Genomic DNA, 288,358 nt, shown 5'->3' with positions numbered 1-288,358 from the left:
CTCAGCCTGTTTCTGAGTATAAAATAATGCAACAACCCACCTTGAAGATGATGATTGCCACAGTGAAATCAAAATCTGATTGAACATGGCCCAGATTTCTAGATACCTGCAGCTAAGAAATTGAGTTATCAGTATCTACATTTTGGGGGCTATTCATGAAGAGAAAGGAATCCAGAAGAACTGAGCATGCCTACTTACATGATAATTTGAAACCAGATACCATTAGACAAAGGAGTACATTCTGTTGTGGAGAAGATGAGTTTTTCAAGGCAGAAATTCCACTGCAGATTTCCTCTGTCCTGACAGGCTCTGCCTGGCTGTTCTTTGTCCTGATGCTGATGTTTTCTAGGTGCTGAAAACAGGGAGATGAGGCTATTTGCATATGAGGTCAAAAGATGTAGAGCTGAGACTTACTCATCCTGTTCATAGATTCATCTGTGCTTTTTCAGTTTTGTTCAGGTGCACCAAACACATATGGCAGAGAGAGCAAAAATTAAGGGGATGCAAGAATAGTCACAGACCTCTTCAGTTTAAGGGCACCAGGCAGAGGACTCTTGACTTTTCAGGAGTCACTTCAGTATAAACTTCTTTCACCTTGCTTTTGTGAATAGTACAGCACCTGCTTTACAGGTACTTCATGAACATATGGTCACCTTCACCAGTATCCCATGTAAAATACATGAGTATAAAAGCATGGGCCATGACTGGGCTGGCTCCAAAACCATGCCTTATTTGTGTGGACTTTGTTTCAAATCAGGAGTATTCTGAGGCCTGGGACTGATTTTGTTTTGTGTCTTGTTCAACACAGAGCACACTGAGACTGCTTAACACATAATAAAATAAATAATAACCCTAAATGAAGAGGAAGCCTTGAACTACGGAAAGAATAAAAGCCTTTTCAAAGGTGTCCTGACAATGTTTTACAGGTTTCAAGCAGCAGTTCGATGGCTCATGATCAAGGTCTGCTCTTTCAGACTCAGCATCTCTCACCCCAAGACTCTGAAGTGCACCTGAGCTGAAGAAAACAGTTTGTTTGTTTGTTTGCTGCTAGTACTTGTGGTCACCACAGCAGCATCCCCTCTCCAAGGACAAGAGCCCTTTGTCTTGCAGCACATTCTGCCGCAATAAGCACGGGGGTGAGACCGCACCTCACCTTTTATCCCAATTTCACACATTGGCTTCACAGCATTAATAAATTGGTTTCGTTTGCCACACATTTGGCAGGAGAATTTTCTAATAACATTTTTATCCCCTTTGAGAACATGAATCACTCACATGCTGAGTATAAAATTACTTCCCTCCCTCTCCTTATTAAAGGCACCGCACGTTAGCAGAGGTCAGGCATTCAGCCTTGCCAGTGGCAAAGTCAAAAACAAGGGCATGGCTGGGAGGCACGGTTGTAAAGCTCACTGCTTTTCTTTCTTACGGACGGGGGATAACCTATTTAGCACTCAGAATATATGGTTTTCTCCAGCTGTCAATCCTACCTGGTTGGGGTACAGATTGAGAAAACGTGTGAGATTTCCCGCGCCACTCACACAGCCATTCCAAACGAGAAATAAATAAAACCTGCGCAGCAGATGTCGGCTGCTGCCGCCGCCTCCATACACACAGCCACCCGCCCGCCCTCCACACCGCCGGGGCTGGGCCGGGCCGGGCCGGGCCCGGCCGGCGGGTTCCGGCCACCAGGCGGCGGCCCGGGTAAAAGGGGAGCCGCCCGGCTGCGGGCCCGGGCCGGCGTGGCCGCTGGAGCGGCGCCAGGAGCTTCCTCCCCACCTCGGGAAATGGGCCCTTCCCCGCAACGGGCACGTCGGGCGGTACTCGGGATTCGCCTGAAAGGTGGGGGGCGGTGACAGGCCGGAAACCGTGGTATTCACAAATTTATAAATCCATCTGGGTTTGATTTCTGGCTTAAAGGGGGGGGGGGGGGGGGGGGAAGACCACTTTTTCTGATTTTCAAAGCAATATGGTTTTTAAAGGGATATCTTTGAAAACACACTTTAGACAACAAGCACGTCATGCTACCAGAGCTCAACAAGTATGAGGACCGTTGCGTTCTGAGCACCATTTTGTTCCAAATCCACACCTCGGTCAAAACACACCCCTTGAAAATTCAGAAGATCTGTCCTCAGATTACCTTTTTCTCCCAGGTTCCTTGCAGACGCTCCCTGCGATGGATGAAGATGGAGGAAAGACAAGTCAGAGAGATGGTGAGAATAGCGTGGACAGGGAGCTGTGAACTAATCTGTGCTGCCAGGTGGGATCACCAGCAGAGGAGGCAACAGATCAAGCATGCATATAACCAGCCTGAATCCCGGGCACAGATTTCTGATGTATCGCAGAAACCTGAGGGGTGCACAAGGGAATCCCACTCACACCACAATGGTTTTCTTCTCAAGATCTTACAGGTTACATGCTGTGCTACTTAATGCAGTCAAGATTTAACTGCTGAGCAGCAGACCTTCAAGAACACAAGGAGCTTTGCTGGCAAAGGTGTAGCCCTGTAAGGAATTTACACATCTTCAGGTTTGGCAGCAGCTTTGCTGGCATTTTGGCATATCCTTGAGCGATCTAGATGTTGGTTCTTGGTGGTGGTTTTTTTTGTTTTTAATGAGACCTTTGTATTTAATTTCTGAATTGTTCATAAGAATTTTCACACAGGAGCATTACACAGGTATAGCTTGAAGCTGTTATTTCAGTGATGATGTCATGCATCCCCTGTATTATGCAAAAACAACACTGTGACACCAAATGTCAACGTATTTTTCACCATTTTGTCCTAATATGCTACTTGTTGCATGGAACTTGTCAACAGTTATTTTAATGACCTTGAATCAATTGGGTGGGTGAGATTTCATATCCAGCACAGTATGCAAACTGCTCTCTATCAACATATTCATATTTAAATACAGAAACGAAAGGCCAAATTTAATGAATACCACCAATAGGCAGTTGTTCGGTGAGGCCCAGGTTTAGTGGGCTCCTATGCTTCTCAAATTCAACCCTTTGAGGCAAGTTGTGCTTTTTCTAGCTTCTGAGTCATCAGCAAGAAGAGCCAAGTGACCAGCTCACAACAAAAATACAATCATCTGAGGCATCTACCCTCTTCTTCTGCCGGCTTGGAAATAGCAGCCAGCAGGAGAGCCTGTGCTGCAGCTGTCTGGGTTAGGTTTGATTGGTCAGATAAATCACATTGTATTGTTTCCATTCCTTTGGCTGAGGGAATGTGTAAGCACTTCAAAACTGAATGCTTATGCATGAGAACTTAAAACTAGTTTACTTAAATGCACACATATGTACTTCTGACATTGACTTTTTACAGATTTTCTTGTCAATAAAAGTAAATTGCTTGACTGTTCACAGAAAGTTAACATAAACATAGTGAAAGTGAATTAATATTTTAAAATTGTATTTTAGCATGTGACCGTGTTCAGTGACAACTTTGTCCAAAGAAATGATAAAGTCTTTACGGCTGTGACTCCACACCAACCACTGCGCTGAAGTAATTTCTCTGACCGAGAGCACCAAACTTTAAGGAATAGCAGAACAAACACCGAATGCCTATTTCAGAGCAGAGGACGTGCTGATTTATGGCAAGCTGTGGGTAATGGAATTGTCTCAGCTCATCAGAGGATGCAGACACTGTCCAGTTACTTCCCAACTGTGCAAACGCTTTTGTTTCGGGGCTGACAACTCTATACCTTTTCACCACTTCTCAGGTCCTTCTTCAGGTTGTTGGAGAAAGCCTTTCAGCATACAGCAAAAAATCATGCCTCACTATCTTTCTCAATTCTCACACATCCTCGGGAAGCAATCGCAGCTGTTCCACAGAAGGGGTCCCAGCACCTCCTGCCTACCCACCCCCTCAGCACCATGAAGACATTAAAGGAACAGGGAAAAAGAATCAAAAACGTGAGTGTTTAGGAGAGTGGTTGGAACAAAAGGAGTGAAAGATAGGGGAGTATAAGTGGTGTCGGAGTTTTCAGGACAATTATTGATAAGACATATATGGGAGTACTGATGAATTAACTTGGGGCAGAATACTTGATGTGTTTCTAGTTTCTCTGTCTTTGCTATGAGCCCCAGTTGCATGAAGTCTGCATGGTAACTCCTCCTCCAGCAGACTGAGCCCGAGGGCACCACCAGCTCCCTGACTGCCCAGTCCTTCCATATGGCCTGCTGCTAAGTGAGCAGCTCCAGCACAGTGTCACTCTTTGCACTGCTAGCATCAAACACTGCTCAATCCCCCATGCGTTAACCATGACAGGCAGCTTTTCTGGATGCATCAGTATTGCTACGACATTGGCTGCTAAAAGGACTGCTAGAGGTAGGCAGGGGCTACCTCTAGTTAGTGACATTTAAGATCAATTATTTTTGCCTGGAGACTCTCACAGACCTGACTGACGGATGGGGTCTAATTCATGTAGCTATTGTAAGGCTACCTCAGTCATGATCTATCCTTGATCAACATGGCTGCTTCAGTCTCTGCTTCCCTTCATGTGTGAAGCAGCTGCCCTTGTTTTCTGAGGATGTGGGGTGGAACTGACACAATTAAAGGTCATCCTCCATCTGGGAAGAGAAAGTTCTGGTCTACAGTGAAGCTTGGGGGCTGGTTTCCATTTTGTCAGAGTTATGTAATTTCTAAATAAAAAATAATTCTGCTGTTCACTACAAGATCTTGTTGCTTAATGCTCTCTAGAAATGGCTGCCAGATTCCTCTGTGAATGTAGCGTGTATACAGTGTTTTAAAACCTACATAGATTGGAAGTTCTTTAACTTGTAAATGCAAAGCATTATTTTATAGAAGGGAATCTGTTCTTCCAACTGAAAAACATTAGTGGCTGATTTTCAGAGGTGCTGAATTCCCATTGAAGCCAACAGCAGCTGTGTTTGGTTTTGTGCTGTCCCTCTGAAAATTAAGTCTACAGTACTAACAGTACATGTTAATAACAGCATGTTAGGTGCAGGTGAGAGACATGGAAATAAAGTAGGGACACACAGGAAACACACAGAAGGAAAACTAGACAAAAGGGAAAGCAGTCACGCCTTTAAAGAAAGCATCAAAAACAACCATTTGACACTTCAGATTTCATAATTCCCAATTCATAATCCAACTGAACTATGTTACAAGATCTGAACACAAAAGCTTTAGGTTTTCCACTTTAAATATGTATTCTCAAAAGCCAGTGACAAAAACTACATTTCTGCCCAGAATTAGGTGAATACACTCTTGCTTAGTTCAGACAATAAAATTTAATTAACTGGTTTTTCCCCTATCCTGGTATATGTCAAAATGCACTGATGTTCAACAAAATGACCAGATTGCAATATTACCTCTTCATTCTCTGTACTCGTATTTCAATCTTCAACCCAGATTCATCTCTTGAGCATTGATTTTTTTCCTTTACTCAGAAAAGTGTCTTTTAACTCCTACTAATTTCTTTCTGATTGTGCTGAACGAGCATAGCTTAAAGTAGGGGGGATCCATGTACATAAACAAAGGCTGTGTTTCCCTGTGGCCTCTGTACCAGAACTGGAAGAGTGGCAGAACTAATGAGTTGGAAATCCCCAGGACACAAAGGAGTTTCCATGGCACTGCTCACCTGGGCCATCCTGCTTGCTTGAAGAATCTGGCACAAGGGCACGGACGATGTGGTGGAGAAGGTACAGGCTATGGCTGGAGTGTATTACACCCTGGGAAAGTACTGACTCTCCACCTTTCCACTGAGGTGGGCCCTAGACCCTCCTATGGGGACGTTTTTTGGTTGTTCTCTTCAGCTTGAGCCTTTCTGTTAAGTTCCCAGAGATGTACCTGTTATGTGGTCAATAGCTGGATTTTCATCACCTGATGCATCCTATCACATGGCATCATGTCACTTACATGTATCTTTGGGAGTGAGGACTACCTGGTGGCTAGTGCCACCATGAGAACAAGCCACAAAGCCTATAACCTGCTCTCCGTACACATGCCTTGAGGGCCTTCAGAAGAGGATGGCAAGAAATGGACTGCATGCTGGACTAACCATGTGTCATGAAATATTTATCTTGCAAGCCATAGTTTGGTTCTTGAACGGTGTTAAAGGGAGGAAGCTAATAGTCTTCCAGAATCCATCAGCTGAAGTGCAAAGCTAGCAAAAAGAAATATGTTACTGCACTGAGCTCTGCTTGTCCAGAGTAGGACCTACAGATACAACAAGTATGTGCAAGCCAGAAAGAAACCAGCTATTGTCTGGTTCCATTTCAATGTCAACTAATCTGCTTAACTAATGTGTGTTAATATAAACTAATGTGCTCTGGCATCATTGAAAGACAAACTTGATCCCATCAGGGATACTTTTAATTAGCTTCCAGTGTATAATGATACTTTAGTTTCATTCTGTACATACACAGCATCCCGTATCTGTGGATATCCAGCATCAGTTAAGGTATCTAAACTTATAAACCTACAAAATTCTCAATATGTATTTATGTGGAGAATCAGTTAGGTGCATCGCATTGTATACCTGTCATAATACCTGATATTATTCTGTTTGACTGCAGAAAATCACAAGAAGTTTTGGGAAAGATATAAAACCAACAGGAGATCTGTCAAAGACCCCAGAGGTCTGCTATTGTAAAAAAAATGCTTTAATCTGCCTCTGATCTCATTACTGAAATTCATTTTTCCTAGGCCTAAGCCATGGATCAATGACAATAAGACCATAAACCTACACTACATGGGTAGGTTGTCTATGTGGTCAGCATCCTTCGTTGGTGAGGATTCACTGATTGAAGGCAAAATAACAAAGTCTGTTTCTCCTTCTGCAGCAATGGAGATAACTAAGCTAAGTGAGTTTACTGAGGTTTGCAAGGAAAAGTTAAGGTCTAGCTACAGGTAACAATGCACGTAAGCTTTTGTTATATCCATTGTCCCTGGCTGTCACTTTTTTTGGAGTGTGTCTGCACTTACAGGATGCTCCCAAGAGTTTCTATCAATCCAAAAAGTACCAACCAGCATGCCTATCTTGAAACAGAAAAGAACTAACGGAATCTAAAGTCTACAAAACTGCCACAAATGTAGGATTAAAATCCCCTGCTTCTTCCCATGAGAAAAACCTTTCATCTTACTTTCCTGCCCACCCCAGTGGGCACACAGACATGCTACCTTCTTAGAAATTTCACATACATAGATTACAGCACAGCATGTAAAAATTGATTTTCTTTCACAGACCCTTTAGAAGCAGTCCCAGATTTCCAGAAATCTGTGGATCACAAGTTGAAAACCACTGACATAAGGACACTACACCTCATGGGGAAAGATGGGAAAGGCAATGGATTAAAGATAGAGAAAAGAAAGTTACAGTGGGCCAATCATGTAACAGACTGGTAACCATCAAGCTTGCTTTTAAATCAAGGTTTGCTTTGTTTCTATATATGTGCTCTTATTCCAACAGGAATTAGCTTGGGCCATCCCAGTTGTGTAAGTCAGCAGTCAGGTAAGATTTGATGGTCCAGTTACTCCCTTTTCAGGTGTGGAAACTCATTAGAGTGATGATAACTGTGCCCAGTATTTGCATGTTTGTAACATATTTTGCCCCATTACACCTAAAGCTCATCAAGGCTAGACGATAAAATGCTTAGGGGCTGGTTTGGCCTTCATATACTTAGAACTGTAAGTTGATGTGCACCTATAAGCACCCTGAAGGTGCTCTATATGCACCGTCACGAAAAGAGCTCCACTTTTGCAGCCCTTTAACATGAGACATTCTCAGCAGCTAACAGACATAGCCAGGAAAGCATTTTGCTTGCAGTACCACCCCATCATTGGCATCCACAGTACACATATTGAACCACTCATTCTCTTTACTCCTATTTACTGGAAAGGCCACATTAGGAAAATAGGTTATGCTTAAAGGAGCTTTACTAGGAGAACAAAAGCATGTGGCTCCCCACAAACAGATTACCAAGACAGTAAACATCCAGCAGTGTACAGGGAAATCTCCACAGTCTTTAGACAGCTGTACAGCTGTCATTAATGAAAAGAAGAGGAAATCTTTTCAAAGTGAAAATATGCCTAGATCTGCCCCTGTACGTTAGAGGCGCAGATCTAAGCATCAGTTTTTAATGAGGTAGAGCCTGAAAAGAATTCCATATATGTTAGGTGATGTAAGAAGCATTCTGTCACAGAGCAGAAAGTGTTGCAACCATGCCTCACTGCATGAGTCGAATTACTAGAAAAACAGCCAGAATCCAAATGTGGAAGATATCTTATCATTTAAGACTCTTAAAACAAAACATGCACTGTTGCACGTAATCTTGTATTGGGAATCAAGAAGTGGACTAATTTATCTGATGCTTGGGTTCTCATTCATATGCATTTGTATTTGCAGAGATGGAATATTCATAAAGACTGAATCTGAAAGGGCACTCTCATATTGCAACTTCTTAGCATCCCTAATGTAAATTTCACTAAGCAAGAGATCAGCGTGATTCACTTATCCACACTGCAAGTATGATGTTTTTAAAGTAAGTAAAGAACCTATGATCTGATCTATCTGACACTGCTTTGCTACAAACATTCCATATATCCTGCACCCCAGCCTGCTGCATCCTTTGGAAATTGCCACCTTGGTTTACTGAACTCAAAGTGAGATAATTCATCTTAAAAAAACAATGGAAAGTGTGGGGACAAGAAAAACAATTTGTGGTGTTTAAACATGGACATTTTGCTTCTCCATTCTGACAAAGGATGAAGGATCCAGTATCTTACACTGCCAGTGAGGGCTCATTAAAAAGGGCTGCCCTGTGAGGCTAAAAGTATAGGTCACTGTTCTGCTTGCAACAGGTATAAGTCTCCAGCATGGTCTTAAATCCAAAGGGACCCTCTGAAGGGACTATACTAGGAATCAAAAGTATTGAAGCCATGACCCCTGGCTCGAACGGAGGCTGCTCAGAGTGTTGTAGCATCCCTGCAAATAGCTGACAGTAGATCTGCCTCACTGTCACCTACAGAAAGGACTCAAATCTCTGCTAAAGCATAATATTAAAGTAGGGCAATCAAAGACCTAGTTAGCAGTGACTGCATCAGGGAATGGAAGGTGGAAATGGGGCTGAGCACAGTGCATGGATACATTTCTCTTTCACACAGACTCTGTACACTGACCCCCAGTAGCCATCCAGAGTTCACCTTCAGTATCTGACCCAGACCTCCAGTCTTAAGCCAGGCCTCAGAGGGAAGGCTGAACACGAAGCTCTGTGTTGTTGCTACATTTCTGATAGATGTGCTGAGTATGTCGCTGAAAGCCTGACAGTCGTGTTCCCTAGGGGCACCCAGGCTTCCAGCATCAGCGAGGTGAAAGGCAGCTGCCATCCGCCCCAGCACCAGCTGGAGAAGCCACAGCAATGTGTAAAGAGTGTCAGCAGTGAAAGCCTCAGGGACGAAGAGGGAAAGAAACGACATCACTGTAATGGAACCCTTCCCTGCCTGTCTGTCTGTCTGTCTGTCAGCACGGACTTCTGAGTCAATAAATACCAGTCAGAACACACAATTCCTGCTGACCTGCAGTCCCCCCTTCATCTCTGGAGAAAATAAACATGGGCTGTGGGTGCTGAGCCGCTCTGCCTTCTTCAGAGCCTCCATTGTATTTGTGTTTGCAGCATTTCAGCCAGCAACACTGGGCAATGTTCACCCAGTACTCCCAGGAACTTGGAGGAACTCCCTGGTTATTATGAGATTACCCCTTCACTGCAAAATAAACGGTTCCTTACAGATACCCTCTCAGGGGTGTTCCCTCACAGATGTCCAGGAGTCAGGAGGGGTCAGGACAGGAGGGATTTGACATTGTGTATAAATCCTCTCAGTGCAAGCTGCAGCCCCAGAACAATGCCATTCACTGTCCAAAGCATCCATGGGAACAGCAGCTGCGTCTGGGAAGCCTAAAGGAGGCTCTCTGACTCACACCTCAGCTGCAGCAGCACCTTACACATCTGCAGGCAGCTCAAAATCAGATGTGGAAGGGAGCTCCTGATCATTTGTGTCTGAACAGAAACACCAGTTGCCATATCCCAGTTTTCCCTGTTCCTAGGAGAAAGTGTTTTGGTTTGGGATTCTCTTGCTATCTTATTCCACATCTTAACAGAGCCGTTTGTCCTTGCTATTGGTCAATGTTCACAGTATACTTGTCAGACTACTGATTTAATAACAAAAGGCCCAGCATCCCTCATGCTTGCTATTTGCTTGGCAGAGTCGGGGAATGAAAGGACAGAAATGTCTTTGTTTCTCAATTTGCTAGCAGCAATAGCAGACTGCCATTTCATATTTGATGTGGCCATTAAAGGGGGTGAGGCATACTTCACCCATGGGCTTCACAGGTACTTGGTGGCAATGGAGTGATTCAAATGGTTTCTGGATTGTGTTCCACTTTCTCCAAATTGGACCCTGGCAGTGATAGATCCCTCCATCCTTATTCTCCAGGACCATGATGCTGCTTGCTGCTAGCCTTATCCCATTCCCAACTGCCAGTTCCAGATTGTCTGTACCCTGTTCTTTGAGACAGTAAGGACACTAAGGCAGTGACTGTTTTACACAATGCCTGGAAAACACCTGATACACCAAGACACTCCATTGGCAATTTTTTCTCCTTCTTCCCCCCACCCCCTCCAAACACTCAGTTAAAAGAGAAAAAGATTTAAAGATATTTCAAGCTGGCAGGGAAGGTGCAGGGTTATTTGTTTGCTTCTTTGAATTTTAAAAAAAATATCATTACTGCTAATTTTTGACAACAGAGAACAGAGGGGATTTTCTTCAGAAAAAAAAAAAAAAGAGTATACAAATATTCTAGCAGGTTTCAGGTCACTTGTCTCCTGAGCTGTTTCGGGTCATTCTGAAAGCCAAAGCTGCTTTACAAGTTGCAGAACTGGCTCTCTGTGTTTTCACCTAGAGCACTTCTGTTTACAAGGCAGTCCTGCAAGCCTGAGAAACCATCCAAACATCACACCACAATCCTGAGGCTGAGCTAGTATGAAGGCAAGAGATGCTTCACCAAATGTTGGACAGAAGAGTGGCCCAACAGGACACAAGGGTGGAGAATTGATGTCACAGGTGACACACACAAGAGTGTGTGGCCTAAGGTGTTCAACAGAAACTTCTCAGAGGAAATGGAGAGCAACAATCATGAGTGGCATGAGCTGGTCCAGGGGGCAGAGTCTACTCTGCTGCACAGTCAGAGCCCCTGCTTCCCATGGGTCTGCAGCCCATGCAGAACTCACTTACTGTCAATCACTCTCTAGAAATCATAGCTTGTATTTTAAAAAGCTTCTGACAATTGCAGTTATGGAAATAACTGTGAGAACCTGAACCAGAGGTAAACCACTGCAGCAATGTAGAGCTACCTCAGAGCTAGAAACAACAGTTCTTGCATCACCTTCTCAAAGCATTTCAATCACAGCCTCATTAACTCATTTATTCTGCAGCAATGGAATCTGACACTTTCTCATAATGTGTAAATACAGTATTTTACCAATATCTGTAGTGAGGTACACAACATCAGTTTCTGGCCAGCTTGCAAGCCAAATACACACAAAGCCAGGCAATAGGCTCTTCACGGCAAGGAAGGCAGTCCTGGCACATGGCAGGAGCAAGGCTGAGGACCGTGATCTGATAAGCTGCTGAAGCCATCTTTAAGTTAACTCCTTCCCTGGTGCATACTGGAAAAAAGTCCTGGACTATGCTTCTTTAGAGAATACTACACTAAACAAGGCCCTGACAATGGAGTTAGATTGCCTGGAGACATTGTAAGGTCAAGAAAAGATAAAAGCTTTTTTAAAAGAATGGTTGAAAATATTCATTGCCATACTGTTGTGATGACTATTTTCAGCAGATACGGGCCACAGGTGCATATGTTTGTGTGAAGAAAGGAAGACAAGAATGAAATGATTTTTTTATACCGTTACTGTTTGGTCCCATCTCATTACAGCATACACAGAATCTGTGTATCTTTGCAAAGGATGCATTCTTTCGAATCCTATGGCTTGGAGCCAGAGCTAAGGTAAATAGTTAATTAATTTAAGCCATTAATGAGATACAGTATCTAACTCACTTCACAGTACTGGTCCTGGCCCTGGCCTATATGCCATACCAGGTCTATGTACTGTATAAATAATACTATATTAAGAAACAATGTTGCAAAGTCAAGTATTTGGATGTTAAGGATCATCGGCAATAAGCCTGACCTTATTTCAGCCCTACCTATGAGCTACCTTACCGTCTTTAATTACATAACTACATAACAATTTTCCACTGCTTCTCTGTTGCAGATCCTGTATACTTGAGGTCAGCTTTTCTACTCATTGTTCAATAGGTGGTTCATGTCTTATTTACTGTATATCATCCAAACTCTGCTCTGAAGCCTGAATCATTAATTTTCTAGGGTTTGGGGTTTTTTTTCTGTTAGATTTAAATTTTTAATTTCCTAAGTGTGGAAATTCCTGTTCTGTTTCCGGACAAGCACCTGAGGTCCATGCCTCTCGCCTGTCATGTTTCCAGTCCTACCTGTAAGCCTCATACTCTTTCTCAGAACATCAAGTTATTGAGCCCAGCAGCTCTTTGTCCCAATGCCTTCATTGCCAGTACTTCAGTCCCAGCTCCCTACATTCTGCGGTCTTGTCAGAAAGGTTCCTCCTCCTCTCCCATGCTCTGTCACACAAACACTGAAACCACAGCAGAGGCAGCAACACCGTTTGCCTCCTGTGCCCTCAGACAGCACGACCACAACAGGTACCCCATTGCTCCAGTGGGACAGAAGGTTGCTGCCCACCCCTGGGTTTGAGAACAGGCAGAAATCCTTCAGGGAACATGCATTTCTAATGTCTTTGGGCGAAACAAGACTTTATGAGGCTCATAACTTGAGTAAATGTGGGAAAATTTTCATGGAAATAGGCAAGTATACATTCCTGACATCAAAAGGATCTCCACCCCAACTTCTGATCAAAAGATAAGTCTTTCATCCAAATTAGGTAGGGATTATTAATTCTTACTGGTATCCCTTTCAGGGTATTTTTTACACATACATGAGAATAAGGTCTCCCTAATTTTTTTAATGAATACTCAACTAATTATTTTTCCTCCCTTTTCAAACGAAGGGGAAAAAATAGATGCAATGTACAGAAATTAATCCATGACATGGGAAATGTCACCCTAGTTACTTCAAATGTAGCAAAGTTCATACACAACTGAAAACAAGCCATTATAATGATGTGGCATATGTTTTCTAACTACTTAATCATAAATATTTTCTTATATGTTGGCTAAAACAATCAGTTTCCAGGACTATTTCTGTTAAATGGAAAACAAAACTGTTTTGCTCTCATATTGATTAAAAGGTGGCCTAAGATCTTGCAAATATTTAGTCAAAAACTTGTTAACAGTCCTTCCTATGTTGTATCGTTAATGTTTGGCTCAGTCTGAGCAAATTCTTCAGCTGAACTCCCACAGCCATCATAATGCAGGGTTTTACCTTCCTGTCACAATATACATGACACAGATAAAACCAGAGTAGTACAGCAGGGTGCCCAATACAAATTAACCAGGGGATCATTAAAGACTCCAAGCTATCAGCTCGGGGACTCACCTTCCTCTCCTTCTCCTGCCAGCAGCCCACCCACTTTCCCAAGCCCCACAGCTGCTCTCCTTCAACGCCTTGCTCCCACCACCATGGCACACCTTGGACTCTACTGGGGTGGGCAGCTGGCCAGGGCCCATGCTATACAGGTCACAGTGGAAAATAGGCTGGAGAACAATAGGAAACCATCATTTTTCATACAAAAGAAAGGAGTGACCAGAAGTGAACGAGCAAAATGCTTATGCTCGACTCCTGTGACACTATGGTCAGGGTTAGCTCCGGCTCAGTTTTTTATCAGTTTTAGCATCAGAGTTGAGGACTGATTAGAAAATTAAATTGCCTTCTCCCCAGAAAGGCCGGAGGAGAAGGTGATTTTTCTGGCCTGGGTGAGGTGCTTTGAAAGGGGATCCCAAGGCACATTGATAGGGAAGCTGGCAGTTCTGCTGCTTTGGTGGTACCTGTTTTGCAGACAAACAAATGACTTCAGTTTCCAATGCTGTAAATCTAGAACGCCTCATCACCACCAAATTAATAAAAACATCTCTAAAAAGTTAATAAAAACATGTAAAAAGTGCTAAGTAGACAGCAGTCTGGCGCTTGAAGTCTAAGATCGGATGGTAGAGAGGGATCAGGGGGTCTCTTTCTCACCTAGGTAATGATTATACGAGCCCCATAAGGACATAGTTAAATCAAGTATTAAGAAGACTGCACTTAAGAGGGGAAAATATGTCAATCACACTTTGCCTTTGACAAAAGGAAATTCCTTGAAACTGAGAATGGGGAGAGAGCGGGAGGGAGAGTGTCTCGTCATGTGGGTGGCCAGGAAACTGGAGGCCAGAAAAGTACGAAAGAGAGAAAGAGTAAGAGACAGGGGGGAAAAAAAACCCACCAGACTGAATTCTAATCCAAATGCTGTGAGGCGTTCACACCAGGCCTTGTGAGAATATTAACAAGGTTACAGGAGAGGGGCCTTTAGCCTCGGGAATTATTAGTGAATATGGAATTATATTTGCGCAAACACAACCAGATGCAAGCAGCTAAATGCTCTGCAGATGTGAAAGGAGACGGAGTGTGTTCCAAATGGGCAGCAGCTTCATGTGTTTTAACCCTCCATCGTGGTGCCTGGTTGCCTGTCTGAGAGGGCTGCTTTTCTGAAACAGCAATGGGATGGGAGAGACATGGTCTTCTTTTCTTTCAGAAATTCGAACATGGGTACTACACTTTAAGGATTATTCTTCCCCAGAGCCACTAGCATCTCCCAGCTGACTATCACGCTGAAGAATACATCCTGACTACATCCTTTCATCTCTCCATGCCTTAGATTAATTTCCTGCAAGTTTTCATGTTTTCTTCCATTTTGCCACGTCTTTTTCCAAAATCTTCCTCTGTCCTCCTTCCCTGTTTTTCCTCAATTGTTTGCTCACTCTTGTTGCATTGTGTAACTCCATTGTGGCCTGAGCAGTGAGCCTGTATGTACAACATCACAGGCTGTTTCCATTAGAATGAGAAATTGATTACAAGAGCCAGGTATTTCTTTGAAGTAATCCTGTTTTACTACAAACAAAGTCCTGCTTCTTGAAATACAGTAACATTGAACAACAATCCATTGCTTTGCTCATGATCCCAGATCTGTTTGCAGTCAGGGCTCTCCTCAAAGAGCTCGTTCCCTTGGCTTTCTTTCAAGGCCATTGTGTATTCACTTCATTTCTTGTACCATGATTTTTGGGTTTGCTCCCTGCCTGTTTCCTCCCACTTTCCACTGTTTCATTCACTCTTATCGATCCTCTGACCCCGCATTCAGTGTTTACTTTGGGCAGTAGCCTCCATTGTTTATTACTAAATGCAGGGTGTTCCCTGTTTTAGCCAGTGTGGAAGGCAGCGAGCACACCTATCACCTGGAGTGGGATTTGTGGATGATTCAAAACCAAAAAGCTGCCTCTCAGCTCCCAAACTCACATTATTAGGTACATAATACCAGTAACTCAGTGTCTTACTTGAGAATGCAGCTTCATGGTTTTAGATGAATCGCTACGTCCACAGTAATTACAGTTCCTACTCTGAAGAGGCGAGAGCATATCCTGAATCTTTGAAGATCAACTTTATCAATTTAAGTACAAAGCCACTGAAATGGCTCTAGGCATAATTATAAAGGTTCTTAATGTCACTCTGGCAGGGTTAAGACTTCTGCAAGACTTCTGCTCATGAGGAAATTTTCTGCTATGAAGAATAATGGCAGCAAATGACTGTTCTTACTATAGAATTGTAAATATAAAAGTGTGGAGATCTGGAGGCTTATGTACGTGAGATTTTAACAGATCACAGTTTTATTTGGGTGAGTATGATTATTGTTATTTTAGTGACCTGAATGGTTTGAATTCCTATTAAGTAAGATCTTGCCTGTTTATTTCCTTGAATCACAATACTTGTTTTTGAAAATAATCGCAACGTTCCTACAGTATGGCTCATACAAAATTATTGATGATGTATGCCATCAAATTTCATCATCTTTTAAAATATTTTCTATCACTGAATGCATATTTTAGAGACAGTTAAAGCTTCTAGACTTGGCAGAATTTTCAAAATCAGGCATGCTTTACTGATTATTCTTTACTCTCTATGAAAAACACAGTGTACTCTCCTTAACACTACCATATGTATGGTTTGCTTACAAATTTTCAGGTAATTTCAAATATGTATTTGAATATATTAATTTTCTTAGAGATTAAAAATCAGGCATTTCTTAAAAATGGACCACCCGTTATTACACCTCTCTCTGTCTCCTATCTGGGTAAAAAGAATACAGACTCCAGCAACCCAAGAGTATATGAGGCAGAAGGCTGCCCAGTGAAAAGGGAGGGTGGAAAAATATCACATCTCCATAGATGAACTGCTTATTATTCTGTGACAAAAATTCTTTCCTATTAAAACTGTCAGATAAGTATTTTGTTCTCTTAGTATTTAAGGGGGAGTCAAGGCATCAATGGGTGAAAGCAGCAAAAAGGACTTCAACCTCCCCTACAAAACTGGCCAAAATCTCTGCTAGCTTCCACATAAGTGCAACTCATTGTAACCTTGCACGAAGACTTTAGAGATTCACTTGCTTCTTGTAATTAAGCTGGTTTTGTTTGGGTATTGTTCCTGGTGCATGTAATCTTGTTTTCCCCTCTAGCAGGGCCCGGAGGCTGCTTGGTGGACTACTGCCTCCTGCCTCCCCTCAACATGGCTGCCACTCCCCAGTGCTCTGGACAGGCCAAGAGTGGTGGCAGGCCTCAGCTGGTGGCCACGTTGAGAAGGCTTTTCCCCATTGTTCCCAACAGGGTCTGTGTTTTATGATGCCTCACAGTATAGGCAGCCACCATCTCCCCCGAGGGCAACGGCAGTTTCTGTTTCATGGAGAACAATGGATGATGGTGGCCAGTCCAAAAGGGAACAATTCTGCATGAACAACAACAAAACAACTTTTAGTTACAAAAAATAACAGCAAGTATGGCCATTCATACGAAGCATCTGGGAGGAAAGCACCTATTGTGCCAGATCCTCTTTACAGACAAGCTGAGAGGGAGGTGGGAGGCAGCGTGCTCATTTTCTGCACTGAAGGGGAAGCCAGGACCGCGCTCCCTGGAGGAGTGATGGAGAGGAAAGCAGACGTGTAGATGGCTGGCTCCAGGCTTATAGGTAATGTGGGCAAAATTGCATTTTGGTCCCCAAAGCAGAAGCGACAGGGTCACTTCTACCATGAGATGGAAGAAAGGTGAGGAGCTGAGACAGAGGGCTCAGAGAAAACCTATGAAGAGCTGATCAGTCGCTGCCACCATCACCAAGAGGCCAGAAGAGCTGGAGACATAGACCAATGCTGCTTGGCAGTGCCACCTTCCTACCCAGCCAGAGCTGGTGCCCATGAAATCCCCTTGCTCCCTCAGCAGAGGCGGTCGGCCTGGCTCTCAGTCTGTGGCACAAGAAGAGCAAGTGGCAGAGCAGAGAGGTTTTGCACTCACCCCCAACCAACCTGATGCTCTAGGCAGCCAGTCACTCTGCCTGAATTAAGTGCCAGTATGTCATACAAGGGGAGGGGAACTGTGTGAGCCCAGGGAATTTCATATATTCACAGGATAAAGCCAGGCTAAGGGAATACAAGCAAGGGCGTCGTGTATGAAGAATAATTAATGGTGGGAGGTGACAAATCAGCAGGAGTTTGGAGTGCAGAAAGCAAAGGGTACTAGAGTCTATTTCAGCAACTTTTCATCGCTCTGGTGAAACAAAGCAGCTGCAAACCCAGCCAAGGTATCCCAAAAACCATAGGTGTTCTGTGTTCCCCAGATGGGAGCACAATAGTCAAAGTGTAGCCACAAATGTGTGTATAAATGGTAAAATCAAAAAATTAACATTGAAAATCCTTATCTGGGGGTGTTATTTAAGATTACATAAACACATGTGAGTGATTTTTTAGAGAAAATTCTACCAAATCTGCATTTTATGTACTTCATTCTTTCTGGTATCTAGAAATACACTTGGCTGTGTCATATCTACATTTTCATAAAGTGTTTATTTTGGTACTTTGTAACATTCTTATTTTTTAAATTAACATAAAATAATCAGTGAAGTGTATATTGAACTGTACATTAAATGATTACCAGTTCAAGAGGTGTTAAGTCCCAGATGTCATTTTAGCAATTCATATTTTTATTAACCACATAGAGGAAAATATGAAAGCACTGCTAGTAAAGTTTGCAGATGAGACACAGCTTGGCAGAATGATAAACAGTATTGAGAAAGAACCAGTTATACACAGCTGGGTTGTTTTGTAGGAAGGGGAACTCATTCAAGCAATGTGTCTGAACACACATAAATGGGGGAGGTCACACACCTGGAAACAAAAAACCTACGTCACTCTTAGAAGTTGGGGGACTGTGGAAATCACTGACACTGACATTGGTGGACATAGATGAGATAGAAAGAATGTAAGCTCTCAGTGCAGTGCAGCAGCTAGCACTATTCTCAGATATATAAATGTTATTTATTGTTCTATCAAGCCGTACATCATCTGCAAACATGCTTAGCAACACTCCTTTTTTTTTTTAGCAGACAGTTGAGTAGAAGCAGACAAATGATACTGAGAATAGCAATAGTATTGTGGCACATTTTGGTGCTTAGCCTGAACAGAAGAGCTTGAAAAACTGAAAAGATTAGGGAGCCACAATTGTAATTTAAAATTTATAAAGCTTATTTTATGACAGTTTTGACAAAAATCAGTCCATGCCATTTCTTTTTAAAAAAAAAAAAAAATCATTCTTTGATTATAAGGGAAGGTTTCTGACAGTAAAACATGTTTTAGCTTCAAAGGCAATGAGGTTATACAGCCTAAAGTTCGAAAGTGAAATTAGACTAATTTAGATTGGAAATAGGGCATGTTTTTTAGGAACTGGAACAATTTATAAAAATAGATCATAGGTTTTACATCAATGACTTTTCGAAAGTCTCTGGTGCCTAATGACCCCTAAGTTAAATGTGAATTAGGCATGCAGATCTCTCTGTACCCTACTCTCACGTCCTTAGGATTCGCATTCCAACATGTAGGATGAGGGATTAACTTTGTTACTCCTTGTAAAGTCTCTTCTGAGAACCTTGGACAGTCATGTAAGTCACAGGCAAATGTTCTCACTGTAATATACCCTCTAGAGAAAGTGAGAGAGATGTCGTGCTAACTGCCATTGTGAAAAGGCAGCTGTGAGGTTCTCTTACTAAAGTGAACAACCAGAGTTACAAAGCAGAGGTTCAGACTGTGTGAATTCCTACCTATTCCTAAATTTTCTGAATCTTTTTGCTTATGAGATTTTTCCTAACAGAAGATTTCTTAACTTTGCCAGGCTTGTTTAAAACTTTCAAGCTTTCTTCATTTTTTCTCTTAATTCTAGTAATAATATTTGTAGTCTTAATAGTCTTTACTATGTTCGCAGGTATGGAAATATCACCATCAGTCGGGTATACCTGAAGGAGGTTTGGCAGATGGGGGAAATGATTCAGAGAGAGAAGACCATTCTCACAAATAATGTTGCCCAAAGTCAAACTCTAGTCCATGGTCTGTTTTACTTGAAGACGTGCTTCCACTTCAGAAAGGAAGAATCACTGTTGCATACCACCAAAAGCCTCCTCAGTGCCCAAGATTATTCTGACTAAAGAACCAACACAGACAATGATTTTATCAAACTGTTTCCTAGATTTGTACCGGTTTTGCATACAACATAACAGATCTTTGGGTAAAATGGGGTGAGGGAGTACATGAATCTAGTGGGTGGTATTTGCAGTGAGGCATATTAGTTTATTGAAGTTTCAAAAGGAGGGCATTTATGTAGGAGATAGGAAGGTCTCAGGGCAGCATCTAAACCAATAAATTTTCTTCTTTCCATGGCTACATTCTTGTAAGAATACCAGAAAGTATGAGAAAGTACTGTATATCTGGCCCCCAGTGCTTCTTACATCTTTTCTCTCCTTTTCCAGTCTTGTGTTCTTTAAAAGCAGACAGATATGGATGATACGTCAGCACTGATTTTTTCCTTTATGAAGTCCATTGACACAGCCATTTTTTTTCTGCCTGTGGATTTCATTTAACTTATAGAGGGTAAGTACGTCCATTCGCCATTTCTACTGACAGACCCTAAGAACACTAGCTGGACAGCAATATTGGCATATAAAACTGAATTTCAGATATAAAAGACAGGAGTTATTAAAAGCATTGCTTATGTTACACCCAAAAATATGTTAAGCATTTTAAGATATATAGTAAAATAGCTGTCTGCTGGGAACAATGATCGAAGGTCTCCTCAGACACCCAGGCAGGATTAACCACCGGAAATAATAGCAGAATTGGGTTTTCTATTTACTGTAGTAAAGCAACCTTGTCTATAAACTCCTTATTGCAGGCAAACCAAAGGTGTGTGTCTGGGGAGGGCAAGCTTTTCCCCTTGATGTTCCAGGACATGGAAATACAATCCTTTTTCAGACACAGATGTTTGCAATAGAAAACTTTCACTCCACTCTCTTCTGTTTTTAATCTGCTCATGACAGGAAACACAGATTCAAAATGAATGTAAAGAACACAGTCACCATAACTGATGATAATACAAAAGAACATGTAGGAAAGATTTCTTTTTCCCAACATACTACAGGGAGAAAAGGTTTACAGATTTCAGAAGATTCTAGGTGTTTTTATTTCTCAGTGGCTACCAATACAGTGTTCTTCTGTGAACTTCACAGGATATAGCTCTCTGCAATGCTATGATACTATCAACAGTTTCAGCATACAAAAGATAATACAACACTTCTTCATGCTCTCTGCCAGATCTTCAGTGCTGTCAAATGACTACCCTGTCAAAGCTTCACTGAACAGACAGATGTATAGAAATGGTCAAAGATTCTTCCATAGCATGTGTAAAATGTAAAATGAAACAGGTAAGAGTGATTGATTCACCCTTTCCAGCCAGTCTTGCTGCTAACCTCTGGGCTCTCAAGAATTTCAGTGATGTGCTTTTAAACTAGGCCAAACTACACGTCTCAAGTGAAGTTCTTTATGTATGACAACGTGAAGGGGTTGAGTGGACTCTTTCCCATGCTTTTTGGTTGCCTGTTCCAACTTCTCCTCATACTTCAGATCCTGCCCTACCTGGTCTCCCCTCTCTGCCTTCTCTAGTTTGTCTAAATCCCCTTTCCTTGCTCCTTCATTCAGGTATTACCTTGCTAATGACATCCTTCACTTAAAAAACAATGGATGTCAAATATTTACATGGCGATTTCTGCAAATTCATTTATCATGCTGTGTGTCACGCGCTCTTTGATCTGTGTCCATTTTGTCTGTTTGGATTTTGAGCTATTTGGAGCTGGGGCTGTCACCTGGTGTGTGCTTGGGCAATGCATAGCACAACGGGATCCTATTTTAGACAGTACCTGAGGAATACTGTCGCAAACAATAAAAACAATTGTAATTATAATTACCCCTCCCCCAAGCTACATTAAAGAACACGATCAAACACTCAGAAATTAAGAAATCAACTCTTTGATGGGATTTTAATTCATTTCCCTTTCTTCTTCTGTATAAATATTATGATACCGCCTCTAGCTATATGATAAAATAGTATTTTTTCTGCAAGGGTCTTGCTTCATTGATTATTGTTCATTTTTTAAAATATTTTTTATTCAAAATGGTGTCCTAAAACTTCCTTACCATAGGATTTTCTGTGATAATCCCTCAATTGAGTAGAAAATTACTAATTTCCTTCTACATTTTTCTTTGTTACTTTTATCAGAGAATGTGAGTGATTCAAGAGTATTAGTGAAATTATTTTGACAATGCTGACTTGAATAGCTGTTATTCTTACTATGTTGTAAAGATGGGAGCTAAAGCACAAATAGATCAAGCATAAAAGAGAAATCTTACATGTTAGATTAATAGACATAGATTCTAATATTTTAGGCTGTTGCATGTTTTTAGCATATGGTATATTAGAAGCACAGTAGCAAAAACATTAGCTTCTGCTAGGAGTGCACAGAATTTCTGCAATTTTTCTGGTGAGGAACACAACATATTTTAGTACACATGATTTTTGAGAGTAGCAAGGAATAAAGCCAGGCTTTCAATATTTATTCAGCTTCTTTAACCATCCTTCCTTTTTACAATCTGCTGCCAACAACCAAACAACTTCTAATTTCTATTTTAAATAAGTTGAGGAAGCTGTGCATAAAAACTCTCTACACATCCCTAACTAGTTCCCAGGATCCCATTCACATTGTAGAGCAACCAAGGCTGGGTCCTGTGTAAAGCACCGCCTCTTCAAGGCTTCATGAAAATAAAAGTTTTGTGAGCCTTATCTCAGCTGCAGAGGTCTTTCTACCTAGAAAAGAGAATCACAGACTTTCTATTCTGCTCCTACCACTATCCTGTATTTTCACTAATCACTTACTTGAGCATATGCCTAAGTCTTCCCTTAAATCATTTTACGGCTATTGCCTGTGGTTTTTTCCTTGATTTTTCAGTGTCTCTTTTAAGGAGGGAAACCCAAAGTGGACTTAGTATTTACTGACTGGTACCCCAGCACTAAAAAATCACTTAGTTGACCATTTCAGCAACAGGACTGCACTAGCAGATAGAGTTGCTTGTCCAGCACAAACTCTAGATCTTTTGCAGAATCACCATGTCCCAGGAGACACACGCATCTGAAAGATATGGTCTGGTACTCTTGTTTCCAGGTCAACAGTCAGTTTGGCGGTATTAAAAAGAGAGAATTGCACTAGTGATATTTTGACTGAGTTCTCGTTCATGTTCACCCGTTGCTGGTATTTTCCCAATTTGGGCTCAGTGGCAGATTCTGCACGTCTAAACAATCTTGAATAGATTCACAATGTGCATTGGGATAATATGGGTAGGGGAAAAGTGTCTAGGAATCATACATGAAAAAGGTCAGAAGAGTTTTGGCAGCAGCAGAAGATTTCAGAGGACAACAAATATGAGCAGTGAATCCTTCTCCCCTAACTCAGCCATCTCTCAGGGTATAAGCAGTCTCATCTTCTCAGGGATTCTCAAGCCAACCTCTTCCTCTTCTCACCTGCCTTGCACATTCACACCACTCTCCCTCTTTGCCTGCACCAAGAATATCCCTTGTAGCTTCTTCTGCCCCTGCTAGTTTTGTCATAGTAGTGGGCTCTTCTTGCGTTAGAGCTATTGTAAATGGAGTATTGAATTTTTTCTTTTTGTTCAGCTTGAGTTTGGGTTCAACAATGACTTCAAAGTAATAACTCAAACTCAGTTCTGTTTAAAGAAAAAAAAAACCAACTTGGATTAAAGTTTTTACTTTGGTTTCAAATTGATTTTAAAACATGCTTTGTTTTAATACACTCCTATTATCAGAATGGTCTGAGTGATTGCCATGTTTTTAGTGTTATTTACAAGTCTGTCAATATTTGTGGCAAGGGCACATTTCAACATAAATTATTCAGTATCTATTTGCAGATTACCAGTAACAGTATTGAGTAGGGCAAAGCATGGGTCACCACAGAACTCTACTAGAAGTCTCCCAGTTCAAATTTAACAAGGAGGGCTGTCAGCTAATCAGCCCTTAGTCATTTAGTGTGTGCTTCTCTGGTATATTTAATTAGAATGCCCTGTGGTCAAAGGTATTACAAAAGTCTAAAAACCATCATCTTTTACTGTTCCATTATTAACTCAAATTCTAATAACCTTGAAAAGTAACACTAATACTTTTTAAGGAGTATTAACTGTATCTTCATTCTTTAGTCTTTTATTACTGAATCCCACATAGCTTTTTTCTTCATCATTTTGCCTCAGATCAATGTCTGGCTTACTGATTGATAATAACATTATAATATTTATATTCAATAGATGCTGAAAGCTTTCTCCTTGGTAATTACATACTGGAAAAGAGTTTGGTTTTAAATTCTTTACAGATGAAAAATTGTCTTAACATTTCCTTATCATATTATCTCAATTTTCTTTACAGCTTTTTGAAGCTAAGTTTATATTCCACTTGCCTCTTCAACTATGCGCTCTTTACCATGTTAGTTTAAGACAGCTTTACCTGCTCCAATTAGTCTCCAATGGAGAACAGTTCTAGTTGTGAGACAGAGGCTAAGGCTTCTGCGCACCATCAGGATTGTCACCTGAGGCTCCACTCAAAGCATGTCTCTAGTCTCACATTAGTGGAGCAGCCACAGACTCTCGTTTAACATTTTTTGGCCTTAGGACGGGAAATATCTAAAAAAATATTACCCAGACTTTTCCATTTTTCAGCTTCTTCCCTTATGTCTCCTACAACTCAACCAACTTCACATGATTTTCACCTAGTTATGTTCTCAAAAATAACTGATACATTTTTACTGAAACATAACACTGAATTAAAATGTCAGCCAAAGATGAACATTGCACACAGAAATTTTCAGCTCAAATTATAAACAAGAAAGTGATGATGCAAGTGTTGAAAAAATGATATGTACAATTTCTGGTTCAAGTTAAAGTTCTTATTGGCTATGCAAAGTAGATATTTTACAATCTGTATTATAGTAGAGTCTGTGGAACTAAATGAAGATTAGGCTCCCATGTACTAAGCAGTCTACGTACACAGTTTAAAAATCAAAAAAATTGTGATTAAACATTGCCTCAAAGTGAAAAAAAAACCCAAGCAGTTATGCGTCTTTAGGTATTAACATTACTTCAGGATTTTAGAGTTAGGAACATTCTACAGTAATATCCTCAGTGATAGGGTTTGGACTAATCTAGCTCAGTACTGAGTTGGCTACTGAAAATAATCACCTGTACTATGTGCAGTGCCACTGATAGCAGACCTACAAGCACACCTTCTTTCGTGGTTGCTGGTTTGTTTCTCCAAATCCTCCAACAGCAAATTCCCAGAGTCACTGCGCCAGATATTTCCAGCCCTGCAGATGAGCTGCAGTTCACATCACCTAAACATTGGTAACAAGCATTTTGTGGCTTCTCAGCCCAGGAATTGAACTGGGGAGAAATTAACGGGAGAAACCTGGCACCCTTCTCAAAAAAACTGGCACAAAGAGCTGACGTATGTCTTCAGAAGCATGTTAAACCTCGCTTACAACTTCGCTGTTACTCATTTGCTTTGATTCTGTTATCTGGTGCACTGGACGCCACATGGGCACGAAGATCCCATCTGGGAACACACCACGTCAGAGGTAAAAGATAAGAAGAGCTGCTTCAGTCTTGGCATTCGGGACAAAGCAGGGCAGGTTCGGGCAGAGAGAAGCTTTTTAAGGTTTTCTGTGGAAACTGACTTTAGTTAGTCTGATGCGTGGAGAAGTGAGCCCGGCAGATGTGGGTATCTTCAAGTAGGGGGCCAAGCTGCGGATCTCTCAGCAGAAAGGCTGCCACGGGCAGGGTCGGGCTGCCTAAGGAGAAAAGGGGCCAGGGAGACCTCGGAGATTATACAGGAGCTTGGGGAACGCAAGGGCGTTACAAGGGCAACCTCCGCATGAGGCAGGACCCGTGAAACAAGAGCGGCGATGCGACGGCGTTTGCCCAGCGGGGAACACAGCGCTAACGGCCCGTCGCCGCGGTTCCCCTCTGCGGTGCTCCCGCCCACCCGCCGGTCGGCCGCGTGACCGGCACTGGGCATGCGCATTCCCGCCGGCGGGGAGCCTGCTGCTGAGCGCAGGCGCTGATTCTTCCGGCGTTGTTTCCCTTCCCCCCCCTCCACCATCCCTTCCCGCCTTTGCCATGGCGACACCGAGTGGGCTGATCCGGGCCCTGCAACGCGGGACTTTTGGCCAGGTAACCGGCCTGGGACACTTCCCGCCTGGACATGGGGTCTCCTCCCGGTCTCTCCGGTTGGGCCGGCCCAACCGTCAACCCGCCCCCACCGTGCGGCGGGCTGGCTCCGCGCATGCGTAGTATGGCGACTGCGGCGGGGAGCGCGGGGCGGGGCCGGGGAGGGGGCCGTGAGGCTCTGGCGCCCCTCACGCTGCCCCTGTCACAGTCCCGTCATTCCCGCTCGCCTGCTGGTTGTCTCTGGCGCTTCTCGGGTGTAGGGGCATTTACTCCGCTTTCACAAGGGGTGTAGGGGCAGGAGAGGGAGGGAGGCCTGAGCCGGCAGGGGAGGTGTGGGGGTGCAGCGGCTGCTTCCGCCGCGCCTTGTCGGTGTCCGGGTGGTCGTTCAAGCGCTGAGGTGCCACTGGGCATCATTCAGGCTTGGTCTTTACTTCTTCTCTAGAGCATTATCTTCCTATTTTAAATGTACCTGCAGGCTAGAAAATTCTGTCTTTTCCATTAAGGAAATAAACCGTGGAAGTGTCTGAACACTACTTGGAGAATGTACGTCAGCCCCCCGCCTTGCTAATTCCACAGCGTCGGTGGGGTGTAGTAGTGGTTAAATTTGCTTAATGCATTTGGGGTTTTCATTGTAACCACAAAGAACATGAACTTGCCTTCCCCCCACCCCCATTCTTTTACAAAATTGAAATGAAGGAGTAATTGTTTGCATTGATCGTGTTTGGGAAGATATCCTAAGCAATCAGCCAAGTCAGGTAGGAATATATTCAGCAAGCATGTGATTATAGGCAACCTCCTTGGTAAAGTTTTCTGTCTATAAATGATTTGCCTTACCAATCTAAATTTGTATGTAGCTTGTTGTCTTGTTTTTAAAATGAGTTAAAGAATTACTTATTAAAACAATCTGATGACAATAATACTAATGCGTCATTTCAGTGAATGTTTGCTTCCCTTAGCTGGACAATTGGCTTTTTCAATAAAGTCATGCTCACATTCGTATATCATACAAATCTTGAATGGTATGCTGTTTCTGTAATGGAACATTTTATCCAGAATGGGTGTCAGGGTAGATGTGTCTCATGTTGCTTGTGAGGAGAAATAGGATAAGTAGAAGATCAAAGATGGCTTTCAGTTTCTTGGTGTTGTGTGTACTATCTATGACCTTGCAGCAACTGAATTCTATCTGTAACCTTCAACCACAGAGGAGTTATTCTGAGAATTTCAAGCTAAAACATACACTAACACACAAAAAGTCAGAGTATGTAGTGGTGGGTCTGGGTAAACTACAAGTTGTAGGAATGTTTGAGTTACTTCACAACTAGGATTTTTTAAGGTTAAACTTAAGAAATGAAGGCATATTTCAGTTCCTTATCAAGACAACTAATAGCATGCAAGTGACCTTGATTCTCCCCTTTCTACTGAGGAGGTAGGGTGAGAGGGAAAGAAGGACAACCTGCTATCCTGTATGAAACTTTCATAACCAGTATTTTACTTAGTAACTGTGTGCTTCATAGTAGATGTTACTATGAGGCAGAGGTAAGGCTTCTACTTACATCCTTTTGTTTCAGAATTCATTCATGTATGACTACTTTAAATTTTAGCCGTGTAGAAGACCTGAAGAGTCTTGACATGGCATACTCAATAAACTTGTTCGGTGTTTCCATTCCTTTAGGTGCTTTGGTTTTATTTCACATATCTGTACCTAAATCTTTCTAGGTTTTTAACACTTCAAATTTGAACAGTTATGCTCTCCCTGTAATATGTTTGCCAAAGCAAACAACAGGCAGGTCTTGCAAAGATGCCTCAAACTACTCTTTGTTTTTAGAACAAGAACTGCAGATTTCCTTGAAAAATATTGAAAGGGTTTGTATATGCTTATCTTTCCAGCCACTCACGGTGGCTCTTTGGGATCTGTTCAGTATTCTACCAGGTACCCTCCACTGCCTTCATTCCCCTAGCAAAGGATTCTGGTTTATCTTGCGTAATAGAGAAGTCTGCTCTGAGTGAACTTGGCTCCATTGTATATTAATATTCGCTCTGACACGAACTTCTTCACCACCTCTTGAGTTGCTTGTCAGGTCAATATTACTCATCAGGTGCTTTGTCACCTGGTTACTGTTACCTTATGTCCTTTAGATGTGATAGGTCTGAGAATGTACTTCCTTCCTATTATTATTTAAATTTTTGAATTTAACAAACAAGAGGCCCAAAGTTAGTGTTGGTTATGTAACCTCATACTGCCTGCCTCCAAGTAACAGTAGTAATTTAAGTTGTTTCTCTGATTTTAAGTTTGCGAGTCCAATATGCTGTGGGCTTTTGTCATTTTCTCACTTCAAGTACCCTTTTACGTCTACCTGGAAAGAATTGCGCTGGAATTAAAGCGGTACTTAAGTGCTTCTTCAAAAGAATTTATGCTGTTACTGTTGCCAGACTGGACTTCAGAGTAATTTAACTATTATGGCAGACAGCTTGCAACAGATCATGTATTTGCTGTGTGCTAAGGAGTGATATTCAAATTTCAAGCTGGAAATGTGTTTGTCTTCAAATTTGAGCAGTATATATATCTATTGGCACCCTTATAGATTTGGTGTTTTAGCATTTAATAATGCAGTCATAGTTATTAGAAGATGTCATTTCTGTGGTTTCAGCTTTGTTTCACTGTAGTGCACAGTTCATCGTTATGCTGGATTTATCATGGTGTGGAAAAGTTCCTCTATACTTCTTGTTGTACATACTTCTAGTACACAACTAGAATATGTAGGCATAATATATGTGGTTAAGAAGAAAGTAACGTTTTGTTGGACAGGTTGGTTATATTTTGGGTATTTTTACTTTTAAGAGCTTATTTTCAAATTCCTTGATTTACTGTTCTTCAGTGGTCTCTAAGACAGGGTTATAGAAAGTCATTTCATCAAGTCTGTTTCATTGATAAGACGCACTTAAAAATAGCAACTAACAGGTACTCAAGGGAATTACTGATAAAATTCTGAGAAATCCAGCTATGGCATAACCTGTCAGTAGGAAAATCTAATCTAAGGTAAGTCAGTGAGCTGTTGGTGTGTGACCTCATAAAATATGAATTAGGTTTAATGCTGTCAGCAAAGCTCTACAAGTTGTTGCTATCAATATAAGTGTTCAGTTAAATCTTACTAGATTGGGCCTCACACTGTGTCAGTCACTGAATTTCCTGGGTTATCTTCATCGAAATCTTCAAGTCATAATCTCTTTGTAGTCTCACTGTTGCAAAGCCAAACCATTTAAGATCAGAAGTGGCCAGTGGTTGAATCCCAGCCTGTGTAGGCTTTCTTTTCTCCCATTCAGACCTTCATTCCTAAGCATAGCAGCTGCTGATAAAAAAAACTCTAAGTAAGTGCATGAAGTAAAGATAGGGACTATTTGTGCTTAGGTGACTAGGAAAGAAAATCTTAGCAGTACTACCAATGCCAGTGACACTGTTGGGCATTTCTGTATTAGTGTGAATTCAAGCTCTTTGACAGGGTATCTCATTTTTCTCCTTTGTATCCCATAATGGACTTCTAATTTGTTCAGAGAGGAGCCTAGTTAGCATTACACGTACCCCCTTCAGACTCTCTGATCTACGTAGCTCCTGCTACATAGTATGAGACATGCCAGAAGGTAGTTTACTACCTTCACTGTTACCCCAGTGAAGCAGAAGAATGACGAGGTCTGGCTTTTGATTGTAGAGTCTCATACATCACTAGATGGCTTTCCAGGCTCCCAGCTAGAGGCCTAGTTTTAGTTGTTATTTGCCTTCAAGAAGTCAGGAGTCTTTGGTGCCATTTTTCTTTCCTAGCAGCAAAGTAGTTATCACTACTACAGTTATTGTGAGAATACTCTAATACCTATATTGCTTTTCTTCCTGAGAGTACATTTTAAAGAAAAAATGAACCTCTCATTTTGCTGCCTTTTCTCCTACCCTAGTCTTCCATCTTCGATAGGTAAGCCTTCCCTGGCCTTCACACGTGTTCTGTTACAATGGCTGTATTGTTGTTGCTAAGCTGTACGTTTTGATGTCCTACAACCTTCATCTCTTGTCATCTTTCACAGGAGTGATGTGGGTTCACTTTTAGCTTTATGTGATACAGAACTGTATCTTCTAGCCACAACGGCTCATATTTTGTAACACAAAGTACTTTCCTCTCTGATGCTAGAATTTGGTCATCATTTTCTGGCACTCAAAAGTTGGATTTGCTGTAATAGAAGTCAGGACAGTGACTCTAGCAGGCACTGTTTGGGTGATACAAAGAGAAGATTGGTTTGAGTTCCACAGTCCCAAGGATGATGCTTCTACCTCTCGGTGAGTGCTGCACAGGAAACATCTCTGATGAATGTTTAATCAAGACCACTGCAAGTACCAGACCTTCAAATCCAAGGAATCTTAGCCAACATATTGGTAGTCTTATCAGCCCATTTAGGAACGCTCCTGTTTCTTTACCCGAGTTAATACCTGAAAAAATGCCAAGGATAGATCCCTGTAGGTAGTTTCTCTAGCTTTCTTTACAGTTTGTGACCGAAGATGCATTTACTGCATCTTCCTCTACTGTGACAGCCTAATGGGTCTCAAGGCCAAAGTTAGACTAATCTGCCATGTTTTGCTCTTAATAAATCCATGTTTGCTGTTGTTTTCCTCTAGTTATCTTCTAGGGGATTGCAAAAGGGTTTTTTGTTCCCTGAGAATTGATGCTAAGCAGACTACCTCCTGGACTGCTCCGCTTTTCCTGTATTTTTGGAAGCAGGAATGACATTTGTCCTTTTTTGGTCTTGTGATACTTTGCTAGGCCTCTGTGAACCTCAGTGATTCTGGCCAGTATTTTCAGTATTTTAAGAAGAGATCTTCTGACTGCTTGGCTCTGATGAAATTTTATTCTTTTTTTGAGGAAGTATTGTTCTTTCTGTATTCAGGCCACCTGATCACTCCATTGTTACTGTGCTAGTCATGTTAATGACTGGTCATGTTTCATATTTTTTAATGAAGATGGCCATGAAAAAGGCAGTTAGATAAAAATTGAAGGGTTCTTTCAGAGGATACCATTAAAATGTTTTTTCCCAGATTGCAAATTTAATCTTGAAAATTTTCAGCTATGGTTACCATATGGGTTCCAGAGAAAGGAAGTAACTGAAATTACCAGGCCCTAATCCTTAAGGATTTCAAAGATTGTAGTTAAAACTACAGTGGGAGAGAGAGCTCAGTTTTTAGTATCATTCAGATGTGTTTTGGATGAAATGCAAACAATTGAAAAGCATCCATGTTCCCATCTTGAATTTGTTGCTGTCGCACAGGGGTCACTTTAACCGTTAATGAAATGAGTCCCCAGATGCATGTAACAAGCTGCACACATACACAGGTTACTGCAGCAGGTCAACTTCAGAACGTCTGTCCAGACAGTTGTGTACTGAGATTGATGGATGAGCAGACAGTTTTTTAAGTGCCTGCCTTGGATTTATGATTGTCACAGTCCCCAGTGTAGCATCTCTTTCTTCTAGAGAGCATGAAGGTTGGAGGTTACAAAGTGATTTTGACTGAGAAAAAAAAAGCTGGAAATGCAGATACCTGTTAGACAGCAAAGACACGTGCTGTTTCCTGGTGTCCAGTATGGGGTTGTTGAGTATGTTGTAATCTACAGGACCTTTAGGAAAGATCGAAGTGACTTGAGAAATGCTTTCCAAATACAGGTAGACTCTATGTGGATTCATGTGTAGAAATTGATACCTTTTTTTTATTATTATTATTATTTCCCATTTTCCTATTTTCCTGAATTTTAACTTCTTTTGACTGTTGTTGTTGGGCACAGATGCTAAAAGTTACTTAGTTACCCAACTCCTCCTGAAATCAACTGGATTTAGCAATGTGTTCCAGCCTTTGGATTAAACCTCTAGTGTCTCCTGTCCAGGATGGAATGGAAGTCTTCCCTAATCAGTAATTTGTTTTTATTTTAATCACTAAATAACTTATGTTTAATTCTCTGGGAAAACTGGCTTATCTTTCAGATAAAGCATTGGAAGGGTTCTCTATGCCAGAACGAAACCATTGGCTTGTGCACCATTTTCAGAGCTGAAGTTAGTATGCAGTAAGAATATACATTTCTTGGGTCTTCACTGGATTTGAAAGAACTCAGATGTCCACAGAGATTTATTAGACCTTCCTGTCGTAGAGAGACTTATCCTAATCTGCCTTGCTTAATGCCTTGTCTCTAGTGGATTTTGGCCACTGTTGTAGCTGCACAGGAGAGAGCCCCCATTGTAGACAGAAATGAAGGATCTTTGAGGCGTGAATGGGTCCTATTCATTTCCGTAATGGAGTTCTAACAATAAAGTCTGGCAAACATAGATTGTTTTAGCAGGAAACGGCCCTTTATGCTGGCGTCTTGGCAGGGCTTGGGTAGAGTCCCACCATTCTTTCCCCCTTCTGGCCCTTGCTTTCAGTGTCATGGCTGAGCCTGTTTTTTCTCTTGAGAGACTTCTGTTTTTATTAACTTGTTTTTGTACAGTGAGTTTAATGAAAGATGCTACCCTGGCAGCCCTGGATGTTGAAGTTTTGTGTAAATTTCTCCGGTGCATACGTTGGACAAACATGTTGTGAATTGTACAGTCTGTAGTGGATCACCACTGTCTGTAGACCGCAGACTAGGGGTCTTGTTTTAATGCTGTTTCATTGGCAGATAGAATTTCCATTTACTAATACAGCAAGTGCTATTCTAGACATTCAACAATTACTTTTTCCATGACACAAGTTGTGGTTTATGCTGGGATTGTGGGGTTAGATGAACAAACATTTTGTGGAGTTAACTCAAATTACAGTAGGATCAGAAGTTGAAGTGAAGAAAACCCCTAAACATTAAGTCAGTTAAGTCACCTTAGATCATATATTTTTGAGCTCTGCTGAGCTCAAAAGTAAGTAGTGGATTGAAATTATTTTCCTTTTGGTTATTTGAGCCCTTGACTGTAACAATACCATTCTTGGAGTCTCCAACTCAGACAAATCACATAGCAGATTTTATATTTTTCTGCTGTATCAGGCAAATCTATGCATCCACTGGAGAGGATTAAATACATTTTTGCCCCCAGAGGTGTCCACCTTGAAAGTGCACTGAAGTTCTCACTGCAAGGGAAAGGAAATAGACATATATTTGTATATATGTATACACACACACAAGTATACAAAGAAGTATATATACTTACTTTTTCATTTCCCTTATTCTTGTGCTGAAATGTGATGATTGCTACCAGAAATGAAATGTCTGCTTTTACTTTTAACTTTGAGTTCTTTGAATTATGCTGGGGCTTGCTTCTACTTCTTGGAACTGGCAGAAGTAATGGAAAGGTGTTTACCCGACTGCTTTAGTGATGTCTGGATGATACCTGAATGAAGAATTAGTGTTGTGTGGAGGGAGCACTAATAGGGCTTTCCTCAGTTTTCATGGTGTTGCACATAGGTCATGTTATGAACTACTACCAGGATGCTGATGTTATCTTCATAACCAGGCAGATAAAACCCTGCTATGCTTCATTTGTATTTAGATGGCACTTTCATAACTTTTAGGAATTTTTTTTCTTTTTTGGTTAGATTACCTTGTTTACAGATAAGGGGTTTGGAGCCTTACAGTACACATTAGAAGGTGAATTAAGTGCTTCTTGATGATATTTCAAAGTGGGGTAGGCCCATCTATAGTTCACCTACTTAGGTGCATGTCAATATTTACATTCCTGTGCAGAAAGATCCCAGGGTTGGATAGTGCTAGATTTCCATTTTTGAGGCTCAGAGCTCCTGTATAACTCTTCTAATTCCCAGAAATATTCAGAAGCTAAAGTGAGATGAAATTGTATACATACTCCCACTCTGACAGATGGAGTATATGTGGGGTGGAATCCCATCAGTGTCATTTCTGGTCACATACACTCAGCAACAATCAAATGCTATACCTTGGGCTTCATAGTGTCCTCCTCACAAATCTGGATGCTGAACTGTTAATCTCATTTGGAAGGCTGTTGGCCAGCATTCAAAAAAACTGAATTGCTAGCATCTTCACAACTTCCTAAGCTCACCATCATCTTTTTTCCTTTTGCCAGGTGCATAGTTCTGACTTTGGAATCTGACATGTTAGCTGTGCCTTGGAAAAGATACAGCAACATTTCCATGTTAATAAAAGACTCCAGGCTTCCTGATGATCTCACCAAAGATCCACATTGCAGATATTTCTGTCACTTGCTTTCCCACTTGTAGGTACTCTAATATTCCTGTCCTTTGGCAGCAAGATTGCTAAATGGCCTGTTTTGAGCTTATTCAACAGCAGGAACAGTTCTTTTCAGGTATTCTGCCTTAATGCTAGGTCTCATAAGCATTCACTTTTCTGCTAACCGGCATTGCTTTTTACGTTCACAGCAAAGAAATATGGGGAGGTACAAACTTTTGAAGACAGTACCACGGTATGCTATCCTTCCTAAATATAATCTTTTTATAGCCACATCAAAGTTTCTTTCAAAGGTGGTCTTTGACTTCTACTTGAATTGGGTTATCCATTTGCAAATATTTTTCTTGAAATCACATACTTGCCAAGATGTGGAAAGACTTTACTTAATAGGCATCCATAGGGTGCTTTCCGTTTGCATGGAAGAACAAAACAGTTTCAAACATTTCAAAGCCTCTTTGTTGCTTATGTAAAGGGAATGAGGGGTCCAGCCCTCTGAATTCCTGACTGAATCTCATTTTGCATCTCTGCTGGCAACAAATTAGGCCATGTAATTGCTGCCACCAAGAATGAGTACACATTCTGCTCTTCATACCCTTCCATTGTTTTTTGGGTTTTGGGGGTTTTTTTGGTTGGTTGGGTTGGGTTTGGGGGGCGGGGGGGAGGAAATAGCCACATTTGAGATCTTTGCAGAGTTAAAGCAGTGTCAGCACTTTGCATGTTCATCAAGCATTAAGCCAGGTCAAAACAGCCAAAGGTGCTGTCACTCCCATCAGAGGAACATTTTTACAGTTGGCCATGCAAAACTGATTGTAAGAGTCTAGTAGAATACTTGCCAGTACTCAAAGAAAAATGGAGTATTGCATGTCTGAGATACCTGCAGTACAAACAGTTGGCTTCTTTTCACTGATGTACTCTTAAAAGATACATGTGAATTGAGAGTTTGTAATTTGCCTGATTTCCTGTGGGCCAGTTTGAATAATTCAGGTTAACTTAGCAAGGGAGAGCTCATCTTTAAAACAAAGCAGTGAGTGTCACAACTGAGCTAAAGAACTTTTCATTTGACATTTCTGGGTTCACGGTTTATAATAAGCGGGCCGACGACTACAGTTTGCTGTGACTTGGGTGGCATGTGCTGTGGCTGTTCTAGTCTCACAGGTAATGTTCTATAAATTTCTACGTGCTTTAGGTCTCAAACATGATAACGCTTAATTGTACTGCTACAAATCCTGACCTGTATTGCTTTTGTTTTTCCATTCCTTAGATGTTAGTGACCAAGGAGCAGACTTTTTTAAGCAGCGTTTTATTGTGCTAGTGACTGAAGATGCTGGTGCATGTTAAATATCAATCCTGCAAGAACTTCCTCTCATGTAAGCAAAGAATTTGCTCTGTGTACAGAAAACTTCATCAGTTGTAAATTCAGTCTGCTTGTTCAATGGAAATACAGACACTACACTCCTCCTGTCTTCAACTCAACCTCAGATTAAATTCCTTAGGAAGAGAATATAGCTTTTACTGACCATTTATCTTTTGGGGTCAGTGCATGTATCTAAACCAGGGCATCCAGATGAGCTTCTGTGCTCCTGGACACAGGAACGTGCCTTGGCTACATCCTCTTGGAGGGCAAGACCTGAGCACAAATGAACCTCTCTGTCTTAGTCCCCCTCGTCCATTCCTCATCCACTGTTTGTCATTTCTGTGGAAACAGCCCAGTCTGGTGATTTCAGGACCAACCTGCACTGATAAAAACAGTTTGAATGTAGTACATGAGTATTGTCTTCTTCAGAAAAAGCTTTTTAAATTCTGTAGAAGTCCCTGATACAAACATGGTTATTATGTCTGAAATATTTAAATTGATAGAATTCTCTTCAGCATAGACAAGGAGGTCCAGCTGTAGCATTTTTCTTTGTGCATTTGTGCACCATTAGCAAATTTACTGAGATTTCCACTTCCTAAGGCCTCTCAACAGCCATCAGGTGGTTTTAAAACTTTCCTTTTCACCTGAGATGGATTTCAGGCAGTGACCACAAGGTGAAAGTTTTTGAACAGCTGTGTTAATTTTGGCCCCATGTGAAATGAAGCCAACTTTCCTTGCTACAGGAAATTGCCAAATAAAATAATGGAGAGGAAATGAACTACTCTTTGAGCTTCTAGGACAATATTCTGAAGAAACATAGTCATTCCAAACAAAAAATATTTTTTAAAAAACATCCCTCTAGCTGTAAGTCAATAGTCTTTGTTTATATCCCATAGGGCAATCTTGGTAGCAAGCAGACTTCTCACTTGAACAAAATATATAAATAATACAGTAAACTCTCTTTCAGCTAGAGGTCAGAGAAGGAGCAAGAGTGATCAGATGTTTTTAAGAGATTTGGATACTACTGTGATCAAAAACATGAAACTTCTTTCATTTCTCTGGGAGACGTTAGTTATGGGGGCGTTCTTGAGCTGTTTGTTTTGTTTTGCTTTAAGATTGTGATGTTTTCAGTACTTAAAATGTTTTCATCTGTTAACTTAAAAGCAGATCAACATTTCATTTATCAAATAACTTATATTTATAGTTTAGAAATACAATATGCTTTTCTTTACATTTTGACAGTAACACCTGTATCATGTAGCAAAATGAGTGGTAATTCTTCACTTGTTGCTATCAGTTTTATTCTACTGAATAAGTGTACACTTCTGAATGTAGGTATATACCAGTTTGCAAGTATTAAATGATAACCTGTATTTCACATCTCTTGACTACACAGGATGTTTTTTCGAAGCATGTCAGTGTTCAGCTGCTACCTGTGAAAAGGCCTCAATTCTTAAATTTTGTTAAATGCAGGTAGAAAGACTTGGATCTTGAAATGCCATGAGGTCTAGCCTATCTAATTTCCCTTTCATCTTCTTTGGTCACTGCACTTTGACCTTAATCATGCCTATATAAGATCATAGGCTGAGAGGACCAGAAGCGATCCAAACAGAGGTAATCTGGTGTTTCCTCTGCCCCAAAATAAAAATTAGCTGCCCCTACTTCTTTATCAACACATCTCATATTTTTTTTAATAAAGAACCTCTCTAAGCACTCTGGTTTTGTTTTCTTTTTCTTACTGTTGGAAAGTTTTCTTTACATCTGGTCTGAATCTTTCGTACTGCAGCTTAAGCTCGTTGTTTCTTACCCTATTAACCATGGTCCCAAAAGTCTTAAGTAGAAGACTACATATTTAAGGCACGTTTAAGACCTTGTCCCTCCACAGTCTTCCTTCCGCTGGACTAAACCTCAGTTCTTTCAGGCTTTCCTCCATAGCCTTACTTCTGAGGTCTCTCATTGGACTTGATTATACTTCTATGGCCTCTTTCTACCACTGTTTTGAAACTCAGGACCTAAAACATGTTCCAGTGCTCCAGCTTGAGGCCATCCTCATCTTTAGTAGGACGAGTAAATTGGTTTGTGTCTTCTGGATTTTAATCCTATTCATACATTCCTGGGCAACTTTTGCTGTATTTTATAGAAGTGATGGGTTTGCAGCAGCATGATATTGATTCATACTCACCTTCTAGAATGTTACAAACCCTAGATCCCATTTTTCAGTTGTTGCCTGGACAGCTATTCTCTTTCCTGTGTTTGTGCAGTTTAATAGTCCTTTCTGTATGTACTTCTGCCTGTTAAACAGCATCCTATTTTTTCACACTTTCTTCTTCATTTTGTCAGTATCATTTTGAGCCCTTATCATCCTTCCAGCTTTGTGTCATCTGCAGATTTAATGAATACTCTTTATTTCATCATCCAGATTACTAATGAAGATATTAAGATATTAAATAGTACTGGACCCAAGGGAAGACCCTATAAAACTGTATTTGGTATATCTTTCTGCAACCACTGTAAGCCATCAATAAGTGCTGTTTTGGTTTTTGGGGTTTTTTTTTCTGTCCAGTTCCACCTGTGGCATATATTGTGTTCTAGGTGCTGTTTCCCTAGCTTGTGGGAAACTGAGATAATATTGAAACTTAATGACAATTGTGATATAACATTTAGTACTTTTTCACCATTCTAGCATCTCTTGTGCTATAGAAGGTTATTAGAGTGATCTGACATCACTAGTTTTTGAGAAATACTGTTGTCTACTGTTTATTACTATAATTTCTTATAAGTTCTTTATTTGTTCCTGTATTTTTCCAAGAACTGAAGTTAAGCTGACTGCTACAGAGTAACTCCACTTTGGTGCATTCCTGGGAGGGAGCATGAGGTTCTCTGCTCACTCCCTGTGCCAGTGTGCTTTCTGCCAGCCCACGGGGGTGCAGCTGGATCGGGAGGAAGGCAGACCCAGTGGGTTCTTCGAAGAACTGTTTCCAGAAGGCAACTGTGCCCTCAGATTTTAATTGTTTGGTTGTTGCTGGTTCAGCCACATTGTTCAATGAATAGTAAACTAGTTTTTCTGTGGATTTGTGTCTCAGGGGTATTCTCCACAGCATAATAAGCCTGTGTCTCTGCTCCTTCTCCTTTTCCCTTGTGCTACCTTCTCCAAGCAATGCCTACAGTACTGTAACTATCAAATTTTCAGCTTTGAGCATTGTTTGCATCATCTAATGGATTTGAAGCAGCACATACTGAACTGGCCTGACCTTCACACCTTACCCGGCTGGCCAGAATGTTCCTGCTGATGGTTCGGCCCGCTCTGCTCCCGCTGCAGCCTCCTGTCAGTGAGGCACTAATTTGGTTTATCTCTTAGCACCTTACTTGTGTGGTAATTGTAGGAACATAGTGTTATTAAGTCCTTTACCCTTTCACTGAGTCTGGGTGAAATGGGCTGATAAGGCCTGCAGTTAATGCCTGTGGTTGGGTAGAAGCAGCTACTGAAGAAGATTTATGCCTTAGCTTAAAAAAAGGGAAGTAAATGGTTTGAGAATAGTTAATGCAGGGTTAAGGCTGTATAGGCTGCTGCCTGTCTTGGACCATTTGAAACCATTGACTGCAGTCAATGTCAGACTGTGTGTGTCTTTGAAAACCAGGAGGTGCAGAAGTAGCGCATGTTTCAGCATGTGTTGGACTTGCTCTGTAACTGCACCTCTTTGGGGTATGTCTCAGCTTTGAACAAATGTCATAGCATGCTGTCCTTCCATTTGATGTGGAAAACTGCAGGGAGCACAGCACAAAAGAAAAATAAGACTATCAGGCTGTGTACTTGCTAAGGAAGACATCATGACTTAGAATAAGCTATGGCAACTGCTGTTGGCTGCATGCAGACCCAGTGCTCGGTTCCTTCAACGACTGTGCACAAACCCTTTCCACTCTAAAATGGTATGAGCACCTCTTGTCCTAGGACCTCTGCAAGACTTGAGCAAGCTGTTCGGTTTTGTAGACTGTTCTGTAGACTTGGTCCCCTAGCCCAAGTTTGTGTAACCTGTTTCACTGGGCGTGGGAGGGAAGGGTCTGTGGCTGCCTCGGGTCCAGAGGCACCTTCTGTTGCGTGGCAGTGTGAACAGCGGCAACCTGCTGTAGATAATCTTTGTGTCTGTCAGTACAGCTGTCGCTAGCACGTTGAGTGGCACGTGGAGCTCATAAAGGCAAATGAGAGAATACATTTGTGGGACGCAGTGTACAACATTAAAAGATCCATTTGCTTAGTCATCTTTAACAAGGCAGCATGAGAGGGCAGCCTAACCCAAACACAGTTATACTGTATTCTTTTGCTAGCCCTAGAGGGCAGAGTTAAATTTATAGGGTGGGGTTAGTATGTGCCGTAAATGTTCCTCCTTTAAATGTGTTTCTCATTTTAAATATAAATAAGAAAATCTTACTTAAGTTTAAATATAAATGCATTTGACATTCAAGAAAGGGGTACCAGGCAGTGCTGTTTAAATTGTAATTTAGTTCAGTTTCTGAGCAAGAAGTTAATCCTTTCTCAGAAGCTATTTATCTGAAAACTTGCTCTGGTCTAAATATATCTCTTTCTAATTTAATATTAGCTCTTTAATCCCTAATTTTAAGCATTAAGCGTGATAAAATAGCAGTTGTGCCAGATGAATTTGATGTATTGAATTACCAGATCAAGATAAACATGTTTTAAAGGTTTCTACAGCAAGTTTGTGGAGAAGTAATTGCTTAAAAAGCAATAAATGAAGCAAAGTCTGTAGTACATAGGCTGCTTCTAAGTTTCCCTTTTCCTTCAATTTTTTTTTTCATCTCTAATAACATTAACACTTAAATTGTCCTAATTAGGCTTTAAAATTTATGCTTTAGCTAGTAAAATCTGACCTGTCTTGTTTCCCTTCATTTTGCTGTTTAATAGCTTTCTGAAGACAGGTTTTGCTAAGCCAAGATTAACAGACGAGCATATCATTTTAGCAACGAGAGCTTTGAAGTTGCAGAGTATTAATGAGGGAAGTAAAAAAAATCATAGACAGATGCAAAAGATTCAGTAGTAGGGGACTTTTGTCAGCCAAAGAATTTCTTTTGTTTCTGAGGTTGAGGCAAGTTTTGGGGTTTTTTTTGTTGCCTTTTTGATCCCTTTTGGGAGGATCATGATGTTTGAAATTTCAAATTTTCCAATTTCTATGTTTTACTCATGTCTGTGTTTGCTTATTGCTGCTCTTTCTTCCCTTTGACTTTCACATTTTCTTTTCCTCTGGTGAATTTGAACTTGCTTCAGTTTGGGACAACTATGGGTAAATGAACTGCCACGGATAAAACTGTAACAAGAAGAGCAAAGTCTGTGAATGATCCTTCGCTGTTTCCTGAGTCGTTGCAGTCTCATTAATCAGCGCTGGTGCTGTGGAGGCTGTGTGGTGTGTTATGTCGCCAGCACAGCAGCTTCTCCATCCCTTTCCCCCACCCCCTGCGTGCCTACACAGTGGGGAAAACTAGAGAGGGAAGCCATCAATCTTTCCTGTCGTAGATGTCAGCAGTGATTCTCCTGTCAGCTTCCTGCTCTCTCTGTTGTGCCCACCACCTGTGTTTAGAATTAGCTCTGATGCTGCAGATCGCACTCGGATCTTCACCTGTTCTGCCCCAACTAAATAGCTGTTAAAATAAAACAGGGCAGCTAAATGCTATAGCATGTGAATAGTAACCACCACTGTGGGTTGTGGGGTGATTTCTGTTGCAGCTGCTATTGTACTGCTGCTGCTATTGTAATACTGTCATAATTTTCTGTAACCGTGGGTTTTTTAGGTCTGAAATCTCTTGCTTGTGTTTCAGCCCAAAGGTGAACTTGTGAGCAAGTCTTTATGTAATGTAAAGAAGAAAATATTTATTAGATACATTATAGATAGAGGCATAAGCCTATCTCCCATCAGTTAGCTTGCTCAGATAGCTTTATGAACAAAGTCTAAAGAAATTAATTAGTCTGAGGCCTTATCATTACCTTCGGTTACTCAAAGAATACAATTAGCAAAAGGCTCTTCAGGAGTTTATTTTTATACCTCTATATCTGGGTAGTGGGGGTCTTGAAAATGTGTCCATCTCCCCCATCACTGGGTAGATTGAGAAGCTGTGATGTACTGCCTCTGGACTTCTAGGGAAGGATTAATGTCATCATCTTGTGGTCTGTTCTGTTAAATAATACGTCTAACACAGACTCTAACCAGCCCAACTTTTATGTATACTTTTATGTAATTGTATAAATGTTTTCCTGTGCAGTCCTGAGGACTGTCTGCCTGTTGGCAGCTTTCTCCTACCTCCTTGACTGAATGCTAGCTTTTTCTGTTTTTAAAGCCCACAAAGAGATGAAAGTGTTTCTAAGGCGCAACATTTCCTTATAATTGTAGCTTGTCTGCTGTCATTTCAAGTGTATGATGGCAATATTTATGTGGACTTAGAAAGAAGAGAGGCTCTGAGAACTTAAGTTCTGTGAATGCTTTCACTTGATTGTGTAACTCCTTTGTTAAGTGGAGGAACTGTATTATGACTGATTTTACCACATATTTGAGAAAGAGTTTTCTGTTGACCGTGCCAGGCAAATACATGTATTCAACAGGTAAATATGTATATTCAACCCTCACAGAATTCATAAAGCCAAACATGAACAGTATAGGCAGGATACTAAGAATTGGCTAGTGACATGGGATGTTTTGATCTGCGTGGATCTTTCCTGAGAATCTGTGGATTCTCAGCACTTTCAGAGGCTTGAATTGGTTTCTTCTTTTGAATTAACACAATCTGAGGCTTCCCAAATCGCTAGTTACCTCTCCAAATAGCTGTATTTTGTACCCATGGTTTGTGTTTCAGTACGATGAGAGAGAGTTTCATGCTTGAGTTTGCCTGGCATTTATCATGATCAGTTTAGAAACAACAAGAAGTATTCCTGGTGAAGTCTTAAAAAATCTTTAAAAAAAAAAAGTAAAATGAAAAAGTGTATCTTCCTATAATTTTAAAGGAGGCAGAGGTGGCTTCTTAAACTTATAAACAAAGGGAGACTTACCATTTTAAATGTTGCAGACGTGGTGCTGTAACTTTATGGCCAATGATACAATCAAATGCTTTCAGCAATGGGGTTGTCATTTGCTTTCAACTTGATTTTTAGTTTGGAAAAGCAATTCTAGATTATGGTTAGCTGTACAATTCCATGCTTGTTTTTAAAGGACTCTTCAACTATTACTTTCCAGACTTTCTAATGTTTCATTTTTAAGAAAGACATGTTTTCACAGATTTTTCTACAGTAACTATTAATATTTTATTTTCAGTTTTTAAGCTTGTAAATGTTTTGCCTGGGTAGATTCTTAGCTTTTTAAAAGAAGTCTTGTAGCTGTTGTGTCATTTAGATATCAATTTTAATATATATATCTCATAATAATATGTATTCAAATTGTACAGATATCTAAATTAGAGGATATTAACAAAGTAAATTTGAGTCAGCTGAAAGTCATGGAATGAAATAGAGAAACTTAATTGTGAAACTTTTTCTACAGCTGCAGATGGTTTAAGAAGCATATGGCATCCTGCTTTGGAGGTTGCAAAAAAGCTTTTATACACGATTGGAAATGCAATATGTACAGCTACCAGCATCCGAAGAACTGCATAGCTGCTTTTAGGGCTTAGTGCTGCTGGGCTGCAGAAGAGCTTGGAAGCTTCTCTTTGTGTTCTTTAACAGACAAGTGTCCTGTGTCTGCTTTCTGAGGTGAACATTTTAACCCCTAAAATTGATTGTCCTCCTTCTCCAGGTTTCCTATAAATAGTGAAAGGTATTGTTTTCCTATACAGAATGGCTGACCATGCATAGTATGTGAAAATAGTTTGGCCCACTAAGGGCCAAAAAACAAACTGAAACTCAGTCTAAGGTGCCTGTATTTTTTTTATTTCCCCCTTCTTTGAAGAATTTTTGCTTTGGTAGATTGTTGTGAATATACATTTTAGGCAGTTTGTATGTTTATTTTCAAGATTCAGTAGTCTTCAAGTCAGTTTGCCCATACCATTAATAACATGAGAAAGTTGTGTGTTATACATACCTTTCCCTATATAACTGAACAGCATCCAGTTGGCTTTACTTACATGCTTTCATAAAATTCTTTTGATTAGACAAGCATGCTGTTAACACCTTCTTTCCTTTAAAAATAAATCTGTTTGTGGTGGTCTTTAGGAGACATGCAGATAGGATTTCCTTCACTCTATAGCAACTTTGGTGTGTTCTCCAGTTCTGGCACATTTGTCTCATGAGCAGGGAATGAGTGTGGTTTTTACTGCTGAATTGAGGCCTTGATAATTGTAGCTCCCCTTACTACAGGTGTGGCATGGGAGAAAAGCTCTGCTTGAGTCCAAGAGAGCAGCATTGGATTTTGGAAGCTATCATCTTTTCCAGTATACTCTTTTACATTGAAAATGGATGTGGCCATATTGCAGCGTGTCAGGACCAGACTTTAGCCATCCTGCTGTGGGACAAGAATGTAATGCTTATGCCTGATTATTTGAGAGCAGTTGGATGTTGACAGTTTTTCAGTATAAGGAGCAGCAATTGTTCATCTCGTCATGAAAAAGGAGGTTAGGTGAGAGAACACCTGAATCTTAATGAGTTTGGGACCAAGTTTCATTTAGAAACGCTGCTGAGAAATGTAACGTGGTGTTTGGAATTGCCATGCAGAAGTCTTATTGAGAGAAAACAAATAATAGATGGTAAAACATCTGTCAGATACCACACTTTTAACAGGAGTGAAGATTAACACACAGCACTACTGGTGTAGGTGCACATACCACACAGAGTTAAACATACGAACAGCGGGCTCACACTGTGCTTACTACAGATGTCTGAATGAGTGAGTGCCTGTGGGCTGGAGCTGCATGTCTTGTGGCTTTCACTCTGCTCCATTGGGAAGTCTTCACTCCTTTTGTTTTTATCCTTTTCCAACTCCAGTACTTTCGAGCACACAGCTCCCATCCCCTGACCTAACAGCTCCATTGAAGTGCATTCCAGTCCCATGATTTCATGGTACCAGGCAGAACTCCCCTGCCATGCTGCTATGCTGCCCGCTGCTTCTCACAGAGTGAACAAACAGGGAACATAAACTCTCTCCAAAGGAGTGATGTTCTCTGTATATTTTTAGTGCTGGAAATCCAAGATTCATTTAAGGGTGTTTTGTGTGGGCTTTTTTTAATATAGACTTCTGCTAACACAATGGAATTGTTCATACCACCCTTATTTGCTGTAACATCTCATGCTTTATGTTGTTAAATGGGATCAAAGGAGTTAAAGATGAAAGATTGCTAGTCAACTGGTCCCTCAGCTGGGAGCCTGTGTGGGTTTCTTCTTTGTAATGTATTTGCTAGGTCCCAGGTCCAGCCTAGCTCAATTTTCATTATTGGATTTGCTTGTTTTTGCAAATTCCATACTTAAGTAATTGCTGAGCTTAGGCTCAGTATAATACGACTACTGTTTGTTTCTTATGTTTAACCTGATATTTATTGCCCATATTCTGAGCAATCCTTTTAGAAGTAGTTTTTCACTGTTTGGATGCACAAGTACCATTAAAGATGCCATGCTTGCTTTCACTGGTATACTCTTTACTGGATAGACAGGAAACTTTGTTATCTCTTTATATGAAACTCTGTCCATTTTACATTGTACTTGGGTGTTCTCTTTCCAACATGTAGTGTGTCACCAGATGCTCACTTAAGTAAAGTTACAATAAACTTGTCTTTAATTAGCTCATTGTTACGCTTCGCATATTTGGAGTTAGTACAGAATTTGAATGTATAGCGTATGTTGAAACAGTGATATCTTGTATTTTCTTGGTGAAAAATGTTCTCAAACTACCTCCTTAAACATCTCTATTGCATTTGTACCATCTATTTGAGAGTATAATTATCAAATTAGGGGACGTAGTCTTGCCAGTACATCAGATATGTTTGTAGTGACTTAATCTACAGTGATCTGGGAAGGGGAAAAGGCAGGTAATCCACATGTCATGGGAAGCATATGAAGCAGGGACTGCAGCTGCAAGGGAATGGAGTCTGTGTGACTTGGGGACCATCAAGATTTATAGGAAGAACTGTTCTCCACAGGCTCAGGGTGCCAGCTCCTTTTGGGTCAAAGTGTGGGTATGTGAGCTGATCTGTGCTGATTGCACAGAGATTCCCACTTTCTGGTGTAACAGACAGTAACCCCAGGGGGTAGAGCTGTTCCTGCACTGAAGTAGCACTACGTTCAGGGTCACAGGGAAAAGAAGCAATAAGATCAGGAGATGTTTCAGGTGATGCTGTCTTTGTCTATACTGCAGTTGAAAGATGTGCAAGTTTCTGCACCATGCTTTGACATGGTCATCCTAACATGCTTTCCATTTGATGCACATCCATAGTGGATTTCTAGAATATTATAAAGTTTCTTAGCTATTCTAACAGTGCAGGTAGGAAACATATCATATCAAAAGCCACTGAAGTCAAGGCAGTAGTAGCTTCCTTACCATATGGCATACTCTGTACCTCCTTGCTGTCTTGATAGACCGTGCAAGAGCTCTTCTGGGAAGCAGCAAGTAAGGAAGCACAAGTGGAGGAAGGAAAGAATACAGGAACACAGGAGGGGTGAAACTGTCTGATAAGAAATATGGGAGAGTAAGGCTGTAAGAAGGTATAGCCTGTATAGAAAAACGTGGTTAAACAAGGGTATAAATGGGCAGTGGAAAGCAGGAAGCACTGTGGGGAGAAATAATTGTGGGAAGGAGCATCAGGATTTGAACCCAGTGGGGGGAGACAGGGAGATGAGAAGAGGTAATGTGCTCTGACAAACAACCAGCTGTTCTGGGATCCCTGTAGGGGCAGAACACCGTCTTAGTGATCATCTGTTTATAGCCTTGTTTTCTTCTTGAGCTCTTATTCTCTTGGTGAAGAGCAGGGAACATGGGAAGCAAAGGACGAATGTTATGCCTGCTAAGTACCTGTTGCATTGCCTAGCAACTGCTCTGTGCCCTTAATAACAGGCACAGCTCTGAAACCTAGTGAATCCTGAGTTTCTACAAGACTTTATTTATGTATGTTGGGATTCTGTATGCTCACTTCTATAAGTGACCACCTGGCCCTTCTCGGTGTTAACAAAAAGTTGGCCGCAGTCCTTGGGCCAGGTAGTAGCTTAGTGGGAGATGGGGGGGCTTCTGCAAGTGGTGATGAATGCTTTGATGTAGTTTCCTAGGAAAACAAGGGATCAAATGGCAAACAAGGAATTGAGTAGCATAATTCCATATTTGTGTAATGGACAAAAGAGGCATGGGTAGTCAAGAACTGGAAGTTAGAATTGCTGTTGGAGGAAACGATATGCTTTTCATTGCAGTGACTACCTTGCAGCTCCTGTGCTGGAGGTTCTCCCAGAGCACGTAGAAACTGACTCAATAATATAACTAGAAGTCAAACAGATATTTGGGATGGGGTGAGGGGGCTTACCTGGACTTAGATATGTTGGTATTTATGTGAGCAGAAGAAATTAACATGGCTGCTAGCCCAAACCTGCTCTTATATGTCAGTGCAAACACTTAAACATCAGATAAGAGAGTTGTCTTGACCTGAAAAACAGGCTTACTTTGAAAGCAGAGAGAATTCTTCAGCAAACTTTGAAGGAAATTCTGAACTGTATATCATGTTTTAAAAATTATTTTAAAAAGTGCCCCATTCTGCTTGGAAACACTTTCTCATTAGTTTTTCTTGGAGTCTGAGACAAAATTAATTAAGTCAATTTGAAGTCCTTTGTTTTAATAGTTAAAAATAATGGTACTTGGCCTTGACTTTTGCTGCCATTTTGCATGGTTTCAAGTTGTATGACTTTTTTTTTCTTCCCCATATATTTGTAAGAAAGTCACAGAAATTAAGATGGACTACATCAGTAAATAAATCCTCTCTACTTTGTTATAGATGTTGCTTACAAAATTTAGCAGGAAAAAAATCATGCAGCCAGAGACATAATGAATTTTATGTTCCTGGCGCACAACAGAGTCTGAGGGTTTGTGTTGTGCAGCTTTGTGACTGGGACTCCCTGTTGAGGTTGGTGGGACCCTCATTTATAAGTTGAGCAGTCTTGCATGCTCTCACAGCTTGGCACATAACAAGCATTTAACATAAAACACTGGTGCTTTACTTTCTGAATGTGGTGGAATTCTTTGGAAAGGTTGGGGAGGTAATTGATCATACACTGACAGCTTGGGGCTCTGAGAAAATGGTCAGATGGAGGGCTGGGATGCAGGATAACAAACTTTCCAAGACGGTAACTGTCACTTAGCCAAGCTATACATGTTTTAAGCTTTTTAATCTTTGCTTGAGACCTCAACTTCTTAATCAGTTTTTGCTGCTTCTCTGTGAACTCTTTTCAGATGTTGACATTTTACTGGTACTGATGCATCCACAGTATTCCAGGTGTGATCTTGAGTTATAGTGGTATTTCTTTGCAAAGCCCTTTTAGAAACTCTACTGCTGCCAAGATACGTAGTTTCAGGACTTTGATCATCTCCTTCATTATTCTTTGACCTTTGGATCAAGGACTAGGTTTCTTTCGGGAACCGCTCAAAATATTCTTTGCAGCTAGAAAAATAAGGCTTCGATGTTTATGGGAGTTCAGATTGCCATCTACTTGGATATTGCATATGTTTACAACAAAAATGTTTGAATTTATCTGTGCTGTGATCCTCAGTTTCTGTGTCAGAGTGGATGATGCACTGAAGAGAAACATACAGTTTTGGTGCAAAAAAGGTTGAAAGAATCTACCGCTTGGTTTCTGAGATCTAGTTTTCACTGATCTTGTTTACAGCTATGTTTGTTTGCATATGCAGTCCGATGGCTTAAAATGATGCTAGTTGTCAGTCTCTGCTTTAAGGTAGAGTATTTTGACTGAGTTGCTACAATTATTTTTAGTCAGTCCTGAGGCAATTTATACATTAAGACACTGATAGGAGGAGAGAAGAGACAGGCATAAATGAGTCTTTATTAATTACTTTAAAATATAAAAGAATCTGTCAAAAATGCATGTACTAATTTTACCAATGCTGTTTAACAGAATATGGTCATGGATCGGATTTTCTCTGGTATTCAGCCAACTGGGGTGCCTCATCTGGGTAACTACCTTGGAGCCATTCAGAACTGGGTGAATCTGCAGGAAGAGTGCAGCTCAGTGCTGTATAGCATTATGGACATGCACTCTCTCACCATGCCCAAGGACCCAGCTGTTCTGCGCCAGAACATACTGGACACCACTGCTGCCATCCTTGCCTGTGGTATTGACCCAAAGAAGTGTTTCTTCTTCCGACAGTCACTGGTTAGTGCTCCTATTATGTTAGATTTGCTTCTCATTAAGTGGCTTTCCAGATATGTTAATGGATGAGCATAGCATTACTAAACTCCTTTATCATCTTTGTGTCAACAGTCCTTGAAAATGTTAGCAATGTTGGATTTCAGACTTATCCCTTGCTGCTGTTTTGAAGTGGCTGAAATAATGACTGAGAAGTTCATTTAGGGATAAGTACATTTTAAATTTCCCAAGCAGAGCTAGGAGCTTGTGCGAGTTATGAGTAATATACCAAAAAGAAGTGTTAGGAGATTATTCATTCAGCTCGATAAGTCTCACTGTAGTCACAAATTGTTAGCTCATAAATGTATAAACATAGTCTGTGCAACCATAAAGGCAAATAAAACATGTTTCTGTGGTTTTGTATCAGCACTTACCACTTGATCTGCCAGCTGCACAATATCTCCAACAGGTGATTGACATGGTAAGTTTTGTGTCCATTCCATTGTAATCACCAGGGAGTTCTGTCTTCTCTGAGATTATTTTTCCCCATCTTTTCATATTCACCTTTTTCCACCTGATCTGATAATTCATATGTGAAGTATTTGCTGCTTCTCCTGACTACCCCAAGAGGTACGGGGCTTACTTTCCCACTTGGCATATGTCAGCCTCGTCTATTGCATGCTGCATTTTCCTGGAACACAGCTTAGTTTCTTCCCTGATTAACTTGCTGTAACTGACTCTGAACAGGCAAATTTCTGTAATTTCCCACAGAGGCAGATGTGTCATAGCTTCTGCTTTCGTGAAGACATCTTTAAATGGATGTGCGACTTGCAACAGAACTGTGAAGGTGATGTGCACAGGGTCTGACTTTTATCAGTGAGAGATGAAATCATGCTATTATAGTCCTCCTTTGAACGTGGTTCTGTACAGGCAGAGTTTCCTGTGGTTGTCAAACTGCAAAGGACAATCATAGCTCCATATTCCTGGTGGATATTGAAATGATGAAGACAGATACACCTCCTGCTTCACTTTTCCTCTGTACTAAAAAACCAGTCCAAATAGATTAGCTCAGAATTCTAGTGGAGTTATGTTTAAATTAATTTATCCTTTGTTCAAATCTGCTTATCATTTTAAATAAGTTATCAGCTTGGGTTTTAATTTGGCTCTACTCTGACTTAATTCACATTGAGGCTGACATTAACGAATAATCTCAAGGTGAGTTACAAGCCAGTGATGCAGTAAAACCCAGTCTGGAGTTTTGGGGTTTTTTGTTTTCAAGCAACTGAACAATTCACTTAGTTACAACACAGGATCAGTGACTAGATACTATGAGAGGACTCTTCAGCCCAAAACAGAGATAATTTGGAGGTTATGGTTAGAGAGCAATAAAGTAAAGGTTTATAAAACTGCAAGTGAAATAGAGAAAATAAATAGAGAACAACTGTTTTATCCACTAAAGAACATGAACTAACAGGTATTGAAATAAGTTAACACCTGGTAGATTCAGCACAAGCAAAACAGTGCTGCATTTCATGAAGTCCACAATTAGGCTACAGGACTCCTTGGCACAGGATACAGCGCATGCTGAAATGTGTATGAATTCAGAAAAGGACTCAACAAATTAATCTGAAAAAATCTGTTGAGGACTGTTATATACCTGAGGTGTCACCTCTGCAGGAAGTGCTGCAGCCATGGTTGGAAGGGTATCTATGCTTTTCTGTACTTAGGCTCTTCTCTGTTGGTTGCTGTCAGAGGTGGATGTTTGATCTGTTTCAGTGTTGCAAATCTGATGTTCTTACGGGTCTAAAAGCTAAACTACTGCTGTTCCACGTCTTGCTAAAGCCAACACGCAGACTTCCCTTGAAGCCAGCAGATTATCAGTGAGAATCTTACATTGCAGTCAGCCACAGAAAGCATGTTGTATCTTTCAGAATATAATAATGCAGAGATTGAGTCTTTGAGTCCCCAGAGAGAAAGTATCAGACTCAAGAAATGAAGAACTGTAAGTGATTCTTACAGTGATGTTATGGTGTTTAGGCTGGCCTCTGTTAAACAGACTACCTTTTAGCTTAATTTTTCTGCATGTCCTTATCTGTCCAGGTCTAGTGGTTTTTCTTCTTATTCAATCTAAACCATTAAGTATTTGCTTTCTGTGGGCATTGTCCAATGTCTAGAACCATATTCTTACTAGTACTTATCACACGTGTACGAATACCATTTTCAGTAAGTGGCTGATTCCAGTGGGCTTTTGTAAGCTCACTGCAAGCAGAAGGAGGACTATTACAGTTTGTGAATCTAGACTGGTTCAGTAACTATTCAGGCTGAAGTGGTTTGTTGACTTCCCCAAAATAAGTCTATTCAAGCTGTATGTAGTGGTCAGATATACCCAGAAATGCACTATGGTCTATTACAATTGCATTGGCAGGACCAGATTTTCTCTGGAAGCAATTAAAAGGAGTATCTGCAAGTAGCTCTTGATGTGAGGAAAGGAGACAGGAACCTTGCTAATGTGGTTATTGTTTTAGTATGATAATGAAATAGTACGATACGGAATGTCATAATATCGAGATGATTATTCCTAAAAACAAAGGTGTAGGAAGGATTGCAGCTATTGCTAGTCAAGGAATTTTGTTGCTTGATTTTGGATTGCTAATTGCTCAGTTTTCAAAAAAGGAGCTGGCCTCTCCTTTTTAGCCACTGTAGCAGTCTCCAAGGGAGGTCTAAAAAGTCACAATTTTGTTTACAAACATTTGGCTGAGGTGTAAAGCAAAGTGACCAGAACTGATTGTATACTTAAATACGTTGTTACTTCCAAAGGTCATCAGGAAAGCAATGAAAATCCAGCTGCAAGTAGAGAACTGGTTGAGGTATTTGGTTATGGGCAAAGTAGCTTTCTCTTTTCAATACCAGATCAAACTGATAAATGAGAGAGTTCTCAGTAGATTAACATGCTACAATTATTGCTGTTTCAGTGCTATCTTGAAAATTACTAGATCTATAGATCACAGAAGTGCTACTGCAGTGACTTCTGATTAACACGTCTGTTCATTTTTTTTTAAACAAGCATTGTGCAATGAAATTATTATGAAATAAGAGCTTTTGGTTTTAATCACCAAAACCAGCTACAACTAATGACTGGTAGCACCCTGATTCTGTAGCAGCATATAGCAGAATGAAATTCTTGCACTGCAAAAGTTTGCTAGTAATAGTAATTTCCCATTAAGGGAATTGCTCATGCAGTCAGTACTGTATATGCTCCTGTGGTCCTCTTATTTCCGCTGGGTTTACTTGAGCAAGAATGGTCTAGAATTGCTGGAGGTAGTGGGGGATGTGGTTGGTTGTTTATTTGTTTGGCATACTCCTTCTGTTCTTTCTTTCTGCTGCTGCTTGTATTGCTTCTCTGCAATATGTTTGTCATGTGAAAAAAAAATATTGATTACTTTGTTTCTTGAAAGGCATGTGTATTTGGTAAGGGTTTCACTGTCAGTAGGCTTTTATTTACAGCAGGGTTTATGCAGATCATCTCTCTAATCCAGAACTATCTGAAATATCTGCCTCCAGAGTTTTCCCATGTTTTATCATTCTTTCCAATGCAAGCAAGAGACAAAAGGCTGAACAATATTAATCACAGATTGACTGCTGGGAAAAAGTGTGGTAAGAACAGCTACTTCTCATATTTACACTAGATTTACACATGTTTGTACTAGTCCCAGAACTGATTTCAGTGATGTCCTTGCCTTGCAAGTAAAATGAAATGAAAGCGAGATTAATTTTGCATAGACTGATTTTTGTTGTATTGCTCAGAGAGTATATGGCCTCTGTTCTTATGTATCAGGTATAAAGCTAAGTTACCTATAAAAGGAAGGTGCTAGTTTGATGAAAATTAGGTTTGTATGCTTCAGAATCTACTATTTGTAAATTATAGCATTTTTTATATGTATAAACAGAAAGTTAATGGCTGGCTGTATATTTGGTCTCCGTACACCAAATATCTCCCACACTTATATTACCATATACAAACTTGAACTCCAGCTTAGGGAAGTAGTGGCTACAAAGAGCACGTGATGATAACTTGAAAATACGTAGAAGCAAGGATGATGATGAATATTTAGGGTAGTGTTTGGAACTGCATTGTCTGTGAAGGATTATAAACAAGGACATTTAATTAGAGTATCTAGGCAAACACAGTTGTGGAATATGTTGGACACCAGAATGGCCTCCCAGTGAGAGAAGCTCTTTCATTACAGCTTGATTAATTACATTTTCTTAAGTAGGACAAGTCATAGAAGAGTGACAATTTCTGTACGAATAAAAATTAAAATAAATGCGTATTTCAAAAATATGCATTTTTATTTGGAGCACAGCTGCAAGATATATGAAACGGTCTTTGCTCTTAGAGAAAATAATGTCAAGATACGCTTTGAGTGGCTTCCTATGCCTATCAAGCATAAAAAAGAAGTAACAGAATAATGACTTATACAGCGTATCCTGAGAATACTAGAAGAAAGAGCAGATATATTCCTTAAATTGTACCGTAACTGATATAAGCTGTAACAGTCATCTTTTATAAAACTTAAAATGTTTTAGTGAAAACAAAAAAGACTCCAAGTTGGGGGAGCAGGGGGGTGGGGAATAAGGAAGACAGTAAGCAGTCTGCACACATGGTAAGCTTATATGGTATAAACCATTTTCTCTGATTCCTGGTGGGTACAATACACGTTTCAGTTCTTACCCATAACCATCTTGTATCTTATCTGCTTCACAGTCAAAACAATTTTAGAAACTGCTGTTGCTTGTATGTGGTCTCAGGCTATTCTTCCTGTCCACCTACCTATTGGAGTAGACACATGCTCAATGTCCCAAGCGAAACTAAAATTACATCAGAGATGATTCAGCAGGCAGTGGTTGATATGCTGCACTAACACTTCTCTGAGGAGTCCTGTGAGTTTCTGGACAGCGTAACATTCAGTTTCTGGGCAGAAAATTGCAGTTTTCAGCCTTCTGGATGGGGGTGATTTATTTTTTTAGCATAATCAGCTGCAGTATTCTTGCAGTGTGCAAGCAAATTGAAGCAGTAACTCTGGGAGGTGGGAATTTGCCAATTTGTCTTAGCCTTAACTCCAAAAGCCAAAACACAACAATTTAAATGGGCACACTAACTGTTTCACTGCTATTATTTTCCAGAAATATCCAGCTGCTTTGTTTTGTGGGCAGAGTTTGAATAGATTCATGCTATTTCTTGTCCAGTTTTCAGAGGGGCTTAAAAGCTTCCATTGCATCATAGCTTATAAATTCATTTAAGTACATTAATTTAGCGTGGTCCATTGAAAACTTCCTGTCATAAGAGAGGAAGTATGTGACTATTAAATTTAGAAAATTATTCTGCTTCTCTCATCCCTGTTTTCTCACCCATAGGACTGGGCTAGACATAACTAGAGCTCAATGGGAAGAAAAGTCATGGTTCAGTAGGATTTAGTTTTCTTCCTTTCTTTCTTCCTTAATTTACCTGGTTTATTTCATACTATTATTTAGCTGTTACGTGTTCCTCTCTCCACCAGTCTTCTGGATACACCAAGCTAATTAATCAAACAGTGTTGTGGGTTAAACTAGGAGAATGTTTCTGAAAATAAGTTCATTCCATAATGAACAAAGGGAGCGAAAATGGTGCCTGGGCCAAATTACTGTGCTCTGTCTGGGATTATAACCAGTATAATCTGATTCCAGTAGGGGTATTCTTGGTCAAGCTCTTTGGAGAGGAGAGGCAGATCTTAGTTCTGTAAGTTTTAGCCAAATAGAAACAAGAATAAGTTATTAAATAGTTCAAATGTAATAGTGAAAGCTGTAAATAATGATAGATTTACCAATGATAGCTAGATAACCACCCCCCAATTCAATATATTGCTTAACATGTTCTTTAAATCAGATATTGCTTTTGTAACCGTGAACATATTCCACCTACACTTGAATTATTTCTTTGAACAGGAACTTGAGATTCCATGTCAAATTTTCTGTCATAAAAGTATCTCACTGGGTGTTCAGTTGCTGTGTGCACTTGATTCAAGAGCAGTCCAATCTGTCTTGTTTATGGCTCCATTATTCTCTCTAACTGTATAATACAGAGATGCGTTACCAAGTATCTTGAACATACTGTTTGCAACCTTAGGCATAAAATCTTACCTCTTATTCAAGAAAAATAAATGTGATCAGCACTTTCTTCCAAAAGGCCACTTAAGTTTTTTTGAAAGCACTAACTGGTACTTCTAGGAGAGACAAAAATCCTAAACAAAATGTTTCATTTCTTTTGAAATGTAGTACACTTCCCCCTCTCTGTTCAGATTTCTTTTAGTACACAGCTATCCAAATTACCTCCCCAGACCTCTTTGTTTGCCCTTTACACTGTCAAAATAAAATCTTTGAAACTTATTGCCCATTTGAAATGTAGCCCTTAAGGAGGTTACACTGCTGAGGGGAAGCTGTTTCCAGCTAACAGATATGCAGCAAACTTGCAGTCCTTTACAGGGAAGGACTGTAGGGTGCAACTTGAGGAAATCCATCTTGAAAATTAAACACTGCATCTCTTTTTGCAGGACACCACTTAAGCTGCTGACACACAACTTTGTATAATAAAGCTCAGAAAGCTGAATTCCGGCATTGCTGATTTGCCTGCTTTCAGATCTGCTCACAGTATCCATGCTTTTCCCTCTGTTATTGTTCCTGAATCTTGTTGCTTGCTGTCCTCCCCAGCTGTATGTCTCAGCATGAGAAGTCATCTAGAATTACTTGGACTAAAAGTAGCTATTGGTTTTCCATGTATATATCATCAACTGTGGCTGTGGCCAGGGAATAGCAGCAATAACATGGTAGGGAATAGCTAGGATCAAGGACAAAGTAATAGATCTGCAGGGAGAAGCCCTGAGGTTGTACTTCAGCATAGAAAGCCCCAGAGATGATCCAAGTGTACAGTGTGATCTGAGTTTAATAATGTCAAATGGTCGCACAAGTGAACAATTAAGAAGGTATTTGTCTGTAAAGAGGGAGGAGCAGGGTGAAGGAACAGATGTTTGTGCCTTCTAGATAACTGCTCGTTACCATTTGGAAGTGGTCACCTGTTAAGTAAGTGTGCTTAAAATAAAGTAAAAGGAATCTGACTATGCAGACTCAGGCTTGTCGGGCCACAAGGAAGGAACGTAAGTAGTTTGTTCTGGAAATAACTCTTTGATTAGTGATTAGTAAGCCAGGTTGTGGGGGATGCTTAATGCAATGGAAACTGAAGGAGGAAATGTGTCAGTGGTAATAGCAGAGAGATGACCATCTTGACCCTTTGAGAAATGTTGATGGTTTTTACAGACTTTTAACAGATTAGGAAAAAAAACTGTGTTAAAGTGGGAGAGAGCACAGAGCAGGGAAAAAGAGAGAAACTTGATGTATATACTGAGGAAAGCAAAGGGTATGATTTGGGCTGTCTAAAAAGAGGTGTTCGCTATATGGATCTGGTTAAGCTTTTTTCGTGAAAACTGCTAAGTGGGAAATAGTTGGCTTTGTAATGAAAACAATAAATAGAGGACTTAGAAGACTGTTAGTCCTCCAAATATTTTCAGCCAAGCTGCAAGAAATGTTTCCTGAGAAAATACTGTTTATATTGAAAACAGGCTATTATATTCTTTCAGGACACAAAAGTAGCTGGAGTTGACATGAAGGATTTAATGGATTAGATAGCTGTTTTTCACAGTTACCAATGATTGTGACATCCTTGGAAGTTGGTTTGACAACAGTTCAGGAGCTGTCACTGGTTGTGAGTTTTGTTTGTTGGAGATGTAATTTTGTTTTTCTGCATTTTGTAGTATTTTTATACTGGAGTATATGGGGAGAGAGCGCTGCTGAGAAACTGGTGTCTTCACTGGAGAAGAGCTAAGCTTATTATCTATTCTCTTTCGGGAGGGTAGGGCGTTTGTGAAGTACATTATAGCTCCAGAGAGTACTTGAGTTGACAGATTTTAAAATACAAACCAAATTAAGTTCTTTTCTCATTCCAGTATACACAGAATAGCCTTAGCTGATTGGAACTCTATATACTTTTATTTCCTAAAGTCGTAATTAGATTTTGCGTGAACTCCTTTAAAAAAAAATAATAAAACAAGAAAAGAGCAAGCAGAAGACCTCTCTGACAGTCGTACTCTTTTTAATGAAAATTTTGTGAAAGTGATACATCTTTGAGAAAAGTCTTCCTTGTGATGGTGTGATAAATACTACCTAACAGAATAGGAAGCAACTGAAAATCATTCAACAGGCTGATAGAAAGATGAGATGTCTTTTTTCTGTTTCATTTCATTTTTTGAATTTACTGGAGGGATTGCCTCTCTTCATAATACTATGGGGAGAAAATGTGTTACTGGGATTGTCCTACTGACCCACTGATCAAGATGATGATAGTGATCAGGAGATGTTAAGTGAGATGAGATAAACTGCAAGTTTAGTACAGGGAGCAATGGTATTACACTTCAATCCACATATAGCCTTTATCAGGATAAGATATACAGATAAAATTTTTGGATGCAATAAATTACACTTCCTAGTTTTACAATCTGTTAGACATTATGCCATTCTACATTTGCTTTTGGGTGGTGCACAGGACCTAGTCCAGGATGTTTTAGCGGAGGGCTCTCAGTAGTAACAGCCTCATTGTAGCAGTGTTTAGCATTGTAGCTGGAGGAGCAGATCAAATAAAGTGTGTGAATGTTGCATTTCAAGAAAGGGAGCTAGGGGAAAATTAAGACCAATTGTCAGAAATGAATAAACAAAAAATAAGAAAGCTACAACTGTTCTGGAGGTGATGTTTTAAAAAAAACCCAAATGTATTTAAAAGAAAAAAGACAGAAAAAAAACAAACAAAACCACAACAGTTAAATGTGTGGTGCCACTTATGAAAAAAACAGTGGTCCAGCAAATCCCTTCCCATGGTTCCGTAAGCTAGGTTGCAATCGCAGGAAAAGATTAGATTTTCAGAAGGGAAAACTTGCCCAAATTAGGAAAACAAGAAAGCAGACAAAATTGACAAGCCACCTTTTTTTAAACAAAAAAATTATGGGGGCTAAAAAAGAATTTGAGGAGCACCCTGCAGAGGATTCTTAAGCTGATAGCTACGTAGTCTTGCATCAAAAACAGGAGATCATTTAGGGGATCAGTGGGCACAAAGTATAGGAGACACTAGGCATTGATAAGGCCCCAAGAGCAAGGCTCAGTTCTTTGTAGTAGACTTTGCTGCTGAAGGTACTGGGGAGGTTGCCACTATATGCATTTTGTAGCAGCAGATCAGAAGAGCTAAGTCAGTCTATTGTAAATTTACAGAAACTGTTAGTTAAAGATAGGCAGTTTAGACACCAGATGGCATTCAGCTGGGAGTCTGAAAAAAAACTCAGATGTGAAATGGCAGAACTGGTGGCCAGGGTGTGCAGTCTGCCACCATAAATGGTCACCGTGCCAGAGGAATATTAGATTGTTGTCATGTTGGCAGTACACAAGCAGAGCTCTAAATGGGACCCCAGAAACTACAAACTAACAGCTTTGACTTTCGTCTTACCGGGGATGGTAGAGTCTTCAACAAAGAATAGGATGTTGAGTGCATGAGTAAGCAGTCGCTATGGTTCCTCTAAAGGGAAATCCTGTTTCACTAAACTGCTGCACTCTTTGAGGGTGTTAGTAATCATGTGGATAAACAGCATCCCAGGAACTTAATGGATTTGAATTTTTTTAAAAGCCATTGGCAAGGTTCTATATCAATTCTTATTTTAAAAAAATAAATGTATTGGAGGAAATGTTCATATAAGTCTTGCAGCTGGCTAGAGTTGAAAGCAAAATAGGGTATACTGATCACTTTTTTGTTGTTGTTTTTTGAATGGCACAGTCAGTAGTCATGTCCCTCAGGGATTCATGCTGGGAGCAATTTGGTCAACATCATCATTCATGATGTGAAGAAGGTCATGAACAGAAGTTTGTGGGCAATGTTAAGTAGTTCTGGATAATCAAATGCTATGCCAAGGAAAGGAACTCCAAAAGGACTTGTAGAACAGCATGGGTAGGCAAATTAGTGGTAGAAGAGCTTTAAATGTAAAGCAAAGCATCTAGGTAAAAGTAATCTAAACCTTCTTTACATAGTATTGAGCTGAGTCACAATGCAGGGAAAAAGGTCTTGGAGTCATCATTGGCAGTTGTCTAAAATTGTTGGCTCGGCAATGAGTTGGTCACGAGCGGTGTTGGTCACGAGTGGTGTTCCCCAGGGCTCAGTGTTGGGGCTGGTCCTGTTCGATATCTTCATTGATGATCTGGATGAGGGGATTGAGTGCACCCTCAGTAAGTTTGCAGATGACACCAAGCTGGGTGGAAGTGTTGATCTGCTGGAGGGCAGGAAGGCCCTACAGAGGGACCTGGATAGGCTGGATCATTAGGCCAGAGCCAATGGTATGAGATTCAACAAGACTAAGTGCCAGGTCCTGCACTTGGGTCACAACAACCCCATGCAACGCTACAGGCTTGGGCAGGAGTGGCAGGAGAGCTGCCTGGAGGAAAAGGACCTTGGGGTGTTGGTTGACAGCTGCCTGAGCATGAGCTGGCAGTGTGCCCAGGTGGCCAAGAAGGCCAACAGCATCCTGGCTTGTATCAGGAATAGTGTGGCCGTGTCGTGGTTTAGCGGCAGCTCAGCCCCACACAGTCGCTCACTCACTCCTCCACCAGTAGATGGGGGAGAGAATCAGAAGGGTAACGCTCGTGGGTTGGGATAAGAACAGTTTAATAATTAAAATTAAAAGAAACAACAGTAGAAATGCAATGTAAAGGAGAACAACGAGAGGCGCAAAGCCCCGGGGGAAGGGGGAAGGGAGGGGAGAGGGGGAACGAACCACCGAAACAAACCGCACGCGCCGCAGCTGCTCACCACCCGCTGACCCGACGCCGCGCCGCCTCCGCACTGCCCTGCCCCCCCCTCAATATATTGGTCATGGTGTCACATGGTATGGAATGAACCTGCCATTGGCCAGTCGGGGTCAGCCGCCCCCACCATGGCCCTGCCCCTCCCAGCCCCCCCTGCCACGTGGCAGAGCCGGGAAGCTGGAAAGATAGCCAACCCCCACAGTGAGGAGAATTAACCCCTTCTCAGCCAAAACCAGCACATTCTCCACCCCTTATTGCATACCGTTTACACCATGCCCAGGTCCCATATGATGCAATACAACCGTACCAACCACCACCCCTCCCCTTCCCATCCTTTAACATAATACACAGGCATCATTCCCTTAGTTCATGGACCTTCCCTGTAAAATGTCCATTAAAATGTCCATTGAGTTCACCCAGTCCATGACTCTGGGCTCCATCTGTTGTATCAGTCTTTCCGGGTGGGAGAGATGGTGTGTGGCGTTGGGTTGCTGCATACCGAGTCAGTCATCGTTCCATCACTGCTGCACGGCTTGTTTCATAGTTGATCTTCCATGGGTTGGGAGGCTCGTACTCTGATATCATTGATACAACACAGAGGTGACACACAGTATTATATAGCAGTTCACATTGTGCCATTCAGTTCATTGACTGTTTTCGCCCAAAATCAAATCCCCCTGAGGCACACATCGGATTTCTCCATCCTCCCGCATCACCCACCAAGTGCACCCAGGTCCTCGAGCAAAAGCAATCCCACAAATGGGTTTGCCTTTGCCGGAGGCAGGAAGAACCCAGACTGTTTTGCCCAGCATACTTTTTGTGTGCACTACAGGGACTCTATCCCCTTCCACAGTATGTAGGATTTCTGACTGGGCAGGGCCAGCTCGGTTGGCAGATCCCCTCGTGTTGACGAACCATGTGGCTTTTGCTAAATGTGTATCCCAGTGCTTGAATGTTCCACCCCCCATTGCTCTCAGTGTAGTTTTTAACAGTCCATTGTACCGTTCAATTTTCCCAGAGGCTGCTGCGTGATAGGGGATGTGATACACCCACTCAATGCCATGCTCTTTGGCCCAGGTGTCTATGAGGCTATTTCGGAAATGAGTCCCATTGTCTGACTCAATCCTCTCTGGGGTGCCATGTCGCCACAGGGCTTGTTTCTCAAGACCCAGGATAGTGTTCCGGGCAGTGGCGTGGGGGACAGGATGTGTTTCCAGCCAGCCAGTCGTTGTTTCTACCATTGTAAGCACATGGTGCTTCCCTTGGTGGGTCTGTGGGAGTGTGATATAGTCAATTTGCCAGGCCTCCCCATATTTATATTTCAGCCATTGTCCCCCATACCACAGAGGCTTTACCCGCTTTGCTTGCTTGATTGCAGCGCATGTGTCACATTCGTGGATAACCTGTGCAATAATATCCATGGTCAAGTCCACCCCTCGATCACAAGCCCACCTGTATGTTGCATCTCTCCCTTGATGGCCTGAGGTGTCATGGGCCCACCGAGCTAGAAATAGTTCACCCTTATGCTGCCAGTCCAGATCCACCTCAGCCACTTCAATCTTGGCAGCCTGATCTACCTGCTGGTTGTTTCGATGTTCTTCAGTGGCCCGACTCTTGGGGACGTGAGCATCCACATGCCGTACCTTTACAACCAGTTTCTCTAACCGGGCAGCAATATCTTGCCACAACGTGGCAGCTCAGATGGGTTTGCCTCTGCGCTTGGCTTCCATTTTTGGAAGCAAATTTTGCATTTTGCAGCAATTTGCTTCCATTGCTGCAGCCAGCCCCACAAGGCATTTGCCACCATCCAGGAGTCAGTATAGAGACAGAGCACTGGCCACTTTTCCCGTTCAGCGATGTCTAAGGCCAGCTGGATGGCCTTTACCTCTGCAAACTGGCTCGATTCACCTTCTCCTTCAGCAGTTTCTGCTACTTGTCGTGTAGGACTCCATACAGCAGCCTTCCATCTCCGGTGCTTTCCCACAAGGTGACAGGACCCATCAGTGAACAGGGCATATTGCTTCTCATCTTCTGGCAGTTCGTTATACAGTGGGGCTTCTTCAGCACGTGTCACCTCCTCCTCTGGTGATAATCCAAAATCTTTGCCTTCTGGCCAGTCCATAATCACTTCCAAGATTCCTGGGCGACTGGGGTTTCCTACTCGAGCCCGCTGGGTGATCAGTGCAACCCATTTACTCCACGTAGCATCAGTTGCATGGTGTGTAGCGGGGATGTTTCCTTTGAACATCCAGCCCAGCACTGGCAGTCGGGGTGCCAGAAGCAACTGTGCTTCAGTACCAACCACTTCTGAAGCAGCTCAGACCCCTTCATATGCTGCCAATATCTCTTTTTCAGTTGGAGTATAGCAGGCTTCGGACCCTCTGTATCCCTGACTCCAAAACCCTAGGGGTTGACCCCGGGTCTCCCCATGTGCTTTCTGCCAGAGGCTCCAGGTAGGGCCATTCTCCCTGGCTGCAGTGTAGAGCACATTTTTTACATCTTGTCCTGCCCGGACTGGCCCAAGAGCTACTGCATGAACTATTTCTTGTTTAATCTGTTCAAAGGCTTGTCGTTGCTCAGGGCCCCATTTGAAATCATTCTTTTTCCGGGTCACTTGATAGAGAGGGCTTACGATCAGACTGTAATTTGGAATATGCATTCTCCAAAAACCCACAACGCCCAGGAAAGCTTGTGTTTCCTTTTTGCTAGTTGGTGGAGACATTGCTGCTATTTTGTTCATCACATCCATTGGAATCTGACGACGACCATCTTGCCATTTGATTCCTAAGAACTGGATTTCTCGTGCAGGTCCCTTCACCTTACTTTGTTTTATGGCAAAACCAGCTTTCAGAAGGATTTGGACTATTTTCTCTCCTTTCTCAAAAACTTCTTCCGCTGTGTTGCCCCACACAATGATGTCATCAATGTATTGAAGGTGTTCTGGAGCTTCTCCCTGTTCCAGTACAGTCTGAATCAGTCCATGGCAAATGGTAGGACTGTGTTTCCACCCCAGGGCAGTCGATTCCAGGTGTACTGGACGCCCCTCCATGTGAAAGCAAATTGTGGCCTGCACTCTGCTGCCAGAGGGATTGAGAAGAATGCATTAGCAATATCAATTGTGGCATACCACTTGGCCGCCTTGGACTCCAGTTCGTATTGAAGTTCTAGCATGTCTGGCACAGCAGCACTCAATGGTGGAGTGACTTCATTCAGGCCACGATAGTCTACTGTTAGTCTCCACTCTCCATTAGACTTCCGGACTGGCCATATGGGACTGTTAAAGGGTGAGTGGTTCTTACTGATGACTCCTTGGCTCCTCAGTTGGTGAATGAGTTTATGGATGGGGATCAGAGAGTCTCTGTTGGTGCGATATTGCTGCCGGTGCACTGTTGTGGTGGCGATTGGCACCTGTTGTTCTTCGACCTTCAGCAACCCCACCACAGAAGGGTCCTTTGAGAGACCGAGCAAGGTAGACAGCTGTTCAGTTTCCTCCGTCTCCAAGGCAGCTACACCAAAAGCCCACTTGTAACCTTTTCGGTCCTTGAAATACCCTCTCCTGAGTTAGTCTATGCCAAGGATGCACGGAGCCTCTGGGCCAGTCACAATGGGGTGCTTCTGCCACTCATTGCCAGTTAGGCTCACTTCGGCCTCCAATACAGTTAGCTCTTGGGATCCCCCTGTCACTCCAGCAATGCTGATGGGTTCTGCCCCTATATAGTTTGATGGCATTAAGGTGCACTGTGCGCTGGTGTCCACTAAAGCTTTATACTCCTGTGGGTCGGACGTGCCAGGCCATCGGATCCACACAGTCCAGTAAGCCCGGTTATCCCTTTCCTCCACCCGGCTGGAGGCAGGGCCCCTCTAGTCCTGATCATGGCAGTCACAACTCACTTCCTGTAAATGTGAATCAGGAGTCCCTCTATTACACTTAGAAATAAAATCTGCGCTTCTACTCCTCTGTCTGGGGACTTGCTCGCTGGAAACTGGAGCAGCAGCTTTCCTGGAAGAGCCTCCCTGAGTGACTGTTCTTCCTTGCAGTTCACGTACTCGTGCCTGTAGGGTCGAAGTAGGCTTGCCATCCCACCTCATCATGTCCTCTCCGTGGTCACGCAGGTAGAACCATAGGGTGGCCCGTGGTGTGTATCCCCTTCTTTGAGCCAAAGGACGCTTATTCCTAACAGCTGAGACACTGCTCTGTCGAGGTGGGGAGTAGGACAGATCTTCTTTGAGTTGCTGGACCTTTTGGGATAGTTTCTCCACAGCAGAGACAAGCGAGGAAGAGATATTTGTGTCGTAATCCCGGAGTCTATCTATCACCTCTGCCACCGTTGGTGTCTCATCATCTTTCCAGGACATCACTGCCAATGAGTTTGCATGCGAAGATGGTGCGCTCCGTACAAACTTCCGCCACATGGGTCGTGTGCACTCGGCTTCATCTGGATCTTTGGATGACCGTTGATCGTCCAGGTCACCATAAATCACTCAAACACAGCTAATTCCCTTAGATACTGGATGCCTTTCTCCATAGCTGTCCATTTTCCTGGGCGATATGTAACATCTTCTTTAAAGGGATACCTTTCCTTCACTCCAGACAGGAGTCGCCTCCAGAGGCTGAGGGCTTGTGTTTTTTTTCCAATTTCTTTGTCAACGCCCCCTTCCCCAGAAAGGGATCCCAGTTGTTTGGCTTCTTTTCCCTCTAGTTCCAGGTTACTGGCCCCATTATCCCAGCATCGGAGCAGCCAGGGGGCAATATGCTCACCTGAACGACGGCTATAATCTATTCGCATATCTCGCAACTCGCTTAAGGACAGGGATCGGGTGGTCTCTATTTCATTTATTACTTCTCCCTCCTCTCCCCGCGATGGCCCTGGTTCTTCATCATCCCGTTCTAAACGAGTTGATGTCCGCTTCCAATATTTCGTCTTGTGTATGGGGGCAACTGATACTGGTACGGGTTTATTTTCTGAGCTAGCTCCGGTACTTGTTGTGGGGGTTTGAGTGGCTGCAGCGCCTGTTGTCAGGGCTGGATTGTCTACAGTGCCAGTCACTTTGCATTTCAATCCAGAGACATTCTCTTCCCCCTGGGGGCACTGAATACTGTTGAGCAGGGCTCGGTATGCATGGGCCAGACCCCAGCATGCTGCAGTTATCTGTGTCTCTCTGGAGTTCCCAGCGTAACAACATACTTTCTCCAAATATTCTACTAGTTTTTTAGGATTCTGCACTTGTTCGGGGGTGAAACTCCGAAACACTGGGGGTGCCCACTGCCCAAGGTATTTGCCCATGCTATCCCACATGCCCTGCCACTCGTAACTATCAAGCCTCGGGGCAGATTTCTGGGTGATATTCTTAAGTTGCTTAGTCAAAACCAAAACAACATGCCCAAAAACTTAACAATAAGTGCACCTTAACCACCCAAGGATGTTCAAGATACAAAAACGTTGTTGTAACAAAGGCACAGACATCATAGAACAAAGTTGCAAAGGTACTATTCTGTATTTCCTCCATATAAAATCTCTCAGAGGAGGAGGTATAATTGCTAATTGCCTCAACAAGGTGGTATCCGAAGTACAGTAACGGTTTCAGCAAAAACCCCAAATACCAGATAAAGCTGAAAACGAGTGTTTGTATAACAAATCTTGTAGGCAAAACGTTACTAATCACAGCAGAACACAGCAGACTCAACAAACCAACACCGATTTTTAACACCAACTGCAAAAAGGACAACATGGTGCTGTGACCAGCAGCTGTTGTTATCTCCAACCCTTGAGCCCCATGTTGGGCGCCAAAAAGACTGTCGTGGTTTAGCGGCAGCTCAGCCCCACACAGTCGCTCACTCACTCCCCCACCGGTAGATGGGGGAGAGAATCAGAAGGGTAACGCTCGTGGGTTGGGATAAGAACAGTTTAATAATTAAAATTAAAAGAAACAACAGTAGAAATGCAATGTAAAGGAGAACAACGAGAGGCGCAAAGCCCTGGGGGAGGGGGGAAGGGAGGGGAGAGGGGGAACGAACCACCGAAACAAACTGCATGCGCTGCAGCTGCTCGCCGCCCGCCGACCCGACGCCACACCGCCTCCGCGCTGCCACTGCCCCCCCTCAATATACTGCTCATGGTGTCACATGGTACGGAATGAACCTGCCATTGGCCAGTCGGGGTCAGCCGCCCCCACCATGGCCCTGCCCCTCCCAGCCCCACCCTGCCACGTGGCAGAGCCGGGAAGCTGGAAAGATAGCCAACCCCCACAGTGAGGAGAATTAACCCCTTCTCAGCCAAAACCAGTACAGGCCAGCAGGACCAGGGAGGTGATAGTGCCCCTGTAATTGGCACTGGTGAGGCCGCACCTCGAGTACTGTGTTCAGTTTTGGGCCCCTCACTACAAAAAGGACATCGAGGTGCTGGAGCGTGTCCAGAGAAGGGCAACATAGTTGGTGAAGGGTCTAGAGCACAAGTCTTATGAGGAGCGGCTGAGGGAATTGGGGTTGTTTAGCCTGGAGAAGAGGAGGCTGAGGGGAGACCTTATCGCTCTCTACAACTACCTGAAAGGAGGTTGTAGCGAGGCAGGGGTCAGACTCTTCTCCCTAGTAACAAGTGATAGGACTAGAGGAAATGGCCTCAAGCTGCGCCAGGGGAAGTTTAAGTTGGATATTAGGAAAAACGTCTTTACTGAAAGGGTTGTCAAGCATTGGAACATGCCCAGGGAGGTGGTGGAGTCTCCATCCCTGGAGGTATTTAAAAGAAGGGTAGATGTGGTGCTTGAGGATATGGTTTAGTGGTGGGCTTGGCAGTGATAGGTTAGCGGTTGGACTCGATGATCTTAAGGGTCTTTTCCAACCTTAACGATTCTATGATTCTGTGATTCTATGAATTTTCAAAAAAGCCAGCAATATGTCATCATTTCCATATCACCAAGAAGGGTATGGAGAACAAGGAAGAGGTGGTGTTTTTGTCACAAAACTTTAGTGTGCCCATATTTTGAATGCTGGGTAAAGCTCTAGTGTCTGCATCTCAAGAGGAAGTATTGAATTAAAGATTATACAAAGAAGAGGAATTAATGCTACAGTGGAGAGAGTAGCTACCTTAAAAGGAAAAATTTAGGAGTCTGGGGTGCTTCAGCTCGAAGAGGAGAAGGCTGAGGCGTAGATGAAATCAAAGTTGACAAAACTGAATCTGGAATTGTTCCCCAAATTGCACAATACAAGAAACAGGTAGCATTCAAAACTAGTCAACAAAGAGTTTAGTGCATAAATGAAAGTAATTCTTCACACATCAGGTATGAACCTCTGGAGCTTGTTGCTGCGTGTGGTCATGAAGCGGGCAGTATCAGCAGGTTCAGAAAGGGATTAGACACATTCATGGGGAAGATGGATACTAACAGGACTGGGCCATGGATAATACCTTCTGATATTCCCTATTACAACAATTATGGATGCTGGAGAATTATAAGGGGAAGGTACTGTAGGAAGCAATAGGCTCACGTGCTTGCCCTAAATTCCATTTCTTGTTGCTACTTCTAGAAACAGAGTGCTAGGCTACAGCTACCTCTGTTGTGATCCAGTACAGTATTATTTCTTACATTCTTACATTTTGGTTGTTTAATGAAGATGTTTGCTCAGAATTTTAAATGGACTTGGGGCAAGAGGCTGACTGAGTTTGCCTGAGAGAGTGGCTTCTCCTAATCGTGATTCATTGGTATTGCTCTGTGCCAGAAAGGAAGAGTAGACTGGGCTTTTATTTTACTGGTGTCATATACATCTTCACTTCTTCCAGTTTCTTTGTATCCAAAGTTACCCAATCAAAGTGATGGAGTACTGTAGCTTAATAAGTAACCACATTTGAGCTGATGCACGGTAACAGACCAAATGCATCAATTACCTGCCCCTCTTGCCAAGTAAAACACAGTAGCTTAAACCATGATTTAGTCTGACAAATGATTTGTGGTTTAAGCCTAGTATGTCCTGATTCACAGACAAACATACAGTCAGTTATTACAGTTTGGGTGATGAATGTTAACTCATTAGGCTCCTCTACTGAAATTTTTTCCAACTGAAATCTCTCCCCTTCTGTGAACTTTTTTATATTTTCTCCCCCTTTTATCAGGCTTTTTCTTCACAGTATTCAGCACTCTAGCCTTACTTAGGAAAGGACTGTGTGTGTTTGAGGATTAGAAGTGACTTAAACTTGCTAGGACCCAGAACTGCAGATTCAACTCAACAAATGCTGTTTAGATCACTTTGTGTTTTGGTAACTGATGTAATGTCAAAGCCGCTAATGCAATGAAACACACGTGCAGTCTTGGCTGTGGAAGCAATGTCTGACAGAGCTGGATCAATGACTGCATAGCTTTTAAAGGGAGACCTTGTCAACACAAGTGCAACAGAGCACCATCTCCTCTCTATCCGTGACTAGAAGAAAGGAATGAGAAACCACTTTGAACCAGATGGTGATTCCTTCTAAATGAAGCAGGGATCTTGAGTGTAGTATTTTCTGTAAAGTTCAGTTTACTCTTTGTATCTTGCAGAAGGTGCATTTGGTACATCTTGCTGCGTTTTGTCTTGTGTACAGAAGATTGCAGGTCAAATAAGCATGAGGAAATTAAAAGGAAAAAAAACTGTGGGAAAGGCAGAAAGATGGGAAAGAGAATCAACCTGCAGTATTTCATATCTGTAACTGCTGAGCTGTTGTCCTGAGGTCAGATACCTCTATACAATATTGACAGTCAAAATAGTCTAATGTCTATTAGCTAGGGAATGGCTACATTTAAAATGTGACAACAAAGGAATTGCCATTAACAATGCTAGTAATTCTTACTTGTTAACAAACATTTTTTACTGCCTTACATCTGGGTTGTTGTATCATATTGCAAGCACAAAGCTTTGAACATTTTTGAGATGGTTAGCACACTCTGAAGCTTCCCAACCTGCAAATATTGCAAAGAGTGAATCAAACATGTAAGCAAAGGAGCAGAACATAGATCACCTTTTTCTTTTGATTAGAATTGTATATATAGCTAATTAGCAACAGACAAAATGACAGGAAAGAAATTAAAGAACAGCATATGCATCAGCAATGCTTGCCTCTTCTACTAATCCTAAAATGAATATTTGAAATGCAAAAGCTGAAGAGTGTATATAAAGAAGCTAAACATGGATTCATCCAACAGAGGTTGTTGCACAGCACATTTCATGTCTCTGCCTGTAGAAAGTCTTCCTCTTAGGAGGAGGGGGCCAATCGCTCTGTCTGATGTCTTTCTGAAACTATTAAAATTTCACTATCAACGCACTCTCTCCAGAATGTTAAATGAAGAGTTTGTTTTATGACCTTAAATGGGATCTTCTTTCCTCTCTCATCTTTTTAAACCACCCTTGTAGTGAAGGGCACATGGAGGCCTGATCCTTCTCTTTCACCTGCGGATCACTATTAGTTTTGATAGGATTGCATAACTGAGGGACAAATTAAGTCACAATTCAAGCTGTACTGTAGTTTGACTTCTACTGTTATCCCTGTTTTGCAGACAGGCCAGGGTCATTAAGGCCTGTTGGTGCATCCAAAGCCCTGACAAGCCTCACCTGGACCTTCCACCCATGCACCTTCTGCCCAGTGGCCCAGGAGCTCTACTTAAGCTCAGGCCCAGGCCCCTAGTCTTCACCTGAGCTATGTCACAGTGTACTTGTGCTCAATCCTGTCCTTGCTGCCCTGATTTTCTCACTGGTCTTCCTGGATTGTCTTCAGATGTGACTGATTACCTTGCTATGTCTGGTGATCACCAGACTGTCACTGTCACCACCCCTGCCCTGATGAAATACTGCAGAACATTGTCCTGGTCAGGGAGGTAACTGTTCCTGCCTGGTCTTGCTGTACTTGTTCTGTGGCTATTAGCTCAGACTTCTATGAAGGACCTGCAGTTATTACACTGCTGGATGTGCTACAGTGTGATGTAGCTCAGGCAAGGACTATGAGCAGTCTGGCCTGACCTGAAATGGGCCTCCTGGGGCCATGGGCAGAGAGTAGGGATGGAGGATTCAGGTGAGGCTGGTGAGGACAATTAAGGGAAATTAGTGCATTCAGGGCCCTGATGCAGAAGAAATGAAGCTTGGGAAACTTAGCGGCACTGAAATGGGAAAGGCAAAGAGGTTTTGTAACTATTAATGTATTATGTGGGGAAGCTGTGGCACAATGGACAGCAGTTCGTTAGTTTATGTGTGCATTGAACTCTGTTATTGCTAAAGCATTTTCTTTCTTGTTTATAATATGAGTGGATAGGATCAAGAGCCTTGTTATGCTGCTTGAGTTTAGTGCATTCAATCCACGCAGTGTCCAAAACTTTCCATTAGCTTGTCACTTGACCTTATTGAAAAATTATCAGACAAAAATAAATAGTTTTCTGATCTGCGATACTATTTATCTGAACTGATATTGAGGAAAATATGCTTATAAATGCAGAAGATTAAAATAGATTCTGCCTTTGTACTTCCAGGTTCCTGAGCATGCAGAACTTGCCTGGATTCTTGGGTGCTTGACTAACGTGCCACGTCTGCTACGCTTGCCCCAGTGGAAGGTATAGACATTTTCATAAATCGAAAGGAAATGTATGGGAATTCAGTAGAACTGCTGTGCTTGAAATACTTGTTATCTGTGAACTACCAACTGTACCTTGGCTGTCCTTGCTTTAGGCTTAAGTAATTCGCTAGTCCTATGGTGGAAGGAGGAAAACGTCTCTTTCCAGGTCTGTTGTTTTCAGTGAATGTTTTTCTGCTGGAAGTTACAGGATAGTATTTTTGCCAGAAACTTGTAAAAACCGTACTAAATAGGAGGGCTATTTAGTGTTGTTAAACTGATTTTGCTAGAATGCTTGGAGTTATTTCAATGCTTATTTAATAATGCAAAACAACTACAAGATATTGCAGTGGAAACCTTGAGCCTTGCTGATTAAGGAGCTCCATAAAAAGCTTTTATTTTTCCACTGTGAAGAGTGGCTGTTCTGTAGATTTTATGGAAGAGGAGTGTAGACACTGTAAGTATTAAAAATGTGCTGAGTGATAAAGCTAATGCAGGGTAAATGCCTGCTTTTACAGGTTTCAAGCGTTCATTTTCTTAATCTTGGTACTGCATCAACATTTCTGCATCAGCTGAATTCTTGCATTTAATTTCCTTGTATTGTATTATGGCGTTTAGTAAGCAGAAAAACCAAAAAGCAGGAGAGAGAAGTATCAAAAAAAGGAAAAAAAAATAAATCTTAAGAGCAGTTTGGCTTGTAGAGTTCAGAGCAGTCTTAAATACCTCCAGATGTTTTCTTTTTTCCTGTTTTTCTTCTTAATTAAATAAAAACAGTAAAACTTAAATACAGCAACCAGTGTTAATGCATGGTATAGATTAAAGCCAACCTTTTCAAACCTGAGGTTCTAAAGTTAAGCTCTTAAATCCAACTTTGACTGGATTGACTTTCCAGATCTGCAGATAGGTGTTACAGGTGCTAGGCTTTGCAAATTAGGTCCCCTGAACCCTAGGCACTTAAGAGATGTAGACAGAAGACAGGATTTGTATGAGAGGGTGAGAAAAACTTAGACAACTGAAAAGTCTTAATAATATAATCACGATCGCAAGGATTTTGTTACTTAACTGTTGTTAAAAGCAAAAAATAGATATGCCGTCACTAGAACAGAACAAGTATCTGTAGCCTGACTATCTTGGTTTAAATGATCCTTATCACAGAGCAGTAAAGGACTTTAGGGCAGTGGTTGGATTGTTGGGAGCAGCATGAACTAATAGAGAACCCTGGATTCTGCCTCTGTAGTTCTCAGTTCTCCTCACAGCAGTCACTGACTCTCCAGGTGACTGTGTATGATCACTATGTCTTGACCTCTTTTCTGTGAATTATAAAGTGTTTCCAAAATTTACTGCTGAAAATTCTATTTAAAAAGTAGGGGTTATCAATAATAAGTGTAATAACCCAGCTTGATTGTTTTGTATTTGTAACCATTTTCATTAGTAAGATCACAAACAGAAAGAAAACACAAGCCTGTTTTCTCCTTCCTACAATATCAGAATAATATAGGGAAATTCATAAATATACGACATAAAATGGGATGTGTGAATTCACAAGGAGTGGATTTTACATGGCACACTTTCCTCTAGAGTTACACAATAAGTTACTCAAATTGGTTGGAATTCTAATTAATTACAATCGCAGACTTTGATACTGTTACCCAAAAAGGTGATTTCTCTCTGTTTTTCTTTTGCAAACAGATGAAGCGTGCCTGCCAGAATAATGAAGGAACTGTTGGTTTGTTGACTTATCCTGTGCTTCAGGCAGCAGATATTTTGCTGTACAAGTAAGAGGCAGAATGTGAGCCTATGGGCAATGTCTGTTCAGCTGCATTAGAATGGATGTTCATCAGGTCAACATGCTAACTTATTAAGTGGGGGAGCTGGGTGTGGTTAGATCAGAAGATTGGAAATGGATGACAGCTTTTTTACCTCTCAAGTGGCTGGTTGAAATCTAGCCTCGTTTGAAAGCAACAGGCAGGGCTGTAAATAGAAAAAGCTGATCACTTCAGAACAGTTCTTAGGGAATCTTAACACATATAATGTTTAATTTTATGTATTACATGGTCACACACATAGATATACATATATTTTAAGTAGTTATGCTTTATTTCATGCAGTGTACTGTAGAGATACTTAAGCTGGCTGTATATACTGTACCCATATTAGTGTGGGATTCTGTGTAGGCCTGTTGATACTGATGAAAAAGTGAGTAATTTACTGCACCTTGTGGTACCTGGGCTAGTTCCATTTCCTCTGTGGTCTACGATGTGCTGCAGTGGAAATACACTCTAATGAGGGACTAGAGACTCTGCATGCCAAAGTTAGTAGCCTAGCTGATAGAACTTGTAGTGCATTGCCATGACTGGTTGTATTTCAAAATACGTTTTAAACTGTCTCAATAAGTATCAGAGATAACACACTATGTATTGATTATTTTTATGTTCTGAGAGCATGTGCTTTGTGGAATTGTTCTGAAGTGAAGCTGTGAATGTTTATTGGGACAGAGAAGTAATACAGAACTATGAGGGCAGGGACTTAGGAGGATAGAGTAACCAAGACTGGCAAGTTGTTAACACAGAAAAATCTATCTAGAGAAATTTAATCCTAAGTGATCAGTAGCAAGGGAAAACAGTAATGTTAGAAGATATTAGATGATATTTCTAATTCTCTTGAATTTTAACTAAAAATAATGGGAAGCAAAAGTCAGAATGAATTTGAACATTAAAATAATCTTCTAAGCAGTGAGTCCCGTTTGATTGTCAAGCAGTGTTTAAGGCTGAAAATTAGACAACTTTATCAGAAATCACCTTGGTTTGGTTGAGCTCAACCATGTATGTCTTTTCCATTTATAATAAGATCATGTGATTAATCATTCCTTAGTGAGCCTTGGAAGTGGTTTGTTGTCTACAATGTGTATTAACTGCAGGCTGTCCAGACAGAGCACAAAACAAGGAAGTGAAAGGGAAACAATATCTCTTTGAAGAAATTTGACATTGTATCTTTTAATAAGAAATGTTTTAATGTAAAAACATAATATTGGGAACAAGAAGCAGGGAGAAATGGGATCACAGAAAGGAAACGGCAGTCGTGAAGAAGAATTAAGAGCTGGAGGAGGGAGAGAAACAGTACTAATTCAGATAAACGAAGGATCAAAGAGACAGGAAAATGGACAGAAGGTAAATATATGACAGAAAGGAATAAAAATAGCACCAGGACAGAAATATAAAGAAACCAGCAAGGAAAAAGGCAAAGAATCATGCAGAAGCATTTATAAAGACAATATGTTTTCTGTTTAGTGGCAAGCTTTGTGAATATGGAACCATTTTGGCATATGGAAACATTTCTTTTGACCGGCTTTTAAAGTATATTGATTATGGTAACTGATTTTCTTTCTGTTAGTTCTAGGCCACTGTGGTATCCTATTGGCTACTGTAACTGTTTTTAGGTTGCCTTGCTAACTGGTGGGGAATAAAGGTGGACAGATTGATTCCTGGATGTCAGCCCAGTAATTCAGAATCGGAAGGAAGGAGTACCGTGTTGAACTGAAATTTTCTGGGAACTTAAAAGATGCATAGTGAACTTTCTTATGCTGGAACATATCCAGGATTCAGAGCTGAATACCCCGTAAGCCTTAGAAAAAAAAACTGCTGGTGGAGGGGAGAGTAATCAGAAGCTGGCAAGACTTCAAGTCTGCCTCATCTAAAAGAATCATACATTTTTAGCAAGTATGATTAACTGTGGGAAAGAATCACCAGGGGAAGTAATGGATTCTTTACCTCCTCATGTCCTCTTGTGCAGACTGTGTTTTCCTCCAGAACTGCAGTCAAGCTATTGAGTTCAATACAGAAGATCAAATGATCCTTTGATCCTAACAGTTCTAATCTATGAATGATAACACTTGTGGCAGTAGAGGCACAGGCTCACCCGCATGATATTTATATAATGATGACCTATGAGGAAGAACAAATCTCTTCTTTCCTTCCCTTGATAAATCCACAGTACTAACTTCTCCACAACAGTGATGGTTTCCTGAGACTTGACAAGGCAAGGTGCTTGTGCTTTATGCCTTGCAGATCTTTTCTTACTTTGTTCGTACACTATAACACGTGCTCTTTGATCTCTAAAGAGACAGCAGGAGATTCTACAAACACCTTTCTTAGTGCTGAGTTAAATGATTTGCTTTTATTGGTATCTTCACTGTGTATGTTTTCACAAAGGGCTATTTTTGCCCTTGGAGATGTGCTTCAGTTCAGCACAAAAAGCAGACTCATCCTGGGATACAGTCAGTTTGGGGTCTTGCTCCCACAGCAGCTATATCTAACTGGGACTGAGTGTTTGGCTCAACCTGGCCCTCAATCATGGCAGAAGCTGTGACAGTTTTCAGTAACATTTCAGCAGAACCGGAGAGCTTTGCTGAGTTTCCTGTATCTGTCTTCTATTAAAAGGTCGACACATGTTCCCGTTGGAGAAGATCAAGTCCTGCACCTGGAACTAGCCCAAGATATAGCACAACATTTCAACAAGAAATATGGAGAATTCTTTCCTGTGCCCAAAGCCATTTTAAGTGAGCTGGTCTTGGTTTGGTTGGTTGGTTGTTGTTTTTTTTCTTCCCCCTTAACTGCACTTCAAGGTTGAAGATGGATTTAAATATTGTGGAAATAGTTTCAGGGACCAAGAAAAGGGAACAAACTGATGCTAAGGGAGTGGAAAATTAAAAACTGACAAAAAGAGACTAGAGGCTGTGAAATTGAACTCCCAAGATAGACATAAGGCTTTACAAATCCCCGGTAGAGGAATGTATGCGACGTCTGGTATTCTAGTCCTAGGGGCCAGATGCACTCTGCTACAGCCAGTAAGCCTTCCTCTTCAAGTATTGAACCTTTTAGGAGTAGAGTCTCTGCTCCATGTTGCTAGTTCAGGAGACGTGTAAGGAACAAAAAGAGAGACCTCTAGCAAGCAGAATTCTTCAGTGTCCAAGTGGTAGATATTTACATTAAGCATGCTAAACAGCTTGTAGGTTTATTGCTACAATGCTCAAAAATCTTTTAAATATGTTTAATATATACTTGCATATTTCAGTAAGAGTCTCTTACAGACCTTAGACTTTCTATTTTTGATCTTCAGCTCAGGGAGACTTATAAGGGAAATCTTCTCAGCCATTTTTGAGCTATAAGGTCATAGGCCGGGGGGTGAGGAGGAATCAGATGGCGCAAATGGCATGTTTGTTAAGAAACGTGAAGAATTGGGCAAGGAAGAAGTATTGCATCTTTGTTGTAAGTAATGTAGAGGAATGCACAGCAGAGACCTTCGCCCTAAAAGGGCAAGGAGCTCTCACCTTAGAAAAGACAGGCAGTAATAAACCTTTCTCAGTTTTCAAGCCTCAGTGACAAAACGGTGTTAGATCCAGAGTGGAGCTTAGAGAATACTAGGTATTGCAAGCTCTGCAGTTTCTAATGAACAATTAAATTCTAAGCACTGTTATGAGGAGCTGAGTGTAGCCTATGATGCAGGAAAGACTGTTTCCTAGGAAGTAAAAAGCTCAATTTGAAGAGGAAAGAAAAAAAACCCAACATTTAAACGTTCCTCATGAAAAGCATACCTTCATAAGTGCACAAGTATATACAAACCAGTGAAATTTCCTAGATTCTTGGAGGAGTTAGGGACCTATTCAGACTCACTAGCTGTAAGCAGTTAGATTACCTGGACTCCTTCAAATGTGCAGAAAAGAGATGGACCAAGGTGATTCAGAACAAGCACTTTCTGGGGCAGTCTGAATTTTACCCTGGAAGAACACTTACCCTTTCACTGAGTAAATAGGCCATTTATGACGAGTATGTGGGTAATTTAGTTGGCTGTATTAGGTGCCTAAATACAATTTGGTGTGAGTATTTTTTAGATCAGTGGTACTTTGTACTCCATGAATGATATTTCTTGGTGAAAGACTGAAACTGTTTGGGTTTATGCTGTTAAAGAAGGTACTTTGCAATATTCCCCTAACGCTACTATTCTATTTCATTTGCACGCATATATCTGAGTATTTTGTACGATACCCACACCTCTCTTATCTGAACAGTGCTTTCCCTCTAACGGAGCTGGTTAGTGTTCAGTTAGGGAACTTTTAATAACTGTTTTTATTGATATTTGGGAGAATTACTAAGAGATTTTGGGTGGAAAATTTTCCTAAAGTAAGGAGATTAACTGTTCTGGGATACTTTTTTACCAGTGGATTTAACCTGTTTGTCCACTGTTCTAAAACCTTTCAGTAATGTACAGTCATGCTCTCTAGGTAACTTGTCCCCCAGTGCCAGGAATACAAGGGAGGAGAGAGTTTTTGGGGAAGATCAGCATATAGCTAGAGAAAACATTAGGAAGTCTCCTAGCAGAAGTTTCTGCTTAGTGAGGAGGGGACAAATGGACAAGATTTTAATTTAGTTCATGAGAGGAGAAAAGTGGTTTAGAAAGACAGGGAGGGCATAAGGACTAAATAGGAGCATACGTGATTGTGGTCACAACTCATTTTTAAGCAAGAATAAACAGAACTTTGTCATGCTGCTACAAAGTGTTCTTAGCAATTTTCATAAGCAACTGTTGTCTGTGTGCATTCATAATTATTCCTTTTTTATTTTTTAAGGTACAACAAAGAAAATAAAATCCCTAAGAGATCCAACAGTGAAGATGTCCAAGTCAGACCCACAGAAGTTAGCTACTGTTAACATAGCGGACAGCCCTGACGAAATAGTGCTGAAATTCCGCAAAGCTGTGACTGACTTTACCTCTGAGGTGACCTACGACCCAGCCAGTCGCCCTGGTGTCTCCAATCTGGTGTCTATTCACGCTGCAGTAACAGGGCTTAGCATCAAAGAAGTGCTGCACCAGTCAGCTGGTCTTGACACTGCTCACTACAAAATTGTAGTAGCAGAGTCAGTTATTCAAAAATTTGCACCTATCAGGAATGAAATCAAGAAACTCCAGGAAGACACATCCTATTTGATAAAGGTTTTAGAGGATGGAGCAGAGAAAGCCAAAGAACTGGCTGCCCCCATCTATCAAGAAGTAAGACGACTGGTGGGATTTCAGTAGAAACTGCCAAGTTGCAAGGACTTTTGTTTCCTGGACAGACATGTTGTTATTTGTATCTTCTTAACAATTTTGGTTTAAAACAAACACTTTTTTTCCTTGAAAATCCAAGTAGAACATTGAAGGTGTTTGTAATAAAAAATGTGCATGAAGCCAGGTTTTTCCAGTGGGACCATCATTGAGCTTGTCTGGATAGTCAAAGAGGGTGGGCACGAAGTAATCCCACAAAAGCAGAATATAAGGTTGCCCAGATGGGGTTTGGGGTTTTTCCATTGATTGCTGCAAGAAGCTGAGGTATAGGTGAGGTGATCAGAAAGATTCGTAAATTTCTCAAGACCATCCTTAGCTGTGCATGTGATCTTGTTACAGATGGACAACTCATCCCATTGGAGGTTACTCAGCTTTGAGATGTGCTTGAATGTGTTCCTGGATAACCAGAATAAAAGCACAGACTTACAAATCAAAATGCTCAGGGTGATGAAGAGAGAACTTACTATCTCCCCATTGCGTCTTCAAACTCAGCGTAATGTTGTATCTGCACCTAGTTTGTGTGAAGTGAGTCAGAGAGTCTTATGGATATGGATATCCATACTCTAAAACTCACTGTGACTAATGTGCCTCTATGATAGTCACTCCAAAGAATCCAGAGAGCTGACTTGAATTTCACTTCTGCCACCTGTGCCATCCTGCCAGTCAGGTCTAAGGTACTTCAGTGAGAAATGACATGGCCTTCAGCTACTCCTATTCTATCTGCTGTTTGGCTTAGCAGGGAGGTCCAGGATTTTCAGTTCAGCATCAAGTCTAGGATTCCTTTAGAAAAGGTGCAGAGGAAAAGATGTAATCCTGTGTGAAAGAACTCTTAGATTAAGAAATCAGAGAACTTCAAGTAAAATTTACAGAATTACTTGTTTAGAAATTTGTGCTGATGTCAGAGACAGAATGGGATTAAATAGGTCTTTATGAAATCTCAATACCGAGCCTCAAGAAAACTCAGTGATGGGAAGGATGGTGTCAGCCTCTGATGATCTTAGGCCTCACAAGACCCACAGACTGGGACCCATGGACTACGGTGTTTGTTGGGGAATGTATGGCAAAGGCGCAATGCTAAAAGGAGACCCTCTTCTGAAGCAGGGGTCGTAGAACATGTTAAAAGGGCTTTCAAGCCCTACAGGTCCTGTGCCACCATATTTGGGTGTATCATTGCACTTACTGGTGCTGTCTTTGAAATCGCTATACTGTAATGTAAATTGAGTTTGTCCTGTGCTGTGGCAGCTTGTGACTATTATAGGTCTATGGCATTTGTTATGAAGGACTGCAGTCTTACATGACTGAGTTAGTAAAACTGGGGGGGGTGTCTATCACAGAATCTTAGGCTGGAAGGGACCTCAGGGATCATCTAGTCCAACCTTTCTGGGAAGAGCACAGTCTAAACAAGATGGCCCAGCACCCTGTCAAGACAACTCTTAAAGGTGTCCAACGTGGCCAAGTCAACCGCTTCGCTGGGGAGATTATTCCAATGGTTGACTGTCCTCAATGTGAAAAATTTCCCTCTCATGTCCAATAGGAATCTCCCCAAGAGCAATTTGTGTCGATTCCCCCTTGTTCTCTCCATGTGACTCCATGTAAAAAGGGACTCTCCATCTTCTTTGTAACTACCCCTTAAGTACTGGTACATGGTGATGAGATCCCCTCTAAGCATCCTGTTCTCAAGGCTGAACAAACCCAGCTCTCCCAGACTATCCTCGTATGGCAGGCTTCCCAGTCCTCTGATCATCTTGGTGGCCCTTCTCTGGACCCCTTCCAGCCTGTCCACAGCCTTTTTGTATAGAGGGGACCAGAACTGTACCCAGTACTCCAGGTCTGGCCTGGCAAGCACTGAGTAGAGTGGGATAATGACTTCTTTATCTCTGCTGCTGATGCCCTTTTTGATGCAACCCAGCATCCTGTTGGCCTTCGTGGCCACAGCAGCACACTGTTTGCTCATGTTGAGCTTCCTGTCCACCAGGACCCCCAGGTCCCTTTCCACAGAGCTGCTCTCCAGCCAGGTGCATCCCAGTCTGTGCTGCACTCCCAGATTATGTTTTCCCAGGTGCATGACCTTACACTTGTCCTTGTTGAACTTCATAAGGTTCTTGTTGGCCCACTCTTCCAGCCTATCCAGATCTTCCTGCAGAGTGGCTCTCCCTTCTGGAGTGTCTACTTCCCCACTCAACTTGGTGTCATGAGCAGTGTCTATGTAATGCAGTTGTTTGTTTGTTTAAAAACCAAAAAAGCTATTTAGTTTTAAATTTAGCTAATTGTCATAGTGAGGTGATTCAGACGGAGTTACTTAATTTTGCAAAACAAGAACGGGTGGACTAAGTGTCTGCAGATCTGTACTGAGACCTGTATTCATTTGTTAGGGATCTGAAGAAGAGAACTGCCATGCAAGGACTTGATGATGACAGAGTTTCTAAAGTTAGTCAAGACTAGAGGAGCAGAGTAGATGGAGACAGAATGATGGGAAACCAAACTCAGGGTAGACAAGTCCAAGGTAATGTCCTCCGGAAATAATAAGTGTATTCAAAAATAGTCTTTGGTTTCAAATTAGCTGTAGCGGATTAGGAGAGGGCACAGTTACAACTGCGCATACCTAGGTAGTTTCACAAAACTTCTGTCCATGTTTAATGGCTGCGTTAGTCTGCATGGGAGCTAAGACAGAAAATTAAGGCACACAGTTACCACTGCTTACTGACTTGGCATAAAGTGTTTGCTGTGACACTTTTTAACATGGGTTGATTTCTGCAGGGGTCCCATAATAGGTTCCTTACGAGAAGCTAGCACAGTGCTCATGGAGATACTGAAAATCTTTAACACTAATGTATCTAGTTTCTACCTGTTCCTCCTTTTCACTAGCAAAGATAGGAGCACGTATTCAAAAGATGAATCATAGTTTCAAGGTGTCATTACACTTCTGATACTCATATCACCTAACATGTAGGGCTGGCATTCAACACACCTCATTTGCAGTAAAAAGGAAATAAGTGTATTCATGTCTTCAATACAATTTATTAAAAAAAAAAAAAGGGGGGGGGTGACATCAACAGGCAATTCTGGCTCGTTACCTAAGCTGTCCTGAGCGCTCTTTCCAAAACCGTTAGATTGTTTTTTCAGAAAATCACATAGGTGAAGCAGGAAAAAAAGCTTCAAAGGAGACCTTTCTTTGGGGTGGGGGTTAATACATTACATATTTAGCAGTGTTTCAATCAAATTTAGTATTTTCTCTCTTAATTCAAGAATATGGGCATTTCCCTTCCCTTTCCCCTATTAGTAAACAAATCTTACTTGCCTGACTTATTTCCTTCACATAAGGAAATATGCCTGCTTTTTCTCCTTCAGGAAAGCTAAACTTGTGTAAAATGAATATGTTCACCTACTGATTGTTGACTTAGCCTTTTATTTTAGTAGCTCCTGTGGAGGAATTCTCAAAATAAAAGCTGCATCTGCCCAGTGAAATATTCCCAATTCCACTAACAACCATGATCATTAGGGGCCCCTGAGGGGAGACAACTGTAATGTAGATGTTTGCAGGTACCTGCTGCCTATTTCAGTTTTCTTAGAGTGTGGCTTTTCTGGGAAGTTAACCATCTTGGCATTCAGGTTAAGAATCTAGCTGGACCTAGCCTGTCTGCCTCTTTGCATTCCTTCAGCTGTTTACTTGGCATCTGGGAAGAGTTTGGCAGGAGGAAGCTGAGCTTGAAGCAACATGTGCTCGCTACTATCAGTAAAAGTTGTTTGATACCAAGCTACTCTGATCTCTTTGGTCTTCTTCTGCCTCCCTGTTTCCTCTTTAGAATATTTTTGTAACACCCATGGTGTTCTGTGGCAGTGTTTACTTTAGCAAAATAGTGCAGATGAGTTAGAGCAGCTTTTTAGAGAACACTTGTTGGAGAAGGTTTGATGTTGGAGAAGGTATTTCAGAAAGATTTGTTTCACGCTAACTCTAGTCCAGTGTGCTGGGGATTTATTGTTTGTTTACATCTGGAGTGCAGTAGGTGCACTCCTGAAATGCATTTTCATGTTTGGTTTCATCCAGTTCATGTTCCGTGAGACTTCTCTGTGATGCCTGCTGAAGTGCAGTTAGTGGGGACAGTGGGGAGTTTCTGCAGAAGCGCACTCCTGATCCCAACTGCAATGCTAGCGTAGACATGCCTTGTGGTGCTGTGGAGGTCATTGTAAAGTGTCTTCCAGGACTGGGTGCAAAAGAGATCAAATTGCATCTTTCCCAGTTGAAGAAAGAAGAGTTGAAAAGTACCCCCTGCTGTGTTGCTCTTTGTTTCAGCTTCCTCTTCTTCAGCGAGCCTTCTCCTTGAATATATGCAGTAATTTGTGTCTTAGTCTCGAAATGTTCTCCTTTCCCATTCCTGTATGTTTAGTTGTATGGGAGGTACATATGTAGTGGTTGGGATCTGCAGGTATAGCGTATGTACCTAGCATCTCCAGGTAGCTGAAAAGATTCGCTTACCTTTAGAGATTAACATCAACTCCGCAATTAATAACTTGCTAAGATCTAACTAAAATATTTGTACACTTGAGACATTTGCCTTTGCAGTCAATGCTTCCTAGGGAGTCATCACTTACCAGAAGATGCTGATAGTTGGTTTCAGTTCTGTGCTCCTAATTTAGAGCACAGAATTTACTGGGAATTTTAGATCAGGGACAACGTTTTCTTCCACAGAGACTCCAGGTAATGATTGGCCTCATAAATTAACTCTGGTGCTGCTCCAGCATCTGCATACATCCCTGCCTCAAATAATTGGAGTGTATGTATATTGTACATTATAGTGGCATTTGTTTTTAACTCTTAAAGATGTGGCTGAAGTGTACGTAGTTTTAAGACACGATCTGAGTTGTCAGATTCTCCAGAAGGCATTTTGCTTAGTTATGATTCAGTGTGTGTTTATCTACAAACAATTCAAGGAAAACTCCTTAGCAGGGTTATGGTTGCCTCCACTCAAGGTCAGGGAGTTCATATCAGTGAGCCAAAAGTTTAAGGACAGTGAAATGGGATCCTTGGGGACTGACCTGCATGTAAATGTTCTGGGACTGTAGGTTATCAGAGCAAGTGTTTTCTTATCCTTGGTTAGGGCCATCATGATCTTGACAACAGTACAGCAGTAAATACTCCTGATGAAAGCCTTTAGTAGGCTTATGTAGGAACTCTGTATCTGATTTGTTGAGGACTATACTATAACACAAAACTCTAACTTTTCTGGTCTCTACAGTTTGCCAGATGATTGTGTCAGCAGAAATCTGTTTGGAAACCATTAGCCAAAGCCAAATCTAATCCTCCACTCCAAAGCCTTTGGATGTTTTCCCAAAATGGGGACTTCCCAGAGCAGCTTGGTTTTGCTAAGCTACAATACCAAATTTCGGTAGTTGCTATAGGATCAGGAAGAGCCAGAGGTCCATTCTGAATGATTTGTTCATATTTGTCATTACTGCTCTTACGCATGTTCTACTTATATGGCTCAAGGATCGTGACAAAACTCAGAGGGGGTCTGTGTGTGGTTCTGGCAATGGCAACAATATGGACCCAGGTGGGTTTGAGTCTTGAATCTAATAAGCATGCTTTTTCAGTGATCCAGCTTGGTTAGATTTATGTTCAGAACAAAAGATGGATCTTTCGCCTGTACTGATACCTCTGCATTTGAGTTCCTCGATGCTGCCTACCTGTTTGTGACTGACTGCTTCACAGAGAGAAATAGTCTAACATGCTAGCATACAGAGTCTAGTGGAAAAGGCTTTCTGTTCAGGAAAGATGTTACTTGTTCTTGCCAGGAAAGCAAAAACCCTCTTCCTGCTATACTGGACTATCCAATTTCCTTTAAATCATTCGATCTGTTCCTTCTTTCTGGGTAAACTTGGCAATAATAGCTGCAAGAAGAATGTCACTTTATTGTGTAGTCAAAAGTCTTGGAAGGACCCAGGTGTCTCCTCTCATCATTTCAGAAGTCCCTTACACCATGGGACTTTACTAGTTGCACAAGCCAGTTTCAGGGAAAATGCTTTAGCAAAACTGATCTTATGTGACATTTGTTGATCTAATCAAAGTTTTGTGGTTTAGTTTGGTCTTTTTAACTCACTAGGTTGTGAGAGAAGACTTTTGTTAAAATCTGAATTTCAAAACAAGCGTAGTCCTTTGGTGATCAGATGACAACTGAAATAATGGAAAATTCTTTTTATCGTCGCAAAAGATTCTGTGCTGATTCCCACTCTTTTCTGTTGGTTTTGTTGGTTGTGCTAATGGTCATATTGTGGAAGGTTTGACAGAAGAGTATTTATTTTGGTTTGTGCCAATGAAAAATCATTCTACCTGCAGCAGTCCCACATTATTGTGCAAGTGACGGATTCATTCATCATTTTGCTTTTAGGCAGCAGCTTTGGTTTCACAGTTATTTTATTTAAAAGCAAATGCCAGCCTCCTGCACTGAGGGATGAGCACGTGTGCCCAGTTACAATAAACAGTTTAACATCTGGGAAGATATTCTGCTACTATGGTAAATTGATGTCACAGAACACCATGACTGAAGATGAGATTATCCACTGCATGAGTGGTCTCATGCTGCCTGTGAACGTGAAACTAAGCACTGAGCTTAATGTCTGTTGTGCTGTCATGTTCGCAGCACTCCAACGTGGCTGTGAGAGAGGAACAGCAAATCTGTGCCACACCAGAAGGCTCAGTCAGTTCCAGATGTGCTATGTTTAGTGTATCTGCAAGGTGAAATGTCAGGACAAGAGTTCCAGCACCAAAATCCTTAAAAGTTACTAAATATTTGATAGTAACAGCATGCTTGTAAAAGCCTGAGTACAATGGCATGGTCATAGCCTCATTCATATGGCTGACATGAGAAGTCACGCAGCTGTATGGGATGGTGCAGTAAAGTTAGCAATCTGCTTCCTCGATACAATCAATGTAAAGACAGTATGAGTCTAATTCGAAAGGTTAATGGATTAACCTTTACAGGTGGGAAGCAACAGCTTATGGCAGAACAAGGTGGTACCAGCTGTCTCTTGCTGCCCTAAACCATTCTGAAACAAGATGCTCACAGTTCAGATGGGGACTTCTAGAAAGCACAGGCAAGATCCTGCATGCACAGTGCCACTTGTCCCGCATGCTGCTGTATCTATGACTCTCCAGTCAATCTCATTTCTGAGGCATGTCTTCATTGTTGGTGTGACTTTATTGTCATTCATCAACGTGAAATGATAGTCATGTGCTGATAAAATTAGTGAAACTTTGGTTAGAAACATGGAATATATGTTCTCTGTTATCTTTGGTGAAAACTTCTTTCCTGAACCCCCAGGATTTACAGAAACATATTGTTAAGCTAAATACAGAATAAACTGCAGCAATCACAATATTGTGGAGTTCGGGATCCTGCTGAGCATGCTGAAGGTCAGTACTAAGACAAGGGTTCTAGATTTTAGAAGAGCAAACTTCAGTTCACTCAGGGGTCAGTTGGGAGGGATTCCATGGGATGTTTCCGTGGAAGATGAAGGAGCTAGTGAGTGCTGGGAGTTCTTCAAGAACTCTCTCTTGGAAGCACAAAACCAGTGTATCCCCTATAAAGGAAAGGGAAGTAAGTGGAGCAAGAAGCCCCCTTAGCTCAACCATGACCTCCTGGTCTACTCAAATCCAAAAGGGAAGCATACCAGAGATGGAGAAGTGGAGGATTATCTGTTGAGAGCTACAAGGACAATGCCAGAGTCTGCAGAGATGCAGTTAGAAAAGCAAAGGCCCAGCTTGAATTGAAACTGGCTGTAGATATCAAAAATCACAAGGAAGTGTTCTTCCGGTATGTCAACCACAAGCAGAAACAGAAGGAAAACATAGGCCCACTGTTAAACAGAATAGGAGAGTCAATCACCAACAATGCTGAAAAGGCAGAGGTCCTGAACACTTTCTTCACCTCTGCCTTTACCAACACTGTTGGGTCCTAGGCTTTAGGAACGAAATTCCCAGTTGATCCAAACATAGACCCACCATCAGTGAAGGAAGAGTTAATACATTAATTATTACAGGAGCATGACCCCTACAAATTGATGGGCCTTGACACCATCCGCCCGAGGGTGTTGAGAGAGCTGGCTGACATCATTGCAAGGCCACTCTCCATAATCTTTAAGAAGTCATGGAGAATGGGGGATGTCCCAGAGGACTGGAGGAAGGCAACTGTTACCCCTATCTACAAGGAAGGGCTTGAGGGAGGATCTGGGTAACTATAGGCCCATCATCCTTACTTCAATCCCTGGGAAAGTTATGGAATGAATCCTCCTGAGGGCCATCACAAGTCAAATGAAGCACATGATTGTGAAGCCAATACGGCTTCACTAAGGGCAGATTGTGCTTGACAAATCTGGTGGCCTCCTGCGACAAAGTAACCTGCTTGGTTGACATGGGGCGGGTGGTGGACATTGTCTACCTGAACTTCTCCAAGGCCTTTGATACAGTTCCCCACAGTCTCCTCCTGGAGAAATTGATGTGTTATGGCCTGGACAAGTGGTCTGTGCAGTGGGTGGGGAACTGGCTGACAGGCCGCACCCAAAGGGTGGTGGTAAATAGCTCCTTTTCCAAGTGGCAACCTGTCACAAGTGGAGTCCCCCCGGGATTGATATTGGGCCCAATATTATTCAACATCTTTAGAAGTGATCTGGATAACAGAATCAAGTGTAGCCTGATGAAGTTTGCGGATGACACCAAATGGAGTGGGGAAGCAGACACTCCAGAAGGGAGAGCCACTCTGCAGGAAGATCTGGCTAGGCTGGAAGAGTGGGCCAACAAGGACCTTATGAAGTTCAACAAGGACAAGTGTAAGGTCATACACCTGGGAAAACATAATCTGGGAGTGCAGCACAGACTGGGATGCACCTGGCTGGAGAGCAGCTCTGTGGAAAGGGACCTGGGGGTCCTGGTGGACAGGAAGCTCAACATGAGCAAACAGAGTGCTGCTGTGGCCAAGAAGGCCAACAGGATGCTGGGTTGCATCAAAAAGGGCATCACAAGCAGTGAGGCATCAAGAAGTGCCTCTTGATTGCTCAACCCAAGAAAGATCTTTCTGAGTGGGTTGGGGCTTTTTCTGCCCACACTTACTCCTTCACAGCCTGTCTGGCAGATGTTCCTACAGCAAGAACAGGAAAAAGAGCCATTTTCTGTTCAGGCTCGTGGGCCAAATGTAACTTGTGAGTGGCACACGTTCTTTTTAGGCAACACTCATCAACTTTCTATTACTGACATAAGTGCTTGCAAACCCCCAAAACTGAAGTTGTGTGGATATTTGGGGGGGGGGGGGGTGTGTGTGTGTATTACAGTAGCTGTGGTTCTTCAAGACTTGTTATCCACATGTGCTCTGTGTCCTGCCTTCCATCTGTTCTGATCAGAAAGTTACTCCTGAGATTCTTGATCTTAAATAGAGGTTACAGTTTTTTCTTGCAACAGGAAGCAAGGTGTGCAGAGTGAATGCTGGGCTTCAATGGCTGTGTCTCTTAAAAGAATCCAGCCATACATTCCTTGGGCATATGTGGAATCCATGTGGACAAGGCATCTCAAAGGACCACGGTTTTACTATAGTTTTGATGCACAGAAAGCTCCTCCCCATTATATCAAGAACACTTCTCAAGAAGCACTGGAGTTACTGTCTAGTCGCAGGCTGAATGTACTGGACATGAATGACTAAAGCCATTTCTGTCTGAGAGCTTATGTGTTCGCTAGGCATGCACATTGGCACATCAGGCAGAAGTGCCTTGATGGACCTTGGAAGAACATTGGCTGGGAGAGGATTACTGCTGCTGTTGAGACAACTGATCCAAGCTGTGACACTCCTGGCTTATGTTCAGCAACATGAACCCCCGTAGAAGGAAGCTGTGAAGTGGGTGAATTCAGTATTTGGCCTGTGCGAAGGCTGCAGGTTGTGTAGCATTGGTGTGACCTGTTGGGAAAGTATCATTTTGGTGTTTAATAACCATTGCAGAAATAGCTCAGGATTTTGCTGGGATTCTGAAGATCCTGGATTCAGGTGTGTTGCTGTCTTCTATGTGGGAGCAGGTTGTTCGGGCTTCACTGAGGATGAAATGTGCTTTTGCTGGGTGAGGGGGAGGTGGAGTGTTTCTAATGGGCTTAATTCCTACAGAGAAACAGTGTTGTTAAAACAGACTTCAGAGTTACAATATTCCTGTATAACATCAAAATTCAGGTGGTTAGCATCACTGCTGTTTTAATCCATTTTGCTTACCAGCATCACATGCTGGCAGGCTGCCTTGGAATAGAAACTCCACTTTTTTCCTTCTTTAAGCTGGCGAAGTCCTGACTCAAAGGGCTTCACTCTATTTTCTGCTTGCCTTTGGGGAGATGGATTAGCTGAAGTGTGAATGTCGTCTTTGTGGTTTATGAGGATGTTTCAGTAGATGATGAGTGGGTTGTCAAGGGAGATCTCTGGGTGGCCTGAGAAGATTTAATGGATGCTGGAAAGTAGAGGGGGCAGGTTAGTTCTCGTTAGTTTAAAAAAAAAAAGTGTGATGTATCTTTAGCTGGGGATCAGCAGCTGAGAAATAAAATAAATGGAGAAGATTTCATATCAACTTCGTAGAAAGTTTTTCTACAGCTTCATAGAAAACAACAAAATGTGCATCAGCAAGGCTATTTTGTTCTGTTGTATTTAATCTGATTTGGGTCTTTGTTGTCTGCCTTGCAGTTTTTTGCTCCTTTAATATTATTTCTGCAGGAAGAGTTTTGCTCTTTGGTTAAGCAAAGAAAATCTAAGACTGTGTTTTACCTTCTGTTTCTTTGATGCCCTTGAGCAAGTTGCTTAACTGAGCTTTGCCTCAGTTTCCTTTGCTACAAAATGAGCTGTGGGAGACTTCATTACACAGGTATTGAGAGGCTAAACTAATATTTGTTAAGCGTTTTGAGCCTTCCAGTTGAAGATGCCCTGACTTGGTGCTGAGTTACAGTATTTCTTCCTGAGATGGTCTATTAGCAGTGCTTGTGGCATGAATAAACATAGTGAAATGTGCTGGAGGGCAGACAGTTCAATCCAGGGTAATAAATAATGGATCCAGTGAAAGTGTCAAAGTTGTCTGCTTTGCAGAAACCTGTAGGCTATTGCTTTCTAACTTGATACTTTTTATTCTGCTGCAAAATGCTTGAAAATGTCCCGAAAGAAACTTATGCTATGGTCTCTACTGCAGCTCCTCAATCTTTGTCTCTTCCTTGCATCCTCGAAGTGAGGGCCTTGGGCAAGGATCTGATACCAGTAAAAGGGTAATGCCACGTGGGAAAAAAATTACAAACTTTCCTGAATAGTAAACAGTTTGGGTTTCGTTTTATTTTTTGTGGGGTTTTTTGTTGTTTTTTTTTAAGGACCTGGTCCCTCTGCTCGTTTGGCACTCACCTGGTAGTGGGTGTCTCTCGGGTGGGATGCCCCTGCCTGCTGTTGTTGCAAGCCTCTCCTCGCTCCCCACCCCGAAAATAGCACCCACCGGAGAAAACAGGTTTGATGGGGAAAGCGCCACAGGAGTTAAACAGCGGTGGGGAGCGTTGCTCCAGCCTCGGTGGGTGGGAAGGAGCTTCCCCTCCGCGGGGGCAGCTGGGACCCGCGGGGTTCCCCCCGCGGCCAGAGGGCAGGCGGGGAAGGCAGTGCGCGGCGGCGGGCGCCAGGGGGCGGTCGGGAGGGCAGAGCGATGTATCCGACCCCCCAAAGGCCCCCCCTCCAAGCTCCCCAGCCCCGGGCCGTGGTTGCTTTAGGATGTGCCCCGCCGGGGCGAGAGGGCGAGCTCCACGAGCACAAGGAGATGCAGCTTAGTCTTCCAAATTGCAACCAGTCCTCACGGGGAGAGAGCCCGGCTCAGCCCCTTGTTGTTTGAGGGGTGATGAGCTCCGTGCCCCGACCCTGCGCGGCTCCGCACACGGGCTGGACTGTGTCCCCCCGGGCTCCCCCGTGGCCCGTGGGCGCCCGCCGAGTCCTCCTAAACATCAAAAACAAACGGGAGGTGTCTTGACGCTCCAGCTGCACATCGCCTTCCCGAGCCCCGTGTCCTCTCCCTCCCACTGGGACGATGCTTGCTTACTGCACGGAGCAGAGCCCCAGCACTGAAGGCCATCCCGAGATCTCGGCATCCCGAAGGGCACCTTCCTCGCCCTCCTGTAGATTTCAGAGCAGAAAACAGAACAGACCCTGCCCCACCTTCGGAGTAGTGAAGCCCCGAAGGGAAAACGAGGGTAACTCCGGACCCCCTCGGTCCATCCCTCTCCCGACGATTATTGCCCAGCACTTTCCCTCAAATGAGCCGGAGGCTGGGGAGGATTTCGGTGGCCGAGCGGTGTAAAAGTATACGGGAGGGGACTGTGCAGGTGCAGTCAGATCTGCTCATCGAGAATTATTTGTTAAGCCCTCCTCGCTTCCCTAAACACAAAAAATATGTGACGAGTCGAAGGTTGGCCTGAGTCGTCACCTCCGTAGCGTGGCGAAAGAGGGAGTAAGCGTCCTACATTGCCCGGGAAACCTTTCCCTACTTTGTTTTCAAGAGAGGGCATTAGGATGGACAGGGCAAGATACACCTGATCCTGCTAATTGCAGCGAGGACAGAATGAATGTATCGGCAGATAAAGCCGCCCGCCGCCTTTTGTTGCAGTATGAGGTCCGATGCACGACCTTTTTTTTCCTCTTGGCTTTATTCGTTCCCCGCTGCCTCTGCCGGGGCTAGCTAAATACGCCTTCGAAACACAAGCAGAGACGTGGGGTTTGGAAGCCGCGGCCGATCCTGGCCCTGTGTCCCAACTGCAGGCTCTTATAGCCTTGCATTGCGATGCTAAACCTCGCGTGGCCCTGCGTCTCCTCGCCTCCGTGGGGTCGGAGCGTTGCGAGTGTCCGAGCCCCGGCGTGGCGGGAGGGGTGATGGAGGAGAGGGGCTGGTCCGGTGCCCTTCGCCTCTGCTGTCCTCCTCAGGCCCCGAACTCGCGGGTGGGCAGAACTGGAGGCATCTGCGTCCCCATCCAGGGGCTCTCGGTGGGGGTTAAAGCAAGGCAATGGTTGCCTTCCTCCTATTTCGGCCAAAGCAAGCGTGTTTTGCTGACGCAGGGAATAAACCTGCGCGTTGTACCCCGTCACCTATCATTCCCCGCAGTCTGAGCTCTTTGGGTTAAGCGAGAGGTTAAACACCAGGTTCACGTGAAAATTGCCCGGAGGGAACGTGCGTGGGGCATGGAAGCGGGCAGGCGGGGGAGGCGGCAGCGGCAGGCTGCAGCGCTCTTGCTTTTCAAGCATCTCAGCGGGGAAAATTGCAGCAACTTCTCGACGACGAAAACCAATTTAGGGGAGCAAAGCAAACAGAAAACAATTAGTGAGTTGATACGTTTCGATAAATGAAGCCTTGAGCGCCTGGCACCGTTCCGGGCAGGGTGCAGCGTTAGTCGCCCGAGATAATGCCCCCGATGGTTTTGTTTTTCCCCTGGGCACAGCCCGGCGAGTCTCGCCGATCTCCCCGCGGTTTCCGCGGAGGCTCCGGGTGCTGGAGCCCGCGGTGCTGCGGTGCCGAGGGCGGGAAGCCCGTCACTCCTGCGGCTCGGAGCAGCCGGTGTGTCTCCCCCGCCCCTCCCGGTGCTCACCCCGGGCGGGAGGTCTCCGCTCCCGGCTGCTCCCAGAGTGCCAGGGGTCAGCCCCGCCGAGTAGCTTTTCTACCTCTTCTATTTCAGGCGGCTACATCAGCGGTTCGCGTTGTGTCTCGCAAACTCTTCCCAAGCGTTGTTGTGTCCGAAATACATTTTCTAGACAGGCATTTGCCTCTCAAATACGGATATAATCTTCCTGGGCTTTCTCGTTAATGACTTCCATTGAATCGATGCTGCAAAGCTCTTTATCTTATAGTGCAATACGGAATGTGGCGTTGTACACATATGGTTTAGCTTTTTTCCCCCTAATTCTTGCGAGCTGGGCAGTTTTGAGCCGGGAAACGCATACTTATACATATTTGACTCCTTCCACATTCTAAGGCGCTGCAGTGCTGTGGGATTGATTCGGAGATCTGTTGGGGCAGAGAGATTAAACTAAGTCTCGGGCAAACGCGCTTTAAAGCAGATTCTGAGGAAGCGAGTCTGTCCTTAAGACAGAGCTAAACATGTCCTGGAAAAACGTTATTGCTGTTGCGGAAAAATCGGCTAAGTGCGGGGAGATCAATTGTAATTGCAAACACATCAAGAGTGAGAGTTCAGACCCCGTGTGAAAAAAAAATATATATGTAAAGAAAAAAAGAGAGAAGGAAGGTAGGTGTAAAGCTGCTTATAACACAGAATGCGTGCAAAGCCGGGAGAGCTGTGGGGCGTGGGTGCAGGCAGGAGTCTGGCGTGCGGTGGGGTGTGCGGTGCGGGCGTACCCCGCAGGGTTGAAGGCGGGGGGCAGGCGTGAGACAGCCCGCCCGCCCCGCAGCCCCGATGGAGCCGAGGGCTCCCCGCCTGGAGAGGCGTTTTGGGAACCCCGCAGCCGGCACAAAATCACGCCGCCGTGTGCCCGCAAATCTCTACAGCCCCCCCTCCCTTCCCGGCTCCGGGCGAGCGGGGGGGCTGCGAGGGCTCCCCGCGCCGCTCCCGAAACTCATCCCAGCTCGGAGCCTGCACCCTGGGGCTGTGTTTGTGTGTGTGTGCGTGTGTGTGGGAGCGTCCTGCGTGTGTGTGGATGCGTTAGGCTGCCGTGGCCGTGCCTGGCTTCTCTTTGAAGGCATCTACAAGTGGTGTCTCTGGTCTCCACACCACCCGCGGGCAAGACAGAGGGGGTGAGTATGAGTGATGTGACCCCTCTTTGTGCTGTGTCTGAGCTGCTGGGCCATCTTGTCTGGAGTGTGATTTTTATCTTCAGCTGCTCAGGAGGAGTTTACTGCGCGTTCTCCTTCCTCTGAACTTGACAGGGAAGTGTCGGTGCGGTTTCACTTCGTGCAAGGCTGTGCCTGCAAAAGCGATATCTGCTTCCATCCAAATAAATAAATCCGAGTAAACTCTGCTTTCTGAATCGTGCCACCTCTTCCCAGGCTAAACTCAAGCTCCTTCCTAACTTGCAAAATCTGTCCGTGTCCCTGCCTGCCGATCTGTCCATCTGTCTGTCGTTCTATCTACCTTTGGGGTTGGGCATTCTGGGAGAGGCAAGCTAAGTCCAATCAGTGAGTATTCAAGTCTATGTCCAGTCCTTTACCAGTTTGTTTTGGGTGGGTTTCACCCCCGCCCCAAGAATTCGTTCTTATTTGGGTAATGAGACAAAGAAAGACCCGTCTCCTTCCTGAAGAGCTGAGGCCCCCAAACCAAAACCCAACCATAGCAGTTAAAATTCAGAGGGCTTCTTTGGAAGAAGTGTATATGTATTTATTTTTCTGTACATGAACATAGACCCGTAAAAAGCTCCCGAGACGTGCCAGCGTGTAAACGACGTGTCAACCCCTGTATCCTGTGGAAGATACAATATTAATCTTCCTTTAGGCGCGTTTGAAATAGGTTACTGGTTTATTGTCGGGCTTTCTTGTTTTTTCTCTCCAGAAGTAACCATGATCTGATTTCCGAACTGGTTACGTCCGTCGTCGTCCCCCCGTCCCCCCCGATATTTCCCCCTTTGCTATGATGTAGCCGCCGGCCGCCGTTGCAAACGGGAGGAGAACAATTTCGAAATGGGGGATCACGTTTAGGGGACGGGAAGAGTTAATGCCGCCAACCCAGCTCTGTTTCTGGACGGACTTTTTTTTTTTTGGGGGGGGTGGGGGGGCGGGAATGGCAATACGCTGAAGAAAAGGTGCTCTCCGAAAGGATGAGCCTCTCGGCGTTTAGCCGTGAAACTGTGGAGGAGGGAAGCTCTGCAGTCGCTGCCGAGATCCCGACCCCGAAACGTTTGCAAGCTCTTTACGATGACAATTTGTACCGAGTGCGGGAGGGTCGAGCTCTTGCCGCAGCTCTGCTCGGGTTTACGGCCGCCAACGGCAGGGGACTGGGCTTGTAAAGCCGAGCTCTTGAGAGCCTCCGCTTTGGCAGGGAAACACCCCGGGAGCTGGTGGGACACAGCGATCCATGTGGTGTCGCCGCCGAGGTGACTCCTCTCCAGCGAGGCTCCGGGGCTTGCGCGCGGTGGCCGTCCCTCGGGGCGAGGGGAGCGTTCGCTAAATTGTTTTCCAAGGCCGAGGTTAAAACGAAAAGGCGGCCTTTGGAGCGTCGCTTCCGAGACGCGCCGCGCAAACCTGGAAAGCAAGTCGCCGGGGATCGGTCTGAAAACCTAAAGAGGGGATGGGGAGCCTGGAAATCTTTGCAAAGAGGATTAATCGAATAAAACCGGCTAGACGGCGTCCGCCCGCGACGTGCGTTTAAAAGTCAAAACGGGGGGGGTGGGGGGGGGAAGCCCAGTGCGAAAACCAGGGAAGATGTAGCTACAGTAAAAGCGGCTCGCGTAAAACCCGCAGCGCACGACCCGCACGGCCTGTGTCGGGGCGGGGGTAGGAAGGTGTGACCCAGCCTCGCCGGAGCTGCCCCGGGCCGGCGGGGGAGGCGACGGGCGAGGCCGCCGCCACGAAGAGGAGCTGAGGGTGGCGCAGCTCCTCCGCCAGTGCAACAGTCGTCGGGAGGGGGAAGGATCGCCTCGGGGGCAGACCTGCCACTAAAGGCCCGCAGCACCGGCCCCGGGGGTGAACTGCTTTTGCGCTCCCGGTGACCCAGCTCGGCCTTTTTCGGTGCTGGAGGAGAGACCCGGAGCTGCTCTTGGTTTCCCGAGCAGAGAGCAAAGCGCTGCGATTTCTCCTCCGCAGCTCTCTGGGTGATTCCTTCTCCCTCTCTGCTTTTATACGCTTGTCCATCAACTTAAAAAACTTTCTTCAGAAAGGTGTCTGTTCCCGGGGCTCCAGATACATCTCGATCTGCTTTTTCCCTTTCGCAGGAAACCGCCCCGCCCAGAAGGGTTTCTTCTGCTCTGCCCCAAGGGGAAAGGCACGGTCCCGAAGCCGTTAAGGGGGCAAAAGGGACAAGGGCAGGGTGGCAGAGGGTCAGGGGTGTGAGGTCGAAGCCGCCGCCGCCGCTGGGGGCCCGCCCTTCTCGGCCTCAGCCTTTCGCTGCGGAGGAGCCGAGGGCTTCGGGGACACGGGGGAAAGGGGAATGTCACGGCCTTTCTACTTGGAGACGGACTAAAGAGGTGGTACTTAAGGGCTACCGAGCTCCCGGAGAAGTTACCCCGGCAGGGAGTGGGGCTCGAGGAGAGCGCGGTTTCCCCACCCGCTCTCTTCTCCCTTCCTGTGATCCATCGTCCCGAGGGTCTCGGGGCAGGCGTAGCCCTCCTGATAAACGGAACAAACATTCCTCCTGCCGCTCCCGGGACCTGCCTCTCTCCGTCTTCTGCATCCCCTGTCAGCCCGAGGGCGTCTGCGGGTGAAATCTGCCCCTCGCCGCCGCCCTCTGCTCCTTCCTTCCAAGTTATTGGGTTACACTCGGTTGCTGTGTTATACGGGGCATGTGCTGGGCTGTTAGAAGCCTCTATAAAAGAATAAAGACTTATTGGCAGCCCGAGCCTGAAACTCGTCTCCCTACACGTTATAACACAGTCCGCAGACGCCGTTTAGTAGCGACTGGACTGGGGCTAGTAGAAAGATGAGTCTCGTATTATTTCTATTTGATCGCATGAAGAAAGCCGTGTAAGGTGTTTCCTGTCTACTCGAGATTTTGTACGGCCCTTTAGGCAGGTTATTTCTTTGGAAAACAGCCACGGAGCTCATTGTCTTTATCTGATGCTTGAAAGATTGGGGAGGAGAGGAAGGAGAAAAATCATTGTTAAAAACCACTTTGAAGTTGTGCAACTGTTGCTGCTCCAATTTTTTTCTCCAGTCTCCAGATGCACCAGAAATCGTTACTTTGATCTCACAAAGCAGCAATTTATATTTTTTAATTTTTTTTTTTTTTTAAAGTTGGGTAACTGGGAGCGTAATGGCAAACATGCCGGGAATGAGGTCATCGGGCAGCGCGGGGAGGGCCCGGGGAGGCGGGGAGCGAACGCCGAGAGCGCGGGAACGAGGCGGCGGGGAGGGAAGGGGCTTTTTTCCAAAAGAGCCTGGCTGCGGGAACATCTGCTCAGGGCTAGTACTACATAGCCGCTGGTTCGCAAGGGAGAAAGCCTCTGCCAGTGCACATGGGGCTGGTGGCAGCGTGCGGGGGACCTTCCCTTCCCTGCGCCTGCCCGGGGCTGGCGGAGCAGCGCGATGCCACGGGGAGAGGCGCGCGGACGTCAGGTTGCGAGGAGCCCGGATGCTCTTAAAAGCCCGGCTGGGGGCACGGCGAGGTCCAGGACCTGGCGTGGCAGAGCAGACGGGAGATGCGGGGGAGCCCTCTGCTTTCCCCGGTACACGGCCAACCCTTTTTGAGCGCTCCCTCCAGAAGGTCGCCCCAGACAAAACCCACGAGCCTCGCGTGTCTTGCAACGCTCCCAGCGCGGGGATGCGTGGGGTGGCATTACCAAAGCCAGCCCGACCCGGTGCCTGCGCCTGCCGGGATGGGGACAGCTATGTCTCGTCTGCTCCCTCCTGCCCCAGAGGCGTCTGGACCGGCATCACGGTCCCCACGGTCATGGCCAAGGCCGCCGCCGGGCCCACGGTGATGGCAAAGGCATCCGGACGGGAGCAGCAGGCACCAGCTGCCTCCCCGGGAGAGGCTGGGGGGCTGCTCGGGTCGCCCCCGCCCCCCCCGACCGAGCCACAGCTACCTGCCCAAGGGCTTGGCTCCCGGGACAGACCCACCCGTGCCAGTGGGAGGCCGGGAATTTATTTTGCTAAGGAAAATCAAATGCGAGGGATGGCGGGGAGGGGGCAGACGGATCCGACTGACACGGGCCCGTCACTTTCCCACTGAAAAAAACAAACAGCGCCGTGTCCCCGGCGTGGGTTGTGTTGAACCCGGCGTTGAACGCGGGTGATTTTCTTGCTGAGCAATCGCTACCGCTGCCTGGCTTTTCCACCCCGACGGTACCGACTGGACTCAGGCCACTGTTCCTGCAGCGCCCGCAGAGCGTGAAGTGACTCTCTCGGGACCGTGTCCTGCCGCCGTGGGGATGTTCCCAGAGCTTTCCCGCCGGGTGCCCTCGCCGGAGGGGGCTCGGCCCTGGCTCTGCTTCTGCCGTGCCCGGGGGCGTCCCGCTCGGGGTGCGCGGAGGATGCGCGGGTGGAAACGGACCCACAGCAGCCGCCTGCCAGCAGGATTTTGGTGTAAGGCCGCCTGGACGCATGCGAACCACCGGCACCACGGAGACCTGGCTCCCACCCCACTGCTGCCAAGGGCCGAGGCGGCTGCAGCCGCAGGTCGCTGGCGAAAAGCTCCCGGGCAGCGCAGGGCAGACATCTCCCCGCAGGCTGGGTCCCCGCGTGGGCTGGCGTGTCACCGCCCGGCCGGCCCCGGGAGCGAAGGGCCCGGCGCAGGGAAACCCGCGGGCCGGACACGGCGGGGCAGGGGTGCGGGGAGAGCAGCATACGCCGGCGGGAAGGCGAGGAGCCCGCAGGAGACGGGAGGGGACCTGGCGGCTGGCGGCCGGGCACACGGCCGCCTCCCACCGCAGCCTCGGGGCGGGAGCTGCGGGCGGGGAAATCTGGGGCCTCCAGGGGAGAACGCAGACCGGTACCTCTAGAAGTGGTCCTCCCCTGGGATATGGGACCATACTGACCCGCGGGTGAGGTGGGGGGATGTGCCGCGACCATTCAAACCCCGTAGTTTTAAAAGGGGAGAAATAGCGGGGGGGAGAGGAACCGAGAGAAACGAGACGCTGACACTGAGGAGTCAAAGGGAGACATCAACAATTGGTGCCTATAGACCACATCAAAGGTCTGCAAAGCAACAATAAAATGCCTTGAAATACTTCTTAATGCAATGTTTGCATTGGGCAAGTCCACAAATGACGCCGAGTTTGCCATCACAGGGGAAAGAAAGCAGCAGATGAGGAGGTTTAGCCAACATTCCTCTGGAACCCGCCTTTAGAGGGAAAAGAGAGGAAGGGAGAGGGAGAGATTTTTATAATCCTGAAAGGCAAGAGGGGAAACCACATCAACGCAGAGCGAGCAAATGCGGCGGGGCAGGATTATCAAGGCACGGGGAGATCTTAACAAATGGCCCGGCCTGCAACGACGCAGATACAGTCGGGATTGGCACGGGGACATTTTGGGCTCTGAGGCTATTGCTCGGCCCTGCTGTTTTAGTAAAAGAGGCCACGCTTGACCCCTTGCGCGTACCCCCCTCCCAGTCCCGTCGTCCCCTGCCCGGGGTGGGGGATCTGGGGCCACCCACAGCCTGAGGCCCGTCCCGGTGCCTGGAGAGCTTTCCCGCGGCGGGACGTCCCGGTGCGGGACGCCTCTCGCACTGATGGAGAAGGAGGGAAACGGGACCAAATGTGTCTGCTGGCGAGGGGAAAGCCTCCGGGTTCCGGTCAGTCTCTGCCAAACAAGCAGTCACACTCAGACGAGCGCTTAATTGCTATTGTGTTTTTGTTTTCCAAAGGCAGAACCCCTATCCCCCGAGCGCGGCTGCAGTGTGGCACAGGCTGGCTTTGTCTGGTTGCTGTGCGGCCGCTTTCGTCATGCTGGTCCCGCCTGACTCGAGCCCGAAGTCAGGAGTACCTATTTAGCCGCCTGCCACCCACGCACGAAAAAAGCACTGGGTGCAGGCGGCTGAGCACTGTTCACTCGGGCAGCGGGCCCGAGCCCCGCATAGGGTCTCCCCCCACCCGGCTGCCCACCTCCGAGGAGAATGAAGCCCTTCTCCGCGCCCCGATCTGTGCTGAGCTGCCAGATCCCGCTCTAAATTTGCTTCGCAGTCCCCTTCTCCCGCGGGCGAGCTGCCGTCCCCTCCGCGTCTGGCTCTCCCACTTGCCCGCCCCGAGCTCCACCGCAGCCGGTCGGCTGTGCCAGGCGAGAGCCAGCTCCTGCTGCCAGCCCTGGTTTTCCCAAAGCCAGAGGCTTCTGTCGCGGCTCAGCCACCCGCGCTGGTTTCACGCGAGGGCTGCCTGCCCTCGCCCCCGCCGGCCGGGGGGCTCCGCTCTCCCCTGCTGCGAGGGTGGCCCTGCGGTTTGGTCCCTGCTGTCGGGAGCTGGCTGCTGCACACGCACACGCACACACACGCGCACCCCACCCGCAAAACATGGTTCTCCGAGAGCCTAAAAGGCGGCCCTGCGGGACAGGGCGGGACAGGGCGCGGGGGGGGGGCTCCCGCGGCGGGCTGGGCAGGCCGTCCAGCGCCCCGCAGCTCTGGCGTCCCGCTCCCGCCAGCCTCCCGCCGGCCCCGGTCTGGCTTCGCCGGGGCAGCTTTGCTACCGAGCCCGGTGCCCGGCCTTTCGGCCCCAGCCCAGAAAACCCTGGTGAGTGGGTTCTCCGCTCCCCGGGGGTGGGCTGCAGGCACGGCCTTCGGACTCCTCCTCCGGGGATGCCCCATGCCGCTCGCTTGACCCTGGGCGACTTCGTGCCTCCTGGGACGGGGGCGCGCCGGGGGCGAGCACGGGGACAGGGAGAGGCCTTGCGGCGGGAGCGGGGGGGAAAGCATCGCACACGCTGCCGGGGTCGCGGCTGCGTGGCCACGTCTCCTCCGGGGAACGGAAAGATAAATTCGCTCCTTAGTATCCATATTGTGATAGAAAGTGACCCCGACAGGAAAGCAGCCAGCACCGAGGCGGGGAGGGGGGGGGGGGGGCGGGATCTTTGCAGGTTTCCGCGCCTTTGCTGGGAATTACCGGGATGGGCTGTGGGGGGCCGAGAAGGCTGCGCCGAGGGAGGGATAAAGGTTCGGCTGGATCAGGGTGTGCCCCAGGGCGGCATCGCCCGTCGCCCTTCCAAGGCTCCTATCTTCTAGCCGGGACCCAGCCCCGCACGGGAAACCGGGGACAGCCCAAAATTTCGTCCTGAGAGTTCCCCGTAGCTTTTTGGTTTCTAGAAACTAATAAAAACAGTATTAGTAACGAATAAAAGCTCGCTTAATAATAATTCCGGGCGAGGAGCAAGAGTGGGCGAGGTTTGGGATGCAGAAAGGGACCCCTGACGGCTCATGGCTATTTTGTGGGGACCGGAGCCGGGTTTCTGGCGTGCCTGCTTTACACAGCTGTCGCGTTTCGCGTGGGGCGAAATAAACGGTGTTTGAAGTTCCCGGGGTTGTGCGCGTACGTGGAGGTCGGGGACCGTTCTCCTGCTTTCGCGGTGGTGCCGAGCGCTGCTAGCACGGCGGGACAGACGCCTGTTTTCGATAGCAGGATGAACACATCCCGCAGCCACTGCTTTTTTGAATGGTCCCATTAAAGTCTGCTGGGTTTTAGGATCGGCCCTAAACGGGATTGTTTACAGTATAACACATCATGTATGAGGTAGGGGAGCGCACAGACCTCTCTTGGTTCAAAGAGCTGTGCCTGGAAGAGAAAAAAAAAATTTCCCCTATATTTATTTTTTTGACTGAACAGACATTGAAATGTTGTGCGCAGCTCGGCTTTCTTCCCTGGAAAAGCGGACTTTGGATGCCGGCTTGGTAACAAGGGGCCGGTTGTCCGCCTCCAGCGCCCACACGAGAACCATTGTGTGCGAGACCCGCGGCGTTTTCTGGGGGACGCCGCTTTTTCGGTGTGTTCGAGGTGTGGGGACACGGGGGGGGACAAGGGGCCGCCAGGTGGGTCCGGCCTGGGCCGGGGGGAGGTGGAACCAGTCTTGGGCCGCTCCCGCTCCTCCTCCCAGCCCGGCAGCTCCAGCTGGGGCGGCTGCAAGATACCGCGGGCCCAGTCTGCGGGTGAAGCCCCAGATCTCCCCGCTCATCGCACTCAGTCCTGCGGGTTTGGGAGCCGAGGGTTGCATTGGGGCTGGGAAAAAAATCAAACCAAAAACCCCTTCAAAACTTCAAAATCCTCAACCTACCCCAAACTGTAATAGCGGCAATAATCTGCGAAGAAGTACCTCTTTAACGCGCTGCCGTGTAAATGCTCTTTGCTACCGGCGTGAAATTGATTTCTTTTTCTTTCCTGGCGTAAAAGTACAGCCGGGCGCCCGGCTGGGAACAGTCACCTTTTGGACTAAAATCTCCCAGCCGGTACGCGCGTGGGCTACCCCACGCCTGGCCCCGGCCCGGCTTTCCCGGTGTTGCTCGCATCCCCCCGCGGCGAGGCAAGGCATCCGCGTCCCGGTCCGGGCTCGGAGCAATAGCGGTGCTGAGCCCAGGCACGGCAGGGCCGAGCCGCTCGGTCCTTCGTCCTCCCGGAGGAGATGCGTGTCGCCTGGCGGGCAACGTCCCCTTATTTCTTGGGGGGGGGGGGGGGGGGGGGGGCTGGGGGGCGACGACCCAATCCAGACCTAAGAACCGCTTCCAGATCTCTCAGTTGCGGCCAACACCACCCCCGAGTCCAGCTGCCCATGGGGGCAGGAAAAAGGAGGCCCCCAAGGAAACCTCAGCGACCCACTGCAGACGGGGCCGGGGGAGCGCGCAGGGGAGCGGCGGAGCCCAGCCCCCCCTTCCCTTCCTTCCCCTCGGCATTGGCCCCCCCTGTGAGGGACCCCGGCTCGCTTTGCCATTTCTGCTCGGGGGGGCGTGTGGGGTGTGTTTGTTCAGGTATGGCTGTCAGGAAGGTAACGCGGCGGGTGGCGAGCTGTGGGCAGGCTGGCGGGCTGGTTAGACACCTCTTTTCCTCCGCGTCCCTCTCCTGGTCGGAGGAGCCGAGGGTCTCGCCAGCCTCTGCCCTCCGTGGAGCTGCCTCTCGCCACCCGAGAGCTGCAGCCACGCGGATCCACCTGTCAGCCAAGACCTCAGTGCAAGGCAGGGAGAAAATCTGGAGAGGAAAAATAAATACATTAAAAAAAGCGGGCGGCAGGAGCAGCCGGGAGTGGGTCCCGGAGCGCTCGTGGGTGTGAAGCGGGGTGTCCCGCGGGGGCGCGCCCCCAGGCTGTGCCCAGGGATGGCGGCGCCCATGGAGCGAGGAGCAGACTGAGTGTTTATCTGCGGGTTTTATGCTAGCAGCAATAGCTGAAAGCTTTGGAAAGTCCGCGACCCCGCCGACAGCCAGGCGAGGTGGGTTTGTAGGCGGCAAATGAAGAAAGAGATCATGGAGACCCCCGCTTATCGTTCCGGGTTGTTCTGAAGTTTGGCGTGGTAAATACAAAATGCATGGCTTTTAACCCTAACTTGTTCCAAGTTAGCAGCTGAGAAGGCAGAAGGGTGGCAAGCCGGGACTTTGGTCTTTGTTTGCGAGGGGAACCTGCTTTCTTTGAATTATTCATCATAATTGCCTATTTCCAAACAGCTCCACGGGGAGGCTCCGAAATGCAGTCAGGTCTGATTAGTGCATGCGAAGAAGAGACGCCCGTATCTGGAGGAAGTTCAGGGACAATTTAAGTTCCCGATTCGCCTCCCCCCTCCCTACCCCCCCGCCCCGGGAACACTGGGACCGGGATGGGGCTGGGGACACACACACAGGCCCGGGGACACGGGGCAGTTTGTTGCCTTAAGCCCAGGAAATCCGCCGATGCGTTTCTGCTCTGCCTGGTTTCCTTCTGCCGCCCCGAAAACAGGAGAGGCAGAAATAATGTATGCGCCTTGGTCTGCGGTGCCGAAACAAGCGGGGGAGAAGTCCTGGTAAAATGGAGGGAAAGTAGTGGCTGTTTTTTATAGTCCAAGTATATAATCGGATTTTTTTTTTTCTCTCCTGATAGAAAGCAGATAAATTTATGAAGGGAGAGCTAAGAGAATAATTACAGGGTGAAGGTAGTTAAATTTTATTTCGAGTCCCAAAGGCAAAACCTGACATTTTATTGCAAACATCTGGAAGGCTTAAGAGACTGGCATGGTGTTTGTTTAAACACTAATAGAGATTTTTATTCTGTAAAACACAAACAAAGCCCATTTAAAAACACTTGAGACTGTAAATATTTTGCGGTGGTTCAATTCTCAAAGCCTGAGAAAACTGGGGGAAGTGGGGGGGGGGGGTAACGAATCGACGGCATAATAGGGGTATAATTATGAATTCGTTAATAACACGCCACAATACCGTTTGTGCAGACCATAAAAATAAATTGCAGGCCTATTTTTTTCCGCAGTCACAATAACTGACCCCGCGCAGCCCAGGAACATCACCTCGCTCGAATTTCCAAGCAGCGACTTGTGTACGCTTTAAACTTGCCTCTTAGGAGAGCGCCAGCCTCGAAATCCTCCGGTCCGTTTTAAAAGACAATCGATGTTGCATTAAAGTCCAGTAAATCACTCGCTCACATTATCAGACAGCCTTCAGCCCGCACCCGCCGACTAGTTTAAACATTGTTTTCAATTACTAACCTTAAAGAAAAAAATAAAAGAAAAGAAAATTAAAAAATCCCCGGGCTAGATCTGGCTAAAGGACCTTCGGTGAGGCTTTCCTTGCTGTGGAGCAGGGGTTTGAAACGGCTGGGCTCAGCCCCTGCGAGCAGCACATCTGGACAGCACTCCCACCCCGCAGCCGGCTCCCCTTATTTCTCTCTTTTCCAAATATTGCCATATATAAACAAATATTTTCAGGCTTGCTCTGCGACAACTGGAAAGCAGGAGTGAATGATTTCTTTATAAACCCCGGGGCCTGGCCCTGCGACCCTTGCTCCTGCCACTTTATTCCAGGGAGCAGTTTCCTGGATTTAATGGGAGTTACCCCTGCGAGTAAGGGTCTGGAATAAAGACCAGGCAGAGGGACGCATTCATCTCTGGCGGCCGGGGGTCAGAGTCGGATCTCAGCGGCTGAATCCCGATTAAGCCCGGGCCGACTCCAGATTTACGCCTCTCGCCGCGGAGAGCGGGGACCCTGTCCCTAACACCGCCCCGGCTGAGAGAAGCACCGGGCACCGGCTGCCGGCGGCGCAGCGCCGATGCCTTTTGCTCAGCCAGGTTTTGGTGCAAAGTCTGAATCGAAATCCCATCCCCCGGCTTGCGGAGCGCCGGCTTCTCTGGGCGAGCCCTCAGCGCAGGGGGCAGAGATCCCTGCGAGGGGGTCAGCGTTGCTCCCCCCGCCCCCCAAATCCCTATCCCCTTTCCCCCCCGGCACATCGTCGTGTGCCTGGGGCCGCAAGGTCGCTGAGGGGGCTGCCCTTTCTCTCCGTTCGCACAGAGAAGCAGCAACGCCTTTGTGTTTATCGCTTTTGCACCGCCCGGCGCGGACGGGCAGAGGGGAGGGCGAGCCGTGCTACATCTCCGCATCGGCGGAGCGGCGGGGAGGAGGGAGAGGGGCGGCCGGCGGCAGCGGCTGTGGGTCCCCGCGACCCCGGCCACGGCTCCCGGGAGCGCGGGGAGCTGCCCTCCCCTCCCTGGCAAAAGGGGTCTGCTCCCTGGGGTCTGTCAAATTAGGGGCCGTATTGGCGTGGAAACTCCGCTGTGTTTCTGTTGTGTCCCCCGCTGCCAGGCCCGGGCGCGGAGTGGGCTGACCCGGCTTGCAGACCTCGGGGGGCAGGGCGGGGAGCCTCCAGGTACGAGACCCAAACGGGGTCGGGGCTACTTTAAACTGTCGACCCGTAAAATCACACTTAACGCTGTGAAAAACGTATTTCTGCGCTTTTGTATCAGCCCCCCAAATTTCGTTTCAATCGCCCTGCCTTTCCAACACCGTTTCCTCTCGCTGAAACGCTATAAATAATCCTCTGTTTTCTTGGGCTCTCTTTCTAAAATCTCCCTCCAGCTTCTTTAAAAGCCTTCGTCGGTGTCTGCCTCCCAGACGAGGGTTTCCGAGGCTTTTGGAAATAGGGAAACGGATTATTTTTTTTTTTTGGGGGGGGACGACACATTCCTTCGCCGGCGGAAGGACACACAGCCGGGGGACCCGCTGGGAAACGCATGTGCTCCCCCTCCCCGGGTCCCCGCTCCTCGGTCAGTCCCGCTCCCTCCAAGTCCCCGCCTCTCTCGCTCCTTTCTTCCCGCTGCTCCCCGTGGGGCCGGGGAGCGGGACAGCACCGGAGGGGGGTCCCCCTCCCCCACGACACCCCGTGTGGCAGCGCCCCTGTGGCCGGCGCTGAACCCTTGGCGAGTGACCTGTCAAAGGCTGTGTACGAGAGGGGAGGGGAAAGGAGCGGAGGGGAGGGTGTGTGTGGGGGTGTAGGGCGGGTGATGGGGAAGCACGAAACCTGCTCCTCGGCCTAGATAACAGGGCTTAGGCTTCTCGGGATTTCCCGAAGAAACGGCTGCTTTCTCGCTTTTCATCCGAAATCCCTTTTCGTGCGTGTGAAGCCCCGCGGGCTCTTGTCACGCTGGCGAGAGGCAGTGTTTTAGGCCGGGGAGAGGGGGCTGAAGGGCTTCGCCGTCCCACGCAGACGTTGGCGTCGGGCGCGGGGGTGTCACTGTAGTAGCTAAAGTAAGTGTGTGTGTCGCCCCCACCCCGCCTGCCCCCTTCACTTTTGTCCATCCTCATCGAAAAACCTCGCCTAAGAAAACTTTCCCTCTCCCCCGGCGCTGCTGGAAGCAGCTCTGCGCCTTCGGGGAGCCTCGGAGAAACATCAGCCAAAAATAATCCCTTCCTGAAAGCTGGTGTGCATCCTCGCCGCTTTTCCACCATGGCTCGATCCATATTAATCCCCTCCCTTACTTGATAATTATTTATTGTTTATTTTGAACCTCTATTCGATCCTCGGGATCGAATTAACCCCCGGCGGCTTTCCCCGCTGTATTTTCCCTAGACCGTGGGGAAAAAAATGAAAACACACGGTGCCTCGTTCACCTTCTCAAATGCAGCCCTTGTTTCTTTTCAATGCGAGCCCCCCCGCGCCACGCGCGACCGCGGAGCGTGGGAACAGCTGCGGACCCGCCCCAGCGTGGGGGTTTCAGGGCAGAGTGAACAGGCGAGCAGAAATAAAATGCTCGATATCATCCAGGCAACCGGCCGAGATCTCTACCTAGCGCGTTTGTTCTCACTGTAGCTAAAGGGGCAAAAAGAAGCTGGGAAAAAAAATTTAAAAATATATAAATGTATATACAAATAGAAAATCCCTCTTCCCAAAGAGAAGGAGCTCCCCTGCCCGGGGGTGTCTGCTTCTATTTGTCCCGCTGCCGGCGCCAGCCCGCGCAGCCCACTCAGCCCACGCAGCTCCACGGACACGCATCGTTTTGAAGTGAAACTTCCACACTTCCCTCTCCACTCCCCGCCCCCCCCCGAAGACGTTGCTGCTGCCGGGCCAAACACCGAATCCTCCGGCAAACACAAGTCATACATGGCATGAATGACGTTCTCAAAACACCCCCTCATCCGGCACCCCCGGGTGGTAAAGGCCCTCTCGGGTACTTTGCGTGGGGATTAGCCAGCAGGAGCCCTGGGAAACGTGGGTGCGGCGGAGAGAAGTGCGGGAGTTGTTACCTCGCTGCATTTAGAGCTATGGGTTTCCTACTGGTTCCCCGTTCTTCAAACAGTTAATTCTCCCGGCCGGTGCTCCAGCACTCAGATGGCCAAAATTCCTCGCCCTGAAGCCCGAGTCTCCCTCCCCTCCCCATTGGGTCGCAGCTTTTGGGTCTCTCCCGATCTCTCCCTCCTATTGGCCGAGGACAGGTTTGGGTTGGGTTTTTTTTCCTTATTTTTTTTTTTTCTTGACAGGCGCACGCAGCCTGCCTAACTCTTGGAGAAAAAAAAAAATCCCAGAAGTTTGGATCAATCAGAGAGAGACAGAAGGAAAGGGGAGAAGGGAGGAAAAAAAAAAAAAAAAAAAGATGAAACCCAGCCTGCAACCCCTCTGAGCAAGTGCTGGGGACCTGGGCTGAGCACACCCTCCCGGCTCTGCCTACGGAGTATCCGCAGCCTCATGTAGTGCCTTCAGGAGACTGAGGGCTGGTTCTTCTGGGGGTGCAGCTGGGGAGGGGTGGGGGGAGAAAGAGGCGACAGGCTCTGCCTCTGCTCCCCGAGCTCTGCGCTCCCAAGCCACTGGTTGCTCATCCGCCCAAGGGTCTGGGCTGGGGGATAAGATGAGTGAGAGGCGAAGATCGGCGGTGGCCCTCAGCTCCCGAGCGCACGCTTTCTCGGTAGAAGCCTTGATTGGGACAAATAAAAAGAGGAAACTGCGAGACTGGGAGGACAAGGGGCTGGATTTGTCCATGGAAAGCCTCAGCCCCAACGGCCAGCTAGGGGACAATGAAGACCCGACTCAGTGCCTGGACCTCAACCCCGGTTAGTGCGACCAGTTTCTCTTCGGGACCCCCCCCCACCCTCGCCCCCCGCCCCGCTCCCTCCCGGCCCCGCTCGCCGCCCAGCCCTGCCGGGAACTGCCCGCCGGGGAGCGGCGCCGGGCAGGGCGGGCAGCGCGTCCCGAAAACACCCGGGACCGCAGGCAGATGAAAAGCTGGGGGGAGGGAAGAAATTTTGCCGGCGTTCTTTGGATTTTCATTTTATTTTTTTCCGTTTACGGGGACTTTTCTCCTAATCACTGCGGCAGTTAGTTCCCCCCCCCCAACTCCATGATCTCCCTGGAGGGAACGGCGTGTGTCCCCCCCATCCCCGCTTCCTTCTACTCCCTCTCATCTCCCTCTCCGTGCCTGCCGGTCGCGATAGTCCTTCCCGGGTGTCTCGGGGCACGCGTTTCGCCTTGCCCCGCAGCTTCCCGACCACCGCGGAAGTGCCGCGTGAGTCGGGGGCAAGGGAGCAAGGGAGCTGGGCACGACACTCGCATCCTCGCGGGAGGAATCACCGCTGTCCTCTTCTGTGCACCTTTCCGAGACACCGGCCGCCACCCCGAGTCTCCCCACGGAGAAGTGCCGCCCTAGCCGGAGGTTTCGGTGGAGGAGGCGGAGGAGGAGGAGGAGGAGGCGGGCGCCCCGGAGCAGCGTTGTGCCGAGGCAAGGAGCGACGGCTTCTTGGAGCGGCGGGGACCGGCTGCACACGCACCCACGCCCCGCGGAGAGCTCCCACCCGAGCCCTCCAGGGGCCGGGGGGGGTGGGGGCTAGGGAGGCTCAGCCCGGCAGTGAGGGGCTGGGGGTCCGATCCTTCCCCCGGCCCCGTTCCACGCTCAGGACAGGGGGCGCAAGCCCCGGTGGTGGCGGCGCGGGGGGGACGGCGGAGGAAGGTCTTCCCTCTTCGCCGGGACCCTGCTCCCGGCAGGGAAAAGGCCCTCAGCCGGGACCGGGACGGGCGGGTGAGGGGGCCTCCGAGGAGCCCGGCCCCCGCTACCGAGCCTGGCGCCTCCCAGGAACCGGGGCGTTCGGGGCCGCGCGGTGCCCCGGCCCCTTGGACGGCTGCACGGGAATTTGGCGAGAGAGAGCACGAGACTTCCCTCGTGGTGTTTTTAATTTTAAACTTTATTTATTTATTTATATTTAAAAGGGTGCCGGTAGCTTGGAGTGATCATTTGGCTCCAGCGAAGCCCTCGGTCTGCTCTTGTGTCCGTCCCCCCCGCCCCCGGCCGTTTCGCTTCGGCCTAAAACGAAGGTCCCGCAAAAGCAGCCGCGGATTCGCGGCGACCCCAGGGGTGAAAGCGCGCTGCCCCCCGCGCCCACGCTGCCCCCGCGCCTTTCTCGCTGCCCCCCCACCCGCTCCGCAGCACCTTGAAATGGGACGGAGGGAGCGGCCCTGCTCTCACAGTCATATTGTTCCGAGAAAAGGAATATTAGGTAATCTCGGTTTACTTTTTCTTTTAAGATTCGGGTGGGGGAAAAGGTCGGGCGATTTCTGTGCGCGACCCCGTGAGAGAAAGGGCAGAAGTTTCCTCCACTCGCGCCAAGTCCACTCCGCTGCAGTTAGAGAAGAAAACACCTTTTTTGTTTTGTTTTGGTTTGGTTTTTTGTGAAGTTCCCCACGCTATCAATAAGCATCAGCAGCACAAAACAAAAAAGACAAAAAATAAACAACAAAAAAAAAAGAAAAAGAGAAAGAAGTAGAGATCGAGGTGTAAAAAACATCTAATATATCTATAAAAAAATCTGTTAAGTGTTTTTGAAGGGAGTGAAAGACCGGGAACTCAGGAGACCTCGCCCCGCTCCGCTCTCAAGGAACCGCATTTCAATCTGCTGGTAGCAGCAGCAGCCCTTGCCGGTGCGGATCCTAAGGAGAAGTAGGTAAACACTGCTGCCTGGGACCTCCCTCTCAGCAGAGCGATGAGCGTAGAGGCGAGGCGACAGTAGCCATCAAAATATCAACAACTAAAAAATAAAGTAGCTCCCGGTTTCCGAGTCTTCCCCGTTCAAAATAATACGCGAACGAAAGAACAAAACTGGTCTTTCCAGTAACAGAGTGGATATGTGCATCAGGCTTCTTTTAAAAAACCCTTTCTCATTAGTTTCAGCCACGGTAGGATATTTTTTTTGACGGTCTAGAAGTTTAATTTGCCCATTTCTCCATGAATTCAAAATTCAAACTGGAAAATCTTCCCCTGCGCCAGCCTGGAGAGCGGGAGAGAACGGCCGCTAGTGCCTGAAACCTCAGAAAGCAAACGTGATGTTTTTCATAAAGCAAAGGAAATCAAGAACATTTTGAGAAATCATTTTTAGGAGCCTGATAGACTTTAAATAAAGTCCGCGACTGTAATTTGCACAGTCACTTCATTAAATCTAAACCCTCCGCGGTGCACCTTTGCTGCTGGGTGAAAATTGATTAGCGGCTATATAATGGCCACCAAATTCCAGCTTTACAAGACCCAATTAAGAACAAACTTTACACCTAAAGTATTTTAAACTTGCCAAATCTCCAGCGATATACACCCCCCCAAAAAAAAAAAAAAAAAAAAGGCAAAAAAGAAAAAAGGCCTTTTTATAGCGTCCCAAAGGTTCCAAACTCCAAGTCGCTGCCCCCGAGCAGCAGAGGAAATAACTCGGGGCTGGAGATGGCATTGGTACGGGTGTGCTTACAGAGGGGCCCCAAATATTACAGGATGCGCTGGGAAATGATGTCTTGATTTTGCGTGTGATAACGTCAGTCGGCCTAGCCCGATTTATTGAGCTCTTCGCATAACCCCCCCCTCGATTCCAGCTCAGGAGGGTCTGAAAGGCTCAAAGCCGCTCGCCGTGGGGAAACGAACCCGCCGAGGGAAGAGCGAGGCTTCGCTCTCCTGTTTGCAGCTCTTTTCCGTCTAGGCGGGTACCGCGTTTCTCTCCCACGCGTTGGCCACGTCTCGCGGGGATTTTCCTCTCCGTCCCCACGGAGAGTGGCTACCCCGGGGGTGTGTGTGGGGTGTTTGAGGGGCTCCGCTCCCGCCGTGGGGACTTCGCCGCCCTCGGTGCGGCTCCGAGCTGGACGCGTACGAAACGCAGCCTTCGCGGGTGGCGTGGGAGACAGAGCTCCTCGATTCCCCGTTTTGGCGAAATCCCTCGACCCTTTACGTGCGGTTTTCCAGGCAGTGCCCGAACCCTTCGGTGACAATATTGGCGATCCCGAGTGTCCTCGAGTGCCCGAGAGACCCTCTCGGCCGCCGCGTCTTCCTGGGAGACGCGAGGTGGCAGGCTGGGAGGTGCCGGGTCGGGGGGTGGCGTGGGGAAAGGTGAGGAAAAGCCAGCGGATAAATCTCCCAGGTTCGTGAAAAAATATCTCCCGAGCATCCGAGTTATTTCCATCTCGGCAATGAATCTTGTCGCTAGAGTTAATGTGCTGTTTTACGAGACTCACTTAAAAGGGGGATAAAGCTGGGTTTTAATCACGTGCGGGTTTTAATCACGAAGCTGTGAAAAGGAATTCGGGATTACAGCGGCTCTCCCACTCTGTCGTCCCCCCCCGTGTGTGTGTCCCCTCCGCCCACTCGGGGCGCGCCGCGCGTGGGGCCGCGGCCGGGCCGGCGGGCCGGGAAGAAGGGCTCACCGCCGGGCCTCGGCGGGGCGGAGGGGAGCCGAGGGGAGCGGGGCGGCCCGCAGCCTTCCCCGCTCCCGTCCCGCCGCCGGCCCGGGCCGCCCCGCATCCTCCGCCGGCCCCTCGGCTTTCGCCGCCGCTGCGGAGAGGAGGAGGAGGGCGGCAGGGCGCAGGCGGCCCCTCCGTCCCCTTGGCAGGTTTGGTTTCAGAGGGCAGCAAAACAATGGGCTCGGATGTCTTGTGGGTATTTATAGATTAAACCTGAGCAGCGGAAAGGTCACGGGGGGCCCAGGCGTTGCCTCCCTTGATGTATATATTATTTACCATCGTTCACAGCGGTGGCTTTCGCCGGCCCTTCCCTCTGCTACCCCAGGGGTGCAGGGACAGACCGAGGCAGAGCGGAGCACGCTCTTTTGCTTGTCGAAAGTTTAAGATGTTTTTTTTCTTTTTCTTTTTCTTGCGGGGGACGTCTCCCCGTGGACGGGTCCCCCCCCTCCCCGAAACACGGCTGCTCCCTTAAGCGGTCGGGGTCGCTGCATGGAGAGACGCTCCACAGGCAGGTCAGGGGCAGAGCAGAATGGTGCGGCTAAACTTTTATAATTTCTCGGCTTTGGGACGGTCCTGCTCCTCGCAGAGAAACACGCTTGCGAGTTTTGTAAATGAATTTCTCCAGTGCGGTCTTCATATCACACAGCCCCTCGGTATTTTTGATTGTATATATTAAAAATGCACACATCGGTTAAGAAAAAAAACCCAGCAAAAACATTTTCAAGAGTTTTATTTTTTATCAATTGTGAAGACATTGCATTACAAATTGTTTTTCTTTCTGTTTGGTTTTCTAAAGCTACATTAACAAACAATGGCGAAGCTTTGCAACAAGAGAAAACAACATGGCATGCATTTTAGAGACCCACAACGTGATTATTACAGCTGCTTATCCATAAGATTAAGATCCGGTAGCTTGACAAAGCCTTCTGTGGCTGGCAAGAGTAAAACCTCCATCTCTTTTACCATGGAGTGTTGTTCTCCTGCCTATCCTGGGAGGCTGCACGGATATCCATCCTAATCCCATTCTGCTGCTGGGTACCTGCTCTCCCTTGGCCCCGGGCAAACCCTCTCCACCGGCGGGTGTGCAAGAGCCACACAACCCGCCAATCGTCTGGAGAGGTGAACAAATTTTAAGAGTGGGAGAAATGTGATTGATAATACGTGATTTTTTTTTTTATACCACTGCTTCTGAATGTTCATATTGATGAAGTCCCATTTTCTGAGCAGTGGCTGTTCAACCCGTGAGTAGGGAGCAACTTAATTTGGTTGCAGATGTAGTTTCTCCAGCTTTTGTTTGAGTGCTCGGTGGATGGGACTAGGATTTCAAGAGCTGGCAGAGAACTTTTTCTCGTCTCTTTCCTGAGGTAGGGTGAATTGGTGCACACTGTCATTTGCATGGTCCTTGACACTTGCTGATGAGCAACGCGCCCTAACAACGAGGTGTAAGACTGAGACCGTCAGGTTTGCCTTTGGCAGAATTGCTTAGGGATGGGATTCATTGATGCGATGTCTTTCTAACAAATGTGTGTGACTGGGATCGCATGAATTCATTCCACCTGTTGGATCAACAGTTTGCCTCCTAAAGAGGAGATACTGAGCTCAGATACTGAGCTCAGATCCATTGCTCCCTTGTGTGTATGATGGAAGGAAACGTGAAAACCTGACCCTCATAATGCCTCTGCTCCCCCTGTACTCTGGCCACAGAGTTAACGCTCTCGCCCTTCCCAGAGGAGAGAGTTGCAGGAGGCAGATGGAGCTGTCCAGATGAGAGCCCCCGTGGGGGCTCGGGAAGGGGTTGCCTTGGTCAAGTTCGTACGACTCTGACCTTGGAGCCGGGGGAGACAGAGAGCGAGAAGGATTTGTCTCTGCGGTAATATGTGTCTCACTGAATTGGTCAACTCCTGTTCCTGAGTTTGTGAAACTCTTCCTGCAGAGAGGTGAAGTGCTCACCCTGTATTAAGAGGGCAGGTAATAGAATAATAGAGACAAATCTTACAGAACAGCAGAGTATTAGAAAAAAAGGCAGCATGTCAAACAATGTCTTCCTTTCTTTTATATGTATTTTAAAACTGCAACATTTTTTACGCAGGTTTATTCCATTTGCTGGGAAGGGGAAAGCTGCTATTTCAAAAGACATTTCTTGTCTTTGACAAGAACTTTGGGAGAATCCAAAAAGCTTCTGTTACAAGCAAAAGTCAAGTAATTCCTTACAAACCATCAATCACTTCTCCCTCCTCCCACTTGGGACTGAGCACTTATATCAAGTATCAGCTCAGCTAGTCTCTCCTCGGGCAGAAGTGTCCTGCTTTATCTATATCTGTCTTTAAGGAAAACTGATGCTTTTTTCAGATGGAAAAATTGAAAGATGTCTTCCAAGAGCACTACATTCAGGAAACAGCATTTGCATTGTTTTACAACACAGTCGGTGCCATTTAAGTCACCTCTATTCGCCCAGATCGCTGTTCCTATATTAATCAGTTGGATTCCTGTATGAATCTTTGCTTGCACTCTTATGTCTTCAGAGGTCAAAGCGCGGTGTTTTTTTTTTAACTTTTCTTTTTTCCTGCCTTCTGATCTACATTAACAAGCTTACTCCAGTTTAAAAAATGCACTAAAATCAGCCTGAGAGCACTTGGAAAATTCCTGAATATATTGAGACCGGCTCATATGGCATTTACATCAGTTCCAAGTAAAATCTATTCAAGTGCAATTTAAATCACCCCAAGCACCCATATTGAGATCTGTAGTTTACACCGGTGATGTAAAATCAAGCTCAATGAAAGAAGCTTAAGTTTTCTAACACTGACAACAGAGTTTCCCAGAGAGGCTGAGTTTGCTAATGCCTGTTGATGGAATTACAGGATTATGATGCTAGCCCTTTGCTCTCTGACATCCTCCTGAACAATACAATTACTTTGCAGTAATGGGATGGGAAGTTATGTTTAAATCCTGGCAGCGAAAGCGGAGCGGGTATACATGCAAATGGTCAGTAGCTGTCAGCCTGGGAGCTGTGTGGCTCCATTAGGAAGAGCAGCAGTGGGCACCTGGGTGTACAGGGAAATGCAGGCAATGGGGGGCTTCCCACTGCTCCAGTGCCTAACCGTGCCCAGAGCAGCTCTGCATAGCAGGACATCGAAATATATGGCTTTTTTTGGCTTATTATTCAAACTAGAGTTTCCACAGGTAGAGACTACTGTGCAACAATGCTGAGACATTTTTATTTTCAGAGAAAAAAAAATGGCATTGCTTATTTCCAAAACTGGTTAAAATAAGTTACGATTCCAGCCTTTCTGCCTGTGAAGCATCTGCTGTCTCAAAATAAAATGCCATTGCGTTTCTAGTGGTAAAAGCTGTAGTGTGCTTTGGTGGGAAAGGCTAGGGAAAGATAATGTGGTGTTATGGTAAAATGAAGTTGAAATATCTTTGAAAGCAGATTAAGAAATTTTAAAACTTGGAGAGGAAATGTAGTGCCAATTCAAGTTCTGGCAACAACATTCTTGCCGGGGGCACCTTCTAATTGCATATTCTGCAAGATCAGAAAACAATGAATCAGTAAATCAATCCAAGAAATGACAATAGCACTTGTTACAATAATATTTACATTAATATTTCGGTATGCCATTTGCTCAGTTCAGCTATTGATCTGACAGTATTGTGAAGATGGTGAAAGGATTGTCTGAGTCAAACCCCTGTGACAGCGGGTTGTCCAATGTTTGCTGTATATTCACAAATGCAAGCTTACTGCTGCTAGAGGGAAGGCTGCACCTAGCAAATGTCTTAGGCCAGCACATACTGATTTGCAGCAACAGAGGAATTCAGAGGAGGATTTTTCATGTGAGTACTGAGCAGAAAAAAAGGGAAGGTGGTGAGGAAGCATTTGGGTTTGGTTGAATAAAAACTGTATTTTTTTCTTTATTGAGAAACAAGAAAACTTAGGTTTTGGCCAACCTTTAAATATTTATTTTTGTATCATCAAACTATCTCATATTCTTAAGCAACCATTTAAAAAATGTATCCCCAAACCTTCTTGTTTAAATTAATTTAAAAATATTTTAAAAGTAAATTATGAAATAAATTTGCAATTAAAAAATAAGGCATTTTGATTTAGCTAATAATGAAATTGAACATTTGGACATTCAAATCTGCTTTCCAATTTTTCTTCTTGTAACAAAGTTATTTGTCAAATTCTGCAGGATTTCATAAATAAGTTTTTGTTTCTCCAAATCTGTATTTTCTTGGTCAATCCACTATATATATATATGTATATGTTCAGCTAAACTCTTGCACAGTAGAATTCAGCCCCTGTCATGGTGGATGGTTTGAGAGCACTGCATCTGCACCTGCTCTTTCTTCTTAAGGCTTTTGCTTTTTGGGAAGGAAATCTTCCAGTATTGTGAAATGGACATTTTCAGCAATGTCCACACGTGTAGATCTTGGAAAGGAGCTTGGGAAGAAATTACTGCCAACCGCCTTTAAAAGAACCAATTTACAGTTTCTAAAGAGTACTTAACCAACTGGTTAAGACCTGACACAAATCATATTAATAATCAGGATATTTATATTAAAGCAGCCACAGCAAAAATTGTTTGAAAATCAGTGGGCCAGGGCACACAGAATAATTATGAATGACTTACAGTTCTTCAAATTCACTCAGGGACTGGATGCACTCTCAGCTAGCATTAACATTTTCCCCATGACCAATTAATTAACAAAACCAAGCCTCTACTTCTAGGAGCTTCAAGAAACAGAGAACTCCCTGGTCAGAAATCTACCCCAAAACTAAGGGAAAAACTGAAGACACCAAAGCATCTTTGCTTTTAATGAGTGTGAAGAACTGTGCATCATAGACTTCTTAAGAAGCTGCAGCAGTTAATAGCAGTATCCCTAAATAAGATACCAAAAGTGCTGACTGACTGTGTGGATGCTTACGTACAGAAAATAATTTAGAAATGTATGGTGCATGCGATGAGTAGGTTCAGGAGTCTTTAAAGACAGGTTCTAGTTGTTTTATCCTTGAAATGCCTGAGATTAGTTCTGTAAGTTTGAGTTTGCTGAAGAAGGAACCTTGGGAATAGATGGAGAGGTTCACAGATAGATTTTTTTTCACCTACTCGCCACACTGGATTGTCCTCAGTCCTGCTCAGAGCATCCTATTAAGAGGTCAGTTATTAAATGTTCGTAGGTGTTATTGTCATCACTTCTACAAGCATCACTTAGTTTGATGAAGAAATGATCCCAGGGTTACCCTGTCATCCCTCTGCATGTAGATGCACTTAGCACAGGAAAAATGCAAATGTATTTTTATTGTGCTTTAAGCAGTCTTTCTTCTCAGGGTGAGAAAATAGTAGAAGATCACCTGTTGAGCATCCCCTTGTACGCCCTCAGGCCTTGATGGAAACACTCCTGCTGGCATTTTTAAAAGCAGACTTCAGCCTTGAGGTTGTACTGGGCTCTGCTGCTGCCTGAACTTGTAATAAAATACCATGCAATAATTGGGGTTGGCAGTCCTAAATTTTTAGCTGATATATCCTCTTGCAAAGATGTGTATCGCCCTGAGTTTGTTCTTTTATTTATCAGGTATCTGCAAAAGTAGAAAACAAAGACATTGGGAGCGTCCTATGACATTGCAAAATACAGTAATGCGAAGGCTGTGTGAAAGCATGCTTGCGATGCAGCTGCTAAAGGAGGGCCTCATTCTGTGTGATGCCAAGCATCTGCAGTTCAAAGGACTTTATGGTGCTTATTTTCAAAGGCGCAGCTTTTGTGACCTTATTTTCAGTGGCGTTAAGAACGTGTATTTGCCATGGAGATCTTGACCTCTCGCTTGATTACTGCTCTGAGATGCCCTAAGCAGACAGTGACAGCCAGAAAGTAGCCTCCCCCTCAGCACAACTGTCAGGATTGGAATAATTTTGACTTATGTACGGGGATTTCTTTTTTGTCTGCTGGAATACTGTGTCAGTCTGTATGAGTAAAATAATGATGACAGTGAGGTTAATGCCTGGGTGATCACTTCTGTGCTATGGAAGGATCATGTTTTCCTCTGCACTTCAGTTTTCCTGTGAATGCTTGATAGTGTGAAAAATGTCAGGTTGGATCAGATACAGGTTTCTGGATTATGCTTGTCTTTGCCATTTCTAAGCGCTCCTGCCTTTTTGTTGTGTAATACAATAAAACAGTGCTCAATACATGGCAACAAGGCTTTTATTTTTAAACTGAGAAGTTGTTTTTTCCTTTGGAAAACTTGATCTTTTTATGCCAGGAGGTTGTAGGAAGCTGGGAAAATATAGAATACAGCACATGGCTGTGGGTGCCTAATGGTTTTTATTTTGCTCCAGAATTTAAAAGATAAGTAGAAGATTTATTATTGTAGGATTTGGGGATTTCCTGTGCCAGGCTTCTTGGAGAAAATAAAAAACCAGTCTTCATTTACCATCAAACAGCCCTAGCAAAGTCTCCATCTGCCTAACGGCAAGCCAGTCACGTTACTCACTTCAATGCTTGGGAGTGTTACCCACATAAGACTGTAACATCGCAGTTCTGTTATGCAGGTCCTTGCAACGCTGACAGAGGGGCAGAAAGCCTATGCTGCCCTGTTAGAGTCTGCTTGGATTATTCTGTACATAGTAATTCTGTTTACTCCATGACTCAGGAAATTGTGCCTGGGCTGGGGAAAGGGAGGGTGGTTGTGGAAGTGCCTAGCGGTATGCTGTTACAGAAATGCATAATAACTAATAGCTTTTGTGAAAATATAGTTATATACTGCAGCTTCAGGAAAAAACCCCCACCTCTTTCTGCTTCTTGGAATGAAAGATTCAGTTGTGAAGTGGCTGTTTATTAAGAGTGTCTCAAGACTGATTGCTCGAGTTACATTAAGGTGCTGAGCATCATTTATCCAGTGTAATTCAGGAATAACTGATTCAGAAGAAATGGAGACAGGTTTGACTGAGTACATACGGGGCACACAAGTGAGTAATCCCGTATGGTTACAGCCTTTAACAGAAAAGCAGTTCAGCCCCAAGAGGGGATGGAAAATGTCGGGGGCATTTGTTGCCTCTGTCCTTTTGCCGTGTCAGATGCCCTGCCCCGGGTTGTGCTCTCAGACACCCGCTGGACTGGGATGCCCCTGGGCTTCTGTAGGTGCTGACTTGCCCTTGGGCTGAGAAATGGTAAAGGAACAACAAATCAAGAACAGGAGTGCTGTTGCTCAGCCTGGATGAGGACTGGGTGCCTATATTGCTCTGAGGGGCTCACCTGGCACGGACAAGGGACTTAATGCACCAGTGAATGGACTGGGTCACCGTTGTGTTAGCTTCATTTTAATGTTGAGTCATGTGTGGACACTATCCACCTGGGGATGAAATGATGGTGAAATCAGGAAGAGATGAGTCAGTAGGGGCAAAGGAGTAGAAAACTAGCCAGAAAGGGGGATCACCATTGGGAAAGGACGAGGACAATGAGGCAGGAAAGGGAGCGGTTCAGGGCTTCATTTCCTACCCCACCGGCTGGCCCGTGGCATAAGGAGGAATTAGAAACTATTTTCAGACTTTCTCCCTGCATCTGGGTGCCCTCCTGCTTGTCTGTCCCCCCTGCCCCACCCAGTAATGAATGGCATAGTTCCTGTAAATGAAATATACTGTTCAAAATAGTTTATTAAGGCAACTTAGTACATTATACCAGACAAATGTGATCATTGGATGTAGCTTAGATATGTAAGAGGTCTGGGGGGAAAAAGGGAAAACATCTCAAATAAGCAGAATCAGGAATTTCAGGAAAAATTACAAGGACTCTTCTAGAAGAAATATTTTCTTTTACAGTGAACTCCATAGGATTTTTTAGAATAATTTTAAAGATCCTTTTTGGTATTTTTGCTACCTTTGTTCAGGCCTTCAGCCTTTTTATAACCTGTAGATGTTACGCATGGAGTTGTTTTAAGTCTCTTTTATTATGCAGTTCCATTTTATTTAAAAATCAGATTTTTTAGTGCTTTCTACTATTAATATTTAAATTGTATACAGAAGTTTTTTATGTGCCTGAGAGAACATGTTAGTCATTATTGCAATAAGTGTAGTTATTTATTATATAGGTATACCTAGAGGCATTTTCTAATTGCTAATTAAATTACGCATAGCACATTTCTTATTGTGAAGGAAGCAGTTAAACTCAAGTTAGGATAATCAACTGCTACAGATAATTCAGTCTTCCCCCTGTACTCGAAATTTCTACTTGTTATTTTATTTGTGTGATTTTCCTGGGAGTGGGGGTGGAGGGAAGAGGGACGCAGCTTTTCTGCAGAGCAGCAAAATTTTTTTGAAATGTCAGTCTGGCTAGGGCCACGTAATTTAAATGAAGAAGTATGAATAGCAGTAATGGTTTGTAATTACAATTATTTGTAGTTGAATGAGAATATTTATTTGTGAACTAACCCTTAATAATTTTATTTATGAATATTCAGACAATTGCTGAGTATTCATGAATATGCTTCGCAGTCCTGAATTAAAATATAAATAATTACATCTCTGATAGTTGCTTTTACTGTAGCGTTTACACTGTTCGCTGTGCAGATAAATGGGAGTAAAAAGCTTAATATTATTATTATTATGGTAATCTAACAAGCTGTATACTAGTTATTTTGTCTTTCTTTCCTAAAATATAAGTGTGTTTCTTTTTAAGTCTTTTTCCCTATTTCTGTTTCCTTTTTTTTTTTCTCTAGATTCACAGTTGCAGTATTTTTGACTGGTCTGAGTCATGACTTTTCTCCTGTAAATCAGGATGTTTATCTAGCTTTATTTCTGAAGCAGGGATTGATTAATTGTTAGCACTTGGGCTGTTGCAAATACTTAGACTGTTGTCTCTTTGGGACAGCCTGATGATCTCCGTTGCTGTACAGTACAGAGGAGCGTCAATCCACATCCAAGGCTTTGGGACATTACAGTTGTGCAAAGAATAATATTTTGAAGGTGTTGCTGGTTTAGTCACCTTCCTTTAATAAGACAACATTCACACCAACCGTTTACACTGCGTTTGGCTACATTTTTTCCCCATGTACATATTAAGATGTGATCTTCATTTCATATGCCAGACTTTGCTTCTCTGAGCACAGCAGGTCAAATGCTCTTAACTATTCCCTGGTATCTCTGTCATTAGGGAAGAAGGGGCTTCAACCAGGATTTGTCATTATTTTACTTGTGCTCCGAGTTTGACATCGTTTAATTACAGATTCAAAGGGACACTGGACAGTATTTGAGTAGGAACTCAAATCTCAGTGCAGTGGAAACCCCAAATGAAGAATGAAGAAATAATGGAAGTAAAGTTTTGTGAAGTAGAACAGAGGTCTTGTGTGATTTCAGGGCACAATGAATGACAGGTGAAATATCCATTTTATAAAGGAGTGTTTTGTGAAAAAAATTCTGAAAGTCCTGAGATATGTTTCCTTTTCCTCTGTCTAAGATGTTGGGAGAAAAACCCTTTCTTCTTGCATATCTTAAAAATAAGCAAGGGAACAGAAACCAGTAATTTCTCATCTGCAGGTACAGAGAGCAATCTGAAGCTGAAGGCTTAGTTTGCAGAGTTTACGGAGGAATTAAAAATAACAGGATTCCCAATTAAAATTGTTGGCTTGGAATGTGTCATGATTTAGTAAGGAAAGCACAGGAATCAGTCAGTGATTGAGTCCCTACACAAGGGATTTGCAAACTTGGAGATCTAACAGTTTCATTTTCTTCAACTAAATTTTGGCTACCCTCGCACAAATATAAATGTTAATTTTTATGAGGAGATGACTTTCAAAAGTTATTTTAAAATATTTGTTTCTTTGTTTCTCTTCAGAAAAATCTGTAGATAGCTATCTGGGGCCAGATTCAGCAAGCAGCTGAGAACTCTAGCCCATCCTGTTACTGTATTTAAACAAAAGCTTAACAGTGACGATGACTTATACCAAATATCTAATATTTCCATTTTGAGTGAATGTAGTTCTCCCTCTCCTTTTTTGCTTTTATTCCAGGGTTTCTTTTGCTTAAGAACTGGGGATCTTTTTTTTGCAGGGAAGAAATTCCTGCTGGTCCTACCAGTTCAGGAGAAGGTGACAGTCTAATACTGAACAGCAAAGAGTTTGGGTTCAAACCCCATTTTGCTTGCTATATATACTTTCTCCACATTGTGTGCATGTACCAGCCTCTCCATATAGATAGTTTTATAATATGTACATGTATATATTATACTAATAATATTTTGGATATAATTTTTTTAAAAAATAAGGCTCTAGTCTAATCTTTTTCTAGGGCCACTGAACCCCTGTCTTTAAATATTTAATATATTTTAAGTGCTTTAGGAATGCCAATCTTTTCTGTTCCTATTTAGCACTTACAGTTTCTTGTGGCAACAAGTATTAGATACTAATGTTACATCTGACGGCTAGAAATAAGAGAATCGTGCTCTGCAAGAGGTTTCAGGCATTTGGTAATGAAAGATACTTTCATTTTACAATGGAATTTAAACACCTGTTTTTGTATAGGGTAGCAAAAAAATACCTTGGTTTTTGATGGGAGAAGCATTGTTTTATGCATGATTTATCCATTTAAGTTTGCGGCAAGTACCTAATGTTCATGAGTTGAAGGTAGAACTGTCTGCTGTCTTTGGTGAGAACCGCTCGACAAGAGCGTTCCTATTTATCCAGCAGATATATTCATGGCAGCAAGGGTTTCCCTCCAGGCAAAAGTGGAGGTGAAATCCTCTTTTAGAAGGGCAATTCAAAAAATTCCCCATGTTAAACAGAAGTGCAAAAAACTCTTTTAATGAAAGACAGATTGCAAGCATTTTCCTAAGATTATCACTCCACTAAACTGAAGCAGAGCAGCTGAAATTCCTGCATCATTTACATCCCGTGAGCAAGTCAAAGGCAAAAGCTGGAGGGAAAATATTTGATAGCATGGGAGTAAACAGCTGTGAGGAAGAGAAAGCTGCACTTTTAGTTGCTGAATCTCAGCAAAAGAAAATAATAGTTTAGTACAAGCCAAACTCAGCAAACCCGGGGATGTGCCATGCCATAAATCCTTAAAGTGACACTCTCAACTTGGATTAAAAAAAAAAAGATCATTTCTGAAAGTCCTCCAGTTTCTGCTTCCCTTAAATAGCCTGGCTGGCATTTAGAAGTGTATAAAACTTTAATTTTTGTTCCTGAGATCTTTCCCTCTTTATGTTTGCAAAGGTGGTTTCTGTTAGCCAGTTTCCTCCTTGCTATCTGAGGCCCCAATCCTGCCAAAATGTATTCATGTCCTTTATTGCGGCGAGTCTCCCATCAAAATCCCTCCCAGCAGGAAAGGTGAGCTCACATTTATGTGTTTGTAGGAGCAGCGCCTAATTGTAGGGGAAATGGAAACTGCACAGAGTTCTGTCTGTGGCACAAAGTAAACAATAGAGAATATGGAGTAAAGGATATTTCTTTAATACTTCAATTATAGAAACGCTAGATGTGATGTGTAACTCTAGTAAGGGACAGACCCTTCAGAGAGGAATGTAATTTTTCATGTTATAAATATATAGTTTTAAGCAGAAATAGCTATCAAAATAGCATGTATCTAAATTATTGTCGTTGTGAGGTGGGGAATCAGGTTCTTTATTTTCATTCTATATTTTCCTTTCAATGTAAAACTGTAGAGTGCTTTTGTTGCTTGCCATTAAACTCCGGTGGGATTATCCGGTGGATAATCTTGTTTTGCATATTTAGCAGTTCTGATGATGGAACTTAAGATAAGTCCATTCAGAAATTGCAGTATTTATCAAGTCACCTTTTATGGTGGCAACACAAGACAGAATGTTAAACAAAATGAAATAATGACCCCTTATTTGTCCTTATTCAGAAAAATAGTCTCACTGCAGTCGCTGGGAGCTGGAAAATACATCGGATGCAATTCAGACTTTTACTTGAACCTAAAAGTTTAAACTGCATTTGAAATCGAAAAAAAAGAAGTGTGCTTAAATCATTTACATGCTTTCAAAGATGCTATCAAGATTTAACGTATGAGAATGGCATGCATGACTATAATTGAAGCATCTAGTCTAGCCATAACATGCTACTTTTAACTTCTGCTGGAGCTGGTTGAGACAAAGACTGCAAACCTGCTGTCATTTTACAGAGCTAGGTAAAGTCACTGCATAAACCTCTATCAAACCCAACATGAAGAATGGGAGTGATAGCGGACCGAGCTGTTAGGTGAGAAATTATCTTTTTTTCTGGGTATCAACCTGAAATAGAAGTTGGTGAAAGGTGTTCTTCTATTGCTCGCTTTTTGGACTTTAGTTGCAGGAAAGTTATGAAGAATAGAGGCGACCTTTATTTCTTGTTCGCTCTCACACACTGGTGCAGCTCTTTTACTGAGAGTCATTTGCAGAGCACAGGCAAGATGTTAGTATTTGGATCCTGTAAAATAAAATATGAATGACCGCATAGCAGCACTTCAGGAAGATTTTATAGGCATTTTCCACTCCAAAGGCCTAGTTTTGCTCTTGTTCTGGGCCCTGAACTCTTGATGCCTTTTAAAGGGTATTTCAGTGAAAGAAGCAAGCTTCTTGCAAGCAGCTGGACAAATGGTTTGTGTTATGTCCCGAAGTCCCCATCACAGAAATTTTAGTTCCTCCTGCCCCTTTCCCAATGGATGTATCCTGTTGTTTACCAACATCTTTAGCTCCACACACTTTTCCCTGAATATCCCATAGCATCCCAATTTCCATTCCAACTCCTCTACTATAGCCAGGCAGAAGGTAATATTTTCTCTGTCTGGCTCCTATCTCAGGATATTCTGCCTGGGTGAGCACACAGAGCAAGTAGCCAAGAGATCCTCTTAGTTGAGGGTGCTAATTTGTTTAGCCACTGATTTTCACAGAGTTTGTAGAAATTTAATTCTTTTGAGACCTCTACCCTCTGTCAAAGTTGGTTGAAGCTGACCAGTGAGTCAGTTTGGATCAGTGAGTCCAGAATATTAAGGGGAAAGGGAAAACTGATCAGCTGATGGCCTCCTGTAAGCCTAATTTCTTAAGAAATATAACTGAAATGTTTGATATATAGACAGACAGTCTATCCCCTTACATTTTATATCCCAGTGTTTGAGGGAGATGGTTTAGGCTAGAGTTATTTTATGTGTTTATGAAAGGATGATGAAAAAATAATGTTCCACACTTTCACACAGTTTTGGTCATTTGTATAGCTTCATTCTTCAACTCTCAGATCTGAGTGCCACTTTAGGAAATAAAAGCAACTGCATAATGCTTATGCACATGCTGCTAAAAGACATTGATTCTCCATGCCTTTTTGTTCCTGACATAGGTCTCTTAAGCACAACGCTTCCTCTCCTTTCCCACAGTAGTTGATAAGGAGAGAGATAGCTAACAAAATACAGTATATCACAATTAGCAAACAAATCAGCACCTGAAGCTATCAACAGAGCGTCAAAACTCAAAACTATTGGTTTAGAGACTTTGCAAATTCACACGGATGTCCATAAGGCCGTTTGCAGACTTGCTTGGCAGCTTGGTTTAAAGGATATTGTGCTTCCTGATGGTGAGGGGCAGAGGGTGTGGACAGCAGAGAGCTGAGCTTGATGCCAAGTCCTGCTACTTACTTGCTGCTTGATCTTAAACCAGACTTAGGCCGTATTGGTTTTGATCCTGTTCATTTTGTTTCAGCTGGTATTTGAGTGTTCAATTAATGATAAATCAAACTCTGTGTGTGTGAGACCCGTTATCTGATATCTAAAGTACACTCAAATATGGTGAAATAGAGATTACCATTTGAAAGCGAAGCTTCAGTCTTAACTCTTGTTTTGAGAAGTCCAGTGTATTAAACTGCAGTATTAGAACACTTTAGGGTTTTATGAATGTAATTTTACCCGCTTGATTTTTCTGGAAGGAAATTTGAGTTGTTACAAATTCAACTGATATACTGTAACGTTACCTTAATGCTGACTCTGACAAACTGTTCAGGAACATTTTCCTGGAGGTCGCTGTGCCTTCGCCACTGCCCCTTCCCTTGGGCTGTTTTAGAAGCCCTGACAATTCAGAAGGAAACATTTCCCCTTATTTGGTAAATGTTAACATTTTCCTAATGATAATTAATACAGAATTAACCATTCATAATTTTTTAGTGGTTTGATATAGTTACATCCTCTGAGTGAAAATCTCCCTGGCAAGAAAACAGAGATTAAGAATGTAAGACTAATTTAACCCCGTATTAAGGGTTTAGTATAGTTTGTTGGCTCTTGTGTGGAACACTAGATATGAATTTCACCAGAATATTTATAGATACAACATTCTTCCTTTGTATCAACATCTGCTCGCCACCTCTGTTTCCCTAGCTGAGCTTCAGGGTCTGTACCAATGTCAGCGGAAGCTTTAAAATCTGCCATTAAAATAGCAACAACAGCAGAGATCTGCTATTAAAATAATAGCAACAACATCCCTCTGTGGGATGCTAGGGAACACACGATTATGGACAGGCCTGATCCAGCATTCCTTTCCTGCCCTGGGAGCTTTCTTGGGGGGAAAAAAATGAGAAAAAAAGAATGCATGGGCTGACTCTGTTTCTGTATAGATAGATGGAAATGTGGAACTACTTTCTCCCATTGTCCTTCTAGCTGAACACTGGGGAGAGAGTGGAACAATGCGTGGAAATGCCATGGAGGGAATGTAGAGAGATGCTCAGCAGATGAATTCAATATAAACAGAGCTAAATCCACTGATAATGTTAATTTGTATGTTTTTCAAATTACTCTCCATGTAATTGTGACAGAGCCAGCCTCTGCACATATTACAGTTAATGGTAGCGGGATTACAGTTAATGGGAGCAGTCCTTCTACCTGATAGCAGCAGGACTGAACTTACGGGTCATGTGTGAAACACCCTGAAAACACAAGTAGAGTTGTGAGCAAGAAAACAATATGTGAAAATGAAAGTAATAAATAAATACTAAGTGTTCGGCAAATTTTTATTTTATTGTAAGGGAAAACCTTTGTGTCAACGTCATCTGGTTTGGTCCATGAGTTGTTCTTTTTTCAAAGGGTCTAGGTGGCCAATGGTACAGAAAAAGTTGAGCAACGTTGCTGGGTAGCATCTCAGCACATGCACACGCCTAATGAATCACATCACATTCAGCAGCACAACTTCTTAGAACATTTTTGTGCATTTGACTAGCAGAACTTCAGAGACAGCGTAATTCCTGACATGAAAATAATATTGTGGTGGCTAGTATGGAAGAAAAAAGATGATCACACTGATCAGTAATATACCTTGAGAGGCTTTACTTTTCACATTTTGATGATGCTTTGATAAAAAAATAGTGTAAGACTTCAAGGAGACAATCTGAAATGTAGCATAATGTGCTTTTTCAAGCAGAAAGAAACTAAGAGCTTTAAAAATTGCCTTTTCCAAGAAGAATTTAGGACTGAAGAACTAAGCTAACCATAACAAAACAGTAAAAAGGACAAATGCTCAAGACCGAAAGTGCCTTTGGATGATTTCTTATCCTAAAAAGTGTGTGAGTGACCATTTGCAATGGATGTTAACGGTATAAAATCAGTGGGGTGTTTTAGCTGCTTGGGGTGGGATAGGGCAAAGGACATCTTCTCTGATGCAACAAAGCCTGTGAATTACCATCCTTCAAAAAAGAAACTTACTGTAATCAATTTACATATAGAAGTAGAAGGAGGTTTGCCAATTTTGAGCTATTTGGTGAATAACTAGGCAGGAAAACAATTCTGGACTGTTCAATCACTGTGAAGTGTGACACTCACTTGAGGAAGCATACGAAATAAGTCTGGAGGACCAAGACTGTTATTAAATATCAGCTTATGCCAATGAAGTGACTGCTCAGAAAATATTAGTGATAACTGATAACTGGCCATTTCAGAACAGCAACAGAGTTCAATCTCTAAAATGTTCAAGATCCTGTTCAGCTATCACATGATACAAATAGAGACTTGCAGTTTCATCGTGTAGGAAGAATATGCACAGAATTAATTAACAAAGAGCAACACAAAACAGCAGTGTATTAAACAATCAATTAATGTTTTAACAATGGTGAAGAGTAGCAGGAATACCATCTTTGTATGCAACTTTATTTCCTCTTACATTGTGTAGGATTTTTTTTACCTTGCTTGCCTTAAGCATTCAGAGAGTACTGTTGGTTAAGTGGAACATCAGATGAAGGTGTGAACTGCTAGCGTCTCGTCTGTCAGAGGTAAAAAGCTGCTGCATTTCATTTTCATCTAAACTGTGTGAGTCTGTCAGCAAGACTATGTGGAAATGAACAGAGGACCAAAGCAGAAGGGGAAAATAAAAGATCTCCGTAAGATAAGGGAACTCATTTTATTATTTTTAATGACAGGCATATGGAAGAGACACGTATACCACAGTAGTAACAAGAAACAGTCTACCATTTAATAACTGTAGAAGATAGCATTTATTTTTATGGCAGGTCAAGAGCCCAATCCGCAAAACAGATGAAACTTTGCTTTCATGAGCTCAGCAGGCCAGACCCATACCATGCAAGCCACGACTGCAGTTGGACTGGTCTTTGAAGTTAGCTGTATCTGTCTTTGCAGTACCAGGCACATGAAGCCCAAGAATGTTAGGGGAAAAAGTCTTTAAAAAATTGCTGTAGAGAAAAGGGGAAGTAGCATAAAGGAAAACAAAGACAAAATCCACATTATTGCAGCTATAAATCAGTTCCAGTGACCTGAGTGAATTTTCCCTTGTTGATACTGTGTGAGGCTGACCCAGAAAGACAGACATACGAATACAGTAGCCAATTGGGCAGAACGGCAGTGAGAGAGGCGTTATCTGTGTAATCTGAGATAAATTCCTTTTATTTTAGTTCAATAGAAGTTAAGAATTGCACAGTGCAAGCCATACAGATGAGGTCAGACTGGGCTGCATCTTTTCTGTGTGCCTATGTCTGCCTGTCAGTAATGTACCAGAGCTTGAGACATGGGTTCGAGGCTTTAATTTGATCTTGCAGATCTAGTGCCTTTTACTTCCTTGGTCCATTAAGGCACTGTAGGATCTCTTCCTACTCACTCTGGGGTTTTGCAGAGAAGCAAATTGGGATGAAAAGCCCAGAAGAAGGTTCCTGGCCAGACATACCTTTTCTGTCAAGGATGCACCTGCCTGGCTGGGAAGAAGTATCCATCATTAAGACAGATAGTTTGTTTGGGTATATCAGCACTGCTCCTTCTTGCTTTTTTCCTGGCTTCTTTAAGTTACTCTCTGTTCAGCTCATTTTTTACTATCTCTTCCCCAACTGTCCAGCTTCCCGCTTTGTTTCAGGATCCTCTTTCTTTGCTTTTCCCTAGAAAACTCACCATGCTCATACTTGTAGATCATTTTACCTACAGCAACATTACTGCTGATAATTCTCTCCAGATGTTATCTGGGACATTATCATCAGGCCAGGCACTTCCTAAGCTATTTACCTTCTATTAAAGAAAAAATCAAAATCAAAAGCAAAGACAATTTTCTATTTAGACAATGAAAAAAACCCAGACCAAAACACAGCTAGAACATGCAGAAATTGCAAAATAAGATATTCAAGATTCACAAGAAAATGAACATGATACAATTCACATAACAGAAGAATTGCCCGTGTTAAAAAATGTAAAGAAATTTAAATGTGAATACTATATGCACAATATGTAAACATTTCTTTTTATTAATAAAAAATACCATGGCTAGGGCATATTGGCTGGTGAATTTCTGCCTTTTGTGTAAGTAAAGAACAGAAGCTAGATTTGCAAACACTTTTTCCTCTTCTGACTAATTTCTAGAAATATGACCTTATGTGGTTCTCCATCTGTTACCAAGGCGTCCCAGAATTAGCAGGCTGCGTCTTTAAGGAGTGAAGGAGAGGGCTGGTTCAAGGAGGAGGCTTGGTATCTTCCACATTTGATCATTTCACACTTAGGGTCTCACAACAAGAGGGATATCTTCTCTTCCTTCTGCACCAAGTTCAAATGCAAGGAGCAGGAAGTAGGCAGCCCAGCAAGTAAGAGGGGATTTTGCTGCCTGCTACAAGGGCTAGGGCTCTGGTCAGGTCCACTCAGAATATCTGGGTCCCTGGTGCAACCCAGGATGACAGAAAAGGAGCTTGCGTCTCAAGAAGTTCTCCAGCGGGAAAAGTCCCTGCCACAGAATATACATTGAATTGCTACTGAGACATACACAGGTAGAACTATCTTTTATTAAAGCTGTTTTTGAGAAAATAATCACAGAATCACAGAATGGTAGGGGTTGGAAGGGACCTCTGGAGATCATCTTGTCCAACCCCCCTGCTTGAGCAGGCACACCTGGAGCAGGGTACCCAGGACTGCATCCAGGCGGGTTTTGAATGTCTCCAGGGAAGGACGCTCCACAACCTCCCTGGGCAGCCTGTTCCACTGCTCTGTCACCCTCACAGGAAAGAAGTTTTTCTCATGTTTAGGTGGAACTTCCTGTGTTCCAAAATGCTTGGAAGACGAGTAGCTTATGTGTTCTTTCTCTTATTCCCTATACTGACGTGTCTATATCTACATTAAAATGACATGTATTTTAGAAATTACTCCATTTTTCCTTGCGTTTGTCTATGTCAGTTGTGCAAAAAGGCAAAAAGGTCAGATGAGAGCTCTTGTACAATTATTGCTGATTGCTGTTGCTGATAGAAGAGAGGAATTCTTACTTTATTATTACAAATCTTTTAATAAGATTCGATATCCTCCTCAGAAAAAGTTAATCTAAATGGGTGACAGCTGTCATAATGCAAACAGAACTATACATTAGATTGAGTGAAGAGTTCTTTATTTTTAACCAAGATGGTAAATTGGGAAAGGTGAAAGGAAGAGAGTTTTTTCCTATTTATCTTTGTATATCAAGGTAGGCCAAGCAAAGAGGTGGCTTTAATTATTTTTTTGTCCTTAATCTCTTTCTTATGCAGCACTCATCTCAGAAATTTCCTCACACCATTTTCATTCTGTATCAGTCTACAAATATGGCTTTGCCCACAAGTATAAAACATCCTTCAGCTGAGTTCCTTATTTCAGCTGAGCTCTCTAATAATGTGCCACTCTTTCAGCCTGTAAGGTTTCCTATTGTGGGAGGCCTTGATAGTATGAAGTTGTTTGGTTTTGGCTCTGTCTACTGCCGGATGAAATTCATGACAACAGCTCTTCAAGGCTTTAAAGTGCTGTCTGGTACACATACAAGTGAGTAGTGAAACAGGAAAAGCATGTGAGGGAGTATATTCACATTTTTTTAGCCCATCTCAGAAATCTGTGTTCTTAATCTGTTTCTTAAAGCTCCTGTTTTTAAAAATAAATTTTATATTTTGGACAAATTAATACACTGTGACATATTAAAAAGACCTGAGATATACAGGTATCTCACTGAATCTTTAATCCACAATAGTTTGGTATCTGCACTTTTTTTTGGGAAATGCAGAAACTCAACACTTTCCTTTTATCTTAACTAACAACTTTATGTATAGAAGCTGAGCTGTATCTGCATGTTCGGAACACCACTGCTTATGAGGCATCCTGTGCTGAAGGTTTCAGAGAGAGTTATTGCAGGTCCTGTCTCTGATCTGTCCCCCAGTTGCTGTATTTTGAGAATTCTGCTTGATTCCTGGTGGCCAAAATGAACAGCCATCAGCTGTCAGCAGTGCCTCATCAACTGTCTTCACCTTGAACACATTCAATCCACTAACAGATGATCTATAGGATCTTTATAGAATATAAGTGCAAGTCCTCAATGTATCTTCAAAATCTTACTTTTAGTACCATGACTATAAGTTCCTGTTATTTAATCAAATATATTTCTACATCCAGAGGCAAGAAGTCCAACCTACATAATTTTCAGTCTTTTTGCTGGGTTTTAAATTTTTAGTTTATGTGTTTCTTCTGGAAGAGAAACTACCTCTTATTTGCATGATCTTGATAAATAGGTTTAATGACACCATATTTGGTCATAAACCCATCTGTTCCTGCTGCCTTATTTGCACTCAGACTTTCAATGATAGCCCTTACTTCCTTCTTCTAAATGGGTTATCCAAGAATTCTGTATTTCTCTTGTGGTTCAGTGGGAAAAAATTCCTTAAAGCAATTTAAAAGTTGTTGGCTTTTGGAGAGCTGACCTGCAATCAATAAAACCTTTTGGTCTCAAAACACCCAACATCTCTTCTCAACATGTTACCAGATGTCCCTTGCTGTCCCTTTTGAAGAAACTGCCATATTGTCTGCTTTTTTAAAAGCCTGTCCACCATCTTTCCCTTATATAATATTTTGGTTTATGAATTTTTAGGCTGGTTCTGTTTAACAGATTTGCATGAAATAGAATTCCTCCAATCCCTGTGGATTTATGCATTTTTTTAACAATACCTTTTAGTACCTTTCTGCTTATTTCAGACTGAAAGGGATCCACCAGGCCTTTTTCTTCACTGGTTCTTGATTATTTAAGATGGAAACCTTTACTGGTAACTTTACCATCTATCCTTACCTTACAAGCATCCCACAGAATTTTCTTATCTCAATGAGCTTACTTTTTTCTTTTAGATAACTCTGAAAAAGCTATAGATATTTCTTTTGCCCCAATTTGTAAGCAAAGTTCCATCCAGTTGCCATCAATATAATTTGTTTTAAATTTCAGTCTTTTAAAATTGAGCACGGGGAGTAAGGATACTGACTGATTACATCCACAGAGATTGAAGGAATAGAATTTAACAAGCTACTAGTGACAGGGAATACATCAGTGCCTGAATATGCATCACACGGCTGACAACAGTAAAAGCATCCCCTGAGTTACGAGCTTACTGTTTTTCGAACATTATCAGCATCTAAGAAGGTGACTAGTTTTAAGTTACCTTCTTATCTGCAAATCCTGATCACCTTGGTCTGTCAAGGGCTGGATTCATTAACTGACTACAGTTCTCTCTCCTGTCCTAAATTTTGTTAAAAATTGTTAAAAGGGAAAGTGAAATGAAAGAGGCTTGTCCCTGCATGGAACAGTACAGAGTAAACACTCTTTTAAGTTACCCTTTTAGAGGTCTTTGATCAGAATATATCTGCCATCTTCAAACACCAGGCTTTTAGGATGAAAAGGAGGTATTTGACTAATAAAACTGCCACCCCTTTTCCTTTTGATGGCCTGAAGAGCAGTATGGTGTTTGTTCTCATATTGCATCTCAAGCAGCTTTCATTGTTGGTCTGCAAAGAAGCTTCTTGTAATCATACAGTCATGTTATTATATTTTTTTTTATTGCTTGTAAAACTTGTTGACCTACACTGGTGAACCATTTAACATTTAAAGGCATCATTTGAATTGGTTCATCTGTCCTACTGGCTTTCCAACTGTTGCTTTTCTAGTATTTAAACTTAAAGACTGTTATTCTGCTCCTTTTAGCTAATACTTTTATAAACAATTCAATGTTGCCCGTTGCAATAGCAAGTATCCTCTTTTACTGATAGAGGAGATGACAAATCTTCAGATAACTTTTCAGGCTTCTTACTACACTTGCCTTCCTTCCTTCCTTCCTGTGTTTCATACTCTATATCGCTGCCCTAACATTAATTGAGTTAACTTTAGCTTTTCTGAATTCCTCCTGTCTTAAATACCTTATTGCTACCCTTCTGTGTCTCCAAGCACTGCTGTGTCCTGTGCCCTTTGGAGCACAATGGCAAATTCAGGTGACTGGAAATTAGTCATTAACAGAAGGTACTGACCACTAAAGTCGAAGGTGCTTGCAAAGTGGAGAGAGATGCTGAGAGAGAAGGAAAGGGAGGGCATCATTGTTTTAAAAGCTCTGGCGTCCTGGCCAGCGGGGTCGATTGCTAGCTGCCTGACAGCCTACACAGAAATCAGCACTTCGCCTGCCAATCTGTGGCAGATCATTCAAATCAAGTGAAGGACAGGGTTTAAAAGGCTGCCTGAACCCGAGTGGCAGCGTGCCCAGTTTGAGATGGTGTCTCTGCATGTTGTGCACCCACTGCCAAGAGGAGGGTGTCCGCTAGGAGTTTTATGGAGGGGTTTTACATATGGAGGGGGCCTCACCATCCGGGGTAACTTGGCAGCGCAGTAGACATTGGGTGTCCCCAAAGCTTTCGCTGTCTTTGAAAGTCAAGGCAAGGAAGGCACCCTGCCTCGCTAGAGAGATTTCTGCTGCCCAGACGGGGGAAGTGCTGCTTGTTATTAAGTCTCTTGAAACTGTGAGCAGTTGTGAATGCATGTTTGAAAGCAGGATATGCTCTACAGTGATATCCAGGGCTCATAAGGAATTTTAAAGGAGTTTAAAGAGGAACTCAAACCGGATCAGGAGAGCTCGAAGATGGTAATTTAACAGGGGAACTCTATATAGTTTGAGGGTGTTTCTTTCCTGTGTATTGATTTTTCTGTGATTCTGAACTAAAAAATGCATTAGGATATTAAAACCAGAGCTTCTGGAGTATGGTTTGGATGAAAACATGAAGTGGGAGAATGTGGCAAATTTGCCCACGCAAAGCCCAGTGTAAGCTGCTTCTTAAAAAGTCACATCAAAGCCATAAACACTGCAAGATGTAAAGCCTGACAAATGTGCAAGCAGAAAAATACCTCTCCCTGTTCTTTCCGTCTAAGCCTACAGAGGAGAGTATAGGATAAGCTAGAACAGTAAATTCTCCCAGATGCAAAGGAAAATGGCAAAGCAACCTAATTCAGGACCTAATGTAAACATTAAATTACTCTTGCAGGCTTTGGTGCAAATTTACTGTCATATTGATGTACTCGAGAGCTGTCTTTAGCACAGAAGCTGGTGCAGATATGTCATCCCGATAATACCTCTCCTGTCAACAGAGATCCTCTGGATTCATGTCATGGGTGGGGGAAGGTGAAGGGCATTATGGAATTTGGTCCACCTGCATCAGAAAAAAAGGAACTTGCTTTATCCGTCAGGTTTTTTTCAGCTTTATTTCTGATTTTTTGAAGCTCAGAGGAGCTGAACTGATCACTCCTGTGATGTCTGCATCCTTTTTGTAGTGAAACTCAAAAAGAACTTTTGGCTTTCTAGCTTTAGTAACATTCTTTCACAAGAGTGGCTTTTTATTTTTAATACAAGTAAACACAAATACATTGTGTACTTTAACACTGCAGCTCAAACCTTTCCACTAGCAGCAGAGGTATGCTGCAGACCACAAACAGCATAGACTGGATAACCTACTGATGGCTTCTAGTGGCCTTTGTAGGATTTTCTTCATATTATGCTCATTAGCTATAGTATTTTACAGTTTTCTACCAACAAATTGCATTAGCAGCTTATGTGTTTCTTTTACAATGCAAAGCAATATTCACTGTTTCTGCATTTGCTATCATATGGTATAAGGGAAAACACACATGTTGAACTTCTATTTAATTTTTTTCTTTTAATATTAACAGGGTCAAAGCCTCAGACAGAAAGTGGGCTGAGAAGCCTCTTGAAGTCATCATTGTTATCTAAAGCCAATGGCTTCTTCATTGTTCAATGCTTTAATACAAAAGCATCTAAGTTTAATGAGCACAAGAACTAAAAGAGTTTTTTCTTCTTAATGAAATAATCTGAGGTGCTTGCAGCTTTACTGTGTTCTTGTGTGGAGTAAGGGATGATTTTTGGCCCTAACAACATTCTTGGTTACTTTGATGAAAATCCACTGAGACCTACCTACTTTCATGATATGTAACAGCAGTTTAGATATACGGAGCTTAAGGACCAAAGAGACCATTAGATTGTCTCATTACCTTTCCATCTATCACAGATTGCAGCATCTTACTCAGTCACCTTTTCATTTGGCTAAAGTGTATCTTCTAGAAAAGCACGTAGGCTTTATCTGAAAGGTTCAGGAGCTGGAGAATTCAGCACTGCTTGCAGCAGGAAATATCACCCCACTGCTGAGAACATGTGCCTTCTTTCCCTCAGAAAAGGGCTTCACCTTCCTGCATTGGTTCTTGTCATTCCTTCCTCCAGGAAATTAAGGAATTCTCTTATATTTTGTGTTTTGTACTGTAAGCATATTCCCGCATTGTAATAAACTCACCCTGTCTTCCTTTGGTATATGAAGCAGGCAGAGCTCCTTACATCTTTCTCTGTAACACGTTTTTCTCCAGACCAGAAGTGATTTTGCTGCTTCTTTTCTCTAGCGAACTTTTAAACATTCTATAGAAAATATGTGCACGGGACTGTATACAGTATTCCAGTAGTAGTCCACTACTTCAAAAAACTTTAAAAATCTAGGTTAAAACTACCTCAGATCCCACTTAATACTCCCCAGTTTAAACACAGTTACTTCTTTTTCCCAGAGCAGTGAACTGGGAGTTCATATGATGTTGCTTGTCACTGTGACCCACCACCCCTTTTCAGACACACCACTGTTCAAAACACAATCCTCAGTTTGTACGTTTGGCTCCCTTTCTTTGTTCCTAAATACACAACTTTGCATTTGCCTGCTTTATCATGCCCTGTTTAACAATATTTTTGTTCCATAGAATTATATAATATAGCTTTATTTATATCTTTATTCTTCGGTTATTTTATGAATGGGATCCCTTCCCAGCTTTCATGTACTTCTTGCCCAGAAGGAATACCAGGCTCATCAGCGAAGCTCCTCTGCTCATCCCATTCATTTCATACTGACACTATTCTAGTCTTCCAGCGTTCCCCTGCATTTCCAAGATATGTTCAAGACCATCACAGCAGGCCAGAGATGTCTTCAGCCAAGTCTCTTAGAATTGTTGTGCACAAGTGGTCTCGGCCTGCCAAGTTGAATATACTTGCTCCTAGGGGACTGATCTGAATTTATCTAGCATCCTCCTCTGTTACTAATAAATATAAATGTTCTTCATCATTCTTACATGGTGCTGTCCTACTTCTGAGCCCTAGGCATGAGTAATTGTTATTTTGCATTTATATTAATGTATCTGAGTGCATTGATCTTACTAATTCAGCATTCTTAGTTTTATAGGCAACAAGCTAGCATTTATTGCTGTTTTCTGGTGAAGAATGTTACGCCTGTGAATTCCCTGATACATTTAACACTTACTAATGCAGACTTCCTTGCTGTTTTTGGATAATTTACCCTTGATTCATTCAGATCATTTAAAGCTCTAGCCAAAACTGCCTCCTTTGCCCATTGCTTCCCTTATGCTATGGGTTCCATACTTGTTCCCTCTGCAAATCCAAGCTGTATTGGGACATTTAATTGAGTTGCTTCTAAATACAAATGCCCGACACTTTTAACCAACTTTCAGGTCAGGCTTGAGAACACAATTTGACCCTTAAACTGTTAGCCACAAAAAGTGTTAATCTTTTGCCTCCTCCCTCAAGCGAACTATTTTTATGAAAGTGATTATCTGGATGGAAGCTCTCACACCTGCTAACAGGAAGCCTTGGTGCGTGCTAATAGTTTACTGTAATACTAGAATTGCAGCTGCTTCGGGACTGGGGGCTTTTGGTCCTGCTGCCATTCAGGCGGACACAGGGCTTTCATTCTTTGATCCTGTGACCTGGGGCTGGTGGCTACCATGTTACCCCTGTTGTATGGCAGAGTGCTGCCTCCACCTTCACACACTGGAGGAGATCCTGATGTTTGCTCAGTTCGCAGAACAAAACATAATTTCCATAGGTTTGAATTCTTCCTGAGCCTGCTCTTCCCACCTGCAATTTGGAGTCAGAGTACCACTACAATGGCATATATTTAAACACTTATGGGAGGGAACCAGTTTTCTTCAGGTCAGCGTTAGAAGAAAATGGCAGGGGAAAGGCAGAATATTCACTTACAACTGACAACCACCTGGGGGATGTACGTTAATTTCTGCTCAGTCCCTCCCCTCCCCACAACTGATGAACAGAAATTATTTCTGACATTCAGGCCTTCAGAGGCTGAGAGACTGAAAAATTGCAACTACTCAGTGTAGAGAGGAAAGATAATTACCAACAAATGAATAGGACACTGAAGGTAAATTTTTAGTTCTAGTAATATAAAAACAGGGAGACAGATTTAAGAACAAAATTCCTGGTGCATGTAGCAGAGATCACAACTGAACTGGGGGCTTCAGATATGTCTGCAGTAAAAAATACAAAACATGCATAAAACATGGAATATAGACTTTTTCCACATGAAATGTTTCAAAATGTTGGCAAGTGACTGTGTAAAATATCATATCATATAAATACTTAAATAGGTATCAACATGGTCTCTATTGTAATTCTAGAGAACTGTTCTGAAACATGCTGTGTTTGCTTTTTGAGGTAATTTTCTTTTCTTTTCAAAACTGGACTAAAAATTTTTCAGTTGTTTGCAGAGACAAGGTGAGGGTCCATGAGCAGTTTATGCATCCTGAAACAGAAATCTCCCTCCTTTTCTGCAGGCCTGTAGGTTGGAACAAGAAGTGGACATTTTGCAGAGGGATTTTTCCATTCCGCTCAGATTTGGTACAGATTACCACCAGCTTATGTTCATTTAAGGTTTCTCTAGGCTTGCCCCATGAGCATGCTGCTTTGGTGAGCAGGCTCCTTTACCCTGCCATGGGAAGGAGTTTGGGAAGATGCAGCAGCAGCAGGGGTAAATACTGCTGTTAATCCTTTTTCCTAGGAGAAGGCAAGAACAGGGGAAAACGGGGGTAGTACCAGAGCTTGCATTCTTTGGTTTGAACTGTCACCAACTGCAACTGTTAATGTTACAAGGTACTAAATGCTACAATCATAAACTGCCAGTGCATATGAATATACATACATTTGCATTGGCACAGAACACTGAAATACAGGGAAACAAGTGGATTTTCTGAGACTTTCATTTGCTTCTTTAAAAAGCAAACACTTCCCAAGCCTCTTCCATGAAAAACATATCCCCAATTGTCTTTAGAAACAGGCGTATGTTCTGCTCAAATTCACTCATTTCACTTAAGAAAACAGCATACCCTAAAACTGATCCAAAATGTAAGTTTTTTCACAACTCGCACCACCACTACCTCATAAATCATGAAGGGCAGCATAACCTCACATCCCTTAGCCATTGGAGGTGCTTACAGTATAAGATGCTGAAAATCCTTAGATTACCAAGAAAAATATAAGGGTTCTTGAGTCTGCCAGAGTGAGTAACAGTGGGCAATTAATGAGGCAGAGGACAGCAAGGAAAGGATTGAAAGTTTGCACAAGTGAACATAGATCTGCCAGCTCCAAAGTGTCCAGAACTTGAATATTATCCCAATTCTTTCTGTACACACTGTTGGTATATAGACAACTTGGTATGCAGGGATTATGTTCACAACATGGTGGTAAGAGATGGTGAAAATAAAACAAAAACTATTAAAAGGTGAATCAGGGAAAAAAGACAGATATCCAAATGTCAGGAGTGTGGGACAGCAGGAGCAAAAAGCTAGACATGGGTTTACAGTGATGCATGGCTGGACTGGTCTGACACCTTCCCTGCAGAAAACACGGAGGCACAGTGTGTGCCCAAGTGGACTATAGGTATGTGGGAGGGAGCGCAGAAGTGGGAGCCTAGTTTATATAGAGTTTGTCGACCACATCTGGACCATCAGCACTTTTAATGATTCTGTATGAAAATCCCTCTCTGCTGTTGTTTTTCCAATGATCCCTGTGACTTGGGCAGTGAGCGGGTTGCAGATGAAATGAGCTGTTTTCGGCAGCTTAGCACTTGCAGTCTTCTTGTTGGACCTGTCTTCCTACTGCCTCTGTCCTATGCATTTAGCTCATGTGACCAAGGGCCTTCTGATCTGCTGAAATAAGTGGGAAGTATATATAGTCACCACCACAGATGACAGGGTTCAAGGACTCTTTTAAATAGTCATGGTTAAAGCAGAGTATTTAGTCTGTTGTAGTTTCTCTTCATTGACACGGTTGCTAGGTATTCAAATAGTTACTCCTGAAACCTTTTGAACATTAACGGTAATCCTGAAAGTACGTTAACTAAGGACTTTGCTATAGAGGGATATGCTGGAAAGTTAATATGAATTAGTTTTTAATGTATTAGCTAATTTACATGGAAATCCTGGGTAGCTATTTTCTAGAGATGAAGTAAGTAAAATCAGATCGACGTAACCTTAATTCTCAGTAGCGATCTCCACTTAAGTGGCTTAATGCATTTTAGCAAATCCACTTTAAATTACCAACTCCATTGGTTTAGTACAGTTTTCCTGAATGTCTCTATGTAGATAGTCCCTTGTAGAAGAATTCCTGTAAAGTGGCATGAATATTTTTTTCCAGCTTTCTTGAGACCAATTTAAAAAATAAGGAGCTGTCTTAAAGTGAAATAATCTGCTCTTCACCTAGCTTGGAGAGTTCCCTGTAAGATTTAGTGTTGGCTTTCTTAGTAACATTGCTTAATGAATTCTTTCTAATAGTACCTTTCTAAAGCTCAAGAAGGAGTTTTTCAAATACAGAATACATCCAAGCAAGCCTCTGGAGATAAAAGAGGGGCTAATATAAGCAAGAAGGAAACCTATTCAGACTGCGTGAAGCTGGAGGGGGGAGGCTAAATGAAACATTCTGCAGAAAACCTGTCTTTTTGAAGTGCAGTTTGCTGTCCTGATAAAGGAGGAGAGGCATGAAAATCACTGTAATTAATATGTACAGAAGTTTTCGTGATGAAAAAAAAAGTCATCACGGAAAGGAAAGTGGTATGAAAAATAACGTCATCATAAAAATAATGGAAAACAGGGGGTTGGGAAGATTGAAGAGTAAAACTACTCCTGCATCAGGGAAGCATCAGGAAGGCATAATTCAGGTCACATTGACTACGTTAGGAGTCAATTACAGAGCAAAACCAAACCTGGACTGGAAAGGTTTTCTGAACTAACTATACCAGTGGTTGCTGATGGCTCTAAATTGGAAGTCAGTTTTAGCTAATATGTTGCTAATTTTTTCCTCTTCTGTTAAAATGTTTTTCATTTTCTGGTGCACTGAAAATATCTCTGAATAGGACCTTACAAATATATGAACTTTTACCACAGTCATGCAGGCGGCGGTACGAAGAATGCTGGAGAAAATTGCTTTTGGCTTGAGGGACTCGGAAGACAATGAGAAGCTGCTTAAAAAAAAGCAAACCTAGTTTGAATTTTGTTGTGGAGCAGACCACAGGACTTGGTTATGGGAATCATCCCACACAGACACCCGGCCAGCGTCTCTCACTATTGGTTTGCATTGTGCAGTGGAAGATGAACTGATATTTTCTGTGGCATTGGTGGGGAACAAGAAGTGTAACCGAACGAACTATCACATACTGCTCTGCAAGAGGAGGACAGCTTCACTGCTTCAGCTTTCCAAGACAAAGTAAAAGGCTGGAATTCTTCTGTTCTCTAGAAGAACAAAAATTCAAGGGAAAGCCTGCCTGCCACACTAGAGCTAGGGGAAACAGTGTGATGCTGGAAAAGAAAAAGGAAACTAACAGTTTATAGCCAGGCTGCACAGCATATTACCCATACAGATTTTCAAAACAGAATGTTTTTTTTTTGTCACTGTTCACAGAATAACTATTATTGGCTTTTAATAAGGAGCAAAAGCTCTTTGGAATAACTACTGTACAGAAACTAAAATGTGCAGAGGCGTAAATCCAGACTTCAGCACCTGGCCCAAGCAGTTGGGCCCAGCCGTGGGCAGGGAAGTGGGGTGGGGGAGTGGAGGGAAGGAAACCCTGGGAACTGCTTTGAACCTTCTCCACAGAGTCCCCACGGTCTCTTTTGTACCAAACAGCAGCTGAGCAGGCCCTGCTGGCAGCAGTGTCTCTGTTTATCCTCCTTGCCACCTTTGTCTGCTTTTCTGCAGGGCCCCATGCAGACTGGGGTCATGCATGTCTCCGTTTTGGATCCTTTGAACTGAGCAAGTGCAGTGATGATACTGGGTGGGGATTTTTGCCATGAGTCATGAAACGTGATATTTACGATTCACCAAGTCCTTTTGCAATAAGATTTTCTTTTTTTTTTTCTGAAAACATCTCGTGGCATTGTTTGTTTCAGCTGCTTTTCTGCTTTGGTGCAATATTTCCATTTGGTAACATACCTCAAACAGCATTTTGTCAGCCTGGCTAAGAGTTGCTTTCTTTGTCTTCTGTATGGTCGAGGACTTCATCCAATACTTTGTGTCTTTTGCTGGTTTTCATCTAGATGTTCTCCAGTATTTTATGGAAGGTGAACTCCCCACCTTGCACACACCAGCCATCATACATAGTCCTGAAGCTTCTCTTTGGAGGCTGAAAACTGAAAAATGAGGGAAAAAAACCCCTCCTTAGAAACAACTTCCTCAATCAAGAAATCAAGACTCACATTTTTCAAAACTGCCTGTGGGTTTTTTTTGAGGACAAACCTGAATTTTTGTGTGTGCTGATTTGGTTTGCATGGTGTTTTATAGATTTCTCAGTGTTTGCCCTAAAAACCTGTTTTAATTGAATACAATCACAAAAACCATACAGGGAGAACACTGGTCAGGCATTAAAACCTAATTTATGTCTGAACTGCCTTTGTGTGCAGTTGGATGAATAGCGATTACAAATAATTGTGGGGCCAGCACACTGTGCAGTGCTGAGAATGCAGACCACAGGGTTCACCTCTGAAATTCTCCCACTTCCCATTTTTTGGTAAGAAAAAAGAAAAGAAAAGAAAAAAGAAAAGAAAAGAAAAGAAAAAAGAAAAGAGAAAAGAGAAGAAAAGAGAAGAAAAGAGAAGAAAAGAGAAGAAAAGAGAAGAAAAGAGAAGAAAAGAGAAGAAAAGAAAAGAAAAAGAAAAGAAAAGAAAAGAAAAGGAAAAGAAAAGAAAAGAAAAGAAAAGAAAAGAAAAGAAAAGAAAAGAAAAGAAAAGAAAAGAGAAAAGGAAAAGAAAAGAGAAAAGGAAAAGAAAAGAAAAGAAAAGAGAAAAGGAAAAGAAAAGAGAAAAGGAAAAGAAAATAAAAGAAAAGAAAAGAGAAAAGAAAAGAAAAGAAAAAAGAAAAGAGAAAAGAGAAAAGATGAAGCTGTTGCTATGAATCGAACTGCTTTGTTGCATATCTAAACTATGCCTTGCTTCTGCCCTGGAGTCTGTAAGTGCAGCTTCTAATGACATTGCTCCAGCTGCAGGAATCTGCTCGGTGAAAGAGGAGGAGGAGGATGGCTGCTGGCCATTTTTGTTTTCTAACGTGCATGAGTTGAAGAAAGAAGAATCCCTCATGGGATTTGATTTAGATGGTTTTGGCAGCTGTAAATTACTCGCAGCATGCTGTGGAGTTTGTGCTATGAGATATTTTCAGTTCCGTTGAAATCTTATGCTAAAAAAAAAACCTCACTAAACTCGAACAAAAATAAGGCAGCAGGACAGGAGATCGCTGCAGACAACTTTCAGCTGGCTTGTGCCTGCCTGCTCTGCTGGAGGAGTTTTAAGGAGCTGGATTAACCACTTAAGGAATCCTGAAGAAATGACAGTGAATAGCACTGAAATGTTGGTTTTCACTGTTCATGGCAAAGAAAGTGCTTTTCTTTAGACTTTGCGTTACATTAGGGTACACTTACAGAGCATACTGTCTGTCTGTCTTAAGATTATGCTGCAGTACAGGATTTTAGAGGAATTGGAGAGTAATAAGTTAGTACTTTCTAAAGCATTGTTTACTTCTGTGGTTATGTCCTGAAGGTCATTTAAGAGTGATTCTTAGTCAGAGGGCAGAGTTGCTGCTTATAAATTGTGCCTCCACAAATAAGCAAACAAATAAACAAATACCTGTGCTAAAATTAAAAATCTCTTGTAATCTTAGAAGCACTGTGTGAAAATACCTCTACTTTGTGGAGGGCTGCTCTTAGAGTAATTTCTGCTTAAAAAAAAAAATATGTATTTTTACAGCTTCATATTTCTTCTGCTGCAGTAGAGCCAAAGTAGCAAGAGAAGTGAGATTGTTCTCCATCAGGAAAGGTGTTGCTGCAATTGCAAGAATAAAGTCTATTTCATTGGAGAGGAACATCTTGGAAGGAGCTCAGTCTGCGTCTCAAATCCCAGGCCAGATTGCAAGGTTAGACCACCCCAAAACCAAGAGAAACAATAACAAATAAACAAACAAAAAAACCCTCCCCAAACTTGCTTTGCTTGTAAATTGAGAAATGGAATGGATTTAACCTGGGAATAGTTGAACAGTGGGGAATGCAGGTGTCCTTGCTGATGCTTTAGCTTTTCAGAGCAGTCGTGCTCTTTCAGGACATTTTACACTGTAACAGGCACGTGGCCATGCAGCCTTCCTGCACCAAACAGATCCTGCAGCAGAGCAGGACACCTGCAAAATCGAGTGTTACTGTGGAAAGGGAGCAAGAGCTTTCCTTCCATCAGCCGGAACATTCCAGCATGTCTACTTTATTTTTCTGTTTCCTGTATCACTGTGCATGGTATACAGTAAAATATTTTAGTGGAACTATGCAAAACATTTCAGAAAAATATAGGGACATGATAATGAAATTTTTACAAATGTCAGTACAAAAAGGGTTGTAATCATCAAAATGGAGCAGGGAATTAGTCATAGTTTCAATTATGAAACAATAATAATATCTCTTTGAAACACTTTTACTTTTCCAAAATTGCATTTTCTGAAGATATACTATTTCGTCAGAATTCTTTGACCAGCTTCAGTTGTAGTTTCATTTTACCATCACTTTCTCGACTGGACTAGAACAACAAAGACTCAAGAAAAATGCTAGTATCTTGTATTACTAAATTAGTGCTCTAAATTGAACTTCCAACTTCCTTGCTGCCTTCCTTCTCTCAGTGGATCTTTTGCTGCAGGTACAAATGCACACACCCACCCACACATACCCACACACCCATCCCTGTGGCTGGGCACTGGGCAGCCAGCCAGCTTCTGGTCTTGCTTGATGACATGAGCTTTGTGTCATGGTCCATCTGCTTCCATCTCCACCTTCTGACATGTGCAGCAGCCTCGTAAGGCACTGTGGTTATAGGCTTCTCCTCAAGAGACTGATATTAGAGGACCATGGGACCCAGCCAAGCCTTCTGCTGGTAGTCCCACAACCTCCTTTGACCAAGCGGTATTGGTGGATGAGAAAACAGGAGAGAAACAATGTGGACTTCAGGAAATTCTGTCATTACTGGTAATTTTGTGTAAGGCACTGTGACCTGCCCTCTCCCTACTACCAGAGGAATTTTGAAGGCTGTGCAAAATGTTTTCTCCTGTTCCTCTGCTGGATTAACAGCTGCAAAAGCTGGGGCAGCTGAGCATCCCTGGGTTCCTGTGAGTGCTTTCTGGTGTTGGAGGCTTCTGTTGGTGGAGAAGAGAGAGGTCATACCTCAGTTTGGAGCCAAATGATATGACAGTGGTTTCGTGCTGTCATTTGTTCTCTTACACACTGTCCTTGCATGTTTTCCAAATAAATCAATCCATAATGGCTTCTACCTGAGCTTTACAGGATGGTAGGGGAAGTCTTGGCTTTGGCTGTCTGAGTAGGTCCATGCCAAGGTCCTCTGCAAGAGCTTGCTAATTTGAGATGGAGACGTAGAAAAGTTTTCTCCAGTATATTTCACTGGAGAGCTGATTCTTCTTCAGTTTGCTGCCTGAGCTATACCTGTGCAGAAAGAGAGAACCATGGAAAATAACTAAAAACCTCTAGTATCACTGTAAATGAGGAAAAATGCTATCGAAGTTGGTAGATGTAACTTGTGGTTGAGAAGAGAACTGGAATTACTTTGTACTGAGTTAAATGCAGACAAAGAAATACAGTGGTAGCTTAAGATTCAATATTAGCAGAGTTTCATACAAAAATTATAGGATATACAGAAACTATATCTAGGGAGCGCTGGGAGCGCACCATTTAGCAGTGTCAGAGTAATTTCTGAATTTCAGCTTGACTTGCATTTCCTGTCCTGAGGCTTCTCTTTATGTTTTTATTTCATGTTTTAATGTCTAACATCCATTTAATGTCTTTGTGTTTATTTTGCTTTATTATTTGCTCTATGCTTTTTTAAAGCTGTTCTGTCATAGCTCTTTACTGTAATTTCTTCTAATCTCTTCTCGCAGTGATCTCTTTAGCTTTCTCCCATTCTCCTTTTCCTGTGCTTTCTCCCCTTTCTCACTGCTGTGCAACCTGCAGTGTTTCTACACATTTCCTCTGAAAACATGTGAACTCAGGGCAGTCTTAAGAATTTTTGCGGGGTGGAATATGAGCCAACAGATCTTTTAGGGAATCCTACAATAAAAGCCTTAATTTTAGTAAATAAAAAGTATTGCAGCCTTCCCTGTGGCAGGGAAGGTGGCTCCTGAGTGTTTGCAATAGGTTCCAAGCCACGTAGGAAATTCTTGAGAATGTTTTCAGTGGTTCAATTTGTTGGCTAGCAAGCCTGCAGTCACTGAATTATTTCATGTTTGTGCGGCCAGATTTTGTCTTTTTGCTTTATTTCTTTCCTTTTTCTTTATTTCATTACCTCTTTGGCTTTTTGTTTTTATTTTTCTTTTCCCCTCCCTTAAATTGTTTTTCTCCCCATAGCACCACCACATCATCTCTTTCCATCCACTATGTCCTTCCAGGTCCTTTTCATCTTGCTTCTACATTTTTTCTCCTTGTATTCTTCTTGCTCTTATTGTCCCCATCACACTTTGCTTGCTCCATTTAAAACTACTGAGAGCAGAGAGCCCAATGCCTCTAAGGAACAGGATTTTATGATATTGAAAATTAAAATTTGAAGTGTTCTGCTTAGGAGGTCTGAAGGTTACCTTTCCTGAGACAGTAACTGAATTGGACCTAAAATTCACCTGTGTTTCTCCAGTAATGGTCCCTGCTGGATGTTCTGACTTTAGGAGCAGAGCAAGAGAACTGCCTGATGTGACTGTTTTCTTTGCTGAGCACTCAGGTAGCACACAGCCTTAGAGAGCATTGGTGGCTGCCACTTGCCATAGCCTATCGCAAGGAAATGGTGGAAGAGTGTGAAGGGATACAGGACAGGAGAAGGGCTCTGCTGCCCAGGCTCTTCTTGTCCAAGGTGGCTTTCAGATCTCTTTTGCCTTGGAGCCTGGCCTCTTCCTTCCACACCTGGGAGAGCCCAGTGCAGGGTGGGATGTCCTTTCTCAGCGGAATGTGTGGGTGCGAAAGCTATTGAACTGGTGTTAGTGTTAACAAGGTGAAAATGTTTTAAGACTATGTGGTGGATCTCTCTACTATAAAGCTGATAGTGGTGCTGCAAGCAATAACTTGAGGTGGTTTGTCCAAGTCCTCAGGCACCACCAATAAGCCTGACTCAGTCTTCTGTGCAAAGGTTTCATGTTTGTACAGGAAGGCAGTCTGGCCAATGGTGAATGTAAATGGATTTACTGCTACTTTGAAGTAGCAACTGTGAATTAATCATAGTACCTATGAGGGAATGGCTCAGGTCTGAGCAATTTTGGTAAGTGTGATTCAGCTTGGACTTCCCCAGGATGCTTCTAGCACAGCCAAACATAGGCACAGCAAAATAGTCCTGGCAGGGGTTTGAGGGCACTGCAAGTAAGTAGGTGTGTGTCCCTGCTCCTGGGCATGTGTAACCCTTGTGTAAGCCCCCTCAAACCAACCTTGGTCTAAAATAAGTGAGAATTTGCTCAAGTTCATTGAAGAAGCTGGAATAGTTTCCTGTGAAATTTTTTGCATAGAGTTGCTTTAAACTATATGCAGAAATTAAAGCATTTATTGGGATCTGCACTAAAACATGTCTGTGCTACCACAGAGGTTTTTGCTTTCTGGTGGTTTGTACTATCAAGGAAACCATGCTGCCTTATGAAGTTTGAAAGTTCTGTTCATTCTTAGGCAGACTGTGCTGCCTGTATGACTGATTTGTTTTTTACTCAAGAGCTGTACATTTCTGGCAGATTCTTTTGAGTGCTTTGTAAACCTTTGAAATGAAAAGCTGTGGAGTATTGGAGTGCATAAATAAATGAGAGGAAATCACATGCAGTAAATCACCAGGAACGCATAGACAGTCTAAGGACTGTGAAAGAAATAAAGTGTGGAATAGCAATGATACTGTAAAAGAGATATAATAAAATCAGAAAGCAGTGGGTCAGGTGCTAAGCAGCCTGAAGGCTGCTTTGCTCCACTCTGGCAGCTCAATATAGCAGTTGAACAAACATTTAATAGCTGGAGGTACACATACTTTAGTTTCTCTGAAGCCGAGTGCTGTGCCACTCTTGCTGTGAGGGTAAAATAGTAGCACACAGTCCTTGCAATGGCAGTCTGCAGGACTTATTCAGTGGGTCAGTGTGTGGGGATGGGACAGAAGCAGTATTCACTGCATGTAGGTTTTCATGTTCAGAGTTCCTGCTTAGCTCCCTGCCAGTTCCCGAGCATCTCTGCCCAGTTCTCTATACAGCAAGAGTGGGGGAACCACAAAGGGGTGCCGAAAACTGTGGAGCATCTCCTGACTTAACTGGGGCAACGAGGCAGTTATTCTTATCTTTTAAATACATTGCCTCCTGCAAGCAAATATTGGTTTTCATGCATTAGTGGAATGTCACAAGAAATTAGGCATTACAGGCAAAAAACGCAGGGGAAATGTTTGGTCTCAGCTCTGTCCCCTGGTGCCTGTGCATTACAGCGTGGCCCCAGCACCACTGTACTTAATTTGTTAATTAATGAGACAAAGTGACATATTTTTTGCAGCTGATCTCCTTCACTTACAATTGCTGGTGTGCATGTGTGTTTATGGAAATTATGCTTAACCTCGACTGAAGGAGTTTAATTACAGGGGCATCGTTATGCCAGAGCATTTTCCCCATGACATGACATCGATTGGTTCAGTGGGTGACGATGGTGAGCTCAGCTATACTGTAACTGTTCCCAGGGCTTTCAAATGGGTCTGGTGGGGGCAAGTTTGAAGGAAGGGTTGGAGGGAGAAGAATGACCTGGCTGTGTAAATGTTTTATCCTGTATGTGAAAGGTGCCACAGGAGAAGTCACAGAGGTGCTTGCTGAGATCTGTGGTGCCTCCACAGCAGGCAAGAGCTGCTGGCACTAAGAGCCTTCCAATGTCTTATGTGGGTATGGAGAGAGGACAGAAAAGGCTGAGCAGGTCCTTGAAAGGAAAAGATTTTTCATTTGTGTGATGTAGAAGAAAAAGGTAAGAGAATGGAGGGATGTGATACAGCAGAGGGGTCAGGTGGCAAGATGGGAAGTTCATCCTTGCAATGGTGTTTTACACAAATGTAACTGTGGCAAGACTACGATAGGTCCCAGAAAAATGTTTTTGCAGTAGACAACATGCTGGTACTGACAAATCTTATCAATACTGGTGCTGACAGATCTTACAGATTTATCATAAAAAGGCAGAGGTTTTGCTCATGCTGCATCAGTTTCACATGCAGAGACAGGCTACTGGCTGTACATGGTTTTTAAGAAACCAAGTAAAAAAGAAAGGACTACTCAGAGCCTTGTAGAGAAATGTGTTATGCAGGAAACACAGAGGAAGCTCCAGCTCTCCTTATGGCCCTGGGTCTCACAACTCTAGGTATGGGTAATCTTTGATAATGGCTCATCACATATCTCACAGACAGGGTAGGCACCTGGCAGAGTTGGAAGTAAAGCAAGGTGTCTGTCCTAGCAAATTTCAGTCTCATTCTTTTTTCATGCAGTCTTCCAGAACGAACATTTCAGAGAAGACATTTCCCTTTGTTTAATTATCTTCTTGTCTAATAGCTACTAGTACTGTGTATCCCCTCTTCAAGTTGACCTACACATGGCTTTTCTTGATGCTTCTATCCCTGTTACATGAAAAGCAACTGATTCCTTAGCTCAGATATAGACCTGAGACTTTTAATTTTTTTACATCTAGAGGCTTCCCTTGAACCCTTGACTGGCAGTCTTAATAGGACTTTATGATGAAGGACTTAGGGGATGGAATCCATTGTGGAAATGCTCAAATCAGCACATCCAATGGGGGAGTAAGTCAGGCCAAGCAGTGTGGTGAGAAATGTTCTGTAGCTGTCTCCCAAGATGTGAAACAGAAGAGCAGTCACGTCAAGTGTATGTATACAAATGCATGCAGTCTAGGAAACAAACAGGAGGAACTGGAGCACCTTGCCCACTCAGAAGGGTATGACATCATAGGAGTAACTGAAACATGGTGGGACAGCTCAAATGACTGGGGGATCGCAATGGACAGTTATAGGCTCTTTTTTAAAGACAGGCAGGGTAGAAGAGGTGGAGGAGTTGCATTAAGGAAAACCTCAAATGTATCGAAGTCAACTATGGTGATTGCGACTGCTCTATCGGATGCCTCTGGGTTAAAGTCAAAGGGGTTGTCTCCAAGCAGGACTTTACAGTGGGCATCTGCTACTGACCTCCTAACCATGATGACAGTGCTGATGAAGAGACACTTGGGGTACTACAGCAAGCTTCTGGCCAACAGAACCTGGTCCTTATGGGTGACTTCAACCCAGACATCTGCTGGAAGAACAATACATCAGCTCCCATGTCATCCACCAAGTTCCTGGAATGCGTAGAGGACTGCTTCCTCATACAAATGTTAGAAGCACCAACCAGGAATGAGGCATTGCTGGACTTGCTCTTCACAAACCCGGAAAACCTGCATTGTAATATCTCGGATAGTGATAGCCTCGGCTGCAGTGATCACAATATTGTGGAGTTCGGGATCCTGCTGAGCATGCTGAAGGTCAGTACTAAGACAAGGGTTCTAGATTTTAGAAGAGCAAACTTCAGTTCACTCAGGGGTCAGTTGGGAGGGATTCCATGGGATGTTTCCGTGGAAGATGAAGGAGCTAGTGAGTGCTGGGAGTTCTTCAAGAACTCTCTCTTGGAAGCACAAAACCAGTGTATCCCCTATAAAGGAAAGGGAAGTAAGTGGAGCAAGAAGCCCCCTTAGCTCAACCTGGTCTACTCAAATCCAAAAGGGAAGCATACCAGAGATGGAGAAGTGGAGGATTATCTGTTGAGAGCTACAAGGACAATGCCAGAGTCTGCAGAGATGCAGTTAGAAAAGCAAAGGCCCAGCTTGAATTGAAACTGGCTGTAGATATCAAAAATCACAAGGAAGTGTTCTTCCGGTATGTCAACCACAAGCAGAAACAGAAGGAAAACATAGGCCCACTGTTAAACAGAATAGGAGAGTCAATCACCAACAATGCTGAAAAGGCAGAGGTCCTGAACACTTTCTTCACCTCTGCCTTTACCAACACTGTTGGGTCCTAGGCTTTAGGAACGAAATTCCCAGTTGATCCAAACATAGACCCACCATCAGTGAAGGAAGAGTTAATACATTAATTATTACAGGAGCATGACCCCTACAAATTGATGGGCCTTGACACCATCCGCCCGAGGGTGTTGAGAGAGCTGGCTGACATCATTGCAAGGCCACTCTCCATAATCTTTAAGAAGTCATGGAGAATGGGGGATGTCCCAGAGGACTGGAGGAAGGCAACTGTTACCCCTATCTACAAGGAAGGGCTTGAGGGAGGATCTGGGTAACTATAGGCCCATCATCCTTACTTCAATCCCTGGGAAAGTTATGGAATGAATCCTCCTGAGGGCCATCACAAGTCAAATGAAGCACATGGTTGTGAAGCCAATATGGCTTCACTAAGGGCAGATTGTGCTTGACAAATCTGGTGGCCTCCTGCGACAAAGTAACCTGCTTGGTTGACATGGGGCGGGTGGTGGACATTGTCTACCTGAACTTCTCCAAGGCCTTTGATACAGTTCCCCACAGTCTCCTCCTGGAGAAATTGATGTGTTATGGCCTGGACAAGTGGTCTGTGCAGTGGGTGGGGAACTGGCTGACAGGCCGCACCCAAAGGGTGGTGGTAAATAGCTCCTTTTCCAAGTGGCAACCTGTCACAAGTGGAGTCCCCCCGGGATTGATATTGGGCCCAATATTATTCAACATCTTTAGAAGTGATCTGGATAACAGAATCAAGTGTAGCCTGATGAAGTTTGCGGATGACACCAAATGGAGTGGGGAAGCAGACACTCCAGAAGGGAGAGCCACTCTGCAGGAAGATCTGGCTAGGCTGGAAGAGTGGGCCAACAAGGACCTTATGAAGTTCAACAAGGACAAGTATAAGGTCATACACCTGGGAAAACATAATCTGGGAGTGCAGCACAGACTGGGATGCACCTGGCTGGAGAGCAGCTCTGTGGAAAGGGACCTGGGGGTCCTGGTGGACAGGAAGCTCAACATGAGCAAACAGAGTGCTGCTGTGGCCAAGAAGGCCAACAGGATGCTGGGTTGCATCAAAAAGGGCATCACAAGCAGTGAGGCATCAAGAAGTGCCTCTTGATTGCTCAACCCAAGAAAGATCTTTCTGAGTGGGTTGGGGCTTTTTCTGCCCACACTTACTCCTTCACAGCCTGTCTGGCAGATGTTCCTACAGCAAGAACAGGAAAAAGAGCCATTTTCTGTTCAGGCTCGTGGGCCAAATGTAACTTGTGAGTGGCACACGTTCTTTTTAGGCAACACTCATCAACTTTCTATTACTGACATAAGTGCTTGCAAACCCCCAAAACTGAAGTTGTGTGGATATTTGGGGGGGGTGTGTGTGTGTGTGTGTATTACAGTAGCTGTGGTTCTTCAAGACTTGTTATCCACATGTGCTCTGTGTCCTGCCTTCCATCTGTTCTGATCAGAAAGTTACTCCTGAGATTCTTGATCTTAAATAGAGGTTACAGTTTTTTCTTGCAACAGGAAGCAAGGTGTGCAGAGTGAATGCTGGGCTTCAATGGCTGTGTCTCTTAAAAGAATCCAGCCATACATTCCTTGGGCATATGTGGAATCCATGTGGACAAGGCATCTCAAAGGACCACGGTTTTACTATAGTTTTGATGCACAGAAAGCTCCTCCCCATTATATCAAGAACACTTCTCAAGAAGCACTGGAGTTACTGTCTAGTCGCAGGCTGAATGTACTGGACATGAATGACTAAAGCCATTTCTGTCTGAGAGCTTATGTGTTCGCTAAGCATGCACATTGGCACATCAGGCAGAAGTGCCTTGATGGACCTTGGAAGAACATTGGCTGGGAGAGGATTACTGCTGCTGTTGAGACAACTGATCCAAGCTGTGACACTCCTGGCTTATGTTCAGCAACAGAATGCTGTTGTGGCCAAGAAGGCCAACAAGATGCTAGGTTGCATCAAAAAGGGCATCAGCAGCAGAGATAAAGAAGTCATCATCCCACTCTACTTAGCACTTGTCAGGCCAGACCTGGAGTACTGTGTACAGTTCTGGTCCCCTCTATACAAAAAAGGCTGTGGTCAGGCTGGAAGGGGTCCAGAGAAGGGCCACCAAGATGATCAAAGGACTGGGAAGCCTGCCATGTGAGGATAGGCTGGGAGAAGTGGGTTTGTTCAGCCTTGAGAACAGGATGCTTAGAGGGGATCTCATCACCATGTACCAGTACTTAAGGGGTAGTTACAAAGAAGATGGAGAGTCCCTTTTTACACAGAGTCACATGGAGAGGAAAGGGGGAATGGACACAAATTGCTCTTGGGGAGATTCCGATTGGACACGAGAAGAAAATTTTTCACATTGAGGACAGTCAGCCATTGGAATAGTCTCCCCAGGGAAGTGGTTGACTTGGCCACATTGGACACTTTCAAGAGTCGTCTGGACAGGGTGCTGGACCATCTTGTTTAGACTGTGCTCTTCCCAGAAAGGTTGGACTAGATGATCCCTGAAGTCCCTCCCAACCTGTGATTCTGTGATTCTGTGATGGTTGCTCAGTTTGATGTTAAATGCCAGAGTGGGGTAGAAACTAAAAATTTGATGGCCAGTATTTTGGACTAGTAGATTAATGCTTTGGTCATTGCAAAAGGTAGCATTGGTCTGTTCATGTAAAGACTAGGAACATACGTCTTACCTATTACTTGCTTTCCTGCGTATTTTGCCCTAAAAGTTAGCTAAAAGTGGGCATAAGAATAAATGTTTTAGCTTTAAGCGCTGCTGCTCTTTCCATTCTCCTGAGTTTGATTAAAATGTACATTTATGTGAAAAAAACATGGCGATGTTCCTACAGTAATTTTTAGCATGTTTTTGTGTCATAAATCCATTAATGTTGTACTAGGTATTTTATTTGCAAATGTGCAGTTTTTGTTTAAGGCTAAGGGGGTGGCAAACAGAGCATTTGGACCTGAAGATGATGCTGTCTGTTATGCAGAGAGAACTGAATACCGTTTGGGTAGGCTCTTAAGATCTCGGCTTTGGTTTGGTTGATTTCTTTCCAGAAAACTAATCTCAGTTTTGAAGATGTAGCATTAGCCCCCAGAGGTCTTTAGGAAATAGCTAGTGGTTTACAGAGTCTTTCAGCACCAGATCAGAATCTGGATCCAGCCCAGCTCAGGGTATATAACAGTTATGACCAACTTCATGCACAGTGCTTCCTCTTTAAGATGAGTTTGTTGAGTCTCAGTTCCCCCTCCTACTGCACAAGCTGTCTGCTCAGTCTTGTCCTCTGCAGCAGGGATGCTGTCTTTCTGTGCACTTCTTGTGGGTTTAGCATAATGATTGCCTGAGTCCAGGTAGACCCTCATAAAAGAGCTCCTACCAGGGCCAAAATTGCTCCATAGCAGTTGTGATGCTTAGAGAAAGCTATTTGCACCAGCCATTTTACAGCATTTGAATCTCTGGCCTGGTAAATGATGAATGTTTTGTGAGGTAGGCTTGGTAAACTACATCAGGGAAAGCTTTGGAGGGTGAATTACAAGGGTGAATTTTGAACATATTTTTCTCCCAGTCAGATGGTGTTTTCCCATGGTACTTCATGGGTCAGATTGGGACACTTATTGGGTGTCAGGGTGGACGTGTGCTGTTGCTGAGGAGGAGGCTTGTGGTGGACCTCCAGACAAAGCTTTGTGTGAACTTGCTGAAGTCTTTTGAGAAAGACTTTGAAATTTGAGTTGCGTGAGTTTCATAAAGGAGGGGGAATCTCACAAAAACCCCCAACTAAACAGTGCCTTTACTGAATGGTAGGTGCAGCTGTCTTGTAGTGCTCTCTGGTACACATTCTCCTTTTCTTTCTCAGTGTATAGCTGACAACACTTATTGCTGTATAATGCATTTAGTGCAAGGTAGCAAGGGAAAAGCGTAATGCCACATTCAGAGGTGGAGCACAACCAGGAGGTTGCAGGACGGGTATCCTGATGCATATGCACCATGCTATGTGCAGGAGAGAACCATGGTCTTTCCTGGAATGAGGGAATGCTCTTTGTCACAGCCCTTCCAGAAGGAGGGGATGGCTGTGGCTCAAGCTTCAAGGGGAGGGACAGCAGCTGCCTCCTGTTTGTGCCATGGATTGGGGAGTGCTCTGCCACTGTCCTTCCAGGGAGAGCTGCATGGCCACTTGCTGCTTGAAACACAAGGGACCTGAGCGGTACGAGTTTTGGGGGTGTGAGGGTGGATAAGTGTGGTAGAGGTGGGATGGATGGAGGGGTTGATGGGTGGGATGGAGATGGGTGGGACAGCATAGATTGCCCTAGCAATATCCTGTACAGGACACTTGGTTTGTGCTCCAAGGCCTTCTCTGCACAGGAGGTTCTTACTGAACTTTTTGATTACCAATCAGTGTAAGGTATCCTTTATCACAAGAAAAAAAACAAAATCAGCATCATGCTTGCTATCTAAGTAACCAGAAGTATCCATGACCTATAGGTCCATGTGGAGATGCCTTGCTGGATTTAGAAACACCAGAGTTATCACACAAAGCATGTCTCATGGATGTGACCTTCTCCATTCCTCCCACTCAGTAAACAGTGGAATTGGTTGTTCTCCAACTGCATTTTCCCTGCAAGAAAGGCACATTTTTAATAGTAAGAGACATAAAAGGAAGTTAGCAGTCTTTCTCTAAAATACAGGCTTGCCCCAGTTGTAGAGAAAGTAAGAGAGAGGCAGGGGATGTAATAGATGTAATGCTGGATTTGCTTTTCTGCCTTCTGGGGGAAACTTGCTCCTATTTTCCAGTGAAGCCGCCAAAGTGCATTCGTTTACCTTTCTGTAAATATCCTGACTTGTTTTAGCACTAAAAAGATACCTGTGGCTGCAAAACTGGCATTTTGCAAAGACATCTTGAGATTCAGCCATGGAAATAGCCATTTAATTTCAGCCAGCCACTTTTATTTTATTTTATTTTATTTTTTCCCTCTATGCCTCAGCAGAACTCTTCTGCAACTGTACTGTGTTGTTAGTGAGGAGTATTGTGAGACATGCTGTCTGCTCAGAGCTAGAAAAAGGAGGAGTCTGTAGATGGGTGAAAGGTTTTTTTAGTACTGGTTTCTTTACACCTAAAAGCTGTAAGATTTAAACAAAGAACAGACTCATCAGCCAGGATTCTGGGTGCCTCATGCAACAAAAAGTATCCTATTGAACCAGGCCTACATTTCTGTATTATGTTCATATTTTCCTCCGAACATGAAATGGAAGTGGGCAAGCAAGCTTCTGAGATGGGTTAAAAGGTCCCTGCTTACCTGGAGCACACAGGAGGAAATCATCTCATCTGCTCGAGCAGATCAGACCTGCAGCCAGCCATAGAAAGCAAGACTATCTAACAAGAGCTATGGAGAGGGAGGGAAAGAATTGTATAGCACTGAGCACGTTATCCTGGCTCACTGTCGTTCCTCTGCTGGCGTGTTTTGTGAGAAGGTGTAAGGCACAGGGTTGTAATGCTTCCTGGACTGCCGTCTCTTTACAGCATTCAGTGTCAAGGAGCCAATTCCAATAGACTGTCCTAATTCCCAGCCTCTTCCTACTCCTTTCTTACTCTATGCATTTGTTTAACTTCTGTTTTATCCTTGTTTTCTTCCCTTCCATCCCTCTCTTTCCCTACTTTCCACAATGCATCCCACTGAAGAGCAGCCCAGCTGTTTCTCAGACCCTGCTGGGCTCCAGGACAGGAGGGGTGGGTCACAGATTCACTTTGAAGCATCACTGTGGGGCTTCACAACTGTACTAGGAGAGGAAATTGATGCTTCCTCCTGTAGCCACATGGTCAAGATCAGCAGCATTAGACACAGGCTTGGGCTGCTTTTCACATCAAATTTTACCACACAAGAAGGTGACAGAAGTATGATTGCAGGGAAGGTGAAGACATGGGGAGAAAAGTACATTGTTTTGAGATGAACCTGTATTTTTCTTCTCTTTCCCCCCACAAAAACTGGTGGATCTCGTACTAGTTTAGTGCTTTTCTCTGACCACCACATGTTGTAGGATGGGAAGGGCTGAAAGGAACTTGTGAGCCACAGATGGCAGCATTTCAGCAATAAGGAGGGCATGGGAGGATGCACAAAAGCATGAGAGGTAATAAAGTAAGCAATGAAATAATATGTTGAGAGGCCCAATAAGGGATGTGCTAATTGGCTGCTTGTGCACTTATACCCCACTCATAATGAAACCCCAGTGACAGTTAAAACTCTGCTTTACCTCTTTACTCTTCTTGAGCTGGCCAGTAAGAGAAATCTACATCAGTGCCTGGGAAGGATGTGAGTGATCATCCGTATATCAGAAAGTCACATGCTTTTTCATTAATTCCTTTATTGTGGAATATGCTGAATGGTAACAAGCACTGGTAGGACTGGCAGATACTTGGGTCCTTGGTGTGTTGGTGTCCATGGGTGTCCTTCCATGTCTAGGATCTAGTGTGAATGATTTTGACTTTACATTCTGTGTATTTACTGCAGGAGCACACTATCAGTTTTCCCTGTGCCACTGTTATTTGTGATGGAAATCCCTAAGTGCAGGAAGAGTGTCTCAGTGTGCAAGGTCTAATGCTGGACAGCAGAGTGAGGTTGTACAGGGCTTTTTGGGAGGCACAAGGAGACTGAAAAAATCAATGCATTATCTGTATATAGTTTTATTAATGAAATGGTTAATAATATTATCACTACATTTACCCTTCGATTTCATAGTTAACAGCACAGTGAGAGAGGTGGAACAAATCACATGTTTCAGAGCTGATATTCTAAGATGCCCAGAACCCTGAGAAGTTGCTGTTATATTACAGCTATCAGGGATTTTTGCACACTTGAGATCTGGAAGCTTGGTTATTTTAAACTCATATCCTGAAGGCTAAAGTAGAAGTTAATGGTGATGTAAATTCTTTTGGTTTTCTACTTCAAAAATATACAGAGTATTTACATTCTTACCTGTAGTTGAGATTGAAAAATCTGAGAATTTTGCAGATTTCTTTCCCACATGAAAATTTTCATTCTCATTTTCTAACCAGAAGTTCTAAAGTAATTCAGTAGAATGCATCACATTTCTTCTCATCTGCAGTAGGATACAGCAAGCCATTCTTCCTACTGTCAAAAACCCAAACTTTTTTAGACAGAAGGTGGTTGGAAAAAAGCCTCAAAAAACTCAAAATATGCATATAATTTTCCAACTGTAGTACATGCTTTTAAAGGTTTTAAAAGAATGGGTTATGAAATAGTTTAGCTCTGTATGGTTGAAAATGTGTGGGTATTCATACACACAGAAAATTACTAAGCCCTGTTTTTGACATCCATAAAAGATGCTATCTGAGGTCACCACTGATGCATTGACATGGCTGGTGGGGGAGCCAGGCAAACCCAAGACCTTTGCAACTTCTATGCTTCCAGGCTGCGTACTTCCCAGCATATTTTGCTGTAAGGTATAGTTTGCTGAGAACACCACAGTGGGACATCCCATTGTTTCCAGTGCACTGAACTGAAAGCCAGGCAGGCACAAGCATTCTGAATTAAAGTATTTTTTGTAAAATACCAAACACAAGCTATCAGAAGTTTTTGCCCACTCTCTCCTTGAACATATCTTTTAGGTTAGATGTAGATGAGAGAAACAAAGGAAAACAGACTGGAAATTTCTAACATCCAGAAATGCTGAATTTTGCAAGTATCAGCTTTAGTGTTAAGCAGTGGGGTGTTTTTAAGTTAACAGATATCTGGATATTCGGATGTGAGTCTTCATTTCCTTTTATCAGTTTTATTCTGGCATGACTTCTAGCCAGAAAGTGGAAAGATGAGCCTCACAGCAGGTAAGGGCATATAGGCACGCATACAGATATGACTGAGAAATAGAGGTGTATATCCGTATGCACGTTTTGTGCAACATCTGTGAAGTGTTCAAGTCAAAAGCCCTTCATGCCCTGTTATTCAGAAGGGACTAAATGTATGCTTTAAGAGTAAGTGCAAGTGCTTGGTTGTATTTCTGTGTGTGTGACTCTGAAGGCCAGGTTAAGAGCACATACTTCTTACAGCGAAGTGGAAAAGGTTATGCACCTCTTCAGTGGATGTATAGATGAAGTGTTTGTGAGCTTTGTAAAGATGAATGGAGTTCATGGAGTTATTACTGTTAGCTTGTGATGACCAGATGTTGGAATATGTGTGCACATGCATGCTGGCGCATCTGTTGTTTGGATAATAGATTATGCACATGTGGGACAACTGTGCAGTGTGGGTGTTATTACGCTCAGGACCATAGCTTCAGCAAGGCGTAAATCAGGGTGGCGCGGTAGAAAGCAACAAAGTAGTCCAGCAGTGTGTGCTTCCTGGAATCAGTACATGTGACTGCATGTAGGGATTTTGACATGTGGGATTGAGGCTGGCAGAATGTGTCAGAATGTGACTTCAGGAGCTTGAGCTCAAGACAGTTAGTAAAAGAAAAGAGAAAAAGTCAAGCCACAAATACATATCCAAGGAGCATGGATGCTAAGGGAAAAGGAAAGAATACATGCATTGAGACTGATCCTGCAGGCTAAGCCACCCGTTTTGTGCTGCTCTTTCTCCGTGAAAGTACATGGAAGCTGTGGGATTTTATAATACCGATCTTTTGCATAATGCAGTTGCTAGCAATATCAGCATTAACAAGTTATGCAGACTGTCAGGAGCAGACCTGCAGGATGAAATGGTTGGTGTTCAAGATCTGATGTTCAGACTGTGCAGACTGTCTGACTTTTGAGTAGGGTTAATTTAATTTAATTGCTGCGGTGGAGCTGGGGACGGTCTGGAGTCTCTCAGCCATGACCTCATTCCTTGTTGCAGCTTATACCTGCTGTTGTGACACCTCTGAGCATGGGTCTGAAGCATCTGCTCCTTTGTCCCCCATCCCTTCCTCATCCTGCCTGTTGGCTGGGTTGAGGAGGAATGTAACTCAGTATCTCCTTCTGTTATACGTGAAATGGGAGTCTTTAACTGCTGGGCTTCCTCATGCCCTGGTTACTAAATGCAGCCACAGCCTGGCTCTCATTGAAGCATTGTCTTTGTATGCACTGCCCAGAACTGCACCAGGTTATTTTGTCTGGTCAAATGACATAGCATGGAAGTCCACTCATCTGTCCTTTCTTACCCCTAGGTCTCTTTCAGCATCCCCTTCCCTGTCTTCTGTTAGCTACAGCTGCTGTTGATGTGCTGCCTACACCAATCTCATCTGGGCAGTGGTTTAATTATTAAGATGTTCTTAAACATCAGTGCCTGGCACCACTCCCTGGGTGTGGAGAGAAACATCAGCTTTTGCAAATCTGAAAACTTTTACAGTTACTTTCCGTAAATAACCTCATCCTAAGCATGGTTCACCTTTGCAAGTTGCTTGATTATTTTAAAATTGTTAAGATAATTGTTTCAAACTGATATTAGATACATTCTTGGTTGTAGTTGCAGGGGAGATTCCATTTATGGCTTGGCATTTAAGTCTAATATTTCAGGTTTCAAATTATATATTTTTAATATGACACTGTTTCTTTTCATAGCACAGGCTGGATTGAAGTTCCTAATGCATCCTTTCCAAGTCCACGCACCATGTTCTTATAATGCAACGTGGTCTCTCGTGGTTCTGTTCCCCGTGAACTCACACCAACTCCATCCTCTGTTTTGTCACTTAGAAAAGTAATTTTTTATGTTCCTGGCTTGGTCTTGAAACACTAAAAGTTAAAAAAACAGCACCGGGCTCAGGTGCTTCTGGATAATCTCTGTCCTCTGGAAAATCTTCTCTCTCAACCCTGCGTGCATGGCTGCATAGTCAGAGGCAGAAAAATTGACTGGTTTGGATGCAAGTTAATTGTATGTGAAGCAAATAAAAGGAAGAATAAGTTCACCACTTGTGAAAAATGCCCCAGGCTCATTGTTTAGTAAAAACATCTGGTCACTCTGCAGAGGTGATCAAAACAGCAAACAGAACATTAGGTTGCAAGAAACTTCTGGATAGAAAGTACTATTGAAAATACTACAATTTCTGCTATATGAGCCAGTGGCAGATCACTGATTTAAAGCCGAATATATTTTTAAGAATTCAACCCCATACATATACTTACGTGTCTTTGTGTGTCTGTGCACATGCACGCATTTATGTAATACAAATAGAATAGATTTAAAGAGCGAGCAATTTAAATATTTAGAGTCAAGGAGAAGCTTTGTTATGAATAATATCTGAAAGGATTTGGATTACAGTCAAAACATTTAGATAGAGGGCAATCAAAATTGCACTAGGGCAGATTGTCTTCCAAAGTCAGGTTCAGAAAGGGATGGGAGGGGTCTGAGGGACAGGTTGGCTATTGTAGCATGTGGATGAAAAAAATGTAATTTAATGATTTGTTGAACTGTTACAAACCCAAACATCAGTTCAGCAAGGGTAGCCTGATAATTACTGTTTTCCCAAAAGAAAATTGTAGATTATGAACAAAATGAGCAATTCAAATTTGAATCTTCAGTTTAATGGAGCTTCATTTTTCTTGTAAAAACATTCCCATGGAAATTTCCTAATTATTTCCTTTTGAAATAGTTTCATTTAGAAATGAAATACAAGCAATACATAGAGTGGTATTTATCTCAGTATTTGTCTCATTATAACACTGCAGCAAATGAAAACTCATACTAAAAAGGCAATCCATTTTAAAGTGAAAAAGGACTCTTTCTCTTCTTGTGTGCACAGTTATGTGGTGGAACTCACCGCCATGTGACAGCAGTGCCAAGAGCCCAGTAGGACTCTGGAAAATGTTGGACTTTTCTTGTTACTGAGATGCCAGCTGGCTCCCTGATACTGCTGTCACGATAACCACCATGGTATAGGGAAACATATGTAATGTCTCTTTCCCTGTGGTTTGTAGGCCACCAAATATCAGCTTGCAAATATTTAAAATGTTAATCTTCACTTGTTTGAGCTGTGTTCCCACCTACAAAAAGACAGCAATATCTTCTGGGCTTTGCAGTAATTTCAAATTTCTCGGTGATTTCATATTGGTCTCAGGCAGAATGGATACCTCTGCAGCATCAGTCTTGTGTCATGTTTTCCTTTTTTACGAATGATTTTTTTTCCTGGCTGGCAGAGAGCAGTCCAAGCCACAGAATCCAGAAACAGACTGTCCCAGAGCTTGTGCCCGCTCCCATCAGGGAAGGGCCTGCCACAGAGCTGGGATCTAGTTTCAAACTCCTGCACAATTTGTGGTTATTTAGAGCCAACATTTTGGTTTAGGCTGGTCTCTAAATATTTGTTGTATGGTTTTATTTATAAGAATAATGACTCTATGTTTACGGGCTACAGCATATAATGCATCAAATGCCTGGTCTCTTATTTTTTTTAGCTTTCCCCAACTTTCAAGTGCATTTCCACTCTTTAATTTTACACAAACTCTTGGACATTGGCCAGACAAATTCTCTGTAGTCTCCACAGTTCAGGATCTTGGCCAGATTAAAGTTGTCATCAATTTCACCTCCCTCTTCTTCTAATAACGTCCCACTTTCTCCCTAGTACGTCTCATGGTTTTAAAGGTTGCAGTTCTCTGTGTTCTTTTGCACTTTCTTGAATATTATAGTCTTTTATCTCCTGAGTTAAGTGAATATTATTTTTCTGCATGCTCTTTTTATAGCCCTTTACCATTTTAAGTATGGGCTTGCTGAATATTTGCTACTGAGCAGTCTTTTTGTGAGGCTGTGCTGGTGATTCCTCGTCCTTAGGCAATGCTGTCTTGACAGCTGCAGAGAATCTCCTCAGGGAATTTTAGGAATCTCTTGGTTTCTTCTATATTGAAATTGCAAACTGCATTTACCTCAAACCTAGTCTGAGATACTGAACACCCAAGATACTTTTTGCTTTCTGGAAGACAATAATACAACATCAAACACTGAGTCCAAGTTTTGCTACTTCAGTGGGGTTTGTTCTGCTGAAATATGATTGCCAGAAGCCTCTGCTGGGGAAAGGTTATGCTTATAAAACACTTTTAAGCAAACAAGTTACCTCAATCCAGAGATGGAAGAGTTTATAGAACAGGGTTTTGGTTGACATCCATTTGATAGGATATTTTCAGTTGTGATGGGTACTCTAAAGCACAGACTGATGCGTTGCAGGCAGTTTTCCTGAGAGAATATGGTGTGATTGGGTATGAAGTCTACAAAGAAATCTTATGCTGTGACACTACTCAGAACACCCTTGGTCACCTAGCTTACACTTCTGTAATGAGAATTTGTATTTGCCAAGGATGACTTCAGAGTCCGGCAGCCAGCATCTCCATTTTTAGCTGATGCAGCTCGAAACTTGAGCTGGTCTCTTGAATGTCTGGTCCTAAACTCTATGTTGGCAAAATGTGTAAGTTTTCTTTTCCTCCGCATTCTTAAAAAATACAATAGATTGTGAGATAAAAAATCACTTTAGAGTTTAACTCTGTCTGATATTCTTTCTTCTGGCTGGAGCAAGAGTTAACTTTTGAGAGCAAACCCCCAGGGCTAAGTATACTAGTAAACTCCAGCTGCTTTGTACTTCTTTGCCAATACTGAAAAGCCATAAATCCGATTTAACTTGCTGGTTAAATCAGGTTTACAGCTGGTTTGCATTGCTGGAGTGGAGCAGAGCAGCTGGAGAATACCAGTGAATCAGGGTGATTTTTTGCTGGGTCTTGTGTCCCTTTTTTGAGTCTTACATGGAATAAGCCAAGGCAGAGGCAGTCAGTTCTTGGCAGTGCACTCTCAGTTGATGCAAGACTTGCGTTTAGAGCCAAAGCCACTGACTTTTTTTGTCTTTGTGTTTGCTTTTATATTCTCCTACTAGTTGTGTTTGCCATGGGGATATAGATATGTAACAATTCCATGTCATACTCGCCTTATACTCAGTCTTTGTTTTGGTAATGGCAGCCATCAGCTTGAGTGTATTTTACAAGCTTTGCTGGCTCAAGCCATCTCACAAAAACACCTTATAAAACTGTAATTCAGGGGGATGAAGAAGTCTTTGAGGTTAAAGTGCCAGAGGAATTCTTCACTTCAGGATCAGCTTATCTCTCATTGATTTCACTTGTGACTTTATCAGGTGTCTTTCTTTGCCTATGCTACATTTTCTCATCTATACATCTTCTAGTTTTGTCTTTTTGAGTCTTGCTGATATTAATGCTATTTTGTCCTGCTGTGGTTTCATAAAAGGGTCTTAGGCTGGAAATTAATTACTTGAATGCTTCTTTTGGCTTTCTGAGGTTGCAACTTAGCATGAGTATAGATGAAGATCTCGGTTTGGACGAGCTTGTACTGCCTCCAGATCAGTAAATCCTGATATTGGTTGCAACTTGTAGTCACTAATATAATCGTAATAAATATTATTGGGGGATAGACTAGAGGATCTATAAAAGGTCCCTTCTAACCCAAAGCATTTCATGACTCTATTACCAGTAATAAACTTGTTACAAATTCTAGCTGTGTGTAGTTGATAATGGGCCTAATGTTGGAAGAAGGCACGATTAATGTAGTAGGGTATGTGAATGAATGGAAAACGGTTCAGGGGGAGAAGACACTATATAAGAACACATGCAGAACTATCTTTGTGTTATTTGTTGTGTGCACCATGTGCATATGGTTACAGTCACCCAGGAAGTGTTTAGAAACTTTTGCCTACAGCAAGAGCAATTGCCAGATCAGCTGTGTAAAACGCAACCATACTAATCTGAATGGCTCTGTTGAACTCCAGCCTGCTTCTCCGCTGCTGCTCCTCCTGTCTTTGCCACAGCCAGACTTCTTGTGTAATTTTGAAGTTACTGAGGTCTTTGTTTTAGCTTCTGCCGGAGTATTAGTTATCATCAGGGGAAAACAGTTGTGTACCTGAAGTAGTTGCACCAGCAGCCACCACACCATGACCAAAAAAAAAGTGATGTCCCCCAAATTTACTCTGCCCATGAATGTCCAGGATTTTGTATCTTCTTTGTAGTCTGCAGATCCTGATTGCCAGCAAATCAACTGTAGGGGAAAGGGAAGGACCACCTGTTGCACTAACTGTTCACAAACATTGCAAACAAAAATAAACAGTTAAGAAAAAAAAACCTTAACAGCTTGTAACAGCTGCCACATTCCACCCAAGAGAAATCTTTATGCTACTGGAATCTGACAGGACCTACATCAGATATCTACATGTATGCAGATGAAAAATAAAAAAATAAAAAAAAAAAAAAGAAAGAGAATAAGTCTTTTGGAGTCCTCTGGGCAGGTGGTGTTTTATGTATATAAGGTTTTTGACATTGTTTTCACTCCTGTAGTTTACATTATTTGATACCTTGGAGCAAAACATTTGTTGAGTGCATGAGCTGTGTGATATGGCCAAAGACTAAACTGAGCTCTTTTTGTTTTATTGGTTAAATAAAGGGAACAGCATCACCGCTGTGCCCCAGCTGCAGAGAAAATTCTGATGAAGATCAATGTATGAAGTTGCTTAGAAAATTAATGTCTTTTAATGTCTCACATACCAGTTTGCCACTCGTACCACTGATGAAAGAGCAGGGAATATACATGATGAATACTAGGCAGCTGAGTTGTAGAAACAATTCAGGCAGTAGCAGCTCGCTGTTTTGTGTAAGAGGGCTCTGATCCCAGGACACATAGTGTTGGTGCAGGAAACTGGTTGGGGTTATTTTCCATCATCTTGGGGCACTCAGTGGGGATGCTGACCTCATAGTCACCATGCTTGTGAGAATGGTGTTTTCCTTCCTATCTGCCAACAAGAAGCCTGGGAATTTGTGGATCAAAAGAAATTATGAACTAAGGATTTCCAGGGTGATCTGGAGATAGTAGAAATGGGAAAGGGATTAAGAAAGAAAAAAATCTGAACTAGTTCAGTGTTCCTCTGTAATCTCAGCAATAGTCACAGTGTCCCTGGGAGCTCTGAAGCTGACCCTGTGGTCTTGTTGGCAGGCTCAAAGGTTGCTAAAAGTGCTGAGAAATTTCCTCTCCTCTAGGTCCAACACTTTTGAGCTCCAGTAGCTGGATACATGGTCAGTGTGATAAAAAGGGATGATAGGGAGCCATACAACAGGGTAGTAGAAAGGGAACAGGCTTTTTGCACAATGGCAATGAGAGAGAGCTATGCTTCAGGCCTCAGAGAGTTTTCTTGCACATTGAACCCATGGGTCTTGTCTATGAACTTTTTAGTAGTGTCACATCAGATAGTTTCAAGCTCTTTGAAATACAGTGCTTGCAAGAGTCGGTCTGTTTTTGACAGATCACGCCAAATCCCATGGTCAAAACCACTTGGTTAGCCTGTTAGTCCAGCAAGCTGCTTGTAACAAGGGACAGTATTTTAGGAACTTTTCTCTGTATTGTCTCTGGGGAGAATGTATTAGTCTGGAGGAGTTAAGCATTGGTACTCCCCTGTGGTCACCAGGCCTTTCTCCTCACAGACCAAAATGGCTGTGTTTTCTGGCCACACATCACTCCACAGAACAGCAGAAATAATTGGTGGAAAGACAAGAAAAAAGAACATAAAGAATGAGCAAGAGTGGAAAGTTTTAGAAGAGATTTGCAAGAAGAGGGAAACAAAAAAGGCAGAGTGATACGAACCGTGCAGTCAGCAGGAGATTTGGAGTTGTTTGCCTCAATAGCCATGATGCAGCAGGAAGGGCCCTTCCTGAAACAGACAGATGAGGGGAAGGACCTTGTAGACAAAAGTAGGTAAGGTCGGAAAGTGCAAATTCATGGGTGCCTGTAAATGCAATGTAGAACATTTTGACCTGACACTGTCTCAACTGAAAGTCCAGTGGAATACTGTGGGTTTAGAAACCTCAATTGCATCTCCTCCCACTTTTGCTAGTTGACAGCAATGGATGAGCTTGGTTTTGAAGTATCCTTTCTCAAGGACTGTACTCTACCCTAGCAAGAAAAAACTATGAAACTGTTTTAATTGCTGCTTGCCTAACATATGCCAAAAGTGGCATGGATTGCAACCTAACATGACGCCAGAGAACCAGTATTCCTATGGTAGTAGTCGGAGAAGGTCTCCTAACTCTGAAAGGAAGTCACTGCATGGCGGGGAGGGGAGAGGGAGTGTCTGCATTTCCCTGTGGCTGGGTCTTGAATTCATCATGTGGGCTTTTGTACAAGGCACCTCTTTAAGGAAAGGCAAATAATCTTATAAAATCTTAAACTTCGGAGATAGAAAGAATGATAGCAAACTTATCTTCTCCAGAAATCTTTCTGATTGTCCTTCAGTCAGACACAATATGTAGTACCAGCCACAGTCAGCACCTCGGGATGTTCACAGGTGTGCTCTATTTTGTTGGAGCTTCAGGAGCTATTCCCTGATTCCCCCCAACATAAAGTAAAAGTAATGTCTCTGAGTTTAGTGAAGTTGCACTCCACTGAAGCTGGCACCAAGTTCCCAGTTTGAATGCCAGAAGAAAACTCAGATCTTCTTCCTGTCTTGTTTCACTGTGAGCAAGTATGAGCAGCCGAGTGGCTTGAGCTCTTCTAGCTACCAGCCACCATGATTAATTACTACTAAGACTGGTTCACCCTGCACCTCTCTGTATGTTGCTCACTTACAGATGTTGACACCTGTCTCTTGATTAATTTGGAATCCTAACACATGCAGAGAACTCTAATTAAGAGTCACAGAGTCTTATAGAGCTGGACGTCATTAGGGATTATTTTCATACGTCAGATGCACTTTGCTTCCTCTGAATTCTGTTGGTCTGGAATTAACTCAGTGTCTCCAACTGGATGACACCATTTAGGAGGTCTTAGCTCAGGAAAGACTGAAGAAAACACAAAACCCATCTCAGTGCGTACTGAGTCTGAACCAAGAGCAGCAACACTAGCAACTCTCCCTCTCCCATTTCCAAAACTGGAGGAAGGAGAGATACTTGCTATTCTGTGCACTAATTTGGGGGTAAGTATAGATCATACTTCAGGGAGAAATAATAGCCCTTAGAAGAAAAACAGTTCTTTTCTTCTTTGTGTGGAACTGCATGGTTGGGTAGATACTGGCTTATCAGTAATTAGTGAATTCCTTTTGCAATTTTTGATTTGTGCCAGCATGGCAAATTATAGACAAGGTTGTGGCTCTCCTTCCACTTCCACCATTGTGAAAAAAAACCAACCCCTTCAAAAGTTTGTAAAGTCAATGGAGTGACAAAAGCATAAAATCAGTGAGAAGGTGCTTAGGCCTCTGATATTTAATTTTTTGCAGCATGCAATTCCAGTCAATTCCCAGGGATGCCCAAGGCTTCAGCCACATGCCCAGTTTGAAAGACTGTCCAGGAAGTGCTGGAATGATGCGAGAACGGCATCTAGCCAAGTGCCATCTGTTGGCCATTTACCATACTGCTTCAGAGCATGGATAGCGTTTCAGAGTGCCTGAACAAAGGATAGATGATGTGGCCTAAACCAGTCTCTTTAGATTTAAACCTGTAGTTTAGTACCTCATTCTGGGAGGTGGGCTCCATAATGGAAGCTTTTCCCTAGGCCCAGTCTCTTCGGGCTCCCAGTGTAGTTTACCTTTACTTTCTTAGGACTTCAGAGAAGATGTAAGACTTTTAGTTATTGGTTCAGCACATAAGTAGATATACAAAACAGTCTTACTGTGATTTGTGAATCATACCGTTGCTTTTTGTTGAAGGATAAAGGGATTAACCGTTACTAGGAAAACAAATGTCCTAAGTATAGTGACACCTACTCAGGCTTTCCCACTTCAGCACTTTGAGATGGAATAATTTGAGCTAGAGGAAGCAGTATCACTTTGCTCCTGCATCACTGGGCTCCTGAAGCAGGGAGCAAATGTCTCAGCCTTCTGTACTCTCTGATTCTCTGTTTTGTGGTCACAGAACCTCAGCAGGTTATCTCATATTATCTTGCATCAGCTAGTGTCTAAGGCATCAGTTTGGGGTGTAGCACCGGTCTCCATCTAACAATCCTCTGTTGGTAGGTTTGTGCTACTCCTTTAGAGGGATGAACCTGTTATTGCTTCAGCCCAACTTGGAAGTCAGGGGGAGACATAAAGGACTCCATATCAAAACTGATTGGGAGTGATACATACCAAACCTTTCTAATATCCTACAGAATTTCTACACTGTACTGGCAGATTGTCTAAATAGTTGGGAAAGTTTACTGAAAATGTCCTGCAAGCAAAATACCACTATCCAATGACATATCATCTAGGGTTCTCACAGAAGAGAAATGCTTCCTGATAGCACCTGGGGTTGGAAGTTTCTCATATACTATCAGCCAAACAGTTTATGTCCATGCTACTGCAGCAGTATGAATTTTCCAGAAATGTTTCCATGTGGCAGGAGGTGGGGTGGTGGTTTCTGCAGGTGACATCTTCACCCCCAGCCTCTTCTTAATTATAGCTCTCTGCACTGATGTGCAAGCTACTCCAGAAGACACCGTCTCTCAGAAACACTGTAAATCTGAGACTCAGCCTGCATGACCTCAGGGCTGTTAAAGAGCATCTGGCATTTGCTTGGCATGGGAGGAATTTTAGCTGGGGTGATTTAATAACATTTTTAACACAGATTGTTACTTTTTGTCTCCTTAAGTTTCCCCTGCAGACAGAAATATCTCTTTCTTTCTTAAAGTGCAAAGAAGATATAAATAGCTGTTTTATTCCTTCATAGGGATGCTTGTACGTATGTGATCAATGAGGACACTCTAACGTATTGTTTCTGCACCTTCTTTGACATCCACAGAGCTCTTCTTGAAACATTTGACTGAGTGCTTCACATCACTTTATTCCTCTGTCAACCATTTATATAATACTAGTGCTGATTTGTTAAAAATCGGGTACAAAACACAAACACATTGCTTCACAGAATGTATTGTGAATAATTTTGATGTAAGCATGTGCACCCTGTTGCAAAATAACACTGCTAGTTGCAAAATTCCATCTTTGCCGTACTGTATGAGAACTAGGACCATACATACACCATACCTACCTAATACATGCATGAGATATTTGTGCAAAGAAATGGCTATCTGACTCAACGTGCCAACCTGGACTTTTAAACTAGTCCAACCTCACTTTTTTGTTTGCTTTCTTATTTTTTGAGCAAGCTTTCTTCTTCTTCGTCTTCCCCATAAAGAGAGGTGGTTGTCTCATGTGCCCTTTTCTGCAGTTTGCTTCAATTGCCTTCCTTGGTAACATATTCCATATGTTTACTATCTCCCCTTTTTATCCTTCAGTAGCCTAGGGCATTTTTGTCACCAAAAGCTGCATGGTTATTTTTGCAGGAAATATCATTGTTCCAAAGAAGATATTATAGGAGCAAATAAAACACATTTCCAAAATGGTGCTGCCAAATAGCAAAATAGAAAAATGCTCATTATTTTTGATGACAAGGATATTAAAAGGAAAAAAAAAGTGTTGTTTAAAAATAACCAACTCTTCCATAGTAGTGCGGGAGGATATTAAATTAAACGGAATGCAATTTTCCAGCAAGCCCATCTAATCTTGGATTGAAACTATGGGTTGAATTATTTTTTTTTCATTTCTATTTTTTTTAATTTATATTTTGTACTCAATTCCCAGCATTGTTTGTTACTATTTATATTTTATGTTGAGGATCCTTTTTTCAGCTGTTTCTAAAACTTTACAAAAATGCCAGATGTCATGTTGGAAACCCAAAGCCCCAAATCAGGCCATAAATCACAACAAACCATAAATATGTATGTGTTTATATATACATAAAAGGCCATTGTAGTGTTCTTTAGTACTTCCCTTGTTGGCTTTCCTCTTCCCTCCCTTTACCACTCACAGCAGGTAGAATTGAAGTGTCTTACCCGGCATGTTTACTTTGCAGACTCAGAGCAGAGCACTGGGTCAGACACAGAGGTGCTGGCAGAAAGGACATCCTGCTCATTTGGCTCCCATTCTGACCTTGCATCTGGTGGCTCAGGCCCTCAGCCTCCTCCACCTTCATCCATGGAAGAGATCCAGGTAGAGCTGCAGTGTGCTGACCTCTGGAAAAGATTTCATGACATTGGGACAGAGATGATCATCACAAAAGCAGGCAGGTAAGATATCTCTGGCTTTCTGTCTAGTTAAAAAAAAAGTTTAAAACAAAACAAATTTTTTTTTTTTAAGAAATAAACCCTTTTTTTCTTCTTGATAAGCCAAATGAATAAATATGCAGGAAAAATTAAATGACTGACTCTTTCACAGCTGTATGTCCTACTAGCTTTCTTAAGACAGGTAAAGTTGTTTCATATTACTGCTTGAATCAGTGGCTCCAAAGGAGAACTGGCAGCTGCAGGAAACTGTTGAGGATAGTCTTTCCTTTGAGCAAATAAATCAGGAAACAATCGTCGTACTGTTGGCTGTACTGAATTTAAGATGAATTATGAATTTGGGGGTGAGCCATTTGTATTTCCTTTCAAGTTCCCACAGCACTTAAAGAGGCAGTTGATTTAATCTCAAATATAGTTAAATTGAAACTCACCTTTGCACCAAATGAATGTCCTCCTGCAATTCTAAATAGATAAAATGTTAATGACTTCCTGTATAAAAAATGTGCGGACTTATGTTTCTGCTATTGCAACTGATATCACATCAGCTGGTTAGGTTAGGAAGAGGCTGAGGTTAGAAAGAGCCACTAATAAGCCAGGTTTTTTAAAAAAGAAAAACTCACCCTGCCATGCTGTTAGCCAAGGGTACGATCTTCATTGCTGTCTACTATTAAAAAACAGCTAGAAGTCTGTTTGCCAAAACACAGCTTGAATTAAAGTTCCTGAATAAATGAGCAAATTTCTAGATCCCTCAAACCCGGATTTTTAGCCATGTTTGCGTTAACATAACGTTCCTTACTTCTGCCTAATGGTGTTCCAAGTCTGACCAACGCTGCGAAGCAGACGGTCAGCACCGCGGACAGCGCCCGTAACGCGAACAGGCCTCGTGACCGTCCCAGGAGCTGTTCTGCCCCTTCCGCAGGCACGCAGCAGGGAATTTCCCCCAAGTTTTGGGGGAAAAAACCACGGTGTTCCATTGTTTATAGTTTTGTTTCATGTCTATGTTCTCTGTATTTGCCAGAAAGCTAGGCTTGTTGTTTATAGTCTTGTGAAGTGAGCACTATAGCTCCGTAGCCCCCGGAAGTCCAGATAATTTGAGGAAAGTTTAATCGGACAAACAACCCGTATAATTAGTGAAGAAGACTGTCAGAACCAGAGTAGCACCCGGTTTTAGATATACGATCTTCTTGACACAGGAGCCATCTTGCATCAATACAGAGTGGGCTGCTGTTTTTGCCTTTCTGCCTCAAATGGAAGAGGCAAAGTAACAGGAGTTATAACACCTGCTATTATGCAACACCTTTTCTCTGGAGATGTCAAAGCATACACAGAGAAAATTATTACTATCCTCTTTTCACAGGGGGTGAAACTGAGACCTAAAGAGATTAAGTGATCTGTCCAGCATCATTAAATATGACACTGGCAGAACCAAGTTTCTTGCTTCTGACTTTGTTGTCCTGGTGGTGGGCCACGCTCTCTCAGAAAATTAAAATAATTTATTATTACCTTATGGATTAACTATAATTAATTCTCTTATGATACATAGAGTAGATAGACGTAACAGCGGCATAAATATCTCAAAGCCCACAAACACCAGTGTACACTAAAATGCCCAGAGCTTAGTAGTATGAAGATGATCTCAGCACCTCACACATTTATGAACTGAGTAGCTGACCTTTCTGGGATCTTAAGAAGCCATACCTGACTACATTTTTTTTTAAAAGTAGCCAAAAAAGTTGCAAAATCAACGCCACTGAAATTTTGCAAATAGTTCAACACAACTTCTCACAAAAGCCTTGACAGCATTGGCAGGGATCTTGGGGAAGGAAGAGATCATGGAAAAAAACTCTGTGAAATATTTTGGGGAGATATAACACAATGAAATTAAATACTTTGGATCCGTTAAAAAAATGGAAAATGTCTATTTGATCAGACTGATGCACATATACAAAAAAGTTCCTGTAGTTCCTTAAAATTTTTTAGGAAATTATAATATTGAACACTGCTGTTTTTTTTTTTACAATCCCAACTTTTTGTTGATATTTGTCATTTGCTGTCCTTGAGCTATATATTTTTATTTGTTGATTGGAACTATGTATTTTTACACTTTTGATATAGAACTATTGTTCTGACATTTATTAATTGAAATGTTTCATGTCAGCAAGGGTTCGTGGAACTTGCCATTCATGTTGCCTTTCTGACAAATATGGCTTCCCACATCACATATCATCATAACAAACAATAGATACATATCCCTAAGTACACAGTAATAACAGGAAGCTGATTAAAAATTATTGTGAGAAGTACATAGCTCCTTCCATGTGGGTACTTGGTGCAGCTGAACTACAATTCCAGTGAAACATCATGCCAGGAAAAATAAGCCCCATTTAATGAAGAAACATCCCAAAAAACCCTGCTCAGCTTCACTTCCCCCACCTGAATTTTCTCTTTGCTTCAACTTGGCCCCAAATAATAATTTAAAAAAAATGTTTTAATTTTCTTAGATTTTGTCTCAAAGATTTTGGTTTTCATGTTTTGGAGGAGAGGTCTCTATGATCTGGGGAAAACCTTGGTCTGTAGGTGTTTAACAGCATATGTTAAGAAAGGTGGCCACCCTAAATTTATTTTAAGGAGTCCAAAACAGTATGTATTTTGATAATTTTTAGTAGGGAATAGATGTAGGGAAACCTGTAAGGGCTGTAAAGAATATTTCCTTTTCCAAGACTTTTTTCTGTAACACCGTTAATTCCATTCTCAAGTGCCTTTGCAAGCTCCAGTCTTGATAATTTTTCCACTTACAAAAGACCATGTATCACAATACAGACTCATACCTTAATGTGCAAATCATATATTCTTTACAATCCTGAATAATATTCTTTCTCCCTGAAAGGAGATGCTTATCATTACTTGAGTCCTGATGGCCAACTGGCTCATCACTGGCTGCCCTCACAAAATCTATATAGCTACTAAATATATGTATTTTTTCAGCTTGATGATGTTCTTCTCCAGAAGTAATGTTAACAATATTGGAGGGATTTTTTTTTTTCTGCTGACTACATTTGTAGGTTAACCATTGCAAAGCATAATGAGGAGATGGTCAACTTCCTTAGGCAGTACATCTGTTTATTGGGGATGGTCCTTATAGATATGAGAAAATTCACAAATTAAACATTTAACCTCTAAGGTTAAACATTTTTCTTTCACAGAGGATATGTCTGAGATGGGTGAGAGCTGAGTCTAGCAGTCCTGTTTCTCCATATGGGATGCACGATATATATGTATCCCTTAGATTATATTGTATGATTTCTGTCAAAAATAGCAGAACTGGTGTTATTTCCCGAAGGTCTCCTGCTATTTACTGAAATTGTGAGAGACACGCAGTGTAATTTGCAACTTCTTCCTTCTGCAGGGAAGATTTTGCTCTTGTTGTTTTCTCTTTGGAAACCCTGCTTGAGTCCTGTAAGACCTTCTTGTTTTGAAAGCCCTTATAATTACAGACTCAGTTGCCTATAACTACAGCTGCTCCTTAATTTTATATGACTCGTAATGCACTGCTTGGTTCCTGCCTGACCCCACAATATCTTTCTGCTCTTACTGTGTAATGCCAGTTTCTAGCCTACGTTCTCATTTCAAACATATTTCTGGAGCTATAACCTGCCTATGTCACGCTTACTACACTTTTTAACTTTCAGACTCCCATTCCACTCATTTAATTCTGCTTTGTTTTTCCTTTTCTTGACGCTGTGTTACGGATACCTTTTTTGTCTGTTTCCATAAACCTACTTCAGTCCTCTTAGAACTTTTCCTATCTTCCTTTCCATCAGAACATTGTTATTCAGAATTTAATAAGACGATTATAACAAGACTCCTTTCTTCTTTGAGCAAAACATGCAAAGGGATTTCTGTCAGCTGCAGAGCATTCAAATCTCCAGTCACCTTTATTGCCTTTTTGTTTGAAAAGCAGCCCTAGATTCTGTACAAAAATAAAATAAATTCAGCTTAAGCGCCAGGTCATACTGATTTAAGCAACTAGTCCTAAAAACATCTTTAACTCTTTTTCTTTACTCTCCTTCACCAATGGTGATCACACCCGTACCCTGGCAACATCAGCAGAGGAATTTGAATCCCTCCCCACACCCCTATGATCCCTAAAGTCCATGGTCATCTGAGCTGCAGGGGTAACTGTTAGTTAACTGCTGCAGAGAAGTGCTGCCTAAATGGGAAAGCAAATGTGCACTTATTGCTGGGGGGGATACACTATAAAGAATGCTTGGAGTCCTGCTCTGTAAGGGAAGTGCTGCCCACTGTTTATGGAGGTGGTTATATGAGTGTGACCACACACGCAAACTCAGCCAGGAGGTATTCCTTTGGGGACCCAGGTTCTACCTGTCACAGAGCCAGGATCTCATCTTAAGAATGAGGTAAATGATCTGATCTGTCATATCATAGTTATCATATCTGTACTGCAGGATGACCGAAACCTAAGTGCTGAGGCCAGGCTCAGTAATAAGAGTGGAAAAAGCCAGAAGAGAGTGGAACAGGTGACCTTGTCCTCTCCTAACTCCTCTGTTCCTCCTGATAGGTTAAATAGTATTTTGTCTGGAGTTTCTTTGTCTCCCTGAAACCATGAGTCTGAGTTTTTTGAAAAGTGTACTTGGGGTAGTTTACATTACCAAATGGGTTTTTTAATTTCCAGTGGAAGGAAGGAAGGAAGGGCCCACAGTGCTCTTCAGTTAGAGACAGCAGCAGGGATTTTGTTGTGAAGCTCCACTGATGCTGAAGGGGCCCATGGAGCAGACTTCTCAGAGTGAGGGCTGGCAGGCTACAGCTACCAAACTGCCGCCCAGAGGTCCCGGCCCAGTGGGCCAGATAAACTTTCTCCAGCTTCCAGAAAAGTGTCCCCTTTGGGAGCTACTGAGATCCGCTGAGATCCCTCTCCCTCATAAACAATAAATCCTTTTCCTACCAAACCCTGCCCTCAGCCTTTCCTTTCAACACAAACATCTCCTTTACATGATCCCATGCTGCAGAGGGAAAAAGAAAGGCATTCGTCCCTTGCCTTGCCTTGCCTTGCCTCACTTTCACTTCTCACGGTTTTATTTTTATAAAGGAATATACATTTGACACTGGTCTTAAATGCGAGGAAGTATGAGGTATAAAATAGCAATGACAACTTCAGGGTTCCCTGTAAACTCATGCATATTGTAAACACTGTGTGCACTTAATATCCAAACCTAAATCAGATTATTTTGCAGAGTTTCTCTATCAGGTTTTTTTATGACTGGGAATTGACTACTCTGTCTGTTACTGTCAACAGACAAAATGCCTTTTGCTACAATTGAAGAGCACATCCCTTCATTTTAGGGTTTACATTTAACAGATGTCACCCTTAAGCAAATTAAACCTTATTTAAGTTAAGCTGCTGTTTACACAGTGTATAAATCATTACACTGAACAGTCATGAAAACTGCACAGTAAATTGTGCCAGTCCTTTTAAAGTCTCATCTGATTTCTGCTTGCTAAGCTGTCTGTACGGGAGTGTTTCCAATGTTTGAAGAGCTTCAAGGAATTGCATTTGTATTTTTTGAGACAACCTGCCAGGTGCTTTCTAATTTCTAATCCCCTAATGGGGAATTGCCCTCTCTAAAACTAAACTGTGAAACAGAGAATGAATTCATGTTGGAAGGGATCTTTGGAGGTCATCTCGGCCATGCCTGCACTCAGAGTAGGCCAACTTTGAAGGCAGATCCAACTTGACACAAGCTTCACATATGCTGGCTCAAGGGGCAGGAATAAGAGTTGGCACCTTGAGGCTCCTAAGGATTAGAAACTGAAGCTTTATGCTACTGTAAAAAAAAATCCAGTTGGGGGATATACCTGTGATCCTCCTTTGAGCAGTTTTCACAAAGGAATATTGAGCTATATTTCTGTGTTAAATGAAAATTTTAGACAACAACAAAAAATAATGCTGGCTGCCACAATCCAGCTAGTTCTTTCTATTGCTGAAAGTTCCCAAACACGGTTCTTAGTCTCAGTACACTACTGTGCTAGCAAATACTATTTTAATCAAGTTTTAGAGTGCTTTATATATCATTAATTTTCTTCACATTCAGAGTTTCATAAACCTCATTCTCCTTATGGAATAAGACAGGAATTGAGTAGACGGAGGCACATGGTGGTTACAAAAATGCTTTTAAAAACACTTCCAAGTAGTCCTAAAATATTGGCAATAACTTACTTCATATCACATCATATTTCCCCTAAAAGGGTTTTGTGTTCATGTCTAAGTTTAGGAAGACTGGAAGACTGTTTTCCTGCTGAATGGTAAAGCTAATATATAAATAACTTGATCATCCCAAACTGCTGCTGATATAAAACCTCCTCCTAAAATGTATCAGATGTCATCACGTGTTCTCTATGAAAACAGAAGGCCTTCGTGTCTGTAGCTATAAAGCTAGCTGATATCTTTCTAGATGAAAGGTTCTTGACTGTTTATTAATACAGTCATATTCAAATGGCCTGAATTCCTTCCAAACCTTTGAGCCTTCCATTTTCTATAGGGCTGGTACCTCTGGGGGGCCAAGAGCTAGACAAGAGGAAACATGGAGTACAGGGATTTAACTAGGATTACACCTGAGTATCTCCCTAAGTTGCCACTGTTGCTTCTGCCTTTTCAATTTTCCCCTTTCCACGAAGCAGTGCTGCTGGAGACCTGCTGTGACAGTTCCAGGCCACATCCTTGTGGCAAAGAAGCCTGAGTTACTTTTACACCCACAGAAAAAGAAGTACGGTAATATTAAAAGTACACTCAAATCTTAGAGAAAGCAGTGGGATCAAGCCAAGCTCTCTCTGATCGTTTTAGAGATTACCCTCTAAGCCTATTGAATGGTCTGCGGTAATCTTTTACAAGGTTGTTTCATAAGGAAACAACCCCACAGGCTATACTGCAGCTTTACACAGGACTGCAGATTTAGAGAGAACTTCTTGGGACACACAGCGTTCAATTTTCCCAAAACAGTGCACAAAGAGACTCAGATTCAATCCTGGGTTTCCCATCAACACTCCGAAACATGGGTTTCTTACACTAAACCTCTTAAGCTGTTCCCAAGCCACCTCTCTCCAATTAAGGAGAGATGGACTGTAAAATGCCACATCCTGTACCCATTTGGCTTGGCAGATTTAATGAGCCATTGTGGTAGAAACGAGGTAATGCCCTCAAGTCACTGAAGTCTAATCCATTATTCCCGCCCCCCGCCCAGTCATTCAGCTAGCAAACTCAGACCACAAGTTGCACAAATCTGCTCTCTCCTTGAAGGGTTTCTGCAGACAATTTTTCAGGCAGTTTTATGTCTCTCATAACTCAGGTTAGCTGTGCTCTGCCACCCCCCACAGTAAATGCCCTTTTCCAAGGCAGATGCAATTACTAATAGAAGGGCAGAAATTTCCTTCTCAGTGGCCTGAAATGGAAGAGCTGTGGATATGGTGAAGGCTGAGCACCAACCTCCTCCTTCCCACCCTCTTCTGCAAGTGGCCTGGAAAGGAAAGAATAAAATAGCTTCTCATTGTTGCAGCCGTTCAGTACAAAGATCTAGACATGTATTTGGAAATACTGACATAAGCTTTCCTGTTTTCTTCCACCTCCAGGCTGTGTCACTGGTAACAACTCTGAGAAACAGAAATGTTGGGAGATTTAAATCTTCTCTGACATTTCACTGCTCCCCACTAAATAGACAGGAAAGTGTTGTTATGGTTTCTAGGGACAGCCCCTAGAAAAAATGGACAAACATTTCTTGTACACTTTTCCACGATTTTGGCATTGTGATTATAAATTCCCCTTTAATATCCTCCTTCCATCCAAACTACCTTCATTCCATAAGGATATATCTACTTATCAGAGGAGCAGAATGTAATTTCATATGAGCATCCAGTACTTTCAGAGTTTCTCCTACCAAAGTTCTGTATCTTCTGGGCAGAATTCATGGAACTGAGTAACACCACCCTGCAGGATCTCAGCTCAAGGTTTTCTTGGATAAGGGCTGAGAAGCTGCTCAAGTAGAACACAGGTTTGAGCTAACAGTCAGTGAAACAGTGCAGGACTTCTTTCGGTGCTCTGTTCTGCTGCGCATTTGCTTTTGCACTTCACCCAGTTCTGTTCCTCAGATTTCATGAAGATGTTAAAATACTGCATTAGTTGCAAATATTATATGGCATAAACAATTCACTCAGCATGCTGTTTGAGGGAAGTGTAGAATGGCAATTGGACTATTGGCAAACAGAAAATTTTTAAGGAGAAATTATACTATAGACACACTAACACTGACATGCTTTGAGGTTAAAATTGTTCTGAGCTCTCCTCTTCTGAAATAATTGCCTAGCTACAAGCACCTTCAGAAGAGTGAGTAGTACACAGCAGAGGTAAACTTGTGCTCAGACAAGAAAAGAAAGGCTGGGAACTGATTCTTGCTGGTGTGAAGTTTCATAACTTGCCTATCAGGAGAAAATGTTTAAGAAAGATCTGGATCATATGTTGTAGAAAATACAATACTTATTTAAAAGGTTCCTCAAAATACTACCAGGACTTCAAGGAAACCATGACGATAATGCCAGTGTTTCTGTTAAATGTGAAATATATGCCTAATAAGCAGATTAAGGGACATTTTTTCTTAAATAACTATAAACAGGAGTGAGAGAATCTTTCAGGATGATGGATTTGCTTTAAATATTACTCCAGTGCCATCAAACTCTGTACTGAAGTGTGGTATTATAAAAAAAGACAACTAAAGTGATCCTGTGTTTAATGGAATATGAGAGAATAATTACAGATGTATGGCTGATGGGAAATACAGCAAGAAAAAGGTACACTGCCCATTCTAGAAATGCCTAGAGAGAACAATTTGTGTGGAGCACAGCAGAACTGTCTGTCAGGAGCTGCGAACAGACAGAGTGCTTGACTGGGAGTGTTTTATTGTTACCCACAGGTTGTCATCCTGCTACCTCTTTTCTTAAGTGGGAGAAATTTGAAGATTCAAACCAGTGCCAGCACAGTCTTTGCTACCCGCATCAAGCCCAGAGGAGTCATACCAAGAACTGGGCTGTGCAAACTAGTGTGCTCCTGGTGTCAGAGAGAGGTCTAAGGAGCCCCTTCAGCTTCTTTATTCACCTTTTTCTCCCTTATTTCTACTCTTCTTTTCCTAGGAGAATGTTTCCGGCCATGAGAGTGAAAATTACAGGCTTGGATCCTCACCAGCAGTATTATATTGCCATGGACATTGTACCTGTGGATAACAAGAGATACAGGTAACCTTTTTTAGGCTTACCTCCTACCACAGAGGTAGGAACCTTGTCATAACTTACTGTCAGTGACAGCCTAGGAAAGACACATGTCATTATACACCATTGCAAAGGTATGATGGAGGAGACCGTGTTGATTTACACCAACACAGCTGATTTGACCAGAATTTTGAGACACAAACCCAAAGGTTTAATATACTCTCTTGCACTTTTGGATTGAAATCTTGCTCTTTTCAAATAGCAGTTTTTAGTTGGGGAGATCCCTAGCATGCATTTCACAATTGACATGATTAGCAATGACTGTCTAAGGGAACTGATAACTGGAGTTATCAACAGGGAGTCTGGAGCCTCTAAAACTACTTCAGCAACAAAGGAATGGGCAAGTAGTGGTTGAACTAAGATGGGCACTTCAGGTCTGGCCTGAACTGAATTGGGTGATTTTTGTTTTTAAAGTGTTCACAGCAGCCATAGGGAATATGAGCCCTGACTTACAGTTTGGAGACGTTGAGAAACCCTCTGGTGGCTCTCCACCACTGAGGTGAAAGACAGGGAAAAGAGATTTCTCTGCTGTTAATGGGCTCCTGATCCTAAAATATATTCTGGAAAGGTCATGGTCCTCTGCATTCCAGAAAACTAGCTAGACAGAGGTGATTTATCTATATTCATTAAAAGACCCCTGAGAGCAAGATTTTCCCCAAATAGTCTTGACCACACCACATTTCAAGGATTCAAGAATTGATTCTCTGCTTCCAAAGCTAAATATTACATTTTTGCTCTCAGATTGTACAGAGTGTTTCTCAGGAAAATGCTTTTCCTGGGAAGCACCAAGGTAGTGGTTGATACTCAGCTAGAGGTTTTGCCCCTTTCTAAATGTGCTTCTGACAGCATTAATGTCAAAAATAAATATATTGTCTTACACTTTTTTCTGTCCTTGTTAGCTTGAGCAGCCACATAGAGCAAGCTAGCATTGAAAAGAACAGATTTTGTTTTTTAATTTCTTTTGAAAATACATGAAATGAGTCACTGTTTGTAGGTAAGGTCTGAAATAGCTTAGCAGAGCTGAGTAGAGACCGAATGAGGGGCAACACAGGGCAGAACTCAGAGGTGTTAGCAGGACTGTGTGTGAAATGCCTTTGGCTGAACGAGCCACAGGACAGAAAGAAAATAGTGTCTAGGCAAAGCTGTGGTAGAGAAATTTATGGCATATATAGGATAGCTATGTCAGGAACACAAAAAGATCATGAAAGACCAGGATCACAAAAATTTTTTTTTCCTCTAATACCAACATGTGTAATACTACATGTAATTTCCTATTTCACAACGTTTCAAACCAGAAATTTTTTTTAATCAATTGTTCTAGTGTTGTCCATTGGATTTTACCCTTTCTGGAGGGAGACACATGTGTTTTGCATGGTCTGGCATGGCAGCCAGTGAAGATTTCCAGAAATTACAGGGAATTTATGAATATTTTCAGAGAAGCCTTTGTTTACCCATATTTTCTAGCCTTTTACTCTGGCTCAGACAGGGTTAAGGAGTTGAGAAGGCACATGTGGCAGAGTTTTACAGGGCAAATAACTGCAAAGGTGGTTTTAATAAGGAATCAAGTCAGAACAAGTGGCTCAGGGGTAGCCTGGCTTTCATTTAGAAGGTAGAAGGTTGCAATAAAGCACATTCTCCCCTGATGGCAAATGAGACCTTGGGGTGCATGCGGTAGGGTGGCAGGGGAAGGGGAGCCCTAGAAATGTTCCTTGAGTAAGCAAGTGAGTAACAAGTTCCCTTAGCCATAAACCCTTCCTCTTTCAGGTATGTGTATCACAGCTCCAAGTGGATGGTGGCTGGCAATGCTGACTCCCCAGTGCCCCCGAGGGTTTACATCCATCCTGACTCACTGGCTTCTGGAGACACCTGGATGAGGCAGGTGGTCAGTTTTGACAAGCTCAAGCTGACCAACAATGAGCTTGATGATCAAGGCCATGTAAGTTAGAAGCTAATCCTGGTTTTTACTACCCTAGCCTTGCTCCTCTCAGATTTGAAAGGGTGATGCTGCTCCGATGCTCCTGTGTCCTGCTGGGCATGCATGCTTGTAATGAGTCCCCAGAGTTACACAGCTTTTTCCCTTCTTCAGTGCTTTTCATCAAAATGTTGCCTGACCCTATAAAGTAACAAAGCCCCCTTTTCTCTCAAATGGGAGTTCCACTTTGACATGGCACCTGCATATAGCACAAATTCTAACCTCATATATGTAAGAGAAGACTAATTTTCTTCATATTAGCCCTTACTCCATCCCTGCTTCCTTCTACCTGTGGATATAGTGTAGATGTTTTGAAAAAAAAATCCTTTTCCTTTTGTTTTTTCTTCAGATAATCTTACATTCAATGCATAAGTACCAGCCCCGTGTTCATGTCATCCGCAAGGACTTCAGCAGTGATCTTTCTCCTACAAAGCCGGTTCCTTCAGGAGATGGGGTGAAAACCTTCAACTTCCCTGAGACTGTCTTCACCACAGTAACAGCCTACCAAAATCAACAGGTAAAGCTGCATGCCTTTAGGCTCCTTTTATGGTGGGTGTTCATAAAAATACCAGTGTGCTCTTTGTGTTTGAGACATTAACTTCTCTAGGAAACATAGCTCAAGAAAAGTGTACCCTTGACAGGCTTACTGGGTTTTTTTTTCTGCACAAAAAGAAAATGCTTGTTTTGGGGTAGTGTGTAGACATGAGGTATCTAGCCAGAAAACCATCTTGAAGATAAGGTGCCTGCAGATTTTATTGTAAAGTAAGCAGGTGAGATCAACCATAAAGAGATGTATTGCGTTCACTTTTCCTTGCTGCCTTGTAGTACAAACTACAGTGTCCTGTCCCCACGGTAATTTTAAAGGCAGTATAACTGGTTCAGATCTGTTATCTCACAGAGAAAACACATAGAGTTTTTTTCACTGCTAAAGTGAAGGAAAAGGTTTTATAAAAGAGGAATCTCATCAGTCTGCTAACAAAATAAGCCTTTGAACGTAAGTGACAGCAGTCCATGTATTGCATATGAACTAAAATTCTCATGTAATTCATGAGAATTCATGTTTGATTCAGAACTTGCACAGTTCCCAGTGGACAGAGTTACCATTGACTCCAGATATCATAAGGAAGAGATGTTGCTACAGTGGGATCCTACCTGCAGAGGCCTTAACTACTGAGCTTTGTTACTGATCTACCCCTTTTCCTTGAACTAGACTTCATGGCACTCAAATGTAATCTCAGTCCACACTTGTGTTTGATTACAGAACTCTCTGTCTGTTTTCCCAAAATATTTGGGATCTTTTAGAGGAAATTGCTAGGAAAATGTAAGCATTTGAGACACCAGCAAAGAAAGGAGTTTTGGAAAGGGCTCACTGTGGATTACACATTTACTCCCCCTTCTCCTTCAGTGGCCAGTGAAAGATGGTGTCCTAGTCTTTGAGGAAGAGATGGCCTGCTTCATCTCTTCTGCAGGCATGCTCATTGCACACATTGAGAGCTCCTTACATCCACCCATTCTCTTTGTAGTCTCCTTGTGTATTCCTCATCTGCCAGCCACCTCTGCCTCAGGGATTCCCACCAGCCTTCACATCACCTCTGTCATGATTTGGGCTCAGTGTGCTCCTATTTTTTTTGTGTACACATACCCTCTATTTTATTCTCAGGTGAGAGATGCTGTGCACATCCCAATTCCCTTTCCTGCCATTCTCCTCCTTGCTGGGGTGGGTGTTGTGATGGCATTAAAAAAGCTGTATAAGCTAATTTTTTACCAGTATATGAAGCAGAATCTCAGTTGGTGAAGCTTTTTGCTGTGTTAATAACATGTCTGCTTACAGAACACAAGGTACTGTTATAAACTAGAATGAGGGTACAAACTAGCTTGGAAGAAAAAATAATCTGTTATCAAGCCTGTTAGGAAAATAGGCTACACATTTTTTCTAGCATAAATTGCAGGGGAATTGAACTGGAAATGGTACGGTAAATATTTCTCCATGACAGCATCTGTGTTTCTGAAGAATGACTTAATGAACTTAGTGGATGTCATTATATTTAGTATTCTTGGACTGAGGGACCCTCAATGTGTGCAATGCTAAATCAGCTTAGTGCATACTGTCACATTCAGCCCATAAATTATTACAGAGTCTTTATTTTGCAACATATAAGAGAGAGCACATGTGCTGACAGTGTTCCCATGACTGATTCTGGATACCCACTCCTAACTTTTTCTCAGTCTGGTCCCCTTGAATTGACTTAAATCGGCGTCCAGAATGGGTCAACTATTCCAGCAGAAAAAAATATTGCAATACAGTGGTAGATTTGCTATTACTGCAGCATTTAAAATTTCTTGCTCCACTACTCCTGGCCCAAATGCATATACTCCACAAACTTTAACTGTAGACCAGACATGGAAAGGGGATAGAAAAAGGAGAAGAAATGTCAGGAAAATGCCTGTCTTTGTTCCCTAATTACACAGGTAAAGGAGGTGCTAAGGAAAGGATCTCTGTCAGGCACTGGTGCTGTAAGACACCTCATTGTAAAGAAGCACTGAAATGTCTTCCTGTCTCTCTGAATTCCAAACATTTGGGAGTTTTGTCAAAAAAATTTTGGGGAGGACATTTTTATAATACCGGTAAAGGAGATTCTGGTGGGTTAGAGAAACCTTTTCATTAAAAATAAATTTAAATCCTCTGAATCTGCCTGCATGCCCTCCAGTGGCTGTAAAACTTTGCCACACTGGGAGAAGCATCTCTGGAAACAATTGTAAAATGTTAGCAAATCCACCACAGGGATTCCCTCTGCTGTAATTCCATCCTCCACAGAACATATCTGTCTCTGTACACACAAGTCCCAGGACAGCTGCAAAGTCAGGCTAGCGGAAATTAAGTTCACAAATTAAGCTTCTGCAAAAATAGGAGCTGCATTCCAGATCTGAGGTTAATATCCAGAGTAAGGGCTTGGTTCTGACAGAAGCAAAACACCTGCAAATCCGCTTCAGATCAGTCTGTATTAAACTAGTCCCTTTTGAGCAGTTTCAGCAAAAACACCTCAAATTTGATAGGGTCTGGAGATCTTGCTCCCTTTTTCACTCCAGAGACAGGGTCTATGGGACAAAGTGAGGCTGGCAGAGGGAACCTCTCATGCTGTACCAGGTTGGGGAATAGCTGACAGGGAGTATGATAACATGGGCTGCAAGGTCAAAATCTCAATATTATTTTCCATATTTACCAACATGGAATTAATGTCTAAAAATAAAGCAGGAAGGAAGATTCCCCAAAAGCACTCAGTCCAGCTCTTTGTTTAGGAGCAGGGGGGAAGTGATTTCCAGCGCAGAAAACCCTTGAACAGGCCACCCAGATGCCAGCCAGAACAGCAGCACCTTGTGCACGTGACCGGGTGGCCAGCTGCCATCTTTGTAGGCTGTAGCCTGTGCTTTGCTTGGCCTTTTTTCCTTAGCATTTTTTGAAGGTCCATGAGTGCATCCAGCTGCTGGATATCTGGAGTGTTGAGGCTGAGATAACCCAGATACCAGCCAAACATGAGCAGTATGCCTGCTTCCCAAACCACACAGCTGCTGATGAGCTATAGTTCCTAGGGTTTTGCACCTGGGTCGAAGACATGCTTCTCCTTCAGGAACAGTCAACAGTCTCTTGGCCGCAAAGCTGTGCCAGGCTTCCCGATGCTGCCGGGTTTCTGCCTCTGGCACTGTTCATTTGCTAAGGAGACAGTCTCTTCATGGATAATGGAGGGGTGACTTTAATACGTCTGGGCAAAGAAGTATGAAAGATCAACATAGAGGTGATTTGGGCAAGAGTGGTAATCATCAGTAATTTTTATTTGTTGAAAGAAGAATATTTTGAAGAGATCAGCTAATTCTTTTTTTTCCTCCTTTATAGATCACCAGATTAAAAATTGACAGAAACCCCTTCGCTAAAGGTTTCAGAGATTCTGGGAGAAACAGGTAACAGGAGCTTGTTTGTGTTTCCTCACTGATCTATCTCCTTCCCCTAATGAGCTGCACAGGGCATGCGTCTAAGGCTGAGGAAGGCGTTTTGCAATCCTAATTAGTTTTTACAGAAGCTTGCTGTAGACTAGTTCTTAGAGGAAATTGAAGGACTGTTTTACTTTTGTCTAAACAAATCCAATGTATAATGATTACTTCCTTAGAAAATCCTTTCCAGGTTAGCCAGCTAGACTGACTCTGTTTCTTTTCAGAAGTTTCTTCCAGTGCTGCTCTTACCTCTGCCTGGACCCTGCAGTGCCAAAACCCTGAAACAGGGTTTTAGATATTCTTAGGCAACATATCTGTAAAGACAGCTTATCACTTTCCTGCTTGACAACATTTTTTTTTCCTGTGACTGTATTTTTGCTGTCATATGTTTAATTTTTCTGTTCACTGCTACCTCAGTACTCTTTCCATTACCACTACTTTCAAGGCTGTTTTCTTCTGTATATATGTTTTGCTCTTGTTTTTATTTCTTGCTGAATAATTAATTTATATATGCTCATTTCTATTATTTTCATGTTCTGAGCTTTACTATTTGCTGTTGAGAAACACAGTTAAAATGTGTTTTAAGAATATACTTAAGATACTATTTTAAGAATAGTATCTCTGATAAGTTATCATCTCTGATAAGTTATTAGTAAACTGTTCATATATTACTGGTATGGTGCCATGATATCCAAAGAATTAAGTAAAATAAATTAACTTGTAAAGATACAATGGAGTTTCTTAATTTTTAATTTTTTTCTTCAAAATGAAGAACAGAGATAGAAAATGGGGACTGCAGATTGTAAAACAGACAAATAGGTCACATGTTAAACTCTGCAAAATAATGAAAGTTGTAGGGAAAAGGATCTAGACACTTTTGCTTTGTTATACAGAGAAATAGTATGGAAGTCTGAAAGGCAATTTTTTCTTCTATTTTTCACAGGAGATTCCAAACTTGGAGGCAAATGCTTGCTTCACATTTTAAAAGAAAAAATAGTTTCTGATAGGTTTGCAGGATAAAAGAGCAAAAATGTTCTGGTTTCAAACCATTTCAGTTTTTCTCCAGCGATGTCAAATGGCTTCACTTTGTGTTGTCTAATTTTGTGAGGATTTTTAGGAAAAAAAATTAAGTAGAACACCTTAAACACAATTTAGAATACATTACATTTTAATAACACAATAGTAAAACAGCAACTTGAATCCAAAAGCTTTTGTATTAGAAGATGCTACCGTGTTATCAAAAAAGAAAAAGTCTAAACAAAAAGTGTTAAATTTTTCAAATTGTTGTTCATGAATCTAGCAGAGTGTGCAGCAGATCTTAGTATTTAAAATCTAGATGACATGCGTTTCCTTTAAATCAGTGTAAGAAAGGCTTTCAACATTAAATTAATTATAGAAATAGACATATATGACTGTGTTACAGGAGCCCTAGGGTTGTAAAGCAAGGCTCTGAATGTGCAGACCAAAATGAGAGTCATGTGCATAGCCCTCATTTGCTGTCCCCATGGGCACTGTAATTCAGTTTTTACTTGCAATCTCTTCTTGTGTGTGTTCACCAGGACTGCTAACTGATTCATGGTTTGGTATGGGAAGCATTCAGTGGATGGGCAACTGCCCGGTGTTTCCCATCACCCGTTTAAGTGCTACACTCTCCATGATCACAAAGACAGCATCTCGCTAACCCAGCGACCTCCTAGCTCAGCTCCTCTGTTCTCACCTTATTGTAGCTATGGAAAAAGGTGTTACCACCGCTATTTAATTCCTGCCATAAGCGTTAGTTCTGATACTTGAGGCGTATGTGGCTTTTGCTCTGCTCTCCTCTCCTGTGTGTGGGAGGTAGTATGTGCCCTGGGTACAAGGTCTTCTCTGTGTGCAGAGATACAGCTGCACTGGAGGCTGGGCTTAGAAGGGGGATTGATGCAGTTCCAGGTACATGGTGGGCTATATTAACGTGGAAGGCATTAATAAGGTCCTAGTCCAGTGAATTTGGACAGTTTCCTGAAAAGGTTGGGAATTACTGATCTTTGTAGCTCATTGATTTAAGAAAGGGCAGGAAATTGCTACACGGCTGCAGCTGTGGGGAGGGCTCTGTAAGGCTCTCTGCTGATGTAAAGAGGAATTAAAATCTTTAAGGTATTACACATCAAAGAGCACAGCCTGAGGCTTTAGGAAGAAAAAATAGGCAAAGGTATTTGCAAGCATATATAGCAGTCAGACGCCTGCCTCACAAGCAGTGGTCTGGCTAAGGTTGCATAGCTGTTGTCAGCTAGTGGAGGACACTCGAAGACTCAGCTGTTCCCTTTAAAGAGGACATGTACATAGATGTACACACAGGAGGGAGAAAAGCATTAAGGTCTGAGCTGTGTGTGGAGAGGACTCTTCAAATGGGACTTTTTTAAACTGTTCTGGCTGGCTTCTCTTCCTCTCATTTCTTTCTAATCTCACCAGCATCAGTGGTCAACTTGAGTGATGGTCATGATGCTCTGTAGCTTCCCACTTCCTCACAACAACTTCAGTCGACTACTGTGTGTCAGGTTGTAGCTGTAGAATGTCCCACTCAAAATGTAGGCCTCCTTTGAAAAAGAAACAGGGTAATTTGAAAAAGGGGCCATTTGTGAAGCACGCAAGTGTGGTATATGTCCAAGAGGTTTTCTGTATAAAAGAAAAAAATTTCAGGCAACAGCAGGGACCACAGAATGTCTAAGGCTGCTCCAGGGTGTCATATCCCAGTGACATCAGGATACTGAATCAGAGTCATGGTTAGTTTGCCAGCAAATGATGGGGAAGGGGAACCCACAAAAAAAACCTACTGGAAAAAACAGCATAGTGGGAGAAGAGGAACTCTTAGGCCAATTCTTCCCTAGGATGTTTCCTTTCTGCTTTTTATTGAGGCTTTTCCATGAAATGGAGAGGGGTGTTTTTCCTTTACTTATTTCTTAGAATCATAGAACGGTTTAGGTTGGAAGGGACCTTTAGAGGTCATGTAGTCCAATCCTCCTGCAGCGATCTTCACTGGATCAGGTTGCTCAGAGCCCTGTCCAGCCTGACCTTGAATGTTTATAGGGATGGGGCATCTACCAACTCTCTGGGCAACCTGTTCCAGTGTTTCACCACCCTCATAATAAAAAATTTCTTCCTTATATCCAGTCTAAATCTATGCCCCTTTAGTTTAAAAGCATTACCCCTTGTCCTGTCCCAATAGGCCTTGCTAAAGAGACTGTCCCCATCCTTTCTCTAGTCCCCCTTTAAATACTGAAAGGCTGCAATAAGGTCTCCCCAGAGCCTTCTCTTCTCCAGGGTGAACAACCCCAACTCTCTCAGCTTTTCCTCATAGGCGAGGTGTCCCAGCCCTTGGATCATTTTTGTGGCCCCCCTCTGGATCCGCTCCAACAGTTCTGGGTCCTTCTTGTGTTGTGTTCTTTTCCACAGGGCTACTCTCAACCCCTTCATCCCCCAGCCTGTATTGATATCGGGTGTTGCCCCAACCAAGTGCAGGACCTTGCACTTGGCCTTGTTGAACCTCATGAGGTTCTCATGGCCCACCTCTCCAGCTTGTCTGGGCCTCTTTGGATGACATCTTGTCCTTCTGGCATGTCAACTGTACTGCTCAGCTTGGTGTCATCTGCGAACTTGCTGAGGATGCACTTGATCCCATTGTCTAAGTCATTGATGAAGATATTAAACAGTACTGGTCCCAGTACAGACCCTTGAGGGACACCATTTGTCACTGGTCTCCATCTGGACATTAAGCCATTGACCACTACACTCTGGATGTGACTGTCCAACCATTTCCTTATTCACTGAACAGTCCACCCATCAAATCCATATCTCTCCAGTTTAGAGAGAAGGATGCTGTGGGGGACCATGTCAAAGGATTTACAGAAGTCCACATAGATGATATCTGTAGCCCTTCCCTTGTCTACTGATGTAGTCACCCCATCATAGAAGGCCACTAGGTTGGTCAGGCAGGACTTGCCCTTGGTGAAGCCACGCTGGCTGCCTCGAATCACCCACCTGTCCTCCATATGCATTAGCACAGCTTCTAGGAGGATCTGTTCCATGATCTTCCCAGGCACAGAAGTGAAGCTGACAGGACAGTAGTTCCCCAGGTCCTCCTTTCTACCTTTTTTAAAGAAGGACACTATGTTTCCCTTTTTCCAGTCCCCAGGGACTTCACCTGACTGCCATGACTTTTCAAATACCATGGAGAGTGGCTTGGCAACTACATCAGACAATTCCCTCAGGACTCTGGGATGCATCTCATCAGGTCCCATAGACTTGTGCATATCCAGGTTCCTCAGGCAGTAATGAACCTCATGTTCCCTTACAGTGGGGGGGCTTTATCCCCAGGCCTCCATTTCATATTCTGATATTGTTTCACTGTTGCCTGCTGCAGAAATGATGGGATTTACTGTTGTTTTTAAAACTAGTTTCCCTTTTAAATCTTTCACTTCTAACAGCTCACAGCCTACCCATCTGGTTCCTTATGACTGTGGTCTCTCTTCATCAGTACGAGAGACTGCTATAAACCTGCTCCTTTCGGACACCCCAAAACAATGTAACTGCCTGTATCCATCTGGAGGAATGGCCTTTTCACAGATGCCTTCTTGGACCTCTTTCAGTTGTTTGCACAGTTGTCTCCCTTCACAGCTGACTGCCTCAGTGCTCGCACCAGGAGAAGGAGCAGTGAGGTATTTCAGAGGAAGGGTGCAAACAGCTCAGCAGCTGGATGTTGTTTTGCAGTCTTTGAGCACTCAAACCATGTTAACTGGTGGCGTTCAGCAATCGAGCCATTAGCCTTGATGGATTAGGGATTTAGCCTGTGTTAGAAGGCTGAGTCTTCGTTCCCTCTAAATGAGTTTTGGTCCCTCTTTGCCTTATCTGCAAAAGCACGTGAAGCATCTGTAAAAGTGAAACAAGAGAACTGATCCTGGTGGTGAAAGGACACCTACGTAATGTACATACGAGGCAGGTATTACTTGGTTGCTTTCCTGAATCTCGAGAGACTGAGAACCAGAGTTGTTGACATATGGAGCTCAGTTAGCCAAATGTTTGGGTAGTGAGGGTGCAGGTTTAGTGCCACAGAGCCTATTTTTGGAGACTGAGTAAAGTTCATTTGACAGTGGGATGCTTGCGGGGAGCTCCTTATCCAGGAGGAAGCCAGAAGGGACAACAATCAGGAAACCCAGCAGGGTGAGAGAAGAAAAAAAAGTAAGCTGAAGGCAAGCAACAGCACTTTCCTTTCAGATGTGGGCAGCTGAGGTGGATAAAAGTTGTTTGTGTTGGAAATGCTCTTTGAGCTTTTGTCTGGGGTAGGACAGCCAGGAGGGTGCTTGGAGCCAATAGTTTGGCTTCCCCAGTGAACAATGAAATGATGACCTGAATCCTGCATGCAGCGGGAATGGCAAGGTCAGCCATATGGGATGGATTATGGAGGTGCACAGATAGCTCGTACATCTTTTTTCATTTTTCAGACAATGGAACTGCTTCAGTTATTGCCTATTATTAAAACTTTATAGCACTAAAAATAAAAAAATGAATGAAAAAGAGAGCGAATTTTGGATACCTTTTAAAGGACTGACCTTATTAAAATAAAGCTGGCAGAGAGTCCTCCTCTGATACTATTTTTTTTTTTACTTCCCTCATAAAGATGGTGTGAGAGGGGAGGGTTTATGGCCTGATAGACAGTTTGAAGTTAGTTTTTCAGTGCAGTTCTTTGGAAGAGAAAGTGGATGCCACATGGATAATGTTCAGCACACTTGGTGCCCAAAAAAAGTTGCTGAGATTTCATAAATGCTGAAAACAACTTTTTTTTTTTTTTTTTTTGTCAACATTTATTGCTATCACAAACTGTCTCTTCATTGGCCATGTGGGGTTTGTTTTCTCCACTAGGGGCTGGAACACACAACAGTGGCACTCCAGTATTTCGTGCTGACTAGGAGAGCATAACCTTTCTGTACTGTGGTGGAGGTCTGTGATGTGGCTCTGGATATCTTGATACCACATTAATGTCATAAACTGCTATGGGAAACAGGGTTGTTAGAGTTGACAGCAGTGGAGTTTCTTGATTCCCACACCCTCACCCCATCATTTTTTTACAAAAATAAGAATACATCACAGGATAAAAGGATAGGGGTAGAGTTGTAAAATCAGTCATGCAAAGGTGGTGTGCCTCCTGACCCAAGCTGTTTTTGCATGACTGCATGTTGTTTTTCTGCAGTACTCCATACATGGGGTGGTAGGTGCCTAGCAGGTTAGCACAAGAGGCTCTCATGGATCTTGTCTGATGCATGGAAGAATCCGAAGGTTCAGTAAGGATGTATTCTGCTTAGATACTATTTCAGAAACACCCACAACATTGGTTCTGCACAAAGATTAAAAAACAAACAAACAAACAAACCCCAAAAAAAGCCCCAGGAAAAAAAAGGTCATCTAGTATACAGGGACCTAAATTTGTATATAGTAGAACTGTACATAACTTTAAGCTCTGTCACCCACATACATAGTGAGGGTGTTTTATAATATATGTTCAACATGTGTACACTTCTGGGGGAGTAAAGGACTCTTATTTGGGGCAGGAAGAGGAAAGAGGCGAATGAGGTGACTTTAAGCCAACTGTGGAGCTTGGCATCTGTTCTTCAGGTACCTGTGGCTGCAGTGCTGCCCAGAGCATTACACGGCAATCTGTGAATCCAGTGAAGCCACAACATTGCTGCCAGCAGTTGCAGTGTGGAAAGGGGAGGGTGACAGGAGCCATGTCCACAGCAAAGGAGCTGTTCTAGACCTGCTTCCCTGGAGCAGGAGGTGGTGGGTCCCTGGTGGCATCCCTCCTTTCCCTGGCACCTAGGGCAGGGTACACTCAGTGCTGCCATTTACCCCCTGTGGCCTCACAGGCACAGCGGAGTCCAACCCCAAAAGCAGTATATTATTCCTTATTTACTCTTTTATTTCTTCTTTTTATTATCTCCTGATTACTTTCTTTTTTCCTTTTCTTTTAGAAGTACAAATTATATGGTACTTGTGAGAACTGTATTGATACAGGGAAAAATGGTAGACAGAGACCTAGAAACTTTGAACCGTGAGTCAAGCTGAGCTGAGAATGATGCAGGCTCCAGGCAGAGGTGGGGGTAATAGCTTTAATTTGCCTTTGCTGTTTCCCTGAGCCACCTTTTGTCAGGGGTTGGATTTTACTGGAAGGGAGTCATGAGAGCAGAGCTAAAAGTCAGACGCTGGTGCAGAATGGGAATATGTGCACAGGGATCTAATGACTGAGCCAGAATGTGTGAACACTGGTTTTAGTAAGCTGGCCTCCCTACTTCCCTGCACGACCCTTGTGGCAGACGCAGAGCAGCTGGATTAGCACAGCTGGAACTTTCAGTCTGCATTTCTGGATGTATTACTTTGTTTTTAATCATCAAGGCAGGTCCTTTCAACAGTAGGTCTTGTTGCATTGCAATTTGCTCAGGGCATTTTATGTCCCCTGGATATATGTTAGCAGAAAGTCCTTCCTCAGTGTTTGGGTGGGGATTGCTTATGAGGCTGCAAAAAGGTACTGTTCTCTTCCCAGCTGCGTGTGTTGAGAAGCAGATGGAGTCTGAACATGTGTAGCTTTCTCACACAGGGAGTGGAGGAAATCCTGGGGGTGGTATTGGTAGCCGAAGAGCTGCTTTTGCACACAGAACCCAGCTTAGCAGATGGGTTCACATTCTGCACTGCCTCGTTGTCTCTGAGCTCCATGAGCTGGCAGAGGCCACTGTATTAACCAAATAGTTTTGTTGTAATGTGCTCGGTGCTAGTGTGATACTGCTATGCAGAGATGTCTTCTGTTTCTACTTCTAACAGCTTAGCAGCTAATAAACACCATGCAACAACCTCTCTTCTAAACCTCCTCTTAAAATACAGAGTTTGATTTGCCAACTCCAATGTATTTAAAGCATCTGAGCTTCCGGGGAGACTTTGGAAAGTTAACTGAGTGAGTGGAGGCACGTGCAGAAAGAAGTTTTCAGAAGCAAAAGGCAGCTCCAGTATCAGCTCAACATTTGATGAGAGGCTCTGGGGATGTTAGAGCCTTTTGCATTGAAAGGGGATATGTTCTCGCATTTGGTGAAGCATCTCTAGTCATGTTTGGTCAGTGTGAGGGCTATAACCTACAGCTGGAAAAGAGGCAGGGGAAGGCAAGGAATGGGGAAGAGAGCAATGTGCAGCTTCCACAGAGGAAAGCCTTTGCTGGGAGAAACTCCAGGGGGTTATCTCATAAAGAACTTGGGGGTCTTTCCCTGATAATGTACCTAAGTCCTCAATGAGCCTGTGGAGTTAGAGACTTTCAGCAGAGCTAGCATTCTGTGGTGAAAATAAGGACAAATCTGAGACCCCAGTCCTTCAAGAAGAAAAGTTCTCACTTGATTTTTGGCTTTCTCTCTTCAGGACTGTCTTTGTGGTGAGTTAGGGGCCCAAAGCAGAGATGCCACTGACCTTTTATAAAACACCTCTTACGCATTTCTAGTTGAAGACCAAAACAAAGGATATTCTGTGTTGGGCAGCTTCCCATAGAACTTTAAGGCACTGTCCAGGACTAGGAGGTGGCAGGGAAAGACAATTCACAAAATCTCTCTGATTCTGAAGGCTGAATCCCAGACCTCCCTTGTTTGCATCATAGCTTGCATCCACGAAGTGTGGAAGCCCAATCTACAACAAAGCACGCCTTGAGAGGCTGATGGTCATGTATCCCCTACAAAGCAGATAAAAAGTTTCTGAACCTTGTTTAAAAAATAAAAAGAAAAAAGCACTGGAAGACTGTTAGGAGCTTGTGAAATCCTGGGCTGGGGAAATTTCATTTTACTTTAGCAGCTAGCACCTGTGCGGAAAGTCTCACTTGAGGAATTCACAGATGCCAAGGTGACCTTTCAGTGGCCGCTGGCAGCCTGTCAAGCAAGGTCAGAGCCCTCTTTCCCCAGCACCAATACCCTTGCCAGCTGACTGACATTCTTCTTCTCTCCTTGTTTTATTTTCATTGCACAGGACGGGGCTGGAGGCCATTATGGAGACCTATGCCTTCTGGAGGCCCCCCGTACGCACTCTCACCTTCGAAGACTTCACTACTATGCAGAAGCAGCAAGGTGAGCATACAAAGGGCATGCAAAGAACAGTAGAAAGAGCAGAAGAGGGTGTAAGAGCAGCAATGCACTCTGCTGTGTGTCCGGTGGCTGGGGTGGGAGTTCACGCACCTCATTGAACTCCTGACTGCTGTGAGAGGACACTGAGCAGAGATGATAGATGGAAATGGTGAGCACGCTGTGTCTTATGAGGTGCAGTGCAGCCACTTCATCTCCCTGGGGTCCCCAGTGTACCTAAGAGCTAGAAGGAGTAGGAAGGAGTACAGGGCTGGGAGAACCAGCCCAAGTACACGTCATGAGTTAAGTGTGAAGAGAGCACAGAGAGACTGAGGAACTACTCCAGCATGTCAGACACATTGTTCTCCATTTACAGTTAGAGCTTGCCATTTGTTTGGAAACAGAAGGGAAAGGGGCATATGTCCTCTGGAAGCTTTAGGACACCAGAAATGTGCCTCCCTCCAGGATCATGCTGTCTTGGTTTCAAAACCTGGTGGCCCTGCTGGAGAGAGCTTCTGTTAGTATGAGACTGGGAAGAATTATTGGGTAGGCCAAGTGTTTTCTGCCTGTTCATGCTGTGCCTTTTCATAGCTTCTGCCCTTTGCATCTCTCATTTGTTAAGTAGGGCTTTCACCTCCAGTTTCAGGCTATGTTACTCTTTTTTTTTTTTTTTTTTCCACTGATAGGACTTCCCCATTCACTTCACTGCAACTATTTCTAGTTAAAAACATGGTGATCACCGGGAAGAGGGGTATCAGGGCAACCTGGTACTTTTTTTAAATGCAGGAAAAGAAACAATCTGAAGCCATGTTCAGATGTGATACCTGTGAGGTTTAACAATCAAAACCAAATGCATGCACTGTGTAGCAGATTCTTCAGCTTCTTGCACTGAGCTTGACATTACCCCAAAACTTCCCTCTAGACCTTGAATCCATTGGGGGATGGTGTAGTCTCCTCCAGAGGGAAGGCAGCAGCAGCGGCTGCTGTGGCTGCCCATCACAGGACAGGAGAATTTTTGTACAAGCTCAGGGACATGTGTCGAGGGGCACTTGCAGCGAGGCGTGCAGTCAGAGATGGGTTAAACCAGGGATTCAGAAACGTTTCCACCACCCACCTAAATAGAAACATAACAGCCTCTCCTCCAGGTCACGGTTGCTGAAGCAGCCTCCCTCCTCTGTCTCATCCCCTAGTCGGCTCGCACACCTCCCCTCCCCTCTCCTCCCATCCCCTCCCATTGGTTATCAGATAACATCCTAGTGGCAAGTCCAGCTATTGCTTACGTGGTAAGGTAATATTAGGAAAGGAAAATATTTAATGTATTTTTAGCTTGTTTTAATATAGTTTGGCAGCTGAAAAAACAGGAAGCAAGCCAGTACCCTGTGACCAGCTGGCTCTGTGCAGACCACCACCACCACACCACAGACCACTAGGTTTAGGGCAGCCCTTAACTAAAGTTGTGTCCACAGGTTGGTCTCGATACAAAGCAGCACTCTCGAGCTCTGCATTTAGCAATGCAAAACAACCTCGAGATAATAAATCAGAAATACTCCCTCCATCGTAGTGCTCACCTCTCCAGTGGTTTCAGTAACAAGCTGAACCCCGGTCTCAGTGATAGGTTCAAAGCCAAGGTGCAAACACACTACCTTTTAATTTCTGGCTACTGGGATGCCCTCAAGGGCCAGCACAAATATGCTAGTCTGGAGGCCTTGGAATTTCTGGCAGAAAGAGCAGGAAATGCTGAGGTGGCTTTAAGCCACATGTGATGCTTCCCTCCAAACATAATATGACCAGAATATACAGTGCCCATACCTCTTCATCTCCTTGCTTTCAAGCACATGAATTGTGTGACAGGTGAGTAAAACATCTGACTTCAGCATAAGCTATTGCACCTCAGATCCTCTGAGCCTTACCCACTCTTTTTATTAAGAGACTTGCCTAGGACTCTACTCCTCCCTCCCACATGAAGCTTCAGTTGTCTGAGCTGCACACTGTTATCTCATGCCCCTGCATATTTATGAATTAGAAGTTTTTAGGGTATTATTTTAATAAGCAGACACTTTAATTCTAGCTCATGGTGTTATTGCCAAAGCTGGGTGAATATGTGGCATTTCTGAATATCTGAATAAAATAAATTGCAAGTCTCCATTTTATCCCTTGAATTGTTAGTTGGGAAACTGCACCAGGGCTAGAGGAGAGTTTTGGGACTAGATGTGTCTGCTGCAGCATAGGAGGAGTGCATACTTACTGCAGAGAGTCAAGACGAGAGCAGCAAAAGTGGACACATGCCTAGGAAGAAACATCATCGACAAGGAGCGAGTTACGGTTGTTCAGCCTGGTGAGGAGGGACAGAGTACATAATAGTACTGAAATCAGATGCTGTCTATGGTGGGTAGGAAAAAAGCAATAGGCTTCAGTTATATTAAGTCTAGTGAAGTGCTAGAACAGATCCCCTGTAGGATATGTGGAATTCAGCCTTGATTTTCTAGACATGAGTTCCCCTTACTGTGGTAGAAAAACTGATGCTTTCTGGGGCAGAAGCTTGGGACTTCAGCAGTATAAATATGCTGCCCTTGCTGTTTTCCAACTAGATTTTTCTGTGCTACAAATTGCTATGGATTCTTATCTTCTCTTTCGTCACTTGGTAATTTTTTTCATGAAATAAAAGCATTATCGGCCTTTTCAAAAACACTTTTGTTAAAAAAATCCAACTGAATTATTTGGTTAAGTTAGAGATTTGACTGATAAAAATAACTGTATAGGTGTGATGGATTTTTGGAGAGCATTTAGCTGATTGCCACGTGTGCCAGCTTGGAAAAATTAGAATTAACATGTATTAAGAAACGAGTAGCCATCTGATCTCAAAGCTGATGTGATAAACGTAAAAACACCATCCAGTAAGGACAGTCCTAGTGTTGCTCTGCTGGGACTGGTTCCAGTATTAACTTGTCCAGAACCAGATGAAACAGCGTAGTTGCTAAAAGGTACAAATCTCATAAGGACTGCAAAGTGGTCAGTAATGATGGGGACAAAGATATGAAGAACAATAGAGAGTTCTTCTTAACCTGCATGCAGGAAAACAAAGTGTGGTTTTTAGTTCAGCCATATACGTTATCATGTGTCTAGGACAAAATGTAGGATACACATACCTGCCCACGGAGTGTGTTGGAAATTGTTGGCACTGAAAAGAACTTGGAGGTCTCAGTGGATAAGCCACTGCACATGCAAGGGACAGTCTATGTAATAATGTGATAAAAAGGGACATGCAAACCCTGATGTAGAGAAAAAAACAGTGGTAAGCAGTGGGGAGATAATTTCCTAGCTGCAAACTGACATTACAATATAGTCTTCTACTGTATGTATTTTTAAAGGGTGGAAAGAGTTTGAAGAGAACACAGGGGAAAAAAATAGAATGATCTGTTGGCTGGAGAAGATGCCTGAGAATGAGGTCTCAGTTTGCATAATTAATCAAAAAGAAGATCAAGTACTGTATCTTTATGGCCTATACTATCTTGCAGCAAGAAGAATATGTGGTAGCTTTGTGTCACCCATCCTTGACAGACTCTTGTGACTGCGATTGCCCTGTTTTTATGACAGAACTGTGTGGAGCATGTCTTCATTATGGTGGCTTTGATTTTTCTACTCAAACTGAATGTACATCCCTTTTTGTGGGATGTTATGAGATAAGGAGAAGTTCCTCCTCATCCACCTTCTTCATACAATTAATTTTTTCACAGGTTTTTATGTCCCTCTTCTGTGCTTCTCACAGTAAATAGCACCAGTCATTTCTTTTCAAGTGGGAAGTTTTCCAGGCCCTTAATCGTTTCTTTAAAAACAAGTCTGCACAGAGTATTCCAGATGCATCCACATGATACAATTATCTAAAGGTATTATAATTTTTTCCACACTATCCTTTCTCCATTGAACATGTATCCTAGTGCTTTGCTCATTTGTTTGGCCAAAGCTGTATGTTGGACAAGGGCCACAGTGACACACCGAATCAATACTCGGCGTGCTGGATGCAACTGTTTTGTACAGGGATTAAATAACTTTCTAATCTACACAATGATAGGTTTCAGCTGCCACACAAGCTGGAGAGCCTGATACCACGACCAGTCACATAGATGACTAATGCGGCTGATTCTAGCGGTCCCTGAGCTTTATTTGCTTGTGTTGCCATTGAAGTAAAGCACACCAGTAACTGTCTGCAGGTCTGTGAACTGAGTGGTCACCATGTTGTCCTACCAAGGAGAAGAACATGCCATTTCTGCCAGTGAAACCCTCTGACCAGAGTACCTCTCTTTTGGAGCATGCAATCCAAAAGTCATCGCAGCTTTACAAGGGAAAAGACCATGTTTGACAAAATCACAGAGGATCTGCAGCCAATTTGAAAAAAGAAAAGTCCCCTTGAACAAAAACTTCACAAAAAGTGTTCAGAAAATGGCAGTCTGGGAGAGGCAGACCTTCTGGAGAATGATGTCACCCACTTTGCAGTCTGCTTATTACTAGAGAAAAAGGAGGCTTGGGATCATTGAATGCACATGGCAATGAGATGTGAGAAAAGCCAAGAATCTATTAAAGTCTTTAATTGGAATATATTTTCAAAATTTAGATTGAACCTCATCCAGATACTCATTATTAAAAATATGTGGCTCAGTTTCTTGATTTTAACAGGGAATATTAAAAAAAAAAAAAAGAAGAAAGAAGAAGGAGGTGGGGGGGGGAAGAAAATAAGAGTTCCAGTAACTCTGGCTTGTGTCACTTTCCAAGAGTAAAAAGAGCCACTGCTGGCTCCTTTGTGATACACAGTTTCCTACAGGATATTGAGATAAGCAGATTACTATCAGTGACTATAAGTTTTGCCAGGACATAGAGACTAGAAAGGCATTGTGACAATGTTAGAATAGTGATCAGTATCTGATCCTTTGTAGGAAAACTGATGACTTCTGCAAGAAGTAAAATTGAAGGTACCATGGCAGCTGGTAAAAAGAACTGCCTCCTAAGCAGAATTTCAGGACCAGTATGAAAGTCACATGCTGTGGTATATTGGCAGGTTTACAGCACGTAAATTTTTACTTCACCATTATATTACTGTTTTGATATGTGCACACAAAGTCCTCAAGAGTCAAATATCTTAGCTTTGACTGGTGAGTTCTCAAGGCAGCTTTCCTTTCAAATGGGGTTTCTTCAATTTATTAAGTGCCTTTGCTGAGGGGTCTACCCATTGATTTTGGTAGATTCAACCCATTCTCCATCAACTTGAGCATCTCCATTGATCTTGCACTGGAGACCTGAGGTAGAGATGCCACCTGTTAGGGAGTCTGTAAAATCTTCATTAATGGTTGTTGAAATTAGCATCAAAAGCATCACATTTTTCTAAAACAGTATCAGAGGCAAAAAGGACTGTGATCCTCACTGGTAAGACATCTGTTGCTATCTCTGGTATCAGCAGGTATCTCTGGTAGCAGCAGATATGCTGCTATCTCTAGAGCAGCATGCGTGTGCAAACTGGCGATTGAGTACAGCTCCTACTGTCTTCCTCTCAGAGGGAACATCATAATACTGCAGTCTTGTGTCAGAAAGGATATGCACAACATGTCTCTCTCCTCTGTGTGGATGAGGTTAAATCTGCTCGTTTACTGCTGGAAAGGAACAATGTTTTCTTGTAGTAGTGATGAGTCCAGACAGACCCAAGGCCACATGATGTATCAGCAGATGGGAGACAGATACCCTGAGCTGAGGTGTTGCTGCTTTTCCAGCTTCCCTGTCTGTAAACGTTACCCTTTTTGGGCAGGCATCACCTCTGTCTTGCCATAGTTTTCTGTGCTTCTTGTTGCTCTTTTCTTCTTTGGTGTACTCTTCTCCATGTTGGGTGTGGTGCTCAGAGGGCTGCTGTGATTGCACCCATCTGAAAACAATATCATGAATGCAGAAATGTGTATTGGTGTCAAGTGGAGGGAAGACTGAGCCCTCCTTCATCTGAAGGCATGAGGCGCGCCTTTAGGCAGAAAGAAACAAATAACTGTTAAGATGCTTTTGGCTTTATCTGAGATCCCAGATCCCCAGAATAACGTCTCCCAAGAGCCGACCTGCTGATGTCAAAGGAAGCTGAACAACCTATGAATACATCTTCTTGGCCACATGCCTCCCGACAGCAGCCATTGGTTCTCTCAGCCATGCCACCAGGATAATCTGGATGCTGCTTCTCTTTTGAAATCAGTTGTGAATGGTCTAGGCTATTGGCAGAGGTCAGATATCTGGGTTTGGTCTCAATTATCTTCTTGATTCTTTTGACCTTGAAGAGGAGATTGGAAACAGAGCAGTAGTTGCCAGAATTATTGGGATCAAGAGCTGGTTTCTGCTGCATACTTCAAATGGCTAGTAGATTGCCTCATCTAAACGAAGCAACAGGGAACAAAGTTTGTTCCAGCTTCTTCTTGGTTGAGCTGCAGACAGTTTTTCTTTAGGGAAGGGGTGTTTCTGCTGCTTCAAATTCTCACCTCTCACAGTGAAAAGCTAAAATACCCTCCCAAATGTGACACGAGGGGCTGAGAGTCAAAGTCAGTGCCACTCCCTGATGACCTGAAAGGAGCCTGGAGCAATCTGTTACTCCAGGGAGGTGTTTACCCCAAAATCTAATCACTGAAGCCTAAATCTCTGTTATCTCATGGGTGGTGATCAAATTTCACATGAACAAATGGAGGGGGGCAATTACACTTCAAAGATGTGCACTGTTTCCTCTGAGTGGCACATTATTTTGTTACGAGCAGAAAGTGGCGTGTGCTTTGAACTTGTCGCAGTACTGAGACATTTTTCCTCAGTTCAGAAATTTTGAACCACAGTGTCTCTGGGACTTTATAGTTGTTTATTGTATTTTTTAGTTGTTTAATATGCTAGAGCTTCCAGGGCCTGTGTTGTCCCAAAGCAGACTCCATCAAGGATGGCAGGAGAGGTTTGTGATTTTCTTACCACCAAAGAAATCACCACGATTTCAGTTAATCTCAGATGCAAAGTTGCAGCAGTTTCTGTTGTGACTTTCTGAAGGATTTGTGTCGCAGGGAGTCCTCTTCTGCATCCTGTATTCTCCTGGGGTAGCTTTTGTTACATCACCCTCTTGTCAATGTCTGTGCCCAGCTGATGGTTGTAAATGTGAGGGACAGTACATAATTATCACTGGTGAACAATTTTCTCCACTAAAGTGGGTTGCTCATCACCCTCCAAGCCCGAGTTGATTTTTTTTCTTCTGTACTTGAGGAATGGAAACAAGAGACATTTCTGTAGGAGCTGATGTACAGCCACAGAGGTTTTGTGTATGCCACGTTACAACTGTCTGCACACAAGACAAAGTCACGTCCAATGGGTGTTCTCCTGAGACACCGTGGAGTTGGCCCAAGAATACCATGTGTTTGTATGAGGAGCAAAAGTCTGGAGGGGACTGGGAAGGGGATGTTGTCTCTTACTTTTGGGAAAGCTCTCTTGGTACTCTGGATATAGATGGGAATTGTAATTAGACATCCTGAATTGTACTTTTTGTCCACATTAGGAAAAAAAAGCATTAGATCTTGAAAATATTTTACCTTGGAAGATGATTGAGGCAAGTTTTATCTCTAACTTTCTGACCGCTTGGATTGTATTGCAGAAATCTGTAAGAGCTAAAGGGAAGTAAAGTGTTATTCCGAGTCATTCTAGCTTTATCATTAATTTCAGCGATTCTTGCAATTCGAGGCAAATGTAAAAAAAATCCTTCTTTATAATTTACTAACCTTAAATAAAATTTCCTTTCATTTCTTTCTTTTGTACCATACAGTACATACTTTCCCCCTTAAATCTATTGCTGTAACCTTCTTTTTTGCACCCTATGAGCTGTATCTCAAAGAACTACAAAGCACTCTTTATGTTTCCCCTACCAACCCAACAACTTGGCCTGCAGTAGATTTCAGGTTTCACTTGGGCCTTTTAAAGATTTTACCAGCAGATTTATAATTTGATAATTGGCCAAGGGCTCTAGAGAGAAAACAGGCAGCTACATTCCGTGCAGACAGAAATGGCTCTCATTTCCATGAAAAAGGGAAGTTTTCATTCCTATAAATGAGGAAAGAATGAAGAAAGAGTCCAGCATGTCACAGACCAGGTGTCCCTGCTCTTGCCTGGTGAGAGGATGAGGAAGAGGCATCAACGCTGTTTAGTCTTCCAAGGTGGTGAAGGAGGATCTCAGAGGGGTAGTGGTGGTGTAAGAAGGGTGTCATGAAGAATCTTTCAGTCCTTCTGAAGGTTGTAGGTTTGAGTTTTGGAAAACTAGGAATGGGAAGAGAGACCTTGGGCTGTCAGCTATACTTGCAAGACAAAGTTTGTCATGATATGTGACAGCAGGAGTGAAACCTGATTTTGTGACATTTAGATGCCTGGAGTTGCAAGTAGGCGTTGAGCAGGATTGGGGCAAGTGCTGCTTGAAGCGGGAATGAATCCAAATTTGTGTTAGGTCTGGCTCTAAAAGGACATGAGATCAGATGATTAAGGTGGCACCTTCTAGCCTCATAATCTATGAGTCAAATCACCTGGCAATCTGCACAAACCCTCCCTCATAACCGTCTCAGATTTCCACCTTTGTGCAAGTACTGCATTTTTGTTCTGCAACTAAAAGTAGCGTAACTTGGAAGACAGGAAGTAAGTTTCATAAGCCATACGTAGGGTGCATGCATGTGTGAATGCACAGGAAAGCAAAGGGATTTTACCTTTTTGTTCAAATGTGTTTTCCTGCATGAATACCATCACTTTTATTTACTCTTGCGTCCAAGGTTGGAACATTGCAAAAAACTGGGAAGGGTTGGTCTCTCCCTGCTTTCAAAAATCCCTGTACATATGTGTACATGTCCGTAGAGCCCTCACAAAAATCAGACATTTCAGGAGTGACTTAGAATACGTCTGCATGGACAGGCCCTTCTGTCTGTGCTCCATGCTGGCCAGACACATGCCAGGTCCCAGCCAGCTCCATTTGGAAAGCTGGAGAGCTGCATTAGCATGGCTCTGTGCCCAAGTGAATATAAACTGCCTCTCAGGAGGGCTTATTAGCTCAAGCAAAGCGCCAGGAGGAGAGCTGCGAGCCAGATAAATGACTAGTGGCCACAGCCCCTCTTTCCTGCACCCTCAGGTGCTTGGCCACATACCTGCCACATGGCAGAGATGCTGACGTGTTGGGCATGTGTCAGAAGAGGGTCTGTGGCTCCTCCAGGAGACAGATCAGCAAGGTGTGTACTGATTGCTCCCAAGTACCTGGCCTTTGGGCTAGGTCCTGCTCACACCTGAAGGTGGGAGAAGATGGCTGGGCTGAGGCTGTGGGCCAGACACTGTCCTTCTGGGCCAAGTACAGCCTCTGAGCCATAGGCTGGCCATGCTGAACCTGCAGCCCATAACTGTGGCCATGATAAGCTAAACTAGCTTTTTGGTAGAAGTGGGCTGAGCTGTTTAAGAAGCTTTTGCACTCAAAGAATAATAACTTTGTGCTGACTGGCACAACAAAATGTAAAATCACGTTGCAGTTCCCATCCTTGTTAGAAAGTCAAGGCACAAGCTCTGAGATGGTGAATACCAGGTGATCACTGTCTGAGCCCAACCACGCCAATAGCTGGAGGCTGCTGATGTGGTCAGATAATGTCAGCAATCAAGTTGCCCAGACTACTCTAAAGCTCTTGCCTGTAGCTGTCTGATGAGACTCTACCATTGCACGGGCATGGCCCTCATGTTCAGATATTCTGTGCTAACTGCAGCTTCAGCTTGCACTTGCTCTCCTCCTCTGCACTAAGCAAGGACTTCAAGGACTGAGAGGTTTGTACAGAGGCACTGCAGGTGATGGTAGCAACCAATGCCTGAAAACATTAGCAAGGAAAGTACGCTGCAGTTGAGTCCAAAGTGTGATTTATATGCACCTTTCAGATAAAGGAGGTTGGGATAAGTTGTGGGTCAACTGACTAGTGTGGTGTCATTTGAAAGAGAGATCCCAGAAATTTTTCCATGCACAATTGCTTCAGGCTCCCTTGGCACTGATACTCTCCCCCCCTATTCCCTGTTGCCAGAAAGCTCCCTTGGCTAACACTGGCTGCTGGCAGATGTGTTTTCCATCTACACTGCAGTGTTAGAAGTTCTCTACGTGACCTGCTATGTGTGAAGGAGGTCCCCTTTGCCTTTCAGACACCCTGGCATGCTGAATGCTTCAAGAATACTCCAGCCCCTCGTTTTAAGGCACATCATACCCACGGACTGGTTATGTCTGGACTTGCAGTTTACACTGAAATTGTCCTTAACACAAGCTTAATCTAGGTAAAAGCAAAAGCAAGGGTCTATCAGGAACATGTAGAGAGACAGCATCATTACCAAGGCTTAGAATGACACAGGTGACAGGAAGGAAAGGTCTGTCATAAGCTACTTGAGATGAAATTTTAATGGCAGTTCTTATTTGTATCCAGATGAGAAGCTGTAGTTTAAGCCCTGGATATAATGGCAGAACCATATGAGGATGGACATTTTCATCTGCCATGCAGGCCAGGGTTCAGATGCAAAGGAGTGGAGTTTGAAGTTACGAACCTTGCATTTTATACAAATGTGACTTGCTAACTGCACATACCTGGTAGTGATATATGCAGGGCCAGAAATGATCTTCAGAAGACGGGACACAATAGTAATTAATCACTCTGGAATTGTGTTAAGTGTAGAGGTGAGAGATACAGTGACATTAATGGTAAATGCTGTTGGTGTTGGCAATTATTCCCAGGGCAATAGTGTGAAATAGTGTAGAGTGAATAGTGTAGAGAAAAGGAACAGAGAAGCATTATTAAGGGATTCATTTTGTTCTTCCTCAAATGTGGTTTCACTTGACTTAAACCAGACCTAAACATAGCCTTGTGTATCAGTTTAACTAGATTGGTTTGTATCCATGCCTTCCATTAAAATGACATACACATCTGTGTATCTGAGACTGTAGTATGGTGTGGATATACTTGCTGGGCTTGCTGCCATCTCTAGGGGTATTTGGCTGACTTTGTAACATCTACAGTCCAAGTTATAACTTTGCAAAAGTCCAGGTTGCATTTGGCACATGCTTAGTGCTGCCAGCAAAGATGGATCAGAAATATCATTCAGAGCAGAGTAGAGCTGTCTGCCTTCTGAAGAGGGTGAGCTGAGATGGGCCTTGCTTTGTCTTGTTTCCCATTCCACTTAAAGGTGTAAAGATTGTTCTGCAAATCATCAGGAACTTCAGGATTCTGCTTATGCTTTTTTGCAGCAGAACTGTAGTGTGCCCTGTGCTGATGGTTGACATTTGCAGCAAAGATTCTTAAAAGACACTTGTCAGGCCTCGCATTTGCTCCTGTTAATAGATCTCTCACCTCCTCATTGTTTTAAAGTTATGCAGAAAAAGAAAAAAAATCTTTTTTACTTGGTTTCCTAATTACTGTGTTGTCACTTCAGGGTTTTTTTTGCTGGCCTGCAGATAGGGATAATTCAGAGCAGAATCACTTTAGTCCCTCTTTTGGGGTAACCTGAAATGTACAATTCAGTGTTTTGGTTTTGGAACCTCTAAGAATACCTTGTAATTGCTAATCAGAGTTCTGTACTTACTCTCTGTGGAGGCAAAGCCTTGGCTATGGGTATGACTCGATTGTAACTCCTTAGCAGATGTTTAAAGCCTAATGCTTGAGGTAACCGGTGTGTGTGCTCTTCTCCTGCATAGCTTTTAAAGGTTAACTATGGGGTAAAGGAAGACTGAAATGAAGACATTGTAGTTAATAATTTATTCTACATATTTTATTTCAAACAGATCATTAAATACTCATACATCTATACATATGTATTTTTACTTATTCTCCAGACACTGTCAGCAAGTGAGTCACCATCTGAAGTCTGTTCACGAAATATGTGGTGTAAAGAATCAAGTGCAGAATTACTATGGGTTAAACACATCTCACTTTGTGCTGTACTTGTTTTGTGATTTTGTGACCTCCGTATTTTGAGCTTTGATTGCTAAGTGATGATATGTGAACTCAGCTGCTGGCCTGGCGTCTCTGTCAGAGCTTATCCTCTTTAGTGCAGGATTAACAGGAAAATGTGTGTCTGTAGTTGTGTACCTCAATTCAAACACACCTTTATCAGCAGTTCCAACCAAAATAGACTTTGTAATGAAACGACTTGTGTAGAGGAAGACGTTCCCTTCTGCCGATCCTGCTGCAGTATTAACAACCTGTAACAGAGTGACAGAGAGAAACGCTGGAGGAGGCACCATCTTAAATTACCAAAACAAAATTAGCCAGACATTGTGACTGACTATAAATGAACCAGAGAAGAGTACCTTTTAAAATAAATACTAAATTAGAAACTCACACAAAAAGTCTTTGAAATCTGGAGCAAAAATGCACTAGCAAGGTTGAGCATTTCAGTGTTGTCAAGAGGGGAATATAGAGAGTCCATAATGCCATTTGAAACTTCAAACTTTCTCATTAATTCTAATGGAGATTTGACTCAATGCTTCTCTTTACGCTTCCAAATGAATGTTAAAAGGAGTCACTGCCTTAGCAATAAGCATTCATCCCCAAGGTTGATAATGGGAATGACTGGTTTGACTTAGCAACACACAAACATGCATTTTCTTGATGTTGCCTGGGTCAGCTGCAGCCATTCCAGGTTGTGCTTACCCATGGCTGTTTTTCTTCTTTTTCTGGCTCTTGTTTCAAAAGTTTTTTAAATTAAATATCCCAAGTATTATCAATGTCTTAAAGTTATATTTTCACTTCAATGCCCCATTCTGTTTCATCCTGGATGTATTAGAAAAAGTCAGGAATCATAGAATAGTTTGGGTTGGAAGGGACCTTTAAAGGTCACCTAGTCCAACCCCCCTGCAATGAGCAGGGACATCTTCAACTAGATCAGGCTGCTCAGAGCCCCGTCCAACCTGACCTTGAATGTTTCTAGGGATGGGGCATTGACCACCTCTCTGGGCAACCTGTTCCAGTGTTTCACCAGCCTCATCATAAGAATTTTTTTCCTTATATGCAGCCTAAATCTACAGCCCTTTAGTTTAAAACCATTACCCCTTGTCCTGTTGCAACAGGCCCTACTAAAAAGTTTGTCCCCATCTTTCTTATAAGCCCCCTTGAAGTACTGAAAGACCACAATAAGGTCTTCCCCCAAGGCTTTTCTTCTCCAGGCTGAACAACCTCAACTCTTTCAGCTTTTCTTCACAGGAGAGGTGTTCCAGCCCTCTGATTATTTTTGTGGCCCCACTCTGGACAGGCTCCAACAGGTCCATGTCTTTCCTGTACTGAGATATAATTTCATTTACATTCCTACCATCATATACTGACACAGAACCTGACTTTCTAATGCATCTCTTAACCATTAGCATCACCTATTCACTTTTCATCAAGCAGCACTGCATTCAGTTCCTCCCCCATTTTGCAGCAGACCTAGTCTGGTCACCACATCCTGTTTTTTTCCTTTTTTATTTTTTTCCCACAAGGTGACCCAAGAAAGCTGTCCCTTACTTGTGATCCTCAATGTCCAATCTCTGACGTGGTTAAATTGCAGCTGCCCACTCTAATGCTCTCTTTTCCAGTCCCTTTGCCTCTCACCTTTCATCTTCTACCCTGTCCAAAATGCTGCCCCACCAGTTTTCTTCCTAGTTCCTCTGGTTCTACTTATCCCCTAATCAAATTTCTTCACCAGCACTTCTTTGCTCCTTTTGCAAGAGTCTTCAGTGTTAGTTGCCCTAATGCAGAAATGTGATCTAATGCCAAGGGAATCATTCAAATGAAAAAAAAGTTTCATACCAGAAAACTGCATTCCCTTAAGCACAAAACTGATTTTCCTGCTTGACCAAGGAAGCTTCCTCTAACTCAGAATCTTGCCTATAAATAATCTCTTCTCAAGCTCAAAATTGTGCCATCAACTTCTTCGTATCACTTACTTTCAGTTTGTTACTGTTCTTGGCAGTATTACGCAGTATTGTTTTCCCAGGTCAGAACACATGAGCATCCCTGCTGTGCAAAATAATCAATTCTATCATTCGTAGCATAAATAATGTATAATACATTGATACTACTGACATGCATATATAAAAATATTTTGTTAACACCAGTGATACAACATATGGAATCCCTTTTAAAGTTAAAGCACATGATTGAAAATCCTGACACATCCCCTTTCTCTGCTTGGTGGAACAGACTATAACTTGAACTGTGTCCCTTCATTTTAGTGTTACTTCTGGCTTAAATCACTACTGCTGCACCTTGTGCCATCTGAAAAAAATCTTGAACAGTGCAGAAGTCCAACATCCTTTCAGCCACTTCCCACGGCAAGCCCCCCAAGCAGATAATAAAGCATGTTTGTAGCAGGGCCATGCAGTCTGCTAACTGGTGGTCTTCCTGCAGACCAGGAGAGGGAGACGAGACTTTTTTTTTTTTTAAAAGAAGGACTAGATAAACATGCCTGGAAATGGCAGATCTCTTGACTGATGGAGCGATGGTTCCTTGCAGATTTTCCCACTGCCTTCGATTGCTCTGTGGCATGTTGGCTCCCCTCTCCTATTTTAAGAGGGAAGAAAATCTCCCTTGAAAAACAAAATCATAACAAAAAAGCAGCAGGGAAGACCAAGGGATGCTATTAATAAAGTGAGGGCTCTTGCCAAGAAAGGCTGGGTTTTCCAGCGGCCATTTTACCACCCTTGTTTCTTTATTGAACTAAGCTGTTTTTTAATGAGACTGTCTCATTTTGCAGATGTGGTCCTGGGCTCTGAACATCCTCCCATGTGTTTTGTTTTGCAGGAGGCAGCACAGGCACCTCCCCAACCACCTCCAGCACGGGGACCCCATCGCCCTCTGCTTCCTCTCATCTTCTCTCTCCATCCTGCTCCCCTCCAGCCTTTCATCTGGCCCCCAACACTTTCAATGTTGGCTGCCGGGAGAGTCAGCTTTGCAACCTCAACCTGTCTGATTATCCCCCATGTGCCAGAAGCAACATGGCTGCCTTGCAGAGCTACCCAGGGCTGAGCGATGGCGGCTACAACCGGCTGCAGAGTGGCACTGCTTCCGCCTCGCAGCCCTCTGAAACCTTCATGCCTCAGAGGACTCCATCCTTGATCTCAGGAATGCCGACTCCTTCCTCCCTGCCCAGCAACAGCAAGATGGAGGCGTACAGCGGCCAGCTGGGGTCCTTCCCCAGCTCCCAGTTTCAGTATGTCATGCAAGCAGGCAACCCTGCCTCCACCTCCTCCTCTTCACATATGTTTGGTGGTGGCCACATGCAGCAGAGCTCCTACAACGCCTTCTCCCTGCACAATCCCTACAACCTCTATGGATACAATTTCCCTGCTTCCCCCAGGCTGGCAGCGAGCCCAGAGAAACTCACCACCTCCCAAAGCACTTTACTCTGCTCTTCCCCATCCAGTGGGGCCTTCGGAGAGAGGCAATACCTTTCCACAGGGATGGATCATGGCATGCACATGATCAGCCCTCCCTCTGGCAACCAGCAGATGGCCAACGCCTGTGACAACAGACAGTATGGGGGGGTTCAGGGCTCCTCCTCACAGATGTCTGTGCACATGGTCTAACAAGCCATGCCTCTCCTTGGTATTGAAGGCAGTTGGACCTTCATCATTTCCAGGGGTAAACCCATCCCAGTGCCTTTTTGCCTTCAAACTTATAGTGGAACTGATATTGTAATGATAAATAAGAACACAAGCCATTTAGGTATGTGCCACAGAACCTTGTGGAAAGCCTTGACTGACAGCTATCACAGCTTGTTGTAGCCCAGGGACTCCAGACCTGGCACGGAGCGTCTGCTTTTTCTGGACATTGCAGAGAGAAGGACATGATTTTATTGAGAAGCTAGAGAGAAGCAGCTGAATATACCATTTATGCATTAACTGTCAGCTTGTGTGAGCTCTCGGCATGGAGGGAGCCGCGCCCCTGTGCTGTCTCCTCTGGGTGTCAAAGAAAGGCAGTCTCCCAAGGCTTTGTCCTGTGAAGCTGCACTACCAATAGCTTCAAAGACCTCCCCCTTCCTAGACCGCTCCTCACTCCTGGAGTGACTCAGCCCATTTCTGTAGGCAACGGTGGCCCGTGGCTGCTTCTCCCACTGTAGCACAGGAATGGTGCTGCTGGCCTGGTGATTCTCCTCCCAAAGAGGTTTCTGTATTTTCACCATGGCTCTGCCTGACGAGCGGTTTCTTTGCAAGGGTCAAGCTTACCAGGACCCAGTCTGCAGATGGAGATGGGAGAGAGAGAAGAGAGAGAAAAGTTTTAGCCTACAAGTGAGCCTCAGACATGGACTGACCTTTGGAAAGATGCATGGGGAGAGGAGGCTCAGCTCCTGTTGACATGACCCAAAGTGAAGCACCTGAACCGAAAGGGCAACAGCCTTTCTGGGGAACCTGTATCCTGTAGCACCAAACCCAATGGAAGGAAACTGTCAGACTGAGCTCACAGGGAAGAGCAATAAGAAAAAAGAGCTCTGCTCTACAGAAGTGCAGCCGGCCTCCCTCACTTTGCATGCAAGAGTTGCCATAGAAAACCGTTAGCATTTCAGTAACAGTGAGGTCGATTATTCGCCAACCTCCTGCCTGCCACACGCTCTCTGTTTAACCAAATAGATCATTGCCTTTTGACATCTTTCTTTTCTGTTTTTTTTCCTTCTCTTTTTTTTTTCTTCAGATTCTTTAAAAATAAGAAAACAATTGTAGCTTGGTGCAAGCTATGCATTTAAGTTGTGTGAAAATGCAAATACCAAGTAACAGAATACAGATATTATTAAGATTTGTTGTGAGGTGTTGTAGATAAATGTATTTATATGCCTAGTGGGGTATTCAATATTATGAATATAAAAGAGGGCAATAAAAATGGTATGTAAAAATATGTATGAAGAAAAAGTGTATAAAGATTTGCCCTATGCACGGAACTCTGTTTCTAAGTGCCAAGCACAGAATGCGCTAAATAAATCTTTGCAATTGTTGCCTCTGTGTTTCCCTCTGTCTGTGAGGCTTCTTCAGTGGCATTTTAGAGTGAAACATTTTCAAAATGCCACCATACATGTTTGTACAACAGAGGAAATGAAGACACAGTGCTAAATTGTGAAGTTCAGGCCATATTACAATTAAAATAAAAATTCTGTCTTCTCAAGAAATTTTAAAAATTGAGTGCTTGGCCTGACTTCACAGGAAGTGTGTCTTACAGACAGCTAGAGTTGTTATTTTAATTGTTAAAGTCTAATAAAAAGCTCTTCAGAATATTTTTTCACAGTCAATATAGCAAATAATACAAATAACAGTATAATCTGTTTCTCATTTTTAAATGTCATTTTGGGATATGTGTCAGTTTTTCATTTGCACTACATTTCTAATATGAGCTTAAGACATTAACGTTGAAAGCAGTAGGGAAGCTGAAGCCTCCCTGAACCTGGCTGTAAGTTACGGCTTCAGAATTTACAGCTTTCCTTGTGTCAATAAACTTTTCTTTTTTTTTCCTGAATTGAAAAAGCATCAGGTAGGGAGAAAGACCTTGAAAGATAAATTCTGCAAGCATTTCTTAATTTTTATTTTTACAGGGGAAGATAAATATACCAATACCATTCCCAGTTCGGTGCCTAGTCTGTCTGACTGTATTCTGGCTTTTATTATGTCTGGCCATGGATGCTGCTGAAAAGGGTTAGAGGGACTATGGATGGGAGAGAATCTGTCCTTCCCCTTGTCTTCTGTTTATCCTTAATAATTAATTCTCGGTTTAATCTTGAAACAGGGAGTTTTATAGCCTTTCTAAAGCCCTATCATAATCTTTCAGAAATACTCTTCAATCTGTGCTTCGAAGTTTGCCATGGTTTTGGGTTTAATTCCATCCTATGGCAACAATTTCTACAGGTTAACAGTATGTTGTGTGAACCCCTATTTCCTTCTGCTGGCTATTTGCATTAGATTGCTCTTTCTCCTTTATGCCATTTAATTCTTTGTGAGTGAGTCTGTATTTCATCTAAGAAGAGAATGTGATTCAACAAAATCAAAATAATTCTCAGTATCAAAATATATGTTTCTAATCTTGATTAAAACAAAAAATGAACTCACAGAAAATTATCACTGGAAAGTCACTGAAGAAAGCAAAAGACAGGTGTAGGGCACTACCTTCAATATTAGTGTGAAGAACTGGAATCCCAGTTCCATGCATTTTAGCAGGAATCTCTGGGGGAGAGCTTTGAAATTGTCACCCAGACTCTTCGGCAATATGATCCTGCAAGGTATGGAGCATCCTGCCCCTAATCCAACCGAGCTCTTTGGCATACTGAGATAATGTGACTCCATCCAGTTGCCTTCAGTATGAAACTTATTGACCTTAGGGTGAGAATTTATTGACCACATTCATTCACCATATTTATAAGCATATTTATTTAGCTCTTATGTGGCGCCTATATAAAATGAGAGAGCTTAGTTAGCTAGATAGTTATTCCTTCATCTTAGCATATGTCTAAGACTTTAATTTATTCAGGATCAGAATATTCAGCATCAAGACTGAAAAAGAATAGGAAAAAAAACTGAGAGGCTTCCCTGTCCCAAGATGTAAAGTTGTAAGTACACAAATATGACTTGGTGTGAAAGTTACACTGGCAGTCTATGAGGATTAAAACCAAGCTAACAGTGAAATGGGAAAAAAATAGTGAACTTTCTCCTTTGTTGTCACTGTGCAAAGCAAAAGTAGAGCAGTGTTAGGAGGGCAGTATCAGGCTAAAGCATTTTAAAATTATTTACTTAGTGTTTGGTTAGGTCCACAGGTGAAATCCTCTCAGGATAACACTCCCCTGAGCAGACAACCTGCTTAAGCCTTGACACCCTCCCAGAAACATGAGGTAAGCATTGAATTTGAAGTGGACCCAGGTATGACAGAGGTGCCTCATGTACAGCCTGCCACCCCCATAGGGACATAAGGCTCTGAGCCATTTGCTACTTTCTACTGAAGCTTCCCAGAGAAAAGGTGATAGCAATGGGCAATGGGAGGGATGCACCGGGGCCAGTCTGGGAGATCCGCTTGGGACCAGCTCATCTGGTGGGCGGCCCGGGTTGCATTACACACAGCAGCCGCCTCTGGAAGACTCCCTTTCCTTGGGTGACTGCCCTAACCACAGGGGTTTGTGAGCCCTCCTGGCATGGTCACGCTCTCATCCAGGAGCCCTTTGATTGCTCATTTGCAAAGCATGTGTGTGCGTGGGGTAGATGCAGCTATTGTGTGGTTCTTCTCCCCTTCCTTCCTTCCTTCCTTCTCTACTTCACCATGAAGATTTGAACCCCTTGGCTGACTTTAAGCAGCTTTGATAGTGTGGTCACAGTTGCAAGAAGTTCTCACATGTTTCTTTAGAAGAGACAGGGGAGGAGGACAGGGTCCCTATTCATTTTCCCAGTGCAGGGAAGGCCACTGTGTGACATCTCCTCATTCAAAGAAGCCACACAAGGATCAAGTATCCTGCATGCACGCTCCTCCCACCCTAAGTTTCATCTGGCATACGCATGTTGTTAGACACCAGAGGACGTACAAAGAGCTGCAGAAACCAGGGTGTCTTTAGTCCACCACTCCTGGGCTGACACATTTGCTCTGAGCTCATGCAGGCTTCTGGCTTCCAGTCCAGGAGAAGAGAAGGCTCTGCATCTTCCAGTTAGATGCTGCAAATTTGGAAGATGAAACATCATGTACCTCTTAGAAGAAGTACCCTCTTTTAAAGCCTGATCCAAATGCCAGGAATGGTAGTGGAAATCTCAGTGATAGGAGATCCCTCATCTTGCAGCACCGGCAGCTTGGCAACGACAAACCTGGCAACTTGTTACACAAATGAAAAGGATGGGGCAAAAATAATCAGAGCGGGTTTGTCAGCTTTGCAAAGTTCCTTAACACACTGACAGGACATAAATATTATTGTGACAACAGTCACTGCAGCTTAGCAAAACCAGGACATTGCACTCCAGTGCAACATGGTGTTCTCGGAGGGAATGTAAGTACTATGTGCTAAAGCAAAACGCTCAGGGCACAAACATAAATACAAATTACGTAAACAGCCTGTGACACTATGTTAAATATACTACAGCAAAAATTATGATCTGCTAGTGTAGCTGATTTATTGCATACTGGGTGAAGCTTTACTGATGTAGGTGAGGGCTGACAGATAGCCATTTGCCATATATATATTTAAAAAACCCCAGTGTTCAGATTTTTTTTTCCCCAACACAACCAGGCGCGTTGGCCCACAGCACACATCACATGTTAGATAGCACTAGCAGATGAGTTTTGCTGGATGTTGCTTATTGGGCATTGTTCTAAGCGAAACAACAACATGAAAGTGCACCGTAGGACTGGGCAGAGGAACACCTGAGCATGCCAATTACACGCTACAGATGTACTAGAAATAAAGCTCTAAAAGCAGAACTTTGTAAGGAGGGTGCTGGTGTGGCAAAGGGGTAATTTGCTATAAATAAGCCAGTTCCCATCCAAGGAACATCAGACTCCTTCAGCACTGTTCCTTCCTTAGAGAACCAGCCTGCAGAACCAGGTGTTTTGGCCAGGCCTGTAACCCGGCATTCTGAGTCCACCGATGGGACCATTTCAGAGAGCTTGTCTGCTGGGAGGGGTTTGTGTAGCCTGCTGCTGACCCACAAAACTTCTGCTGGAAAAGTGGCTCGCTCAGTTTTTTGACTGCTCTGTCTAATTTGCCTGTAATTGCTACCTAGGAAACTCTACAGAATACGGCTAAAATCCCTGGAACTGTCTTCAAGGGTTGTTCTTCCATGTCAGTAGCTGTTGCTGGTCACCCCAGAAGAGTAACATGACCTCAAACGGCAGGAGCAGTGTACGCCACTTTAAATATTAGCTCCTTTCTACAATAAAAATCTCCAATAATTCTAGCTTGCCTGAATGAAGGACTAGACTGGAAAAGAGCAGGTCACATGGCTGCACTCTGTCATATTGTGACAGCCCGCTGATGAGCACGGCTTCTGTGCTGGAGAGTGGCTGGCATCAGCTGATTCAGGTAGGAGCAATAAACCTCCACAGTAGGGTTAATAGTGCAATAATCTATCTCTGGAGCACTGAGCTTGTCTAATTTTCTGACTCAGTGTGGAACTCATTGCATGCTGTGGGAGAGAAGGATTAGGAGCCTGTATAATTTTACACTGGTTGAAGTTCCTACAGATGCTGTTCTTATTCCAGTAATGTTCTAAATTTGTTGAGCATTTTGGAAGCTCTGACATTCAGCTGGGTAATGTCTCTCTCTGCTGAGGATGACTTCTGCAGGCTCCCCTCAGATGCTTTCACAAGCAGTCCTATCCTCTGCTAGGCCATGGCTCCCCTTGAGCATCCAGCACCTTACACACCTCAGGGCACTATTTTCCAGCTGACTGGATGCAGCAGTACTGCAGAGACGCAGGGATGGCCCAAGTGAGAGCATCAGCCCTTCTTTTAGGATGATGGGGAGGGTGGTGCTGGTTCAGCCAAAAATACAGGCTGCCTGTAGTCATTCTCAGTGAAGGAGCCTTTGCCTGGGAAGGGCTTTTCCCTCTAGACTACACAGATGACAGGCCTGGGGACATGCTAAAGCACCCACCACCTTCCCAGTGTTTCCTTTGTAAGAATCAGGGGTGCCTAAGGGGTGGCAGGAGGGGTGACACAGCCTCGAGTTTCTCTCCTACCTGAGCTGGTTTATAACATTTCCCTTAATGTGCAGTAGGGTAATTGCATATTAATATGATTGCATTTTAAGCTGGTGTAATTGACCCAAGAACAGGCGCAAACAAAAACTGCAGTCAGTTTGATATATTAAATAAATAATGTGGTCTAGTGATTGGAGAGTTGACGTAATTACCTGCATCTGCCTCTCCCAGTAAAGCTGGAACAAGTTGCAGTACAATTAACCCAGCATAAACTTAAGTACAGCCTGCCAACCATCCAAACCAGGGCCAGCACTGTACTCCATGGTTTATATTACGTTGCTATGCAAAGGTCTGTATACAGAAATATTAAGATTAGTTAGAAGTATGAATGCAGATGTGTGTGTAAAACCACCAGAGGAACACGAGAGCAATGATTCAAAGAATGGCCTGTGCTGATAGCCAGGGACATGATCAACAGCAGCAAAACTGGCAAACAGCGAGGAATGCGTTGTGTTCACCAAAATCACACCACAGATGACTCAACAGCAGAAAACCTGCAATCCAGTAGCAGGAGGATGGCAACATGACTACGGCACACTGTGTGTACCATTTCTCTCCCCGTAGCCCCAACAACAAGCCAAGCTTTAACAGCAAGCTACCCAAAATGAGGATGGAGAAGACAATGTGCAGCAGTCACCCAAGGTTTATGATGGGTAACTAACCAAGATTCTAAGGGGAAAGCTCAGTACCTGTGGCTCCTGAAATTGATAAAAGACCCATCTAAAACCAATTCATTGCCACCGGTGAAAAGAAAGCCAGGAGACGAAGTGAAGGTTTGATGGTGATCTCCCCTTGCATGCACTGATTCTGCCCAGGATACTTGGAGACATATGTTTGGAGCTTGTGAGTCCCATATGTGCATTGGCAGTCTCATGTTTTTTAGAAAACTACATAAAATTACTTCCACTTCTATATAGCCTTGCACTCAGTTTTGTTACATCAGTTCCTACAGCTGTAGTATTACCCATAAAATACTCCAACTCCTAACTGTGAACATTACAGAGGCAGGAGCAGTCTCAAGTTTTACAGAAAACCAGAGGAAACCAACAAAAATCTGGTGAACTGAGGGAAAAAAAAGTAAAAAGAATAAAAGAGTATATAAAAAGAGGTTAAGTTAGCTTGAAGAAACCTACATAAAAAAAGAAAAATAAAGTGCACACTTCCAAAATAAGAAAGAACTGGCCATGAACACATAGCAAAAGGGACAACATGAAGTCTGTAAAGGTGTTTTGTGAATAGCTCAGATACTTTTGGATAATTAAAAGTAAACTGCCCTCTTTCTTGGATGGAGAATTTGAACTTGTCCACAGGTGCTTGTGATGCTCTAGCCTCTGACCACAAAGATAAATATCATATCAACAAAAAAATCAGCCTTTGAAAGGAAGCATATTCATCCCTTAAACATAAAATGTGCTGTATTAAATTTGCTGTTTACACTGTATACGCTATTGTATACACTGTTTATAGCAACTAAATATACCAGGCAACTAATCACTAAACATTCACAATTAAAAGCACAAAAAATTGGTTACGTTGTCTGTACACTAACAAAAGTGGTTTTATGCTATGCTATGTCCTTTTCTTCTTTCCAGAGTGATGCAAACACCATGAAGTGTTAGGAGTTATTATCTCAGCCATATGTCCATGTAACAGGGTCATTTTCAAATGGCAAGCATTTTTCTTCCATCATTGCCATGGTCTGGGAAGGAAACAATCTGATTCAAAGAACTTCTAGACTTAAAAACCTGTTTAATAGTGATTCCTGATTTTTCAAATATGCTTTCTGTTGAAAAATGAAGATCCTGGCTCCTGTCTTAAGTCATGCACAAATCCAAAATGGGGAACTAAATATTTCTGGGGTCTGTGTTTTCCGCCACACAGGATGGGGTGGGGAGGTTCTGCAATGGCATAGGAGAAATGTAAGGCTGGAAACATCTGTCTAATGTGACCATAGTTCAGGCTGTCAACTAAGGCTTATACATAGTAAAAAGCGAGAGGGGGAGAGAGGGGGAGAAAAGCTTAGCTGTCGTATGGCATTAGTTTTTTGCCTTCTCCTTTCTAATATCCAGGTCATACTCACATTGTGAGCATGTGAGCATGCCATGATATTTGATGTGATGAGATCTGCCAATGTCCATCTCTTTCAGGTCTAAGCTGGTAGACTAGTCAGTGATCATTGTATTAGCATCAACGAACAGTGCCTATGAAATGGGGCCATAGCTATATAACAATCAATGTGACCTGTGTTCAGGGCAGTTTGACACCACTTGACACTGAGTTTGGGCAGTGATTTACTTTTCATCACATATAACATGTTGTGAAGAGAAAATATAGCAGGAAAAGGGGAATTCAAGGGGAATATCAAGAAAAGTAGCTTGACAAGCTGTATTTAGCTGTGGAACAGTCACAGCGCTAAAGCTAGGGAAAGACCTGCAGGAGCAGTCCTGGGTGGGCTCTGGACTATGTGCCCATTACTAATGCTCTTTTCTGTTTTGAAGTCCAATAGTTCTATAGCAGAAGGAGCAATATACAACATCCATGAGTTGCCCCTAGAAGGCAAGCAGGGAGTTCACCATTTCAACTGAGCTTGAATCCAAACCTAAAAAATTCTCTAGGTTCATCCATCCGTAATATCTATGGTTTTTTTCTCCCTTCAGCTGTTGCCACAATTGTGCCACTGGGGGGTTCTTTAATTCAGTTCTCCACTACTTTTATCGATGTTTCCCAGAATGCTAACAGCTACAATATAATGAGATTATTTATGATTTCTAAATATCATTTTCTAATGTATCTCCCAGGCCAGAAAAGTGACAGCCCAGCAAATCTCACTGAACCAGAGCTGCCTGTAACAATCCCAATGTGTCCAGCCATCCATTTCCATTTCCTGGCCCCACTGGCTTCTCACTGCACTTTTTCAGATTTCCTTCTGGATCTTTTTTTGTTTTTTTCCACAGCAATAACAGAAAGAAAAATGTTATTGGTTGCTGGTGTTCAACCCCTGAAGAGGTGTTGCAGCAGGAGTCTCTCTCTTCTAGGACTATTTTGGTGGTGTACAGAGGAAAAAATATAAGTTCTGTCAATGCTGTCCCCAGATACGGACACAGTGTCCCTTGACCCAGCAGCCCCTAAAAGAAAGTCTGCGGTGACATGGATGGACACACTCCCACAGCCTTCTGGTCTGGGCTCAACAGCTGGCATTTCTTCTCTTCCTGCATTTTTCTCACCCACTTTGGGCCTTGCCCTTTCAGACAGGTACGTACTTTAAGGGGAACACATTTCTAGTGCTGCAAATGCAAACAGAATCTCCCTCAGTGTGAGAATGAGTTGACTGCTTTTCAGCAAAGTTGTTGGGCATTTATTTCTAAGTAAAGACTTTCATATAGCAACAAAAATAATTTCAGGATTTCCTATTTTAAGTTGATTAATTTTTAAGACAACTTTTGCTGCTTTATATAGCCAAAAAAATGCCTACAACCTCCTCTTTGTGATAGTACTTGAAAATCTGTCCTCTGCTTTCTATGGCCAAGGCACCTAGAGACTTTAAATAATCCCTGCATCTCCCTTGCTGGTCAAGGCATTATAGCCCCATTTTACATACCAGTAAACTGAACAAAAGACTTGCCCTTGACCATGCATGCCCTACACCACTCTCTGCTCCATTTATTGCAAAACTGTAATCACTGGTAGAAGCGATGACAAAGTCCCCATCTTTGCCAGTTTGGTTCTGCACTAAAGGTAATGTCGCTCCATTTATACTTTCAGCATTTAAGTCAGATGGGAAGAAGACCATGCTGTGTGATGACAGACACCACCAAGTACAGGTAGTCTGAGCTATATTTCTCACATCACCGTTGCAACATCGCCCAGACATGCAGGCTTAGTGGGACCAAGCTTAGTATTTTATCACCGACCCATGGCAAGGCAGCGGTGAAAGAGTTTTCAGCTGAGGCTGCAAAGGCTGTGGGTTGCACAAGCAGCAGAACTTGACCATTGTGTGCTGCTGCAGAGCAGTCCTGCTGCTGGGCAGTGGAAATCTCCAGGGCACAATTGCTGGCTCCTTACCAGCACGCAGAGATGAAAAGTGCGCCCCTGGAAACACAGTACTTGTGCCGACAGTGCTCTTCGGTTTGGTTTTACTCTCCCTCTGTGCACGGGTAAACACAGCCATGTGCCAGCAGCCTTGTGTAGGTGCACAGAGAAAAAGAGACAGTTGTCCAAACAATATGGTATGGAGGGCTGGGGAAAAGGCATGTTGAAAATGTAAAGGACATTTACATTAAAGGAAGGTGTGAGAGCTGTAGGAAGAGCCAAATTACAAAAAAAGTGAGTACTTCAAGCAGCCAAATTAAACAAGACACAATGGGGGCCAACTTTGCCTCCGAGGCATTTCACGAGCACACACCCCAGAGTTCAGGGGGTGCTGGGGGGAGAACTATGTGTCCCTCCAGGTCTTATTTAACTTGGCCATGTGTAAAGAACTTTAACTCTTTTGTGACTTGCCTGTTTCTAGAGCACTCACATCTTTTGCTTTATTTCTGGGTGCTTTTTGTTGGGTGAGTTTTAAATCCTTTTGAAGACAAATAATTTCTTTCTATTTAGAAAAATAATCAGTGGAGGCAAAGCGTAAAGTCATTTCGGTCACAGTATCTTGGAGGAAAATAGATACAGTATTTTGGAAAGAATTTGAAATGAAAACACAAAGCCTGATGGGATTTAAATGTAGAAAACCAAAAATTCAGTCTCGCCCCCTCTTTTCCCTCCCCCTATTCATGAGGTCACCATTTCTCATCTCACAGACTATGGCATCTTGCCGGGATCCTAAGGCAGCCACCAGAAAAAGTGTTCTTTCTCCTGCAAGCACAAAGTAGGATCAAACTAGCCCAGAGAAAATAATGAGTGGTTTCTCGAAGCTACAAAGAGAGAAACTTTGTAGAACCAGCAAGAAAGAGACCTCCAGAAAATGCAGGCAACTTTTCCTGTCACCTCTAAAAGCTGATGCATAAGCACTTGAGAAAAAGGAGACCAGATGCAAGTGTGTGAAACAGTGAACGTGCACTGAAATTCAGCATTGTTGCTTAGAAACTTCTTGCTTGTAAAGGAATCACACATGCATGCATGTGCGTGTGTATACGAAGGATGAGAAGCAGGAAAGTGTCCCTGCACGCACATGTGGCAGACCTCAGTTCAACAATTTTAACTTTAATCCTGCTTGCAAGCACTTCGCTGCAGCAGGCTGGCTCTCTGAAGAGGGAGGGCTGACATTGTTGACATCTCAGCTCTACTCCTACTTCTGCGGCAAGCATCTTTTCTCACAGCAGTATTTCTACTGCCTTTGCTCAGACCTCAGGAGGTGGACCTTTTTTCAGCCCTGGCCTGGTGTGAGCAGCACCTAAGCTTTGCATCCCATGTAGTTCTTAGCCCACCTGGAGAGAAAGTGGTCACTCAATCTCTGACACTGCATTGACCTTGTTTAGCTACAGATTAAGTCACCTTTCTTTAACAAACTGTGACCCATTTTGGGGAAAATTGATAACACAAGGGGAGTAGGGATTGTGAATATTCTTCTCCTGTTGCAGGTTTCTCTACAGAAAGACCCTGCAAAGTCAAAGGACCTCCTGGCCACATCAGTGGCTCCTACTTGCTCTGTCACAACTTCTGGGACAACAGTGACAAAGTGAATGCTCTAACTCTTACCAGATGTGCTGCAGCACAATTATTTTCAGTGTACATTTCTGAGTTATTTTGTTGCTACTGAAGTCTGGTGTGGACTTGAGTTGAAGATCCAGTTTAGAAATGCATCCTCATGACAATTTTCCCAATGCAGGAAAGAAGTAGAACTTACTACAAAAAGAAGTTTCTGCCCCTCAGAGAGAAATATTTGTTTGTTGAATTTTGGCTCTGGATCTGAATTGTCTCCAAGGAAAACTGATGGCATTAAGAGCATGGAGTCAGTTTGGCTAGATGGGATAGTCCTCTGAAATAGGGGAAAATCTTAAATATGTGCTCAGCATCAAGCACATTCCTAATATTTTGTCCTTATTAATACGGATGTCCACATGCCAAAGCCTGCAGCCAAAGTCTTCAGCTTAGTAAAAGCACACCTGCTGCCCTGGGCACGAGTCAGCTACCAGTGAGTAGCACAGCTGCTGTCTGTACACCTACAAAGCTCCATCAAAAAATCACCATTCAGTGATTTACCATCATACTGACTTTGTTGCTTAGGACAAGATGAACTCAGGTTGTGCCTGACAAGACTTCCAGCCTACCATGGTGTTAATCACATCATACAGTATAATAGTAGGGGATTCTTCTCTTAATTTTCCTTTCCAGTCTGAAAGCCTCCACCAGCCATGTTCTTCTCCGCTCCTTAAGAGCAAACAGGTGTTTATTTCTGTGCAATGTCATGCAGCACCTTGGCTTGAAGCTGTCCCATACATGTCCTGGACTACACACTGGGATTTTTACCTAGACCTGCAGTTGTCGCCAGTGTCTCTGAAAGCCAAATCTTCTGGCCTTTTTCCTTTTCCCAGCCTCTGCTGCTACTTTTGTCCTGGATCAGATGGAGGTCCTCAGTCCTGTAGTGATAGAATTTTCCTAACACCACTTGCGGGAATGTAGGGATGTGCACAGAGTGTCTGGCTCTGACACTGACAGATCTCACGCTGCTCCCAGAGAGATGCCCAAATGTTACAAAGATGAACCATATGGGCAGCCCCAGCACTTGAGGCCATTAATAGGAATTTTTAAGCAACTGTGATTGATGGGGCAGCTCTTACAAGTCTGAGATCAATGAAAATGCAACTTGATCTTTTGAACTCAACTCCTTAATTTTTTTGTTCCTTTTTCTGCAGAGAATCCCATAAAACTATTTCTGTGCAGACAAAAGCTGTCTGGGACACTTCATGTGAATTTGTCATGCATTTTCCTTTTGCTCCCCCCTCTGCCCCATTTGCAGTTTCACATGCAGTTTGGTTTTGAGTCTTTCTCTATGATTTGTACAGGCACTTCAAAAATCAGCTTTTTCTATACTTGTGATTGGACATTGCCTTGAAGCTATTCTTTGAGGCTCATTATTTTTCATTTATTTTCAAATTAATGATTTAGCCCTCATTATAACTTGAACACCAGGGGAAAAATAGTGGGGAAAAAAGAAAAGCAAAAGTAATTGAGGACAAAGGAAAAGCTGAACAACCTTCAGGAGAAAGCAGGGAGCCCAAGAAAAGAACAAGAGAGATGATGCAACATACAACCATGTCGAATGAGGCTTGAATTATCTGATATTGATATTTTTCCCTCATAATCCGCAGGCAGAAATCAGCAGTGTCCAGAATGACTCCAGCTGGTGGCTCATGGCTTAGACAGGTGTACTCTTCACTGGGTTAAAAACTGGCAGGATGGCCGAGCCCAGAGAGTTGTGGTGAACAGAGTGAAATCCAGCTGTTGACCGGTCACAAGCGGGGTTCCCCAGGGCTTAGTGTTGGGGCCAGTCTTGTTTAATATCTTTATCAATGATCTGGATGAGGAGACTGAGTGCACCCTCAGTAAGTTTGCAGATGACACCAAATTGGGCGGGAGTGTCGATCTGCTTGAGGGTAGGAAGGCTCTGCAGAGGGGCCTGGACAGGCTGGATTGATGGACCAAGGTCAGTCATATGAGGTTTAACAAGGCCAAGTGCTGGGTCCTGCACTTGGGTCACAACAACCCCATGCAACACTGCAGGCTTGGGGAAGAGTGGCTGGAAAGCTGCCCAGTGGAGAAGGACCTGGGTGTGTTGGTAGACAGCCGGCTGAACATGAGCCAGAAGTGTGCCGAGGTGGCCAAGAAGGCCAAAAGCATCCTGGCTTGAATCAGGAATAATGTGACCAGCAGGAGTAGGGAAGTGAATGTCCCCCTGTACTGGGCACTGGTGAGGCCGCACCTTGAATAGTAAATTCAGTTTTGGGACCCCTCAGAACAAGGAGGACATTGAGTTGCTGGAGCATGTCCAGGGAAGAGCAACAAAGCTGGGGAAGGGTTTGGAGAACAGGTCTTATGAGGAGAGGTTGAGGGAACCGGGGTTGTTTAGTCTGGAGAAAAGGAGGCTCTACAACTACCTGAAAGGAGGTTGTAGCAAGGTGGGTGTTGGACTCTTCTCCCAAGTAACAAGCAATAGGACGAGAGGAAATGGCCTCAAGCTGCATCAGGGGAGGTTTAGATTGGATATTAGGAAAAATGTCTTTACTGCAAGAGTGGTCAGGCCTTGGAACAGGCTGCCCAGGGAGGTGGTGGAAGTCACCATCCCTGGAGGTGTTCAAAAAACCTGTAGATGTGGCACTTCAGAGCATGGTTTAGGAGGCATGGTGGTGTTGGGTTGATGGTTGGACTTGATGATCTTAGAGGTCTTTTCCAACCTTAACGATTCTATGATTCTATCTTCCAACATTCTCTGTCAGTCTCTTGACCAACAGAGCAGTCACTCTCAGTAACTTTGAATTGAGCCAGTCTTCAGCCAAGATGGCAATAGCCTCCCACCAGCTGAATGCTCCTGGAAGTGAAAGTCTCTAAGAGGCTGTCAGACTACTTACAGCTACAGGAGAATGAGCCTAGAAAGGCAGAGGAAAAGGTCAGCTTCTTAGAAAGCCAGGCAGGGAATTAGGCAGGGCCTGGGAAGCAGGAACGGGTAGTGAGAGTGGGATGGGGAGTTGTAGTTAGCTTGGGTATACACAAGATAGCCCAAGATGCAGGAGGGAAGAGAGGGCTAAAAGCAATATGGATAGCATGAGTGATCTTGAGGGGGCAGAGAGAAATGCAAGACACAAGAAGAGAGGTCTGAGTGAGGATGTGAACAGCAAAGGGCTGTAGAGGAGAGGAGGGGAGCATGGCAGTAAGGAAAACTGTGAGAAAGGCAAGGGAAGAGCCTTTGAGAGGTTGGGAAGGATGCGATGGTAGAGGGGGAAAAACAGACAGACAAACAGCAACTCCTCCCTTGCCAGGGAGGGGAGGAGCAGGAAATGGAGCCCATGTTTTGTGTGGGATTGATGGCTGTATTTTGAACTTGAAACAACCACATATGAGCCAAGAGTTGGGAAAATGTCCCTTTGGGCACTAAAATGAAGAAAGAGGTGAAAGCAACGAAAGCCACGTGTTTAGTTACACGATGCTTAAAACAATGTCAGTGCAAAGGGGATTTGGAGAAAGTTGCAGGGGTGGTTCTGACCTTTGGATTAGTAGTGCCTGGGATGGGATATCTCCCTTTCCCTTAACCAGATGTGGGCTCAAACAACTCAGTGCATGGCTTGGGGTAGATAAGTTTTAGCAGAGTTTTGGGACAGGCTGTGCTAACTGGGTTTCCAGGAAGGGTGAGGATCTGTTCCCAGAAATCCCAGTTTGAATGCATTTTCTAGAGCACACCAAGCCTTAATGGAGTAACACGCTACTAAGAGTGGGGAGGACTTTTTTGCTACCCCTTCCTCTTGACTGCTCGGCATAAAATTGGGCACACTTACCAGCTGATTATTACAAATGACAACAATGAGAGCACTGGTGTTGGAGAATACAATGCAGTCCCTTGGAGTTATATAGCACTTCTGAAACATAACGAATTCCCTATCTTGCCTCTCTTTGGAGGTGGTGGTGTAAGGCCCAGCTACAAGAGAAACAGAGAGGTGGAATGAGCTGGTTGAGAATGGTGTGGGTCTAGGAGCTGGGGTTATTCAGTTTGTCTTAGTTGCAGGCTTAGCCCACCCTGGCTCATGCTGCTTCCCTGCTTTTGGCCATGATTGTGAAGGAGTAAGTCTGTGTTCAGAGCACACAGCCAGCTCATAAAAAGAGCTGCTGAGGGCACGGATGGGATTGGGAGCACTCAGCTCTTCATCACCTATCAAAAGCACAAAGAAAACTGAAGGTGTTTGCAGGACCTAGCAACACAACTCAGCTCCAGACAGCTGGTCACCAAAGTAATCTGGGAATTTACAGTATGTAATAAAGTTTCCAGCATAGCCAGGCTTTCGTTACAGCTCTGTGTCTCTTTTGCTAGGGAAAGAGTCAAACCTTTCCTCTGAACAACACCTGGGACTCTCCCTTACATTATCAGGTTTCCAAAACTAGTCCCTCTGGGACATGTTCCTTGACAGGCAGAAGGATATGTGGCTACAGCTGCAGGGTAGGAACGATGGGTCCAGCACACTCCTCTGGAGCTGCCACTGACTTCTGGGAGAAAGGTAATCAACTGCTAAGTAATGGAAAGCGTTTGTGCACTCTCCTAACTTCAAGCACTTCAATAGCTTTGAACAGTGAGCAGAGATCCAGTTGCTGTTGTATGCAGCCTGGAGACTTTAATCTTCAAACAAACCCTTCAGTGATGTCACACAGATTGTTCACAATGTGGGTGACTTCCAGGGCCTCACCAGGATCTTCTGGAGAATACACATCTCTGGTTCGTGGTTCATATGTGACCATGTGGTATCCCCAGAGATGCACTCACTCTAGATGGGTTCTTCCATTAAAAGCCTTAACATTTGCAAAATGCACACTCCCTCATTAAAAAAATTACAGTCATTTAGCTGATGGTGATGACTCAGATGTGCCTTAAGCTCCAGAGTGTGCCAGTGACAATGTTACTAACCTGAGCGGTTTGGACTTCACAGTCTTTTCTTTGTAACTAATACATGCGATTAATATTTTCCTTAAAAATGGTTAGCGGAACAGTAAGACATACAAGGTTGGCAGCATTGAAAATTGGAGCTGTATCCCCAAAGAGCAGATGCAGGTTGACAACAGACAGGACCAGCTTCTCAGACCCACATAGGTCTCTGGCCACACTGCTTGGCCTCACACCCAACTTGGAGTGAGAGCTTTGAGAAGTGAATGGCAAGCTCAGTCACCACAACTTTCTCAGTAATTGCTGGCTGCAATTACTGAGGCTGCCAAAAGCCACAAGAAGGCAGCCAGATAGCATCACAGCATGCTGGCAAGGCTTGTCTCTTATGAGCATCTACTGACTGGAAGCCCTTTCATTGCCATCCTCCTGCTTTTCTAGGTCAACTGCAGCGCAGGGTTGAGCTTTAACAGGAGATGCAAAACAACCATCCATTGGCCTAACCCACCTCCCCTTGCAGACAGTTTGCCCCAGTTGGGTGCTCCTTGAACCAGTTGAGTGTTTGCTTCATTAAAACAGCAGCCTGGTCTTACAGAGCCTCTGTGGCTGGTCACATTTAGCTTTTCCCTACCATGAGCATTAGGGAAGGACTGAATGGTTTCAGGGAAGTTCCTTTCAGCCTTGGTCTCTCTGAACCTGTTTTTTTTCTCTCTTTCCTATTTTCTGTTCTGTTTTTAAAACTTCCTTTAAAATGACACTGACTCTCCTACTTATAGTCACTCCTCTGGAGCTCAGTCAGCTTGTTGATCCCTGCTGCAAGTGACAACAATTCTCACTGTCTTTTATATATCAGCTTAACAGCCTGATAGCAACTGGGCAGGACTGGATATTCCTGGCACTCTGTGCGTATACCGTGCAAGGCTTGTAGTATGGATTTAGCTATACTTTGCTTTTTCTTGCTCTTGAACTGTTACCTTCTGATTGCTTGAAAATGACTCATGAGGTTCATATGGTCCAAATTAAGTCTACAGCTGAACATTTGTGGTGCTGTAGATTACTTAAAGGATTTTAGGCAGAATCTTAATATTTCATTCTATGCCTGCAAACTGCTGAGATTTTTGAGGAGGAAGCAAAATGCAAATTTTGCAGACTACAGAAAAGTTTAATGAGCTGAAGATCTCAACCCTGCTTCCATGCTCATTTAATACCTTTTGTAGCACACTATGGTTAATGCAGCTATAAAGCAATGTTTTTATGGAATCTTTCAGTCTCTCAAGGGCATTTCTCCATTTTTGTGCACTTGTTCAGCAATAGAAATGTTCTTCATACAGTGGAGCATCTTCACCAGGTGTTTCTTTAAAAAACATGATAAGCATCTTGGGACATTTCTGTTATCTTGGACTGTAGATGTTATGTGTATACAAATATCCATTTTGAGCTCTGGCCGGCAGGGTAATCTCTACTGTCAGCAGCTCTTTTCCAAGCCATCCTAAGAACTTCTCTCCAGTTCCCATCCTTGTTCCCACCCTCCCCACATCTCCAGCACTGGCCCTCCACTCCTGGTCCACCAGTTCTTCTCCTCATTACCAGAGCAATGCTTGAGCTTTTTTTCAGGGCACAATTGCTGAAGAATAGGCACATACTGCTCCTGGTGTGCAAACAGTTACTGCACTCAACAACACTTTCAAAGCTGCTGCTAAGCTTACTGTATATTTGACAGGTATGTAGGTGAGACTTAAAAAGCTGAAAGGACAAAAATCTTGGCTTCTCTATTCTCTATTACCTTAAAAACCTGAACTACCTACTGTTTTGGGGAGCTGTACTGCTGGTCTGGACGTCATTCCTACACCCTAGAATTTGCTGTGGAAAGAAAAAATACCCTTCCCTAGGTCTTGATTCTTTTCCGCTTGATTCCCCAGCATTCCCAAAGGGTGTTCAAAATGCCTTTAGCACTTGGACTGTCCATTTTAAATTTTAGCAAAGGCTGGAGTGTTTGCCAGTGGTTTTGCTTTCCCAGCATGAGCCAAACATGCCTGCCAGATTTCTCAAGAGGGGATGTAAGATTTTCCAATTTCTAAATAGGCCAATGAAGCATAAAAATATTGAAACATAAAATGAATGTGTTCTATGAAAGGATTCTCTGTTGTCAAGGAAGGAGGGCTGACAAACACCTGAGGGCGCCAGCAACTTTTCTCCTCTGTGACCTGAGGCTCTTGGGAAATGACCTTTACCAGCCTGGAGGTGCAGGAATGCACTGGTGCCAAACTTCCCCTCCATGTGTTGTGGGCAACTTAATGGGAAAACCTGTAAATATTGCAGAATGTTGTGAATTGTTAGTAATATTACTAAGTCTTTAGATAGAAGCATGTATGTGCATTTTATTCTCTGTAACTTTCTTTTCACAACAGTTAACTACTGTCTAACAAGGAAAGAAAAGTCAGAGGTTTCATGCTTACAGGAAGTATATAGTGTCGATGGCTTTGCATAGTATTTAGAAGAGTTAGAGTTACATTGCAGTGACGCAGTTCTACAGCACTTGCTAATTCCCTCTTCTCCCCAAATACTTCCTCCTGGCTCCCACTCGTGTTTGTTTGAACATACCCAGTCTGTTATTCTTCTCTCCAAGCACTGTGCAGTTACAGGACAATTGCAGTTTAACATACTAATGCTACATTTAATACTCTGCAGTAGATCTCAGGCTGACAGTGTGTCCAGATGGGGGTCCACTGCCCCATTCACAAGCATCAGACATGGTCATCCAGATTCTCCAAAAGGGAACCCCAGACATTTGCCTCTTGCTGTCTATTTCCATCTTGCTTTCCATCTCAAAATGTTGCTTTCCATGCATGCCTCTATTCCAGCAACTGCAGTAAACTGAGTCTTAAAAATCCCACTTTATTGCCTAGCAATGCAGAGTAGGAAGCGTTCGCAGGAGAGTTTGTGCAATGGTGATCTCCACATCAGAGGCAGGGTCTTTATATTTGTCAGATTTCTGTCCAGAGTTCAGGTTTCACATAGATACTACCCCACCCTTACACACACATGGCAGCTTGTTACTCTGCAGTGCCTGACCAGAAGTAACAGAGCTGTTGTACCATCTTCTGCTCTGATTCTGGTAAAGTGGCAAACCTCCCTTGAACCATCTACCAGCATTGCAAGGGTGACCCTGGAAAACTCCCTGGAAATGTCCTTTCCTCTTTCCACCTTGAGAGCTGGTTTCAATTGCCCTCCTTTCATGGCAAATGGGGGTAGAGGTGGTGACATCAGACCCTTCTTGGCAGCTCCCTTTTCACAGGGAAGCATGCATTCAATTAGAGGATTTTAATTAAAATACTTTTCTGTAGCATCCTGTTTCCAGGCCCTGCTGTAAATTTAACTTGACGTTCTCTCATTTAACAGGTGGGTGAGATTATTCTGAGAGCTGCCAGATGGAAGAAAGCAGAAACAGGGCTGGCTGTTGAGATAGAAGAATGAAGAGAGGAAGAGAGTGAGCAAAAGCAAGAAGTGGGACAGATATCTGCTGCCTATCTGTCAATATTTGCTATGTAACATGCTATCCGTTTCTGTGTTGGTTCTTCATTGCCATATGCGTGCGACTTCTTAAATTTCTTTTGATGGATAAAAGTGGCAAATCCAGGATCAACACAGTTGCATTTGATTTCCTTTCCTTTTGGTTTGGAGCAGTTCAGGAATAACCAACAAACGGCAACTGATGCAAAATTCAAAGCACCCCCATCCTACTCCCCAGAAATAAAAAAGCCACCCTTTAACCTGGAAGCTGGGAAGCAGAGTAACAGCTGTGAGGCTGCAGTGGTAGCATGGGAGTGGGCAGTTCACTAGCAGGCTCTTCTGCTGCTGCAGCTGTGTCAGCACCAGCTTCCAGATGCAACAGGTTAAAGGATATGGGAGAGAAGAGATTGCTTCCAAGAGGTTAAAACTCAGCGGCTAGCAGGAGCAAGGATGAGGAATGTGGCAAGCTGACAGCTGGGAGTCTGTGAGGCAGAAAGGCTGGAGACAAGGGGTGGCTAGGAAAGAAAATAAAAGGGACCAAAGGAAGAGATAAAAGGGGGGAGGACAGTCTGGGAAGGAGGAACCTTAGAGAACAGGGAAGGAAAGATTGCTGAGGGGTTGCTGAGCACAGGGAAAGACTGAGAAAGCCACAGAAGCAACAAGGAGAAGAATGAGGAAGAAGAGGAACAAAGACCCTTATGCTCTCTTTTTCCCTTTGAAAGCAACAAAACATAAGGGAATTAAACATCAAACTTCAGGCTAATATGGAAGGGTGTCTGCACTGATCTCCTTCCACTGTGCTATGTAGGGCCAGAGTACTATGGCCCATCTGCCACATGGCATGTGCTGCCAGAGCATCTCCAGAGCAATGCAGGGTAGAGGCTGCCTGAGCCAGTACAAAGCTGTAGTGCAAGCAAAAAGGATGTCATAAATCCTCAGAAGCATTGCGCGCTGCTGTCATAACTCATAGTGGTAGTGCAACTAGTCTCATTTTGGCATTGGTTGCCTGAACCAGCTTATTTCAAAGGAGATTTGCAGCAGAAGGCTTAGCAGATAAGGTGCTGCTAGGGAAAAATCCTGGTAAGCCCTGTCTTCTTTCTATTTGGTAGAGGTTGGTTTAGGCTCCAACTTCAGTGGTCTGGAGATTTCAAAGCTATTAATTACCTCTTTAGATTTGCTGTTCTAATTCCAGAGGCCCACTGAGTGAATCCATGGACTGAGTGATTTGATTATAGATTGATAAACCTGAAAGCATTCAGGTAAGTGCTGACAGTCCTCATGGTTTCCCCACAAAGAATGGGATTTCAGACAGAGCTGCAGTCAGTTCAGGATCGACACGAGAACTTTTCATGGAGATGTAACCCCACTGAAAAGTCCACCCCTAGAATGGACTAGCAAAATACATAAGCGTATTACACCTACATTTTTAATGAGACTTTGCAGTATCATGGGCATGTACAGCTTTGCTTCCATTTAGCAAACTGAATTATTTAAATATACACCAAAACCAAAACATATGGTTTCAATTCTCCAAACAGGAAAAATCCTATATAAAACAAGTTCCCAGAAAGAAAGAAAGAAAGAAGGAAGCTCAGTGGAAGATTCTTCACCAACAAGCACAACCTAGACATTTGTACAAGCTGTAGCTTAAATCAGAAAGTCTTTGCTTTGGCCAGCAAATGAACTTTTATCAGTCATGTTGTAACCACTGTCTAAAAAGATATTTTAATTTTTTTCCAGTAGGATCTGCTAGCCATATTATTGTACCAATGGTCTTGAATTGCATCAGTGTCCTTTAACTCTTTACCAGTCATGTCTCCTATGAATCTTTCTATAATTTTCCCTGGGACTAATGCCAGGCTAATGTGCCTATGTTTTCTTGTGCAATCCCATTTATCTTCCTGAACACAGGAACAACAATTAGCTTTTTTTCCAGTCATCTGAAACTGTGTCAGTGTTCCAGGACGTGCGAAATATCACCAGGAAAAATTCAAAGCACTCTTCAGCAAGTTTCTTTTAAGCTTTCTGGTAAAATGTACCTGGTCTGTGGATCTTAAAATGTTTAATTTTAGTAATTGTTCAGAACCTTCTCAAGTTACTCTTGAAAGTATTTTCAGAGATTCACTGGGAAGAAAGGCCCACCAGGCTGTCTGCTGAGACCTCCTGTGTATCATTGACTTGTGATATACATGTTGCCCAGCTACTTTTACAGTAAGTTCCAAGACCGAAGTCTGATCACAGCCAAGGGCAAGGCATGGCAGAAGCCCCCGGGAAACCCTGTGCCCAGATCCCTGCAGGAGTGCCGAACGCTGTACTGCAGAAAAAGTGAAACTCCCTCCAAGTTTATGTCAGTGTGACCTTGGGGAAGTCCAATCTACACCTCAAGTAAGTCGGAGACTGTGACCTTGAACAAAGTGGCACAGGGTATCATCCCCAGGCATCTAAAGCAGAAGTGTTTTGGAGAGCAGATCAGCTCCCAAAGAGCTGTCTTTGACTTTAGGTGATTTCTCAGGCCTCAGGAAAATGCAAAGCAAGAACACAAATGTTACGTCTTTCCCCAAAAGCCAGAAAGCACACCAGAACATGTCTGGTCAGCTGAACACCTCCCTTATGATACCTGCACGGAACTAGAGGAAATCCTGTTGAACTATATTTACTTTCAGCTGTTGCTCATTTAGAGAGTTATACAGAACTGAAGGGGTTTGCAGTGTACTGAGGTCAAAGGGACATAAATTTTTTATTGAGAACTTCAATGCATGTGACTTTCTCTGAGCCATTGCTTTCCAAACTGTGGGCTCTCATGCTGGAAACCGAATGGGCATTTGTGAATCTCCACATTTTCCCATGGCTCTGTCCTTTGTTAACCCCCAGAACAAAAGTAAGAATCCTCCAAAACTTCCAAATTTTCCCAGAAGCCCAAGATTTCTGAAAAGAATATGATTCAGGAAGTTCCCTTCACTACTTCAAGAAACTTTGTTCTTTAATTTAAGTAGCTTCTGTCTCACACCTTCCTTTGCTATGGACTGCAAACTTTATACTCCACTGCACATAGTAAACCCATTCCCCTGCTTTATGTTGTCTGAAGAACTGAAATACAATGTGGACTGAACACCCCTGACTTTACAATTTTGCTGTTAAAACTACCTGTATCCAAGCAAGGATTTTTTGGTTTTGTTTTGTTCCTAATATATTTTTAGATCACACAGAATCACACAGAATCTCAGGTTGGAAGGGACTTCAGGGATCATCTAGTCCAACCTTTCTAGGAAGAGCACAGTCTAGGCAAGATGGCCCAGCACCCTGTCCAGATGACTCTTGAAGGTGTCCAATGTGGCCGGGTCAACCACTTCCCTGGGGAGATTATTCCAATGGTGACTATCCTCAGTGTGAAAAATTTCCCTCTGGTGTCCAATCGGAATCTCCCCAAGAGCAATTTGTGTCCATTCCCCCTTGCCCTCTCCATGTGACTCTGTGTAAAAAGGGACTCTCCATCTTCTTTGTAGCTACCCCTTAAGTACTGGTACATAGTGATGAGATCCTCTCTGAGCCTTCTTTTCTCAAGGCTGAACAAACCCAGCTCTCCCAGACTGTCCTCCTATGGCAGACTTCCCAGTCCTTTGATCATCTTGGTGGCCCTTCTCTGGACCCCTTCCAGCCTGTCCACATCCTTTTTGTACAGCGGGGACCAGGACTGTACCCAGTACTCCAGGTCTGGCCTGACAAGCGCTGAGTAGAGTGGGATGATGACTTCTTTATCTCTGCTGCTGATGCCTTTTTTGATGCAACGCAGCATCCTGTTGGCCTTCGTGGCCACAGCAGCACACTGTTTGCTCATGTTGAGCTTCCTGTCCACCAGGACCCCCAGGTCCCTTTCCACAGAGCTGCTCTCCAGCCAGGTGCATCCCAGTCTGTGCTGCACTCCCAGATTATGTTTTCCCAGGTGTATGACCTTACACTTGTCCTTGTTGAACTTCATAAGATTCTTGTTGGCCCACTCTTCCAGCCTAGCCAGATCTTCCTGCAGAGTGGCTCTCCCTTCTGGAGTGTCTACTTCCCCACTCCATTTGGTGTCATCCACAAACTCCATCAGGCTACACTTGATTCTGTTATCCAGATCACTTCTAAAGATGTTGAATAATATTGGGCCCAATATCAATCCCGGGGGGACTCCACTTGTGACAGGTTGCCACTTGGAAAAGGAGCTATTTACCACCACCCTTTGGGTGCGGCCTGTCAGCCAGTTCCCCACCCACTGCACAGACCACTTGTCTAGGCCGTAACACATCAATGTTATAAATAATGTATAAATGTTCTCTTCAAAGCCACACTGGTCACTTTTATTTTAAAAGTTGCTTTATTTTGACTTCTTATGCATGTATTTTTAATTTATAAATTTTATTAACCACCTGCTGCTTCCTCTATTCTTTTTTACCTAACAGCTTGTTATTTAATCACTGTTTTCATATACCCTTTTAACCAGGGTGATTTCCATTCAACTATATTTCTGTCCATACCCAACAAAATTTGCATTTTACACATGCACGTGATGACCTCTTGTGAGCATTCAACTGGTAGGACTCCCAGGCTTAGCTGAGCTTTTCCAAATTTTCCAGTCAGAAATACTTGCAAGCATTGGGAAATGGCCTTTGGAGTTTTAAATAAAAAATGAAGTCACTGTTTCATGCAATTCTGTTTGCATGTGACAAATGCACTTTTGCCATCAATGGCATAGAGGCTAGCAATGACCCTTAGGTTAGTTATTCAGTCCTTGTCCAGCACCAGAGTTGGTACTGAGCTACCTCATCCCCAATACAGGATACTGTGTATGAAGAAATTACCACCTCTTATTTTTAGAAACTCTTAGAAGTTTTGTCACTAGTAATATGAGAAGCCCAGTAAATAGTCCCCAGGTTCTTCTTGGCCAGATGTCTGTCATTCTCCATCCTCAGTGAAACTAGTTCGACCTTTAGTCCACATGGATTCGAATTTTGTGATTCTGAAACAACAGTTCAGTACATTAAAGCCTCTCTGATGTCTGCAGACAGAGTCTTCTTGCTGCTGTCCCTGCTGGACAAGTTGTAACTGTGAATTTTAATGCCCGTGTCATGAGACTTACTCCATCCTAGTTGTAAGGACTGCTAGTTCTTTGGCTCTAAGATTGATGTCACCCAGTTTGGTTATTATCTCATGTGCAGGTGGAACAGAGAAACATTCTTTTCATTCATACACATGGAGACATCTTAGAACTTGGACCCCACCAACTGGTTTGAGAAAAGTGCCTCAATGTCTTTACTTTTACATGTCACTACCGAGTGTACAGTTATCTTAGATCAATCACAGCCATCATGGTCTGGCATCATGCTCACCCATCTCCTTTGGAAACAGATCTCTGTCTGTGGTAAAAGCCCAAGGGCACAAAGGAAGACTTCCTGTCATTTTAGATGTACAAATGCATGTTTAAATAATTTTGTGAAGTTTACATGAACACAGGTTTTAGTTCTGATGCTATTACTGTAGCAACATGGCCTACAGGATTAGTTACCCGGAAGGCTGCCAGTTTTTAAACATTTGGACTCTGTTTCATGCCACCGACCACTGCTCAGACCTCTACATCTCCCATAGCTTTGTTTTTTTCTGAGAAAAAAAAAAGGAATAAAGTGATTTAGGAAGAGTTAATGCCCCTGAACAGATGCACCAGCAAGAGATGTGACAAAATGTCAAATGGAATGTGCCTGAGGGCTTGGAATTTGGCCATGGAAGCAGCAGATGAGTCCCCAGGATGGCATGTCCCTCAGAGGCCCGGCATGCTTTGGTGACAGCTGTGATTTTTATGACCCTGCTTCGATGACAGTTTGGGAGGGGTCAGCTCTGCTCTTTTCTGACAGGAATTTGGTTTGTCATCAGATTCTAAAATCCCTCTGATTTATGGCATCAGCCACTGCTGGTGTTTTACTGAGATGCATGCCCTCTCCCCACTCCCTGCAGACTGTGAGGTTAAGGTGCAAACACTAATTTTCAAATTAAACTATTTGAGAGGAAAAGGAAAGTGGTAGGTCATGAGGTGATAGGAAACACAAAGAAGAGATAGCTCCAAAAATCTCTCATTAAGAGCACTTCATCTGAAAACAGGCAGCTTTTCCACCACCATCTGAACACCAACTCTTCTACTAACCTCCATGGTCCGTAATCTGACAGACTTACAGATGTTGCAGGGAAATAAAAGGTAACAGAGGCCTACCCCTTGGTATCATAACCCTTCATGTTTGCCAGTGACAATGCAACATGCCTGAAAGTTGATCTGCTTGGAACAAAAGTTTTAAGAGTAGGTGTCTAATGCCTCCAGCCACACAGGGTAAGGGCCATGTCAGCATAGCCCTCCTCAGCTTCTCAGCTCCCATTTGGTATGACCATGGCATGCATTTCTGTGGTCACTTAGCACCCAACAGGGGACACATGTAGCACTTGCATACAGTCATTTAGGGCACAGGTAGTTCCTGTTTCCTTCCTGGGTTTTCTGACCAGTGAAACATTTTTATTTTGCAGGCCTGGTAAGGCACAGTAGCACAAAGAGTTCTCCTGCAAGCCAGGATCCCAGCTCCCACCAACACTGGCATTTAATTCACATCCTAAGAGAATATGTAATAGAACAAGTAGGTCCATTCTGATGCCTCTTCCAGGTGCTACCACAGCTTAAAACAGGGGAAAAACAAGGTTGTTGCTTTCAAATATCACTTTCTCACCCTTTACTTACCTTACAGGTACAGCTCTGTTACCAACCAGAAGTGTTAACTGTCTCCTCTTGGGAAGTCCAGTTCTGTTCAGGCTTCATAGCATCTGGAAAATCCCAGGGCATGGGATATTCTCTGTGGAAATGAACAAAGAAAGCTGATGGCAATCATTCAAATGTTTGAGACAAGAAGAAAGGACTGGTTCTGAAGCAGCCTCTCTGCAACAGTGAGAAACACTGGCCTGAGGCTAATGCAGTTGTGATCACAACATTATTAAAAAGTCCTAAAATGGGTACAAGAAGCCATGGGTACATCCCCATGTAAAGGGATGAGTGTCTGCTCCAATAACCTCATGAACTCTGCTGTAAATGTGGCTGTCCAAGCCTGGGACAGAGGCTGAAGACTTCAGGGACTGCTTTTTGGGGAGATGACAACAAAACATCCAAAATCACTGCATATCCTGTGGCTGAGCTGTGCGTGCTCTGTGGGATCAAGAGGGGCTGAGTGGTGGGAATTCTTAGCATGGCACTGACACTCTTCTAGCAGCATATATGTATTTCCTGCCTGGGTGCACCACCATTCTTGCCTGGCATCCTCTTACCCTTGGGCTTCAAGCATTTGCTTCCCTCTTTCCCCCTTACATTCTGCCACATGACATTTTAGCAATCTGAGTAGACGTTTCTTCCATTCCCGCTTACTCAGGGTCTTTGCATGCTTATAAATGTACAGTCTTACTAATTATCCAGTGGTCAGTTGGATTTTCCAGGCAAAAGGTATAAAGGTGTAATTTTTTCCTGTAAATGTCTAATGAATTGGGTAAAAATTAAAAAAAAACCCACAAAATTACACTTAATCATTTTTTATCAAACATGAATTGAAGGAGTCCCAGACTCATATTTCTCATTGAAAGTTATCTGACCACAGAGTTTTACAGGATAAATACACTCCTTTCCACACAACTGATTAAAGGGATTTTACATCAGCTTTCCCACAAAACTTGCTTGAGATGTTTGGTGAGTTTCTCTTTGCCCAGGCAGGGGAGAAGATGCAAATATTCCCAAAAGTAAGAGAAGCAATTCGTATCAGTCAAGTGTTTTTTCACGAAAATGAAAAAGCCTGGGAGAATCATGATAGAGCAAAAGCAAGAGGAAGCTCAGCTCAGATCCTTGCCTACAAACGATGCAGGGGACACAGAGCATCCCAGGAGGTCCATCACACCTCCTGGGTACTTGGAAAAACAGCTGAACTGGCCCTGGCTGTGGAAACATTCCAGTTCTTTTTTTATTTTTTTTCATAAATAAGCTACAGATTTGGCCTGTTGAAAAATTTATTCTCAGGAAGAAATGTCAGGCAGAGGTCAATCAGGATGTCTCAGTACTTCTGGTCTGGTGAAAAACCATAACAGTTTCATCATCCATCCATCAGAATCAAAAACATTTTGAAATATCGGAGTTTTCTGGTGAATGGGTACTACAGGTTCCAACGACATTTATGTAGAGTCAGGTTTTTTTCTCCATTTGCTATCACAGGTCTCTAGTAGTCATGTTATAGCGCTTCTCACAATTAGCTCTGTGTGAGAGAGCTATATGAATGGCAATAGAATTCTCTCCCTGAGGGACTGTTTGCTTCCTTTATGGCTATTTCGGTTTATGTTCCAGTTGTCATCCTAATATGCAACTGCCTAATCAGATAGCAAATGCTCCCTAAAGACCTCAGGATGCTGCATGCAGTTTGGGGACAGCACTGAAACAGGAAAGGCCAGTGCCATATGAAATAGAGTAATACATTTTTTATTAATGGTCTAAATATTTTCCCCCTGATTTCCCAGCAGCTGAGTTCAGTAGGCAAAATCCTCCTGTTACCTTAGAGGGATAGCAATGTGAGAACGCAGGCTTTGGGCAACATGAACATCCAAAGAGTTGCAGCATAAATAAAAGACCAACTGATTACAACTGCTAACACATTCAGAAAGTGTGAAATACTGGTCTGAGGGCCCCAAAGACTCCCCAGCTCCACAGCCTTTTGAATAAGCAACGAGAATTTCAGTACCATCCATCTGCCTCTAGACTCTGCAACACTTCACAGATTTTTTTTTTCCCCTAAGAAATGTTTTCCAGATTTCCTCTCCTTCTGCTTCTTGCCAGTGATACAAATACCACAAGAACAGTCTATCTCAAAAGTGTTCTGGCAAACAATCCAGGTGCTGGCTGAGAGTCTAATGTGCATTGGCTACATTAGGCTTTTATAAAGTGTCAGCTAGCCTTTGATAGCTACCATGTGGTGATAACGATTATTCAGTCCAAGCCCTAAATGAGATGGAGAAAGCGCATGTGTAAAGTGGGAATCCGTCTCTGCAACCATGCTCTCATTCCTATACTTGTTTGGGGTGTATTCGGAGGCCTGGGCTATTACCACTGAAAGAAGTCCTACTCTTCTGAGCCTCATATCTATGGGTCATCATCACTATGTCTGCCTCTTTTTTCTTCCACCTTAGTGATGCAGGGGATGTGGAGAGCCTAGTGTGACTTGCGTATCTCTCTAAAGCAGCGAATGGCCCCACAGTCTGCTGGAGAAAATTGATTGTGTCAGAGTAAATGAGCCACTACTGGGCTGATCAGCCTCACCGAAGTCAAGGTTTGCACTCAATTGCTGATATTTTGGGGTAGCATGTCAGGTATAATTTATACTGGGAACTCAGAAGTGTCTGACTGGACTTTGGAGAGAGCCTAACCACTCTGTTCTGCATGTCAAATTAACTACCCAGTAGTGAGCTCCCCTGGCTAAATGATCACCCGTTGGCCAGCTGCCACACCACAAAGCTCCCCATACAACCGTCTCAAAAATGGAAACTTGTTATTCTGGAGCTGCCCTGTGAATACCCGTTCTGTCAGGGCTGGAGGGAAATATTTGGGGCAGGCAGTCTGAGAAAACAGAGAGGTGTTGGGTGTCAGAATTGATTTAAATGGTCTGCAGCTTTCCACAGGAGCCCTGGAGCTCAGCAGCCAGATGATGGGAGGTAGCCAGGGTGGGGGGCTCAGGGGCAGAAGAAAATGCACTAGAGATAAGCCCCAGATGCCTGAGTGTGTCATTTGGATGAAAGAACAGAGCATTGTCTGTTCCCACTTGATGTGTGAGGCCTTCCCAATCTTCACAAGCACTCACAGGTAGCCACTGTCTTCTGCTGCTGGTAAATCAATGAAGGTTGCTTCCCAGGGGTCCTGGCAAGCTGAACTGCCAGGCGACCTGGTACAGATGAGAGTGACAGATTCAGCCTCAGCAAAATGACCTTCACTCAAGTCAGCTATGGAGTTAACAGTGCAGTGCACAGAGCAGGCAGTGACTGCTCATGAAGCCTTTGAAGGTGCTGAGCACTTCTGGGTGCTTCTCCCCACAAAAGGTTCCTGTGTCCCTAAAGCTTCTGCATTATCCAGACCAGGAGACCTACTAGAGCACATCACATCTCCCTTGTTCCAAAAGAAACCAGGCTGTTTAGGGGTTGATGAATACCAGCTGTCATCAGACATAGTCAGAATGTGTCCATGAGTCAGGAGATGGAAAGTGGTAAATTAGGAACCCTTGATAAAGGTGTGACCATGACCTAGAATCACAGGATCCTGCCAAACTGAAGGAGGTCTCTAGCCCAAGACCCTGGTCAAAGCAGAGTTGGCTGTGACAACGTATCAGATTGCTCAGTGCTTGCTCCAGCTGTGTTGTGCAGCCCCTCTGGGCAACCCGTCTGGAATGAGCTCAGCAATGAGCTCATGGAATAAGCGTCAGCAATATGAGAGGTTTTCAATGCTTCTATGCTATCAGAATGCCAAGAAGAGGGACAACATCAGGGGACAGAGAACGCATTACTGTTAGTCAAATATTTGCCCTATAACCCTTCCATTAGCCACAGGCAACACCAACCAGATCACATCGACTTACATAACACCAGTCTACAGCAGATTTTTTTCAGACTACTGGCTGCCTTCACCTAGACTTCATGAAGCAAGTTCACTCATGTAAGCACAGGGTAAGGCTTAGCTGCTGATGCACTCTTAAGCAAAAAAACCTTGTTCTTGCAACTTGCACTCTCAAATTCCATGGGTTGAGCTGGGGTACACCATCCACTTCTATGTTTCCTTATCTCAGGGTGCTACAAAAAGACCATTCAAAGAGTTAGTCTTCTGGAGTGAAATGTCTTTCCTGGTGTAAGATTAGCACCAAGGAATATCACTCTTCTTCTATGCTCCGGAAGCCACATGCTTCACTAACCCTACAAGTAAAAGTGCCTAAACACTACACTACACCAGGATGCTACCGTACTGGGACCAACACAACAACAGCAAAAGCTATCCAGGTTCACCAGAAATCTGGAGAGAATGGTGTGTGTGTAAAACCAAGTGGCAACACATTATATCATCGCAAGCCAAAGTCTACAGGAATAAAACTGAACATGAGGACCTTTTCTGTCCCTTGTGGTGTCTGTCTGACACACTGTGCAGTCAGAGAGTACAGATCCTCTTGGAAATAGATACAAATACCTGCCATTTTTTTCAGGTGGATATATTCTACATCACTATTATCTTAGTCATAAGATGATATTAGTTCTTCCCATTTTCAAATTAATTTTCTACTCCAATTTCCAATATCTGTAGAAAGTCACCTCCAATCTATGACACCTAAACAGATTTGGGGCAAGCAACAAGCACTCTAGATAAATATGTTAGTGATAAGTATCTTCCACCCCTCTTCAAAAACTATTTTGAAACTGTGTCCACATTTGGTAAAGTTACCTACATTAAATTGTTTCCTCCCAGCCTTGCATTGAGCCATTTTCTTCCTCGTCTTACACTAGTTTTCTATTTCTTTTCAACAACCTGTTGCCTGAAGTTCTGACCATTTTCAGAAGGCTTTCTGGCTTATTCCACCTTACAGGAAAAAAAAGCCCTGACCATATTTTCTTCCTCTTTTCGATATCCAATAACATTACATACAAGAAATTGTTCTAAAATCCATTTTATATCAAGATAGTGTAAATCCAGTTATACATTGTGCTACATATCACTATTATATGTTTGCATTTACATTGTTCTTTTTTTAATAATAATAAAGATAAGTTTATCATAATTTGTTTTTACTTTTTTACTTTCCAAATACAAAGACGCTCAACTTTGATAATAACTTTGCTGGCACAGCCTATCGTGTGACAGTCTGATCTGTCACCCCATAAACAGCTGTTTTAGGTTTTTTTGTTACATATCTCTGTTAGTCCTGCTGGTGACCTGGGTTCATCTTTTTCAGACACATCACTGCAGGGTCTGTGAGCCTACCTTAACAGTGCCATAGCTTATCATATTGTCAGCTTTAGAGAAGCCCATCATTGCAGGCTTGACATGATATCTCTGATAAATAGTTTTCTTACTGATCTCTTGATGCCTTATGAACTTGCATATGGTATACAGGTGTGTATCAGCACTAACAGCTTTTTAATCTGGTCTGATTTTTATGCTTGGGCTGGCAGGCTACTCAGAAAAGATGCCCACATATGTTTTGCTATCATCCTGGACTTCTAGGGAATGTGAATGGTCAACAGGCTTGATAAGGCCACAGTATTAAGCAGACATTGCACTGCTATGTAGCATGCAATAGATTTAAATCACATCAGAAGTTCAGCAGTCTCACAATTTTATTGTGTTGTTCTTTCTGCAATTAGAAGTCTAATGCTACTTTCATAGTAATTTCCAAAGTGTTAGGACAATTATGTATGTTTTTAGCCACTGTTTATATGACAAGATTGCTTTCCAGAAAAAGCATTGTTATTTGCTTTAAACTCAAAGGTGTAGCTGACTATTTGATGAGGTGTTGGGTGCATAGTGTCTGTTCTGGAAAAACAAGAATTCTGATTTCAGAGAAAGCCTGAAGAACTTAGTCAACAACATCAACCTCTGAAGCTATGCCACAAAAAGGCTGAAGGGAACAGCTGTGAAAGGCAAGAAGGTAGTAGGGTTTAGTATGGAATGACAAACAGAAGTTGTGTGGATCACATTCAATTTTTGGAAGTTTTGGATAATACTTGGGTATTATCCAAACTGGGTATTGCTGACATCCTCAGCAATATGGTTAAAAAAGAAGAAGCAAGAATCCTGCTTGTTTGCAAAAGGGGACTTCAGAAAAGAGTATCTTGAGGACTCACAAAATGGAGCTTGGGCATTGCATGTTAAAACAGTTTAGTTTATTGTTACTTCTGGAGGGACACGACAATTGTCATACCTGACCAAATGGGAATAAAATGTTACCCTAGTGTCCTTTCTGTAGCCATGTTTGTGGAATGGAGTAACAGGAAAAGCTCATTCTTAGTTCCTTCCAACAGAAGGTAAGGGGTTCATGCTATTGCTTTTAAAAACATTGTTTAATGGACAAGGGATAATGGTTTTAAACTAAAGGAGGGTTGATTTAGACTGGATATAAGGAAAAAAATTTTTACAATAAGGATGGTGAAACACTGGAACAGGTTGCCCAGAAAGGTTTTGGAGGCCCCATCCCTAGAAACATTCAAGGTCAGGTAGGACAGGGCTCTGAGCAACCTGATCTAGTTGAAGATGTCCCTGCTCACTGCAGGGGGGTTGGACTAGATGACCTTTAAAGGTCCCTTCCAACCCAGACCATTCTATGATTCTATTTTCCATTGTAACTTCACTATTGCCCTCCACCACACCCAGTTCTGAATCTCATTTAACTATTGACACAGTCCTCAGATGTTTTTGTGGCCACTATGGATTCATTATGAACTATGTAAAAAAAAAATAAAATCCTTAGGTTAGCCTTCTAATCCGATGCTGCTGCTCAAATTCAGGGATGCCCTTTGCTTTTGTCAGCATTTCCCCTCCTCTATTTCTCCTTTCTACCCTGAACAGATTTGGGCTCTTCACTCATATGGAAGTCTGTCATGCTTACAACCATTTTTGTCATCTGACACAAACCCTTTCCCAAAAGTTAGCCAGAATAGTTCTTCACCTGGTCAGTGCCATCTTGTGTGGCCACAGCGCAGGCTAGCAGCATGCAACTCAAAGCATCCTACCAGGTTTGGATCTGTTATTCTGCCAGCTGTACCATTACCAGCAAATTCTCATCTCATTCATTTGACAGAATGAAATGCAAACATTGGAAGGTGTTTCAAAAATGGCTTGTGAATTTCCTTTTGCCCACCTGAGCCACGTGCTGGTATGGGGTACGATCTATGCCCAAATGTCATAAAATTCAAACATGGTAAGCTTGTGTATAGATGAGCGGTTTAGCCTATGTGTTTGCAAATTTGTTACTGACTTGCACTAAGGGCCTGGCTGTGTCTCTCTCTGCAAAATTAAATTATAGAAATGGAAAAGAGTAAATCTCTACCCTCCCCCAGCAACTCTGTGCTTATAGAACAGCAAGTGTAAGTTTCAAGGGCAGGCCAAGGTCACTTTCAAAACATGGCCCTTCGTGTCAGGTTGTCAGAAAAAGATCATCTTTTCCTTCCTAAAAGCCCATAATAACACAGGCTCCCACCAGAAACTGAATTACCTTGCCTTTGCCAGCAAGAAGCCATTCTGTTTCATAAATCTGATGCCTACTTTGCATTAGTACTACAACAGAAATCTAACACCATGTCTAAGGGTTTTTAACTACTCTGCAATAGGTGAGGAGACAGAGATTCACAGTTAAGAAAATAATTGCTCCTAAGTCTTTTCATATAGTCTATCCGCCTGCTCCTTTTTGGCCTTTTAGTGCCTATCACCAGGATGAGTAAGGTGGCTGGTGGTTGACGCGTTAATTCTCATGTCCCTGCTTCACAGCTTTCTAGACAGCGTTGTATACCAAATAGGTCTGGCAGAGATCCTTTCCATGCTGACATTCTTTGAGGCACAAGCAAAGTCTTTCCAGCCTAATCGATATCCTTGTTCAACTCATGCTACCCTTTCCTTTCCCCAGAATTTCCAGACTTTTTCCCTAAAACCATGAGGTGCATCCACAGGCCACAGTCCTCTTAAAGAAATAACAAAGTAGAAATTGCCTTGTGGTCTTATCACTGCCTGTGTTCACTCAAGGGAGGCTTTCTCACAGATGCCTTCCCAACCAACTTGGACAGAGCTCTGGTCAGCCTACCATGAGGAAGGAGGCTCAGAGTGGGCAAGTTCAACAGCTTATTTCAGGGATATGAGATTTCTGTGTGACCTTCTACAACACATGTTATTTCCCAGCTTAGCAGTTTCCCCAGAGGTGTAATTCTAAAACAGCCCCACTATAGCTGCTCTGAAAGGACTTCGCAGCCTCACCATGCACATTCCTGTTGGGATTTACAGTGGCCCTACCTCAAACTGTTTCTTATGAGGAACAAGGCACCCATTGCCTCCTCTGTGATTCCCCTGAATGCATTCCCCCAGGTGCAGGTCTTCTAACCTGGTCATATTTCTCAGTATCCTCCCTCTTTGACTGTCCTTTCACAGCTGCTTCTTTTATTTTTTTTTGAGAATGAGGTCTCCCATTTTGTGAACAACATCTGCACTTTTTATCGCTGTATGTGCACTGTGTATTTGGATATATTCACATGTCTGTTCAACAGTAACCCAGTTTTCTTTACATCCATTAGATGGTCCCATCCTCATTTACTATGTCATAAATTTTGTGTGATCAGCTAACTTAATTAGAAATACTTTTATACTTGCTTTCAGATTATCAGTAAAAGTACTCAACAGCGCTAGACCAAATGCAGACCTCTGTGGTGTCATATTAGAAACACACACTGCTTTACTGGAGATTTCCCATTGCAAATACAGTTTTGAGTCACTTAGCTGGTTTCTAATTTGTTTAATATGTGCAATAGTGTCTTGGCACACTCCTAGTTTTTAATCAGAATGCAAAATATTTTAAAATCACATTCTGAAGAAACTGAACCCTACATTAACAGGATTAGCTGTGTCAGCCACGAACGCAGTCCTTTCAATGAACAATGGGAAGTTACTTCCATAGAATCTCTTTTCCATGAAACCTCATCAACTAACATGGTTGAATTTCTGTACTTTAACTGTTTATTGATTGTGTCCCACTGTTATTTTTTCCCAGCATCAATATCACCCTAACTGACCTCTAACTTCCCCTCTTATGCCATTTATCACTTTAAAATGTCAGCAGACTAGCTTCCTAATATTTTACTGGAATCCTTCCAGTTCTTCAGAACTTAAGAAATCAAATCCAGCATCTCAGAAAGCTCCCTGATACACTTAAAAACCCTTGACCTCAAGTTAGGCAAATCTTCTGACTTCAAGACTTTCATAGTTACTCAGCTACCGCTGGACTGTGCCACATCTACTGGTACACTACTCTAATGCAATAGGTCTTTTTTTGGGCTACTTTCCAAATTTTGTTCTCCAGGAATTGCATGGGCTTCTGTCTCCTTTTCAGAGGAAGATATTGGTTTTATTTTTTGGAGCTCTCCACATCTTGGTGCCTGGTATGATGGTTATGACCATTTTGTCTGAGATTCTTCTCATGATGGTCCTTTTCGTGCAAAATCTCAGCTACAAGGTCAAACATTCTCCAATTATCTGTTCCCCACTTTCTGAGAGGCACATCTTTAGCAGCACATCAGAGTGTGAACTATGTTTCATTTTTCCTAACCAAAAGTAATTTTATTTAATTTCTGTGTTTTATTATTATTTACATTTTGCTTACAATCATCTGACAACATGTGGACATTTGGCATTAGCAACACGAATACTGAGTAAGTTAATCTGTATTGGATTTCTTAGATTCATTAAAACAATCTAGCTAACTGAAATTTTACTGGTTTTGTGTATAATCCAAGATGTAAATTGTTCTACAGGTGCTAATGTACATGTGTGTGCATCTATTTAAACTGTATCTGACATCAGTATACGTTGCCTGCGTAATCAAAATGGCCAACATAATTTTCTCATTGTCCTTCATATTTTCCTTTTTTTTCAGTGCTAAGACACTATTCATAAGCCTAGGAGACCAATTCTGTATGCCAACAAATCTTAAAAAAAAAAATTACGTTCCTTCAATTTGAATCCACTTTTTTACTAGCCTGGTTAGGAAAAGCAGGCACGGGTAGGTATATTTTTTTTGTTAACTCTCTTATCACCAAATATGTCACCAAGTATGTAAGCATCTATCCAGGCTGTCTTTATCTTCAGTAATCCTCAGGGAACTTCTTGCTAATTTTGGTTAAGATCACTTTTCTGACTGGAAGATCAGAAGATGTAAGTCATTCTTGTTACTGCTGCAGTTCCCATGCCAGTGCCTCTGCATTGGGAGGCACTCCAGATGGCTCCTGTGAGACCTAGCCTCTTCCCCAACAAGGAGATGTAGAGAAAGCAGGACATACCCTTTTGAAAAGTCTGGGTCTCATGGTGTAGCAGGCACCTGCACTCAAGTGAGTCAATATGAAATCTGTATTTTTAACACTTCCTATTTCAAAGCCTGGCATTTAGGAGTTGCTGAAAGTATTCATTAGAATTGCCTTTTCTTAAAAGCAAGCATGTAAAATTACCAAAGAGATGACGCATCTGAGGAATACTTTGAGAGGGTCAGGCAGTAAGTGTAGGGCCTTTTTTAACTGTGAAGGTGATGCTGAATAGCCACAACACTACCCTGTGTGCTTCAGTCCCTCTTGTGCCTCTCTCTGCCTCTTCCTTTCTTTTTGCAGTTGTCAGTGCTGTGCATGTAACAGGACTCCGCTGAAGCCATGCAGGACTTTCCATTCTCCCCAGCAGTGTTATGCACATGGTCTGCTAGCTCAGCTAATCCCTGTATTTCTCGAGAATGGAGGTCACCTCCTGGGAGAGGACTGAAGGGAGATTCCTCCTCCTCTGTGGAGATGCCAAATACAGCAACGAATGGAGCCAGTTGGTGTGAGTTCATGAACAAACTGTGACACATAAAAAAGGATCTCTCTAGTGGGTGTTCTTTTCTGACATTTCCAAGTCTATAAAATACAAAGTGACTATGAAAATGCAAACTCCAGACCTATTTCATCCTGTGGCTGCTACAGGGTGGTAACAAGTTGAGAAGAAGGGAGTTTTCCCTGCGATTGTTTCTGATTTTAACACTGATCATCTTCACTGTTTGTTTTTACATGATGCGGTACAAAGGGGGAAGGACTGGACTCTCCTTAGTCTAGGAATATGCAGCTGACTTATTGTCTTTCTGTGATAGCACGCTCCATGATCCCCTCCTGCACTGATAGTGTTTTGAGAATATATCCAGGGTAGATTTCCAGCATTCTTCATTGACGTCCTTTGGGCATCAGTACAATGTCAAGTCAGTCTTAAATAAACGGAGATACAACCAGCCAAGGCTTTGAGATGAAAGACAAAGGCTTGAATGAGATCTGTGGCATGGCCCTCTGGGGTGCTCTGAATAAACCACCAGAGAAAGTGGGAATGGCACTGAATTGGCTTCAACTTCCTTGGATGTCATGATCTCATGACCTTGAATAGTCAGAAAGAGGGGGAAGACAGCTGGGTTTTTACGTCAGGGTCATGAACAGCATGGATAGGACTCTGTCTCTGGGCCAGCTGAGGGCAGCATCCAGAGTTCACACTGATTTTGATACACTGAACCTCACCACTTCTGGTGGTGAAACAAGTCTCCTGGAAGGTCTCCTAAACATAGGCCTGCTGCCTCACAGCCATCCTTAGGGACACCTTAATGGGACAATCGATCTGACACACTTCTCAGTTACATGTAGTTAACTTCACGGTAACTAGGATTGTTCCCTCAAGGACAGAGAACAGAGACTGGGCTAAAGTATTCTTAGCCTGGGATGCGAGCATTTTCCTCTGGAAGGGGCAATCAGGTATTGTGCATAATCCTATGTCTGGTTTTGTTGAAAGTCTGGATCTCCATAGTTCAGCGACACAATCCTCCTGCCCCTTGACAGTCTAAAGAAAAATGAAAACCATGTAAGTGAAAAGTCTCTTAAATCCTAAAACCCCCCAAAATCACGATTTGCTCTTTCACTGTTATTTAACAAGCTCTCTGCAAATGATGTCTGTGCTTGTTATCCTCATAGTGGTACTGGCAGCGCTGACTACTCTTGCCCTTTCTCTCCTGCAGCACCGGCTGGGGTGCTAACCTTGGCAGAAGCCATTGTGAAAATCTTATCCTAAATCTGCCTTATCACTTTCAAAAAAAGAGAAGGCCTTAGCTATGGTGTCCTGGCTGAAGGTCAACCCAGGTAACTGCATACTGGATTCTTGTAGTTCCATGTAATGTCAGCTAGAGCCAAGATTCTTTGGTGCTGCCTCAAGACTTAATGCCATGCACTCTGATGCTCAGCTCATAACAAACTATATGCTCCGTCATCACCTGAGCACCCACTCCATAATGGTCTCTGCCTTCTTTCAGCATCACCCCAAGATATGTGATATTTCTATGCCTGAATAGATTTAATCCAGAGCTGTAAAGTAAATATTTTCCAAGCTTTATGTCCTGTGTTGTGTGCTGATGTAATTAAAGACCTTACCAGAATGCAACTAGCAGGCATAGACTCGCTAAAGCAATCATGACTCTGAATTTTCTAATATTTTGAAATAGAAATCTTAACTTCCATGCTGTATATTTTTATTTTTCAGTGTTAGAAACATCTTTTATAAGCTTCCTATTCTGTGCTGTGGTTCCTCTGATCTATCATTTCTCATGCCCTTGAGGAGATGGGGAGGTTTCAAGCTTTTACTGACACATGCTCCTGACACAAGTCATGGCAAATAGTCCTCCCTGGATGGCAGGTCACTGGTGCTTGCACTACATCAGAAAACTATAGTGCATGCTCCTGTATAACAGCAAGGAAAAAGCATTTAAAACCTTGAAGGTAGGACTTATTTATCAGACAGTAAAGTTGTCAAAATTTGTATGTTTTGTTCCACAGAAAGTTCTGATATCAACATTTATTTTGGATGCACATCTGCACGAAAAGTAGAAACAGTAATGTTTTCACTGAAAGCAAATTTGTCCTTTCTCAGGAACAGTTTAGCTTCAGCTTGGTTTGATATAACTGTGCGTCCCTTGGAACTGCTGCGGTGCCTCATGAGGGTGATACATCATGGTTCTCAGTCAACGAAGTTCCCAGCCAGTGTCCTGTGATGTTTTGTGGCCATCTGACTCTAGAGCACATTGCAAAAATTTAATGAGAGAGATGATTATGATGCATTATGGGAGTATGATGTCTATAAATTAAAATGTCCACAAGGAACATAGTAACTCTTGTGAACATAAATTAAAACTGAACGGCCCCGTCATGAAATGTTTTAATTCAGTTTGACAAACCAAAGTATTTCAATTTAGGCTGAGCTAATTCAAAACAAAGCATTTTATTTTTCCCAATAGGGAGCAAAAAACTCCAGCAAAATGCCATGGGGAGATTCAGAGCTCTTAAAGACTGCATTTCCATTCAGAAAAAGATATTCATGGGAAATATCTGACCCCCTATAATACATACTCCATTTTCACATATTTATATAAATATATAGATAAATATATTATCACAAATAAAGAAATATAAGCCAGGTCTGTTAAATATAGCTTAATGTGCTTAATATACAGTTGGTGATATTTAAATTACAGTTTGATGTATAATACCCAAGTAGCAAGTTGGACAGAGGAAGTCATAGAGCATTTAGTTCTACTCCCTATATGGATGAATCTATATGTTGCAAGCTCAGCTCACTGGAAGCTATTTTTCTTGGTTTCTTGGGAAGATAGGAAGAGAGAGGTCAGAGGAAAAGACGATGGATTTAATCTCACCTTGATGTGTTCACAGCACTGACAGGCCCTCTATTGCTTCATTATTACCCTGTAATACTCCTAGCAATTGGGAAACATCTCATTACTTCTGCAGTTTTCTGGCTTCCCATTTTACAAGAGGAAATTTGTTACCCTGAGACAGAGCTCTGCTATTGCATTGTGGCAGAAATCTAGTGTTTATGTATTGCTGGCAAAGGCCTACATACACCTTCTGCATTACCACTGTTTACTGGGAAAGGTTTCACTTAATGGGAGCTGCAAATTCTTTCATTTTGGGCACCCAGAAAAAACTATTTCCCAGTTTTTTTCAAAAGGATTTCTGTTTCCTGGAGACCAAAATTCTGTTTATGCTCCAAAGCAAGAGTCCTACCCCCAGGAATCTGTGCTATCAGAGGTAAAAAGGTGCAAACAGCATCAAATCCAAACATCTCACAGTTTTTAATGAGATTTCACCATGGCAAAAGTATGAAATTACACTCTTGTTATTCTTATTTCAGGAACCATGAGTCATTGTAAACTATTTCAGACACAAAATAACGGCAAAGCAGCTTTAGGAATTGATGGTAACTGTTCTTACAGCGACACAGCTTGCCACTTGCAGCTGCAGTGGGGTTACTGTAAGAAATGCAGCATTAACCTGGCCTGTGATGTAAAAGAGCCCACAGCCACGTCAGCTCTGCCAGCTGGATCCTACTTCCAGCAACAGCAAGGAGTCCTGTAGGAGGGGCTATTTCTGGGACACAGCTAAGCCATAGGGGTTGCGAGCAGTGAGAGTTTTACAAGACTCTGTAAACGCAAAGAGGGGGCACACAGGAAGAGCCATGTCCAACCTTCCCCTAGGCTTTCTGACCCCACCTGACTATGATGGCGTATTTCTAAGCCATAGCAGCTTGTGACTGTGAGCCGTTTCTTGATAAGCAAACTAGACTGCCCATTTTCCATTCTTCATTTTCCTCATTCAGCTGCAGGGTCTGACTTGCTGCTCTGCCTCAGCCGTCTGCCTAGAGTTATCCACCCCCATGACCTTTCCAGAGTCTCTGCTTTCCAGGATGTGTGCCCAGCCTCCCTGGGCTAGAGAGAGCTTTTCTTTCTGTGTTGTGAGATGAAAGCCCTGATTTTACGTTCCTGGGCATTTAGGCTTATTCAAGCCTATTTTTGCTTAAAGAGCCCTGTTCTACCAGGTGACCAAGACTGCCTCAATAGTCTGAATGAGTGCCCACTCCTCCCCATCCTTTACCACACCACCAACTTTGTCTTCCCCACAAACTGCATCAGCCATGAGTTTGTACTTCTCACAGCATCCTGAAGTGACACACTTGTCCCTGTTTGCCAAGATTGCATGGCTGGTGCTTCCACTCAAAAGAACCACTGTAGAATATGTGCTGAAAATAAAAAAGATAACAGCTGACAAAAGAAGATGGAAAATATTGTCTCTGGAAGAGGAATAGCAAACACATTGTATTGTAAAACACAGGACAAAAACACTCAAGGAGATACGGGTATAGCTTCAGTACTCAGTCCAGGGTACTATCAACTTTTATGTACATAGGGGCAATGAGGTCTTGTGAACCTTCTAGAGAGACACCAGCATCCAGGGAGAGACAAGTCTGTGCACTGCAGGTTGCCTTTTCTCAGTGTCCTGAGCCCTTGCTACATGACAGCATCACCATCTGTAGCTGCAATTTTGAGCTACAAATAGCATGAAACATTTTTTCCTTCCTCCGTGCCCACTATGCCATTCACGCCACCAATGTCCTGCTGCAGATCCATCCAGTCCTTATCCCATTTACCCTCCTCCTTCCCTATATTTGTGCCAGACTTATTTTGAGTCCATTTATGTGAGCCATTAATCATAGCGTGGTTAGTCATTTAAAAATAAAAAGAATTACTGGTCTGTGGACGTGACAAGTCATTTCCAGCTACTGAACAACTTGGCCAGGGATTTTTTTTCTCTTTGGTTTAAAATATTCTAGATACACCAGGGACGATTTTTATCTGCGTGTTTGTATAAAGAGAATATCTGAATGTGTCAGAGGGGGCACGATGGGAAACAGCCAACTCCTGAGCAGTTGCTAAAAGATGACGCTTTGTAAACCATGTTGATAACCCTCTGTGGGAGGAATAGCAAAAACTTAATTAGTACTGAAATATATTAGGATAAGACTTATTTTCAGAGTTCTGAAAGGAGCCTGCAGGGACTTCTTGTCCTTAACCTTTTGTGCAGAAGTACAATGCCTTGACTCCATGGGAAGGTGAAACACTTGACAAGGAATAAGGTGATCCATAGTTTCCTGTGACTTATCTCTCTTCAGTCCACAGAAAAGTCTTGCTGATGCCTAGGAAAGACAAAAGTCAGGCTTGTAATTTCTGGGATCTAAACTAAAATGAAGCAGTAAATAGACTTGTCGTCTGGGAAAGGACCTCAGCTATGAAGTATCCCAAATCAGTTCGCTGACAACTCCCTGAGTGATCTTGTGAAAGTTATTCAACCTTTTTGTACTTCACATCTGTGCTGGCAAATGGCAATAGCAGCAGCAGCTGGGACACAAATAGCTTTTCCACTTGGTCAATATTTTTTGGTTTTGACATATGTTGTGCTTTTTTGCATTAAGACATGCCAAAAGCTTTTAAATTCCCTACAAAAGGACAGAGGTGGTAGATGAAATGGCTCGTAACAGCATGCTAGGATCATTTGCCCTGTATGTGAGAGGCTCAAGACTAAGTCAGAAGTCTAACTGATATATCTGAGCCCAACTCTTCTTTAAATGTTAATACCTTTGCTGCCAGGCCCTTGGCTATTCTAGGCCAGGCTAGACTCACTCTAGCGTAGAAGAGACCCTTTTTCTTTCAGATAAATATCTTTCATTAAAAACAGCTCTGCCCTGCAAAGATTTGTAGTTTCCTGAGAAGAAGGTGTTCTATTAAAATATTTTTCCCCATTCCAGATAACATTCTGCATCTTTCACTTTGGACCAGTCTCATCTGGTAGGTGGGCTTTTCAATGATGCTTCATTGGAAATTAAAATGGAAAACATATTGTATACTCTTTATTGTCAGCAGCATTTAGCTATCTCACTTATCTGAGGAGGCCACTCCTCAGTCTTGTGGCAGGTCCCTTGGTTTTACTGCAGAACACAAGATAAATAATGAATTAGTAATAACAAAACTGAATGAGGAAAGCCAGTCGCTGAGAGCCATATGGGAGCATTGTTGTGGATGCCTCTTCCACTGTGTGAAAAGTCAGAAATGTTATAGCTAAACAGGAAAACATGGTGAGCAAATCTTTGTACAGCATCACAGAAGGAAACCTAACAATATCCCAAATGTTCTTTTTCCAGTTATTTAAATAAATCATCTTTCCAAGGAGAACTGACACTTTGCAACCTCACAGTCATATTTGTAGCAGTTGGTAATAATTTGCAAGAATGCTCTAAGCTGGAGAAGAAGTAATTGATCTGGAAGGCCACAACAGATCAGTGATGACTGATTTAAATTGCAACAGGGTAAGCAGAGATTAAATAGCGGGGAACTTTATAAAAAAGCCAGCCGAGCAAGAGAAAAGGCTTTGAGGAGGTGTGAAGGGTTCAGAGAGCTTGTGGTCAAGGCTTGTAATCTCTCCTGACATAGGGCTTCTCCAGCAACCCAAGACAGCAGTACAGGGGATGCTTGCAGCCCTGACGGAAGGACATGTCCAGGCTGCTTTCAGTGATGCCCTAGCTCTACCTCCTTGTACAAGGGGATGCGGTGTGGGAACACAGTGGAAAAACAGCTTGTGACAACCAAGCATTTGAGAATCTGCCTTTGGGTTACATAGGGGAATCCTTCTGAGCCACTGGTGTTTGTGTGGTCCAGATGATTGTTAGCTGTAGGAAGAGCTGAGCAAATGCCCTCAGTGCAGCCAGCCAGTGTCAATGCTGTACGGACAAGACTAGCAACAGCTTTTCTGTTACCTTCAGGAGGCTCTATTCCATCTCCACCCTGTACAGAGCCACACAAATGGTTGTTCTGGGCCAGGATTCCCAACTCTTCAGCAAAACCACTTCAGTAAATTAGACAAAAAAACTACCCTGCATGACACCTCTCTGTGAGTGCCCCGTTCCCTGGAGCTTGGGTAGCTCCAAACACTTCTCATCATAACAAACAGCTCCTTTGTTTCCACTACAGGTTGGAAAATAAATGAAGGGAAAACCAGCCATGCCCAGGGAAAGGAAGCCCACAAGAAGTTTTTGAATGTAAGTGAAATATAAATGTCAGTGTGCCATACTGTGACAAGAAACACTGCTCTGAGCCACATACATCTGCCTCCCTTTCTGTCTTTTAAGATCCCACCTAGGCCAGATGACAGCATTGTGTTCGAATAACTGCCACACACTGTCAGACACTTACTGTCCAAGGAAGGGTGCTGAAGAACACATCGACTCCAATGAGCAAGAGAGTTTTCTTGTGTGACAGGAGTAATTTATTGAAGCCTATTTCTAAGATGGGGAGTAGGCTGAAGACAAATTTGACCTTAGCTGCTAAAAGCATCCAGCTTTATTAGAAATTGCTACAGCCTGTAAAATAATTCCTTCTGGGGAATTTTCTTCCCTGTGCTTTCATGCCCTCCTGCTATACACGCTGGAGGGAGTAGGAAGTTATCAGGGGATCAGGGCATCTTGAAACAGCCATAAGAAAATGTCTGCATCTCTCCTGCTTTCTCTCCTTAAAGTATTGTATGAATGCTGCCTCCTAGAGATTCTCAGCCTTTCCCAAGTTTCATGGCTATCTCCATTTGAGGAAGTAAACTGCTGCTGCAGCTGCTACCTCCTGCTTCATTTTCACATCCACTTCCTGCTCAGCGATGGGATGTACAGGAGTGAATGTAAGCACTCATCATCATAGCCATAAAACCTCTTTAAGAGATACAAGAGTGCCATACTTCAGCCACACCATTTCTCATCCTGCAAACAATCCTGCCAAACCAAAGGGCCAGGTTGTTTTGGGAAGAATGAAGGGCTGCAGCTGGTCATTTGAGAGCAGTGGCTAAGGTGGCATTTCTGTTTGCCTAGCTGGTCCCTCTGAAAACCACTGCCAGGGACAAGGCACTCTGGGATTCCCTGCTACATAGCAATGGGAAGAGGGCAGGCTAGAAGAGATGTATCCATCCACTTAGCTGGAAAGTTCCCTGCACCCCGCAAAAGGGTGATACACAGATTCACGTATGGGGAGGCATTCATGTGCCATCCAAGACTGGTGGCAGAGACAAACTGCTGTGGACTTCCTCTGTTATCAGCCAACTATTAATCATGTTTGAAGACATAGTCCAACCTTGTGCAGAGCAGATAGGACAGCAGTTGCCACTTGGACTTCTGAGAACCCACTCTGTTGTGGCAAGCACAAGCCATGATTAGTGCTAACCGTACCATGAAGTGGTTGCAAGCTGAATTAAAACATGTCATATGCATAGCCACTAATGTGATTGTTTTGGGTTTTGGGGAAGAGAGTGAAGAAAAGATCAAATACAGCAGAAGGGAATCCCTGAGAGACAGAAAGACACAAGCATTTGTATCTCCCAGCTGGAAAGTTGAGTTGTTGAAAGGAGACTGTGGTTTTAAGGAAGCTCACTGGATAAAATCTGACAGGTTGATAAAAATAGTTTGTATTTTTGTTCCATCTCCAACAGCACCCATGTTATTCCCAGCATGGTCATGATTTAGGTCTCAGACTCCATCTGCCTGCTCAGGGGAGATCATTTCATTGTGTCAGCTGTCTCAGAGTCACAGATGTGTAGAGCACTCCTAACCTGCGAAAGAAATCTTTCATGGCAGTAGTCAAATTCAGCAATATTCCTTCACCTGCATTTATCTGAGTGACAGCCTCTGCCCTGCCTTACACAGCAAATGCCTTTAGAGACCAATCCAATGCCCAGTGGCGTCACCTGGGGTTAACCTCAAAGGCAGTTGGATCAAATTGTTATGGTAGGATTCAGCATGTCTAATTTCAGGTGTCTGCAAGGAAGCAGTTTATGGCTCAGCGGGTTGCCCTGGGTCCTCTTTACAGTCACAAAGAGAAATAAACACTTTTAGGACCTGATCTGTTTCATTCATTTTAGATGTCTACATTACAAGGAAATAACTAGCACTCTCTAAAGGGAGGCTATGCATCCAGACATGTAACTCAGAGGAAGATGCCCACATCTGGTCAGCTGCATCCCACCCTTTGTGCTTAAAGTGAGAAAGTCTGTCATACTCACTCACATCCAGAATGTGTACCTTCCAAAGCCCTCTGCCAAAACCAGCAAGCCTCTTCACATAATAAGACTATACGGAGTATTATGTGGTTCTTGGTTACTCCTTGAAAACTGAAGAAATCATAAACTGTAAGTGCAAGGAACTCTTCAGTGCAACATCGGTCTTATCACTCGAGAGCATCTTTGGAATGTGAAAAACCAGCTTCCATTCACAGCTTCTGGCTGATGGTTTCAGACTCTTAATTCACCCACTAATTAAAAAACTTCGTAAAAACTCCGTGAAATAACAATGGCTACAGTAAGGGAAAAGAAAAAAAACCCAGAATTTGCTAAGAAATGTGTCTCAAATTGTCTTTACTAAAGCATAGGCAAATGTTTTGCCAAAGCAAGATAGAATAAACCTACAGCTAGTATTTAAAACACCCAAAGTGACTAAACAGTACTTGACCCAGCAAGATTGCAGCTTGAGGTTACTAACAGCTGTTTGCCTATAAACTGGTTAGATGCAAATATGAAAATAAATAGCTTATTTTCATTGCAAGGAACAAACTTTATTTTATGTGAATCAGTTGAATTTCTTGAAATTCTTCCATTTCTTACAGCGTGAAGTGATACTTGTAACAATACATAGTATTTGTAACACAGTAAGTAGTTTTGCTGTGAATTTGCCTAGAAGGTTATGTGACAGGAAAAACAAGGAGATTATATCTGTGCTGAATTTGACAGGCAGGGACTTTTCCATCTTCCATGATCCAATTATTTCACTTGCATTTGATCAGAATGAAAAAGTCACAGAAGACACAGAATTGACTAAAAATCATGTCATCCAAGATTTTTGTGGAATGGCTCTAGTTCCTTATAAATCTGAGCATCACTTCAGTGTTTAACAACTGGGGATTTTGATGCTAACATGTAATCGTTGGTTCATTCTGGCTTGTGGCACCAGATAGTTGTGGTCCACTCTGGTCTAACTAATGGTGCCTTCTCTACATCCTGATTTTTTGCTGTTGTAGTTCTTTTACTACTGGTTGCTAAACATGTGGAATCCTCTATATTTTAAGCCCTGAACAGAATCATAGAATCATGGAATATCTTGAGTTGGAAGGGACCCATAAGGATCATTAAGTCCAACTCAGATACAGATAACTTATTTATATACATAGACCATTTATTTATATAGTGGGCCTGATCCTGTACCATTTCTCATCGGGAGGTGATGCAGTCTCTTTGCAATGGAAAGGACCTGTAAATGACACAGTTGCCTAAGTCAGTTCCCTAGACAGTGCACACTACTCTTCCACATGCACATGGTTCCTTATAGAGGAAAGATAAGCAGTCCATGTATGCTGCGCACCACCTGTTGATCTGCTCATATGGGAAGGAGAATTGCAGATGACAGTAGACTAGAGTTGAGTGTAAATTTTTTTGAGGTGGGGTATGTGGTGTGACACTGCACAGGATGGAGCCTTGTAATCAGGAGAGCAGCACTAGGCTCTACAAGACCCCACCAACCTCAGCCTTGAGAGATACTTGTGCTCTGCTCCTGCTCTGCTCCAACTCCCTGACACAGGGCTGTCATGGACCATGCTGTCTCCACCGGGTTTGCTGTGGTGCACAGAGTTCCAGGGCCGCCACGCCCTCCTTCAGCCCCAGACGTGGGGAATGATGTGCACCACTGAGTCAGCTGCTTGCTCTGGCCTTTCGCTTAAGGCCTGCAAAATTAAAGGTCTCTCTACTGTGTTGACAGCTGGATCCATTTTAGTTATGACTACCCTCTGGCATCACATTGCTTTTCTGATTATTCTGACTAGATGACGCTACACAAAACTCAGCTGAAGCTTTCAGGCTACAAAGAGCTTTGTGAAACCAGAGTGTCTCTGCCACACAGCCCTGGGTAATTACCATCATTCATTCTCAAAAGCCAGCTTCAGACAGCACCATCTATGGTTGATACACCCTTTCCAAACATCAGGATTTATTCTTGGGAGAATACAATACCCTCGGTCTGTATTAAAGAATTCATTGTTAGAGCCCAAAGGCCTCCATAAATATGTCCCAATCTTCAGCTTTCCATTTTAAAGGAAATAATGACAATTACATAGATAAAACTAGGAAAAATTGCCTCACACTTCATCTGCTTATGATTAACAAGCTGTACCCTGCGATGAAACTGGAGAAAGGGCATCATTGATCCTGACTGTTTAGGGAGCTCCTGGAAAGGACATCTGTCTTGAAACCCCTGCATAACACTCGGCATTGCACTCCATTGTTCCAAGTGCTCCTCTATGCAGGGATGAGTGGCTCAGCCACCCCTTCCCCACCAGCATGGAACCCTGTGGAGCTTCATGCTGAAGCTCTTTCCCCATCTTGCACCTCTGCAGAAAGCCACTGTGGGAGGTCCTGGTGTGCTACAAACATGCCTGCTGTCTGCAGCAAGATCTACCCAGCATTTATTTCCTACACTGCCTCTGGCATTATTCAGCTAGATCCCTGCCTGGTGGAGACAAGCGTGTGGACCTGAGGGAGAAGGCTGAAAATCAATTGCAGTAAATTTTGCTGGTGAGTGGAGCACCACAGGAAAAAAAGGGGAAACACACCAAAGACGTAGGGGGCCGACAGAGCAGCATGTTTTACTGAGAGAAAACTAAGCCAGTTTCAGGGTTTCAGGTCTCAGTTTTAAGAAACTTTGTAATACCATTGAAAAGGACATACAGTGAGAACCAGAGTCTTCTATCCTGTTTCTGCAGTGCTGTCTGCATCTGAGGTCAAGTGGGCAAAAGCAGCTTACACTCTCGGCAGAAAGGCATGAATTTTGCAGGAGAGAGGAATGGCCCCAGATGAAGTGACCTTCAGAGTGAAACTCCTTTTTTTAGCCTGTTTTGATGAAAAGAAGAGAAAAAAGGAAAGGAAGAAAGAAAGGAAGAAAGGAAGAAAGAAAGGAAGAAAGAAAGGAAGAAAGAAAGGAAGAAAGGAAGAAAGGAAGAAAGGAAGGAAGAAAGAAAGAAAGGAAGAAAGAAAGAAAGGAAGAAAGGAAGAGAGGAAGGAAGGAAGGGAGGAAGGAAGGAAGGAAGGAAGGAAGGAAGGAAGGAAGGAAGGAAGGAAGGAAGGAAGGAAGGAAGGAAGGAAGGAAGGAAGGAAGGAAGAAAGGAAGAAAGGAAGAAAGAAAGGAAGAAATAAAGGAAGAAAGGAAGGAAGAAAGGAAGGAAGAAAGGAAGAAAGGAAGGGAGGAAGGAAGGAAGGAAGGAAGGAAGGAAGGAAGGAAGGAAGGAAGGAAGGAAGGAAGGAAGGAAGGAAGGAAGGAAGAAAGGAAGAAAGAAAGGAAGAAAGAAAGGAAGAAAGAAAGGAAGGAAGAAAGGAAGAAAGGAAGGAAGAAAGGAAGAAAGGAAGGAAGAAAGGAAGAAAGAAAGAAAGAAAGAAAGAAAGAAAGAAAGAAAGAAAGAAAGAAAGAAAGAAAGAAAGAAAGAAAGAAAGAAAGAAAGAAAGAAAGAAAGAAAGAAAGGAAGAAAGAAAGGAAGAAAGAAAGAAAGAAAGAAAGGAAGGAAGAAAGAAAGAAAGAAAGAAAGAAAGAAAGGAAGGAAGAAAGAAAGAAAGAAAGAAAGGAAGGAAGAAAGAAAGGAAGAAAGGAAGAAAGGAAGAAAGGAAGAAAGAAAGAAAGGAAGAAAGAAAGAAAGAAAGAAAGAAAGAAAGAAAGAAAGAAAGAAAGAAAGAAAGAAAGAAAGAAAGAAAGAAAGAAAGAAAGAAAGAAAGAAAGAAAGAAAGAAAGAAAGAAAGAAAGAAAGAAAGAAAGAAAGAAAGAAAGAAAGAAAGAAAGAAAGAAAGAAAGAAAAAGAAAGAAAGAAAGAAAGGAAGGAAGAAAGAAAGGAAGGAAGAAAGAAAGAAAGAAAGAAAGAAAGAAAGGAAGGAAGAAAGAAAGGAAGGAAGAAAGAAAGAAAGAAAGAAAGACAGAAAGGAAGGAAGGAAGGAAGAAAGAAAGAAAGACAGAAAGGAAGGAAGGAAGGAAGGAAGAAAGAAAGGAAGGAAGGAAGAAAGAAAGGAATGAAGAAAGAAAGAAAGAAAGAAAGAAAGAAAGAAAGAAAGAAAGAAAGAAAGAAAGAAAGAAAGAAAGAAAGAAAGAAAGAAAGAAAGAAAGAAAGAAAGAAAGAAAGAAAGAAAGAAAGAAAGAAAGAAAGAAAGAAAGAAAAAGTTTAAAAGGAAGCCAGGAAGGAGGGAGCAAAAACTGGACATTAACGATGTAGGAGAGCTGGAGAGAAAAAGGTGAAAAGAAAGATTAATAAATTATAATAAAAATATAAAGAAAAAAGCCTGTGAGCATGATTACAGAAACTATAGACAAACTTATTGGTTTGTGCAGAGTTCTACATAAACAGGTAAGTCTGATTAAAAGCCTAGAGAGTCAGATAACTCCCTCCAGAAGGAAGAAGAAACTGGAAGAATGTTTCCTTGCTCATGGGCAGCGTTATGCCCATTCTTCTTTTACTCAAATATTACAGAAACTTACATTATGATTGCTACTTCTACTCATTTGTGCTCCTTTGCATTGTAAACCAGGAGAATGATTTCACCATACAGACAAGGGGAGAACTTCGGGCCACCCTGAAATTTTGCCATCTCTAGTGAAGAAGGTTTACATAGTGACAGAAGCTTTACAGCACAACACAGGCAGAGAAACAAGACACTCCATCTTGGGGAGATGACACATACCAAATTCTAGACTTGTTATTGATGTCCTATCAGATACAGCCACACCAGATTATCCTGGCAGGAATGGTAACACGCAGCACAGAAGGTGCAAACAGTCATTTTAACTCACCGCAGGAATACACGTACTCACAAACTACATATTTTGAGCGTGTTATCATGTGGAAGGGACACCTATCAGCTGAAGAGAGGCATAAAGCATTTGTAGCCTTCTCAACACATGCCTGTCCCAGGGATTTTTATATACAAACAAGCTACTTCTTGAAAACAAAGGACTGAAGCTTAGACAAGTATTTATTGGGCATACACATATTTTAAACACTGGTTTTGCTGCTGAAGCACCAGACCCAGGAAAAGAGAAGGAATAAATGTTGAGAACTTTTGAACTGAAGTCCTTGAAAAGCAAAGCCGCATGAAACTACAGTGGCTCTGAGTAAATGCCTTGTCTGAATGCTAATTCTTGCTACTGAAAAAGTACATCTAACATCAACAACAGCAAGAAGGAAAAATGTGAATGCTTTAAACAAATAAACAAAAAGCCTCCAAAACCACCCCAAACCCTATGCGGTGCTGGAATACAATTACTTGTATATATATTCCTAAGGAACATTTTTTATCAGTCACTGGCTGGATTACATTTTCTCAAATAAATAAATTGTATGTGTGTGACTTTCTATCACTTCATGAAAACAAAGTTACGTAAAAGCCAGTTATTTGCAGCATAACCTTTCTGAAGAAACCTCAGCTGATGTCAGGTAATTATTTGTCACCCGAATCTAATACTTTCCACCCTGTGCCAAGTCATTTTCATGGGATCTGCAGGGTGTGATGTGGATCAGAAATACCTTAGCCATCCGTCACTGCTGAAAATCACTGGAGCTGGATCCATCTGCCTGTGTTTACCCAGCAACCAGAGTCGCGTTGCTAATGCGAAGGTCGCCCCATGTGAACCCATCAATCAGTGAGCTGACGTTTTCAGCCCCGTACCAATATCAGAAATAAGTTCAAGGTTTTTAACCCTTCATTGTTTTCAAATGGCCAGATACATCCAGCCTTCATGAAGTGATTTTCAAAGTCACATCCAAAGTGATTTTCAGTATGCAATTTAAATGCCATACCTATGAGATACCTCTGTGACCTGCCCGTCCAAAACTGTAATTTTCCTGCTGAATGCATCACAATACAGATAGTGTAGCTAAGCGAGCTGTAACTGCTGGATTTGAATTTCAAGGAAAGTCCTACAATATATGCTTTAAACTGATTACCAGTTATACTAAGAATACAGTTTAAACACTTCAACTCAAAACACAATGTTACATTTAATAACAAGTAGCTTTTGATATTCTATAAGGTTTAAATGGTTCCTGTATTTTTTTTCCTAATTTGATTTTTTGGGGATTGTTTTGGTAATGTGCTATGTGCCTTTTTGCTTTATACAGACTCATGCCTTCATGCTCTTTTTGTGATTAAAGATAGCCAGACTAATTAATTTAAAAAATTATTTCTATTCCTAAATTGTCTGCAGACAGACTGGGATTTCCACTAATTTATTTCTTGTCTGAAATTTTTCGATGGGTTCTTTCTCCAAGCATACCTCAGCCCACAGATACTTCATAATGGACCTGCAATGACTGATCCAACTATCTCATGTTCCCAGTACCGGGCCTGGGAGAGTTTTGTGTCTGTGTGGGTTGAAGCCCTGAATAGAGAAGAAAAGATCTGGAAAAAGGTATGTTCTACAAAGAGTCACAATTGCAAGATCTGAAGTAGCTTATCTTGGAACTTGTGGAAAATAAACGTATCTAAAAAAGACAAGATCTTCATGTACCACTGAAGTGTATTCACCTCTAGGTGATAGTTCATAACAGTAGGTTAAACTTCCCGAGCAGCTGAGGTCAGAGAGTGAAAAATATCAGCTGAAACTCAGGGAGTTAATTTTGACTGGGGGCAATCTACCTGCCCTAGGTAGACCCTGGCCTGGATGCTGACTTTATAAAATTTTAACCCTATGAAAATGTCCTGAAGCATTCAGTTCAATAGTTGAAATGACCCAGACTACAGCCTGAGCTAATAAAAGTTGGTCTTCTAAGAAGTTCAACCCTGTTCTGTTCCCAGTCGCTTTGTGGGGAGACAGTTAACTATTAAATAATCCATAGAATTTAACTATGTGTCATAGATTACTTCACTATTTTTTTATTTATTTGGCTGCTTTTGGTTTTTAATAAAACTGTTTAAAAATATACTCTTAAACAAGATTTATAATAGAAAATGGAGGGATCAAACGGAAGTCACCTTTTTTTGGAAAAAATAACACTGTTTTTAGGTGATACAATTTTGCAAAACTGTGAAAAAATTAAGTGTTTTAGGGCATGCTTTTGCAGTGTCTGTCACTTATGTTTGAGACCATCAGCTTACAACAATTCTCGCCTGTATCATTCCTCCAAAGCATTGCAATAGGGAATAATTTTGGCTTCTTGGGTGTTTTGTTGCTTACACAAAAATCCAGTGACAAGTCATCAGAATGCATGTGATGAGATGGTGGTCTCGGCAGCTTTCTGCAGCGGTAGAGATGACAGTGTGAGGTGATAATACAAGTCAGTGATTAATGGGATATAAGAACCCAGATAGATTAGACTGGATTAGGCATGCATATGCTTCATTTAAATTAAAACCATCACCAAAAAAAAAAAAAAATCCTGTATTTTGTTGCCTTGCCAGAGAGACTGAGCTATTCCAAGTTGCTCTCTGGCTTTCCAGTGGCAGGGAGCTTTCACTCAAAAAATTCCGAGGTAGCCTGGCAAATCACGGTCTCTAGACCTGAACCTTTTCTGTCTGTTATTTGTTTTATACCTGCTGCTGCAGCAGCAAAGCTAGATAAAGGAAACAGCAGCATGTTCCAGGGTGACCCTGGCCCTGGCCTTACTGCGTGTTACACTGGTGTAGACAAGTGTGGGTTTTAAAATCAACCAACTCATGTAAGCAGTCACTCCTGATCCAGTAATATTGTGGTTTATATTCTATTGTCTCAAGGTAGTAAAGAACTGTCACTTTATTCTTTGTTCAAAAATTTGAACAAACAGTTGAGAACAATCCATGCTACAGCATCAGCAGTAGCCCAGTGTAGTACTATTAGAACAAACCAAGATTCAAGCTGTGACACAGATGTACTCACTGTGCCTCATTTTTCCACAGATAAAACTGGACTGCAATGTTTAACAGAGTTTGAAGTTTGTAGGAACCTGTGGTAAGGATTGTAGGAATCCATGGCTATACGCTACCATGCACTGGGACATCAAGTGATTGCCTCCTTATAGACTTCTGCAACGTTTTTCCTTCTATGTAGGACCACTATGAAAATCCTCTTAAGCTAGGATTTCCTGTTCTCCTGCTAACTCATACATCAACCTCAACAAAGCTGGGTCCATGCAAGCAGGTTTAAGCTGCCTCTTCTTTCATGAAACAAAATGCAGTAGTAGTTGGGTATCTTCCTATTATTTCTGTGGACATTTTAATTTGAAATACTATGAGCTTTTATTAAAAAAAATATCCTGTGTATTTTCTTTTTTTGTACCAAAACATGCTCTCCCCTTTCCTCGTGGTGCTTAAATACTGAGTGACTTTAATGGAATTGCTGAGATAAGGAATATGGAAGATTAGTCTGTTGCCTCAGATGTAGCTCCTCACATGAGTGAGAGAAGTGTGCTTTGGCCTTTAGATATTTTTCTCCTTGCCTGCTTCAAGGTCTTGGTAAGTCACTGCCAGGTCAGAGCCCTTCATACCCAACACACTGTAATCTGACATTGTTTAATCCCAGGAAAATACTGAGGGACCTGCTCAGAGAAACCTGGCTCAGCTAGAGAAAGGAGCACATCAATAAGCACCTTGACTGGATAGCTGTACCGTGGCTAATAAAAAGGAGTTAATGGGTGTGGACCAGGATGACAGCCACCAGTTCAGTGCAGAGATCCCACTGGCAGGGCTTTGTGTGAAGCAGAAACCAACAACAAACAAGCAGGTAGTGCCATGCACCTGCGTGGACCAAAGCATTGATATGCTGTCTACATTTCAGCAAAGGTCTCCTCCTAGTTTTTTTACCACAACCAGAAAGATAAACAAAAAATTTGTGAAAGCATTACTGCTGAGCTTCACCTCACACACCTGTGTGGTGTTCACAGGCATATGCAGACCTGTCCATAGTGCAGTTCAGACTTGAGCGCATCAAATAAAGGTTGAGAAATTAACTCCACCTCCTTCTGCTCCAGCATCTGAATTTTAACCTGCAGTGCTTTGCTGCCTCTGAGCACCCCTTTCCTGGACAGCTGTGACAAGCATTGTGGGAGCAGTGAGGAGTCCCCCAGAGGGGGACTACACCGGTATGCCTCAGGTCAGTATGGAGGTACCTCAGCACAGCTGCAAAACAGCAGAGGAGGCAGCTCCCACCATCTCCCTGATACCATGATGCCCTTTGCAGCATGGAGGGAAGAGGGCAGTAAAGGGAAGAGAGAGCAGAAGGAGTGTTTAGGAGTGAATTAGTTAAAAAGTTACTCTCCAGGTGAACCTGTCAATCTTCTGCAGAGGATTAGGCCTGCTGGGGTGAGGAAGCCCAGGCGCGCGCGCACACACACACACACTTTCACATAGTATCACTAAGGCCTTGCGGTTAATTATAGCTCTGAAATCTGACAGAGAAAAATTAGAGGGGAGAAGGACAGCTGAGGGATCCTAGGGTGTAGGGTCTGATTTCCAATGTAATCTGCAGCCCACCAAAGATCTTCACTTTGGAAAAATAAAGTTCAGCCATTTCTAGTCCCTGCCTGCTGGTTTTCCATTGCCTCATGTGTGCTGTGAGCCTCTGAGCTCCTAGCAGGGTCCCCATAGCAGCAGCCTGGCCCATGCTAAGCAAGGGTGGCTTGTGCTAATGAAAAATATACATCAGTCGGGATTGCTCAGACCTCCTTCTTTTCTCTCTACCCTGCTTTTATTTCTAGCTTGTTGCAGGAGAGGAGTCAGGAAGACCAGTGCTAGTTTCTTTCTTCGTAGGTCTGCCTGCAAATCTCTCCTAAACCTGGAATTAAAATGAGGTTGGCAAGTTTCACCCTTTTCCAATCACACATCATTTGGCTCTTCTGGCGTCCAGAGCCAGAGCCTCTGGAAACAATCCTGTTGATCCCATGTTTTGAGGATAAGGATAGTACAAGGTCTGTGTATTGCCTCTGCCTGCCTTTGGAACACAGGAGACTTCAGGGGGTCTTGCTGCCCATCCTGAGCCTGCTTACCTGCTTACAAGTAATGATCTCATATTAAAAAAAAAAGGACATCCCATAAGGTGGTTCCAAAATGAGCTGGAAGGATGAGTCCAAAAATTACATAAAGCTGGAATCACTGTGTTGAAGGTTGGTGCCCCTGGTCTGGGTTACAGTGGTTCAAGAGTCATTTTAATGTACACAGGCAAATAATAACTCCTCAGAGGTCTAAAGTACAGTCAGGAGTTGGGACCAGGCCTCTACTACAGGGTCAACACCGTTGTTGGATGCAATGGTAACTTTTAATGCATCTTGGAAGGACAAAGAAGCTCCAATGAACTGGAAAATGTTAGTGATGTGCCAGTGCTTGAAGAGTAAATGTGGTGGGGAGTTACAGGCTGCTTAGCTTGACAACAACCTGAGGCAAAAATCATGTACTGGCTGATCAGAAGATGGAAAATCCTACACAACTTTAATAACTTCTTTAAGCTAGAAATTTCTTATAGCAATTCCTTCTTTAGTATTACCATTGTTTACTAGTATTTTCCAAGGAAGATTAATTTAAAACATCCATACTGGCTTAATATCTTGCTATACTACCAGACATGAATTAAATACAATTTGTCTTCAACATAAGTTCATCTTCAACATAAGAATAAAGTGCAAACCTTATGCAAACCCAGACTCCAGACTCTGCCAGAGTTCATTAGAAGTTAAGTACAATGCAAAATATCACATTCCTTTTGAAATCTATGACAAATTATTTTTAAATAGTATAATTATGGTTAACCAAATTCTCATTTCCCCATTTGCAGCCATTCATCGAGAATACACTACCACTTCCTAGACTTCTTTTGGGTAACAGATGCAGTCAGACCTGTTTGGACAAGCAGACAGACATCTTTAGGACAGAGGTGAAGCAGCTGAACATATTATCAAACCCATTTCCTTCAACCAAACTTTCAGTAGAGCTCAGCTGGCATAACATTAACTGGAGCTAACCTGCTGCAATGTAAACTAGGCAGGTTAGTTAAAATTACCTTTACCAGTGACTTGAGCCATAGCAGTCTGACTTCACCCTCACATAACGATTATTGCCATAGCCTGGTTTGCTAGGTCTCCGGAGTAGACAGTAAGCAGCAGTGTGGGGGCAAAGTTAGATCAAATTGCTCAATGCCTTGTCCAGCTGTGTTTTGAAAACCTCCAAGGGTGGAGTTCTTAGGAAAGCCTAAGATGATATTTTTTCCTAGATGGCTAGGCCCATCACAAAATACCCATTCCCCTTTGGAGAGAACAATTCCCCTTTGCTGGGCTCCTAAGAATAAAACCGTCTGTATCGATGTACTGATTTACAGCCTCTTCTGTATCCTGCTGGCTTTGCATAACAATCTCTCTCCTGTTGACCCATGCATGGGGACATGCCCCAGGGGACACAGATACAGTAACCTAACATCACCACCCACATGGGCTTTGCAGGTCCCACCTGATGCACACATTGACTCTGGGTCAAAAGTTTTTGTTGCAGCTGATAATAGCAAGACAAGAAGCCTTGTTCCAGTTTTGATTGCATAGCTAGGTGATGGTGGATGGCACACGTCACCTATCCATACAGCTCCAACTTTAATGCAGTCACCATGATAGCTAACCATTTAGGTGGTTTCACCTCTCAAGAATGCTTTGGAATTGCCAGATGGAGGCTCTAGTGAAAGGCAAAACACCAAGAGCCTGATTCTCCACTAACCTACCCCTTCATATAATTAAAGAGAAAAATTGCTGAAGGTGTAAAGAAAGCCAAAACAAAGCAGGGAATCTGGTGCTGTAGGGCTGCTATTAGGACCACTGAGCCACCCACAGGGAGCCAGAATTCCCAGAAAAGCAAGTCTGTGATGTGTCATGAGAAAAATCAGGGCTGCACACGTCTTTGTTGCTACATTGCATTGAGACATTGCTTTGGAGGCCTGAGTTAGCAGGCAATGCTGAGACTAGGCCCAGAGCGCTGACAGACCTTGTAGCCACAAAGCTGCTTAAGAACTTGCTGTTTTCTCCATCAGGGCAGAAATTGCTCCCTGTTTAACTGTTTACACCACATCCTAGAGAGAACCTAGTCTGAAAAATTACCGAGTATTATAACACCGTACTTACTCATCCCACAGCTCAGCTGCTCTCATTTCTGCTTGTCTTTGTTTCCTTCCCTTCCCCTCAACCCCTTCATTCTCCTGGCTTACCCACCACCCATTCATTTTCTCTTCTTGGTATTTTTTTCGCCTATGCCTCCTTTTTACTCTCTTTCTCCAAACCACTTCTCCTCCCCTCCCCCTGCCCTGCATTTTCTGGCAGAGTTTTGGACTCTGAGTTCAGTTTTATTCTTCCCTGGAGAAATGACTTAATGCCTTGGCTCTAATGAGCAGTTTGCTAACTGTGAGCCCTTGCTGCTTAGTCTGTGTGGAGATGTGCATGCCAGTAATTGGGAGCCCCATTTTTCTTCTGCTTTGCTTTTCTTCTCTCCCCACCCTCTTCTTTTCCCCAGTCTCATTTAGCCATATGATGGCTGAAGAAAGCAAAGCGTCAGACAACTTGGTAAGACTTTTTGTATTAGATCACTGTCGTTCAGGCACTCAAGAGAACAAGCTCAACAGCTCAGGGAGCACGGACTGCAACAGGAATGAGCCTTATGAGTATATATAAGGTTTCCCCTGTGGGGCTATTTTCCTTTTTTTGTGGTTTGGTTTGGTTTTTTTTTTTTTGCAAGCAGATTAAGCTGCATAAGCTTGCATACGCTCTGCACTGCGGACACTGCTCTGGGTTGCCATCTGCAGAGGCATGTGTCAGCTGAGCCCTGCTTTCCCAGAGCTTTGGTTGGCTGAAACCAGTCCATTCACCAACAACTTTCCAATGTTCCCAGCTCTGACCAATTCCCCTCTACCTCATAAACGCAGGATTTCTCTAAGTTTTAGAGGCCCTTGGGTGCCCTAACTTGATCTGTTCCGTTCAACCACTTCCTGTAAATAGACATTTATGGTAATTTTAGTGGCCACCAGGGCCCCTTCTCTATTCAAAGTGAACCTTTGCTCCCAAATGTCTAGACTTTGACCTCCTCTCTCCCCAGCTTTCATGCTCAAAACTCCACCGTACTTCCCACTCCAGGGTTTGCCTCTGAAGTGCCTGGTCCAGCCCCTCTGATTCTTTCTTGCAGTCTTCATGGCTGCTGAACACCCTACGTGTGAGATGTGAAAAGACATGAGCAAAGTGGTAGTCAGCAGGACTTCCTTGTACAAAGTAGTCACAAAGCACCCCACCAGCAAGAAGCCAAGCTTCAGTGTATTGCAGCTCCCCCTAAAACAGAGGCTGAGAATACAGAAGTGATCTTGGCTGCAGCTGGCAGAAGGTGACAGACTTTTAAAGTAATTTTAGCACTTGAAAAAGCTCAAGCACATGAAATTTCATGATGAAGGAGCTACTGATGTTTCTAAAGCTGTTTTTCACATGTCACCAAACCAGGGAATTAGCCACATCCCAGCAGTATCTGCTTGTCTCTTGGATGGCCTTTTCAAAGTCACCTGGTGGCTGCTGTCCTGAAGAGCATCCTCCTGCCCACTTTCTTGGGATCCACCAGGGCCTAATGCTAGGTGAAACTGCATGTGCACCACCCAGAAGATTTGCCACTGTGGCAGCGCCAGTGCCAGAAGCTATCCACAAAATCTAGCTAGCCTTTGTCCATTGCTGTGCCATGCCATGGTTGCATCCAAGTCCCCAATTCATTGGCTAGTCTGGGAGCCACATGCAAGACCTTTATTCTGATTGCATTTCCAAGGGCAGTACATCACAGCAGTCAGCATTTCTTTAGTGCACAGCCTGGATTCTCTGACTTGAAAATGCAGTTTTTCCTTGTGTCATTCAATACCACACCCTCCTTTCAAAGCCATAAGTTGATAACAAGACTTAAAGCCCATCATTAATAGAATGCATAACTAAAAGCATTATAATCAACCTGTTAGCTAAGCTGATTAACAGTGGTCAGTTAAAGCTACAAAGTGCCTTGCACTCATACTTCGCTCTGCAGGTTTAACCAGGATGTCAGTGATGCTGATCTCAAGACACAGTCAGCTCTTGTTCTAGTGATTCCACATCTGAGGGCTACTGCACTTCAGACTGCTGCTGCTGTTCCTGGTGCTCTGTATCTCTCTCTCTTTGGAACTGGATAAGGTGACTACTGTCCTCCCACAGACTCAGCCCATCACAGGTAATGACCTCATATCATCATGGATTAATGCATCATTTTCAAGAAGTGGAGGTGGTTTCCAATACCATAAATTCCATCTTATTTTTTTTCCCCCTTATTTGATTTTTTTGCTTTGGCAGGTCTCTAGTGTCTCTAACATCAGCTCCTAATTGTTTGGGCCATTCTTGGCTTTAGTATTCTACTCAGCAAAACATCAGAGGGTGACAAGCCATGCTGACAATCTGCAATTTAACAGAACTAAATATGGATCAGAGCCTGACTAAGCTTTCTTCTTTAGTTATTTTTACACCATTTCCCACCCATATGTTGTATAGGGAATAATAGTAATTAGTAGTTCATGTCCAAACCCCAAATTAACTTTCAACTGCTTCAACTCATGGCCACAGATAGGCACTAATTTATCAGACCTCACTGCACCAGTAATGCTATGTAAAAGAAAATTAGATTTGACAGTTGCTTAAACTGCAGTAGCATACACTAAACATGTCTTATGTTGATTAGAACAGTAGTGCACATAGTGCTTTTGCAGATAACACAAACAAATCTGTGCTTGCTATTCCTCGTGGAGCAATTATTCTCCATGGGGGAATGGTGTCCCTGATCTTTTATGCTTTTTATGGCATGGATTTTTTTCCTTTAGTACATTAGGACTCAACAACCTCATACCCTTAAACAGAATTCCACCTTGTAATGAGATCTTACCCTCAAACTGATGCAGAGGGCTGTCCTAGCCATTCACAACTAGAAGTTTAAAGAGCTAGAGCCCCCAGCTCTAGCTCCAGCATTCAGAGCCCATGTTTCCTCTGAAAGCTGCCATGTTTTTGTTTTTACTTTGTTTAAATGAAATATCATGGATGCTATCTAGTTCTGAACTTTGTTCCACTGTTCTTCAATTTAACGTTCTAAAATATCCCTGAAACCACGGAATCTTTCCCAGATTTGTCTTTAATCTTCGAATTGTATTCTTGTACCTAAAAAACAAATGTCCGTATTGTACAACATGAGAGGTTACTGGGTCCCTTTTGGCAATGTTAGGAAGATTTTATGGTCAGTTCAGCTAGCGATGGCCTCCTGTAAATAAAGAAGTGAAATTTTACACCTGTGGACTGGGGCCAAAGCCGCCTTCTCTATTTGAACATGCTGACGCTCTGTTTTTGTTGGTGTGTGTGACATATAAGCCACTGGTCTCCAACTGTGACCACACTGGTATAGGAAAGCCATACTGATACCCTCCTCAGAGGCATGTGTGGACAACTTGCTTTAGCATTTACTGTTATAGTCTCCTGGGACTCCAGCCTCTTTCATTAACTCCTTCAGATTTGTCAGCTGTTGAAAGTTTGCATTCTGTGTCTTCTGGAAATGTCTCAGTGGTCACTTCCTACGTTCTTTTCTGAGCTTCATGAGCACATCACCCTTGACTACTTTCTCCAAGCCATCTTCCATTGCAGGCATTTGTTGATCTGTCCCTCTCTGCATACCTGTGATCTACAGTTGCTACTTCAACTAAATGAGCTAGTTGCAAACTTTCCTATGTGTTACGCTGGTCCAAGGAATATCTCCATGGATTCCTTGTCTCTTGGGGCAGGAATACTGGTGTTTCCTTGAATACCCTGAGATCTGTCGTCACGTCTTACTGCTTTAATACCTCTCCCCACTCTTTTTTACACTACAAAGAATATATATTTGTATTTTTTTTCTGTTTTACTCCAGCAATATGAGCTCTTTCTTAAGATGCCTGAGGACCCGGTCATGCTTGTCTGCTGTTTCTCCCCAGGTCAAGATGATATGCAGGACCTATTACCCTCCCTACCATTCAAAATTCACCACACTGTCTTAGTGAAACACCTGGAATACTAAACACAGCCCAAATCACAGCCTGCAGAAATTGTGTCTCCCAAAAAGTGTGTTGAATGTGCACAAACATGTGCTTTGTATTTTGAGATGCTTTTGCCAGAATCCTGCTGGAGCATCTAGCACAGAAAATATTTGGCATCAGCTACCTCCGCTGATATTTTTCTCCTTTCAGGTAATAGAAAACTTGCCTTTTTACATTTCCAGTTCTTTTGAGGATCCCAAGTTCATCAGATGTGCTAAAAAATTCACTTCTGTCACCCCCAATATGATTCTCAGCATGACTAGCCTATCCAAGAAATTCTCTAAGCCTCCATTTTAAAGCAAAAGGAGTTTTCCCAGTGCAGTGAATCATATAACAGTTGTATACTTTCAGCCCTATTCCTTACTGTGCTGACAGCTTCCCTATCATCTTGAAGATCTTCTCAAACTCTTTCTCAGTGTCTTGCTCTCTCCCTCCTCCAATAAGGGCACCTTTCTGGGAAGACTGAAGGATTGGTCCATCTTTAATCCAGTAAAGGCTGCTCTTCCTCTTTGTACTTTTCAAGAAATCAGATTTGTAACATAAAAATCTAGCTCGTATATATACTTTTCAGTGGAGGTAAAATCACTACATTTTATCTGTCACCCATGTGTAGATAATCTTTTACAGTTAGTGTCCATTACAAAAGTATGTCTCATTTATTGGTTGGTGAGTCCGTTCATCTTGAGTTACAGGAAGAACAGCCACTGATCATATGAAAAAGCCATCTGTGTAGTGGTACCATTATCTTCTCATCCGTACTGTGGATGCTTTGTTGGAATGTGCGATGCTTAGCAAAATGGTTGGAGCTGTTCCTTTTCCATTTTTTCCTCTTCCATCAGAAAACTACTATCACAGTGTGCACTTTGACATGTTGTTTTTGCTTGACTCTGGCTCAACACTTCAACCTTTCTGCTTCTGCTCATTTTTTTCCCCAATGTAGCTGAAATCTCTGCCGTGTTACATAACCTTCCTCCCATCCTCCCCTCCAGCATCACACCACTGTCCAGCATCGTGTTCTGCATACAGTTCTACAGTCTGAACAACCAAGCTGAGCACAGTCCTTATTGAGGTCTTGATGATCTGCACTCTACTGTACGGTTTTCTTTCTCTGGCTAAGTATGTTACAGAAAACATCCAGGCAAAGTATGACAACAAAAGTAGTCAACAAAGCCCTCTTTTATGCATAAACAACTTTGATGTATATTAAATTGCTTGTTAAATACTTCTTTGGCTGTTTTTCATCCTGAAAACTACTTGCTTTGCTGGCTCACTTTTGGTAGCCTATGCTTGTTCACTTAACAGGGGTATTTTCAGTCTCAGAATGTCTGACTGAGCTTTTTATAACTAGGAAGGATAGCATAGCAATTTCAAGGCAGAAACAAAAATGCTTCTAGAAAACACTTTGGAACTAATTTCATGACATGTTGATCTTCCCTGGACTTGGTAACTTATCTCTGGGGAGCTCCAGGCTGATCTGTGCATAGCCCTTTGTTCAGTGTTCAATGTACTTCCCTATTTCCTCTAATTTTTTGTAACTGAAATCTATTACAGTCTTAATTATATTAGCCACTGTTAAGCATATCAAACCATGGAACTTGTTTTTTTTTCTTAATAATTTGGAAAATTTAATTTAGCTTTTAACATGACAACATCAGCTACAGGGTTACTAACTGTGATTCAGTAATTTAGATACAAGCTGCCACATAGCTATTGCTCATTTAGACTAGCCTTGAAGAATAATGAGAAACTTACTTCTTTCACATAGTAGATTATTTGTAATCTGCTTGAACTTCATAGCGTATAATCACGGACCTCAACCGTATCATGCTGGATCTGCTTCATGACTACACCAAGGGCTGAAAGTTGGTATAAAAACAAAAGCCAGGCACAATAAATTTTTTTTTTAGAGCAGAATTTCATTATTTTTGACATGGTGAGCATTTACTTGACTGTCTGGAAATTATTATTGCATACAAAACCCCTAATCATAACCTAAATTGAACTGAGCTCCTATCTTAAGATTTTCTAATAGGATTTGTCACTGCTCTGTTTATGTCTAATTGATTTTCAGTCATTACCAGCTAGCAAAGGTAAGGCTAAAGCCTTCTGGTCTCATTTGTTCTCAGCCATCATTCGTATTGCAATGTCACAGACTTTCATGGTCTTTCACAGGGGAATACTCATGTCTGAGCAGACCCAAGTAAAACTTTATGATGCCTAAAACATCTCAGAGTGACTTTTGTGTCAAACAGAAAGGCTGACTCCCCTCTAATTCCTGTAAACTCAGGCATTAAATTCCAACTTTTGAGCAGCACTAAAGACAACTGAATTACATTTGATTGCCCCTCCCAGACTACCCAATGTACTGTAGGACGACTGAGGAATTCCTGCCTCGCATCCTGGTGGCTCACAGCATTCTCCAGTGAGTTATATACTTGTCTGTAGTCCAGTCTACAGCTTCCTGTCCAACCTATTGTCAGATTTCTTTGTCAGCCACATTTCATTTTGAGGCAATGTGAAGATGGCTGCACACCCTTTTCAGATGTTTTTTTTTTTAACAAACCGTTACTCCCTACTTCCCCAGTGTTCCTGGAGCGTCTGAGGAGGATTACAGTCTCAAAGTTGGTGCAGACTTATAGCGACTGCAAGTAGCAACATGACAGACAGAACAGAACTATAGAGCAATTTCTACAATAATGTTGTTGTAACATATGTATAAGTCTCTGAGATTTTAATTCAGTAGACCAAAGCATACCTATATTCAGTGGGATTCACACTGGGTGTTTTTTATTCTTGTATTTTTTTGGAGGAAAGAGAAGCATACCTTCCCTAGTGTGCTGGAGAGATTAACATGGAAACCAGCCTTAAACTTGGAAATGGCATAGCAACATGTCTGTTAATGAGGATTATGAGTTTTTCTAATTTTTAGGGAAATTACAAGATTATTCCTGTTTGAAAATCTACTTGTGCTCAAACACTATTAATAATGTATTAATAAAACATTCCAAGCTGGAGCTATGAACTCCTAGGTCTGTGCACCTCTGCTCAGCTACATTGAAACACCAGGTACATTTGAAAAGCAGTGCCACAGCTGAGGCATAAATTACTTCTCCAAAGCCATAACTCTACTCCTTAATTTTATTACAATATAGCAAAGGAAGAAGGATAACAAGCCATCCCTTACACATTATGGGTTTTCCTAAGTTTCAAGAACCAATGTAGGAATTAAAAAAAATCGAGAAAAAAGTCTGGGTCATCCACCAGACCAGGTTGACTAGGCTCACAGTTTATAATTTGAACTGTGGGCTTGTATTCCCACATGACTCTCTGTTTCCCCCACTCCTGCTCACAGCCTGTGTCCTGCTCCTGGAACCATCTCTATTATGCCTGCACAGCAGGGATGAGCCCATGGGCACACCAAGGGCTACCTCTAGACTAACTGCAATGCTGAACAACTGTTTGGTCCCTTCTGCACCCTGTAACTGCAGACACAAGCAAGGAAGCTGGCAGCAGGCAAAAGGGGGGAGAGGGGAAGGAAAAGGGGAAACCCCTGTCCCAGTCAATCTACAACACAGGAGCTACGGGGCCAGGAGCATGCCCAAAAACATTGGGTCTTCAGGAGAAAAAGCTGCCAATGTCTGAAAAACCTCCTGTTCAGGAAGCACAGACTTACTAATTTAGAGACTAGCATGTTGGTCAAACCTAGAAGGATTTTCACAGGGACAGGGAAAAGCACATGCCATATATAAAGGCACCAGCCCTATGCCAAATTTCAAGACTTTACTTTAAAGCTTGGTCTTTCTTAATGAAATCTCTCTCCCTCTAATCTCATGTTTGGGAAGTGTTGTTCCAGTTTAGCTGAAACAGTTGATCCATCCTCCCAAAGTCATAATTAGGTAGACATTTGGCATGGAAATCTTCCATCTGTACTGTTTATATTTGGCAAAGCATTTCATGGGGAAGTGCTTTAAAACAGTATAGCTTTGGAAAGTGTATAACATTGTTAATGGTGAGATGTGTCATGCCATGAGCCATGAAAATTATTCAAGGATCTTCACAGGCCTTCACGGAATAATTTGCAAAGCAGAGGGGGAATGATCCTGAAAGCATAAACTTACTTGCTCAGGACTATAAAGAGAACTAATGAAAGAGCTTTGAATAGAATTGCTGGGAATGGTTTCCCAAGTTTTTTTTTTCCAATGTGTACCAACTTCTAAGACTAAAGATCCCCCATCTTGCCTCCTTCCTTAGCCTCTAAGACACATTGACAGCTGCACATCTTTAGTGTGGTTGTTGCTGATTCCTGGCATCTTGTGTTTGCATATCTAGAAGAAAGCGATTTCTGCCCAGTGTAGGAATTTGGCACTGTAGCAGGGTGTCCTCAGCCCTACCTACATCCATCAAATTGCCAGTTCTCTTTTTAGGACCCTGTACAAATCCTCCCCCTACATAAACCCTTGCTTTGCTATGCCTGCAGCTACAGGGCAGCCATAGTACAATCCCTTAATTTCACTGTAAAGACTCATGGTGCGACTCATACAGTAACATGTCCCTCCCTAAACCATGAACTGCTTCAGGGGAAGTGGAGATGGCAGCAGAGAAGACTAATGTATTATGCAAAGAGAGGAAAGAGGAGGCAAGCTGTCCTTCACCAGCAAGTGTAGAAAAGCAGCTAACCACAGAGTGCTTTCCTCTAGCAGGGCTAAAAGTCCAATAGACTTATCACCACAAGAGTAGCTCTGGCAGGAACTAAAAAGGGGAGTTGTAAGAGTTGCTAACACTGCCCTGGTGAGCACAGGAGGCTAACCACAAGGGATGACCAGTTGTATGGTTCTGAAACCATTTGTCTTAGTTTATTCACCTTGGTCTTTAACAGAAAATAAAGGTCACCAAAAGAAGTCCAAGATTATACAATCAGCAACTTCTGCTGTGCAAGCTGAAAGTGTCCTGGGAGGTTATCTCATGCAGCTGGCTAGTGTGGTGCTCAGGGCTGAGGTCTGGGACAGATGAGGGTCGCCTTGTGGAGGAATGCTGGAAAGAACACACGCTTACTATTTCTTTTCTTCCACTATTTCTGGCTCTTCCTAGGTTATAAAATCACATCATTTAAAGAAAGAATAATCTCAAAGCACCAAAAAATGGATCCAAACTGACTTTCCAGTCACAAACAGGTCAACACAAGCCAACTGGCATGACCACTGTGCAGCTCCCTGTAGCTCTAATTAGCTACTTCTCTTTTCCAATTTGCTCAAGTGATCTAATTGGTCCCTCTGCAAAAGGCGGTTCAGGGAATGCCTTTCCCCATGTAGTTATTTATAAAATGTCATCCCAAGCTAAAGAACCTCAATCTGCACTGAGTTCAGCAAGGGTGATTTTGTCTTGCCTTGACCTTCTATCCCCATCTATGCCCATTGGATGTCAGAAGTTTGTTTATACTACTTGTGCCTTTTCTCTCTGAAGCTGAAACTCTTCTAAATGTGTCAGGAGTATGGGAAAACACAAAAGGAATTTCTCTGGCCTGCAAAAAGTGCTAAGCTTAACACAATGGTATCTAATAACAGCAGTGCCAGTGTGACTGGCAGCTGGCCAGTGTCCATACTGACTTCAGTGCTAAACACAGCAACACATGCTGAGGCCTCTTTCTTTGGCTAAGTCTAAAGACTTTTGCCTCACACCCAGCCCACATTGCGCTTGGCGTGAATGAGTGGCGAGACACTGTGAGGTCCGGACATAATGGGATCTCCGTCTGCAAGTCTCTCTTTCTCCAGAGTGACCCCCTCGCCCTCCACTATTCTTCTTTTCTGCAGATTTAATTTTCTGTAAAGTTCACACTTTCCATCCCAACAGCCAGGATATACAAACATGAGCTCACCAAACTAGAAAGGAGATCTTCTGTTATTGTTGTCATTGCAGAGGAAAGCTTCTCAGCTGGGGAGGTGTCAGACCAGGGGGCACAGGCATTACCCTCTGTGCACCACCCCCCTCTGACAACACTGTCTCAGAGCTGGACAGACTGCCTGAGCACAGCGAATGGGAGCAAGTGAAGGGAGCAGTCAGAAAATGAGGATGATCTGATCCAGTTTCAGAAAAGCTAGGAATTTCTTTTCAGCAGCTCCTTACTTTGGACAGACCAACACTACCCCCCTGTCCAATGGTCAGGGTCCACCACCCTGCAATGCCCTTTACATTCTCCCAGTTAAAACATTTCCTGCTCCTGGAGGACAGGAGGAAAAGTCTTCCTCTCCCATCCTCTGGATGCTCTCCAGTCAATGAAACACTGCACACTACATGGAGTGCGGCAACAGTGGAAAAATACCACCAGTGTTTGGAAAGGAGCTAAATGCTCCTTCACTTTTGCCAGGGCCAATGGAGAAAAGATGGGCTGGAGCTGCAAAACTTGTGACCAGACCTTTCAGATGCACCAGTGAACAAGAGATGTCCCTACACACACAAAAAAGGACATTTTTGTTGTTTGTCCTCTTGAGACTGCTACATAAGCAGACATAACAGTGCTCTCCCCAGGACGGCTGGGGATGGTTTAACAAAGTAAGTGACTGGTTTGAGGCAGTGAGACTTCAAGGAACCGCAGCTTTGAATCCCAGCAGAACCCATTAAGCAGTTTATCCTTGGACAGATAAAATGCCTATCGTGTAGTTACTGCGCTCAGATCTTTTCGATGAGACCTCAGAGACTGAGCTCATTGCTGGGCTTAGTGGAAAGTAAAGACCTCATGATGCTAGTGGTAAGAGCAGAAGTTTTCCTCGGTGACTCTGGTTAAGTTTTTTTCCAGACTCCCTTCTGTGCAGTTGTGTGCTATCCTGCACAGAGGTTTTTTTTATGGCAGCCCAGACTACAGAATAGTTACGTGCGTACGCTGTGCTCTCTGTGACAGTCCTCTGAGAGGAACCCACTCCAGAAACATATGATGTATTTATAATCAGATCAAACAGAGAAGGTGTTGTTTTAAGATTCAGAAAGCTCAACAGAGAAAAGGTTTTCTGACCAAAAAAAAAAAATCCTTTCATTTCAGATCAAAGGAGCAGAGCAGGAGGAAGTTTTCCTGCTGAAACATATATTTTTGTCAAAAAAAGTCTCTGCCTAGAAACAATCTCCATTTGTGGATATATTTTTAATGTGCAACTTCCCAGATAAATTCAGTGTGGCCATTTTTACTGACTGTCTTTGTTTGTTTCCTGTTGTTATGCAATTTTCAGGTATTAGATAATTAGTTTTCCTTTTTCTTTCCTAATTTCCCCCTTCCCTCCCCATCCTTTCTCCACCAGAAAGAATTTTTAACAATTCAGAAGCCTGAGAAAGTGGAAGATAAGCATTTTGACATATTTATTTCTTTTCTTGGAAGACAAAAAGGAAGAAAAACTGTATATATTGCTTTTTGCTTTTGCCTTTGATAAAACCAAAATCATAAGAAGGATTACTCCAGTGCTTTCTTGCATTTTTCATGTGTGTGTATTTCTCATTTTCCTGTATATTTCTCCTTTTTTCAGAGGGAAAGGGAAGAGAAAAGAAGCAAAGAACAAAACCTAAAATGTGTTTCTCTTTAGGAATCAAATTTAAATGAAAACTTCAATGTGTAGTGAAATAAAGTAACTAATTTTACTTTGATTAGAAATTTTCTCCAGAAGAAGTTGTACGAGAACTTCGAATATTTTTTAAAAGAGCTTTTCACTATATAAAGTAGCTTTCTGAGCTAATGTTTCAGAGAAGTACAGCTGGCAACAGGCAGTCTCCAGGACATATTTCACCCATACATCTACAGTAGGAATATATTTTATCAGAGCAATTACCAGACATATAAATCTAACACGGGACCTACTATAAGTCACAGCATAGACATTAATTTATGCCAATCAATAACAAGTAACTGTTCAAAGCACAACAGGAATTTACCTCAAATAGGAGAGACAGTGTGAGGAAGGAGTGATTTTATTCAAGGAGAGACGACAGATTTGCCATCATCAGATTTTCTGAGTGCAAACAAGATGGCAAGATTGCAGCTCCTTACATTTAAGGGACTGTAATAAAGGCTGAAACATTCTCTATAGGAAGGAGATGAAATATTATCAGTGGGTCTTAATAAGGTTGCTCTGAAAAAGAACAGATGGTTTTATACAACTGGACTTGCAGCAAAGCTCAGCAAAAGCTGAAAAAAATAATTTTGGCTAGAATTTGTGTAACTTTCCAAATTAATTCACTGTGGCCATGCTTATACTGCTTCTTCATTCATTTCCCATGAACATCAGAGCGATCAAATTTTACCCACACAAATTCCTGCAGAAGGCACATTTTCAGCTTGCTTCCTCACATACTCAGCAATGAGGTATTTTAAAGTTGCCCCCAGAGTTCACAGTCTGATATGAAACTGGTCTTGGCTTAACAAAAGCAGGCAAAGGCTTCCAAAGCCTCTTACTAGAGCTGTGGTGTTGCAGATTTTCAGCTTATAGGATCTTATGTTACCTTCTGAAATAAGGATCCACAACAATGTCTACACTGTGTGACTGTGATCACAGAAAATTAAAAGAAACCCAGCACTCGTGCTGAATTTCACATGAAGCAATGTTTGCGAGGGAATGATGCTTTAGGTACGGTCTGGCTCACCGAGAAAGGGGTTTGGGGTTGGTTTTTTTGTTTGTTTGTTTTGTTTTGTTTTGTTTTAATAATATTGTTTAGCAAGCTAATCTGAATCCTCTGCTGGTTTTGCCAAGCTGCAGCAGCTTGTTCAAGCCCTCCTATTCATGAGGGCATGCTAATTAGCACAGCACACAGGGAATTATATTATAGACCTTGAAACCAAGCGTAGATAATTAACAATATTTCAGCTGTGAAATAATCCATAAGAATACAATTCCTTAGAGACAGAAGAAAGAAAAAAAGAACAGATTAATTCTGAATGAGGTGTGCCTTGCAAAGAGAGTGCAGTTGGTGAGGAAATCACCAAAAGATGGAGCAAGAAGCAGGGATAAGTCACTGGCTAAGATCTTGTTTGTAACTTTATGAACAATACCTCATTTGCATGACTTGACCTGGCCAGTCCTCAGGGTGAATAACCTTTCTTTATATATATAGCAGGGGCTAGGAAATTTTCCTAACATTTGAGACAGAGACAGCAGCCATCTTTTTTCATTCCAGAAGAAATGCAGATCAAAGCTCTTCCGGCAGTTTTGCTGATTTGGCAGAGGGAGGGAGGGACAGCAGTGGATGCTAACACTTCCATCGTGAGACTTTCACTTGTACCATCAACCATGTGTAAGGATGAGGCACCAGTGAGTAACATGCTGCCAACACTCCCAGACCCTGAGACAAAAGACTGACAAAGTGTTCCCTGGTATTTCCTCATCCTGTGTGGATTAAGAAATGGAGAATGAAACCTTAATTCCTCTGAGAAGGTACTACCACGGCCCCCCAGAATGAGCCACCAGTGTCACTCCAAGAGTGACACAGACTTTCTGATGTGATGAAAGCCACGTGATGAATGAAGGATCACTGAATTATCTGGCTGAAATGCTTAGCCTGGCCCCAAGGGTGCTTTGCAAACAGAACTGGCACATCAGCACTGGGGTGCTGTCCTGCACTGAACTTCTCTTGCTCTTGCCCTCTCTCTCCCTCCTTCCCTTTAGGCGGATGGTGGTGGTTAGGCAAATGTCTCCCACCACCATCTCGAGGATAAAAGACAGCCAGATTGTTCTTCCACCCACTCTCTGGAGACATGTAGCCTAGCCTCTGCAATGTCATAACATGCCAGAACAACGTCACATGAAATATTTGAGTGCAGTGCAATCTCACATGCTGTGGCTGAGCTGGACTTTCCAAAAGTCATACTGGTTTGACACCGGGACTGGGTTCACAGCCCTGAAGTATGGGGCCCTGATGCAGATCGCTGCTGCTCCTGCAACTGAACAGCATCATGTCCCCACCGCATTGCAGGGCAGAAGACATTTGCCTCTATTACTTCCCATCATTTTCCTCTTCCACAGTGCAGAGCACCAGGTGTCCTATAAGAGTTAACCCCAGCACAATAAATCCGTGCTTTCACTTCAGCCACCCTCCTACATGGATCCCCACCTCTGATTTCTGTTGCAACCGAAGATGCTAAACGCTTCATTAGTGAGAAAGTCATTCAGTTGTGTACGTGTAGTCTCAGAAGAAACCCCCACATTCAGACATCCTTTCTAAATTAAAAATACCCCAGTTCTGCCAAAATCTTTGTTTTCCTACAGAATGGCTACATTTTCATGTCTGGTGAAAGTTGCCAGAGGGTAAAGAAGGGTGAAAATCAAAGCACTTTGATACACCCAGTTATACCCTAAGCAGCAAGAGCAAAAGCCCCCTCACATCACCTTTGCTCAGGCCTGGTGTGTCTGCAAGTCTCAAAAGGCTTTTTTAGCTCCCATCAGCATGTGGCTCAGCAATGGAGAATGATGGAGCACCCTTGTGCCCTTGCTTATGTTGTGTACCTTCAGGATGGGACTACACACCTCGATGTATTTCACACAGACCTGTGAGAGCATATGCATCAACTGCAGCTTCCAGCCACTGTGAGTTTAGGGCGGATTTCAAACCATAATCTGGGGGTGAAAAGGCATACATTCCAGTAAACATTCCAGATCTCACAAGCTGAGTTCACTGGGAAAAAATCTTGGATCAAGTCAGCATTAAAGGGATCACTTTAAAAAAGAAGGAAAATACAGGCTTAGTATCAGGAAATATTTGCTAGCAGGGAGCTTTGTTCAAATGTGCAGCTTTCTCCCAAAGGAAGAGATGGGGCTTCCATCACTGCAGTCAGTTAATACTAGACCTGACAAAGCCCTGAAGAGTAATTCGCTTGTACTGGCCAGAGGGATAAGAAGTCTTTTTTTCACTTCTAAATTTCAGTTATTCCTCTTTAACCTTCTTTTTCTGTATGCTCACTCTCCTCAGCTGGGTATTGCAGGAATGGATTTCAGCTAAACGAACACTGAGGAGTGGAAGAGGCGTAGAGCTCAGTCTGAATTTCTATGTGGGCCTGAGTCCAGGAAGAAAATGGCTTCCCAAGGCTGGATAATTAATTTCTAATTTAATTATCTGCTTAATAGCAAATGTTTAAATGCAACAGGTATCTGTGCATACTGCAGCCTTCTATTTTGAGGCACTATCTGTGTTAAAACTTCAGCTCTAATGCTGTTAGCAGATGGATGTGTGTTATTGCAGTATAGGGAACTGGAAATTCTCCATATACCAAGCTATAAATATTTCTTTGACATTTATTATCCTCACTTGAGTTCAGGTGCTAAAATACTTGGACTGAAGTCATGTTTGTAGCAGAAAAAGTCTATCTTGGATCCTACCTTGTTGCTGGCTAAATTATTAAGAACAGACAAAGACAGCAGGGAAAGGGAGTCCCTCACTTAGTAGAGGTCATGCAACCTTTGAATCGAATTAGCTGAAGTTTCGACTCATTTAATGATACTAGTTCTCAAACACTCCTGCTCAGACAATATGATAGATCACTTCATCAGGGCTTTTCTTATTCTCTGTCTCTCTCTCTCGCCCTCCACTCCCCCCTGCTTTTCTTGTCCTTCTTACTGTGTGTGTGCAGTAGGATTGCATTTGCGGTCATGAATCTGAATCCCAGTTTTGCCAGCTGTATTGGATTGTAAACTCTAAGTCATATGAATCTCAATTTTGATTGCCCTAAGGGAAGTGTAGGATTATGTAAACCAGGAGATAATAGCCCTTATAAAATCCCTGCAATAAAATAAAATCAAGGTGTATGTGTCGTGGTGGATTAACAGACTTGCCTTTTCCTTTTTATTTTCCCTATTTCAGGCTCCTGGTTGCAGTTGGCTGGAAATACGTACCACAGGGGGAAGGGGAGCATACTGTTGTTTGTGAATCATACAGAAATGTGTGATAATCTTTAAGATGGTAAGTCAGTTCCCTGTGGTGAAGATTAAATTGAAGAAAAGTGGTGAATTGTCTGTGTGATAGTACTCAGCAACTGCTTATGTAGCAAAGAGCAGCTATTTGAAATGGCATAGGAATGCAGGGCAACCAAATTGAGTGGCCTGTATTGGCATTTGTCCAGGACAAAATAATGACCATCTCTGCCCTTCAAAAACTATGGAGGAACTTCTAATAACTAAACCTCAAATTTACTTCTAGCAACCAAAAGTCTCACCCAACAGTACACCTTGAATAGCACAAGATTCCTCAGCTGCTCACTCTGGCAGAAGTGTATTGTCAGCTCAGAAAGTAAATTACTGGGTGTCCAGCCATTCCCAACAGATCCTCCTTGCTCCCTGCTGCCTATGGTGCATGCATGGATGGCTGGGACCTTTCTGCTGAGAGGATTCTATCTTATGGAAGAACAGGGAAACATCCCTGCAGAACAGACATTTTTCACCAGAAAACTCCATGTTGGAGGATATGGCTTGAGTTTTGTTTGATAAAACCAGGATGCCCTATTTCCTTTAAGGCAACTGGTGGTTAAGCTCTGCAGCACTGCAATCCACAGACAATCAGAGCTTGGGGACCTAGGCCACCAGTCTTTACCACAAGCTAGATTATCCCTGTTAACTGTATCTCCCATGGTACCCCACTATCAAGAGGAGGAGGTCCTATCTACAGGAGGACCATGATGCATTACATAAGGTCGTCTGTGGATGGGCTTTTCAGCTCTACTTTGACCAGACAGGTCAAATATTAGCAATAGGGAGGGTATACCAAGCAGCCTAAAGATCTGGAGCTGTGGTCCCCACAATCTTGTGCCTGATCTACAAGTGCCCCTGCATCCTCGGGTCTAGGCTGCAGCGCTGGCATCCTGCTCTGAGGACACTCTGCAGGTGCAAGTCTCCCAGTCTGGGCCACAGGCTGCCAAGCCCAGCAGTGAGGAGGTGCAGCTCCATGGCTTACCTCAAGTGCAGGTCAGTGTTAATCCAAAAGTAAATGAAACATTTTGTTTCACTGAAAAAGGAAAAATTTCATAACTTTTTGTCCCACTGAAAATTTCAGCATCTCAACCTCTGTGTTTTTTTTTCCCCTCCCCCTTTTGGGGCTGAAAACCAGATGTCAACATTCACAGCAGCAGTTCTGCCTGTCTATTCTCCGGGTTACTTTCAAGATACTTCTGCCAAATACTGAGTCATCCGGACACTGCTTCGCTGACAGCATGGTTCAGTCAGTGGCGTACAGGCTGCATCTGGCCTATCACAGACGAGACAAAGAATGGGGCCACTGGAACCACAAAGAAAATCTGGAGAACTAAATAACCCTTCCTCCTACCACTTTCCAACACAGAAAGCCCAACTGTTGGTGCTGGCACTACGCAATTTGGCCCTCCACAGTGGCATGGTTATGCTGCAGGAGTGGGATGGGAGCATGTTGGGATAGGAGGACTACAGCCAGGGTAAAGGGTCCCTAAAAGGCAGGTTCAGATGCCAGTGTTTTTAAGGTCAGACCATGTTTATAAAATCTGGTTTAAGGTACAAAACTGATTCAGAGGTGAGTTGACAATATTTCTAATATGAGAAGGTTGTTGAATCTAGCAAACAAAGGCAAAATAAGATCAAGATTAAAAAATTCAAATAAGAAATGCCATGTCTGCTTAAAGCCCTGATAGTAACTTACTTTTGGAAGAAAACTACCATAGGATGCGGTAAATTTTCCATCACTTGGGTCTTAAAATTGAGGTTAAGCAACTTTTTTTTTATAAGATGTGCTTTGGTTCAGCTACAAGTTCTTGAAGTTAAGGCAGGATTTACTTGGTGACATTATTTGGCATGTGCTATGTGGGAGGACAGGCCAGACCATATGATCATTAAAGTCCTTCCTGGCTTTACAATCTATGAAATTACTAGCCTGAGAACTGAGGCCTTGAGCTTGACCACATTGCTAGTGGGTAAATAACTCCTCAAGGTGTGGACAGACCCCCTACAAGCGGTAAACATCTTGCTGTACAGGGTTCAGATTAAGTGAGGGCATCTACCCATAAGGAACACACATTGCATTTTCTGCTCATAGCACCTTTACTGGTGTTAAGGGGGTAAGGCGCTTCTGTAGGATAAAACAGCATCCTCACACACTCACAGATTATTTATGGCTGCTGACATGTCTGACATGCCTGCATTAATGCTGAGCTGTGTTCTCCCACCTCCAGGACTAGTTAGATGACTTCTATTGCCAGACTCCTGCTGGCCATCTTAGCTTCATATATAAAGGCTGAAAGCTGTCTTGTGAGAGAAATTGCTTGGAAATGGGGACACTCTTGGGAAGGGATGGAAAGAGACTTAATGTTTGGATCACAGGCCAAGGTAGCCCCTTCCTACTAAAACTATACCGTGAAACTTCAGAGAAGTATCCATCATCAGCTGTTCAATCTTCTCATTCCTTTCTAGTTCCCATATCCTGGTCTGAACTCTTGGCAATCTTCCTGACAGACTTCTCCTCCTGTAAGAATCTCTTATTCTCTCAACTTCAGCTTGAGTCTTTCTGGTATGTGCTCCCATCTACCTTGGTCCTGAACTAGTCATCTCCAAACTCCCCTACAACATGCCCGCTCCTAGCTCAATCCCCATGTCAGGGCAGCACATGGTGTGCAGGAGGGAGAGCACCTCATCTAGAGGAGCATTGAGAAAACAGACGAGCTTGTTCCAAACACAGGTCCCAAACTGCCTCTGTGGTCAGGAAGTTGCCTTGAATTTACAAGTAGTTACAGCTCATTTCTCAAAACAGACCACATTTGAAGGTACCTCAATCTTGGTCCAATATTGGTCCTAGAACTTCACTAGCATCTGCTGCTGACCTAGCAGTAAAGTGTTCTATTTCTTTTGACAATCACCCAAATTTTAGAAAGGCTAAAAGGTTAAACAATCCTAAAGCAGAAGGAGTTTAAGTCTAGGGTTAAATGAATAGTTGGAGATTGACGCAAAATGATTTTACTGATTCAACACATTTCTTTTGAACTCTCTCAATGTCCTCATTATTCCCACAGTTGTCTCCAGCACCATGTGGCCAACTTCTAACTACATCTACTGTCTCAACAGGAACTTCTTGCAGTTCACAGAAGGGTCAGCTGAAGGGAGGAAGTGGGCAATGATTTGGTCAACAAAGGCTCCAGTTTATTAACTGCTACAGGTGGCCAGAAGGATAGCAGACAGCAAAGCAGAGAGCAATTTAACATGCAAGTAACCAAGCCATGTTCACTTGATTTACATAAAGATTGCACTGTCAAGACAAGAGCATAGCCTGGAGTCTACTGTGGTTATACATCATGTACAGGGACTGGTAAAAAGGTAGAGAGAAATAAAACAAAGGAGACAAAGAATTGTAAGCTCTGCTATTTCTGACCTCTGTAAATATGACCTCTCTTTTTTGTTTTGAGCCAACTGTATTAAAGACATGGGAACTCTCATAGAGAGCATCCTTTAGAAAGCTGTGAAGTCTGTTTTCAGTCAATAATACTGTCGAACTGTATCGGGGCTGTTTCTTTCTGAACATATTGAGCTGACTCAGTAAAGTGCAGGGCTTTAAAAATCCCTTCTACAGGGAGACCTGCAGCTACACAGCCTATCTACAGCTACAGGGAAATACTGGGGGAAAGTATCTGAGAACCATGTGCACAATCCAAACGATTCAGCACTGACCTTCTAGCGTAGTGTTTATTAGCTCTTAACTATTAGCATTTGCTCACTGTGCTTCATTGGGTGAGACTGACATAATCCAACAGTATGGTGTGGCATCTGGATGATGTTATCACACACACTCTTGCATGCACAATCACATTCGTGTGCATATGCATGTACGCACACACACACACATACATAGAGATACATGAGCACAGTGCAAAATGGGTAACTGGAGGCTTTTCTTTTCCTAACATAGTAGGTGGCAATCTAGACAGGATAAATGTAATCAAAGTCTTTGTTTCCTCTTTTGTTGGAAAAGGCAATTTACTTCCAGTGCTGTTAAGGGGTTTTGAAGATCCACAGAAAGATTCAGGAGTACACACAAAATATAGAAGGAAATGTTTTTGTGGAACTGGACTGTAACAACAATACCGTGTGTTTTCTGAGCAGGCTTCACA

At 43.2% G+C, this 288,358-nt stretch overlaps 2 protein-coding genes across 6 annotated transcripts; both read left to right on the top strand.

The window, feature by feature from the left end:
- Nucleotides 1–25,344: 25,344 nt before the first annotated feature.
- WARS2 (tryptophanyl tRNA synthetase 2, mitochondrial) lies at nucleotides 25,345–77,483 on the top strand. 4 transcript variants are annotated; one of them, XM_075107773.1, is made up of 8 exons: nucleotides 25,772–25,902; nucleotides 35,371–35,476; nucleotides 48,551–48,808; nucleotides 49,209–49,262; nucleotides 70,184–70,264; nucleotides 71,953–72,038; nucleotides 74,700–74,818; nucleotides 76,886–77,483. In XM_075107773.1, exons 2-8 carry the CDS (start codon nucleotides 35,441–35,443, stop codon nucleotides 77,332–77,334), a joined length of 1,083 nt encoding a protein of 360 aa, XP_074963874.1. In that variant the 5' UTR covers nucleotides 25,772–25,902; nucleotides 35,371–35,440; the 3' UTR covers nucleotides 77,335–77,483. The 4 variants fall into 4 exon arrangements, with proteins under 4 accessions (XP_074963863.1, XP_074963882.1, XP_074963893.1 ...); XM_075107762.1 differs by lacking the exon at nucleotides 35,371–35,476 and having other exon boundaries at nucleotides 25,345–25,902; XM_075107792.1 differs by lacking the exon at nucleotides 49,209–49,262 and having other exon boundaries at nucleotides 25,761–25,902.
- A 28,459-nt stretch (nucleotides 77,484–105,942) lies between these two features.
- TBX15 (T-box transcription factor 15) lies at nucleotides 105,943–229,606 on the top strand. 2 transcript variants are annotated; one of them, XM_075107750.1, is made up of 8 exons: nucleotides 105,943–106,466; nucleotides 169,077–169,290; nucleotides 178,477–178,578; nucleotides 180,376–180,547; nucleotides 180,933–181,100; nucleotides 184,473–184,537; nucleotides 193,586–193,683; nucleotides 229,365–229,606. In XM_075107750.1, exons 1-8 carry the CDS (start codon nucleotides 106,265–106,267, stop codon nucleotides 229,370–229,372), a joined length of 1,029 nt encoding a protein of 342 aa, XP_074963851.1. In that variant the 5' UTR covers nucleotides 105,943–106,264; the 3' UTR covers nucleotides 229,373–229,606. The 2 variants fall into 2 exon arrangements, with proteins under 2 accessions (XP_074963851.1, XP_074963843.1); XM_075107742.1 differs by lacking the exon at nucleotides 229,365–229,606 and adding an exon at nucleotides 208,482–210,666 and having other exon boundaries at nucleotides 106,081–106,466.
- Nucleotides 229,607–288,358: the final 58,752 nt, after the last annotated feature.

This window comes from Phalacrocorax aristotelis, chromosome 1 (genome assembly GCF_949628215.1).
Source record: "Phalacrocorax aristotelis chromosome 1, bGulAri2.1, whole genome shotgun sequence".
In the NCBI taxonomy this organism is placed as follows: Eukaryota; Metazoa; Chordata; class Aves; order Suliformes; family Phalacrocoracidae; genus Phalacrocorax; species Phalacrocorax aristotelis.
The sequence above is the reverse complement of the archived record's forward strand: the minus strand, read 5'-3'. Positions and strand labels throughout refer to the sequence as shown.

What these genes read in the sequence shown, in the direction of transcription:
- WARS2 (XM_075107762.1), top strand. Translation starts at nt 25,849, where the DNA reads ATGGCGACACCGAGTGGGCTGATCCGGGCCCTGCAACGCGGGACTTTT. An exon ending in GCAGATATTTTGCTGTACAA is followed by an intron (nt 72,039 to 74,699) that starts GTAAGAGGCAGA and finishes TTCTATTAAAAG; the next exon opens with GTCGACACATGTTCCCGTTG. An exon ending in TGTGCCCAAAGCCATTTTAA is followed by an intron (nt 74,819 to 76,885) that starts GTGAGCTGGTCT and finishes TTATTTTTTAAG; the next exon opens with GTACAACAAAGAAAATAAAA.
- TBX15 (XM_075107742.1), top strand. Translation starts at nt 106,265, where the DNA reads ATGAGTGAGAGGCGAAGATCGGCGGTGGCCCTCAGCTCCCGAGCGCAC. An exon ending in CAGCCTACCAAAATCAACAG is followed by an intron (nt 181,101 to 184,472) that starts GTAAAGCTGCAT and finishes CCTCCTTTATAG; the next exon opens with ATCACCAGATTAAAAATTGA. An exon ending in TACTATGCAGAAGCAGCAAG is followed by an intron (nt 193,684 to 208,481) that starts GTGAGCATACAA and finishes TTTGTTTTGCAG; the next exon opens with GAGGCAGCACAGGCACCTCC.